Source organism: Artemia franciscana, chromosome 4, assembly GCF_032884065.1.
Source record: "Artemia franciscana chromosome 4, ASM3288406v1, whole genome shotgun sequence".
NCBI lineage: Eukaryota > Metazoa > Arthropoda > Branchiopoda > Anostraca > Artemiidae > Artemia > Artemia franciscana.
The window spans coordinates 26,415,120-26,703,477 of record NC_088866.1 but is presented as its reverse complement, the minus strand read 5'-3'; the positions used below and the strand labels follow the sequence as shown (position 1 = coordinate 26,703,477).

The window sequence follows — 288,358 nt, the reverse complement described above, 5'->3', positions numbered from 1 at the left end:
ATGCGGAACAAAATGGCTATCTCAAAATTTTGATCCGTTGTCTTTGGGAAAAAATGAGCGTGGGAGGGGGCCTAGATGCCCTCCAATTTTTTTGGCCACTTATAAAGGGCACTAGAACTTTTCATTTCCGTTCGAATGAGCCCTCTTGCGATATTCTAGGACCACTTGGTCGATACAATGACCCCTGGAAAAAAAAAAAAAAAAAAACAAATAAACACGCACCCGCGATCTGTCTTCTGGCAAAAAAATACGAAATTCCACATTTTTGTAGATAGCATTCTCTGATACGCTGAATGTGACGGTGTGATTTTTGTTAAGATTCTATGACTTTTAGGGGGTGATTCCCCCTATTTTCTAAAATAAGGCAAATTCTCTCAGGCTCATAACTTTTGATGACAAAGACTAAATTTGATGAAACTTATATATTTAAAATCAGCATGAAAATTCGGTTCTTTTGATGTATATTTTAGCATCAAATTCCTGTTTCTTAGAGTTTCGTTTACTATTAAGCCTCCTTCCTACAGTTCGTTACCACGAACTGTTTGAAAGAAACTCAAAACTTTTTACAAGAACATAAATCGAAAATGACAGCACAAAAAATGACAGTAAAACACTGTGCCAATTAAAAAGGAACCTTATTACCACTAGAGTGGATAAAGACAACACTATTCTAATTATGAACAGTTGTGATTACGAACGTTAAATGAAAGCTATTATTTCTGATTCCTTCATCCTACGGACAAATTTGTTAAGTCAACAAGAAAGGAACTGGAGACAAAGAATTCATACATAACCCCACAATTTTACAATAAGTTTTACCCAAGAGGGTGTTCCACGCCCAAAATATAGAATTTGTCCAAAATTCATTAAACTGAACCCCTCCTCCGTCCCATTGTATCATCTTTTCCGTCTCGTGTTTCAAAATTAGGAAAGTGGTTATCTGTGGCATTTTGTACTCTTTTAGGAACACAAAAATCGTATCTAATAAATTCCACGTGTCACACTAATAAGTTAAGAAATTTTACATGTGAATGGAATTCAATTCTCTCCAGTTTTGATGTTGTTTCAATGTATTCCAAATGTAGCGTGAAAAGATACAAAGACATATTAAAGGGTAAATTACAAAAAAACATTCAGATTTGTTTCAGGATGTAACCTTGGCAAGTTATGATGTTGAGGTTGTTATTGAGTTGGTTACTCTGGTGAAGGAATATTCTTTTTACTTTGGTTTCAGAGGAAATTTTTACCAGCAGGTGTTTGGTTTGCTTATGAGAGCGGCACTTTGCCCTCTGTTGGCAAAACCCTACATGGATTTTATTAAAACGTCCGCTATAAGCAGTCTTATGGTTGCCCCTTGTTTCTGGAGTAGATTCATGGATGACGTAGTTTATATTTGGAAACATGGTTTTGAATCTTTTTATATGTTCCGCAAACATTTAAATAGTTATGATAAAAATATAAAATTTACAGTTGAGCTTGAAGAAGATAAGTTACCATTTCTTTGATTTTATTAATCAAAAGAGATTTCCATTTGCTTTTATCAATTTACAGAAAGCCTGCACACAGCGATAAACATTTAAATTTTCATTCGTGGCACTCTATTTCGGTGAAGAGACGGGTTGTAATTTTTTTAGTGGATAGGGCCTTCAGAATTTATTCTTGGGAATTTCAGGATTCGGAATTGTTATATTTAAGGGGCATTCTATATGGATATCCAATTAATTTTATAAATCAAATAGTAAAAAATAGACGTATTAAACATAATTTTAAAACAACTGCAGTTTCACAGTCTTCAAAATTGAATTTGTCTAAAAGTTTTATCTCTTTACTTTACCATATGTGCCACGTGTGGGGGGAAACTTAAACAGATTTTACAGAAATATAATATTGGTAACATATTTCCAGACAATAAAACCTTTAAGCGGTTTCATTAATTTTGCAAAGGAGTTGCCTCGGGGCAATTTGATTAGTGGGGTTTAAAGTATTCCATGTTCTTATGCGAAGTTTTACATTGGCAGAACTAACCAACCATTTGCTGAAAGATTTATTGATAATCACAAATCAATAGAAAAGGCTCTACAATTGAGGTACCTTCTGAAACCTTTGTTTTGGCTTTGGCAGAACACATTTTCTTCAACCCTGATCACCAATACAATTTTATGATGCCAGGGCCATTTCTAATGAGACAGATTTTATTCAGTCGGATAGGGAGGCTATTGAAATAAAAAATGTATTTTTGCTAATGTTGCAGTAAATAGAGAAGCAGGAACTTTAAACATTGATCCAATTTATAACATTCTTCTGAAAAATGACCCAGTTGTTAACAGGGTATTCAGATTTTTAACAAAAATCCCCTAGGAATGAGATTAAATACAAGACCAAGGAAAGTTGCGTCAATGATAAAAAAACAGGATTATTTCGCAATAGAATAATTTACTTAATTTCCATTGTATATATTTTTATCCAGTTGCTTTGCTGTTTTCATCTAAGTAACTCTTTTAGTGACAATGACCTATGTGGATCTGTCGTGGCAACTGTGGTTTAATATTGGTGGTGGTTTCTATGGGATTTAGTTTATTTTAGCTTTTTAATCTTGGTTTCTTTTGCGCTGAAGAAGCCTCGTTTTCATACAGGCAAAATATCCACGTCGTTTTGGTTTTTTGTCTTTTCTCTATTGGCCTTAGTCTCATTTTGTTTGTTTTTTCATGTATTTTTTCTCTTTGTTCTTTGTCATGGCTGGCCAGTCCGGCTTAAGATCTTTCATTCAACAATACTGAATTGAAGGCGGTAATGTCAGTGGACTGAACAATCCCGCAAGCCATGGGTAATAGTCAGGGACGCAGAAGCTCCCTAGCGCCTAAGAATGGAATAATAGTAGAATTTCTCTGAAAACGAAGAGAATAATCCTACATCAGTACAACTGCGCCAATTCATAAAATTATAAGTGAGAGAGAGTGGCAAAATTGATTTTTGGAAGTCCAGGGAGAGGAGGGGGAGTTTGTTGTCTTACAGCTTTTCAGTGAGAATATGCAACAAAATCCTTTACGAAAATCCCAAAGAAGGTATTTCCGAAAATATAGGAAGGGGGAATCTAGGGGGAAATGAATTCCAAAACTTTTAGAAATACCTTGCATAATGCCCTAGAGAAATGTTTTGAGCACCATAACCTTGCTAAATCTTCATTAATAAGGGTTCAAAGAATTTGGAAAAATAGGTCCTAAATTAAAAAAAAATCCTAATATGGCTTTGAATCCTATCCAAATCACTGAAATTGTGTTTTCATAATTTATAGTCAAAGAAAATCAAACTCAAGCCAAAATAAAGGGACAAAATAATTTTATTCTAAGTTAAGGTAGACCTAGACGTGAAGTCTAAGCTCTTTTTCAAGCCTTAGAAATAAAAAAGGGGTAGTAATGCAAGATAGAAAATATTTTCCCTGGGTTCAAGGCTTATGTTCTTCAAAATTGTGTTCTCTTAAAATAACCGTTTTCCAAAACAGCAAAAATTACCTTTTGTTATAGCCTATCCTTCTATTCTCCGCATGTTTATCTTTTTCATCATAAGGAGACTATGTTCCTAATAATTTGGTGTCTTCGATACGAATAATATTTTATATCTTAATTAATCACGACGCCCATAACGTCTCATGAAGCATCATTAGCTAAGATACTGTAATTGGTAGTACGTCTAATAACTAATTACCCATCGTCTCTAGATTTAAAAACTTCCCCTGAAAAAAAGACTATCCGCTTTATTTTCGAGAATGTCTTTTTTGTATCTTCCTGTTAAAGATCGGAAATAACTTAACGTCTAAACTATCCATAACATTCTTAACCTTGGCATTCTTAAGATACCATTAGATAAGCCTGTGTTGTTTACGATAGGCTAATTGGAAATACATCAGACAAATAATTAGCCTCCCCCCCTCTGAATTTTAAATCCCCATTTTTGCTATTCATCTAAAACATTTTGAAAAAAGTAACCCCTCCCCCCTAATATTTTTATTTTTTATCTTCACTTCTAAAAATCGACAAAATCTTCAGCGCCTATTACGTCAAGAAGTCTAGAACACTCTTAAACTTGGCGTTCCTTAAGACTGACCATTTTGTATTGCTCCTATAACTACTTATAGACGCTATGACAGTGGCTTCATAAGAAAACCTACATTATCAAAAATACATTTTTACATCTTCACGAAGAAAAAAAATCATTCTCATCTTTAATTTGGCGTTCTTCACGCAACATTAGTTAAGGCTGTGTCCACTAAACTAGACTAATTTGCAACACATCTAATAACTGATTGCACCTTCCATCTAACTTTCCATCTACATTTAAAAAAATATCTTTTTGCGTCTTCATTTAAAAAAAAAGATAGATTTCAACGTCAATAACGTCTAAAGCGACAGTAACGTTCTTAAAGTTAGCGTCCTTCAAGCAACATCAGATAAGCCTGTGTCAGTTAAAATAGACTAATAATATGTCTTATTTCTAATTCAAAAAAGTTGCTACCTGGTTCTCCGAAGGTAATAATTTCCGAAGTTCTTCCATAAAAATCGTCTTCTTCATTATCTTCACCAGACATTATCCCATCACTCTGCTCCTCTGCATCTGCAGTAAATTTATGCTCCTCTGTTCGCAAGAGCGTCTCCAATACCATATCAATGGGAACTGTTGCAGTCACATTGGGCTTGGTCTGAAGACCTAGTTTAGTCAAAATTTGCAGCTTTATATTTTCTAATCTAGCCGCGTCAGTGGTTTGTTTATTTGAATGCGAATGTAACTTGTGACACGTAGGACAATTACTGTCATCATTTTTTAAATAAAAATCATCACTTAGTGTTCTAGAATTTTTGAATATATATACACCTATTGAGCCTTTGGCATCACTAGGCCTACCGGGTCCTGGTCCAGGGCCTTTGGCTATACCAGGACCACCATGAACAGCCAATAATGAAGGCCACGAGAGAAGTACAGTTGCAGCAAGTAGGAACTGTGCCTGTAAATGGTATATATGCTGCATTTTGTATCACAATTCTTATCACAGATCAACTGTGTTTAAGCTCCAAACAGCGACTGAACTGGTTGTCTATTATTCCACATGCTTTAAGAAGCGTCTCCGGCGAGACACTAGGGCGTCACAAACGCTTCCTTATCCACAGTCCCGCATGTCGCTTCCTTCTCCTGCTATCCCCAAGTAAAAACTAATTAATCACTGAATCTCGTATTTTCTGAAATTCTAATTTACTTCTTCTAGACGATTATGGTATATTTAGTGGTTGGCAACGGAGAATGCCGAAACGGGTTCCATACATCTCAGCCGCTACAATAACCAAATAAGAGAAATTGCAATAAAATATACAAAACAATTTACATGAAAACTCCCAGTTGTACCGTGACTATTACTTAAAGAAACAGCATTCTTAGGTTCGCATTAGTATTCTGCCGGCATAACTAGAACATAGCCTTCTTATTCACATATTGTTTGACACTGACAGTTTCCTCGAATGTACGTTGATAGAATGGTGGGAGGCTAAAGGCTCAAAAAGAAGAGTATTTTATAAATTAAGGATAAAAGAGACAAGAAACACAATTTTTCAAGCTTCCGCAGTGGAGGCACTTATTGAACAGGAACCCCAGTTCACGAAAATGTAAGGGTGGGGGTAAGGGTTTTGAATTTTTTCAATGAGGATACAAAAAAGGCGTTTTTAAAATTCTAAGGAAAGCGGCGCCCTTTTTCTATTAAAATATTCAAAATGGTATCTTCCGAAATTAGGAGGATCTAGGGGCTGTAATAGGGGATGTAGCCTCGTTGGCAGAGTTTTGTTACATGGGGATGGCAAATTTGCCAAAAATTTAAAAAAAAACACGAATACATAACATCATGATGAAAACTAAAAGAGCCTTAAAATTTGGCGATGAAGCACAAACTCCCCTCTACGGAGAGTTCTAGATAACTCAAGCAGAAATTTGAGAGAAATTCTACGATGCCCCAAGAGCAGAAACTCTACGAAAGCGGTTTAGTAGCAGACGCCATAATATTTTTGCCCAATTTAATGTTTTTTCCGAGACTGTCTCTTGAGGAAAAATTAAAAAGTGTGAGTCTGCTGGGCTGAATTGAAAAGAAAAAAAGTAAAATCAAATGGAGATTTATATCTGTCAGTACATGATGCGTTTTAAAAGCATTATAATCTATTTAACATAAGCTAATTTTAAAGATTTATAGCCGAACTGGCCTGCCATAACAAAAAACAACAAAGAGAGAAATCTCAACAATGAAAAAACAAACGGCACTACGACCAGCAGAAAGAAAAGAACAAAAAACAATTCGATGTGGTTGCTTTGGTGTTCTCATTGAAGCAGCTCTATTAGCTTCTGTGACGCTCAATCCCACTTGCAACCATTGTAGATATTAGTATTGATCTTTCTTGATGTTGGATTTTATTTGTTTTTAGGTAATTTTAGTTTTATCTTTGATTTATCAGCGTTGAAGACGCCTCGTTCAATACAGGCAATACATCCGCGTCGTGTTAGTTTTTTCTTTTCTTTCTATTGGCCGTAGTCCCGTTTTTTTCTTCATTGTTGATATTTCTCTCTATGTCGTTCTTATAGGCCACTTTGGAACTATTTCAAATGCTTTAATTTTATTTCACCCAACTCCTTAGCTATTTAAATAAAAAAAAAAACAAGTTTTTTTTAGTGAAAGTAAGGAGCAACATTAAAACTTAAAACGAACAGAAATTACTGCGTATATAAAAGGGGCTTTTCCTCCTCAACGCATCGTTCTTCATGCTAAAGATTGACTCTTTCTCTTAACTCTACTTTTTAAAACAGTAAGAAACTTAGCGTAAAGAGCGGGGTATTGAGGAGGAAAAGCCCCTTTCATATAAGGAGTAATTTCTGTTCGTTTTAAGTTTTAATGTTGCTCCTTACTTTCATTTTTAAAAAACATTTTAATTTCTGGACGTTTTTGAATTAATGCATGTTTTGATCTTGGCTCTCCGCACATAAATAATTAAAACAAAATTTGCATATTAACTAATTGCAATTAATCGGAAGATTTTGAGAAAAAAGGAGTGAGGGACGAGGCCTAGTTGCTCTCCAATTTTTTGATTACTTCAAAAGGCAACTAGAACTTTTAATTTTTTACGAACGTTTTCATTGGTAAAAAATATAGTAACTTACGAATTAACTTACGTAACGAACTTCTATATTCGTATGTTTTTATTGCGGATATGAGGGAATGACCTCTGAATCACAAAGGCCGTAGAATAAATAGTTGAAATTACTAAAAAAAACTTTAGCGTACAGAGTGAGGTATTACGAGGAGGTAAACTCCTCAAATTTGTAATAATTTTTGTTCGTTTTAAGTTTTAATGCTGCTCCTCACTTTCAGTAGAAAAAAACTTTTCATATTTATTTTTTCATTGTTTTTTCAAACAATGCTAGAAAATCCTGTGCCCGCTTCACTGAAATTTTCTCCCCCCATGAGAAGTTCCTCCATGGAAATATCCTCCCACGTACCCCCCCCCTCACTCAACTCTCCCCCCAAACCAAAAAAATCCCCCTGAAAACGTCTGTACACTTCCCAGTAACCATTACTATATGAAAACACAGGTCAAAGTTTGTAACTTGCAGCCCCTTCCACGGGGACTGTGGGGGAGTAAGTCGTCCCCAAAGACAGAGTTATTAGGTTTGTCGACTATGGTGAATAAAATGGTTGTCTCAGAATTTTGATCTGGTGACTTTTGGGAAAAATGAGCGTGGGAGGAGGCCTAGGTGCCCTCCAATTTTTTAGTCACTTAAAAAGGGTACTAGAACTTTTAATTTCCGTTAAAATGAGCCCTCTCGCGACATTCTAGGACCACTCAGTCGACATGATCACCCCTGGGAAAAAACAAACAAATAAATAAACACGCAAACGTGATTAGTCTTCTGGCAAAAAATGCGAAATTCCACATTTTTGTAGAAACTTCTACAACAAGGTTCTCTGATACGCTGAATGTGATGGTGTGATTTTCGTTAAGATTGTATGACTTTTAGGGTGTATTTCCCCCTATTTTCTAAAATGAGACCAATTTTCTCAGGCTCGTAACTTTTGATGGGTAAGACTAATCTGATGAAACTTATATATTTAAAATCAGCATTAAAATTCGGTTCTTTTGATGTAACTATTGGTATCAAAATTCCATTTTTTAGAGTTTCGGTTACTATTGAGCCGGGTCGCTTCTTACTACAGTTCGTTACCACGAACTGTTTGAAACTATTCTCTCGATGTAAATATAATAAATAGACATTATTCAACTAAGGCTAACTTCTAAACGAGATGGGGAGCTTAAGGCATAGACATCGAAATTCTAATTTTGCAGAAACTTCTGGACAAATCTTATTCAAGTAGTCAAAAAAGCTGTTCAAGTTGACAATAAATAAGCTTTCAAGTTGTCAAAAAATTATTATTGGACTACCCCTATGAAAATACTGCATAAAAGCCTGTTTCTGCGTGTAATTATCATAGTTTACAATATACTAACGATAGTATCCTAAACTTTGACTTGACCGCACGAGGAACGCTTCTGAGATCCCTTAAAATATATTTAAAAAGCCTGTGCCTGCTAGCGAGAACGTTCCTAGTGAAGAACGTTCTGAGAGTAATAACACCAAGGACAGCGTAAATGAAATGTGATTGTTTGAATTGGCTACATAGAAATTTATACAGTCATAACTTAAATATGTCTGAAAAAATAGGAAAAATTGGGTAATTCAATTTTTTATGAAAGAGACCTCCACATGCAGTTGCGCATTTTTAAATAGTAGTCGACGCCTAATTAAAAAAAAGTAGAAAAGTAGGTTAAAAATCAGCAAAAACTGAGCTAAAAGCACATGGCACCAAGTAGCTTAAGAATTTATAGCTTTCCTTTGAATGTTTAGTTGATTTACGGAACCAACAGATTGTAAATAAATGAATTTTTACAGTTTAATCAACAAGCTAAATTTATCTAATTAAATTTGCTTTGTTATTTCAATATTCAACGCGGGAACACTGTCAAGAAGTGGTAGGCCTACTGCCCTAAAAACTTCATAAGTTTAAAAAGACGAAAAGAAAAATCTCTGAAAATCCTGTTTTCAGGCATCAATACACCTAAAATGGTTCCTGGGGCAAAATATTTTATTTAGATTTCCTTAGTATTTAGTAGATAAAATGCAGCTGATTATTTGTCATTATTATTAGCAAAGTGACCAACAATTTATAACTATCAGTAAATTCTAAACCGACTGTTCTGTAAGGAATATTGCAAGAAATTTTTCAACCACCCCATCCGCGTAAGTACGTATGTTCAACCTTTTTACTTGAATTTAACAAGTTAAGTTTGTATATATTCCATTTAAATAGCCTACTATAGTAATCATATTCTATTTTAAACTTAAAGGTAATTTTTGAATGTCACATTTGTAGCCGTATGGCAAAGTATAAAAGCCTTCTTATTCGACAGTCAGACTCACAAATTGAGAATCTGATTGTCAAACTTTTTTTGCAAAAAAAAAAAAAAAAAAAAAAAAAACGTGCAGGTATTTTCTTTTGGTTTCTCAATCTTCTCTTCAATATTTGATGTTGTGTCATTGACATCAAAAGAATATTATTGATTTTTGTGTGGAGGCGAGCAGGTCAAGTGAAATTATAAAACGGGTAAGATTTCAAATAAATGTGGGGAATTTCCGAATAAAAAAGGAAAGAAAATTTTTCACCTTTTTCAACCATACAAACATTGAACCTAAATGTTCTTTCCACTATACAATTGGAGACAAAAAGTTTTGAGATTTCGAATCCGCCTTTTTTCACAATCCCAATTTCCAAAGCGAGAGTCTGGATTATTAATCGAATACACATTAACATAGTGGCATCTGCTGATAAAAAGAGAGGTTTCGGAATAGTCCTTCTTCTCCGTTGACTTTAATGTAACACTTGTATTAGAGAGGCAACGGTGAGCACAAAATTTTAAACACCCGTATCTTTAAACTTGGTTTGTATTTATTTCTTTGCATTTTCCAACAATTACTGTTTCTTTATAGCCTTCGGAAAACTGCTTTCTTTATAATAGTTTCTTTATAGCCTTCGGAACTGCTTTTCTGTTTCATATTCATTTATTTATTAAAGGCCCTTCTCAACAACAAAGCTCCTTCCGTTGGTTCTTAGAATTTAGGTCACGTATGTCCAGGCAATGATGAAGCTTTTGGTCCACTCCAAATACTGTTTTGTGACCCTATTTTTCCTTATTTCAAAATATATGTTTTAATATGTTTTAATTAGATGATCCCCTCTATTTGTTACCTCAAAAATTATGAGTGAGAGTTTTATATGGTCCAACTCCTAGAAATATACGTAAAATAAAACCATATGACATAGTCATGGACGTACGCAGCGAGAGTTGGCTCAGGTCCAGCACCCCTTGTAATCTTGAATATTCTTAAATTTTAAGCACTTTTCATTCATTTGAATAAAATTTGTTTGTTATTATCCCCCCTCCCTTCAAAAAATCTGCATGCGTGCTTATGCAATGAATTCGCATGCAATTTCATTTTTATTGACAGAAGTGACTATAGAGTAGTTCGGGCATATAATGTCTCAGGTTCTGGGTCCCCACTAGGCTGTACTTGTTCCGCGCCCCACAAAATATGTTTGAATGTTGCAAACGACTCCTGGAACTATTCACCTATCCAACTATTCAACTCCTGGAACTATACGTCAGATATACCAGACGGTAGAGTAGCCGTGTTCAATTTTGTTTTTACAGACATACGTTACTATAGAGTCCTTAAGGTGTTGCAATGCCACAAGTTAAATTTTGGGTTTAATTTACGCTGCATAAGCGTAGCAGTACTCTTTTCTGCAATCTTCACACCCGATATGCACTTTCTAATACAACTAATAACCCATTGTGGCACTAAGCTATCTGCGGCTAACAGAGGTATGAAAATGTTTCCTAAGCCCACCCTATTAAAAATATAAGCCTTCGCTTCATCATATGAGGTTCTCAATACATTCATTCTTTTTTGACCTCTTCAGTATATTCGTCCCAATTATGATATGGAGTCCAAATTAAGCTCGTGTGCTAACACAGCTGCACATGTGCTAACACAGCCGCCGTGTTGCGGCTTTGCTAACACAGCCGCAACTATGCTAACATCCTAACACAGCCGCAACTATGCTAACACCCTAACACAGCCGCAACTATGCTAACACCCTAACACAGCCGCAACTATACCAACACCCTAACACAGCCGCAACTATGCTAACACCCTAACACAGCCGCAACTATACTAACACCCTAACACAGCCGCAACTATGCTAACACCCTAACACAACCGCAACTATGCTAACACCCTAACACAGCCGCAACTATGCTAACACCCTAACACAGCCGCAACTATGCTAACACCCTAACACAGCCGCAACTATGCTAACACCCTAACACAGCCGCAACTATGCTAACACCCTAACACAGCCGCAACTATACTAACACCCTAACACAGCCGCAACTATACTAACACCCTAACACAGCCGCAACTGTGCTAACACCGTCGTGTGCTAACACAGCTGCACAGGTATCTCTTCTATTCTGCCCATTTCAGAGTTTGACTCGATTAACTGAAGTTCTTGCTACCTTCAAAAATCTTATACCTCCCCCCCTCCCCATCGTCATTTTGGTTTGAAGTCCAAACTATGCCAAAGGTATGCAACGATATTTGTTCTATAGCCTTCACACCTCATAGATTTTTTACGGTCTTTCAAAAAATCATAAATCAGAATTTTACACATGCCATATGGTAGGCAGAAATAATATATTCGATTGTTAGTTATGAAAGCACCAGGGGAATAACACCTACTAAGGATTGAATAAATTTGCCATGCTTTGATAGTAAGATTGAGAATCCCCAAATAAAAGCTATATAGCCGTTGATGGTGAATGTGACATATATGGTCAAAGTGAAACTAAAATTAGCTACCCACAAATTTGTTGCTCGCATAAAATGTCTTGTGTTATGACAGAGCCTCTGTAAAAATACGGGGGGAGAGAGGGGATGCAATGGTTAAAAAAAATTTCGTCACTGGAAGAGTCTGATTTTTTGTTGCAATTTTTACGTGATTAAATCCTCTAAGAGGAGGGAGAAAAATACCTAGTCAGCCACCATCCTCCCGTTAGTAGGTACCCGTGTTCAGCAGTTTTAAATGCATAAGCTTAGGATGATTAGCCTGAGGGTTTAAAGCTTTACTAGAAAGAAAATTTTGATGAGTTAAAATAGGCTAGAGGTCAATTAATGTTGACTTCTTTGTTCGGCTCGAAACACACTAGGCGTGTTTTACCAATCGTTTCTTTACCGAGCGTTCCTTAGAGATTAATAGGATAGTATTGCGACTTCCACATTGGACAGTAAAAAGGCTCGGTAAAACGAATGGTGACGGCAGCCATCCATTGTTACTAAAATTAAACAAAAAAACAAGTTTTTTTTTAACTGCAATTAAGGAGCGACATTGAAACGAACAGAAATTATTCCGTATATGAAAGGGGTTGTCACCTCCTCGACGCCTCGCTATCTACGCCAAAGTTTGACTCTTTCTCACAGCTCTACTTTTTAAAACAATAAAAAACTTTAGCGTAAAGAGCGAGGCGTTGCGGAGGGAACAACCCCTTTCACATACGGAATAATTTCTGTTAGTTTTAAGTTTTAATGTCGCTCCTTACTTGCAGTCAAAAAAGCTTGTTTTTTTTATTTATTTCTGTTAGTTTTAAGTTTTAATGTCGCTCCTTACTTGCAGTCAAAAAAGCTTGTTTTTTTTATTTAATTTCTGAACGTTTTTGAATTAATACATGTTTTTTATTTTTGCTCACCGCACATGAATAATTAAAACAAAATTGGTATGTTATTTTTTTTTTTGCTAAATGGCTTTCTCATAGTTTTGATCGGATGACTTTGATAAAAAAAAAAAGGGTTGGGAGGAGGCCTATTTGCCCTTCAATTTTCGGTTACAAAAATGCAACTAGACTTTTTTATTTCTTGTAGGAACGTTTTTGTTAGTAATAAACATATGCACATTACGAATTAACTTACGTAACGAACTTCTATATTTGTGTATTTTAATTATGTATATGAGGTGGTTTACCCCCACGTCAATAACCCGCTCTTTACACTAAAGCTTGAATTTTATCCCAAATCTTCAAGAATGACCCCTGAATCACAAAGGTCGTAGAATAAATAGTAGAAATTACCAAAAATACTTTAGCGTAAAGAGCAAGGTAATGTGGAGGAGAAAACCTTCTTATACACGTAATATTTTATGTTCGTTTTAAGGTTTAATGTTACTGCTTACTTCCATGTGAAATTTTTTTTTTTATTTATTTTCTCATTGTTTCTTTTTAAATAATGCTAGAAAATCCTGCGCCCCCTTCATGGAAATTCTCTTCCCTTATGATAAATTCCTCCATGGAAAGATCCTCCCACATAACCCCCTTTCCCGACCCACTCCCACCCCAACGCGAAAAATTCCCCCTGAAAACGTCTGTACACTTCATGTTAACCATTACAATATGTAAACAATGGTCAAAGTTTGTAACTTGCAGCCCCTCCCCCGGGGACTGTGGGGGATTAAGTCGTCCCCAAAGACATAGATAATAGGTTTTCGACTAAGCTGAACTGAATGGCTATCTCAAAATTTTGATCCGGTTAGTTTGGGGGGAAAATGTGTGTGGAAGGGGGCCTAGGTGCCCTCCAATTTTTCGGTCACTTAAAAAGGGCCCTAGAACTTTAAATTTTCGTCAGAATGAGCCCTCTCACGACACTCTAGGACTCCTGGGTCGATACGATTAACCCTGTAAAAAAAAAATAAAATAAAATAAACACGCATCCGTGATCTGTCTTCTGGCAAAAAATATAAAATTCCACATTTTTGTAGCGAGGAGCTTGAAACTTCTAAAATAGGGTTCTCTGATACTCTGAATCAGATGGTGTGACTTTCGTTAAGATTCTATGACTTTTAGGGGGTGTTTCCCCCTATTTTCCAAAATAAGGCAAATTTTCTCAGGCTCGTAATTTTTGATGGGTAAGACTAAATATGATGAAACTTATATATTTAAAATCAACATTAAAACTCAATTTTTTGGATGTAACTATTGGCATCAAAATTCCGTTTTTTAGAGTTTCGGTAAATATTGAGCCGGGTCGCTCCTTACTACAATTCGTTACCACGAACTGTTTGATAGACGAACGGCAAAATAAACAATCGTTCATTTTAGCGTCTACGCCGAGATGGTGACCTATGGAACTAGATGAATGCTTACACACTCGGCGTTTTTTTTTTTTTTTTTTTTTTTTTTTTTTTTTTTTTTTTTTTTTTTTTTTTACCGCTAGTGGAATGGTGATGAGAGAGTCTATTTGCAGAGAGCATGCCATAAAAAAATACAGTGGACTTCATAGATAAATGTCTGCCATTACCTAGTAAAACGTCCCAATTGCTTGAAAACCTATTCACAATAGGATTTAGCCAAACCTACGATTTAACTAACACCGAGATTCGATTAAATCCAGACAAACCCGCAATGACTTTTTTAATTGACTAGATATAATTTGCGGAGAAAGAAAATGTTCATCAAATTATTATTATTCCCTTCGTTTGCAGTTGAAAGTCAAAAGTTTGGTTAGAAGTCCGAGTGTGAAACCCAAATCCTTAGTCCCACCGCAATTAGGTTACTATTTAGAGCAGCGGTTCTCAAACTGTGGCACGTGTACCCCTTACAACAAAAAATAAAACATCCCTTTTAACTTTAGGACCGGCAAATTTATTTATATTTTACCATTAGTTTACCTAGTTTCGGTAATTGAAAAGGGGTAAATAAAATGTTTCGTGGGTAAAAAGGGGTACATTGTCTAAATAAGTTTGAGAGCCACTGATCTAGAGGTTTGAACTGTACCCTACATTTTTGTGACCGAGTACCTCGACGACAAGACTGTGGATGTTTAAACTGATGAGGATAAGTTTAGCCTGTGTGGTACCAGAGTGGGATTGATCTCCGCTTAGATAAAGGGGACCCGAGGTTAGGTCTCACCGGCAACAGAGCTTAGAATTGCATAAAGTTTATGCATTAGTGTCTCCAAATAACCAAAGAAGAAGATAAAGAACTAAAAGAGAACAGATATAAATTTATAGAGATTGTTTTCTTTCTTTTTTTTGTAAAGATGAGGATTGACAATGGAGGTCTGATATTGGAAAACCTTGCTTGAATTAAAAAAAAAATATTGAATCAATCAAATTAGCTTGAAAATAACTTTGATTGTATTGGTCTCTGCTGGCTGAAAATGGCTCTTTCAAGACATTATCTCAGATTGCCTTAAAACTGCAGGGCATTTAGACAAAACTTAGGGATTCTCATATTAGGGCAAAAGCTTAAGAAACAGCTGTTGCATTTTAAAATGGTGAAAAAATCGAACCTCCGTATGGGGTTTAGCTTGAAGACCTCAATTGCTATTTAAAATTGCTGAAAATAAAGCTTATGGTAGCACTTGCTCCCCTCCACCCCGTCTTCCTCCCAAGAAAATTCCTGGTAAGGCTCATGATGCCCAAAATAGCCGTTTTCCACCTCTGAGCCGGTAGGTATGTGAATGAAATACTTTATGGTGCATAGAAAAAGATTGTTCCAATGGGAGTGGTACTATTACCCCGGCCAGTGCTAGTAATTAAGGCTAAGGAAACTCTTCGAGGAGCCTTGCCCCCTCCCCTCCGATAGCCCTTTATATACTTATCTAGAGGCTCATGGAGATACAGACAACTTGAGCAATAAAATTCTCTCTTTTAGGCGTCTGCTCCCCCGCCTGTACAATGTCCCGTCACCCCTCCTTTATAATAGCTGATGTCCAATTATACATCACTAACATAACTTCATGAATAATCAAATGAGTCAACCTAGTTAAATCTAACACGAAGATAAATGTTCATATTAACCATTTATCTTTCATGAATTAAAAGGCTTTTCAGGAACGAATGCGCTACGATAAGACATTTGTGTCACAAAATGGCAAAAAATATCATTTTCCCATGGGACAAGCTTTTTGATAACTTAAAAAGTGCACTAGTGCATTTCTCATTTCAAATGGGCCTCTCCTGATCTTCTAGGAGTATAGCTCCAATTGAATAACACCTGAAAAAAGAAACAGCCACTAACGAACAAACAAACAAATCAAACGAACAAACAAACAAATAAACAAATCCGTAATCTTTCTTCTGGAAAAAAAAAATGAAGAATTCCACATTGTTGTAGATAGGAACTTGAAACCTCCGCAGTAGGGATCCTCGTTGATTATAGTAGCTCGATTTTCATTTAGATCACTTGCCTAGAGGATGTTTATTTCTTCTTTTTTTTTTTTGAAAATAAAACAAATCAAGTTCGTCATAGTAATGAATGGTAAGTAAATAGCGATCCTTGTCAATAACAAAAGTATAAGAGCATAACTATTATTACCATTAAATCAGAGAATCAGCTTTTAATGGTAATCCTAAATATGTACTTTAATGGCACTTTTTAGTTTCCAGATAAGCTAGGACGATGAAATTAGGCAGGTATATCAGGAACCAAACCAGATTAAATTAGAAATAGTAGTATCCTCGATATGACCATCTGGGGTGGGGAGAAGGGGACGGTTAATTTGGAAAAATTAGAAAAATGAGGTATCTTTAACTTACGAACGGGTTATCGGATCTTAATGAATTTTGATATTTAGAAGGATATCATGTCTCAGATCTCTTATTTTAAATCCCGACCGGATCCAGTGTCATTGGAGGGAGTTTGGGGGGGGGACCAGTAATCTTGGAAAACGCTTAGAGTGAAGAGACCGGGATGAAACTTTGTGGAAAAATAAGCACAAATCCTAGATACGTGATTGACATAGCCGGATTGGATCCGTTCTCTTTGGGGGAGTTAGGGGGGATTTAATTCGGAAATTCGGAAAAATTGTAAAAAAACGTCCAGGCACTTCCGGATAAGCTAGGACGATGTAATTTAGCAGGCGTATCAGGGACCAGGCCAGATTAAATTAGAAGTAGTCTTTTTTCCGATTCGACCACTTGGGGGGAGTGGGTGGACGGTTAATTCGGAAAAATTAGAAAAAATGAGGTATTTCTAACTTACGAACGAAATGCAGTAGATACGTGATTGACGTAACCGAAATATATCCACTCTCTCTGGGGGAGTTAGCGATGAAAACTGGTAGGCATGTCAGGGACCTGCACAAATTGACTTGATAAAGTCGTTTTTCCCGATTCGACCATCTGGGGGGGGGCTGAAGGGAAAGGAAAAATTAGAAAAAATGAGGGATTTGTAACTTACGAGTGGGTGATAGTATATTAATCAATTTTAATATTTAGAAGGACCTCGTGTCTCAGAGCTCTTATTTTAAATCCCGACTGGCATTAAGCCTTTGATTTTCCTTTTAAATCAGTCTATTGATTCTTAGAATATTGCTAGAGCTCATCCCATATGAGCTCTTTGCTCTTGGTTCTTCCGACCTCGTCACAAGTGCCATATGAGCTCTTAGCTCTTGTTTTATTAGTAATTTTTGGAGTTATTAGGACACAAGTAAGTTCGTATATTTAGAGAAAACACAAGGAAAACAACTTAATAAGGGGCAATTTCGGTAAAAATATGCCGTCTTATACACTTTTACTTTAATTGGCATACTTTTTTTATTGCCAATAGAAATATATTTCTCTAAGCTTCATTAAATTAAAAAAAACAAGTTTTTTCAACTGAAAGTCAGGAGCAATATTAAAACCAAAAAAAGAACAGAAATGATTACATATACGAAGGGAGTTGCCCCCAACACCTAACTTTTCACGCTAAAGTTTTTCGGCACTGTATAAAATAGTTGCTTATTGTTCAATTAAACGACCCTTGTGTTTCAGGAGTCGTTTTTGAAGAACTGGGACACAATTTAAACCTTAGTGTAAAGAGTGAAGTATTGAGGAGGGGGCAAACCCTTTGATATATGCAATAATTTCTCTTTGTTTTAAGTTTAATGTTGCTCCTTACTTTCAGTTAAAAAAACTCCTCAGCAGTAGGGATCTTCGTATGGTGGTTTGATTTCCATTTAGATCACTTGCCTTTTTAAGGATGTTTATCCCTTTTTTTGAAAAAAAGTCAAATTTTTTCAAGTTCATAGTTTTGGATGTGAAGCATGGGCGCCGGTAAGGGAGAGGGGGGCTATGGCCCCTGGAAATTTGGGACTATAAAGTAATTTTAAGAAAACCCAAGGAAAGAGAGCAGACTAGGGAAAAATCATGGGAAAATATGGGGAACCCATTGTTGGCTGCCCGCCAATAGGTTTTGACCCTTAATAAGGAAAATATAAGTACTAATTTGTGACTGAGTGACCCCTTTCCAGTTTTTCAGAAACATTTTTTCTATAAGATTTAGTTGTAGTAGCAAACAAATCAAATTCGTTATAGAAATGAATGGTAAGTAAATAGCGATCCTTGTCAGTAACTAAAGTATGAGAGCATTACTACTGTTAACATTAAATCAAAGAATCAGCTTTTCATGGTAATCCTAAATATGTATTTTGTTATTAGTAATTAGTGCAGTTATTAGAACATAAGTAAGTTCGTATAATTAAAGATAACACAAGGAGAACACATAGACCTAGTGTTCTCTTCCCCATATATTGCTCCTACTACAAAGGTGACATCTTTAAAGAATACAATACTGTATAGTGACCATCTTCCAGTGATGATTGAGTTAAATGGTTATAATAATATATAAGCCACCAATAACATAGCACGTAAGTTCAAATTGAAGAAGACTGATTGGAAAGCTTTCTCAACTGCATTAGAAAATGTCCATATTGAGGAGCAGTTAAAGGATGTGTCTTCATCAGAAGAAAAGATTAAGATTATTCAAATAGTGTTAATGGATGTTGTGGATAAAGTTGTTCCCGGAATTAATACACACAAATTGAATCACAAAATTACTAAGTGGTGGAATGAAACATGCACTAAAGCGAAACAAGACCTTAAAGATGCGAAGTCCAATTATGAACGCCTTCCTACCTTTTATGGATATGTAGAGTATCAACGAAAGGCTGCTGAATTTAAGAAAACAGCAATTGCTGCTAAACAAGAAAACTGGATTAATTTCCTCAATAAGTTAGATTTTAGAGGTCCTGCATCAAGAGTCTGCTCAACAATTAAGAGTCTGATTAGTGGAAGTCGTGAAGATTAAACAAATCCTCCAATAACATACAAGAATTCCACTCTGGTTACCGATCAAGAAATAGCTGAAGCAGCTGTATCCCTACTTGACAGTGTCATTGAAGTACCTGATCCATTAAGTGACTGTGAAATAGAAGTGAAAGCTAAAGTTAAGAGATTTTCCAAAAGTCAAAAACCTATAGCTTATAATCAACCTTTTCTTACACAAGATATTGAGAAAGTTATCAATCATCTAACACTCACTGCTCCTGGAGAAGATATTATTTTCCCTCAATTTGTGAAAGCTCTGCCAAAAGATTGGGTTGCTGCTTTATTAAATATCATAAATGAGTTTTGGAATGAAGGACAGTTTCCAAAAATCTGGAAGGATGGAGTAGTTGTTTTGATACCGAAAGTGGGCAAAGATAAAAGTAAACTCGAGAATTATAGAACAATAACTTTATTACCTGTGCTAGGAAACGTTTATGAACTAATGGTGAAACAGAATGAACCAAGTGACTGAATTGAATAATGGACTTAAGAATATACAGTGTGGATTTAGACGTAATAGAAACGCAGAGGATGTGATGCTGATGTTCATGAATGATGCTGTTTATGCTTTAGAAAACAAAAAAGTTTTACTGATGGCATTTTTGGATGTAGTATCAGCTTTTGACAGTATGGTCCACCGTCATATATTAGAAGCAATAATGGCTGCTTCAGTTAAAGGTCATCTCCTAGAATTTTCGGACTCTTTTTTAGCAGGAAGAGAAGTTAAAATCAAAGTTGGAAGTTGCTATTCCCAAAGCAAAGTATTAAGAAGAAGAGTTGTGCCACAAGGCTCAGTGCTAGGACCTGATTACTACAATCTAAGCGAATATGATCTCCCGGTAGACGAAGGAGAAAATAGAGCAGGTATATATGCAGATGACAATGGTATACGGGTCATTGCAGATAATGTGAATGAAGCAACAACACAGTTACAATTAATCCTTGATCAAGTCCAAAGGTGGTCCCAAGAAAACTCTGTCCAATTTTCTCCTGAAAAATCTAAAATCATGATGATTACAAGGAAGAGAAATACAACATTTCCCAGACTGTACCTTAGTAATAAGTTATTAGAGATTGTGTTTGAATTTAAATGGTTTGGTTGCATCTTCGATAAGAACCTATCTTTCAGACCACACATACAACAACTCAAGATCTCATGTTTGAAGAGACTCAATATCATGCGAATGATATCAGCAACAAGATGGGGTCCCAAACCAGTCTTTCTTTTGGAATTCTATATCAAATACATAAGATCAAAACTAGGGTATGCTTCAATGGTGTATGAGACTGCCAGCCCGTCTGCGTTAAGGTTATTGGACACAGTACAATATAGTGCCATAAGAGTTTCATTTGGAGCACGTAACACCTAAGCCATTCTTGGAATCAGAAAGTGGATTGGAAAGTTTGGAAGTAAGAAGAAATGTGCGTTCATTGAAATACTTGAAAAGGCTTTGGACATCAGATCACAACCACCCATTTAAATCTACGATATTTAAAAGAAAAAGACTATGGATTTCCTCAAAGAAACAACATGGAATTATTAAGCTTTACATTTGGCAGAAAATTCAGGATTACAGGTAAATTTTAACCTAGCACTGGAAGTACCCAATCTAAATATCACGCCAATATGGGCCATTCAAAAAGTTTCATGCTTTTGTGATTTTGACAAATGGGATGGATTGGATTATAATCATTCACAATGGAGAAAAGAGACCTACCCAGAAGCAATGGACGTCTTTACTGATGCTTCAAAAAGTGACAAGGTCTGCGTTTTGGATACCAATGTGGAATGTCCAAGATCTTTACCGTCTCCATGAAAAAATGTCGATTTTCGACGCTGAAGTGTTTGCTATAAGACAAGCAGTATCATTTCTATATCAAAAATTACAACGCGGGGATCAAGTTAGAATATGTACAGACTCTAAAAGTGCTGTGTTATGTTTAAAAGAATTCAGTGATGGAGCAAATCAAACAAGAGGAGTGATTTCATGCTTTGCAGCCATGCAACAACTGCTTTCTAAAGGAATAAAGCTATCGCTCCATTGGATACCTGGTCACAGGAAAACCGAGGGTAATAAACAAGCTGATTTAGCAGCAAAATGACAGCCAGTGCAGACATCAAATAATACAAACAACGACACCAACTATAGTATTCCAGATAGAAGACATAATACAGCAGATAAAACAGTTTAGCTTTGAAGAAAACAGAAAATAGAAATTTTGATTACATAGAAGACCAGTAGGAAATTTGAAAACAAGTTATATGAAAGTTTATCAAGAGAAGAAGGAAGAATTGCATTTTGACTTAGGTCACAACATGCAGCTACAAGATCATATCTTTCTCGTTTCTATGGAGAAGATCCGAATTGCATCTATTGTGGTCAGATAGAGACCTTAGCACACCTCATCATCCAATGTGTCCGCACAGAATGTTACAGGACAGACATTAGAAGGTTTATGAGAGAACATCGAATAAAACTATGTGAAGAATTACTCGGAGGAGCATTAACTGAAGAACAATCGGTTGAAAGTATAAATTTAGTTTGTGAATTTTTGAGATTGATTGGTAGAAAAAGGACGTTGTAAATTTTTCGCAGCGAATTGTGAGATTCCAATTGTGGGAAGTGCATGGACCCTAAGGTGTTAAAACACAGAGGGGGTCTTTCGGCGATTCACTTCACTTCACATCACATTACAAAGTTGTGAGTGATTGGTGAAAAATTGGTGTTATTGGCGTAATTGTTAAAAAAAAAGATTTTTAAACTGGAATTAAGGAACATTAAAAACTAAAACGAACTGAAATTATTACATATATGAGTGGGTTTCCCCTCCGCAATTTCTTGCTTTTTACTCTAAAGTTTCACTTTTTGTTCCAGTTATTTAAGAATGACTCTTGAAACTCAAGGACCGTTTAATTACAATAAAAAGCTTTTCCCAACTTCTAAAATGAACTTCAGCATAAGGAGTAAGGTGTTGAGGAGGAGGCAACCCCTCTCATATACTTAATCATTTTTGTTCGTTTAAGTTTTAATGTTGTCTTAATTCTAGTTGATTTTTTTTATATTTAATTAATGGTCACTTTTTAAATAATGCCGGAAACCGAGCCCCCCTCAATGGAAATTCCCTTCCCCCACGAAATATTCCTCTATGGAAAGATCCTCCCACATACCTCTCCCGCATGAACCTCACCCCCCGAAAAGAATATCTGTATACTTCCCAATAGTCATAATTAATACTGTATATAAACAATGGACAAAGTGCTTAGCTTGTAGCCATTCCCTTTGGGCTACGAGGGTCCAAATCATCCTCAAATATAGCTAATTGATCTTTCGGCTATTCTGAACAAAATAGCTATCTCGAAATTCTGATCAAGTGACTTTAACAAAAAGAAGGTGCTTGGGAGGGGGGAACTGAGTTTCAGTTACTATTTAGCCGCATCACTCCTTACTTACATTTTGTTACTCCGATCTGTTTGATTTGGATATACACAAACCTGTTCCACTGGCAATCAGAATTGACTGCTGAAACTGAAAGTAATATTAACTGAAATTCAACAGTTTTTGTTAATAAGATTATGGTTTTAAATTGACGTTGTTTCAATTATAATTCTTCAGTTCCAGCAACTATCTTAAGGCCTTTCTTTATTGTTTCAATTAGGATATTTGCTGAAAAGCACCTAAGGCATGAGTCACTTTGTCATGGACGTCATTACTTTTAGACCAGACGTCAATACGGCTAACAGCGGTTCTCATTGATCTCGTCAACTAACATTGTGGGAGTACTTATAATTTATCAGAAGTAATCCCTATTGAATGTAGGCGATTTTCTATGATAAGACGCGTATATATCTCAAATCAATCACACCAGCTGCGGTAGTTAGTTAGGAATTGACACAAACCTTAATGAAAGAAACTGGCGAGGCCACCCTGACTAAAAAAACATATGTTGTTATTTTTCTACGATATTCTTTATGTAAAGCTTTCAGAAAAGTTTCTTCTCATCAACCTTCTATTTATTAGTCACAAGGCCGTATCCAGGAGTGGGTTACACGTTGTCCCCCCCACCTACCCACAAAATTTCTGTCCAACTTATAAAATGTGACAAAACATATACACAAATTTTGATACGTTTTAATTTTTTTTATTTTAAATCCCCCCCCCTCGAACAAACACCCTGGATGCACCCTTGATTAGACAAAATCTGTTTCTATAATTTATGTCTATGCACTGACTTGACTCTTAGCTCTATACCATTAGCATGATTTACTCAGAGATTTATTCTCTAAATAGATAAAAGATAATGAAGAAAAGAACTACAATGCCTGAGGAGGTTCACAGCTATTAAATACCCAAGAAAAAGTGACGAAAAATGGTGGCTAAAGGGGTGCCAATCGGGAGAAAGAATCCCTAGATTATATTGCCGCCTAAACTTTCAAAAGTAGCTTTTGTATTTTCACTGAAAATTGAAAAGAAATCCTTGCCCCCCCCCCTATTTTTCGGAAATTTATAACTGGATGCTCTATCTTTATGTACGATTTATGGCTGAATTGGGATCGTTACATATTTTGAAAGTAATGTTTCTAGGCTTGCTAAGCTTTAAAGTACCAAGGGCAGTGAGAGTTAAATTTGATTGTTTGAATTGGTTTAGTTCAAACTTATATAAACTATATACACCATGTCTTAAAATATTAGAAAAAATCAGGGATTCAATTTTTAATGAAAAATCTCGCTGTGCACTCATGAAGTATTAGTTGTAGTGGGGTGTTAAATTTAAAAAAGCAAGAAAAAGGAGTGAAAAATCAGCAAGAAAACCTAAAAATATACTTTGATGGTGTAGGTGTCCATATGAACAAAAAGTTTTGCTAATTTTTGAAATATTGCACACGAAAAGCTCTGTCAAATTTAAGCAACCAGTTTTACGGGTGAACGTGGCAGTATTGACAAAAATGTGATACTTCCGTAAAAAGTTCGTAGTTTTGAAACAAAAATAAAAGAAAATCTTAGGAATTCCGGTTTCCAGGCACGAACAGACCTACTGTGGTTCAAGGGAGGGGGTTGGGGTATAAAATCTTTTTATTTTGATGTCCTTGGTATTTGAACCCCAAACTCTACATTATATTAGGGCAGTTCCAAGGCCTTGCCATACGGTCACACTTTTCTTTTCAAAAGAAGACGTTGGATTCAAAAATTTGGATTGCCGAAACAGGTTTTAACACGACTGAAATATATAACTGAAATGACAGTTTGAAGAATTTACAATTTCCATATCGGATGGTATATGATATCATTTTGGTAAAAAGTGTCAGTGACGTTGTGCTTTTGAGTCAATATTGACGCTTTACAAACACTGGAGAATTACTTCTCAGAACCCAGAATCTCAATTGTTTCGTGCATTCATAGCTAGATTAAAGCAAATATCCCTTTTTCACATCAAAATAAAAGAAATTCCCCAGCCCTCATCCAAGACCCATTTTAGGTCCATTCATAACTAGGAGCCATTATTTTTTTTTAATATATTTTTACTTTGGCTGTGGTAGAATTATGAAAAATTAGGGCAATCCCACATTTTCGTCAGTGTTGCCATATTAAGCTTTGAAAATAAGTAAGCAAAATATCTGACCACACGCTTTAACAGAAATCATCATAAGGAAGTAACAAGGGACTGCTGCGCGAGCTTGTTTGGAAAAACGTTCATTGAAGGACTTTCCCGAAATGTCAGTTGTTAATGGGGATACCCACCCGGCAGACGCACACGGTGGAAAGAGCTGAAACCCCAAGTATTAATTTTTTACGATTTTACCAATTTTTTCCCTTACCTGCTATGAGTTTCATAAAAAGTCCTATGTCTTGCTGTTTTTGTCAGAAATGCTTAAGACTCATATCCCCCACCCCCATATCCAGTATCGTTTATCTGGGATTTGTCTTACAGTTTATTATACATTCCGATGCAATTCGTCTATTGCTTGCTTTCTTAAATTTTACACGCACACACCCCCCTACCTCCAGCACTGTGAATACAACTTTTGGCTCTAATTAGTCAGAAAATTAATCAAGATACTTCACCGTACTGAAAGACAATTACAAGTCAAAGAGAAGATTCGCCAAAGGAAACTTTACACTTGAATTAATAAAAACACAAGAGCTGCTGATGATACAAAAGCTTTTTAAGAGCTTTCACTAAAGTTCGACTCTTTCTCTTAACTCTGCTTTTTAAAACATTACAAATTTTAGCGTAAAGAGCGGGGCGCTGATGAGGAAGCAGCCCCTTTCATATACAAAGTAATTTCTGTTCGTTTTTAGTTTTAATGCCGCTCCTTACTTTCCGTTAAAAAAAACTTTTTTTTTATTAATTTCTGAATGTTTTTGAATCAATGCATGTTTTGATTTTGGCTCTCCACAAATTAATAATTGAAACAAAACTTGCATATTTATATTCTTGGCTAAATGGCTTTCTCATAGTTTTAATTGAATGATTTTGAGAAAAAAGCAGCGGGGGAGGACGCCTAGTTGCCCTTCGATTTTTTGGTTACTTAAAAAGGCAACTAGAACTTTTTTTTTATGAATGTTTTTATAAGTAAAAAATATACGTGACTTACAAATTAGCTTACGTAACAAACTTCTGTATTCTCATGTTTTTATTACCCATATGAGGGGGTTCACCCCCTCGTCAGTACCTCGCTCTTTACACTAAAGCTTAAATTTTATCCCAATTTCTTAAGAATAACCGCTGAATCACAAAAGCCTTAGAATAAATAGTTAAAATCACTAAAAATACTTTAGCGTAAAGAGCAAGGTATTAGGAGGAGGTGAGCCCATCATGTGCGTAATAATTTCCGTTCGTTTTAATTTTTAATGCTGCTCCTTACTTTCAGTTGAAAAACTTTTTCATATTTATTCTTTCATTGTTTTTTTTAATAAACTAGAAAATCCTGCGCTCCCTTCATGGAAATTTTCTTCCCCCATGACAAATTCCTCCAATGAAAATTCCCTCAACGCATCCCCTTCTACTCAACCCCTCCCCCAAACCAAAATATCGCCCTGAAAACGTCTGAATACTTCCAAATAAACATTACTATATGTAAGCACTGGTCAAAGTTTGTAACTTGTAGCCCCTCCCCCGGGGACTGGGGAGTAAGTCGTCCCCAAAGACATAGTTATAAGGTTTTTTGACTACGCTAAATCAAACGGCTATCTAAGAATTTTGACCCGGTGACTTTGGGAAAATAATTAGCGTGGGAGGGGGCCTAAGTTCCCTCCAATTTTTTGGTCACTTAAAAAGAGCACTAGAACTTTTCATTTCCGTTAGAATGAGCCCTCTCGCAAGATTCTAGGACCACTGGATCGATATGGTCACCCCTGGAAAAAAAAAAAACAAAAACAAACAAACAAATAAATAAACACGCATCCGTGATCTGCCTTCTGGGAAAAAATACAAAATTCCACATTTTTGTAGATAGGAGCTTGAAACTTCTATAATAGGGTTTTCTGATACGCTGAATCTGATGATGTAATTTTTGTTAGGATTCTAAGACTTTTAGGGGTTGTTTCCCCCTATTTTCTAAAATAAGGCAAATTTTCTCAGGCGCGTAACTTTTGATGGCTAAGACTAAACTTGATGAAACTTATATATTTAAAATCAGCATTAAAATGCAATTCTTTTGATGTAGATGTTGGAATCAAAATTTCATTTTTTAGAGTTTCGGTTACTATTGAGCCGAGTCGCTCCTTACTACAGTTCGTCACCACGAACTGTTTGATGAAAAATTTCATTCATAGCAGTGAAAGGATTTAGTTCTTCACCCAATATACCATCTCGCAATGAAAAATCAGTCCAACACTCAGTAAGTGCAGAAATAGCTGCAGTTTTAATAATAGCGTAAGGAAACGGAAACGGGTCAAACACCTGCTTGGTGTTTTAACAGTACGTAAACTATATGAGCAGCCCATAGCATAGATTTGCTCAGACTGAAAATTTAACAGGACGGTTAACAAATCCAATCATGCTGAAGAGAGATGAAGACTTTACCTCACACCAAAGCATTTAAATTCGGTGGAGGGTAGATGGACCTTACCGTGCACCAAACACGTATCACTGAATGTAAAATCGATCCCAAAAGAGGTCAAGGCACTTTAGTCATTGCAGCGAACGAAGTGACTTTTCGCCCAACCTCCTATTCCGTAACGGAAAAGTCAGTCCAACTCCAAAACCAATGAAAAGACAGCTTTTAGAATATAATAATGAAACGTTTTCCATCCTATCCTGCAGAGAAAACCTGAAGGTAGATGGCCTACCTTGCATTATGAAAATGTAGCGTCAAAACTTGCATCGTTTGGTCAAAAACTCACACATGATGGCCTTCTATCTCTTTCTACATACAGCACAGTTGCTTCTTGCAATGGCAAGTAAACTAGAAAAAAATGAAGTAAAGATAATATGAAAATTAATTATCCTCATAAAAAATGTCATTTCACTCTTATCCCCCAACCCCAAGTATAGCAATAGGGCTCTCAACTCAAAATATACTCTAAAAATGCTGGACATTCAAAATAAAACAGACCTTTAATTTCCTAAATAAGAAATAAGTTTATCTATATATATATATAAATAAGTAGTCTGTCTGTCTGTCTGTCGAGTGACGTCATGTTTGTGTGTCGACTGATGTCATGTTTGTCGACTGACGTCATTATAAGGATTGAGCTGTATGTCGTCATGAAGTTGTTTGTCGACTGACGTCATGTTTGTCAACTGATGAAATTACAGACCGGGACACCGGGACAAAAATGACGACCGGGACACTGGGACACAAGGAATATAAATGACGGCCGGGACAGTCAAAGAGAAATTACAGACTGGGACACCGGGACACAAATAACGACCGGGACACAGGGAATACAAATGACGACCGGGACACAGGGACACAACTACAACGGGGACGCTGGGGCACAGGGGGGATATATAAATCACGACCGGGACACAGGGCAATGTTCGAAGAGAAATTACAGACCGGGACACCGGGACACAGGGAATATAAATGACGACTGGGACACTCAAAGAGAAATTACAGACTGGGACACCGGGACACAAATGACGACCGGGACACAGGGAATATAAATGACGACCGGGACACAGGTACACAACTGCAGCGAGGACGCCGGGGGGCACAGGGGGATATATAAATTACGACGGGGACATAGGGAACGTTCGATTAGCAATCACCATCTACAAAGCTGAAGGGCAATCATTAGAATAATGAGGTATAGATCTGAATACGGGTTTTTCCCACATGATTGTTTTTCCCATGGACAATTATATGTTGCATGTTCACGAGTCGGTAAACATGACAATCTGTTTATATGCACAGACAATAGGACAGCGAAGAATGTTGTATATTCGCAAGTTTTACGTAGTTAAAAACATATATATATATATATATCTATCTATAATCACAGGTGGGCCACAGGGACACAACAACAATGGCGCGTAACAAATATGGCGCGTAACGACTCACGCGCGCAGGGGGGCTGGGGGGCGCGAAGCACCACCCCAACAGCTAGTTAAATGATAAAAAAAAAGTTTTTTTTAACTGAAAGTAAGGAGTGACAATAAAACTTAAAACGAACAGAAATTACTTCGTATATGAAAGGGGCTGCTTCCTCATCAACGCCCCGCTCTTTACGCCAAAGTTTGAATCTTTCTCTCAACTCTACTTTTTAAAACAGTAAAAAACTTTAGCGTAAAGAGCGGGGCATTGATGAGGAAGCAGCCCCTTTCATATACGAAGTAATTTATGTTCGTTTTAAGTTTTAATGTTGCTCCTTACTTTCAGTTAAAAAAACTTGCTTTTTTGTTTAATTTCTGAACGTTTTTGAATCAATGCATGTTTTGATTTTGGCTCTCCGCAGATGAATAATTAAAACAAAATTTGCATATTTATATTTTTGGCTAAACGGCTTTCTTATAGTTTTGATCGAATGATTTTGAGAAAAAAAGAGCGGAGGAGGAGGCCTAGTTGCCCTCCTATTTCTCGGTTACTTAAAAAGGCAACTAGAACTTTTAGTTTTTTACGAATGTTATTATTAGTAAAAGATATACATAACTTACAAATTAGCTTGCGTAGCAAACTTTTGTATTCTCATGTTTTTATTACGTATATGAGGGGGTTCACCCCCTCGTCAGTACCTCGCTCTTTACACTAAAGCTTAAACTTTGTCCCAATTCCTTAAGAATGACCCCTGAATCACAAAAGCCGTAGAATAAATAATTGAAATTACTAAAAATACTTTAGCGTAAAGAGCGAGGTATTAGGAGAAGGTGAACCCCTCACAGGCGTAATAATCTCTGTTCGTTTTAAGTTTTAATGCTGCTCCTTACTTCCAGTTGAAAAAACTTTTTCAAATTTAAATTTTTCATTCTTTTTTTAAATAATGCTAGAAAATCCTGCGCTCCCTTCTTAAAAATTTTCTCCCCCAATGACAAAATCCTCGATGGAAAGTTCCCCCAACATATCACCCTCTTCTCAACCCCTCCCCCAACAAAAAAAATCCCCCTGAAAACGTCTATACTCTTCCCCATAACCATTACTATATGTAATCACTGGTCAAAGTTTGTAACTTGTAGCCCCTCCCACGGGGACTGTGGGGGAGTAAGTCGTCCCCGAAGACATAGTTATAAGGTTTTTCGACTACGCTGAATAAAATGGATATCTCAGAATTTTGATCTGGTGACTTTGGGAAAATAGTTAGCGTGGGAGGGGGCCTAGGTGCCCTCCAATTTTTTTGGTCACTTAAAAAGGGCACTAGAACTTTTCATTTCCGTTATAATGGACCCTCTCACAACATTCTAGGATCACTGGATCGATGCGATCACCCCTGGAAAAAAACGAAAAAAAAAACAAATAAACAAACAAACAAATAAACACGCATCCGTGATCTGCCTTCTGGCTAAAAATACAAAATTCCACATTTTTGTAGATAGGAGCTTGAAACTTCTACAATAGGGTTCACTCATATGCTGAATCTGATGGTGTGATTTTTGTTAAGATTTTATTACTTTTAGGGGGTGTTTCTCCCTATTTTCTAAAATAAGGCAAATTTTCTCAGGCTTGTAACTTTTGATAGGTAAGACTAAACTTGATGAAACATATATATTTAAAATCAGCATTAAAATGCTATTCTTTTGATGTAGCTATTGGTAACAAAATTCTATTTTTAGATTTTTGGTTACTGTTGAGCCGGGTGGATCCTTACTACAGTTCGTTACCACGAACTGTTTGATTACAAACTTTTTTTGTGTGGTCAAACTATCTAAAATTGAATGGGCGGTCTTACCATGACTTATATAGCTTGGATAAGCAATCTAAATAAACGGCAAAAAACTAAAAACCGACACATAATTTCCCTTAAGTCTTAAAAAATAACTTCAGACCTCTATTGTTTTGAGCTAAAGATAGAGATATTTAGCTTTAGGGGAACCTGTATCATTAGGAAAGGTGAATTTTGTTTTTTCGATCTAAGGGAGCAGAACTTTCTTTTAAAATTCAGGAAAGGATTGTCACTGAAAATGTTCAAATATACCTGCTACAAAAATTCTGAAAGCCACCTCAAAAGAGATTTCACTTGATCAGTTTGACGGATCTTCGAATTCTCTCTGGTTCAACCCGCTTTGATTGAAAACTTTGCCAACACAATTCCATTAATTTCAATCATGTTTGAAAATCAAATCACAAATTCTCAATAGGTTGCAATGATAAGTAATCCCCCGAGAGAATTCGCTAATGGGCCTTTGCCTTTGATGAAATCAGTCGACGTTGGGGTTCGCAAAATGGTGTTTAATGTTTTGAATTCTCTTTAATTTTTTGAAATGTACATGGTAGTTTCGGCTTAAACCTCTAGTAGTACGGTCGATTGATACCCTGCTTGACCATACAGTGCCCCAGATTCGACCACAGCTAACCTAAGAATGGACTTCAGGCTTGCTACCTCTCCCTGTAGAACAAGACCCAGCAACTGAAACGATGATTGGACGCCATCAGTGGCTCGGGCTAAATAGTGCCATCGTTGGCTCTGGAGGATCTTTATTTTTTCTAAGCTTCAACAAATTCAAATAATCGGGTTTCAATTCACTGTCATTGGTACGTTAATAAGAAGAATGATCAATTAATTTTAATTAATATACCATATATACCAGTCATAGAACAAATTATTGACCAGAAAACGATTGTGAAATATCCTTTACGAGGAAGGTCTTGAAAGAACAAATAGGAAGAATTTACGATAGAATTATTATCAACAACAAGTAATAAACGACATGCTACGTGTTGTAACATATTTTAAGGGTTAATTGACTGAAAAATGTTACAACACTTAATTAAAGATTGAAGAAACGTCTACTTGTTCTTCTGGGCTTCGTTATCTCAACAAGCTTATTTTGACTGACCCTACCCACAACATGAGTTTCAGTTTGATTCTTTTGATGTATTTTGTATGTATTTATTGTTTCTTAATTGCTGTTCATTATTGTTTCCGGTTTATTGTTTCAGTTATTGTTATTGTTCGGTTTATTGTTATTGTTCAGCATATTGTTATTGTTTCAGGCTTGGTTTCTTGGGCGTATACAATATTACATTGTAATTCTTAATTATATTATTATATCTGATAATAAAGTATTACATTATTATAATGTGAACTCTTAATAATTAAATAAATGATATTGGCTTATCCTGTTTTTTTATATTCATTTATTGCTTCTTACTAGCTGTTCATTATTGTTTCCTTGTTTTCAATTCAATTCAATTTATTTTCAAAACGGGCAGCGGACAAGCTGAATATTCATTTAGTCGTCAAAACATAAATATATGTATACAATCTATAGTCAACTCTTATGAAATAATTTAAAATAATTCTAATCATCCACTTAAAATCAGTACACAATAACTGACTAGTCAAAATATAATAAAAAATAACTAGCGAACTAAAGCAGCGGACAAGCCACATATTCGTTATAGTCGAATATTTTCTCTCTTTTATACCCCGACAAACTAGACTTCTGGTGCGTATTCATTATGCCATTATTATATTGTTCAATTATATGATGATAAACATTTAGCAGTAAACAATGCAGTTTCGATGTACCGGTTAGTGACTTCTGTGGAACATCTAGATCCTTACGTTTTTATTTGATCTTATTTATAGCACATTATCTGTAATAATTTCCTATGTAAACTGCTAAGTTCAAGTTAGTCTAAATCGTCTCTCTTGTTTTTTGGGGGGGAGGGGTGGAGAGGAGTGCAGGCAATAGACTTTTGAGGCCTGAGCCTCACACATGGACATGGACATGGATGAGTATGGACACATTCACACCCAGTGTGAATTTGTCCACCCAAAAAAATTAAACCATTTCAGCGAATTCTTTACTTTGTGAATAAATAGCTCTAAGCACTTGAATTGATTTAAGAAAGACTGGTCCCTCTATGTGCTGGAAAGAATGAAACAGTTCCTCTAAAGAAACTGTAAGAAATTTATTTTATTTTGTTCCTTCCGAGAGGAATTTTGACAAGACCGAAGAAAGGTGAGTCCAACTCTTTGGCAAAACATTGATGTTCTTTTTGACATCATTGACGAATATTTTCTGACTATTAAACTATTGGTAGTGTTGAATTTGTGAAAAGCAAGAATTACCAATAGCTTTTCATAGCCCTGGCAGTACAGTATCTAACAAACCATGACTTTTTTCTTTATTGTCAAATAAATAAAAAAAAACAAGTTCTTAACTGAAATTAAGAAGCGACATTAAAACTTAAAACGAACAGAAATTATGCCGTATATGAAAGGGGCTGTCACCTCGCTCTACACGCTAAAGTTTCTTATTGTTATAAAAAATAGAGTTGTGAGAAAGAGTCAAACTTTACTTTAAGAGCGAGGCGTTGAGGAGGGGATGGCCCCTTTCACATTCGAATAATTTCTGTTCGTTTTAAGTTTTAATGTCACTGCTTAATTTCAGTTAGGAAATACTTTTTTCAAATTTAATGTCTGGACGTTTTTGAATTAATGCAAGTTTTGGTTTTGACTCACCGTACATGAATTATTAAATCCAAATTTTCATATTAATTTTATTCTTTTTGGCTAAATTGCTTTCTCATAATTTTGACCAGACGATTTGGAGAAAAAAGGGGGCGGAAGAGAGGGCCTAGTTGCCCACCAATTTTTTGGCTGCTTTTAAAAAGCAGAAGAACTTTTAATTTATATTTGCAAACGTTTTTATCAGTAATAAATATACGCATCTTACGAATTAACTTAATTAATGAACTTTTATATTCGTATGTTTTTATTAAGTATCCGCTCGTCTATACCTCGCTCTTTATGCTAAAGTTCGAATTTTATTCCAATTCTTTAAGTAAGAACCCTGAATCACAAAGGGTTTAATTAGAATAAATAGCTCTTACGAAGGTGCTAAAATAGCTTAAGCGTAAAGAGCGAGGTATTGAAGAGGGGGCAAACCCCCTCATATAAATAATAATTTCTATTCATTCTTAAGTTTTAATGTTGCTCCTTACTTTCAATTAAAAACTTGTTTTTTATTCAATTTTTTTTTTCGTTTTCTAAATAATGCTGGGAAATCCGGTACCCCTTCATGGAAAATTCCCTTCTCCCATGAAAAATTCTTCCATGGAGAGATCCTACCACGTAACTTACCTCCCCACCTCCCTCCCCGACACGAAAAAATCCCCTCTGAAAATGTCTGTACACTTGCCAATAACCAATACTATATTTAAACAATTGTAAAACTTCATAGCTTGCAACCCTTCCCACGGGGCCTGTGGGGGATTAGGTCATCCTAAAAAAAATAGCTATCAAATTTTTCGACTATGCTGAACAAAATGGCAATCTCAAAATTTCAATCCAGTTACTTTGGGAAACCATTGAGCGTGAGAGGAATCCTAGTAATACTTTTAATTTCCGTTCGAATGAGCCCTCTCGTGATATTCTGGGACCACTGAGTCGATATGATCATCCTTGGGGAAAAAAAACAAAAACAAATAAATTCACATCCGTGATCATTCTTCTGGCAAAAAATACAAAATTCCACATTTTTGCAGATAGGAGCTTGAAACTCCACAGTATTAATCTGATACGCTGAATCTGATGGTGTGATTTTCATTAAGATTCTATGACTTTTAGGGAGGTTTCGTCCTCTTTTCGAAAATAAGGTAAATCATTTCAGTCTCGTAACTTTTGATGGGTAAGACCAAAATTGATGAAACTTATATATTTAAAATTAGCATAAAAATTCAATTCTTTTGATGCATCTATTGGTATCAAAGTTCCGTTTTTTAGTGTGTCGGTTACTATTGAGCGGGGTCGCTCCTTACTTACAGTTCGTTACTACAAACTGTTTGCTTTAGGTTTGTGTCTAGTCCTTTGTCTTTACATCTTCAGCATTTTAACTGCATATCTTAAAACACAATCTTCCACCACGTTTTTGTTATTTTACGTTGCCCAAAGAAAAATTATATCATAGGAGAAATCGGCTTCAACATGTCGGTTTCTATATTTTGACATAAAAAAAAAAAAAGAATTATGCAGTTCACACACGGCTGCCTAATATATCAATGTTACTGTCTTCCTCCCTCCATAGATCACCAGGGGTGGATCTAGAGCAAAACCTTGGAGGGAAGCAAGGTGATAAGGACTTTAATAAGACAAATCTGGGGGGATGTGACAAGGGCACGAATAATTGACCAAATTGACAAAAGATTGACAAACAGAAAAAACAAGAAATGAGGGCCCCAGAAAAAACTGGGGGACCTGGGGTTCCTCTGGCTCCCCTGGATCCACCACTGTAGACCACCGCTCCTCAGGGCTGGCATTTCCTATATCTTGGAAACACAGGCACCCAGGGTTCCCAGGGTCCCAAAAATTAGATTGAACTTCTTTTAGTCTCTTGTAGGCTGTTCACTACAACTGAAAAAGCAGTAAAAACTATGATGCCAATTTTTTCAATCCACATTTTTTGTTTAATTATGCGTGCAATTCTTCTTCAACATTAAACCTTACATCCTATTGTTGATCGTTAAGCCTTATCTAATAATTATTTCTTACTTAATATGATTTGTATAAAAATGAATCTGAAATACAGAAATGAATTGATAATCGAATGATATGGAGGGGAGGGGCGAATATGCTATGTGATTAATGTTGGAAGATCAACAAGTAAATAGAAAGTGAAAGCTCTTTAGATGGAATGTCAACGAGAAGATGAAAAGATTTGACCAGTAGAAAAAAATCAGTACATGATATTAAATCATGAAGGAATTGTTTGTTTCTTTATAAGAATTGAAAAAAAATAAAATAACGAGCTTTTTCAACTGAAAGTAAGGAGCAGTAGCCTATTAAAACTTGAAACGGACAGAAATTATTCTGTATATGAGGGGGCTTTCCTTGCTCAGCCCTAGGGGGCTTTCCTCTTTGACCTCACTATAGAAACTTTCCTCCCAAGGAAAATTATTTCCATATGAACTTACCCCGTAGAAAATCCCCCCCCCAAAAAAAACAAAATTTCGCATGTTTCCCAATAACAAAGACTGTTCCTAACAAAAGCCAAATTGCATAACTCACTGATATTGTTTCATGGACTGTGGGGGGATTTTCAGGGGATCACACCCAGAGTCACAGTTATTGGACTTTCCAATAATGCTGAATCAATTGGCTATCTCAGAATTTTGATCGGAAGTTCCTGGTGAAAAACGACGTGCAACGGGGACTAGTTGCCCTTCAATCTTTTTGGTCAGTTAAATTGGCACTAGGACTTTTAATTTTAGTTCTAATGAGCCCTCTAGCTATCTTTGAGGACCATTAGTTCTAAGTGATCACCCCTGGGGAAAAAAATAAATAAACACGCACTCGTGATCATTCCTCTGGCACTCTTTCTCCTAGAAACATCAAATTACACCAAAGATCGCAGCTGTAAAACAAAATATAATTAGATAAAAAAAAATACGGGCTCGTGCAATTAGTTAGTGATTTTTTCATCGCTGTTGCGATTTTTTTTTTGACTTTAGAATCCTAATATTTTGCCAAAGAAAATGTTTGCAACATAAATAAATTGATGTCATTTTTAACACATTATCCCAGAAAACAGCGAATTTACTAAAAATAGCAACTTCAAAAAATAAAAATAAATCGGCGACCCGTGTAGTCGCCTATTTCAACTATAATAAAGTATCTGCTAAACCCTTATAGTCATCAGGAATTATGCCAAAGTTAATAATGCATGGGGAAGTACAGACTCGAAAGTACTGGGCGTTACACCACACAGGTATAAGTATTCGACCCTCCCTCGTCGCGAAAAATTTGTCTAGTCAAAAGTCTGATTTTTAATAATCACTCGTAGAGTCGGCTAAGACAGTATTATTTAAAACAACCAAAGCAAATTGGGTGGGTGTTTTAGATATGGTGTAGAAAAAACCGTGACTTTGCGGTTTTTACTAGATGCGTTAATAAAATAACATTTTATGTTATTCTGTTCACGTATTTTAATGAGAATATAGCTGATACAATTACACAGGTTTGGGACTTTTCTGTTTAGCCGTCCTCAGTGAAACAGAAGAAAAAATAAACAAAGAAAGTAATTAAAAATTGAACTCGTAATTAAAAAGTTCCTCGACGCGAAACATAGAAGTTAACTAAAAACCCAAATTGAAAGAGCCTTAAAAAATGTAAAGGTATGAAATCAGGCCCTATATCCTTACCGAGGGTACTGATCTCCGTTTCGGGACCCTTCAGCCAGGAAGAGTAGTGGAGGGGGACAGCTTTCCTGTCCCTTCGCACACCCTTCCTGTTTACCTCCCCCAGATTCATCTAGTTTCCCTTTAAGAGCTGGGTCGACTTTGGCTGAGCTTACTGAGTCACGTCATTGACTCCCGTTTCAAACTAAAGAACAAGTAGCACCAGGGCTCAAAACCCTGTCCTCATGGACAATGGATTTTAAGACGAGCATGCTAGCCACTTGGCTAGGACAAATCGTTTCTCAAAAAAATTCTTTTGGTTTTGAATTTGTTTAATTTCTGTGTTGAGAAGCTTTGATCGTGATTTAAATTTATTATTGAACTCTTTTTTTTACATTTTTTCTTGTATTTCGCTGAAAACGGCTATTGGTCATATATCCAAAATAATCGTTTACTTTTTACTTGAATTGTTGTTAATACAAATGCGTCTAAGCCCCCCCCCCCTGGAAAATTTTTCCCGCAGAAAATGTCCTCCAGAAAATCCCCTCAGGAAAATTACCCCCAAAAGATTCTCCCGCAGAAAATTCTCCACCGTGGAAAATTCCCCCATACTCCCCTGGATATTTCCCAGAGACAATTCAAATGGAAGGGATCGCGTAAACTTGGGATGGATTTAATTCGATTGCAAATTAAAAGTTCTGGTGCCCTTTTTAAAAGTCAAAAGTAAATGGAGGGCAACAAGCCGCCGCTCTGTTTTTCTCCTAACATCTTCGATCGAAATTCTGACATAGCAATTTTGTACAAAATAGTTCAAAGGTCAAGCAACCATGCCTCTGGGTTTGAAATCCTCCATCCCTACCAGCTCGCAGGGTAAAATGTGAGTAGTGGGAGCACCCTAGAAACCAATTCCAACAGGGCTGGCCTAGTAGTCAATTCCAATGGGTCCCTAGTATCCAATCCAACTGGGGCCCCAACCTGACTACCAGGGGAGCCCTAACAGTCAATTCCAACGATGGCCCTAGTATCCAATTCCATCAGGGCCCCTAGCATCCAGTTTCACTGGAAGGGCCCTAGCATCCAATTCCAACAGGGGGGACTAGCATCCAATTCTAGCAAAGGCTCTAGCAACCAATTTAACCAGGTCCCTAGCAACCAATTCCATTGGGGCCCCTAGAATCCAATTTCACTGGGAGGACCCTAGCATCCAATTCCAACGGAGAAAGGTCTAGCATCCAATTCCAACGGAGGGTCTAGCAACTAATTCAACCAGGTCCCTAGCAACTAATTCCAACGTTGCCTCTAGTATCCATTTTCACTGGGAGCCATAGCAAGCAATTCTAACGGGGGACCCCTAGCAACCAATTCCAACGGCAGCCCTACCAACTAATTGCAACTGGGGCCTAGCATCCAATTCTATCAGGGGTCCGAATAATCAATTTCACCGACAAGACATTTTTCTTTGAGACATTTCTCATGATTGCTTTGGTTGTTATGTAATAGAGAATGTTTACTTATGTTAAGGATGACGCATTCTCACGCGACTTGTTTCTTCTGGACCTGTGGGGATCTTGCACTGGTAACTGAGGAGAGCAAACAAGTGGGTTATTACGGAATGACGGTGGTCACGTGGGTTGTTACGTAATACTTTAAGATATTTCATTCTCTTTAAATGCGTATTTTTCTCAAGGGCAATTTTGTATTGCAAAGTTTTTGTCCGCATTAGGATTCGAAAACGATTTACCCTCAATGCAATGAAGCGCTAGACAGTTGGAGTATGAAAGCCTTCATAATATGATTATTCTGAAATACTTTCCACGTGATACCCGATCCACGCACGGGGGAATTCCCTGCCCGTTTTCTAGAACGATTACATGGATTGCATGCTTCCAGCCCTTTCCACATGAGAGCGCAGAAGCATCCATATGTTATTGATGTTTGATCTAATCATGCACCTGCCTTTTATATTCCATTAATTCAAATCTTAATACTAGCAAAAATCATATTTTGAAAAATGAAACAAGTAAACGATGAAAAAGAAAAAAAATCGCATTCGGTTATTTCTGAGAGCTTTTCATGAAAATGCCACGTTTCTATGAGCCAAATCTGTGCATATTCACGGCACCGTGACAATATGTGGCTGGCCAACCCTAGCATGCAATTCCAAAGTGGGAGGGTTGTTATTACAGGTAATTTTAAACCATATTAAGAGATGTTTCTGAGAGGCCTTAACGAAAATCCCCCGTTTATATTGCTTTATTAGATGTACCTGCCTGTTAAGTTCAATTAATTTTTCTCTGTTAGATGCACATGCCATTTTTCAAAATCACATTTTGAAAAAAGAAACATGCAAACAATGAAAAAAGGCAAACTTCACCATTCGGCTATTTCTGAGAAGTTTTAATGGAAATGCCAGGTGACTTTGAACCAAGACCATGCATATTCACACCACCCTGACAATAAGTGGCTGACCCACCCTAGCAAGCAATTTCAGAGAGGGAGGACTGCTATTAGAATTAAATTTGATTTTAATAACGTAAAATAATATGGCTTAGATTGGTAAATCTAAGCCATATTAAAGGATATTTCTGAGAGGTCTAAATGAAAATGCCTCATTTCTACTGCTCTATTACATACACCTGCCGGTTACATTCAATTTATTTAAATCATGATGCTTGCATAACAACATTATGAAAATGAAACACGCAAACAATGAAATAAGAGATATTTTAGCATTCGATTGTTTCTGAGAGGCTCTAATGAAAATGCCATGTTTATTTGAACCAAGACTGTGAATTCATGCCACCGTGACCATTTTTGGCTGGCCCATCCTAGCCAGCAATTCCACAGGGGAGTGTTGTTATTAGAGGTGAATTTAAGCCATATTTAGAGACATTTCTGAGAGGTCTTGATGAAAATACCTGGGTTCTATTGCTCTATTAGATGCACATGCCTGTTACATTCTCTTAATTTTAGACTTGATACTAGCAATTTCACGTTTTGAAAAATTAAACACGCAAACAATGAAAAAAGAGACACACTTTTGCATTCAGCTATTTCTGACAGGTTTTGATGAAAATGCCACGTTTCTTTGAGCTGAGAATTGCGTATTCACGCCACTATTACAATATGTGTCTGGCCCACCCTAGTAAGCTATTCCAAAGGGGGAAGGTTGTTACTAGACGTAAATTTAAGCCATATTAAGATGTTTCCGAGAGCTCTTACTGAAAATACCATATTCCTATTTGTCTATCAGACACATTTTGAAAGATGAAACACTTAAACGATGAAGAAAGAGATATATTTTGGCATTTGGTTATATCTGAGAGCTTTTAATGAAAATGCCACTTTCTTTGAGCCAAGACTATGAATATTCACGACACCGTGACAAAATGCTGCTGACCAGCCCTAGCAAGCAAGCCAAGAGGGTGGGTATTGTTATTAGAGGTAAATTTAAGCCATATTAAGAGATATTTCTGAGAGACCTTAATGAAAATCCTCCTTTTATATTGCTCTATTAGGTGCACCTGCATGTTACACTCAATTAATTTAAATCTTGATACTCGCAAAATTTAAATTTTGAAAAATGACACCCACAAACGATGAAAAAAGAGACGAATTTTTGTATTAAGTTATTTCTGAGAGCTTTTAATGAAAATGCAACGTTTCTTTGAGACAAGACTCACATATTCACACGACCGTGACAATATGTGGCAGGCACATCCGGGTAAGAAATTCCATAGGAGGATTGTTGTTATTAGAGGTAAATTTTAGGCCATAGTAAGAGATATTTCTGAGAGGTCTTAAGGAATATAATCGTCAAAGCTATAAGCTTCATAGTTGAATTTTACCTTTTACCAAAGTTTTTGCCAAGTAAATGGATGAAAAAGCACCTATTAAAGTATATGAATGTGGAAAAAATAAAGATCGTTTTCAAAATAAAAATTTAATAGCTACTTAATGGCCGTTTCGACTATTGATTTGTGTTAACTCTGGATGTGGTAAAACCAATTTACTCTTGAACTTGATTTGTGATAACCTATGCTTTTAAAAAATTCATCTTTATGCTAAATATCTTAAAGAAAATACATATAAAGATTTAGTGATTAACATGACTGTCTTGGAAGAAAAAACTGACATGGATCTTTTTTGCGAATAATGATAAAAGTGATATCATTGATGTAAATGACCTAGATCTTAAGGATCAAAATTTAGTCATATTTGACGATTTTATAACGAAAAAAGATCGGAAAAATATTGAGGATTTCTTTGTGAGAAGTAGAAAAAGAAATACATCAATAATTTATATTTCCCAGAGCTATTTTGATATACCTTAAATTATACGATTTTTTCAAGTGCATTTTTCAAGTGTTGTAATCCGAAAGAAACTGATAGAATCTGACAAAACCATGCATTACTCGAAAAAAGAAAAATTTATCAACTGCTTTAATGAGGCAACAAAGAATCATGGACTTTTACTAATTCATTTGAAAACAAATGATGGATCCCTCAAGTAAAGAAAGAACTTTGATATTCACTTAATAAAATTTGCGTATACTAAACGAACAAGTTTGGAAGCATAGGAAGTAAATATCGGAAGTATAACAGTAACGAAAACAGATTACTGGATGATGATGGTAATCTTGATTTACAATTGATTTAAATTGAATTTACAATTGAAACTAATCTAGGTGATCCAAAATCAGGGAAAGATACTATGAATTTACAAAATGTGAAAATTATTTTAAACTATTTCAAGGGTGAATGTTTTAACCATCAAATTCTTACAAAATAGTATTTAAGGGACGATATTAATAGACTAACTTAAATTTATCAATCACCTGACAATAAATTGACTAGAGTTGATAATAAAGGACGACTAGTAGAGTATAGCTTAGAAGTAACAAAAGAAGATATTAATGTAAAAAATAGAAGATTTAGAAATGTTGCAAACCCAAAAAATGGGGCAGATGCAGTTAATTTTTCAACTTTATTGGTATATTCGAAGGGCTTTATGCAGTTATCTGAACGTTATATGTTATAATGACTATACTTGCAAAATATCCCGATGAAGCATTTAAAAAAAGAATGAATGGAAGATTGAAGTAGAGATCAAGCCCATGAAGTTTTTTTTGAAAAGAGTATTACAAAAATATTTACCTTGGAATTTTATCTATAAAAATAATTTTCTAATATATGGAAGAGTATACAGTTTATTTATAATGAATTTCAAAAACAAAAAATTTAAACCTGTTTCGATTCAAAACAAAAATGTGAAGTGCGAGTAACGCATACAAAAGGGTTGAACGAGTACCTGTTAAAGTATTACTTTATAAAAGACAGGTGACTAAGATTGAAAAATATAGAAATGAAAATAAAGGATGCGATATCGATCTATCCTTCAAACAACTACTTCAAAATCGTCCAAGATTATCGTTCTTATCTCTTCTTGATAAATTTGAAATCAATAAAAAAGGTGACTTTATTGAAATAAATAATCCATTTATCCATCTTCAAAAAGTAAGAATAAACAAATGGTTTAAAAAAAGGAAAATAGCCGAATTCGAATAGAAAATATTATTGTTGGTAAAGAACCTATTAAATTATTACTTAAAAGAAAACCAATTGAACAAACTGATTAAGGAAAACAAGAATAAAGATGCCCATATAATTATATCATATCATCAATTAAATCAAATGGTGGCTTACTTCCATTTTCAATACCATTAGCAGCTGCAATAGGTAAAGCTTCTCTTAAAAGAGGTGGAGCTGTATGAAATACATGTACTTGAAAGAAAGTTTCTTCAAACGCTAAAGACGAAGGTTTAACATTACCGGGGACTTCACCAAAATGCCGAGGTTTAAAATTACCAGGTAGACACAAAACTTTCGGATCTAGATCGGAAGTAGTTGTTGAAACTCACAAATAACGTGGTAGGCCCAAAAAATACAAGTAGAAGAAATGAAAGTACCTAAACAGCTTGGAAGACCCAGAAAAGTTGCTGAAGCTGATATTTCACAATTCAAAGAATGCTCATTTCCAGAAATCAGGGAACGTCACAAAGAATCAAAAATCACATGATGTCGTTGTCAAAATACTGATATATGGAATGAATTAGGTCATATTGCTTATTTTGGAGGTTTTTTATTAAAATAACTTACTAAGTAAAATAAATAAAAAATAATATGGTATAATCAATTATGACTGTATGGGATCACCCGGGGCACACTGGACTTGTTATTTCAACTTTGATCCCAGGTTGTTGATCCCAAGAACTCATTTGTAGAATTTTATGATTGTTTTGGAATTCAACCTGGAAATGAAATAGTCGACTATCTAAAGACATCAAAGAAGCAAATTGCCTATCATTCTAATCAAGTCCAAAATTTTTACGATGTTAATTGTGGTCATTTGTGTGTTGATTATATAAAAAGAAGATTTAAGGGAATAGATCCAAAGAATTTTGTTAAAAGTTCAATTCAAAGACGATTCAATTCAAGACAAAGTGGAAAAGATTTTAAAAAATCGAGAAACATCTCATCAATCGTCAGTTTCAACTCAGGTCAGAAGCGAAAGACGTCACTCTTAGTCAAAGAAGAAAATGAAACCAAGAAAAAAATAGTTAGATCGAAAAAAGGATTTCTTTTCCTAGGCTGAAATGACGATTGAAATCACGACAAAGTGGAAAAGATTTAAAAAGGTCGAGAAACATCTCATCACTCATCAATTTCTACTCAGGTCAGAAACAAAAGATGCCACTCTTATCAAAGAAGAAAAAGAAACCAAGGAAAAAAATAGTTAGACAGAAAAAGGATTTCTTTTCCTACACTGCAATCATATATCTACCCCACAAGGAATCTCATCCCATAGTCACCATTCCTCTAAATCTTTTCAATGTAGAAAGTCTAGATATTAGTGTGAAACCCGGATACTATGATCAGTTCTACCCACAACAACCACTCTCCGAAAAAATACATTTTCAAATTTATTTCAATGAAGGCTACTTCCTAGATTTATCATCCACTTTCACTGATTTAAAAGTTGTGATGAGAAAAAAGTCTGACAATCGGACTCCCACCCCTACCGATGGATTATACTATGAAAAATGTATTCTAAACAATTTTTTTGACATATATGTGTCTACATAAATGGAATATTGGTGAGAACTAACAACAATCTATCAAATCATGCAAGCTACATACAATTCATGTTTATGACTCAAAAGCCATAAAAGAAATTGAGAGGTTTAGAGATGAGCTATGATTATAGATCGAATGTTGATACTGATGGTGAACTCACTTGGGCCGTGATCAAGGAGCATTATTTAGTTACTTTGTACTTTGTACTTTCTTGTAATGTTTGTACTTTCTTCTCTTGTATGTAAAGGAAATGGAATTCCTCGCAGCAATTTATCGTTTGATAAACCCTATAGCACCCTATATGACTTGACAATACAATCCCTTGATCGAGATTCACCATTATTTGAAAATGGTATAAGCGATACAATCTTCGCAAAAAGTCACGATATCATTGTTTTTGGACTTGTCTGGTACTCAAGATATGAGTAATGCTAGAACGGGAACTGTACGTTTAGAGTGTACCTTTGCCAAACCATTGACGGAGAGTGTAGCATTAATCTCACTAAATCAGTTTTAAACCTATTTTGAAATTACCCCCGATGGTAGCGTTCTATTAGACTTGGAATTATGACCACAAATAATTGACGTATTTAACCTGGATACATACATGTCGAAATACAAATCCTGTTGCATATCCTCAGATTTCCTTGAATATATTCATAGTGCAAACAATACCATTTTGATTTTTATTAGTAGCGCATCGACTGTACAGACAGGGCACTGGCTATGCATCTTTCAAACAGCAAAGAATATAGAAAGTTTTGATCCTCCCGGTCAACCATATGCATTCTACACACCTCACATCAAAAACTTCTTTTAAAGATGTGGGAAATCAATTAATTAGAATTGGAAACGATTACAAGATTTATCAACCAAAACCTCTGGTTTTCATGCATTACTATATTTTATTTTTTGATGTCGTGAATATACTTGTATTTCCCAACATGTTATTAGACGTTCCTCGATTGACGACTACATAGTAGAAAATATACTGTCCTTCCTGTATAATATTGATTTCAGTGCCCTGAAAATGAAATATTTTAATAATTTTTGAAAATTTGTTTATTAATAAAACATATATGTACAATAAAAAAAAGTCTTTTGTCATTTAGGTGGTGGTCGTCGACAACGATTAGTGGTGGCAGATCGTAGGGATTCAACTTGTACTGCTCTTGGTGTGCAAATTCAGGGTCAAATTTTCCACAATACAATGTAGCTTTACTTTTATTATATCTCTTTGTGAAGTGCATGATACTAGTATGATTCATATTGTAAAATTCACATGTTTCTATTTGCTTATTTGAAGTAATGTCACACAAGATATTCTCATATGAAGAATCAATTCCTGCAACAGCCAAATCAAAATTAGTAGGTTTATAATCATAACTACCAGTGTCCTCACAATGAGGATGTAGAAACCATTCTGTCTTGATGTTTTTACAATTGAAACGCGCTCCAAATTCTTCTCCACAAAACAATTTAAATCCTTAGAAATAAACTGAAATCATGTTAAGAGTTTTTTTCTATCATTCCAGGGTAAGTATTTTCCCATTAATCACACTTATCATAGTGACAATTGGAGCATAGGTATCATCTAGGGTGAGAGTCACAAGCCTCTTCAAGACAGGAATTAGAATCCTTAATTTATACAGCGTATCCTCTTTGCGATTTACACGGATTGCATAATCTAAATTCTTCGTTATAGTCATCAACTGTAGTGCAGTTCTCACATGACAACCAGCTGCCCAATGCATATAACCATAGGGCAAAATGATGAGCACTGGGCGGCAAGTTTATCTGTCTTTACTATAGGAGTGGGGTCTCCAATCAAGATAGAAGAAGGTACAACTCTTTGGATCACAATCATATGCATCAGAAGATCAATATGAGTAACCAGTAGCAGAGTATTGCTTGCACTAGAGAATCAACCATGACAACGAAATTGTATGGAGGGCAGCAATTAAGACATACGTCTTAACTTATTTCTTGTGTTTACAGTGAAAGGAGGCATTTGCGGAGAGGATTCAGCAGAAAGGTGCGAATTCCACTCGAAATCAGGAATATCATGGGCGGATAGGCGAGCAATGAGAGGATATCTTGATAGTAATAAAATAATAAGCGTAGAGGCTTAATTTCCCTAAGGAGTGGGAGGGGTAAGGGGCTGAATCCTGGTCAAAAGAAAAAACCATTCAGGAGCAGAACCGTAAGTTTTTTAGAAGTCTCATCTCTTCTCGAGCTCTTTCAGAGAGGGATTCATACACCTGGGCTCCCATATTCTATGCCGATGTTAGGGTACCAAACAGGATATGTGTATACAATTGGATTAATTTCATTTAGAGTTTTAAAATGATCTTCCGTTACCTTTAATTTGCAAATGTAACTGTGAGCTAAATTTCCTCATATGCATAATAATTTCTGTTCGTTTTAATTTTTAGTGCTGATCATTACGTCCAGTTGAAAAAACTTTTTCATTGTTTTTTTTTAAGAATAATAGAAAATCCTGCGCCCCAATCAAACAGACAGTTCGTGGTAACGAACTGTAGTAAGGAGCGACCCGGCTCAATAGTAAACGAAACACTAAAAAATGAAATTTTGATGCTAATAGGTACATTAAAAGAACTGGACTTTTATGCTGATTTTAAATATGTAGATTTAGTCTGAATTTATCAAATTTAGTCTTACTCATCAAAAGTTACGGGCCTGAGAATATTTGCCTTATTTTGGAAAATAAGGGAAACACCCCCTCAAAGTCATATAATATTAACGAAAATCACACTATCGCATTCAGCATATCAGAGAACCCTACTGTAAAAGTTTCAAGCTCCTATCTATAAAAATGTGGAACTTGCGTATTTTTTTTCTAGGACACCGATCACGGGTGCGTGTTTATTTGTTTGTGTTTTTTTTTCCCTGGGGGTGATCGTATCGATCAATTAGTCCTAAAATATCGCGAGAGGGCTCTTTATAAAGAAAATTAAAAGGTCTGGTGCCCTTTTTAAGTGACCGAAAAATTGAAGGGCACCTAGGCCCCCTCCAACGCTTAATTTTTCCCAAAGTCAACGGGTCAAAATTTTGTGATAGCCATTTTGTTCAGCACAGTCAAAAAACATAATAACTATGTCTTTGGGGCTGAATTACTCCCCCACAGTCCCCGGGGGAGGGGCTGCAAGTTACAAACTTTGACCAGTGTTTACATACAGTAATGTTTATTGGTAAGTGTACAGACGTTTTGAGGAGGATTTTTTGTTGGGATTGGGGGGGGTCAGGGGAGGGGGCTACGTGGGAGGATCTTCCCTTGGAGGAATTTGCATGGGGGAGAGAAATTCCATGAAGGGGGCGCAGAAATTTTTAGCATTATTTAAAAGAAAAAAAAATGAAAAATAAATATGTAATTTTTTTTCAACTTAAAGTAAGAAGCAATATTAAAACTTAAAACGAACATAGATTATTGCGGATATGGGGGGTTTATCTCCTCCTAATTACCTCGTTCTTTACGCTAAAGTATTTTTAGTTATTTTAACTATTTTTTCCACGGCCTTTGTGATTCAAGGGTCATTCTTAAAGAATTGGGACAAAATTAAACTTTAGTGTAAAGAGCGAGATATTAACGAGGTATTAACCGCTCATATAAATAATAAAAATATACGAATTAGAAGTTCGTTACGTAAGTTAATTCGTAAGTTACGTAAATTTTTAAGTAATAAAAACGTTCGTTAAAATTAAAAAAATCTAGATATCTTTTTAAGTAACCAAAAAATTGGAGAGCAGCTAGGCCTCCTCCGCCACCCCTTTTTCTCAAAATCGTCCGAGCAAAACTAAGAGAAAGCCATTTAGCAAAAAAAAAAAACGCAATTGCTCAAACTTTGAGCAATTAGGATAAATTTTGAGAAAGATGAGTGTCTGTGCTAAATATTTTAAAAAGCTCATTAAAATTTTATTTGATTTTCAACAACAGAAAATAATTTGTCGATATAATTATGCAAAAAGGTTTGCCAAATAAGATAAAAGGAAATTATATGGCATTGGGAAAGAGATTATAAAAACTTTATAATCTTGTAAAAATGTGTCTTTGTTTTCAATGAGCGAGGCTCGGTCTCCTGGTAATAAACACGAGCGTCAATAATGTACGTAGATAAAAAAAAAGTTGTTCAAGTTTTTTCTTCTAAATCAGCTATAATTGAAATACAAATTTAGCTTTTACACAAAGAAGTTGCATAATTCGCCAGTCCACACATAAAATTTAACTAATCTAATAAACGCCATCTACGACAATGATAATTTCACAAAAAAGAAAAGGCTAGGCTGATTAATTCATTCCAGTCGCATTTTTCCTCTTATCAGTTAATACCTAATTTCAGCGTCAGTTCATATGATCATTAATAAATACTTAACATGTAATCTGGCTTTAGTTATTAATGAACTTTCTTTTCATTAACTGTAACGAAGGGTAATATTATATCCTAGAGAATTTAGCAGTTGCAAATGATGATAAAGAAAGAAGGAGAAAGGTGAACCACAAAAACTAATCTGTAAAGATTTGCTGATCTCGTCAGGGTTCAAAAACGATTATTAAAAAGGAAAGACCCTTCTTTAATTTATAAACTAATTAATTTAGTAATTTTTGGTTATTCTGTTAGTAATCTAGTGCTTATTAATTTAGAGTACATTCCGCATTACTCTCGTAATTAAGGATCATTAATTCTTTTGATCAAAATTTGTTCCATATCACCAAATTTGAGAATAATTAGGCCCTTCCCATTAGTACTTTTTGTTTCGAGATTGTAATTTTTTTATTTCTTGTCGGGAGCTGAATTAAAAATGGTCGGTACATAATAAGTCATAACCGAATAGAAAGTTAGAAGAATTATGTGCAATTAACTACTACTACTGCTAACAACTTACCAACGCACCAAGCCGCCTGAGACCAACACAGCTACTCACGCTCCTCCTCCATCCCAATCTATTGAAGGCCTCCCTCTTTATATCCTCCCAGGAAGTCACTCGGCGCGCGGCAGGCTTATTCATATATATTTTCATTGTCGCTTGTCTGCAAACCGCAGACAATTTGCTGTCTTTTCACATTGCCGTCCTTTCAAAGATACTTGATTATTAAAACACGTCTGGTTTCTAACAAGGATATGTACTAGGCTTCAAACTTTTGGTTTTATTTTTTAAGGTGTTTGAATTGTTGTAATCCCTTGTTAAAATATACAAATATTTTTGCAATTACCAGCTGCCGGGCACCGGCACTTGGCACTTAGTAAGTTTATATATATAGATTCTCATTGTAAGTTGCTCATGCACCGTAAATATTTTTGCAAATTTACATAATAACTTTAGCTAATTCTGAACTTGACTAAAAAATTATTTAAGCTTTTTTCATGTCTTAATAAGACATTGCTTATATTTGTTTTTTTTTTAGGATTTTAGCGAGGAACAATCAATAAAGGCAACAGCTCGTTAACAAAAACTGACTTGTTTTCAAATTTTTCCTTTCATTTTAAGCACGACAGTACTTTCTCGTTATTAATATTTATTAATCCTATTAGCTTTGATGTTATTCCGCTATGGCCATAGTCAAATAATCTAGACACTCACATATTATAATTTGTCTTTCTGAGCTTATATTAAAAATGCTAAAACATCTAATTCCAATTCAAATTTTCGTTCCCTCATTCATTCCCCAAAATGAACTCGACCTGAAAATGAAAGAACCGATTCTCTGGTCCAAGGACATAAAAAACAAAAAACAGTTTTTCGGAAATTATCCTTTTTATTCATAGAAAGTCATCACAGCTACAAAATTCCATATTAAATAATCCAGGCTACAAGAAATAGTTCTCTCCCTTAGAAACGCGGATCATCCACCGTTGCGAATTCTTTCGAATTTATCGCTTCAGTATCATTTACACTCCTTGAAGCAGAGAAAAATTTCAAAAAGAAAACAAAAGCAACACGCACGAAAACTCAAAGAAAAACAAAACATTTTAGCGTAAAGATTAAGGTTTGGATAATCAAATGATTTCTTTTTTTTGCAATACAAAGTTTTAATATAATTTCTTTAAAAAACATATCAAATTCCTCAGTAAAATAAATCTATCCAGGGTACGTATTTGGTCTTCCTTTTTACTGTTATCTGAAAAAAAGGGGGGCGGGATTTTGCAAATGTAAATTTTGCGTATCTGTGTGACACTGCTCTGAGCACCAAAACAACCTCAAAGTCGACAGAATACCATTACTATAATTAAAAGCAAAAATCTGCAATTCTATTTTTTTTTTAAATCATCACTTCAATTTTTAGAAAACTTTCATATTAAATATTTGATACCAAACTGAGAATGCTGATCATTTTGAGGATTATTGAAGAGGAAATTTTCTTTTTTAATGGACAATTATACTTAAATCAAGTTTAAAACTGAATAACTAATTGAAAAAATTCCGTAATATGTACGTAAATGCAATTTCGCCGAAATATATGATGCTTAATTTATTCACAAATTTTCTTAGTATTTTATTTAATTTTGTATAAATCTGATAGTGAAGAAATATCGTAGTTCGTCAACATGCAAACTGAAAAAAATGAAAAAAAAAAACAAAAACAAAAGTGAACAATTATTTCTTTCCATCAAAAGAACAGGCGTCGGTACATTCGGCGGCCGAACTTTCATCACTTTTCTGAGCAGGTACACTATTTGTGTTATCTATTCCCAAAACCTAAAAAGAAAGCTATATGAAATATTCCGAAGCCAATCTGACCAAGTCCACTATTTTGATTTTTTAAGTTTTGATCTCAAACGACTTGGAAGTCACGATGCCACTCTCTTAAACTGTAGACCGATACAAAAGACGAGAAACAATATTTAAACCATCAAACCCCAAAAAAATTGAATTCCTTGTGCAAGTGTTCTGTATGTTATTTTCTGCGATCCAATGGTCCACGGTCGTATCCAGGATTTTTTTCGAGGGTAGGGGGTTAAAAACAATGAAATAACGTATCAAAAAAGCGTTTTATGTCTTTTATTAGATTTTTACGAGCTGGACAAACATTTTGGGAGGAGGGTCACAACATTAGACACATTCAAAATGGGATACACTTTCCTTTGCTACGCAATTTTCGATCAGTCTTTAAGAAAATGTAAGCAATATCATTATTCTAGTTTAGCGAATATATGAATCTGAATGTGTACAAACAATACAGAGGACAATTTAATGAGGAATTTTTAAAGAGGGTGAATTATAAAAAAAGCCAACTAATATTTTGGTTATATATCTAATAGCCATCTTCAGCAATAAAAGATAAACGTAAAGAATACGGCACTGGGAATTTACTGTCCCTATTAGCGGTGTTGGTCCGCGTTTCACGGCCCTTCAGCCAGGAAGTGCGATAAGGATTTGGGGACCAGCCATCCTTTGCTTTCAAAAACCCTTCCTGTTTACTCTCTCCAGACTTCTGCAGGTACCCATTTAGAGGTGGGTCGATTCTATCTGAACTTAGAGTCACACCACTGACCCCCATTCCAAACCAAATAACATGCGAGACCAGGACTTGAACCCCTGTCTTCACGGACAAAGTTTTAGAAATCTAGCATGAAAACCATTCGGCTATGACGATTTCAGCAAAACAAAGAAGTAAAATAAAGATAAAGTTGAACTAACGATAAAAATGATGAAAATGAAACCAAAACGAACAATAAAACAGTTCTAACTTAGATTAAAATTAAAAGACCATTGAATCACGATACGAAAGATAAAAAATCACAAAAGACTTATCATTTCTTCAGAAAGGAAATCACTTCGAAAAAAGTTAATTTGTGCTAAAAACTTTTTTTTAAAGTTAATTATTTTGCTTAAATTTCTTTGAATCTAATTTGTTTTGTTAATTAAATCTAAATTTGTCCAGATGTAACCTTTGTGATTTATGTGTTTGTCAAGGACTAGATTTTAAAATATTAAAATATATTACTAACGACAAAAAAAGCAAAAGACAAAGAGTACCATTTCTTCTGAAAGGAAAAAATGTCATTAGAAAATTTGTCCATGCGTGGTTTTGTCAGACTACTAGATCAGAAAGGGATCATTTCATAATGATGTCTGTTTGTCAAAAAAGAGCTCACTAAAATTTTCAAAAACTTGAAGGATAGATCTTTGATGAGTAAATGGACTTATGGGAACACTCCTAGACCCGTCATTGTTAATCTTTCTTGATTCCCAGCTGAACCGCATAAAGTCATGATGGTAGGACTGTTTTATTGTCTGTTTTAGGTTCATTTTTATCATTTTTATCACAAAAAATTGATTTTATCACAAAATTATTGTACATAAAGCAATAGTTCATAATATAATCGTGTAATCTCAGTAGGTTGATAAGAAAATGTACAGGAGTGCATTTTATTTCAATACTTCAATTTTCATATTTCAATTTTTTCCTCGTTGAAAATTCTCCTCCCCCCAGAAAAATTCCGTATATTCCCCAACAACTAAGATTAAATATGAACAATGGGCAAATTGCGTAACTTTAAGCCCTATCCAAAGGGACTATGTCATTTCATCGCCTAAGTTTTTGGACCAAAGAATGGTCTTGCACCTTTCAACTATGCTGATACAATAGCTTTCTCGGAATATTGATTAGATCTCTTTGGGGGGAAAAGGTAATAGGGAGGGGGGCTAGTTACACTCTAATCTTTCTGGTTATTCAAAAGAAAAAAATAAACACGCATCTGTGATCTCTATTTTAGGGGAAAAAAATTCACATTTTCGAAGAAAGGAGCTTGAAACCTCTACATAGCACAGTCTGATGGTGTGATTTTCATTAAGATCGCTTGACTTTTTGGGGTTGTTTCCCATTTTTTAAAACCAGTTTGATAATCAGTTTGACAAATTTGAAGCTAATACTGAAACTTAGAAGACCAGAATCAAAACCTGGCAATTAAATATGTCGCAAATGGTGGTATCATCATATTTTAATGAAACTTAGTCATATAAACGTATTCAATCTGTATGATTGAAGGACCAAATGTTAGGCCAGTTTTCATAGCATTCTTCGGATTTTTAAACCCCTAGATTTAGAATTATTCCAATTTCTATAAATACACATGTTATGAGCAGAGCCCACGAACAGTCTATGACAGAGCAGCAGTGCTTTTTATATTTGGAAGGAGTCGAATGGAGAGCCCAATAGACTATTTCTTTTTTCCAAATCTGACTACTGTGCTATAAGTAATCTCAACGGTGTTCTATTATAAGTCTATATTGTTTAGTTTAGAGGAGGCCTGAGGCAATTAAAAAAATACAAAAAAATATACTTGCTTCCCTTTCGCACTGAACTCAGTTCTTTCATTATCCTCAAATTTTCGGAATATTTTTCGATTTTTTCCAGGAAGCCAAATAGAGTTCTACGGAATCTCCCCGATAATTACCAAGGAGATAACTTTAAAAATACACTAGACATAGCAGTTGCCTTTAATATGAGACCTTAAATAGTTCTCTATGATGTTCCAGTCCTCTGCTAGCAGTGAGGAGAAAACAAACATAGAAAAAAATCCAAAATTCTTTTTCTTGAAAACACAAAAATTATGTGATGATTTTTTTCAAGGTAAAATCTATCAGGAAATGCATAAATATCCATTGCAATTTTTCACTGAGTGACCTGTGTAATTAGCACCAATGAAAACGAACAATTTGAATTTTGTGTTAACGTTCGTTTATTTGCAATAGTTAACTCTCGGATAGATCTTAGAGAAACCAACTTCCTATTAAAAAAGCTTCGGAAAACACTGAAAATATCGAAGATAACGAAAACACTGATTGTGCCTTCAAATCCTAACAAAAATTACTTGGACTTACCTCAAGTATCTTTTCATTGGCCACATGGTCAGCAGGATTATCCTGTTTGTAATAATATAATAACTTCCCTCCTTTTTCAACAATCAAAACGCCTCCATTTTGAAATCCATCCCCTTTCATATCACCGCTGATACCTAGTGCACGAGTCTGGAAAAAAGTATCGATTTATTTTTTGGAATCGGCGAATACTTTTGGGCAGGGAGAAGGTAGCAAGACCGTATCCCTGGGGGGAGGAGAATTATTGGGCTTGAGCCCCTTAAAATGTTTTCCCTGTCGTACTGTGTGCAGTTGTTAACTGATCTTATGTTTAAAAAAACTGTGCCATGACAAATATAAATATAAATATATATATATATATATATATATATATATATATATATATATATATATATATATATATATATATATATATATATATATATATACTAGCTGTTGGGGTGGCGCTTCGCGCCACCCCAACACCTAGTTGGTGGGGGCGCTTCGCGCCCCCCCCCCCAAGCCCCCCCGCGCGCGTAAGTCGTTACGCGCCATATTAGTTACGCGCCATTGTAGTTGTGTCCCTATGTCCCACCTGTGAATATATATATATATATATATATATATATATATATATATATATATATATATATATATATATATATATATATATATATATATCTATATATATAAAAATAAGTTGTCTGTGTGTGGATCTGTGGATGGATCAGGTGACGTCATGTTTGTTCGCATATGACGTCTGAATTATTTCACACTAATACAAAAGAAGAAAAAAACTAAAAAAGGTAAAAACTACAAAAAAAACTAAAAAGAAAAAAAAACTAAAAAAGCTAAAAAACTAAAAAAAACTACAAAAAGGTAAAAATCTAATAACTAAAAAAACTGAAAAAAATAAAAAAAGGCAAAAACTACAAAAAAAAATAAAAACTAATAAAAAAACTAAAAAAGCTAAAAAACTAAAAAAACTAAAAAAAACTAAAAAAAGGTAAAAAACTAAAAAAAACTAAAAACTAAAAAAGAAAAAAACTAAAAAAAAGGAAAAAACTGAAAAATAAAAGAGAAAAAGAAAACTAAAAAAATATGAATAAATATATATAAAAATAAGTTGTTTGTGGGTTATGTCTGTCTGTCTGTCTGTCGAGTGACGTCGTGTTTGTCCGCATATGACGTCTGAATTATTTCACACTAATACAAAAGAAGAAAAAAAACTAAAAAAGGTAAAAACTACAAAAAAAACTAAAAAGAAAAAAAACTAAAAAAGCTAAAAAACTAAAAAAAACTAAAAAAAGGTAAAAAACTAAAAACTAAAAAAAACTGAAAAAACTAAAAAAAGGCAAAAACTAAAAAAAAACTAAAAACTAATAAAAAAACTAAAAAAGCTAAAAAACTAAAAAAACTAAAAAAACTAAAAAAAGGTAAAAAACAAAAAAAAACTAAAAACTAAAAAAGAAAAAACTAAAAAAAAAGGAAAAAACTGAAAAATAAGAGAAAAAGAAAACTAAAAAAATATTAATAAATATAAATATAAATATAATATAAATTAGCAATCAACAAAGCACCGAGAAACAAATGACGACCGGGACACAGGGAGTATAAATGACGACCAGGACATAAGTAAAAAAAAAAACTAAAAAAACTAAAAAAATGGTAAAAACTACAAAAAAACTAAAAACTAATAAAAAAACTAAAAAATCTAAAAATCTAAATAAACTAAAAAAGAAAAAAAAGAAAAAGGAAAAAAATAAAGGAGAAAAACAAAACTAAAAAACGAATGTATATACAGACCGGGACACCGGGATACAAATGACGACCGGGACACAGGGAATATAAATGACGACCGGGACACAGGGACACAACTACAATGTGGACGCCGGGGGGCACAGGGGGATATAAATGACGACCGGGACACCGGGACACAAGGAATATAAATGACGCCCGGGACACTCAAAGAGAAATCACAGACTGGAACACCGGGACACAAATGACGACCGGGACACAGGGAATATAAATGACGACCGGGACACAGGGACATAACTACAAAGGGGACGCCGGGGTGCACAGGGGGATATATAAATGACGATAGCGACTCAGGGAATGGTCGATTAGCAATCACCATCAACAAAGCTCAAGGGCAATCATTAGAATCATGAGGTATAGATCTGAATACGGATTGTTTTCCCATGGACCATTATATGTTGCATGTTCAAGAGTCGGTAAACCTGACAATCTATTTATATGCACAGACAATGGGACAGCAAAGAATATTGTATATTCGCAAGTTTTACGTAGTTAAAAACATATATATATATATATATATATATATATATATATATATATATATATATATATCTATATATATAAAAATAAGTTGTCTGTCTGTGGATGTGTGGATGGATGTGTCAGGTGACGTCACCTGAAAAAACTGGATCAGGTGACGTCAAAACTGAAAAAACTAAAAAAGGCAAAAACTACAAAAAAAAACTAAAAACTAATAAAAAAAATAAAAAAGCTAAAAAACTAAAAAAAACTAAAAAAAGGCAAAAACTACAAAAAAAACTAAAAACTAATAAAAAAGCTAAAAAACTAAAAAAACTAAAAAAAGGCAAAAACTACAAAAAAAACTAAAAACTAATAAAAAAAATAAAAAAGCTAAAAAACTAAAAAAACTAAAAAAACTAAAAAAAAGATAAAAAACGAAAAAAACTAAAAACTAAAAAAAACTAAAAAAAAGGGAAAAAACTGAAAAATAAGCTAAAATAAAGGTAAAAACCAATAAAAAACTAAAAAAAAACTGAAAAAACTAAAAAAAGGCAAAAACTACAAAAAAAAACTAAAAACTAATAAAAAAAAGTAAAAAAGCTAAAAAACTAAAAAAACTAAAAAAACTAAAAAAAGGTAAAAAACTAAAAAAAAATAAAAAATAAAAAAAAAATAAAAAAAAGGAAAAAACTGAAAAATAAGCTAAAATAAAGGTAAAAACCAATAAAAAACTAAAAAGAAAAAAAGGAAAAAACTAAAAAAAATTTTCATCTAAAAAACTAAAAAAAACTAAAAAAGGTAAAAACTAAAAGAACTAAAAAAGAAAAATATAAATGACGAAACTCAAAGAGAAAGCGACCAGGACAAAAGGAATGTTCGATTAGCAATCAACAAAGCACCGGGAAGCACCGGGACACAGGGAGTATGAATGACGACCAGGACATAAGTAAAAAAAAAATTAACAAAACTAAAAAGAAGTTAAAAACTACAAAAAAACTAAAAAGAAAAAAAAACTAAAAACTAATAAAAAAACTAAAAAATCTAAAAATCTAAATAAGCTAAAAAAGAAAAAAAAAGGAAAAAAATAAAGGAGAAAAACAAAACTAAAAAACGAATGTATATACAGACCGGGACACCGGGATACAAATGACGACCGGGACACAGGGAATATAAATGACGACCGGGACACAGGGACACAACTACAACGGGGACACCGGGGGAAACAGGGGGATGTAAATGACGACCGGGACACCGGGACAGGGAATGGTCGATTAGCAATCACCATCAACAAAGCTCAAGGGCAATCATTAGAATCATGAGGTATAGATCTGAATACAGATTGTTTTCCCATGGACCATTATATGTTGCATGTTCAAGAGTCGGTAAACCTGACAATCTATTTATATGCAAAGACAATGGGACAGCAAAGAATGTTGTATATTCGCAAGTTTTACGTAGTTAAAACCATATATATATATATATATATATATATATATATATATATATATATATATATATATATCTATCTATATTCACAGGTGGGACATAGGGACACAACTACAATGGCGCGTAACTATTATGGCGCGTAACGACTTACGCGCGCGGGGGGGCTTGGGGGGGGCGCGAAGCGCCCCCACCAACTAGGTGTTGGGGTGGCGCGAAGCGCCACCCCAACAGCTAGTATATATATATATATATATCTATCTATATTCACAGGTGGGACATAGGGACACAACTACAATGGCGCGTAACTAATATGGCGCGTAACGACTTACGCGCGCGGGGGGGCTTGGGGGGGGGGGGCGCGAAGCGCCCCCACCAACTAGGTGTTGGGGTGGCGCGAAGCGCCACCCCAACAGCTAGTATATATATAAAAATAAGTTGTCTGTGTGTGGATCTGTGGATGGATCAGGTGACGTCACCTGAAAAAACTGGATCAGGTGACAAAACTGAAAACTGAAAAAACTAAAAAAAGGCAAAAACCACAAAAAAAAAAACTAAAAACTAATAAAAAAAATAAAAAAGCTAAAAAACTAAAAAAACTAAAAAAGGCAAAAACTACAAAAAAAAAACTAAAAACTAATAAAAAAGCTAAAAAACTAAAAAAACTAAAAAAAGGCAAAAACTACAAAAAAAACTAAAAACTAATAAAAAAAATAAAAAAGCTAAAAAACTAAAAAAACTAAAAAAACTAAAAAAAAGGTAAAAAACTAAAAAAACTAAAAAAAGGTAAAAAACTAAAAAAACTAAAAACTAAAAAAAACTAAAAAAAAGGAAAAAACTGAAAAATAAGCTAAAATAAAGGTAAAAACCAATAAAAAACTAAAAAAAAAACTGAAAAAACTAAAAAAGGCAAAAACTACAAAAAAAACTAAAAACTAATAAAAAAAGTAAAAAAGCTAAAAAACTAAAAAAACTAAAAAAAACTAAAAAAAGGTAAAAAACTAAAAAAATAAAAAATAAAAAAAAACTAAAAAAAAGGAAAAAACTGAAAAATAAGCTAAAATAAAGGTAAAAACCAATAAAAAACTAAAAAGAAAAAAAGGAAAAAACTAAAAAAAATTTTCATCAAAAAACTTAAAAAAACTAAAAAAGGTAAAAACTAAAAGAACTAAAAAAGAAAAAAATAAATGACGACACTAAAAGAGAAAGCGACCAGGACAAAAGGAATGTTCGATTAGCAATCAACAAAGCACCGGGACACGGAGTATAAATGACGACCAGGACATAAGTAAAAAAAAAAACTAACAAAACTAAAAAGAAGGTAAAAACTACAAAAAAACTAAAAAGAAAAAAACTAAAAAAAGGCAAAAACTACAAAAAAAACTAAAAACTAATAAAAAAGCTAAAAAACTAAAAAAACTAAAAAAAGGCAAAAACTACAAAAAAAACTAAAAACTAATAAAAAAAATAAAAAAGCTAAAAAACTAAAAAAACTAAAAAAACTAAAAAAAGGTAAAAAACTAAAAAACTAAAAACTAAAAAAAAAACTAAAAAAAAGGAAAAAACTGAAAAATAAGCTAAAATAAAGGTAAAAACCAATAAAAAAATAAAAAAAAAACTGAAAAAACTAAAAAAAAGGCAAAAACTACAAAAAAAACTAAAAACTAATAAAAAAAGTAAAAAAGCTAAAAAACTAAAAAAACTAAAAAAACTAAAAAAAGGTAAAAAACTAAAAAAATAAAAAATAAAAAAAAACTAAAAAAAGGAAAAAACTGAAAAATAAGCTAAAATAAAGGTAAAAACCAATAAAAAACTAAAAAGAAAAAAAGGAAAAAACTAAAAAAAATTTTCATCTAAAAAACTAAAAAAAACTAAAAAAGGTAAAAACTAAAAGAACTAAAAAAGAAAAAAATAAATGACGACACTCAAAGAGAAAGCGACCAGGACAAAAGGAATGTTCGATTAGCAATCAACAAAGCACCGGGACACAGGGAGTATAAATGGCGACCAGGACATAAGTAAAAAAAAGAACTAACAAAACTAAAAAGAAGGTAAAAACTACAAAAAAACTAAAAAGAAAAAAAAACTAAAAACTAATAAAAAAACTAAAAAATCTAAAAATCTAAATAAACTAAAAAAGAAAAAAAAAGGAAAAAAATAAAGGAGAAAAACAAAACTAAAAAACGAATGTATATACAGACCGAGACACCGGGATACAAATGACGACCGGGACACAGGGAATATAAATGACGACCGGGACACAGGGACACAACTACAACGGGGACACCGGGGGAAACAGGGGGATATAAATGACGACCGGGACACCGGGACAGGGAATGGTCGATTAGCAATCACCATCAACAAAGCTCAAGGGCAATCATTAGAATCATGAGGTATAGATCTGAATACAGATTGTTTTCCCATGGACCATTATATGTTGCATGTTCAAGAGTCGGTAAACCTGACAATCTATTTATATGCAAAGACAATGGGACAGCAAAGAATGTTGTATATTCGCAAGTTTTACGTAGTTAAAACCATATATATATATATATATATATATATATATATATATATATATATATATATATATATATATATATATATATATATATATATATATATATATATATATATATATATATATATATATATATCACAGGTGGGACATAGGGACACAACTACAATGGCGCGTAACTATTATGGCGCGTAACGACTTACGCGCGCGGGGGGGCTTGGGGGGGACAACACCAACTAGGTGTTGGGGTGGCGCGAAGCGCCACCCCAACAGCTAGTATATATATATATATATGTTTTTAACTACGTAAAACTTGCGAATATACAACATTCTTTGCTGTCCCATTGTCTGTGCATATAAATAGATTGTCAGGTTTACCGACTCTTGAACATGCAACATATAATGGTCAATGGGAAAACAATCCGTATTCAGATCTATACCTCATGATTCTAATGATTGCTCTTGAGCTTTGTTGATGGTGATTGCTAATCGACCATTCCCTGAGTCGCCATCGTCATTTATATATCCCCCTGTGCACCCCGGCGTCCCCTTTGTAGTTATGTCCCTGTGTCCCGGTCGTCATTTATATTCCCTGTGTCCCGGTCTTCATTTGTGTCCCGGTGTCCCAGTCTCTGATTTCTCTTTGAGTGTCCCGGGCGTCATTCTTTTTTATTTTTTTTTTATTTTTATTCTTAATTTTTTTTATTAGTTTTTAGTTTTTTTTGTAGTTTTTGCCTTTTTTAGTTTTTTCAGTTTTTTTATTAGTTTTTAGATTTTTACCTTTTTTAGCCTAACCAGGATTTGAACCTGGGACCTTCATTCTCCGTTCTGACACCCTCTCTCACCGAGTGACTACTCCAGCATGTTCATTTTGGTGTTTTAAATGGTATATTATTAACCAAATTAATGTGTTTTACAATATACTAAGCATCGTCATAACAAAAATGACGACAACTAATTTCATGACGTCAGTCAACACAGAAATTAAGTTCTGAAATTAAGTCATGAAATTAGTTGCCGTCATTTTTGCTTTGACGGTGACGTCATTCAAGTTATATAAGACATATGTTCACGTAGAAATCTATTAATGTTTAAGTTTACAATGACTGATGAAGATGCTCAAAGAGTCTATGCCAAAAAACTTGCTGCTGATAGAGAAAGTCAGAAAAGAAAGCGTGCCGAGGAACTATCAGCAGCAAGTTTTTTGGCATAGACTCTTTGAGCATCTTCATCAGTCATTGTAAACTTAAACATTAATAGAATTCTACGCGAACATATGTCTTATATAACTTGAATGACGTCACCTTCAAAGCAAAAATGATGGCAACTAATTTCATGACGTCAGCCGAAACATGACGTCACCTGATCCACAGATCCACAGATCCACACACAGACAACTTATTTTTATATAGATAGATATATATATATATATATATATATATATATATATATATATATATATATATATATATATATATATATGTCAACTTGTCCAGAAAATGGCACCAGATTTCGTCATATAACTTTGTTTGTCCAGTTCTTTGGGACAGAGCCGCCAGCTAAGTCTAATCGTGGTGGAGAGAGCAGCAGAGGTGGGTCAATTGACAACGGTTTTGTCGACACATTCTTTAAATCCCTCCTCCAAACTTAAAACTCTAGCTGCGTCCCTATATCCAGTGTGCCTAGCATGGATTCATTAGTGAGAAACCATATTATATGAATGTAAAGTTTTCACATTGATATGTGAATAATTAAAATTCAAAGTTCCGCTATTGAAACTTAGGTTTTGAAGAGTAAATTTCAATAAATTTTCTTATGCTTCTTTCAATCAGATTTTTACGTATTTGTGTTTATGTAACTACACCGGCTTCTTTGATTAATTTTTTTTCTTATTTGTCACTTCCGCAAATATCCACCATTTTGTTTGTGCTCAGAAATCTTGTAAATGGCTAATTTTTAGGATCCCAGTGAATTATTGATGCTTTTCTTTCGTGTATAATAGACCAGAGACAGACATGTGAGCATAAATATGGAAAGAGAATGGGGGGTTTAAACTTTAGGTAAGTTTTTTTTTCCGGAGGGGAACTTATAGGCAAATTGTGTCGGTATCGTATCGGTACGATATCGATTATATCAGTATCGACTCCAAAAATGTATTGGGGTCCTATTATTGACAGTTTGGAAAAAAGCAGCTTCAAAAGTAGCCGAACAGGCTTGCGAGCTACTTTTGAAGCTGTAACAACTGGGCTACCAATTCAGTCTCCACCAATGCCTTTTAAATTGAAAATTTAAGTGGCTTAAAAAGTGGCTTTCACACAGTCTAGACAATTTTCAAGGCCAGTTACCTCACTTTAAGCAAAATAGTTCACGTTTAAACAAGTACTTTCCTACAAAGACAACTAAAAATTCATAAAACCATTACAACATAGCCTAAAATCATCTCAACCATCATAAGCGAACTATTCAAAAATAAAAAGTGAAATAAAGATGGGGATTTATATTGTGGTCAAGCCTGAATGACTGTCTAGGAAATGCTTATGAATTTATCTTGTAAATTTATTAAATGATCACCCAGAAATTCATTTCTGTTTGCTGCTACATTGAGTTACGCAACATAAGCTTACATAACATAAAATTCTAAGTAGAGCTCGAATCTACTTAGCACTTCTACGTTAAGGACTAAAATCACTCTGTAAAAACAACGTTACGCAACTGTTACATAACGAAACGTAAAGTCCTAAGTTCCGCAAGTGTGAAAGATTTTACACTGTATTCTGAAAGTACCATTAGATTGTTTGACTTTGAGCATTAATATGCACAATTTAAATGTTGCTTTGATGTTCTCATTGAAGTAACTCTAATAGCTTCTTTTCCCTACGTGGATCAGTAGCGACAATTGTATTTATTATTATTGGTGGTGGTTTTATTCGTTTTTAGTTTAGTGTTTTTTCTTTTTATCTTGTGCTGAGGACGCCTAATTTGGATAAAGGCAAAATATCCGCATTATTTTAGTTTTTCCTCTCTATTGGCCGCACAGTCTCGTTTGAGGGTTTTTTTTGTGGAGTTTTATCTCTCTTTGTTGTTTATTGGCACAATTTAAAAGACACGTGCTCCGCTTAAAACCTTTTGATATCGTATTTTTAGAGATGTTCATTCATACTTGTTGTTTCAGCTTTATTCCAAATTTAATTGAATTCAAGTTTTGGCACTTACTTAAATGATAAACTTGTCTTAATCGTTTAAGTAAACACAAGAAAAAAAAAAGAGAAATCTAATCTATTACGTTTGCTTATCAACAGAAGTATATAGCACATGAGTGTGGAAAATAGAAATCCGTTATTTTGGTTCATGGCTAACGTAGCCAATAATTAGAGTGAATAACAGCTTCTACCTGGGGAGGGCGGTCCTTAGATTCAATCTAATGGGAGACAAAGTCCCTGTATTTCCTTCCGTGTGTAGCTTTTATTAAACTATTTTTTTATTAAACACAACTCTCATATGAAAAAGAACACAATTTGGTGCAATGGTAAACTATACTATTGGGTGGCAAATAACTTAAATAGTGCAGGAACAGGTTGCCAATCTCATTTTGACGAACTAACAACTGGCAAAATCTACGTTTCTAATAAAGTTTATTAAAAAAAAAGAACTTTGTTTTTCTGCTTAAAGTAAAGAGCAATACTGAAACGTGCTTCGCGGTTTATTCAACATATTTTTCAAAAACTGTTTGATAGAAACTGGCTCGAGATATTTCCCTACATGTGTAGAATTCTGAAAAACTAGCGCTACCTAAAACACAAAACTGACGCAACAAAAATGAATAGAAACAGGAAAATTTTTTAGTGGATTGCAGAAATTAAAAGAATAATCCATTAGGCTCACAATCTTTTTATACCACCCATGAAACCAATAACTTCTACTGCACGATTTTAACTCGCTAAAAACCTCAAGAAAGCTTAGTTTTCAGTAGAGCATTAGGTTTCAGAACTCTACGAATATAGGGAAACATCCCGAGCCAGTCCGTTTGAAGCAACTGCTTTTGTTAACTTTACGTTTCAACATCGTCTTTTACATTCATTAAATAAAAAAATACTAATTTTTTTAGCTGAAAGTAAGGAGCGACATTAAAACTTAAAACGAACAGAAATTACTCCGTATATGAAATGGGTTGTCCCCTCCGCAATCCCTCGCTCTTTACGCTAAAGCTTTTAATTGTTTTAAAAAGTAGAATTGTGGCAAAGAGTCAAACTTTAGCGTAAAGAGCGAGGGATTGCGGAGGGGACAACCCATTTCATATACGGAGTAATTTCTGTTCGTTTTAAGTTTTAATGTCGCTCCTTACTTTCAGCTAAAAAAAATTAGTTTTTTTTAATTTAATTTCTGAACGTTTTTGAATTAATGCATGTTTGGTTTTGACTCTCTGCACATAAATTATTAAAATGAAACTTGTATATTAATCCTTTTTTTGGCTAAATGCCTTTCTCTTAGTTTTGATCAGACGATTTTGAGAAATAAGGGGTGGAGAAGGAGGCCTAGTTGCCCTCCAATTTTTCGGTTACTTAAAAAGGCAACTAGAACTTTTAATTTTTAACTTAAGAATTAAAATATAACGTAACTTATATACGTAACTTAAGAATTAACTTACGTAACAAACTTTAATAATCTTATATTTTTATTATGTATACGAGGGGGTTTGTACCCTCGTTAATACCTCGCTCTTTACACTAAATCGTAAGTTTTGTCCCAATTCTTTAAGAATGACCCCTGAATCAGAAAGGCCGTAGAATAAATAGTTGAAATTACTAAAAATACTTTAGCATAAAGAGCGAGGTATATATCTCCTCCTAAATACCTCGCTCTTTATGCTAAAGTATTTTTAGGGCCCCTCATATGCGTAATAATCTCTGTTCGTTTTAAGTTTCAATGCTACTCCTTCCTTTCATTTGAAAAAACGTTTTCATGTTTATTTTTCATTGTTTTCTTATAGTAATGCTAGAAAATCCTGCGCCCTTTTCATTGAATTTTTCTTCCCCCATGACAGATTCCTCCAAGGAAAGATCCTCCAAAATAGCACCCTCCCCTCAGCCCCACCCCCAAAGAAAATAAAATCCCCCTGAAAACGTCTGTACACTTCCCAATAACCATTACTATATGTAAACACTGGTCAAAGTTTGTAACTTGCAGCCCCTCCCTCAGGGATTGTGGGGGAGTAAGTCATCCCCAAAGACATAGTTATTATGGTTTTCGACTATGCTGAACAAAATGGCTATCTCAAAATTTTGATCCGTTGACTTTGGGAAAAAATGAGCGTGGGAGGGGGCCAAGATGCCCTCCAATTTTTTTGGTCACTTAAAAAGGGCACTAGAACTTTTCATTTCCGTTAGAATGAGCCCTCTTGCGACATTCTAGGACCACTTGGTCGATACGATGACCCCTGGGGAAAAAAACAAAAAAACAAATAAACATGCACCCGTGATTTGTCTTCTGGCAAAAAATACAAAATTCCACATTTTTGTAGATTGGAGCTTGAAACTTCTACAGTAGGGTTCTCTGATACGCTGAATGCAATGGTGTGATTTTTGTTAAGATTCTACGACTTTTAGGGGATGTTTCCCCCTATTTTCTTAAATAAGGCAAATTTTCTCAGGCTCGTAACTTTTGATGGGTAAGACTAAACTTGATGAAACTTATATATTTAAAATCATAATCAAAATGCGATTCGTTTGATGTAGCTATTGATATCAAAATTCAATTTTTTAGAGTTTTGGTTACTATTGAGCCGGGTCGCTCCTTATTACAGTTCGTTACCACGAGCTGTTTGATTAAAAAAACTGTACCTCTAAATTAATTTTTGTATGTTTTGTAGGTTCTTAAATATTGACGTAAACCTTCTTAAAGTTTTTTTTTTACAACTTAGACAAAGAGTCAAATGAAGTTGACACGAGTTTTTGGGAAAAGAGGGGATTAAATTTGGGTTTAACTTAGCAACTCTCACAAACTTTGACTTAAAAATCTGAGACTTGTCACAAAAAAGCGTCCACGGCGTATTTATCGTTGGCATCCTTGAGAAGCTACAATTAAAAAAAAAAATCAATTATCTATAAATTATTAAAAGCTTTTATGACGCATAGTTAATATAATCTACAAAAGCTTGCGTTTTCATTATGTTTTTTTTTGTTTTTTTTTTTTACTTCAACACTTAAAAAAAAACTAATCATTGTAGGCGCTAGAAAGATAATACATATTTCTGAAAAATTTTCCTATTCAAGATTCGGACTTCTGTTAGCATAATTGTTCATGAATTTTGAATGTTTTTCTTAAACCTAGATCTCAAAGTCTTATCACCCCTCGATGCAGCTTTTCAGTGCTGTTTTCAACGATAAACCTACAAAAAGCACGCTGAAATGATTAATAGATTTGAATTGAGCCTTTAAGTATTTGTCTACAATGTTGCTTGCGTGCAATTCTATTGCCGGCAATTGAGGGCGGTGGTGGCGTCCGTGGCCCCTAATTTTTGTCCCTGCCTAAACTCTAAAAAATTCCTTTTCCAGAGTCTTTCCATTGGAAAAGGCCTTTTTGGCCTTTTCATTGAAAAAAAGGAGACATCCCAAATTGCAGCTTTTGAGGGCCATATGACACTTTATGATGGCATTAACAAGCCGACTTTAAAAGTTATTAGATACAAAAATTAGCTATTAAATGTCCAATAAACAGCTCTCTGTCTGTTGCAATAGCATTCGAGTTCTGTTAGTCAGTAGACGATTTATATGAATGACATTAAGGGGCTGGCAGGGTGAGATATAGAAGAGGAGGAATTGTAAACCTCGAGATTAAAGTTTTCAACCATGGAGAATGCGATAGCACGGTACCCTTTTCATTCTTCCCAGCCTACGCATTTTTGATGCCGCAGGGCACTTCAAAACGGCGTTGTCAAGTTGAATTTATAAAAAGCGACTAGATACAAAAATTCTCTTTTAAATGAGCTGTTGAACAACTCTCTTTGATGATCCAGCGCCCGATAACGACGAGAAAAAAAAAGAAGACACACAGCGCTACCCGTGCAAAAAAGAGATTTTCCTTGTTGTTCAGGATGGGGAGCTTTAAGTTTCCTGTAAAGGGTTTTTGAAAATGACAATTCCAATGGTGTACTTTTTATTTTGATCCAATGCCACATTCGAGAGGATTAAGGTCTTTTGATTTCGAGGGGATTGAGAAAGACGTAATCAAACAAACTAAAAAAACAAGCCAGAATAAATGAGACACTATTCAGCAATTAAAAATCATCTTATAATGACGTCATATACAAAGCCTTGTATACTTATAATGATGTCATAGGCAAACCCTCTTTTTACAAACAAACAAACATACAAAAAAACAAACATAAATACAACTTATTTTTATATATATAGATTTCACATACTAAAGAAATCTTGTATTCATGCCATCTTTTTCCTTGGGAGCTGGCGTTTACCCCCATGGAAAATTCCCTCTATTTTTTCATTGGATAATTCCAGATTTTATTAGAAGGGAAATTAAAATTTCTACTCTTCTGTTTAAGCCAGGGGCAAATGTATTGGATTACCTATAGTAAATACCAATAAGAGTTCAATGTATTAATATTTATTAAATTTTTTTCTCAGAGGCACCTCAGGTGGAGGGGGTGGTCGAATAAGCTTTGGAGGAGGGCTCAGTCAATTGGAAATCACAAGTTCCAGTGCCCTTTTCTAAGAATCAGACTGCTTTTTAACGAATTGATACTGAATGAATTGTTACTGACTATTTAGTGTCAAAACAAAATTTCTATTCTAGTTTAACGGGCCATGTGTTTCGGCAAAGAATCTCCAGATAAATACAGAATTAGCTCTAAGGGAGAGACGATGGGAGGGTGGAGGTAGAAATGGATATAATCCTCAAGTCCGTATCCGGGACTTTTGTCGGGAAGGGGGGGGGGGCTTTGGAACAGGCACGCTCACTTAATCAGAATCTAAGCCTGAAGAAGATAAGCTAGATTTGCAAGTAAATCTATTGAAGACAATCTTAATGACTTTGAAAGTAACTGAATTTACCGTCACTTTAGAAATGTCATTCCAAATTTTCCGTCACAAGGAATGTGGCTGAATAATGCTATTAAAATATATAACGCTGTTGGGGTAACATTTCTTAGGGATAAATATAGAAAAAAAAATACTAATATGATTTTACTGCCAAATAATGGTACTTATTTTTATTTTTTTATTCATTATTTTTTTGTACAATAAGAATGTCCGAAATCAGGCACTGTCCAATTGCTGATGTATTACCACGGGCACAAGATTACCAAAGGAATACACTAGACACTTAATTAAATTCATGAAACTCTAGATGAAGGGGCATTACCTTTTTTAAGCCCAGGAAAATCAGAATCATTAACATATTTCATTAAAAGCTCAAAGTGATACTTAAAAAAAAAATGCTCAACTGGTCTTGTAGCTACAAGGCAACTCTAAAACACCAATTTTACCCTATAAATATTTCCTAGGGAGTACCTTATTTTACCAATTTTACTTACCGAATTTTTATATTATGGTAATTTTGCAACACTAATAAAACATAGATAAAGTAGAGGAAGTTATTCCAAAGCCTGTCTGCCCCTCAAAACTACTCCAAGTTGCAGTCATAAAATGAGAGCACTTTATTAAATACAACTCAATTTTTAGCCAAATTATCCGTAGGAGGGCCGGAGTAAATTTATTTCTCACTTGGTAATTTTGAATAAATTACTTTTTTTAAGGTAGCAAATACGAACAAACAACAAATCATTATTGTGGTTTTGGTGAACACAGCCAATATAAAATGTGTGTTCATTACTTTAAAAGTTCATCTAGCCGAATTTTCCAATTTTTCTCCTTTTTTGCCTCTATGTTATTTTCGTCATTCATATAAGGTGTTCTTCGCATAATATGTAAAATGGAGCTACAAGTTTAACTAAAATGTAATTTTTTTTATTTTAAATACATTTGGTAATAGAATTCTAAAAAATGTACTTCGGCCAATCATTTGACCCCGCCTGATATCATCTAAAGCATCATCTTTTCTCTGTAATATTTTTGAGGTGAAGATAATAGCCTGAAGTGCATTTTTTTTCTATAACAAAATAAGAAAAAAAATAATAGATAATTATATTCTGCATAGTATGAAGTTATAAAAATGACAAAAATTATATTGAAGTCAGAAAGACAAAAATTTAGACATTTGAAAATATAAGTCATTTTTTAAAATAATTAACACTCATCCCCTAAAATAGTCGCTATAGAGCTGTGTTCAGCTCGAACCAAAATAGTGATTCACCTAAAACCAAAATAATGAGAAAAAAGAATCAAAAGAATTAGATTTTTATGCTGATTCCGGATATAGAAAAGTTATTAAGTTTAATGTTACCCATCAAAAGCTACGGGCCCAAGAAAACTTCCTGATCTTTAAAAAATGGCGGAAACGCCTCCAAAAAGTCCAGAGACCTTAATGAAAATCACACCACCAGAGTCAGCCTATCAGAGACCCTCCTGTTAACGTTTGAAGCTCCTATCTACTAAAATGTGAATTTTTTTCCAGAAGAAATATCACTGATGCAAGTTTTTTTTCAGAGGTGATCATACCAAACCAATGGTCCTATCGAGAGAGGACTCATTCAAATGGATATCAGAAGTTCTAGTGCCGTTTTTAAGGGACAAAAAAAATTGGAGAGCAACTAGGTCCCCTCCAACGCTCCTTCCCTCCCCCCAGACATCTGGTCAAAATTTTGGGATAACCATCTAATTCAGCATAGTTCAGAAGTTCAATAAGTATCTATCTCTTTGAAGGTAATATAACCTCCAACTGTTCCTGAGGAAAGGGCCGTAAGTTACGCAATTCGCCCATTGTTCCCATATAGAATTTGTTACTGGGAAATAAGCGTAATTTTCGGGGGGTGGAGGAGACTTCCTGTGGGGGAAGGGGCCCACGGGGAGACACTGTTGGGGGGGGGGGATTCCTGGCATGAAGTGAAAAACGGTCAGAAATTAAGTAAAAATAGTTTTTTTTTTCAACTTATAGTAAGGAGTACCATTTAACACAAACAGACACTATTCCATATAAAAGAGTGGCTATCCCTTCCTCAACCCTTGCTCTTTACGCTAAATTTTAATTTTTGTAACAATCCTTTAAGATATACTGCTCAAAGTCAAAGGTCGTTGAATTTGAATAAGAAATATCTTTAAGCAACTTTAAGACTTTAGCGTAAAGAGCGATGGTTGAGGAAGGGGCACCCCCCTGCTGCTTAGAATAATTTCTGTTTGTTTTAAGTTTCAATGCTACTCTTTTCTTTCAGTTATAATACTAGTTTTTTTTTAATTTAATAATAATAACAACCACTATTACAGCGTCACCAGGACCAACACACTGGCAAGCACTCCTTTACTATTCCATATTTAAAGGTTCTGCTTCGAAATCTCTCAGATTTCCCTATGAACAATCCTTGGTAAATCAAAGGAGCTTTTAAGGGTCGATAAGGGCAAACCTTCAGTGAGGGATATATCCAACGGTTTTTCATGGGGAGGGTACCAAAATGCTTTCATTATTTCAGGATTGGATCCTTTGAACTGTTTTTAAAGGGGAACCAATCCCACTGTATTCAGCTGTAAAAATCATAAGAGCGAAACTACAAATACATCCCATTGTTTAAGATAATCAAGAACAATACACTGGCAAGCACTCTTCCTGTTATCTAAGCATTTTAAAGGCTTATCATTTTATCTTTCCTTACAAAATACCTCAGTATATCATTTTCCCACCCCCTTTATTAATTTCAGGCTAATCTGGGCATCTTATTTTTCGCTTTTCTCTTATTGGGTTAAACAGCAAAACCATTCTTGTAATTAAATCTTTTTGGATCTTGAAGATAATCCTATCTCACCAATCAGCTTTGCTTCTAAAACTACAGCCCAAAATTTCTGTCCAGTTCTATAATGATTGTCATCTCTAATTATTAATGGTAAGGAAAGGACTGCAGACAGGGTGTTGGGGGGATATTGCGATGAAGGAGGAACTTGCGAAGCTGTTGACCTCAGGCGACTTGGTAATGCAATGAGTTGATAGTAGAAGCGGCAATAGTAAACAGAAGGCGAGGGACAGAGGAATTCCGGCCTAGATTGACTAAAGGACTTTCCACTTTCCAAAGAAATTAAAAACTGTTATCCAAAATTCTAGGTTTTTCAATTCCCTGAAAAGAAAATCAAACCTCCGCTTCTAAGGGTTTGACCTTTCCAAACCTATTTTTACAAATTCACCAAATTAGCCAGGTCCAGAAATAACAACTTACCTTAGACATAGCATCACGAGCAACTTTCGCAAACAATGCTGTAATCATGCTCAAATAACCAAATTTTTGAAATCCAAGATCAGCATAAGTTTTCTTGTCGCTAACAACATATAGCTCTGAAAAATATTTTGTTATATATATTAGACTACATAGCTATACGCGGGGAGACTTTCTCTGTAAAGGGGTACACAGCAAAAGATTTTTTTTTTAGTTTTTGGAGCCTTACCATACCCTAGTTGTTTTAACTTGTTTTAGTTCTCTATAAGGACTTTGTCACCCAGTGTCAATCAGATGGCCTACAAGTGCATGAACAAAAATCGAAAGTTCTACAATTCAACCCATTCAAGCGGAACAATACAATCCTAGATGTACCGCTTCCAAGTGCTTCCTCTGCAACAATCCTAGGTGTAACATTTACAGGTAATTGCTCGTTTAAGCTGCATGTTGACAATACTACAGGCAAATGTAACTAATCCATCACGAGTTTAACAAGTATGCACAGGTTGGGATTCGCTGATCACCAAATCCTACCGGCATATACGCCCTACATCAGGCCTATCCTCGAATGTTGCTGCCCTTTTGGGGTCCAAAAACTCAAAACACTGCTTATATGCAGAAAAGGTTAAAGAAATAGTCAGCAGAACTAGAAGATGTCCAAAAACATGCTATTAAATAATACTTGGATCCCGCTTCAGCAACTACGAAAGGACTCTTGAACTTGCCCACATTATTCGCTCGAAGCATGACTGAAAGATAAATTTAGGAAAACGCTACTAGCAAACGAGAAACATTTTTTCACCAAAAATAGATTACAAACCTCTTTTTTTCATTTATTTGGTACTTTACACGTAAATGAAAAATAACACGTATATGATATGAAGAATGTGGCTGAATACGGCTATTTTAATATATATCGCTGCTAGGGTAACATTTTTTAGGTAAATATAGAAACAAATACTAATATGGTTTTACTCCCAAATAATGATGAATTTATTTTTATTTTTTTAAATTCATTTTTTTTACAATAAGAATGTCCAAAATCTATTTTTTTCACAATTTTTTTTTCACCATCGACACAGGTCAGCAGAATCACTAGGCATCACAATGAACTACGACCTGTTAAGTGCCGTGCGAACAAAGTTCTAAACTCCTTCATGTCATATTTTATAAGCGCATTTAACAACTGACCTTATTTTCTTTTTTTCTATTTCTTGGGTGATTGTAAAAGCAGCATGATTTAACGTGCATTTCTTAGTGCTACGATAACTATTACAGCTACGATATACGCATACCTCAGTTCGCCTGTATACCATAACAGTTTAAAAAAAGGAAAGAATTAACCAATATACAGAATAGCGACTGCGTGCAACAAAAAGCTCCTCTCAGCAACAAAGAAACACCTGAAATAACTATGGTATGACTCATTTCATTTTCAACGGTGAGGACGCCTTGTTGTATACGGCCAAGATATTCGTTTGGTTGTGCTTCCTCTTCTTGTTCTTCCTACTGGCCGTACACCCGTTGTTTTGGAGGTTTACTCCTTTGAATTTTGCAGCAGTATGTCAGTTCGACTTTAAATCTTACAATCGTTGTGGTAGATGCAATTAGGGGTTTCATAAGAACCTTGCAGTTGGTATCACTGGAGTCTTACATCTTTTTCGGCAAAGAAAACTTAAACCTTAATCTGGGTATGTAAGTGAGTTTACGGACCAACAACGACAGATTATGAATGTTGTGCTTTATGGCCATCCATCTGGGCCAAAAGAAAAGCGGGTGGTCCCCGTATGGGGCAGGAAGAGATCATAAGGAAGAATTTAAGGAAAATAGAACTTCACGAGAGGAGGCAAACACTGAAGTTATAAATAAATAGACGTGGAGAAGGAGCGTATAGAGCTGTATTAGCCTCAGGCGATTTGGTGCTACGCCGTGTTGTTAGAAGTAGTAGCAGTAGCTGTTGAGAATAAGTTTTACATCTACAATAAGAATTTGTGAACGCAATTTATACTTTCTTAGTATATCTTGGAAAATATCGTTGGACAAATACACTAATAGACAAAAGATACATAAAAAAAAAAAAAAAAAAAAAAAAAAAAAAAAAAAAAAAAAAAAAAAAAAAAAAAAAAAAAAAAAAAATCTTGCATTTTTTAGCACAAAGTTCAACGTTTGATAAGATTAGCTTTAAGTTTCTTTTATACGTGAAGTTCTGTAGGAGCCTTTTATTACGATAATTCTTATCAGTAATGTTTGCTCAGCTATGCTTACTATCAAAGGTTTTATCTTAGTCTGCCCATATAAAGAATTATAATTGTGACCAAAAAGGTCCAAAAAGAAAGAGCAAAATCATGCAACTTAAGGTAATTGCGCCTCGTATTACTGCCTCTTCTAGTTTAGTTTAGCCCTGCCTCTTCGCTTAAACACACCTACAGTTCCTATGAAACAAACCGATACTACCGACCAATTATACAGCAATAATAATGGGTAAATAGTGCAGCATAATTGCAGATCAAGTACCAGGGGGGGGGGGTGAAAGGATCTTTTCATGGACGGGGAAGGGGTTGAAGCCCACTTCCTCAAAGAGGTCAGAATGAATACAAACGCCCACAAGGCAATAATAGGACACTTACTCTTACTTCTGACCAAATTTAAGTTATCCAATAGCCCCTTAGACTATGTATTCTGGTGACAAGCGCTTTTAGGTAAAAAACCAAAAGAACTCCTCATTCCGAGTACCCAAAAGAGGTCATATTTTGTCTAAACAGCCTAAATACAAAACTATGACACTGTTTTCTTTTTCTTCCTATCAAGTCTGATTGAGGTATGACAATCTCTTGTTGTTGGTGTACAAACGACAAGGTTTCGGAGGACCTACCTCTATTCGTATGAGTCACTATCATAGATAGTCTGGCTTCATTCTACTACTGGGCCCAAGCCTTATCCGAAAATGGAACTTGAGAAAAATGAATCATTTACATGAAATAATCAATTGGTTTTCAGGATTTCCAGAATGACTTTTCCGAACGAGCTATAAATTTAGCCATCTGAGGGATCAAAGGAATATTTTTTTTATTCAAGATAAGTCTGAGGCTAAATGGACACAACCAAGTTTGCTTTCAAAGTTAGGACAGCTCCATTTTGCTTCTTGCTTTAGTATGCTAAATAAGAACAATTTTTACTCTTTTTTTGGAGGGGGGAAGAATTCAAAATTTCAGAAGAGCATTTCATTTACCTTTAATGACCTCAATACAAGAGTTGTGTTCGATTTTTTTTCTTATAGTTACCATTACTTGCAGCTATCTACCATTTACCTTATTATTATCGGCATACCTGTTTCTTACCTATACCGAGCTGATAACAATCAGAAATCGCAGTAGTGTTGACCTGTAACAGAACGACACATGATTCGTCTACAGAGTAGAGGACAACCTACCTCCAGTTTGAAGCTCTATCTGTAACCGGCCCCCCTTGGTATCAGACTAAAATTTAAAGCAGCCATATTATTCAGAATAATCAAAAGGTCGAGCCCGTTCCCTCCCACCCCCTGTGTTGGTGACTGATTTTTATAAAGTTTCCAAACACTCTTTTCCAAATTACAATTACTTGCACTGACGACAAAAAATTAAATATAAAAATATATATAAATATATATATATATATATATATATATATATATATATATATATATATATATATATATATATGTGTTTGTAATATACATTATGTTATATAAAGACATAATCTATATATATAAAAATAAGTTGTCTGTCTGTCTGTGGATGGATCAGGTGACGTCACCTGAAAAAACTGGATCAGGTGACGTCAAAACTGAAAAAACTAAAAAAGGCAAAAACTACAAAAAAAAACTAAAAACTAATAAAAAAAATAAAAAAGCTAAAAAACTAAAAAAACTAAAAAAAGGCAAAAACTACAAAAAAAACTAAAAACTAATAAAAAAGCTAAAAAACTAAAAAAACTAAAAAAAGGCAAAAACTACAAAAAAAACTAAAAACTAATAAAAAAAATAAAAAAGCTAAAAAACTAAAAAAACTAAAAAAACTAAAAAAAGGTAAAAAACTAAAAAAACTAAAAACTAAAAAAAAACTAAAAAAAAAGGAAAAAACTGAAAAATAAGCTAAAATAAAGGTAAAAACCAATAAAAAACTAAAAAAAAAACTGAAAAAACTAAAAAAAGGCAAAAACTACAAAAAAAAACTAAAAACTAATAAAAAAAGTAAAAAAGCTAAAAAACTAAAAAAACTAAAAAAACTAAAAAAAGGTAAAAAACTAAAAAAAATAAAAAATAAAAAAAAACTAAAAAAAAGGAAAAAACTGAAAAATAAGCTAAAATAAAGGTAAAAACCAATAAAAAACTAAAAAGAAAAAAAGGAAAAAACTAAAAAAAATTTTCATCTAAAAAACTAAAAAAAACTAAAAAAGGTAAAAACTAAAAGAACTAAAAAAGAAAAAAATAAATGACGAAACTCAAAGAGAAAGGGACCAGGACAAAAGGAATGTTCGATTAGCAATCAACAAAGCACCGGGACACAGGGAGTATAAATGACGACCAGGACATAAGTAAAAAAAAAAAACTATCTATATATATAAAAATAAGTTGTCTGTGGATCTGTGGATCGTGGATCAGGTGACGTCACCTGAAAAAACTGGATCAGGTGACGTCAAAACTGAAAAAACTAAAAAAAGGCAAAAACTACAAAAAAAACTAAAAACTAATAAAAAAAATAAAAAAGCTAAAAAACTAAAAAAACTAAAAAAAGGCAAAAACTACAAAAAAAACTAAAAACTAATAAAAAAGCTAAAAAACTAAAAAAACTAAAAAAAAGGCAAAAACTACAAAAAAAAACTGAAAACTAATAAAAAAAAATAAAAAAGCTAAAAAACTAAAAAAACTAAAAAAACTAAAAAAAGGTAAAAAACTAAAAAAACTAAAAACTAAAAAAAACTAAAAAAAAGGAAAAAACTGAAAAATAAGCTAAAATAAAGGTAAAAACCAATAAAAAACTAAAAAAAAAACTGAAAAAACTAAAAAAAGGCAAAAACTACAAAAAAACTAAAAACTAATAAAAAAAGTAAAAAAGCTAAAAAACTAAATGACGACACTCAAAGAGAAAGCGACCAGGACAAAAGGAATGTTCGATTAGCAATCAACAAAGCACCGGGACACAGGGAGTATAAATGACGACCAGGACATAAGTAAAAAAAAAAATTAACAAAACTAAAAAGAAGGTAAAAACTACAAAAAAACTAAAAAGAAAAAAAAACTAAAAACTAATAAAAAAACTAAAAAATCTAAAAATCTAAATAAACTAAAAAAGAAAAAAAAAGGAAAAAAATAAAGGAGAAAAACAAAACTAAAAAACGAATGTATATACAGACCGGTACACCGGGATACAAATGACGACCGGGACACAGGGAATATAAATGACGACCGGGACACAGGGACACAACTACAACGGGGACACCGGGGGAAACAGGGGGATATAAATGACGACCGGGACAAAAAAACTAAAAAGAAAAAAAAACTAAAAACTAATAAAAAAACTAAAAAATCTAAAAATCTAAATAAGCTAAAAAAGAAAAAAAAGGAAAAAAATAAAGGAGAAAAACAAAACTAAAAAACGAATGTATATACAGACCGGGACACCGGGATACAAATGACGACCGGGACACAGGGAATATAAATGACGACCGGGACACAGGGACACAACTACAACGGGGACACCGGGGGAAACAGGGGGATGTAAATGACGACCGGGACACCGGGACAGGGAATGGTCGATTAGCAATCACCATCAACAAAGCTCAAGGGCAATCATTAGAATCATGAGGTATAGATCTGAATACAGATTATTTTCCCATGGACCATTATATGTTGCATGTTCAAGAGTCGGTAAACCTGACAATCTATTTATATGCAAAGACAATGGGACAGCAAAGAATGTTGTATATTCGCAAGTTTTACGTAGTTAAAACCATATATATATATATATATATATATATATATATATATATATATATATATATATATATATATATATATATATATATATATATATCTATATTCACAGGTGGGACATAGGGACACAACTACAATGGCGCGTAACTATTATGGCGCGTAACGACTTACGCGCGCGGGGGGGCTTGGGGGGGGGCGCAAAGCGCCCCCACCAACTAGGTGTTGGGGTGGCGCGAAGCGCCACCCCAACAGCTAGTATAATATAAATACAAAATAAAATGTAATATAAAACAATATAATTTTTTTCACTCATTGACTCAGTTCATTAGGATCCACTGCTACAGCCTTAATTTAGAACCCCAATAGTCGATAAAATTGAAGATATTCCTAAATAGATGATCCCTCAGTTTAACCTGTAGTCTTAAAGGCCAAAGTTATTAACTGACCAAAATGAAAGACATCAATATGAGACAAGTCAGGTGGGTAAACTTTCCCAATTTTACCCTAAATTAATCTTACTTATCTCATGAATACGTTAAGAAACTACAGGGGTTGTACAAGACGTACAAAAAAAATTAAAATTTATAATTATGAATAACTTCTTTGCTTCCATAAAAAAGAAAGAAAAAAAAATACAGCACTGAATTTGACAGTCCTCATAGGTCCTAAGTCCAACGCACAAGTCTTGCTTGAACTAGCTTATTATGCTTGATCTAATTTTGAACTAACTTAGAAAAGTTAGTTCTGCTTAAGGAAAGCTTTCCCGAGCAAGGCGTGATTTAGTCCCGATTTTCTAGCCTGGTGGTACAATGCGTTTGTTTCACCGAATTTTCTCTACGTTTCTCCGTTTTTAGATTGTTTTACACATACAAAGAATAAAATGCGGCATAAAATTTATTTTACGTATATCAATTATTTACTTGGGTTTCCACCATGGGCCAAAGACCACTATTTGGTAAGTAGATGAAATAAAAAAAAAACTAATTTTTTTAGCTGAAAGTAAGGAGCGACATTAAAACTTAAAACGAACAGAAATTACTCCATATATGAAATGAGTTGTCTCCTCCGCAATCCCTCGCTCTTTACGCTAAAACTTTTAATTTTTTTAAAAAGTAGAATAGTGGCAAAGAGTCAAACTTCAGAGTAAAGAGCGAGGGATTGCGGAGGGGACAACTCATTTCATATACGGAGTAATATCTGTTCGTTTTAATGTCGCTCCTTACTTTCAGCTAAAAAAATTAGTTTTTTTTATTTAATTTCTGAATTTGAATGAATGCATGTTTGGTTTTGGCTCTCCGCACATAAATTATTAAAATGAAATTTGTATATTAATTCTTTTTTTGGCTAAATGGCTTTCTCATAGTTTTGATCAGACCATTTTGAGAAATAGGGGGTGGAGAAGGAAGCCTAGTTGCCCTTGAATTTTTCGGTTACTTAAAAAGGCAACTAGGACTTTTAATTTTTAACGAACGTTTTTATTAATAAAAAATATACGTAACTTAAGAATTAACTTACGTAACAAACTTTCAAAACCTTATATTTTTATTATGTATACGAGGGGGTTTGTACCCTCGTTAATACCTCGCTCTTTACACTAAATCGTAAGTTTTGTCCCAATTCTTTAAGAATGACCCCTGAATCAGAAAGGCCGTAGAATAAATAGTTGAAATTACTAAAAATACTTTAGCATAAAGAGCAAGGTATTTATCTCCTCCTAAATACCTCGCTCTTTATGCTAAAGTATTTTTAGAACCCCTCATATGCGTAATAATCTGTGTTCGTTTTAAGTTTCAATGCTACTTCTTCCTTTCATTTGAAAAAACGTTTTCATGTTTATTTTTCATTGTTTTCTTATAGTAATGCTAGAGAATCCTGCGCCCTTGTCATTGAATTTTTCTTCCCCCATGACAGATTCCACCAAGGAAAGATCCTCCAACATAGCCCCCTCTCCTCAGCCCCACCCCCAAACAAAATAAATTCCCCCTGAAAACGTCTGTACACTTCCCAATAACCATTACTATATGTAAACACTGGTCAAAGTTTTTAACTTGCAGCCCCATCCCCCAGGGATTGTGGGGGAGTAAGTCATCCTTAAAGACATAGTTATTGTGGTTTTCGACTATGCTGAACAAAATGGCTATCTCAAAATTTTGATCCGTTGACTTTGGGAAAAAAATGAGCGTGGGAGGGGGCCTAGATGCCCTCCAATTTTTTTGGTCACTTAAAAAGGGCACTAGAACTTTTCATTTCCGTTAGAATGAGCCCTCTTGCGACATTCTAGGACCACTTGGTCGATACGATGACCCCTGGGGACAAGAAAAAAACAAAAAAAAAAAAAAACAAATAAACACGCACCCGTGATTTGTCTTCTGACAAAATTCCACATTTTTGTAGATAGGAGCTTGAAACTTCTACAGTAGGGTTCTCTGATACGCTGAATCTGATGTTGTCATTTTCGTTAAGATCCTATGACTTTTAGGGGGTGTTTTCCCCTATTTTCCTAAATAAGGCAAATTTTCTCAGGCTCGTAACTTTTGATGGGTAAGACTAAACTTGATCAAACTTATATATTTAAAATCAGCATTAAAATGCGATTCTTTTGATGTGGCTATTGATATCAAAATTCAATTTTTAAGAGTTTTGGTTACTATTGAGCCGGGTCGCTCCTTACTACAGTTCGTTACCACGAACTGTTTGATTTGGACTGATAAGCTACTTCCAGAAGTTAGTTTTATCTTTCATAACATGTATAAATTCTTCTTTTGAGCACTAGAGGCGGCTTAATAGAGGTTTATGGCAAAACATCTGCTTCACTTTCTACTTTTATTCACTGGCTGAAAATTATACTCATTTAGTTTGATATTTTCCAATATTTTATTTCGTTCTTAATTTTTCAAACAGTTCGTGGTAACGAACTATAGTAAGGAGCGACCCGGCTCAATAGTAAACGAAACTCTAAAAAACGGAATTTTGATGCTAAAAGATACATCAAAAGAATCGAATTTTCATGCTGATTTTAAATATATAAGTTTCATCAAATTTAGTCTTTGTCATCAAAAGTTACGAGCCTGAGACAATTCGCCTTACTTTGGAAAATAGGGGGAAACCCCCATAAAAGTCATAGAATCTTAACGAAAATCACACCATTGCATTCAGCGTATCAAAGAACCCTGTAGAAAAAACTTCAAGCTCCAATCTACAAAAATGTGGAATTTCGTATTTTTTGCGAGAAGACAGATCACGGGTGAGTGTTTGTTTTTTTATTTTGCTTTTTTCTCCAGGGGTCATCGTGTTGACCAAGTGGTCCTAGAATATCACAAGAGGGCTCATTCTAACGGAAATGAAAAGTTCTAGTCCCCTTTTTAAGTGACCAAAAAAATTGGAAGGCACCTAGGCCCCCTCCCATGCTCATTTTTTCCCAAAGTCAACGGATCAAAATTTTGAGATAGCCGTTTTGTTCTGCATAGTCGAAAACATTAATAACTATGTCTTTGGAGATAACCTAATTCCCTACAGTCCCTGGGGGAGGGGCTGCAAGTTACAAACTTTGACAAATGTTTACATACAGTAATGGTTATTGGGAAGTGTACAGGTTGTTCGGTTTTTGGTTTGGGGGTGGGGTCGAGGGGAGGGGGCTATGTGGGAGGATCTTTCGTTGGAGGAATGTCATGGGGGGAAGAGAAATTCAATGAAAAGGGCGCAGGATTTTCTAACATTACTATAAAAAAACAATGAAAAAATAATCATGAATAAGTTTTTTCAATTGAAAGTAAGGAGTAGCATTAAAACTTAAAACGAACAGAGATTATTACGTATATGAAGGGTTCTAAAAATACTTTAGCATAAAGAGCGAGGTATATAGGAGGAGATAAATACTTCGCTCTTTATGCCAAAGTATTTTTAGTAATTTCAACTATTTATTCTACGGCGTTTCTGAATCAGGGGTCATTCTTAAAGAATTGGGACAAAACTTAAGATTTAGTGTAAAGAGCGAGGTATTAACGAGGGGACAAACCCCCTCATATACATAATAAAATATAAAAATATGAAATTTGTTACGTAAGTTAATTCTTAAGTTACATATATTTTTTACTAATAAAAACGTCCGTTAAAAATTAAAAGCTCTAGTTGCCTTTTTAAGTAACCGAAAAATTGGAGGGCAACTAGGCCTCCTTCACCACCCCTTATTTTCCCAAAATCGTCTGATCAAAACTAAGAGAAAGCCATTTAGCCAAAAAAAGAATTAATATGCAATTTCATTTTAATAATTTATGTGCGGAGAACCAAAATCAAACATGCATTAATTCAAGAACGTTCAGAAATTAAATAAAAAAAACTAGTTTTTTTAACTGAAAGTAAGGAACGACATTAAAACTTAAAACGAACAGAGATTACTCCGTATATGAAATGGGTTGTCCCCTCCGCAATCCCTCGCTCTTTACGCTAAAGTTTGACTCTTTGCCACAGTTCTACTTTTTAAAACAATTAAAAACTGTATCGCAAAGTGCGAGGGATTGCGAAGGGGATAACCCATTTCATATACGGAGTAATTTCTGTTCGTTTTAAGTTTTAATGTCGCTCCTTACTTTCAGTTAGAAAAACTAGTTGTTTTTTTTTTTATTTAATGCGTGTAAGACTGAATATTTTATTAAACAGTAACAATTAACAAAAAAACAGAAGGGCTTAAATGACTAATATGACATACCACAAGCAGATAAAACAAAACGAAAAAAAATTAGAAAAATGAGTTTAGCATTTCCAATAAGACTGTGAAAAATAGCAAAAACAAACCTTTTTTTTTCAATAATAAAAAACAAACACCTGGAAGTCTTTATCAACAAAAAAAACTAACTAAATTGAACAAAACATAAAGAAAAGGGAAAAAAGTGATTTAACATATTAATCATTATTAATCTGTAGTTTTTCATTGTTTGTGCTATCTTTTTACTTTTTCTTCATATTTTTTTTTAAGTTTAGTAAAGGCTTCTGGACATGAAGTCAAAATATTCAGACTTCTACTATTATTAGTATTAAAAGGATTTTTTTTTACTGTCTTAATTGAATATAATATCTGTTTTTCTATATTTTCATTTCAATTTATTTGTAAGCGGAAAGTCAGTGTGGTCTAAGAAATTGTGAACATACCATCACCACTGAAAAATTTCCCATTGGCAAATTCTTCAATACCAAGATCTTCAAGACCAACAGCTGCAAGCCGTACATTTGCTGCCTGCAGTTGGGGCGCAACTGAGGAAATCTCTCGCGCCGCCAACCGGCAGAAAGGTCATCCAAATCTCCTCAAAAAAATGACCACTGTAGTCTTTTCTTCCCATAATGATCCAAGTTTGACTTGCTGAAAAAAATTGAGCAAATTAAAACTATAAATACAATTTTTAACCTGAAGATGTCCAGGTCCTTATTCTCTTGCCAATGCTTTCATACCAGTTAAGACAACAAGTGGAATAAATTTAAGGTAATGTACCAGTTACCAGCATATATGTACTTGTACTTAAGTAAAAACTCTAGGGTGTACTTATTACTTGATACTTAAGTAAGATTACGAAATACTTATTACTTAAGATACTTTTAATGTACTTGGTTTTTCAAATACTTTACCTTTGACACGAAAATTTTGTGTGTGTGTTTTTGGCAATGTACAAGAAAACATCACCTTTAGATTTAGAGCAAACTCAGATACAGCTTTTTTGTGTCCGTGCTTTGGCAATGTACAAGAAACATCATCCTTTAGATTTAGAGTAAACTCAGATATAGCTCCATGCCCTATTTTTGGAAATGAAATAAGGTATTTGTTTTTGACGAAAAAAATTATAGTATGATTAACACTTGGTCTAATTTTTGTTTAAAAGTTATATAACAAAGAAAATTGAAATTGATTCACAGTTCACTGGTCAACAGTGAGCAAAAATCCCTTGTTTTGTGCTAAATGTTGCATACTGTAGTCCATTTGGGCTTATATTTCTGACATTAGTGTTTAAGTTTAGTCATCTCGTCAACTGAACCAGATTTCTACCATTTCATCATCTTCAGGACCATATTATTGGTAAAACTACTGAAGCTATGAATCTTTGCCCATCTAAATGTTGTTTGCAATAAACAAGTCCAGGCAATTCTAGCTGGATCCAATACAATGATATTTTGTCAAATTCGTTCCAGCAAATTCAGGTATTCAGACGAATCTGACTTCAGATTTGTCACTCCATTCGTAAGTTATAGGCCCTACTAAATTAAAGGAAAACTCAACTTTCTTTAGACTTGAAACCTTCTCCCCCTCGCCCTATTTGAGATAGGGTTTGTGATACCAGAACTTGATATGAGCCCATATCTTAGGCATCTTTGGTCTAGTTTTCATTCGGATCCGTTACTCCATTTGCAAGTTATACCAAATTAAACTGAAAACTTAAATTTTTCAGGAATTAAAACCCAGTCCCCTTTGTTAAATTTGAACTAGGGTCTTTATCTCAAACTTGATATGTGTCATGGTCTTAGACCTTTTTGGTTCAATTTTCATTCAGATCCATCACTCCAGTCGCAAGTTACTCTGAATTAAACGAAAAACTGTTTTTAGCAGGTAAAGCCCTCTCCCCCCTGTTTTATTTGAGCTAGGGTCTTCATCTTTCAACTTGATGTATCTCATGATCCTTGGCACCAAATCTGGCCATCAAAATTGTCATCCAAATCCAACCAGCGTTTCTCCCCCTATACGTGATTACATAGACGGAAGGACAGACAGACAGACGGACGGATGGATTTTGCAACGTCTTAGGTAGCCATGTTGGCTAATAGGATCCAAAAAAAGGAAAACAATGGCAAATCATCATCCAGGTATCATCACCTATTTGGATAGTGGAAAATATCCATCAAGATAGGTTTTGGAGATCTGTCTGTCTGTCTGCCCGTCTGTGCAACCGAGTATAGTGGGAGAACCGCCCGTCAGATTTCTATTGAAATTGAACTATTTGGATTTAAAATTGAGCTTAATTAGGGTGATGGGGCTTTAAGTGTTAAAAAAAATTCAAGTTTTTTATTTATTTCACTATGACTTGCATATGGAGATGAATTTCGATGAAAAATGAATAAAGATGCCTAATGCATTGAGTTCTGGGATGGAGACCAAAGCTTAATCAAAAGTTGAGTTTTTCATTTAATTCAGTGTAGCTTGCGAGAGATTGATGGATGTCAGTGAAGCTTTTGGTTTAATTTAGTATAACTTGCGAATGGAGCAACATTTCCAAATGAAAGCTAAACCAAAGATGACTAGGATCAGGGCTCATATCGGATCGACAAGAAATATAATAATAATCCTATATAGAAATCATATAGGATCAGGGCTCGGATCGGGAAACTCTGATATCACAAGCCCTATCTAAAATAGGGCGAGGGGGAGGGTTTCAAGTTTTAAGAAAGTCGAGTTTTCCTTCAGTTTAGTAGGGCCTATAACTACTTCCACCCATGGCTTGCCCAAAGCCTGGAAATACCCTTTTCCAAAATAAGTCAGACTGAAGCCAACCTTCAACCAAATATTCCATTCCAAGAGAAAAATTACTTTGTATGGCACTTGGTATTTACCAAGTGACATACAGTAATCGCAAATTCTGCAGGTCTGTCGGTCTGTCAGTCCCAGTCTTGCTAGTTTAGGCGCTTCCAGATAAGCTCGGACGATGAAATTTGGCAGGCGTATCAGGGACCAGACCAGATTAAATTTGAAATAGTTGTTTCCCCGATTCGACCATCTGGGGGGGGGGAGTGGGAGGAAGGTTAATTTGGAAAAATTAGATCGAATCTTGATTAAATTTGATATTTAGGATGATATCATGTCTCAGAGCTCTTACTTTAAATTCCGACCGGATCAGTTGACATTGGATGGGGAAACCTAAAATCTTAGAGGAAAATGCTTAGAGTGGAGGGATCGGGATGAAACTTAGTGGGAAAAATAAGCACAAGTCCTGAATACGTAATTGACATAAACAGAACGAATTTACTCCCTTTTGGGGAGTTGGGGGGAGGGTAAATTCTAAAAAATTAGAAAAAATGAGGTATTTTTAACTTACGAGGGAATGATCGGATCTTGAATTTCATCGGATGAAATTTCATATTAGATGGGCCTCGTAACTCAGATCTCATGTTTAAATCCCGACCGGATCCAGTGTCATTGGGGGGATTTGGAGGGGGAACTGGAAATCTTGTAAAACGCTTAGAGTGGAGTGATCAGGATGAAACTTGGTGGGAAGAATAAGCAGAAGTCCTAGATATTTTGATTAACATAACCGAAATGAATTCGCTCTCTTTGGGGGAGTTGGAGGGGGTGTTAATTCGGAAAAAACACAAAAATTTAGGTGTTTATAACTTAAGAGTGGATGACCGTTCGTGAGGTATTTTGAATTTGATATTAAGAAGGAACTCATGTCTCAGATCTCTTGTTTTTAACCCCGACCAGTTCTGGTGACATTGGGTGAGAGTTGGAGGGGGAAACCGGAAATCATAGAAAACGTTTAGAGTGGAGAGATTGGGATGAAACTCGGTGGGTAGAATAAACAAATATTGTAGATACGTGATTGACGAAACCGGACTGGATCCACTCTCTTTGGGGTAGTTAGGGGGGTCCACTGCTTTGGGGAGGTCGGTACTTCTGGACGTGCTAGGACAATGAAAATTGGTAGGCGTGTCAGGGACTTGCACAAATTGACTTGATAAAGTATATTTCCCCGATTCAACCATCTGGGGGGCTGAAGGGAGAGAAAAAAATTAGAAAAATGAGGTATTTTTAACTTGTGAGTGGATGATCGGATCTTAATGAATTTTGATATTTAAAATGACTTTGAGTCTCAGTGCTCTTATTTTAAATACCGACCAACAATAAGCCTCTGATTTTTCTTTTAAATTAATGTATTGATTCTTACAATTTTGCTAGAGCTCATGTCATATGAGCTCTTGGCTCTTACGACCTCGTCACAAGTGCCATATGAGCTCTTAGCTCTTGTTCTATTCCTTCTTTCACAGAAGATTTTCAACTTAGTCTCATGGTTTTTGAAACTTCATGGTGTGAAAACTACTGCTAGAAATAGATACGTTGCAACTTCTGCCGTATTGTCTTCTAGTATATTTAAATGTGTGCTTGCATCGTGCCTGCGTCCCCTTAAGAGTTCTTTTTCTTACGGTAATATTGGTTTGTCTTCTGTTGCATATGCAGACGACCTTCTTATTGTTGCCCGGACTCGCCGTGGATTGCTTTCCAATTTTACTATATTAATCAATGAGCTATCTAATTGGACTGTCAGTTAATGCGTCTAAATTCGAGTTTATTTGTTTCAACAGCCCTTATGCTGTCGCTCCATTCGTTGCTGGGACTGCAATTCTGACATGTTCTTCTTTAGTTAGTTGGCTTTGTCTGTGTTTCGGTCCAACACTTTCCACTCCCTTTTCATCCCCAGTGAATCAAGCCGTGAAAAACCTACTCGTCACTTACGGAAAAATATCCCCAAACAAAAGCCGTTACAAAGGCAAAGGTTTGTGCATGATTTATAACGCTCATTGCGCCCCTGTAGTTTTGTTTTTATCAGGCATGGCTCATCTTTTTCGTAAGAAAAATCCCAATATTCTGCGTGCGGCTTATTTCAGATATTGCAAAATCCTAATCCAGCTTCCTAGATGGCACCAAAACAGAAAAATAATTGCTCGATTTGATTTAATAGATATGTCTTCTTGGATTCGGTCTTCCATTGATGATTTATGTAAAAAGACTATCTACTTTATTCACTTTTACGACCCTCTGCAGCCTTTTTCCCATATTGATACTGGTTAGTCCATGTTGTCTTTTGTTAGTTTGAATTTTTTTTTGTTTATCGTTTTTGTTTTTGTTTATTTATAATACTCCGTACTCTGTGTTTTTTTTATAACTTTTACGGATAATAAAGTTCATTTATCGATTCATTCATTCATTCTGCAGTTTGACCAGCCGTATGGAATGCGTGTGAATCAGCGGGCTTGCTGCAGGCCCGTGATTTTATAATATATGTTTGTAGGGAGTTTTACCGACCATCTGAATTGACTACACACCATACGGCTTGCTTGAGTGAAAACCAGCCAAAGGATATAGATGCCATACATTTTCATAGCGTGTCTGAAATTTAACTTGAAAACTTGAGGCAGTTTCCTTGTAAAGGTGCCGAGGGCGAGACATGCCATCAATTGATTTTTTATTTTTGATTATTCAGCTTTAATTTCTCTTATTAAAAAAGTCTGCAACTGACTCACTTGGCTCCTTACTTTTAAATTTGAGTTTTTTTGTTGCGAAGGTTTTTACTTATTGAATCAGAGAATGAACTACTTTATTACCTTTTATCTGTTTTAAAGCCAATCCAAAGTTTGTTTTTCTATTTTCAATATTTTTTCCACCATTCCGACAAGTTTCAGAATAACCCTGTATTTTTTCAACCGTGCCAGATTTGACTGAACACTAATCGCCAGGAGTTCAACTCTATGTGCACTGTATTAATCCTGTCATGTGATCTATCTGATCCAATCAGAAGTTTTTTGACTGCACTTAATTGTTTTGATAGTCTTTTTCTTTCAAGCAGTTGTGTTGAAAATTGGTTCAGATTATTTTTTGGACTTCGTTGGGTGTGTACCAGCCAAACAATGGAAAACAATACTTTCAATATTCTTTCCATCATTCCCACGTGTTTCAGAATAACCCTGTATTTTTTCAAACGTGCCAGATTTGATTGAACACTAATCGCCAGAAGTTCAACTCTGTGTACACTGTGTTAATCTTGTCATGTGATATGTCTGATCCAATCAAGAGTTTTTTGACTGCACTTAAATATTTTGATAGTCTTTTCCTTTCAAGCCGTTGTGTTGAAAATTGATTAAGGTTATTTTCTTGGACTTCATTGGGTGTGTCCTAGCCGAACAAGGGAAACGGTTAAAAACGATAAAACGGAAATTCTGGATCTTGATTAAGATTTCCAAGAGACGAATGACAGGGGACATTTTATAGGCAAGGGAAGGGGCTAAGAAGCCTTCAGAATGGCTTTAAAAAAAGGTAGCATGGGCTTTATATCAGAAATATCATATATATATATATATATATATATATATATATATATATATATATATATATATATATATATATATATATATATATATATATATATATATATATATATATATATATATATGTATATATATATATACTAGCTGTTGGGGTGGCGCTTCACGCCACCCCAACACCTAGTTGGTGGGGCGCTTCGCGCCCCCCCAAGCCCCCCGCGCGCGTAAGTCGTTACGCGCCATTGTAGTTGTGTCCCTGTGTCCCACCTGTGAATATAGATAGATTTATATATGTGTTTCAAACTACGTAAAAATTGCGAATAAACAACATTCTTGGCTTTCCCATTGTCTGTGCATATACAAAGCCGTATGTACTAATAATGACGTCATATGCAAACGCTCTTTTTACAAACAAACAAACATGCACCCACACAACTCGTTTTTATATATATAGATAGATAGATAGATACAATACAAATTAACTGCGTAAAACTTGCGAATATACAACATTCTTCGCTGTCCAATTGTCGCCGCATATAAATACATTGTCAGGTTTACCGACCCTCGAACATGCAACGTAAAATTGTCCATGGGAAAAACAGTCAGTATTAAGATCTATACCACATTTTTCTAATGATTGACCTTGAGCTTTGTTAATGGTGATTGCAAATACTAATCGAATTGGAAATTGCAATCTTTTAAATTGAAAAAGCAGAAACGTTGGAATCATGGGAATGCGAGGAATAAGAACAGCCTCACCCTCATAAGGCCCTGTCAAGATTGTGGCCTCTATTAGGTTTTCCATTGTTTTTTTTTACGGCAAGTCGCGTGCCATTGCAAAGCTTTGGTGGGTTGATATTTCTTAAAAGTATTATTGGTACGCCTATTTTTAGTTGTAGCACGTGTGGTGGAAACCCTGAAGGATCTATGGAATTTAAAAATTCAGATGGATAATTAACCGCTTCATTTGGTTCCAAAACTGTGTCAACTGACTTGTAAAGGACTGCCTGGTCTCGAATCTTGGTCAAAACAATATTGTTGATTTCGTGGACGTCTATATTTTTGGGTGCGAGAATCGCTCTTTCACTTAGCCATTTATTATTTTTATAATTTTTTAGAATATTCGGAAATACTTTTTCAATCAATTCATTTTTGGACGTCACTAAATTACAGAAATCAGCAGGTAGTTGTATACGTCCTGAAATTGAGTCTACTGTTTGACCAGAGTCATCGTTTTGCAATCGGACACGCATATTTGTAGTTAATTTTAATATTTTTACGTGTGCCCATAAATTGGAATTTTTTAGGCAAGCATTCATTTCGTCTGCAGGAGTTAAACTACGTAAAAATTGCGAATATACAACATTCTTGGCTTTCCCATTCTCTCTGCATATACAAAGCCGTATGTACTAATAATGACATCATATGCAAACGCTCTTTTTACAAACAAACAAACATGCATAAACACAACTCGTTTTTATATAGATAGATAGATAGATAGATAGATACAATACAAATTAACTGCGTAAAACTTGCGAATATACAACATTCTTCGCTGTCCAATTGTCGCTACATATAAATAGATTGTCAGGTTTACCGACCCTCGAACATGCAACGTACAATTGTCCACGGGAAAAACAATCAGTATTAAGATCTATACCACATGTTTCTAATGATTGACCTTGAGCTTTGTTAATGGTGATTGCAAATGCTAATCGAATTGGGAATTGCAATCTTTTAAATTGAAAAGGCAGATCCGTTGGAATCATGGGAATGCGAGGAATAAGAACAGCCTCACCCTCAAAAGGCCCTGTCAAGATTGTGGCCTCTATTAGGTTTTCCATTGTTTTTTTTATGGCAAGTCGAGTGCCATTGCAAAGCTTTGGTGGGTTGATATTTCTTAAAAGTATTATTGGTACGCCTATTTTTAGTTGTAGCACGTGTGGTGGAAACCCTGAAAGATCTATCGAATTTAAAAATTCAGATGGATAATTAACTGCTTCATTTGGTTCCAAAACTGTGTCGACTGACTTGTAAAGGACTGCCTGGTCTCGAATCTTGGTCAAAACAATATTGTTGATTTCGTGGACGTCTATATTTTTGGGTGCGAGAATCGCTCTTTCACTTAGCCATTTATTATTTTTATAATTTTTTAGAATATTCGGAAATACTTTTTCAATCAATTCATTTTTGGACGTCACTAAATTACAGAAATCAGCAGGTAGTTGTATACGTCCTGAAATTGAGTCTACTGGGAGCTTTCCGTTTCCAATTGTCAGCAATTGATCTGAAAATGTTTGACCAGAGTCATCGTTTTGCAATCGGACACGCATATTTGTAGTTAATTTTAATATTTTTACGTGTGCCCATAAATTAGAATTTTTCAGGCAAGCATTCATTCGTCTTCAATGGCTCTGGTGGTGCAGCCAATAGAGGAAGTTTAACTTTTCCTGAGGCGCAACACATTCCCATTGTTTCACCATTGAATTTCAAGGCCTTGCAATAGGGACAAATTTTAGACATTGTCCCGATTTGAACACATCTACTCAAGCTATAATCATCGACTGGGTTGTACCTGAATGCCAGGCGATAACTTTCAGGTTGCTCTGATTCCTCGGCACGCTTTCTTTTCTTACTTTCTCTATCAGCAGCAAGCCTGATTTCTTGCTGTTCTTGTGATTCCTCGGCACGCTTTCTTTTCTTACTTTCTCTATCAGCAGCAAGCCTGATTTCTTGCTGTTCTTGTAATTCCTCGGCACGCCTTCTTTTTTCACTTTCTCTTTTAGCAGCAAGTCTGCTTCCGCGTTGCTCTGGTAGTTCCTCGGCACGCTTTCTGTTCTTTTTTTCTCTATCAGCCTCAAGCCTGTTTCCTTGCTGTTCTTTTGATTCCTCGGCACGCTTTCTGTTCTTTCTTTCTCTATCAGCCTCAAGCCTGTTTCCTTGCTGTTCTTTTGATTCCTCGGCACGCTTTCTGTTCTTTCTTTCTCTATCAGCCTCAAGCCTGTTTCCTTGCTGTTCTTTTAATTCCTCGGCACGCTTTCTTTTCTGACTTCCTCTATCAGCAGCAAGTTTTTTGGCATAGACTCTTTGAGCATCTTCATCGGCTTTTGCCATGGTAAGTTCATCAGTCATTGTAAACTTAAACATTAATAGATTTCTACGTGAACATATGTCTTAAATATCTTGAATGACGTCACCGTCAAAGCAAATGACGACAACTAATTTCATGACGTCAGTCAACACAGAAACATGACGTCACCTGATCCACAGACAGACAACTTATTTATATATATATATATATATATATATATATATATATATATATATATATATATATATATATATATATATATATATATAGAATAAATACTTGAAGTAGTACTTGAAGTTTTACTTAAGTACAATTTTGGCAAGTACTTGATATTTGATACTTAAGTAAGAATTCGGAAGGTACTTATTACTTGATATTTAAGTAAAAAAACAATGAGTAGTTAATACTTGATACTTAAGTAAAAATTTGGAGTACTTGTTGCAGCACTGGTGTGTACATATATATACATATATAGTACCAGGAGCATGGAAGCTTCACCACTGAGCCCTGGCACTTGACATGCAACAGGCTTCTACATATAGATTCTTATTGTTGCTTGTTTTCTAACTGCAAACAATATGAGCCTTTTTTGATGTCACAACGTCACTACAAGTTTGATACAGCCTCCCTTGGAAAAATACGAATTTTCTTAAAGTTGTGACCTATCTAGATCGTTTTTGTGCTAAGAAATGACAATTTTCCAGATTTAGGAGGACAAAAAAAAACTATGTAGCTGGTTTTGAGATTGAGCCTGTGCAAGGCTACATGACAGACTTCTATATACCAGTTAAGGAAAAAAACCTAAGGAGCCAATTTTGAAGTTGGGCTCCAGCACTTGGCATGTTACTACTCTTTCCACAGGGAAATAGAGGGTTCCCAAAGGAGCACGTGGGACATTGAATGGTCCTAATGACTTGTAATAAACAGTAGAATTGTCACTACAATTCTCTTATCTGATGCATTTACACAGTTTTGCGGAAAAATCAAATTATTGAATACCTTCAATAATGGAGGATGAAAGTGTGCCTCTTTTTACATGTTGTCTGTCAGCTATGGTATTACTTGTTCTTTATTGTTGACTGAACATTTCTTTATATCAACTTTCCAAACCTATTTAATCATTCAAATCCTTTTGAAAAGCAGCTATCTAAGGCCTAGGATTTCTTTTTTTCTTTTTTAGGTTTTTGAATCGTTGTAATCCCTTGTTAGGTATAGGTTGTTTATTTGTCCTCTAGGCATTATGAAACTACTTAAAACGCCTCTTGTAAATAGACTAGATAAACTTGGTATCAAACAGTTCGTGGTAACAAACTGTAGTAAGGAGCGACCCGGCTCAATAGTAACAAAAACTCTAAAAAATTGAATTTTGATACCAATACCTACATCAAAAGAATCGCATTTTAATGCTGATTTTAAATATATAAGTTTCATCAAGTTTAGTCTTACTCATCAAAAGTTATGAGCCTGAGAAAATTTGCGTTATTTTAGAAAATAGGGGGAAAACCCCCCTAGAAGTCATAGAATCTTAACGAAAATCACACCATCAGATTCAACGTATCAGAGAACCCTACTGTAGAAACTTCAAGCTCCTATCTACAAAAATGTGGAATTTTGTATTTTTTGCCAGAAGGCAGATCACGGATGCGTGTTTATTTGTTTATTTGTTTTTTTTTTCCCAGGGGTGATCGTATCGACCCAGTTGTCATAGAATGTTGCAAGAGGGCTCATTCTAATGGAAACGAAAAGTTCTAGTGCCCTTTTTAAGTGACCATAAAAAATTAGAAGGCACCTAGGCCCCCTCCCACGCTAATTATTTTACCAAAGTCAACGGATCAAGATTCTGAGATAGCCATTTTATTCAACGTAGTCGAAAAACCTTAAAACTATGTCTTTGGGGACGATTTACTCCCCCACAGTCCCTGTGGGAGGGGCAACAAGTTACAAACTTTGACCAGTGCTTACATATAGTAATGGTTATTGGGGGGATGTCCCTATGTCCCGGTCGTCATTTGTGTCCCAATGTCCCAGTGTGTAATTTCGTCAATCAACAAACATGACGTCAGTCGACACACAAACATGACGTCACTCAACACACACACACACACACACACACACGCACACGCACACGCACACGTACACGTACACGCACACACGCACACGTACACGCACACACGCACACACGCACACACACGCACACACACGCACAGACACGCACACACACGCACACACACGCACACACACGCACACACACGCACACACACGCATATATATATATATATATATATATATATATATATATATATATATATATATATATATATATATATATATATAAATGTCTTCTATGCATTTCTATCTCTTTGTTCTGTTTTTCTTGTTATACAGAGTGGTCAGAAGTGCCAAGGCAAAAAACTATGCAGAAAATATTAAATATCATTTTTTTTTTTTATAGATGGTAAACAGCTTCTTTTTTGTATGGCAGGGTGGTTTTGTAACATTCTATTTTTTTAACAATATTTTTATACCATTTCAGTTTCAGCTTAATCTACTGAGAAAACATAGTATTATCTTGTCAAAAACAAGCAATAACTTATAGTTTAATTGAAAATTTGTCACTTTTAGGAAATCAAAAGGTGCTTAAATTTGAATCTGCAGCAGAAGCAATTATTATATTTGTAAAAAACATTAATAAGGCATCAAGTGGTAGCCTGTGTTCACTTTATTGGTAAGTCAGTTATTTACACTGTCATAATTTTACCATTCATATTGACCTATGAATAAGGTGAATACACTGCTCAATGCTTTTATAAACTCTTTCCAAATACAATAATTGCTTTACTTAAAAATTTGATTTTAAGCCCTTAACAGACCCTCACAGTTGATTCCCTTTTCTTTTATTTTGATAGGATGCCTACTGCTTCAGCTTCATAGGCTACTGCTGTAAACACAACAATTGTTTAAAGGAATTTACCCCTAAATTGAATTGACTGAAACCAAATCAAAAACCAGAAAATATTTTGGGAATATATACAGGCTACACAATAACTTCTTCACTTACAGAATAGTGAGTTTGTTGAATTCTCTCACTGAAGAAGCAGTTACTACCCCCAGTACAGCTGCCTTTAAAAGAGCTGTTGATGGAGAATGGTCATCAAAGCTGTGGTAAACTGAGTGGGATGCCATTGAGACATCCAACCATCATCATCACTAACCAGCAATTCTACAGGATTTAATCCTTCTTATTTTGCTGGACAATGTGATTTAAGGTAATTAAGGTATATAATTTAGGCTATATATATTTCTACATGGGGGGGGGGAATAAATTATAGTGGAGTTAGTATAACAGTTCAAAATAGGGATGAAACCTTTCAATTGACAATGAGCAGATATGAAAATTTTAATTGGATATTTTGAACATATATACAGTGCTCATCACCAGCAGTAACACTAAAAGACATCAATAAAAACAAACAAAATTTATACCCAATAAACTAATTACATATAGGTTATCGCTCATATTTTTTTCAATGTAAGAGTGGAAGCAAATCTCCTTGACTTTTTTGGTTCTGGTTCATTAGATTTATCTGACATATAAGGTGGACAGAGGTGATAGCTCTTAGGTAAGATGATATTTACTTTATTTGACCTCATTAAATTATCATAAATTGAATTCAATCCAAATTCACCTGTATCTATGTTTATGGAATTATTCTTGAATAATTTTTTTTTTAATTTGAATTGTTTCCCTGAAAATTTGCTTTAAACCTTGGTCCTTAGAAATCAAAGAAACATTTCCATACAAAATAAAATGATCTGGATGAAATGTTCTGACAGAGCTAACTTGAAATCTTCAAGCTTGAAATTTTGCTTTAAGGGACAATGTGCTTTTTTGCTTTAAGGACAATGAAATAGAATTATGATGTTGTAGTAACCTTATTTTTAAATTTTGGTTATTATGTCCCACACAAAAGCTTCCAGAAGTACATGGGATTTTATAAAACCTACTTTGTTGCTCTACAGAAGTTCAATCCTTTCAAGAATTTAAAAAACTAGCCAAAGTATTACTACTTCTTAAAGCTACCTTGTTACCATTATTTTGTAAAATTCTTTTAAGTTTTTCACTCAGCCCTGGAATCTAAGGTAAGAACCAAAAACATCTTTCTTTTCTGTTGTTTCCAGAGTATTGTTAGAAAATTTGGTAAAATTCTAGTTAATTCACTTCTTGCTATCTCAGAAAGGGTTTAGGTTAGGAAAATGAAACTTTCAGGGATGAATCTACAGATTAAAGTATGTCCTGCAAAGGTATTTTGAAGCAACTAACTACTCCTTCTCCCTCTAGAGGGCCCTGACCATTAAAAATATGTGTGTTATAAAAGCAAAACCTTGCAAAATAGATCTTCTGCTTAATTGAAGTACAAAAAAATTGTTTTCAGCATTATTAAGGGACGAAGAGACTCAGCAGAGAATTACCATCCCATAAGCATCACCTCTGCAGTTGTTAAGGTGCTTGAGATATTTGTTAATAAAGCTCAAATTGAACATCTTGAGGTCAATAATATCCTTTCCACATCACAACATGGTTTCAGATCTGGTAGATCTGTGGACACTAACCTTATCCAAACATATGAATTAGTGACTACACTGCTTGATGAGGGTTTTCCTGTTGACATGATTCTTCTTGATCTGTCCAAAGCATTTGACAAAGTTTGTCATGAATTCCTCATAATCAAATTGAGGGCTGCAGGTGTCAATGAAGGTGTTGTACAGTGGATTATGGGCTTCCTTTCTGAAAGATCACAGAGTGTCAGAGTTTTTGATTTGCAAGGAACTCCTCATTTCTCTTCTCCCACAACTGTATTAAGTGGCATGCCCCAGGGCACTATTCTTGGACCAACACTTTTCAACTTCTATATTAACAAATTACCCACCCTTCTTTCAAATCTTATTACCCTTTACACTGATGACTCAAAACTAGTTGGAAAAACGGCTACTCCATCTGACCAGCAATCAATTCAAACAGATCTTGATAGTCTAGAAAGATGGGCTAACATGTGGCTTCTGACTTTCAATGTTGACAAATGCCATGTAATTCATTTTGGCAAAAATAACAAGCATCATAAGTATTTCCTTCAAGACAACTTCCTTTCTGCTGTTTCTGATGAAAGAGATCTTGGGGTTATTGTAGATCACCAATTAAAGTTTAGCAGCCATGCTAAGTCTGTTTCATCTTCTGCAAATAAAACCCTCTGTATCATAAAAAGAACCATCTCCAGCCAACACCCTAGAGTTCTTATGAAGTTATATAAGGCGCTTGTACATCCATGCCTGAAGGTTGGAATGTCATTGGCAGCTCCTTTTATCAAAAAAGATATGAAGTTGCTTGAGGATGTCCAGCATCATGCCACTAAGATGGTTACCAACATGAATAAATTTCCATACAAAGAAAGACTACATCATTTAAAGCTGCCAACAGTGACATACCAACGGAAAAAGGGTCTCTAAAAATACCCTTCCTGGTCTCTTTGCACAGCCCTTGCATTCTGGTACTAGAGGACATTCTTTGAAGCTCTCTATGCAGTGTTCCATGAGTAGACATAGAAGCTACTTCTTCAGCCAAAGAATCATCAATATGTGGAACCAGCTCACTGAAGAAACAGTTTCTGCTACTTCAATTGACATGTTCAAGTCCCACCTTGATAGGGAATGGCTCTGCCAGGAGTTCCTTTACAATTGGGAAGCTGCAGAATCCTCCACAAGAGTCTAATCTAACAGCCACAATCTACACCAAATGAATTTTTTTTTTCTCATGGAGCATCACAAGGATGGATAATCCTTATATCGCTCCAAGCTGCAATTTAAGGTATTTAAGGGTATTATAACTTTGCTAAATTCCTTTTTATAAGGGTTTTAAAGATATGCAAATACATTTCCTAAATTTTTTTAATAAAAAACCATTGATATGGCTCAAAACTCTACTCAAATAACAGGAATTACATTTTCAGAACTAAATGCAGAGAAACAGCAACTAGTAACAGAAAATTCAGGTAAAATATTGTTTTGTAAAAATTTCAATAGGTATATAGACTTGTCATGTAGGCAAATTTCAGGGCCCTCTAGAGGGACAAGGAGTGGAGGTAGGTACTTTAAAATACCTTCTTAGGACATACTTTAGCCTGAAGACCCATCCCTGAAAGTTTCATTTTCCTAACCTAAACCCTTTCTAAGATATCAAGAAGTCAATTAACTAGAATTTTACTGAGAATTCAAGAAATTTTTCCTTCTTTTTGAAAAAGCCTGGTCAATTAACCAGCCTGGATAATGGTTCCTTATTAAAATTTCTTTTAACAATAATTCCTCCTCAATGAACTTTGGAGAACAAATTCTAAAAATGTAGTTGGTTAAGGATATGATTAAATTAATTTTTATTTGGTGAGCATGAGTGGAGAAGGAAAACAAAAACCTATTATTGTTAGTAGGTTTTCTATAAATATTAAAATCTACACTATTTTCATTTTTTAAAAGAAGAAAATCCAGAAATGAAAGTAAATGGTTTACCCATGGGTGCCTCTTTAAGTCCTTTATTAGCAAATTATTTTGTAGAAAATATTGAAACAATAGCATTAGATTCATATTTTTTTTTAACACAAATTTTAAGAAAAATATAGGTGATTTAAGATAAGAGGTGATTTAAAATTTACAATAGAATTAAAAGAGAATAAGAAACTTCCATTTCTGGATGTACTTTTTTATATCTCTACTTCCATATATCTTTCCCAAAATTTGTGTTTTAAAAAATATGAATCTAATCCTATTGTTTTAATATTTTCTACAAAACAATTTTGTTAATAAAGGACAAAGGGGCCCCAATGAGTAGACAATTTACTTTTGTTTCTGGCTGGCCTTCTTTTAAAAAATAAAAATAGTCTGGCTTTTAAAATTAACAGAAAACCTACTAACATACTTATGTCATGGACAGGCATTGTGGTCTTTGAAGTTATCTATATAGTGGAGCTGAGGTTGAAAAGTAGGCTATAATTAAAACTACTCTCCTATATTAAAGTAACAATAGTCATTTATAACCCTTTTATTTAGATAGCAATTAGGTTAAAACGTACCATCTCAGAAGGTCTTTAAAGGGCTTAGAATTGAATTTCCAAGTAGCCTAAAGCAATTGTTATAGGCTACTAGAGAAAGGATAAAAAAAGGCACCAAGAGGTACATTCAACCTTATTTATAGGTCAATAACATAAATTGTTTCATATCTACCAAAAAGAATTCAGTAGCCTTGTATGTTCACCTTGTCACTATGTCAATTAAGGAATCTTGTAGCCTAGGCCTATAAGCTAGCCAGGCCCATAACATTTATCAGAATGCTTACCTCTCCAGTGGGATGTTTTTTTATTAGATTCTTCGCAACTTTCCCAATGTCGATCATGGCTGAAACTGCTGATTTAGCCATTCCTGAGCCAATCCTAATAAATAGATTAGATAAGGCTAATTATGTTTTATTTTTCTTCTTCTTCACTAACATTATCGGCATGTTGGAAATTAATCCATCACTGACCTATCGTGCGTTTTCATTTCGCTTATCGAAAGCAAATTGGAAAAAAAAACCAACAAAGAGGAAAGCAAATCCAGCTTTGAAACAGCAAGGAAACTACTATTTTACACGGTAATGTACAAATAGTGTACCAAAAACAGGTTTCTGATGTTATCTATAGTATAACACCAAAGGTCTTCAAAATATCATTATTTTTATTTTTCGTTATCCCAGTGCCACCTCAAATAAAATAGGTAGTTGTAAATGCTTTAAACTGATATCATTCAATTCAGAATTCGAAACTTTAGTGTCCTTTTAAGAGTCAAAAAGTATGGAGAAAGCAGCCTGCCTACCACGGCGATTTTTAGCCATCCTTCCTCGAAAGACATCAGATCTGATATTAATTTTTAAACATTCTGACGGTCAAGAACGAACAAAATCACTTCAAACAAAAATGTGGCTATTATTCCCTTACCCTAACAGTAAATATCTAAAGCCTACTGGGTCATTGACACTTCACTGAAAGCTACCTGTGTCTTGGAAATGAAATGAAACTGAATATTTGACATGCAATCATGATAACTATTGCAAGCTCATCAGTTGAAGATTCTATTCAACTGTAATTTTTATTCTATGTTTAATTTTGTAATCATACGTAGTGCAATATCTCTGCATAATTAAAAAAAATGTTGGCAACAGTATTATCAATTTATTTAATTTTTTAGTTTCCTTCACACCGGGAAATTTTGTATAAAATGCCCTGGTACAATGTTGGTGGCACAATGTGTCATTGTTTTACTTTTAGTGGGTCTGTTTTAAACCATGTCACATCGTGTAAAATGAGTTATCATAGAAACTTCAAAAAGGCTCATTCGATTGGAAATTGAGAGAGGTAGTGCCTTTTTTAATAGTCGACAGTGATCAGAGGGCGAATACACATCCCAATCGCCTTAATTTCCCAAAACACTTCTGGTAAAAATATTAAGATAGCCCTTTTGTTCAACGTAGTTGAAAGATCCCAAAATGATGTCTTTGAGGAATGTTGACCACCCCTCCCCCCAAAGCTCTCAGGGCAAGGGTTATAAGTTATATCCAAAGTGGATGTGGAGTTTTTATAGAAAGTGTTGATGTACAAACTTCAAAAACGGCTCATTCGATTGGAAGTTCGATTATATATATATATATATATATATATATATATATATATATATATATATATATATATATATATATATATATATATATATATATATGGATTCTCACCTTCTTTGTGTAAGAACGGTAAAACAGGTTTGTTACAACCACCCTGGAGAAAATACTAATTTTTCCTTAAATTCAGGCCAGTCAGGATTGCAAGTCACAGTAATAAAGAAATCAGGGGGTCTAAGCCGACAAACAATAGCCAAGACGTCTTAAAAATGTTCAGCAAGTTAGCGTGTTGGTCCGACGAATGATGACAGTATTTTTACTTTTTCTCCAAAGAATGCATCCTGTTCATTTGTGGTCATTTGTGTCTCTCAGTATTTCTTCCAGGAGATTCATTAGATTACAAGAGATCTCATAATTTAAAGCAATCATTGGGGTCTGAAAAGCCTCAGCAGTTTCATTGGGGTCTAGAAAGTACATTTGACCATTTTAAGGTGGCTAAATTTCACTTTCAGTAGTTTATGACGGATGTGCAGCTAAATTTATTTCGTCATAAATTTGTCCAGCAAATTTAAATCTAAATATATTCTGACTACTTATGGTTCGATCCTCGCTCGCGTTGAATGAAGATAGAGCAAAACACATGTTCGAGTTTTAAATACGTTTCTGAAACTCTTCAGAGAGCAAGTGACGTCCTAAAAAAATGTCAAACCAATTCATTGGAAATTGAGGTGGTGACATTGCAATTCAACCACACAAGCAGCTATCTCCAGATGAATTTTCTTTGTTTGCTAATTTTTTCTACGGAAAATGGAGGCTCCACAGTAAATACAAGCAGCGTTGAAGGGTCCCAAAGATATATGTATAACATTTACTGAGTTTAAGCATCTTTGTTATGTATTTACTTGGTTTTGTGCCACACGTTATTGGTAACGAAAATTACAACGCCACTGTTCTTTTAACTGCGTGTGTCTTCGATCTTAATTTTTATTTTCGATATGCTCTATTTCTTGTTTTCGTTTATCTTATAACTGTGTCTTTCTTTGCTCTTCATTTTAATTTTTGATAGGCTCTAATTGTCGTCTTCTTTTATTTCCTAACCTCACATGTCTTTGCTGTTCATTTTCATTTCTGACATTTTTTTGGATTTTGATTACTTCAGACACTTTAGAAATGGCCTTTGCTTCAGCTGCCCGTATTGGTTTTGTCGCAACTGATGGTTCAGGTTGTCAATTTTCATATCTTATCTCCTTTGATGGTTTAGGTATTGTTCGTCAAAATTGTCATTTATAACTGTAATTGCAAATTTTTGTTTTTTGGGCCTTCCTACAGACATTACATGCATTGTAATTTATACTACATGATATCATTAGCAAAAATCAAATTAATGCTCTTAATGAATCTAGTCCATTCTTTCGCCCAAAGGGACAGCAGCCTGTAGTATTCAAACAAGACAAAACAATTCGTATCCACATGGCAGGCTTGAAAAAGTGCAGGAAACTATAATTGACCGGCAAGATGGTTGAGTGTTATTATTTTAAGACCAAAACCTTACAAGGAGCTTGAACAATTACTCATGTATCACAACATGTGTCTGCACATGACAAAGTTTTAGAATAAGTATGTTTGCCGACGAAAGAAAATTTTGCATGCTACCTTCTTTTTTTAAACGGCTCCCTGTATTTCGGGAAAAGGCAGTTATTTAAAAACCGTAAAAATGAGGTTCTTGTATGGAATAAATTTTAGAAATGTTCTACTAAAAAGTCATGTTTTGAATATTGAAAAAGGTTAGTTGAATAATTTTAAACTTGATAAATTTTCAGAAAGTGGCTCTCCAGAAGGAGATATGCTAGAACCTAAAGAGAGACATTTTTAACATAATAATTTTGTGATCTTTTTATGGTTAAAGATGCATTTCTGACAATTCATCACCATCACCCTCTACCTATATATCTTCGGCTGTATACAAAAATAGATTTAAAATCATAGTGTTTGACTCTTTATACTATAGCCTACTCTTTTCCATTAGACTCTTATTCATCAGAATAGCATAGCCCTAGTTGTTAGGCTTTCCCCACAATGCACCACTTCCCTGATGGACATGCATACATTGTTTCTATTTCTATTGAATGATCTGTTGTACATTGGTTATTCTGTATAGACTCAAGATATCCAGTTCAGCCTAAGCATTTATGCTGGATTTTAGGCAAAAAAAAAAAAATACTGTTTTGATTGAGTTTAAATGTGAATAACAAGAGAAGAAAATATGATTTAATGTAATTATAAAATAATATTTATCTATATATTTTTTTTCAGTTTGATTGCTTAGCCTATTTATTCTATGGCTAGGCTTTATATATGATCATCAAGAGGGCTAGGGATGAATTGTCACAAATATAAGTTTAACCTTAAAAAAGAACATAAAATTTATAATCTAAAAGAGCCTCTGTTTGTTTTAATGTGTGTCTTTTTAGAGAACCATTATTCTCCAGTTTTGCCTTAAAAATCTAATTGTCATAGCTTATTTCATTTCAAATCTGCTTGAAGAGCATAGTAAACAATTGGGCTCCTGATAAACCCCTAAGAAATCAGATGATCTAGGCATATGCTAGTTGAGTTAGTTTAATGAAACTTGAAAAATGCACAGGATTTGATGTTTGAGCTGATTATTGAAAGGGTATGTACATTTTATACAAAACCACACTCCAGAAGTAAAGTTAGGTTTATCATAATAAAATTTATCTAAATATGATGGAAAGAAAATACAACAGAGATTTACAGTAACCAGGCTGCCATACCTAACTAAATTTATATATTGAATTATACCTGCATAGTAGTTTATCTCACTCTGGCTGAGCTGATTGTCTGAGATTGCACACACAAACCAGTATTGAACAGATTGAACTTCTTGAGTGCAGAATGGGATAACATGTAAGTACCATCAAAAATTGCATTCACTTTCTTGGTAAGACATCCAGAAGATAAAAAGATAACCAGGCATTAGATAGTACAATACTAATCATTAAATAACTACATTTTAGTTATAACTTAATTTTGAAATGCTCATGTAACTTCCCTACACTACAACTAGAATCAACCAGAATTGATAAAGTTTAGATAACTCTATTTTTGACTAAAGGTATCAGTCATGTCAATTCATGAAAATTTTCAATGAAGTGGGGGGGGGGGAATTAATGCCAGGTCTTTTTTTCTCACTCAATTGGACTATCTGTCTTGGGTTTTTATACAATTAGCCATGACTTGATGCTCACAATTATTCCATTTTAATTCAAATGGGGGTGGGTGGGGGGTAGGTGGTGTAGTTTATTTTTCAAATTTAGGGGGGATTTTCTATTTTTTTCACTTTCTCAATGAAAATATTTATCAAAATCTAGGGTGGCACATGCCAACCTGCCCCTCTCCCTCTAGTTAAAATAGATAATACAATCATCACAGACTACACATCAAAATGGCATAATCATCAGGCATCAATAAAATTTGAAACAATCATATGGAAAACTGTCCTTTTGAACTGTTAGGCTTCTCTAAGATTTTGCTTTTAGAGTAGTACTGCATTTTTGTTAGTTTTACTATATTGTAACACAAAAATAAATAAAAAAACTAATTATTTTAATTTGATGATACTTTACTCTTTGGTGCTATTTAGCTTTTGCTTACTTTTTGATAATTTTTCTTTCACTTTTCTTTTTTCTTTATTTCTTGCCTGCTGCTACCAAAAACTGTGTATGAAGATGTTTCACATTAAAAATTGAGCCTGCAATTTTTCCTAATTTGAAAATATATATGGTTATGTAAATTATCACTTTCCAGCACCAACAATCCATTTTGGTTGTCCAATATTCCAACATTCCATTTTCAGTGTCACTGTACTTGGTACTTCTAGGGTTATCAAAGATTGTGAAAACCATAGCATTGACTCTTGCAGAACCCTTAACATACCTTGAACAAATATTGTATACATGTAGAAAAAATATATGGAAAATGCATCTCAATAAACATTGGTCTCACACAGACTTTCATCAAATCTGCAGTACTGGCTGTATATTGGGTCTGTTGTTGTTTTCAGTTTATGTAAACAATAATAATAATGATTGATTTTTAATCTGCTACAAGATGCAAGCAGAGTACAAGGAAGAAAAAAAGAAAAATCAATATACACAAGTATAATACACAACCATTAATGACAAGACAATTGCATTAGCAGGTGGAAACAATCCAGAGAAAAACAGTGTTATCAGCTAAAACAGGATTTAATCTTTCAAATGACACTGACACATCCACAGCAACATATTTACTAGAAATGTCCTGATTACAGTAAAATCAAGGCAAATAAAGTAGATATTTCAGGTAACAAAAGTACATCACTTGAATTGATTTGTGTTGCTTCTTCTGGAGCACAAGATACATATCAGTCATGAATAAAATAGAGTGATCACAGAAGGTACTGTAAAGAAAGGCAAGTGCTTAACATGAGTAATGACCACAATTAGCAACAATTTTTCTGTATGTTATTTGAAGACTTTGTTTATTGTTGACAAGAGCTTTTACACAGAGCCCTGACAGTGTACTACAAATATGGATTCCAAGTTACTTAGTAACATTAGTGTTTTAAATTGGAGATGTCAAAAGATGCAATGCAAAAACAGTAGATGGTCACTTTACATTAAATGCTGGGTTGTCATATTTATCAATATTCAGAGCTAGTCCAAAATTAGAAAACAGACAAGAAACAAGATCAACTGAGTAGATAAGATCTTATCTTGTTCTGCCAATCAACAAGAGATTGTCTGCATTAGGTATATATAAAATATTGGTGCACTCTAGAAAGCAGGAAGATTCAATATTAGTTAACTCATGATTAATGCATATTTTGAATAAATATAGGGATAAAACTCCACCTTGATGAATGCCTGACCTAACAGGGATATTTCCAAAAACAGTCTCTGACATGTACTGACTCTTGGAAATTGTCACCTTTGCCTTCAGCTGCTTTAGCAATTTCTAATAGTAGGGATAAGTAGTATAGGCAGGGAAAGGGTATAACATGGGACATGGTACATATCTGCTATCTATTATTCTTGAAAGGATCAAATAAAGCCACCTAGTATAGTTCATTCAATGGCAGACATGACAGTTCTATTATTTTGGTTAGTTGCTATTTTAATTTTTGAGAAAATTGGACTTCAAAGTCTAGGCTATACTCCTAAAAAATATTTGGGCAATAGTTTTTCGTGCTTTATTTTCTTATGGTTTACAGAAATTGTGTGAAAGATAGCAAACAAAAGCTAAAACATCAGGCCATGTCATGTGGCCATCTTGTGGAAAAATATACAATAGTAAAAAAATTTTGACACAATTTGCAAGCAGAGGTTGCATATGTATATACTGGGACAAGTAGTATGTAGTGGGACATGTCCTACATGAGTTCTTAAAGTTCAATCCATACATTTTGTCTTTTCTTATCTGTTTTTACTTGTATCCTAATGATAAAATTAGCTTATACATCTTTTTTTTTGGATTTGACACCAGAATAGAAGAAAATGCTATAATTTCCAAGAACTAAGTGGGAGGAATATTCTAAATTAGTTGTTGAAAAGAAAGTTGACCAGCATTTTATGACTAAAGCAGCTCTTGTAAACCTGGAGACTGGCTTATCAATTAGGGCAGTGTCAGACAAACACAGAGTGTTCAGCCCTTCACAGATACTACCAAAAGTATTTAAAACTCAGTGATGAAGATAAAGCAAATTACAGTGGTGCCCAAAAATTCAGATATTCTGCTAGTTTTACACTTGAACAAGAAGCATCACCCTCTCAATACCTGGTACAAGCTAGCAGAATGTATTATGGTTTGACAAGTTAAGACACTAGAACCCTTGCTTACAACTATGCCATTTCAAACAACAAGACTTTCACAAACTGGTGGGCAGACTATAGAAGCCAGCATAGGCTGGTTAGCTAGATTTTGGGCTCAAAACCAAGAGCTTTAGCTTAGCAACCCAGAGGCAACAATTTTGGGGCATGTCACAAGCTTTAACAAGCACAATGTCCAGGAGTTTTTCTCCAAATTGCAGTTAGTTTCAAAGAAAACTCCATTCACAGCAAGCAACATATTCAACTGTCAGGAAACCTCAGTCACCACTGTTCATGTTCCTCCAAAGGTTTTTGCCAAGAAGCATAGAAAACTAGTGGGCATAGCAACCTCAGCTGAGCAGGGCATGCTTGTGACTATGGTTGGAACCATCTCTGCTGGCAGGCAGTACCTTCCCCGCTACCTGATATTCCCACACAAGAAATTGTAATCTCACATGCTGATTGGTGCTCCTGCTAACTCTGCTGGAGTAGCCTCGCCTTCCAGATGGGTAAATCAAGAACTGTTTCTGGAATATCTAAAAAATCTCAAGACTTACTTGCATTCTTCCCTTGAAAGCCTGAAGCTTTTGATAATGGACAACCATGAGGCCCCCATCTGTTCTGCAGTTGTTCATTTGCAAAAGAGCATGATATTGTTTTACTAACAATACCACCGCACTGCAGCCACAGGTTGCAGCGATTGGACATTTGCATGTATTTTCCCTTCAAATGTCAATACAGAAAGGCTATTGACAACTGGATGCTGTCAAACCCAGGGAAGACCATGATGATATCCAAAATTGCATGTCTTGTTAGCCAGAGTCTCTGTGTATTTTTTACACCAAACAGCATAATGAGGGGCTTCAAAAAGACAGAGATATGACCTTACTAGCCAGACATCTTTACAGAAAAGTACTTTCTTACCTCTGCTGTAACTGACTGACCTAAATCTGATGCTTTGGATTCAGTTGAACCCGGATACAACCTGCCTGCAACTCCTAGTACAAGTGGGCCTGGACAATCTTCTACATCAATTTCAGTTGCTCTGACGCCAGAACAAGTTTGGCCATTCTTAATTACGTCAGTGATGACTTGATGAAACTAGGTGAATTGGAAGATGAAAGTGAGAGAGAGGAAGATATCTTAGACAGTGTTTCTACAGCAGATTTTGATAAATTTGTTCACAAAGGAGAGTATTTTCCTGGGTCTATCCAAGAAAAAAACGAGAACAGTGTCAGAGTGAGTGTCATATGCATGACCAGTCTAAGAAAGTAGAAGTGCCCAGACCAAGAAGAATTAATGTTTTATCCAAGGGAAGACATTTTGAAAAAGTTGTTGCCTTCTATCCTAGCACCCAGTACAGCTTCCAGAGCAGCATCATACTTTGTGTTTACTGACTCATAGTCTAGTCTTGTACCTAAGATATTTTCACTTTTGAAGTCGAATTTTTAATGTAATTTTTATACAATGAATTGTCAAAGTTTTCTACCAATACATGAATCTTTTTACTATGTTAGAGAGTATACCACCTTGTGTCCTAAGATACATCACCCATGGTACTTAGTGAGGCAAATGGTATAAGCAGGGACACCCCCTTTATTCTTCTAGCCGTACAAAAAAATTCTAGAAAAATCACAGTATATGCAGCAGTTCCAGGGCTTTCATTTGAACCACAAATCATTTTTCTACTCTAAAGTTAACCATACATTTTGGAATTTTTCCAAAATCTGTCCCTGCATATACAACTTTCCCCTAGATGTCAGAGAGAAAATAGAATAGGCTGTATTGGGTGTATGGTATCAAAGATAATAACATGTGTGAAAAATGGTTTAGACTTTGATTGTAGAACAAATAATCTACTTTATAAAATGGTTTGGCATATTATTATGAGAGCACCAAATTGAACAGCCAAAAATCTTAATAATTCATCAGTGCTGACTTTCCCATCCCCAAAAAAGCTGTCTAGTTGAAAATTTAAATGCAAATTGTTTAAGTATCATCAAACATTTGTAAAGCCAAGAACATCACTTACCTCTCATAGGGAGGGAGAGGTTGGGGTGGCCCTCTATTCAGACACGATTTCTAAAGTTTCAGTAAAAAAAAATTATAATTTTGGGTGTTTTGTTTTTTATCCTGACTTTCCTGTTTGGCAAAAATTACCTAGTTGAAACTTTAAGTGCAAATTGTTTCAGTATTATCAAAATTTATGAAGGCAAGAACATCACCTACCCGCTTGTAGAAATGAAAAAGTCGAGATGGCCCTCTATTCAGGAATGATCTAAAAAATTTGGGCAAAAATACATAATTTTTTATATTTCAGTTTTTACTCTGACTTTCTTATTCTGCCAAAATTTCTTCGTTAAAGCTTTAAGTGCAAATTGTTTTGGTCTTATCAAAATTTTGAAGGTAAGAACATTACGTACTTGCTCGTAGGGAGGGAGAGGTTGGGGTGGCCATCTAGCCAGAAATCATTTGAAAATTCAGGCAAAAAATATATATTTTTGTTTGTTTAATTTTTCACCCTGACTTTCCCATTCTGCAAAAATTACTTAGTTGAAACTTTAAGTGCAAATTATTTTGGTCTTATCAAAATTTGTGAAGGTAGGAACATCACTTACCTGCTTGTAGGGATGGAGAAGTTTGGGCGGCCCTCTATTCAGCAATGATTTTGAAAATTCAGCAAAGAAATATATAATTTCTGGTGTCCCATTCTGAAGTCATTACATAGTTGAAACTTTAAGTGCAAATTCTTTTTTGATCTTGTCATTATTTGTAAAAATAAGAACATTTCTTACCTGCACAGAGGGAAGGGGAAGTTGGGGTGGCCCTCTATTCAGAAATGATTTCGAAAACTCAGGCAAAAATTATATAATTGGGTGTTTCAACTTATACCCTGGCTTTCCCATCCTGCAAAAAGTTACTTATTTGAAACTTTAAGTGCAAATTGTTTTTGTCTTATCAAAATTTGTGAAGATAAGAACATAACTTATCTGATTGTAGGGAGGGAGAAGTTAAGGTCTCCCTCTATTCAGAAATGATTTCAAATTAAGGCAAAATAATATATGGTTTTGGGTGTCTAATTGTTTACCCTGACTTCCCATCCTGCAAAAATTGCTTCGTTGGAACTTTAGGTGCAAATTGTTTCAGTTCTCTCAAAATTTGTGAAGATAAGAAAATTATTTACCTGATCGTAGGGAGGGACAGTTGGGGTTGCCCTCTACTCTGATATAACTTTGAAAATTCAGGCAAAAAAAATATAATTTTGGGTGTTTCATTTTTTACCCTGACTTTCCCATCCTGCGAAATTTGCTTTGTTGAAACTTTAAGTGCAGATTGTTTTGGTCTTATCAAAATTTGTAAAGATAAGAACATTGCTGACCTGCACAAAGGGAAGGAGAAGTTGAGGTGACTCTATCCAGAAATGATTTAGAAAAATCTGGCTAAAAATGTATATTTTTTGTGACTCTATTTCGTACTTGTCTCCCCTACAAGTTTAAAAATCTTTTATAGATGTCAGAAATTGCTCCTTTTGATTTCTATTGGGAGCAATAATAGAATATGGGGAAAACATTATTGCGTTTGCATATAGGTTTTCCCCTAAAGGGGAAGGATAGGTGGGTATAAATCCAATCCAATGAGGTATAAGAGAATTTTTCTTAAAAGTCATCTGACTATGAAAAGGCAAATATTTAAGGTCACAACTTATTGATTTATTCTAAGTATGGTGGAGGGGGTTTTAGATTGACCTTTCTGGTTTGTGTGTAAGGATGTTTCAGAAGATTTTTCCAAAGTAAATAATCCTAGACAGAGTAATCTTTGCTGCAAAAAAGGCTCAAGTGTAATGGTGACCGGTTTAGGTAGGTTAAGTTCCCCTATTCCTTTGTCCATGTATTATTGGTATGGTCGAATCTAAAAAATATCTACATTTTTTGGAAACTGTGTTTTATCTATAATAAGTTGTTTCAAGTTTCTGATGAGTCCGTCAATATTAACCATCCTGTTTTGACATTTTTTTTTCATTGCAAAGAATTCTTCAAATTTCTTTACTTTTTTCAGTCATCAAATACTGCTCAGCAATAGAAGTATTACGATATTACAGTATCCCACCTACACTAGATTTACCAAAGGGTCGCGGAGGAAAGCCAGAGAAAAAGAGTCCGGTCACTTGGAAAACACTGGCTGCCACTGCTGCCATAGGAGGTGGTCTACTTGGCTTTATGCTCTATGTGAAAAGAGAAAAAGAATTGGGTGAGTAGAAACTAAAAAAAGTCATGTGTTTTCTTTTTTTTTTGTTTTTACTCTGGATGTTTTGAAGCATATAGAAAGTCTGTCCATTGATTTTGAATTAAAATCAAGTAGTTGTGGGCATCAAGCCATGGCTAATTGTAGGAAAAAACTAGACAGATAGTCCAAGTGAGTGAGAGGCAAATCTGGCATTATGTTAATTTCAAGAATTATGTTAATTTCAGTTCTGTTGTTTTGGTATGGTAGTAATTTGTTTTGTTAAGCCTGTCACTCTTCTTTATGATAAAGGCCTATAAAATTACAGTTGAAACCAATGGTTTGTTTCTCCTTTCAAATTCTTTTGCGTATATTTAACCATTTGCTCTGTTTTAAACCTCAATCGTCTTCATGATATCTTTCTACATTGATTGTCTTGTTATTGAATAACATAGCTTCAGTTCTGTTAACTTATGAAGTTAAGGAGTTTGAATGTGATTTTCATAACGAAACTTAAATCTTCATCATCCCTGCATCAGAATCTGGACTGCTCTGCTATCTAATATGAGGAATTTTATCTCATTGGGGTTTTGATACCAGTGGGAGATTCCAGTGGGAGGGGAGACATTTGTACTCCCTTGATTTGTGTGCTGTTTAATTTTGTGCCTTTTTATTTTTATGAATCTGCTGACTGCCAAAAACTGTCTCTGCCTCCTAGCGTGGTTGTAGTCACCCTTACGTGTTTGGGGGAGGGTTTCCTGTAAGTTCATTTTTAGTGACTTCTATTTTTTTTTCGTTTTTTTTTCACTGTGTTCTTTTCACTGGCTTTAAAGGTTCCATTTCTATTAAATTTAATTGCTTTGTGGCTTAAGAGTTAGTGGCTTAATGATATATACTTTATATGGCTTTTAGGTAATTATTATAAATAAGCATCACGATAGGATTTAGTGTATAATTCTATGTATTTCAATATAATTTATACGATATATATTTATTATTTAATTATAGTTATTATGGTAGAATCAAAATATAAGAGAAATATAATATGTTATAATAAAGAACATTATAAATGAATAGTTTTCTCGATTATTCAGACAATGGAGTTTTTCCAGGGTCAAATAGTCTACCTTGTGTTATAAGAGAAATAAAATATGTTATAATAAAGAATATTACAAATAAATAGTTTTCTCTCTTATTCAGACAATGGAGTTTTTCCAGGGACAAATAGTCTACCTTGCGTTTCTATATATTACTTTGCTAATATAATTATTGATCCTGCATGTTAATACTTAATTTTTGTTCTTTTTTGCCATTTTTACAGATTGTCTTATCGTTTTGAAGCCAGTATATTTACATGACATGTATTTTCCTTCTGGTTAATGTGACAGTATTATAAAAATATGAGTTTTGATTCAATAATGCATCATGTGGATAAAATACGTATAAATATATCAACGTAGATACAATCTGTAGGATAATATAAAAGACAAAACATAAAAAAGAAAACTAAGATGCACCTTTTTGAGGTTTGTCCTTTTGTATTGTGCTTTGAACTTTTATTTGTACTTCTATTCTTCTTTTTGGATGAGGGTGGCAGAGCAGTGGTCTCAACCGAAATATATATGTAAAAAAATCGCGGTTTTCAGGTATGAGTAGATGTAAAACACGTTCTGCAGTCAAATTGTCAGAAATATGTAATAGAAATATGTGCATTTTCCTCTTTTTTTTAACTGGTTGTGATTTACCTCGTTTTGCTTAGTGTTTTTTTTTTTTGATCCGTCATGCTTAGATAGAATGGTCTTGGAAATTATTTATTTCTGTCTAAAACGTCAATGGACTCTGATTCCATTGATCTGTTTACTATTTTTGGAAAACTTTGCATCGTGCCAAATCAAATGGTAGTCTATGTTCATCAGATTAATTAACCAAACATTCTAGGAATTTACCAACAAATTTTACTATATCCCATTCAAAAGGTTTCTATGATATTGAGTTTTCATAGATGCTTCTAGTCTAGTCTTACTTGCGTCAAGTGCTTCGTGGGATTATGATTTTATCGCTAGGATAGTGATGGTTAAAATAAGATATATTTTTGTGCTTAAAGTACCAAAGAGTGAAAATGAAATGTGATTGCTTTAATTGCTTAAGTGGAAATTTACTCAATCATACATACCTTCAGAGATGAGGAAAAATCGTCAATTCAATTTTCAATGAAGAAGAGCTCTATTTGCAGTTATGCGGTTTTTGTTAAAAGCTGGTGCCAAATTTGAAACAAAACGAGCGTGGGTGAAAAATCAGAAGAAGAAGAAGAAAATAAAACAAGATAAAAATATTGCACCAAACACCTTAAGAAGGTTTAGCTTCAATTTTAAGGTATAGTTGTCTTTGGGAACCAACACAACTCTTAATATTTGGGTTTTTAGGAACGATAAGCGTTGACAAAAATTGGTCAAAACAAAAATATCAGAAAATCGTGGTTGTCGGATATTAAAAGACTACAGACAGGTCCAGGAGGACAAAAAATGTTTTTATAGTGATTCCTTGTCTGTTCAAATATTCCTGGCTATGTCGCCTTTAACTAAATAGGAATGTATTGAATATCTTTGGATGCCTGTATAAATTAAAATCCTTATCCTTATTCTTTTTTGTTATTTAATACCGTGTATTCCTAAATCCAATATCGCCTCGGCACTACAAGCAATGGGTTTCTCAGTGTAACTTTGCTTAATTCATTTTACCAAAAACAAATTAGCCAGAGCCAAGCATGGTCGTAAGATTTTGTAGTTGTTTCGCTCGAAACTGATACCAAAATTTACTGTGTTTTATTTTATATCACTCATTATTAAATATTCCTTTTAATGCATGGATATTTCAAATGAGTGGTACTCTATCGAAGCTTAAATTGATGATGGTTCGCCACAGAACCTTTCACACTTGTGGAACTTAAGACTTTATGCTAGTAGTTTTTTTTAAAGGTTAGTACCACCAACAAAAGATGAGGTGAGATTGTACGGGATATAATGTAAAAGACTAGTGGCAAATATGGTATTTAAGTGCTCCTGGCGCCACAGGCTTAGGAATAAACCAGAAAAAAATCAATGCATTTTCAAACTTATATAATCTTTTCAATAACATAACCAAAGGTTCTTATTCCTCTTTTATATTTTTTGATATAATGTAGAAAATCCTGATGTCGAAATGTTACATTTTAGTTTTTTAAAATTTAAAAATTTTGGATAACTGTCTTATTTTCGTTGAACTCTTTTATAAAAGAGAGGCAGGAAGGCTATAATTTCTCCTGTCTACCCTTGTGTTGCACAGCAAGACTGTAGATTTCATAGTCTTCGTTCAGGGGTCTACAGCTCGAGATAGTTAAAAGATAAATTCGAAATCTTTTCCGACATGAAGGATATGATGAATAAAATCCATTTATTTATTTATTAAATTATCTTGGACGCGGTATATAATCCAACATGACTTCGAAACTAGTCCCACCATGGCAGAAGTGCTGCTGTGCAACCATGAATGCGGGGAATAGTTGCAAACGATGTACCTTTGACACACTGGTCACAGTTCATTCAACACTTCCATGAGTCTTGGCAACAAGGTCGTATTTGTTAGTAAACTTTGCTGTTAAAGCTGCTTGAGTGATAAAAGAGAATTTATGAGATCTCTGTTAGGCTACTTTTAGGGTCTATGTACTGTTGCCAATACTAGCGAAAATATCCAGATATGCTTATGCAAATATTTTCGCAACCGAAAAAAAATATAATAGGCATGCTCAGGCTAAACTTAACTTTACTTTCAATGACCATTCTTGCCTTTCTTCTTCATTCTTTTTCATATTCTTAGGAATGGTAATTTAACAAGAATCCAAATAAATTATTTTAAATTTTATAAATTTCTTGTTCATCTTAAAAATAAAATGAATATGTTTAGAAATGAGTAACTTCTAATTAGAGAGTGAAACTTCTCTAAAAAGGAAAACCTTTTTTTGAACTAACGAAAATTCAAATATTTGACCTTTACATATGGAAGCCTTTATCACTGGGAAAATAAAGAAGGTGAAAGAAGTTAGCTTAAAAGAAAAACAGACGAGAATAGGAACAAAGCAAGAAAAAAAGAAATACACATACAAAAACAAAAGGAAAAACTAAAGAAAACTTACATTCAAATTCTTCTTTTCACAATGACAATGGTCCTTCATCATCGACCTTGGAAAAGATACCATGTTTCTTGTTAGTGATTAAGACATTACGATATAACTTCAAAGTAAGAGATACGGCATAGGAAACTCTCAGATATGGCTTGTGAGTGTATATCCCCTCGCAATCATTTAATGCAATTTTTTGTTGGTTATTGGTGCTTCTCTTGTGTTTTTTTTGTTATTGTTGCTTTGTCATCATATTCTTTTTTTTATTCGTCCATATATTTACACTATTTCCAAAATTCTCGATTTCATATGTTACTTTCTTCAATTTTTCCAGCTTTGCAAAGAGAAAGAAAACGACAACTTGGAAAAGCAGCCATAGGTGGTGACTTTGACTTGATTGATCATACAGGAAAGCCACGCACAAATTCTGACTTTTTGGGTCAGTGGCTAATGATATATTTTGGATTTACACACTGCCCTGATATATGTCCAGATGAAATTGAGAAAATGATCAAAGTCACAGATATCTTGGGTAAGCGTCTTCATCAGTATTCAATTTCTTATTTTACGATTGCTCTATGCTCTACCTAAGTTAAGCCTTTAGTGTACCTAAGTTAACCATATGGCTTTAGTGTATTTTTTTTTTATATACTAAAGGCCCGAAAGGTAGTTGTTGAAACTTTGGAGGGAGGCCATTGATTCGATGTTCTAGTACACTTTGTAAGAGTCGAAGGTGAATAGAGGGCAACCAGCCATCCTCATGTGGTCGTATAATATGGAACCAAAATTCTGAGATAGCCGTTCTGTTTAAAATTGTCAAAATTCCAATAAATATTACTCCGGGGATGAGATGTTCCCCACGTGTTCCCGGGGAACATCTGGAGCACGGGCTTTGCATTATGCAAAATGCAATTGTTTGCTGGTAGGGTTTATAGGTTATATAAATAGCATTCTGGGTCTTAAGTCGCTCAAATGTTTAAGGGATCGTTCTCAGGGTTAATAGGATCACATATCTTGTTGTGGAAAAGGGAGGAGACGAAGGAACCTGGGAAAGGGCTAAAAAACTTCCTTGCTTCTATTCAGTTCGAAACACACAACCGTTATTTTAGGGGAAGAGGAACCTAATTTACAAAAAAAAAATTTGGCATCGCTCGCCTTAAAAAATGAACCAAAAGTCGGGCTAAACGAACCCCAGTTCAGAAGTCAAAGTTCAAAAAAGACGACGCATATCAAAGGATCAGAAAAGGGCCAAAGGCTTTTTTTGTCGACTGCTTTGTATTGATGGGGCTATCATAAAAAATCGGGAGGGGGCTCATTCGATGGATAGTTGAAATGTCCAGTGTCCCTTTTGTGGGACTGTAGTGATTGGAGGGCAACTAACTTCCCTGTTCACCCTTTTCTACCACTAGGGCTCCCCATAATCTGCAATGATACCAAATCCAAATTTTAGAATAGCCGTTTTGTTCAGAATCCTCAAAAAGGTTGAAAAGTATGCCTCTATTGTCGACTTCATCCCCACAGCTCCAGGGGCAATCGTCCTAATTTATATAGACTATCCTTTGCTCATAGATGAGTTGAAGGAAAGGCTTTTGTCTTGGCTCTTCAAACAGGTAGAAGCTTTTAGGGAGTGTTCACCAGGTAACGATTGTCAGAGTTCCGCGAGGGTTTGTGCCGGAAAAGACGCGCGTACATGTGTAAATCAAATTACTCTATGTCCACCCGATCTGTCAAATTGTTTGCTATATCTTGGGAATGGCTTGTAGAACAATTTTATTAGAAATAAACATTTCTTAATCAATAGCACAACATAAGCGAATCTTGCGAGGCTGTGCTAAATTCAAGGAAAATAAAGAGAGAATATGGAAATGAGAAGATATGGAGAATGAGACCATATTCCGAAATCAACAACAATAAAAAAACATAAACAATACATTACCTTGCGTGAATCCAAGACAACAAAAAATAACAAACAAAAAATACATAAATATTACAAATGAATAACCTATAGAAAATTTATTTTAGCTAACCTGTTTCAAAAGTATACCTACCGAGCAACTCCACACGTAAATCAGACTTAAACTGGCCAAACCTACCTATTTCCTTGATATCTATACTCAGTTTATTCCAAAGTTTTGAAGCTCTGTAAATAAGTGAAAAAGAAGACCTACTTGAAACTAATCGAGGAACCTCAGTATTTCCTCGTATCCGAGTAATGTGGTGGTGAACATCAGACCTCTCACAAAATATTCTTGTAAAACAATCAGGAAGGCTCTCACTGTAATACTTATATATAAAAATCAACGTATAAAAATCGCATAATCCAGCTGCAGGCATTATTTTTTGTAAATCTCTATACAGAGACCTCAAAGACTCCTGGTTCGCAACACCACAAAAAACTCGGATAGCATTATTGTGATCGATTTAAAACTTTGAGGCAGCCTACTGCTCAAAAAGGATAGTGGGAGGTGGGGAGGTAATTGGGCAAGTGCACTTGAAACCGTGTATTAAGGAAAGGGCGAGGCACTATGCTTTTTTTTTTTTTTATCTGATCCACCATAATGTTTTTGCATTGTAAGTTGCTATGGGAGCTTTACGTAATAAACCTTCAAATTTTTATCGTGAACCATGTTTATTACTGGATGTTTTATTTCATTCATTCAAAAAATTAAAATTTTCCACTTGTTAATTTTCCAAACCTTAAATTTTTTAATTTTGGTGGAAAATTTATTAGGGACTTAATACTGGGAATAGATATTCTCCTTAACTGTTATTCTAGTAAAGAAAATTATGAATAACATGGGTGACCTTTTTATCGGAGAGCTTTAATATCCAGGAGGCTGTACATTGTGTCAAGTCGGACATTAATAATGTATACATAAGAAGAAAAAACGCGTAAACAGGCACTTTTGCTGGCCCCCGGGGGCTCCATGGAACTCCAGAGGCCTGGAGCAATTCAAAAATAAAAGAAAAAGAGGTGACACTACCCTACAACTACCTTGAAAATACATACCCTTTTACAGCCAACTGAAAAATTTAAATAGAACGAATTTAAGAAATTCAGTCTTTACACATATAAAAAAGAAGAAAAATTCATTATAAATATAGAGCCAAGCAATATGAAATAATAATAATAAAATAAATGAAGTTATCTATCTCTAAAAATCCAACGAACAGAGGTTTAAGGTGCCGCAAGGAGCGACAGCCCCGTTTCTTATTTTAATAAATACCCTTGTGAATTTACAAGGTTATTCAAGACTCAACATAATCAAAGTTTCAATCAAAGCCTTATGATCTAAAACCTCAAAAACTAACAAAACTGAACTTTTGGAACTAATTTTTCAGACGAGACTCCCGGTGAAAAGAAATTACAACCTTTATTCATCACTGTCGATCCAGACAGGGACAGTGTTGACGCTGTAGCCAAATATGTCAAAGAGTTTAGCCCGAAGTTGATTGGACTGACTGGTCCAACTGACAAGGTTAAAGAGGCATGTCGGGCCTATCGCGTCTACTATTCAGCAGGACCGAGGGATGATGAAGACGATTATATTGTAAGTATCCACAAGTTAAATGGGTTGGTCGCCCTAAAAAAGTTTTCCAGGGGAAGGTGGCAAATACTATCAAAGCAGTAATAATGGAGGCTAGGGGAATGTTGGTTGGAACTAGAAAAATATTTAAAGTAAAGTCGGTGACGCAAAATATTACTATTTCCCTAAAAACTTTGAAATGCAAAAAGTAAAGCAAGTATGACAGATCAGGATAGTGCGAGTAAGTGACGTATAATACTAATGTAAATAACAATGATAAAACTTTAGATCTATTGTTTTTTTTATTGAGATAGTTAAATTATATGTTAATTAGTAAAATTAATTTGAATTTTTTTTTTGTACAAAATAAGTTTATCAGAGAAAAGTAAAGAGCTACAGTAAACCAAAAAAGAGCAGGAACAAAGTCAAATAATTTTCCAAGCACAAAACTACCACAAATCACCATAAAAAAATAAAGTACCCCAAAACAAGTAGAAATTAAAACAAGATAACTCAAAATGAGTCAAACTCAATATTTAAAAATAGTCAAACTCAAAACGAGCAGAAATTAACATGAATAGGGCAGACGCCCCCTCCCCGAGCCTTCTGGAGACCAAAACATAATTTGCACCTGAAAACAAGATACATTTTAGATGTTTTCACTTTTTAAGTCTAGTCAATCAAAATTTGTTGAAACTTTATAGAATAGATATCAGTATATTAAGCTGTCAATCCATATTTTTTTTTGCAATGTAAATTTTGAGCCAATGTAAGTTTGAACATTCAGTCGACATTTTTGATCCGCTGTAGTTTTCTGTAATATATTTTTAATAACATGTTTCATAAAAATTAGGCAATGAATCAATAATACAGATTGTAAATTTGTATAATTGTATGAGGCTTAGGCCATGCTGACCTTCGTCCTTTGGAAATCACTGAATACAGACGTACTGTACTTCGTCAATTTATCATAAGAATCTCTTCTTGTTATGTTTTTTTCCGATACTCCTTTTTGTGTTTTCGTAAATGCTTGATCATTTGTAAAAACTATAGGATTGGGTTGTATTCAACAAGAGATAAGACGAGGCTAAGAAGGCTATATCCTTTTTTATGAAATTATTTCCGCTTTTGTAAGGATGTATTTTTTAAATATCTTTAAGGCTCCAATTCAAGAAAATTAAATTGATACCCGATTATTCTTTTGTAAGTATTCTTAGGACCAAGTTGTGTTCATACCTCTATTGTTGCAAAAAGTAGCTCCAATTTTAAAAAGAAAACATATTTTATATATATATATATATATATATATATATATATATATATATATATATATATATATATATATATATAGCAAAATATTGTACTGGCATGTTAACAAGTTGAGAGGCAGTAATCAATCTGGACTTCCCCCAGATAAAGATAGAGACGGGGCTACAATTAGTGATAAGGAAAGAGTTTAAGAGAGATGGGCGGACATTTTGAGAGTTTGCTAAACCGAGATACAGTTGCAGGTAAAGATATAGAGGAAAATGAAAAAGTTTGTGACACCTTGGATGTGAAACAAGATTTGTTTTGTGAGGAAGCATTAGTGACAGTACTAAAGCGACTAAAAAATAATAAGGCTCTGGGTACTGATAATTTGGTAAATGAATTTCTTAAATATGGTGGCTACTATACTAATAAGGTGGCTAGAAATAAGTTACTGAAGATCATGAATATGATTTTTTGAAAAAAAGGAAGTACCTAACGATTTTAGGAAAACCTTAATTAAACCACTGTATAAGAAAGGTGATAAGAGTGAGTGTCTTAACTATCGAGGCATTAGTCTGGTTTCTGTAGGTAGCAAATTACTTAGTAATATGGTACTTTTTAGGCTGAGAGATGCTGTAGACAAAGTTTCAAGAGAAGAACAGTGCGGTTTTGGATAAGGTAGAGGATGCGTCGACCGAACTTTTACTCTTAGATTAATAATTGAGAAGTGCCTTAGTTGTCAAAAACCTTTGGTCCTCAGTTTTTTAGATTATGAGCAAGCGTTCGATTCTATTGATAAATGAGCTTTAGCAAAGGTCTTGTCCTTATATGGTATACCAGACAAATACATTAAAGTGACTAGTACTCTATACGAGAATAATACTGGTGCGGTTAAGGTAGGAAATGAGGTTAGTAGCTGGTTTTGTATTAAGTCAGGAGTTAAGCGATTCTGTGTTCTATCCCCGTTTATTTGGATCATTTTGATGGACTTTGTCTGTAGGAGCACAGGGAAGGCAATGGGAGAACACGGATTCAAATGAGGGGGGGGGAACTCTCCTTGACTTAGACTTGGCTGATGATTTAAGCATTCTTGATGAAAGTGTGAGCAAAATGAATGAACTTTTAGATGCCTTGCGGGTTCAGGGTACTAGAATAGGTTTGAAAACTAATGTTAGGAAGACTTAGTCACTAAGCCTAGGAATAAGTTAAGATGAAAAGGTGACGTTTTAACTAAAAGACTGACCAGGTGGACAGCTTCACTTACCTTGGTAGTATTATTTGTAAAGACGGTGGAGGCAGTGAAGATGTTGAAAGTAGAATAGCCAAGGCTCAGAGTATTTTTTCACAATTAAAAAAAGTTTGGATGAGTAGGAAGATAAGTCTGCAAACCAAGAGTAGAATATTGGAAGGTACAGTGATGTGGGATGTTAAATATGGCTCTGAAGCATGGGCGCTCTGAAAAGTGGATTAAAATTTACTCGATGTTTTCCAGAGAAATTGTCTACAGATTGTTCTGGCAACCCGGCTGACTGAACGTATTTCAAACAGTAGGTTGTACAAAAAGTGTGGTTCAATCTCAACCTTTCTTTCATTACAGCCCTAGAAAGCGTTCTAGGACTGTAATGAAAGAAAGTTTGAGATGGTTAGGGTACGTTTTGCGGATGAAAAATGACAGATTGCCGAAGATTGTCCTTTTCGGCCAACCGTCTAGAGTTAAACTGAAATCAGGTCGTCCTCGTCTGGGGTGGGAAGATTTCATAAAGAAAGATTTAAAGGAAATGGGAACTTCTTGGGAGGGTGTAAAGAGGGAGGCTTTGAATAGATTGGGATGGAGGAAGAGCATGCCAAGTTGTGCTGGCCTCAGGCGGCTTCGTGCTGCAGTGAGTATTTAGTTGTAGTAGTAATAGTATATATAAAGAAACTGTATATATGATGTAGAAGGAGAGGGAGGGGGTTTCAGTAGTCATGGAGTATTGTTGCTCCTTCGATAATACGGAAGTACAACTACAAGTTATCGAATGGCGGTTCTGGGCTGAGATGTGAGGCAGGAAGTCTGCCGAGTTAACGGGAGGAGGATAAAGCATGGAGGACATTTAGTTCACATAGGAGACATCGTTTATTGATCATCTTGTATTATTCCCCTCATGCTTGTGGCCTCTTTGACACCTAACCCATATTGAAATCGCTGAGAGTCGCTTGAAGCTTATTAGACAAGTGCCTTCTCTTAACGAAACTTTCTCCAAGAGATGTTAGACTACTAGAATTTACAGTCTAGGTGCTAAAGTAGTGGAAACTTACACAAGCATATATATGTATTATAAAGAATTGGGGAAATCGGGGATTCAGGTCGTAATGAAAAAGACCTCCATATGCAGTTATGCAGTTTTGGTATTAGTGGGAGCCAAATTAAAAAAAAGAGAAAAGAAACGCGGACGGGAAATTAGCAAAATTAAGCTAAAAGTCTTTGACACCAAAATACTTAAAATAGCATAGATTTTCTTTGAAAGTACGATTGTCTTTGGGAATGAATAGATTGTTAGTGTCTGAATTTTTACGTTTGAAAAATCCATTAAAAACCTAACTAACTAGTTTTGCTTACTTGTTTTTACGGTTCAGTGTGAAAATACGGACGAAAAGTGACACTGCCCTAGAAATTTGCTACTTTTGAAACCATTGAAAGAAAAATTATAAAAACTACTTTTTTGTCATTAATGGACCTAAGATGGGCCCAAGGGGTAAAACATGTTTTTATTTCCGTGTCTTCCGTACCGCACATTTCTTATGCATTGAATGTAAACCGCACATGTAAAAAAGCAGACAATGAGCAGGTAACAACTAATTTGTTCTTTTAATTTTAGGTTGACCATACCATTATTATGTACTTAGTCAATCCTGATGGTGAATTTGTTGACTACTATGGACAGAACAAAACTGCAGAAGATATAGTCAACAGTGTCAAAGTCAATAGACTAAAATATGAACAGCTGAAAAAGAAAGGCTGGTTCTAATGCAAGTTTTATATTTAGGTTTTCAATTGTTTTATTTTTATAAAGTTTGTCCCCTGTCTTCATTAAAACCACAATAGCCATTTACAAAACTATCTAAAATATTTAAAAAGGTAAACATATAAAGAAAAATAAAAAAAAGACAATGGCAGCAACAACAAAAAAAAACGTGCCAACGAATTGATAAGAAGGTAAAATAATTTGACATTAAAACCTCATAAACCATTTACAAAAGTATCTAAAATATTTGAAAAAAGAAAATATATAAAGAAAAGTAAAAAAGAATAAAAAAAAAAAATATGATGCAGAACTCATGAAGGTCCCTGGATTTGATGGTGGCATTTATCCCAAAATCAATGTATTTTCTAATAGGAAGATATCACTTTTCTCAAGATATATTTAAAAGTTTATTATTTGTGAGTTTTAATTTGTCTATCGTAATGTCAGTAGGGCCGAAGTCAATTTCTGGAGCCAAAATAAACGAAAAAAGAAAAAGCCAACAACAAAAAGAGCGTGTCAACAAATTGAAAAGAAGGTAAAATAGTTTGACATTAAAACCAAAAAAGCCATTTACAAAATTACCTAAAATATTTAAAAAAGAAAACATAGAGAAAAGTAAAAAAAAAAAAAAAAAAAAAAAAAAATATGATGCAGAGCTCATGAAGGTCCCTGGATTTGATGGTGGCATTTATCCCTAACCAATGTATTTTCTTATAGAATAACATCACTTTTCTCATGGTATATTTAATAATTCATTAGTTTCGGTATTTGTGATTTATAATTTGTCTATCACAAGGTCAGAAGGGCCGAAGTCAATTTCTGGAGCCAAAATAAACGAAAAAAGAAAAAGCGAGCAACAACAAAAAACGTGCCAACAAATTGAAAAGAAAGTAAAATAGTTTGACGTTAATACCACAAAAGCCATTTACAAAACTATCTAAAATATTTAAAAAAGAAAATGTATTTTTAATAATTTGTTAATGTCGTTATTTATGATTTGTAATTTGTCTATCACAAGTTCAGAATGGCCGAAGTTAATTTCTAGAGCCAAAATAAACGAAAAAAGAAAAAGCCAGCTACAAAAGACGTGTCGACAAATTGAAAAGAAGGTAAAATAATTTAAAATCAAAAGCATAAAATGGTTCAAACAATTAAAAAATATTGCTAAAGAATACGTTGAGATATAACAACTCCAAATGAATAATGAAAAGGAACTGGTGTAATTATAGATGAATAAATAAATCTTAAAAATGAACAGGACTGTTCGGGCCTGTTGAAAAGGCATTTGATTCAGCTGACAGAAAAGCTTTATTGAAGATCCTCTGCTGGTATGGCATGCCAGACAAGTACATTAATAAATCACCAAAGGTTCCTAAAAACAGTACTAGAACTTTCAAATCAAATGGGTCACCTATGAAGTTTCGTGAACAATTTTGAATTTTTTGAATCACTCAGAATAAATGCAGTCACTACATTTGTATGAAAATGAACACAAATTTCTCTTGAAAGAGTCAAACTTTAGCGTAAAGAGCGGGGCGTTGAGGAGGAAAAGCCCCTTTCATATGCTGAGTAATTTCTGTTCGTTTTAAGTTTTAATGCCCCTTCTCACTTCCAGTTAAAAAAACTTGTTTTTTTATTTAATTGAAGCCAAGAGACTGTAAGTTTCCTGCACGTTGCTTTTGGCGATGGCTATATACAGAGTAATTTCTGTCCGTTTTAAGTTTTAATGTCCCTCCTTACTTCCAGTTGAAAAAACTTGTTTTTTTTTTATTTAATTGAAGCCAAGGGACTGTAAGTTTCCTACATGTTGTTTTGGCGATGGCCATTTCAATTATGTACTTTTCGTTTCAATCCAGGGCAATTTTTAGGGGTTTCAGGCTATTTTTCGAAATTCCCATAAGTTTGTTTTTGAAATACATTTTTACTATTTAGACTAATCAAAATAATTGTTACCATTCCTGAATCAGCTACAAATGGCTTTTTTTTAAATACGTGTTTGATTTTTGGCTACAATAGGCCGTGGTTTTTTCTTACTAGGTTGGTTCTAGGCGTGTTCTCCCTGGAAAATTACCCCACTGCTAGCGGAAAATTCCAACAATTAAAGAAGATAAAATTCAACTGGCTACGAAGTCAATATATATATATATATATATATATATATATATATATATATATATATATATATCTATATATATAAAAATAAGTTGTCTGTCTGTGGATGGATGGATGGATGTGTCAGGTGACGTCACCTGAAAAAACTGGATTAGGTGACGTCAAAACTGAAAAAACTAAAAAAAGGCAAAAACTACAAAAAAAACTAAAAACTAATAAAAAAAATAAAAAAGCTAAAAAACTAAAAAAACTATAAAGGTAAAAACCAATAAAAAACTAAAAAAAAAACTGAAAAAACTAAAAAAAGGCAAAAACTACAAAAAAAAACTAAAAACTAATAAAAAAAGTAAAAAAGCTAAAAAACTAAAAAAACTAAAAAAACTAAAAAAAGGTAAAAAACTAAAAAAAATAAAAAATAAAAAAAAACTAAAAAAAAGGAAAAAACTGAAAAATAAGCTAAAATAAAGGTAAAAACCAATAAAAAACTAAAAAAAAAAAGGAAAAAACTAATAAATGACGACACTCAAAGAGAAAGCGACCAGGACAAAAGGAATGTTCGATTAGCAATCAACAAAGCACCGGGACACAGGGAGTATAAATGACGACCAGGACATAAGTAAAAAAAAAAAAACTATCTATATATATAAAAATAAGTTGTCTGTGGATCTGTGGATCGTGGATCAGGTGACGTCACCTGAAAAAACTGGATCAGGTGACGTCAAAACTGAAAAAACTAAAAAAAGGCAAAAACTACAAAAAAAACTAAAAACTAATAAAAAAAATAAAAAAGCTAAAAAACTAAAAAAACTAAAAAAAGGCAAAAACTACAAAAAAAACTAAAAACTAATAAAAAAGCTAAAAAACTAAAAAAACTAAAAAAAAGGCAAAAACTACAAAAAAACTAAAAACTAATAAAAAAAATAAAAAAGCTAAAAAACTAAAAAAACTAAAAAAAGGTAAAAAACTAAAAAAACTAAAAACTAAAAAAAAACTAAAAAAGGTAAAAACTAAAAGAACTAAAAAAGAAAAAAATAAATGACGACACTCAAAGAGAAAGCGACCAGGACAAAAGGAATGTTCGATTAGCAATCAACAAAGCACCGGGACACAGGGAGTATAAATGACGACCAGGACACAAGTAAAAAAAAAAATTAACAAAACTAAAAAGAAGGTAAAAACTACAAAAAAACTAAAAAGAAAAAAAAACTAAAAACTAATAAAAAAACTAAAAAATCTAAAAATCTAAATAAACTAAAAAAGAAAAAAAAAGGAAAAAAATAAAGGAGAAAAACAAAACTAAAAAACGAATGTATATACAGACCGGTACACCGGGATACAAATGACGACCGGGACACAGGGAATATAAATAACGACCGGGACACAGGGACACAACTACAACGGGGACACCGGGGGAAACAGGGGGATATAAATGACGACCGGGACAAAAAAACTAAAAAGAAATAAAAACTAAAAACTAATAAAAAAAACTAAAAAATCTAAAAATCTAAATAAGCTAAAAAAGAAAAAAAAGGAAAAAAATAAAGGAGAAAAACAAAACTAAAAAACGAATGTATATACAGACCGGGACACCGGGATACAAATGATGACCGGGACCCGGGACACAGGGAATATAAATGACGACCGGGACACAGGGACACAACTACAACGGGGACACCGGGGGAAACAGGGGGATAACCTGACAATCTATTTATATGCAAAGACAATGGGACAGCAAAGAATGTTGTATATTCGCAAGTTTTACGTAGTTAAAACCATATATATATGTATATATCTATATTCACAGGTGGGACATAGGGACACAACTACAATGGCGCGTAACTATTATGGCGCGTAACGACTTACGCGCGCGGGGGGGCTTGGGGGGGGCGCGAAGCGCCCCCACCAACTAGGTGTTGGGGTGGCGCGAAGCGCCACCCCAACAGCTAGTATATATATATATATATATATATATATATATATATATATATATACATATATATATATATATATATATATATATATATATATATATATATATATATATATATATATAGTAACGGGAGTCCGGCGGCTTTGCCGACGGGCCCCGGCACTTGGTACGTGGCAGGTTTCTATATATGGATTTTCATTGTCGCTTGTCTTCTAACCGCAGACGTGAGACTCTGCTTTATATCATGACAGCAACACAGGTTCGTCACGACCATCCTGGGAAAAATATGAATTCTTCTTTAAAGTATTGACCTATTTAGGTCGTTCTTGTGACCTGAAATGTCAATGATGTAAAATATATTATAACTATTAATCGTTCAATTAATTAAAAAAAAAGAAATATCACTTTAACAATAAGACGTTTGTTCGTAGTTGTCAAGACTTCCTTCCACACTTCGTTATACGTTCTTCGTTCATTTTCAGGTGGTTGCAGAACTTTTAAACTACGTTTCCTTTTCACACAAGAAAATGCAACATATAACATTCCGTGATTAAAAACTGGAGTACTAAGGTTGACGCCAACAAATTCAAAAGTTTGCCTTTGCGACTTATGTATAGTCATGGCAAATGCGGTTCGAAGTGGAAATTGATGTCGTCGAAAACATCGAAGTTCACCTTTACTAGAGTCCGCCGTAACTCGGCATTTTTCTAGTTTGAATTAAAAATTAAAATTATTGCTCAGGCACCGTAAATATTTTGATCGTTTACATAATAACTTTAGCGATTCTTAACTAAACTTGAAAATTTTTTCAACTTTTTTTCATGTCTTAAATAGACGCTTATGCTAATAAGAAAAGAAATTCGGTAATGATGTTTTCTAACACCGATTTCTACTAAGCTTCAAACTTTTGGGTTTATTTTTTAATCTTTTAGAATTGTTGTAATCCCTTGTCAAATATCGAATCATCATTTGTAATAATTGCATATCTGTAAGTTTAATCACATAGCGAGTGAATTTTATATATATACTGTCTTTATAAGTGAACTACACTTATAAAGTGTATTTTTCTCGAAAACAGTTCCATATTTTTCTCGCATAAAAAAACTAGGTCAGAAGTCTGAGAAAATTCGGAGACACACGCGGTTAGAAAACATGCAACACCGAGCATGTGAGCAAGTCAAAAATGAAAATGAAAAGCTAATACACACGCGGTTAGATGACATGCAATACCAAACATGCTAACGAGTCAATGAAAATCAACCTTTAAAGTGAGAATCAAAACGTGTCAAAGTGATAATGATAGCGATCATGATTGGGTTTGCGATTTTGATATTCATAAGCTCATCAATGCCTACCATACCTTTGTTTAAAAAAAGCGAAGGTTCGGCGATATGTACTTCATAATGACGAAAGACAAGCTGAGGTAAAACGAACTAAACAAATTAAAAACGATAGCGATGATTATTAGGTTTTGGATTTTGACATGGATAAGGTCATCAATGCCTACCATATTTTAGGAAATCAAAAACCAAGACTAGATAAATCATTGGAAGAAACAGAAGTTTTTGTCTTACCACCTGAATAATTAAAAGAAACAAAGGTTCCTTCATGACATCAAGAAAAAGGCTCAAATTGTCTGCGTTTAGAAGTCAAGCAACCGTGAGAATCCATATATAGAAGCCTTCCGCGTGACGAGTGCCGGGACTCGGCGGCGAAGCCACCGGGCTCCTGGTACTATATATATATGGACTGGAATGAAGGAACGTATTATTTTAGCGTTTGTGAAGGATAAAAAAGGAGGAGTTGAATTTCACGCCAGAATTTCCGAATTTGATTTAAATTGCTGATCCCCCCCCCCTTTTGACTTGAAACTAAAGAATAACACACTAATTGTGCTAATGTGTATTTAGATATTTCAGAGGGTATATGCAACGGGCTGAAAATAATACTAAACTGACTAAGAGCAGAGTATATTTTCAAAAATATCAGTAAAAAAAAAAAAAAGAAAAAAGAAAGACGTATTTGCAACACACATTTGGTTTCCGAATGATAAAAATAGGAATAGAAGGACTACTGTTCCATGTCAAGAACAGTACTTTGAATCGGACTTCCAATCGGAGGCCAGTCTGTTGATATCTCCATTTCATCTTCTATGATTTTGAATCTATTTTTCGGTGGAGATTTTCCGATGAAACTTGACCGAAACTTCTTCACTATATACTTGTTTGTAGTTATATACTAGAAGAAAAAAGAGGAAATATTGATATAAGACGAAAATAAATTTAAATAGATAAACTAATAGAGGATATCAAAAACTAAAATAAGTAATTCGAATTTTCAGTTTCGATTAGCCCTGAACGACTATTTTTCCAGCTTCTTCCAATTTGTAATCTGATATTGCGCCTAGAAGCGGACTCAAAGCCACACGCAGGTTTTTCATTACCCAGGGGCAATGATTGCTTTCCCCTTCTCTTAACCCCATAATTGTGATCATCTTCCAAGCAGTATATTGTATATATGTTATCTAAATGATACTCCGGCATATGTTACAACCGCGGACAAGTGTACAATCTTGGCTCCCCCTAGTTACGCCACTTGGGCGGACTAATGGTCAAGCTTGGTCTTTTGAGTGACATACGTTTTCTATGGACTGATGAATTTCGTTGGCCCAAAGTCGTTCAGATAAGATTTTATTTTTATATTTCCAAACTGTCTCCATTTTATTATCAGCTGCATTACCAAACAGGAGCGCTAAATGGGGGAAGGGCAATTCCCGTCTCTCAGATCTTGAAAATACCTTTTTTTGATATTTAAAAAAAAAAAAAATCTAATCAACCAAAGTTTTCTAAAAAAAATTCTTTGTTTTGTATTTTAATAAAAAAACAGCTTCGCGAATGGGCACCCCTATTATAGACACAAGCAAAAAATAAAACTGTTCTTCCTTCTTTTGTAGAACTTGAACCTTATCTTTGCTCCCTTCCTCATTAGCTCGAGTTCATAGATCCCAAGTGGTAACTCAAAAAATGGTATGCCACGTAATGTAAGTTTTAGAAGAGAGCACAAGAGCTGAACAATGGATTTCTGTTTTTTTACGCTTATTGGTAAGCTATTGTTTGTCAATCAATCAATTAATCAATCAATCAATTGTCAAATGAAGAAATTGTCAGCCATCAAAGATACGACAAAAACAATTTTCATACTAAAAAGTTCAATTTCTAACATTAACTACAAGCAAGAAAATAGTAAATAAAGTATTTATAAGAATAAAGACACTGAATATTTTGAAACTAAAAAAAAAAACAAAAAAAAACTGATTAACCAAATCCTTAGAACAAGGAAAGATTCAAGGAGGAGGGACCGGATACAAACCTGACTTAAAAAAAAATCACAAAAGATCGTTTGGATTGCCATTAGCCAAACAGAAAACTTCAGCTACCAAAGATGTCAATTATCCCCCCTCAGACCCACCTGGAGCACAGACCGTGACGATTTGACTAAAGAAATTATCTTAAACAATTTCTTGATCTAGTAGATGTTTTGCCTGATTTCCACCTATTTACCGTATTATTTAACCAATTGATCAAATATATTAAAAGTATTTTAGGGACAGGACCATTAGAAAGTTTTTATTTTCAAACATCTAAATTTTTTCCTTGTAAACATTTTATTTGTCCTATGTAGAAATTTTATTTCTTCTTGTATAAATTTTACTTTTATTTATAAATTATGTCGTTTTTACCGTATTATCCAATTTTAGGTTTTAAAACACGCATTACTACTTTCCTATCATAGACATTTTATTTTCCCTAGATAGATATTTTTTTATAGACATTTTAAAATTTCTTCAAAGACATTGACCCTTACCTTTTTGGCGCATAAGCATTCAAAATTATTAAGCTAAAAAGGGAGGGTAAAGAAAACAGAATTTTGTCCCAGGAAGGCCTACTATCTTAAAATGAAGTAACTTGCTAACTTAATAGGATTTTCCCAAGCTAATGTTGCCCTACTTTATGCAGATTTATTTGACTTCAAATAATTTTTGAAACTAAAAAATGCTGAAGAATTTTCACTTACAGAAAAGTTTTAGCTTTAATCCAATTGTGTTATAGATTAATCTAATTGAAAATCAATTTCTTTAAAATTTTCTACATTTTCAGAAAGTCGTCACACACCACACTATCAGTGGTGCTCGTAGTTTCCAATCCTTTTCTTCCTATGTTAAATAGCCGAAGATCCAGCTCTTATAAGTCTCAATATTCTTTGCACCACACTAACATGAGGCAACCCCTCCGATATTCTGAAAGGAGATCTGTTCCCCATTCTCCGTATTTTGCATTGGCTGATAATTAGTGGTTCTTTTATGATATACCCCCTGCAGATTAAGAAGTGAAATTAGGTTAATCCTAATAAAATATACCTAAGTATGATAAAAATATAATACTTTGGAAAAAAACTCGGGCTATATGTTTGCATATTAGGGAGGGTGGAGGTAAAGAACAGCGTGTCTGCATGCAAAATGTGTTGGCTACAATTATTTTGATATTAAGAAGTAAGAGTTATTTTTTGACTTCACACTGTCCAAATACTTTACCCTCATCCCCCAATTACATAGACCCAATTATATATCTCCCATCTATTTTGTCAATTCTCTTTGTCTTTTCTTACGCTAAATTGAAAAAAACTAGCAAAAGAAACCGGTTTACAGTGCGTCAATGCATGAACATAATGAGATGGAATGGGTATATAATACAAATACCAAATTAGTTTCTTGGGTTCGATTAGAAAACCGTATTTGTACGGGGCGGAGCTTTGAAAACAAAATATTTTAGCTGAACCTTAGCTTTAACATAAAATAAGCTTCTTTAAATCAAAAAGGCAAGTTTAGGATCCCTAATTAAGTTAAAATTTGATCGACTTACATTAACATGCAAGAAAATCTTGATCAAAGGTTTTGATCAGTATAATTGATCCAAGCTATCTCCGGTCACATTTTTATGTTATTAATTCGAAAATTCTTCCGAAAGACAAGTTTTTGAAAGAAAAGTAAAGAGCTCGATTAAGCCAAGAATGAGCAAAAATAAAGTCAAATAATCTTCCAAGCGTAAAACAACCACAAATCGCTATAAAAAAAATAAATGAAACTCAAATTACTAGTAATTGCAATAAATAGGCGAGTCAAACTCGAAACGAGCAAAAATTAACATGAGTAGAGATGATAATCCCTACAGCTTCTCAAGGACAGAACACGATTTGTTCTTTATTGACAAAAAAAAAAACAAACAAAAAACAACAAGTTACCGTGGATTGTCAGTTAAATTGACATATACTGACATTCTGGTCTTGAGAAGGCGTAGGGGTTATCAGCCCTACTCATGTTAATTTTTTTCTCTTTTTGAGTTTGACGAGGCTATTTATAATAATCTCTTTTCATTCTGGATTTAATTTATTTATTGATAATGGTTTGTGGCAGTTTTACGATTGGAAGACTATTTGACTTTTTTTTTGTCATTTTGTCTATGAGCCCCCTCGGAAGTGTGTACATTCACCCTTTCTATATATACCTTATTTGCCTCCAGGGTATAATTTAAAGCCCTTACCTTAAGGGCTCTGGGGGGGATGTCATTCTGAAAGACATAATTTTCTGAACTTTATTTACGTTGCAATTACGTAACAATTACATTGAACAGAATGGTTATCTAAAAATTTGGATTGGATGGGTTTGGGGCAATGGTCGAGGTGGGAGGGCGTTAGTAGCCCTTCAATCACTTTCAACTATTGAAAACGACACTAGCCCCTTCAATATCCAATCAAATGAGCTTTTTTCGAAGTTTCTACAACAACAAATGTCCATCTCAAAATTTCTATCCAATAAGCCCCTGCCGAAGCTCATATGATCCCCCTTTCTATATATATATCTGATATGCTCTCAGGGCATACCTTATAACCCTCGCTCTGAGGGCTGTGGCGGGCGTGTCATCCTCAAAGATATAATTTCCAGACCTTTCAATTACGTTCAAGAAAAATGACTATCTCAAAATTTTGATTGGATATGTTTGAGGAATTAGTGGGCGTGCGAGGGGGATTAGTTGCCCTCCAATCACTTCTGACTATTAAAAAGAGCACTAGCCCTTCCAATTTTCAATCGAAGGAGCTCTTTTCGAAGTTTCTACGACAACAAATGGTCATCACAGAATTTCAATCAGATGCGTTTTGAGGAAATACTAGGTTTGTGGGAAGGGGGGGGGGGAATGTATCCACCCTCTGATCACTCTGAATCTTAAACAAGGGGCACTAGAACTTCTGATTGCCGATCCAACAATCCCCCGCTGAAGTTTATACAATCACCCTTTCTATATAAATCTGATAAACCCCCGCTCTGAGGATTGTGGGGGGGGGGTTGTCATCCTCAAAGATATATTTTCCAGACCTTTCAATTACGTTGAAAAAAATGGCTATATCAAAATTTTGATTGGATGTGTTTGGGGAATTGGTTGGTGTGCGAGGGGGGTTAGTTGCCCTCCAATCACTTTTGACTATTCAAAAGGGCACAAGCCCTTCCAATTTTCAATCGAATGTGCTCTTTTCGAAGTTTCTATGACAACAAATAGTCATCTTAGAATTTGTATCAGATGGATTTCGGGGAAATACGAGGTTTATAGGAAGGGGGGATGGATATTCATCCTCTAATCACTCTGAATCTCAAAAAGGGCACTAACTCTTTTGATTACCAATCCAATGACCCCCCTCCAAAGTTCATGCGATCACCCTTTCTATATAAACCTTAAACGCCGCCAGGGCTTAAATTACAATCCTTGCCCTGAGGGCTGAGAGAGAGGGGGGGGGGGGTCATCATCAAAGACATAATTTCTGGAGGATCTTTGAACTATGTTGAATAAAATGGCTTTTTCAAAATTTTGACTGAATAAGTTAGGGGAAATAGTGGGTGTGGGAGAGGGGTTAACTGCCCTCCAATCCCTTTCAACTATTAAAAAGGGTACTAGCCTTTTAATTTCCAATCGAATGAGCCTTTTTCAAAGTTTCTACGACAACTCCTTCAATACGAAGAGCCATGGTCTAAAAAAAATAATAATAATAATAATAAAAAATACATTGTGCCCATATCGCTCTTTCCTCAGGCAACGCTATTGCGCTGCCTCTGATTGTGTGATAATTGCTAGATATAAAACATTTTTTTCTGTTGCTGAGTCTTCTTCTGAATTACATACGTCTTAGAGGCACTTACAAAGAGGCTAAGGGTCTTTGCAACTATTGCTTTCAGGAATACCGACAAAATGTTTTTTTTTTTATTTGTTATTTTCAAGGTAGTGCACCAATTTTTATATTTTTCGTTTATCGAAGTTGACCCCCACCCCCACCGACAAAAAAAGCTTGCGTACATGTCTTTGGTTCTACATTTCTTCGAAAAATATTTCAGCCTTTGACAATGACGAACTATCACGATTCATTATTTATTCAAGGCCTGAAAGAAAACTGGTTAAGTTTTCTGAATAATTTGAATGTTTGAATTTATTAAAACAGTTTTTCTAACTTACCTCTATAAAGAAAGCAATCGCGAGATGAGCTAGGACTAGAGAAAAAATCAAAAGGCGGAATATTTCAAACGGTCCGTAATTATCAGATCCATCAGTATCACTGTTTGGGGAATCAGAGACATCTATAACTGATCCATTCAATCGAACTAGTTCAAAAAAGTCTGCAATTGGCCCAATTGGGTACAATGTCAACACTGTCGAGAAAGACGCCAACGATAGTAGTGAAATCATAAACAACCCTAAAACGAAAAAAAAATAAAAATCAACTTGCGTCGAGCTTAATCAATGGTCCGGTGGTTGTACAAAATCGGCAGAGGGCTCATTCGAACAAACATTATGAGTTATAGCTCCCTATAATCAGTGAAAAGTGATTGATGGAAACTAAGCCTTTAATAACTAGGACACACGTTTGAAGCCTTGCATTTTCTGAGGCCTCATTTTCTGCCAGACGGTGGCGTATTCGATCATAAGCATAAGTAAAGTCCGAAAAAATACTACTACTACTGCTAACAAATCACTGCAGAACCAAGCCACCTGAGGCGTACACAGTTGCGCATACTCCTTTTCCATCCCAATAAATTCAAAGCCTCCCCCTTTACAACCTCCCAAGAAGTTGCAGTTTCCATTGAATCCTTTCTTATGATCCCTTCCAGCCTGACCTGCTTATTGTTTGGCACTAAATGGTTCCTAGCCATCTCAAACTTCTCTCATTGCAGTCCCTGAAAGGAGGATAGTGCCACATTTTTCGCATAGTTTACTGTTTGAAATATAGTCGGTCAAACGGTATCCAAAAAGATCAAATTCATTCTGGCTGGTTATTATATCATAAGTCAGACATCAAAAGGACCTATCTCGATAATTGTAAATCTTCAGAAGAGCAGAACAAAACCTCACAATTTTTTTCATTTCCCCTCCGATAACCGTAAAACAAATACGGATTGATGCGTACTGATTTCACATTTTGATTCTACATTACATTATTTCACAAAAACGGATTGATATGCATTGATTTTATACTTTGATCTGTTTTTGTTTCATGGTTCTCGAAGGAGAAATAAAAAAGTTGTGAGTTTTTTTCTGCTCTTCCGGAAATTTACAATTATAGAGGTACGTCCTTTTGATACCCGACTGACTATATAGAACGTATCTTAAACACAGTATTATTAACAGCTATGAAGCGTTGCACACTATAAACCAACTGCGTGTGCGTTTGTTTATGTGGAGGGGGGGGGGTAGTAAATATCTTTGTTGGCTGAGAGAATGCTTTAAAAGTGTGCATTAGGTGAAAATTGTCAAACTTTTCCTAAGGTTCTTCACATCAATTCGGAGGGAGATTTCACCCCTATAAACCCTTTGTTTTTGAAAGACAAATTTGGAATAAGGGGAAAAATAGAAGCTAGGGAAGTGATAAAATCATTATTATCTAGTAATTACTTAATTAATTATACTTCATTAACTTAATTGATTATTTAGTTAAAACCCCTCTCCCACACCCACTATTTCCCCAAACGCATTCAGTCAAAGTTTTGAGAAAGCCATTTTGTTCAACATAGTTGAAAGATCCTCCGGACATTATGTCTCTGAGGATGACCCTGCTTCTCCCAGCCCTCAGGGCAAGGATTGTAAGTTATGCCCTGAGGGCATTTAAAGTTTATATAAACTTCGAAAAAAGCTCAATCAAGTGAAAATTAGAAGGGCTAGTGCCCTTTTTAATAGTCAAAAGCGATTGGAGGGCAGCTAATCCCCCTCGCACGCCCGCAATTTCCCCAAACAAATCCAATCAAAAACTTGGTATAGCCATTTTGTTCAACATAATTGAAAGGTATGGAAATTATATCTTTGAGGATGACAACTCAAACACTTCCCTCAGAGCGAGGGTTATAAGTTATGCCCTGGGGGCATATCAAATATATATAGAAAGTGTGATCGTATAAACTTCGACAGGGGCTCATTGGTTTGGTAATCAGAAGTTCTAGTGCCCTTTTTTAAGATTCAGAGTGATCAGAGGGTGGATACCCCCCACAACACATTGTATTTTCCCAAAATGCATCATATAGAAATTTTGAAGTGGTCATTTGTTGTTGTAGAAACTTCGAAACAAGCTCCTTCAATTGGAAATTAAAGGTGCTAGTGCTCTTTTTAATACTCGAAAGGTATTGGAGGGCAACTTACCCTCCTCCCACACCCACCATTTCCTCAAACACATCCAATCAAAATTTTGAGATAGCCATTTTATTCACCGTAGTTGAAAGGTCCTTAACTAATGTCTTAGAGGATGACAACCCCCTACAGCCCTCAGGGAAAGGGCCGTAAGTTATGCCCTGTGGCATATAAGGTACATATAGAAAGATTGGTCGTATAATCTTTGGAGGGGACTCATTGGATTGATAATCAGAAATTCTAGTTGCTCTAGGTCTTTTCCCCCTTGTGAATATTCCGACATGTGTTACAAGTCATTCGGCCCCTCTCATAGATAAAATTTTTGTTGGTTTTAAGTATCTGGACCGTAGTTATGCTGATTCGGTTTTACACCCTCCAGACCATTACCCAGTAGTCGCAACTGTACCTTGCGGCCGAATAAAAAGAAACGAATTAAAAAAGTGAAGGCTCGATCGTTAAAAAAAGAGAATTTACAGAGGTTTGATGAAGAGTTAAGCAGCATAGATTTTAGTGAAATTACAGATATGAAGGATGACGCTTCTAGTGCATTTGATTGCATAATGGGGATCGTACAGTCAATATATGATAAGACTTGCCGAGCTAAATGTTTGAAACCACATAAGAATCAGCCCAGGAAACCCTGGATAATTACGGAAATTCTTGAAGCGTCAGATCCAAGAAATCAATTGTGGATTATTTAAATAGTGAGTGTGCCAAAAAAACTGGAAAAATTCAAAATGATACGCAATAAAGTGAACTCGATGAGAAGAAAAGCTAAAAAAGAATACTTTGTGAATCAATTGAGTTTAAATAAGGATAATACTAAAGGAACTTGGAAGGTTATTAATGATCAATTGGGAATGAAGAAAGAAGCTCTACCCAATTCGCTACTGATTTAAGGAGAAACCGTTAATGATGAAATGATTATTACTAATAGATTTACTTTCAAGTTTTTTTCAAGTATTGGCCAAAATATACAGGCGAAAGGGCTGATGAATTCTAATGATAATTTCCTGGACTATGAATTTCTGGATGATAGAGGAACTGGAAGTGACATTGAATTTCAGTCGTGTACTGAAGACGAAATTCTGAATGTTGTGGAAACAATCAGATCTAATTCAGCAGGACAGATGACATTAACCTTAAGACTTTTAAATCAGTGATGTGTTATTTACTACCAAGCTTCGTACATATAATCTTTCCCTCCAAACCGGCGAATTCCCTGATGCACTTAAAAGGGCAAAAGTCATCCCCTTTCACAAAGGTAGATATTGAATACTATGGAGCTTCCGATCACTATCACACTTCGACCCAATCACTATGGGCCACCCTTTCACAAAGGCAGAAAATTTTACTCAAGCGTCTACAATCACTTGGAGTTTGTGTTAACTATCTGAAGTGGTTTGATAGTTTTTTAGTGGTAGATCTCTTCAAGTTGTATTAAATGATGTTTTCTTCGCTTCTTTTCAAGTGAAGTGTGGTGCACCCCAGGAGTCTGTCTTGGAACCACTTCTGTACCCTATGTATGTTAATTCAATGCGTTTCTACGTACCTGAGTGTTTTATTACAATTTTGGATGATACTACTTTAACTATGTCAAGTCGATCCATTAATGATTTGTTGTTGAAAGTAAATAGGATTTTTAAGTCTTTTTTTTTGTATTTACAAGCTTGAGCCTTTTGTCAGTGAATGTTAAAAAACTAATTTTAAGATAGTTAGAGGCGTTGGTAAGCAGCAAAGTGTTGATGGAGAGATGTTTTTAATGGTAGGACTTTGTCACAGGTGCATAAAGTGCATTATTTGGGTTTTCAGCTTGATTGTAATTTGTCTTGGAGGCCCCATACTGATCTTGTTGCAGCTAAAGTTGCTAGAGGTCTGGGAATTTTGAGCCGATTAAAGCATGTTTTACCATTATCAGTTCTTCTGTTACTGTACCATACTATTTTTGCGCCTTATATTTCTTATGGTTGTGTTCTTTGGTCTAGTAATTTTCATGCAAATTATATAAGAGTGTAGATTCTTCAAAATAAAACAGTACGTCTTCTTGTAATTATGTAGAAAATGTGAACGATACCGCGTCGTGTTTTAAGAAATTACGAGTGCTTAATATTGGTGAGATTCGCGATTATCAAGCTGCTGTTTTTGCCTATCGATGTCGGAATGATCTATATAAAACAGTTTTTACTGACTTTCTTCGGGTAAATCGTTCGACCCACAGGTATGCGATTAGGGAGCCGGATAATTTTGTTGTTGAATACCGACACAACCCCACGTGCAGGTTTCAGAATTAGGTATTTAGCTCCGCCTATTTGGAATGATATCCCAGCAGATATTCGGGAGGCTGAGCTCATTGAGTTATTAAAGTAAAGTTTAAGAAACATTTACTGGGTAAGGGTAGTTAATTTCGGTATTATTTGTTAGTTGAGTGTTTTTGTAACTTTTTTTATAAATAATTTTTGTTGTTGGTTGAGGGTTAGAGGATTGCAGCCGTCCAGTATCAGGCTTTTCAAGCCTTCCCCAGGTGATTGTGTGTATATATATATATATATATATATATAGTTTATTTTGTAATTATTAGGATATACGATAAATTTGTCTACAAAAATTAGTATCAACAATTGCTCGTTTTTGTTTTTCAGAGGCCAGCTTTTCTAGTAATGATTCCTCAAGTCTATCTAGCTCTTTTTTGCCACAGATGTCAACTAGATTCAGTTTCCTTCCTTTCTCTTGGACGCTTCGTCCAGCAGCTTGTTCTTTTGCTTTGCTCTCCGCTTAGCATTGGTATTTTGACCAAGACGACCTAGAAAAAGTCAACAATTCTTTGGGAATAGGAAACATTTGAGGTTTGCCTCCATATGTGTTCAATTCACCAATCAAACACAGCTTCGCATTCAAGAGTATTTCAGACATAGAGGTCCTGTCTGACAGAAGAAGTCTACCTAAGATCGAAAAACCCCTCTCTACATCAGCACTGTCGTGCGATAATGTCAACTTAATTTTTAAAAGCTTCGACACAAGCGCATGCTTATGCCAACCAAAAGTATCCACCACAGCAAAGATTTGATGTAAGTAATGGTCAACGCGTTTGGGTTCTTATGAGCTCACTCACTTATGGAGTCTCACTACACTCACCTCTAACATAATCAACACTTACTCCTACTGGAATCTCTCGAGCAAGCCCAATCATATCTGATGGACTTCGAGTTCTTTTCATTTCGTGGGATCGAGTTCTTTTCAGCTAAGCATGAACAGCGTGCACAAGGGGTTTGTTCTTCTGAAACGCTGCTGTGAGCGTCATAAAAACTTAGACGATGAATACATAAATTCGAGTTCTGCTAGCGTATCTTTCCTTTTTAGGTAGTAATAATCTTAAGGTATTTTGCTGACAATACGACATTCTTCAGCTGTTTTTTTTTCGATGGCACATAATGTAAAAAAAAAAAACTCCAAGAGTACCGGCACCTGATCAATCGCTCGGCGAACAGTAGGACCCAATGTCAGCCACCATGTTGGAACATGTTGAAAGAAACTACTGTATGCGATGCCTTTCTTTTTCTGGTATTCTCGAAAATCCTCGCATTGTACAGGCCAGCCAAGGAAAAAATGCCTCAAGATGACAACAAAATTGGATGCCTCCAGAGAAACAGGTCAGTTTTCTTTAGTATATCATTGCTTTTTAGGTACTATGTGGGTTTATTTTTCATTTGTACCTGTCATTTTCATTTGATTCGGGAAAATTGGCTCCAACCTTGCCCCCCCCCCCCTGGATTTTTACAAAATTACTATGCTGCTTTGGCCGAGCAGATCCACATAATAGTAACTGTAAAAGATTGAGATGGATCACAATCTGTTCCTTGTGCTCGTCTGACGAAGCATGCTGATTCGAACCTCAAAGGACGAAGCATGCAAACCTCAAAGGTTTCCTATTGCCAAAGAATTTTTGTTTTTTTTTTCTAGGTCGTCTTGGTCAAAATACCAAGGCTATGCGTAGAGCAAGGCAAAAGATCAAGCTGCTGAAAGAAGCGTCCAAGACCAAGAGAAAGAAAGGGAACTAAATCTAGTAGACATTTGTAGCAAAAAAGAGCTAGTTAGACTTAATGAATCATTACAAGAAAAGCTGGCCTCTGAAAAACAAAAACAAGCAGTTGTTGATACCAATTTTTTTTAAGACAAATTTATTTTATTTACTAATAATTACAAAATAAACTATATATACACACAACCACCCGGGAAAGGCTTGAAAAGCCTGATGATGGACGGCTGCAATCCTCTAATTCTCAACCAATAACAAAACCATATACAAAAAAAGGTACAAAAACACTCAACTAACAAATAATACCAAAATCAACTACCCTTACCCAGTTAATGTTTCTTGAACTTTACTTTAAATAAATCAATGAGCTCAGACTCCGGAATGCCATCTGGGATGTCATTCCAAATAGTCAGAGCTAAATACCAAATTCAGAAACGTGCACGTGGGGTTGAGTCGGTACTCAACAACAAAATTATCCGTCTCCCTAATCGCATACCTGTGGAGCGAACGATTTACCCGAAGAAAGTCAGTAAAAACTGTCGGATATTGATCATTCCAACATCGATGAGCAAAAACAGCAGATTGATAATCGCTAATCTCACCAATATTAAGCACCCGTAATTCCTTAAACACGAGGCGGTATCGTTCACATTTTCTACATAATTATCAAGAAGACGTACTGTTTTATTTTGATGAATCTACACTCTTATATAATTTGCATAAAAATTACTAGACCAAAGAACACAACCATAAGAAATATAAGGCGCAATAATAGTATGGTACAGTAACAGAAGAACTGATAATGGTAAAACATACTTTAATCGGCTCAAAATTCCCAGACCTCTAGCAACTTTAGTTGCAACAAGATTACTATGGGGCCTCCAAGACAAATTACAATCAAGCTGAAAACCCAAATAATGCACTTTATGCACCTGTGACGAAGCCCTACCAGTAAAAAACATCTCTCCATCAAAACTTTGCTGCTTACCAACTCTTCTAAATATCCGTCTTAGATAGAAAGGAGAATTGACAAACTAAGGAAGACAAGTGATTGTCCTTTGGATATCCCGTTTCCTCTTATTAGAGCCTTCGGTGACTTTATTCTAAGCCCTTGTCTTTCCTGTTTAACGAAATTACTAAGTCTGGTCAAATTCCAACAATTTGGAAACAGAATTTCATTACCCCTTTGAAAAAGAAAAACTGAAAACCTGGCTTTGAAAGAGTTCGACCTATTACTCTTACTCCTATTTCTCAAAATTGTATGAAGGATTCCTTGCAGATTTGCTAAAGGATAAAATCCTACCTCTTACTGAGCTGAAGCAATTCGGAAACCTAAAATCAACTTCTACTTCCCACTACCTGGTTTCTCTTATTGACCACATCGGAAAAATCCTCGAAAACCTAATTCCTAGCTAAAAATAATTGCCATTGAGCTTTAGAAAGCATTTGACCTTGTTAGCCACAATATTTTAGTTGAGAAATTAGTTACTGGTAAAATTGGTTGCCTCCTTTTTAACAAATAGACCGCAGGTGGTTGAGTACCAGAACCATTACTCAAACTATCTCCCTGTCTACAATGGCGTACCTCAAGGTACTCTCCTAGGCCCTTTCCTTTTTTAAGTTATGATCAACAGCCTCGCGAAGCAAATTCCTGACCGATTCCTGACCTAAGTTGCTTCAGAAATTTAATAAGCGACCCTATGAGTATCCTCAACGAAACTGGAGGTGAGGCTTTGGACTTAGACATGGCAGTAAACCCATCTAAGTCCATGATAATGCCGATTTGTTTCCTCAAATCCTTGTCCTGTTTTCTTAATCCTATCCCCCCTGAAATTTATGTGTCCTCGTTTAAATTATTTGGTTTCACAATTACTTCAAATTTAAATCTATCCACGTTAAAGACATCATCCATAAAGCTGATGTGTCTATCGCCCTCCTTAAGTTTTCCCCCAATTCGCTGCGTTACTTCCAGATATGAAAAAACATTTGTCCCATTCATCGCAGAAAAAATGGATAAATATCCAACCAGTTTTTCCCTATTTTTTTTATTGCAGTGTCTTTTTCTGACTTGTATTTTGTTCAAGTTTAGTTTGATTGGTTGTTTTCTTTTTAACTTTTTAATTAGCTTATTACAGTTTATTTATTGACTTATAATTGATTATTCATTATGACTTTTATTTTCCGTTGTTGTTTTTTGCATTGTTAGTGCAACCATGTATAACGTCGACTCCGAAATCCGAATTCGACCCTTTCAGGGCTTGTGATAGAGATATTTTTGAAACAAATATCTTATCTTATCATAAAATTAGTTTTTTGAGAAAAAAGGGATGGGATAGGAGGCCTATTAGTCCTCCAATTTTTCAGTTACTTAAAAAGGCAACTAGAACATTTAATTTTTTTACGAAGGCTTTATTAGTAATAGATGTACGTAACTTGCGAATTAACTTACGGAACGAGCTTCTCGTATATTTGTATTATGTATATGAGAGGATTCACCCCCGCGTCAATACCTCGCTCTTTACGTTAAAGCTTAAATTTTATCCCAATTCTTTAAGAATGATCTTTGAATCTCAAAGGTCGTAGAATAAATAGTATGATGTTTATTATGTAAGACTATGTGAGCTTACATAATATCTTACGGACATGTCATTTTTAAGGCTCTGAGAGGTTAACACCTATAGTATTTACCGATGGCTAAACAACAGAATCAGAATCATGCTCCCGCCGCAAATTAGTCAGTGAATCCAACCAAAGTCACAGCAGCACTTCACGTTGCCTTAGGAAAATAAGTGTAGTTTTATTTACCGTTTAATTTATTAACTGTACCGCTTGATTCCTCTTTTGTTATTATTTTTCTTAGCTGGTTTTAATAAACTCAACGTCTTGCATTTTTTTTCTATTTGTACGTATGTATGCACGTATGCATGTACACAAATTTGTCAGTCGTTTTAAGAGAATTCCCGAATGTTCAATTATTTATAAAGTTTAGCAGTATATGTGATTTTGATGAATTCTCCCATCTTGTGTATCCCCCCCAATTTTTGCCAAAATTGCATTTTCTTATACCAAATAATGAATGACATAATATACGGCAGACTTTGTATCTTAAGAAAGAATCACATGAGAGAAAGAGATTTTGCTTAAAAGACCGTAAAAAAAAAAACCAAAGACTAGTTCTAGCCAATGAATTTTCATAGGACATCCAAAAGTTTGTAAATCCAATGACCCCTTTGATCAATACAGCTTTAAAGGCAATACAATACTTTTAGCTCTTGATATTTTGGAGGTCAGCAAAAAAACATCCCGTTATTTCTAGATAATTTGTGCTGCCCAGCCTAGAAGTATGGCGTATGGGTGTTCGAAAGATTATTGAAAGGATGAAATTCACGCAAGAGAGCCGAAACCTATCCTATTTTTGCAAAAAAAGAAACTATGGGATAGTTAAGAGAAGACAACTTATATTAGCTCTCCTTTGGCCATGTTCAGCGTAAAAAATACAAGGATGTAGAGTTTTTATCTGGCCGAGGGACTTTTTGCAGGCTAAGTACAAGTCGCGTTGAGCAGATTGCGATCTTTAGTAATGTAACTTTAAAAACATGATAAACCCTAATTATTTGTGGGTTGTTATCACCATTATGATTTTCCCATTTTTCCCTGCTTTTTTCCTCTGAAGATTCTGGAAACCAATCCCAAAACTGTTAAATCCAGATTCCATCATTTCAAAGTGGAAATCGTACGATTTTTTCATCCGCAAAAAAGACTAAGATCAATGAACTTTATGCATACAAAGGGGTTGCTGACAGGGGTGAGGGGGTGGAACACCGCATATGCAGAATTGTACACAGCACACTGCAGCTGCATACTACGTACGCCGAAAAAGGATTTTAGGAAACCTAAATGACTTGTAAATTTTCCTACTATCCGTCTGAACAGCTCTCTCAATGCCTTCCCATTCTTCAACCACATACTGAGCATAGTGGTTTCTGGGATGTCGATGCAATGGGTCTTTCAGGCTTGAGCCCCGACTCAGTTTATGGGTTCATTCTCACATTACAATTTATAAATTAAAACGGCTTTCCACAGGATAAAACACAGGGCGATCTTATATACTTGAAGAATATTAAGCAACATAATAAAGTTATTCAACTTCAGTAGAATTTCTACTCAATATCCTTGGAACCGAAGGGCAAGCAAAGACTTTTGATTAATAACATAAATTTCTAGTTAATTAGCATAACATGGTTTTGTATGCAATTCTGCAATAGGGAGAAGCTCAAGCCCGACTTGTGTATTGAAACATTATTAAGCAAAATATCATATTTATCTGGTCACTCTAAAATTTCGACTATATTTCCCTAGAAGTACGTGAATAAGAACTAAAATAATTACATATGCGTTTTCCTATCTTTATGAAAGAATTTTATAAATACCTTTCTATAGGAAAACCGGAAGCCCGGCTTGTACATTTAGAAAATATTTAGTATATTAAGAAACTTAATCATTTAAAAGTTTCTGAAAGGGCTCCTTATAACTCGGTGGTTAGGAGCTATCCTTACTAAAATAAATTACTTACTATTTGCATAAAACAGCTTTCTAAAGCTTTTTTTATAGAAAAATAGCACAGGTCGAGCTTAGATATTTGGAAAGTACTTGAGTAACTTACCAGAGCCTTTTAAAATGTCTGATACATGTCCGTATAACTAAGTACATAGAAACTGCTAGCATTGAAGTGAATTACTTACTATTTGTATAAAACGGCTTTCTAAACGGTTTTCCATAGGAAAAAGCGCAGGCCAGACTTATGTATTGAAAAATACTTAAGCAAAATATCACAGTTGTTTCCCAACAGGTAACCACTGGATCTGGTCCTTCCGCATCAACAGGTACATACCTTAAAAAACAGAAACGTTATTAAGAAAGTATAGTGGTGATTCATTTAAATAACAGAGATCTGTAGAGCAAGGACGATGAACTCCTAAGCAATGGTGAGACATCTGCACCCCGTGGCAAGCAGAAAGTCTTTCAGTAAGCCTTTCTATTGGGGGTAAAGAGGCTTTACTAAAGTCAAGCTGAATAAAAGGAATAAGAGAGGGAGAGAGAAAGAGAGAGAGAGAGAGAGAGAGAGAGAGAGAGAGAGAGAGAAGAGAGAGAGAGTGAGAGAGAGAGAGAGGAGAGAGAGAGAGAGAGAGAGAGAGAGAGAGAGAGAGAGAGAGAGAGAGAGAGAGAGAGAGAGAGAGAGAGAGAGAGAGAGAGAGAGAGAGAGAGAGAGTTATGTTCGTGAAAAAACAGAGACTGAATTCTTAAATCAACATGGAAACTGGAATATTTAGGTAGTGATCAAAAGCAAATCAACAAGATCATTTTGTTTTGTTTCGGTTAGTACGTCACCAAATTGAGTAAACGCATTCCGCCCACGACGTAAAGGCCTCATATAATAATCAAAAGATGGAGAAATATTTTTAATGATACTGTCAAGCATTTCTTGAGAGAATGTATTTTTTTGCACTGATAAGTGTCGATTTTGATCATTTAAATTCAAACATTTTTTCTAAGTCACAAGATTCCACATGACTTTTTATTTCTCAAATCTAGCCATTTTGTGTTCTTGACAATCCCGCTGCTGATTGTAGACTAAATTAACAAAGCTCAAGAATGAAGATTCTTTCAACTTTGAGCACATTCTCGTCGGGTTCATTAGGGAGAGGAATAAACGACCGTCTAAAATGTTTTACAAAAAAAAATCATTTAAAAAATTTTATTATCAGAAATGTAATAAAAGAACAACATATATACATTTTCAATCTTTTTTCACTACGTGAGTCAATCCGTTACCTTCCATATTCTTCATGATTGCTTTCAATCAATGTTGTAGTCTGGATATATATGCATTATAATCACTTTTGCCACGAAACATAATTGTTCTTCCAATTTAAATTTATCCAAAGTTAAAACATCTACAAAACATCTCATCCCACGCAGATGGTAATCGACAACCCTTTCCGATTCCAATTGGTACGTTCGGGGCTCTTGTCTTTATATCATCATTGTAAACTCCTTTAAGTTGCTCTAGTGTAAAAACACTCACTTTTAACATCTTTCGAAATTGAATCAATGTAAACTAATTAAATGTCTATGTGGAATTATAATACTAAGTAACTATCCATGAAACTTTCATATCAAAGATCACGTGATGTTCACCAGATAGGGGTGCTGCGCGGAACCATTGTGCTTTTTCATCGATAACATGAATGATTGCGCAATGCTTTCCAGATAGGGCCCCGCTATGTACCATTGCATTGTTTCAGCGACGCAATTACTTGGCAACCAAATGTATTTTCAATGGTAATGCCAGATGGCCCATATATGCGAGGAGCTAGTAGCTCCAATTGGCTCTAGTTAACCCCTATGCGTGTTGTCGGAGTATAGGTAGATACAAGGAGCTAGCAACTGCATTAGTACACCGGGAGAGAATTGCGCTTGTATTTGTGCAGGGGGAGACAAGGGATTAGCAACTCCAATAGTACACCGGAGTAAGGCCAGGTCAGGACGTAGAGAGGGAATACTACTGATAATTGAGTGTTATTTTTGCTCTTTAACTTAAATAGTCTAAGAGTTTTTTTTTTAACAAAATTCTTCTTAATTGCCTCCATGTGGTTTTTAAGACATTCGCTATAACAGTAATGTAAACCTGCTATAACAGTAGTAAAAAAATGACATTTTTTTTTCTTTTCATGAATTTAAAAAAAGGAATTATTTTACACAATTTATATCTATTCAGAGGGAAGTGCTATTACTTACCATGGTTGCAAAGACAGAATATAAAGGCCCAATTTCTGCCCCAGGAAAGCTACTCCTATTTGAGAAGCAATGGATAAAACGTTTCCAAGACCTGTTATAGATCCCTGGGGTCGTTCTCGAACAATTTTGGTTTCTGGTTCTGTATATCCCATCACGATAGCAAAGATGGTGGTAACAAACAAGTCCATATAGAGAAACATGAAATCACTGAAGGTTGCTCGTCTCTAAAAGTAAATGGCTTGTCAATAAAAATACAGTGAGAACAATATATTTGCATATTATTTTTCGTTTCTTTTTAACGACCAATGAAATGGGGAAACATAGATTTTTATTGACAAGTAGGTAATTTGAACTTAATTTCTTTTAACCAGCAAGCAATCTGTTAGAATTTTGGAATACTCAGGAGCTGAACCAATCAGCACAACATCCTTGACGAAGAATGTTTTAGCATTAAATCACTAGATTGATTATTGAACCCTCTTGTATTTTAAGAGTTTCCCCCTCAAAGAAGGGCCAGTGCGCCACAAGGATAAAAGTTTCAGTCAGTCAATTTTGCAAGCCCAGCCACACGAAATGACCACAGGGGTAGACCAATACTTGTCAAATGGACTGACCCACTGCAGTAGTTGCCACCTAAAAATTTACATTTTCCGTGTTGTCCCCCCCCCAAGGAGAATATGAATAATAGATATTAAAGTATACAACAACATATTTGCTTTGATAAAAGACATGTAAAAAAAAATAATAATATTTTCCCACACCGAATGATTTCAACTAAAACCTGGAATATATTTGATATAGAATAAAAAAGAAACTAAAAGCTAACAAACAGGACAGCTAACTGGTACTGTTGACTAAAAGAAATAAAAAGCTTAAAAAAGTGAAAAATGCCAAATGATGATAAATCACTTGCTGACGATCAGGCATTTTTTCGAGCTACCTCTAAAATTTTGCAGCCCAAATTTTATTTATTTACACATTATGAATACGACACACCGCCATAATACCAACTTTCTTTTTCGAGGGGGGGTTGAACATTCAAGAAATGCATACAAGCGTTATCATAATGAATAAGACAGGGCCTGACACTCCACGGGAAGGTGGGATAAACTTTGAAGGCGGAGGGGTCAATTTTTTCATGTCTTAAAATTACATTACATATACTTATAACAACAGAAACTTGCTTGAGATATTTTTAAAATACGAAATAAAAATGGTATGCATATGTTAGTCGTGATTTTTTTCTTTTAGAAAAACAATATTAGTAGTGACTGCATGGCCAACAGAAGGTGCACAAAGCAATATCCTCGACTTTTAGTACCCAACACAATTACCGGCAATGATGGTTGCCCACTATATAGAAGAAGATCTACTGAAGATGGCGGTAAAACAGCAATAATAAAGAAGCATAATGGTACCACCATCGAAGTAGATAACTAGTGGGTTGTTCCATATTCACCTTTATTATCAAAAACATTGAATGCTCACATAAACGTTGAATATTGTAACTCCGTAAAGGCAATCAAATACATATGTAAATACGTCAACAAAGGTCAACATGGCAGTTTTTGGCTTGCAGTCCGAAATCAGTGATATCGATGAAATCGTACAATATCAGGCTGGAAGATACATAAGCAGTAATAAAGCTGTTTGGCGAATTCATGTTCGAGGGTCGGTAAACCTGACAATCTATTTATGTGCATGGAAAATGGGACAGCGAAGAATGTTGTACATTCGCAAGTTTTACGTAGTTAATTTATATTGTATATGTATATCTATCTATCTATCTATATAAAAATAAATTGTATGTATGCATGTTTGTTTGTTTGTAAAAAGAGCGTTTGCATATGACGTCATTATAAGTATATAAGGCTTTGTATATGCACAGACAATGGGACAGCGAAGAATGTTATATATTCGCAAGTTTTACGTAGTTAAAAACATATATATATATCTATCTATATTCACAAGTGGGACACAGGGACACAACTACAATGGCACGTAACTAATATGGCGCGTAACGACTTACGCACGCGGGGAGCTTAGGGTGTTGGTGTGCCACACCAACACCATCTAGGTGTTGGTGTGGCGCGAAGCGCCAACAGCTAGTTTTTTATAATACGAAGTTATGTTTGCGGTTTCTTTTTCCTTGCCATTTTCTTTAGCTGTTCGGAGTAACTTGTTATCTTCTGAAATTTTACATGCGTAATCTATATATATAAAAATAAGTTGTCTGTGTGTCGAGTGACGTCATGTTTGTATGTCGACTGACGTCATGTTTGTCGACTGACTAAATTACAGCCCGGGACATCGGGACAAAAATGACGACCGGGACACGGGGACATAGGGAACATAAATGACGACCGGGACACTCAAAGAGAAAGCGACCGGGACACAAAGAATGTTCGATTAGCAATCACCACCAGCAAAGCACCGGGACACAAATGACGACCGGGACACAGGGAATATAAATGACGACCAGGACACTCAAAGAGAAATTACAGACCGGGACATCGGAACACAAATGACGACCGGGACACCGGGACACAGGAAATATAAATGACGACCGCGATGCTCAAAGAGAAATTACAGACTGGGACACCGGGACACAAATGACGACCGGGGCACAGGGAAACAACAACAACAGGGACGCCGGGGGGCACAGGGAGATATATAAATGACGACGGGGACACAGGGAATGTTCGATTAGCAATCACCATCAACAAAGCTCAAGGGCAATCATTAGAATAATGAGGTATAGATCTGAATACAGATTGTTTTTCCCATGGACAATTATATGTTGCATGTTCAAGAGTCGGTAAACCTGATAATCTATTTATATGCACAGACAATGGGACAGCCAAGAATGTTGTATATTCGAAAGTTTTACGTAGTTAAAAATATATATATATATATATATTACACAGGGACACAGGGACACAACTACAATGGCGCGTAACTAATATGGTCCGTAACGACTTACGCTTGCGGGGGGGGGGGGGGGGGCTTGGGGGGGGGCGCGAAGCTCCCCCACCAACTAGGTGTTCGCGCCACCCCAACAGCTAGTCTATATATATAAAAATAAGTTGTCAGTGTGTTTGTCGACTGACGTCATGTTTGTCGACTGATGTCATTATAAGGATTGAGCTGTATGCGTCATGAAGTTGTTTGTCGACTGACGTCATGTTTGTCAACTGATGAAATAATATACCGGGACACCGGGACACAAATGACAACCGGAACACAGGGAATATAAATGACGACCGGGAACCTCAAAGAGAAATTACAGACTGGGACACCCGGACACAAATCACGACCGGGACACAGGGAATATAAATGACGACCGGGACACAGGGACACAACTACAACGGGGACACCGGGGGCACAGGCGGGATATATAAATGACGACCGGGACACAGGGATTGTTCGAATAGAAATTACAGACCGGGACACAAATGACGACCAGGACACCGGGACACAGGGAATATAAATGACGACCGGGACACTCAAAGAGAAATTACAAACTGGTACACCGGGACACAAATGACGACCGGGACACAGGGAATATAAATGACAACCGGGACACATCATTAGAATAATGAGGTATAGATCTGAATACGGATTGTTTTTCCCATGGACAATTATATGTTACATGTTCAAGAATCAGTAAACCTGACAATCTATTTATATGCAACATATATACATATATATATATATATATATATATATATATATATATATATATATATATATATATATATATATATATATATATATATATATATATCTATTCACAGGTGGGACACAGGGACACAACTACAATGGCGCGTAACTAATATGGCGCATAACGACTTACGCGCGCGGGGGGGCTTGGGGGGCGCGAAGCGCCCCACCAACTTATTGTTGGGGTGGCACTTGGCGCCACCCCTAACAGCTAGTGGATAATAAAAAAATACGACCACCCCTGGAGAAAAAATGATATAATTTTCGCACTTTGTACATAAATGTGAAGCCACTCAAATGATTTTCTTTTCTAGCATGAGTTCAATCCCTTTTTCCCGTTTAGCCTTCATTGACACCAAAATAACTTCACTTCATTCTAGGGTGGTTAAAAAATTTAGGTGTGAATTAATTTCCCTTGTTTTGAGAATTTTTGCAGACGCTAACCTAACATGGTTCTTCACTCTAAGGTGAGAAATCAGCAATTTAAATTTTTTCCTTCCTGTTCATCCCTCACATATTCAATCACGCTCAATTAACACGTTGCTTCATTCCATTTAATTTTGCTTTCTCATTTGTCGACAAATTTCGCTGAGCAATATTTTCTCTCCAATTCAATGGGATTTTCACTATTTCTCGTTCCAAGCCTTTTTCTTTGGCTGTTCTGAGCCATTTCTCGTCTTGTGTTATTTTGCATAGGTCATAGATCCTAAAACGATACCAGCACTACAAAGAGGGGGGGATGAGGGGGGAAATGATGTAATTTACGCTCTTGAAATGTATCTAAATGTGACCTCACTGAAATGAATTTTTTTCCAAAAATTCTTAACTAATTTTCTCAAAGTCATGATCTAACAAGATCATTTTTTTTCAGGCCAGAAAATCAAGGTGTCAATAAAAAAAAAAAAAAAAAAAAAAAAAAAAAAAAAAAAAAAAAAAAAAAAGGCCATTTTCAAGAACAAATTTGTACATCATAGATAAATACATAAATGCATATACAATTCCTCCTTTAAAGAGACGAAAAAAAAAACTAAAAAAGGATTTTGAATTGAACCCACAACTCACCGGATAAAGGAGCATTACAGAGATGAACTGAACCATACTATACAGAGCCATATATTTAAAACTTCCAAAGGAGGTAACAAGTGCACAGCGACCCTCTTTAATTACAATGGGTATGCAGGAAATATTCTGAACTTTTGAGGTGAATGGAGCAGCCACAGATGACTCTGCGTCGCTTAAGGAAATTCCAACATGAGCCATCTTCAAGGCCTAAAATAATTAATATTCCAAAATGGTTAATATACTGATTCTGCGAGTATACGAAATTAATAGAAGAGCATATTCAATGAGTAAGAAACAGCCTACGTAATATGGGTCGAGTCGAGCATAAAAACCCAATCAAAATACTATACTACCTTTTTTTTAAACCTTCTTTACATTGGGCCAAAGATAAAACAGCCATTTGTATTTAAAAAAAATTAATTTCTTTTTCAAGATGAGCCTATATCCCTCGTAATAAAATCGCCCTAACAAAATCAAATCAATTATAACAATAAGAAAAACATTTTGTTTAGCAGTTTTATTTTCAGATACATTTTGTCTACTTACAACAAAGTTCCTTCGGGTGGCACAAGTGCGAGATTCTTGACTCCTCACCAGAAGGACATCTACATCATAGCACCACATTTCCTTCTTCAACACCTCAGAAATAAGCGACTGAAAAAGGCTGATGGATTTCAGCGTTATTGACTTTTTATCGTCAGCCGACGTTTAATATACATCTCAAACACAAATTTTTGAACGCTATTAACCTTTTCTTTGTGTTTAAATCTAGTTTCTGGCCCTCATCAGCAGGGGGTGTAGTTTACTATGGAGCAAGAGGCCAATTAACCCCCCTTCCTCCCCAGCTCAAATTTAGCGTCTTCAAAAATCTCGTATTGGCTTACAAGATTCAAGCATCCATAGAAACAGATCAGATTTCTTTAGAATCCCTTTGCCTTTATGGTCTGATATGGCTCATTTTTCATTTTTCACCGATACACTTTTTTCAATGGTTCTAGCCTCTATCCCACATAATTAAATAGCCTTAACTAGTTTATGCCCAATAATAAACATAGAAAAACAATTTCTTTAGTGTTTTTGTTTCCGAATGTACTAAACAGAAAAAACGAACTTTTTTTATACCTAATTCAAAATTGAAAGTCTAAAATTCGAAGTATGAGGCGGTCGCGACAGAAAAAAAATCACCTCAAAAAGTTATGATATAAAAAGTAGAATATTTATGAGGTATACGCATGACTACCCAAGCTTTCATTTTCGGTCCTCAAGATCTCAAACTAGCAGACACTTTTTTTGTACTTTTTTTCGCATTAGGAGAAAAAAATACAGATTTTCTTCAAACATTTCAAATGTCTTTATTTTAATCTTTTAATTTTTTGGCAAATTTTTAGGATACAAAACTTTTTTTCATGTTGCCGCAAAACAATATTGTCGTATGTTCGGGACAATGAAAGTGAATAAAATGCGCGAGAAAAAGTGAAAAGATTTGACAGTTTTATGACAAAGATTTTTCAGGCGACCCTAAAAAATTTATAGTTTATACTAGCAGATTTTGCTTGAAAAACTTAACCACGTCTACGTCTCTTTTGGACAGTCAACAACAGCGGCATTTATGGTACACGATGAATGCCGTATCTATTAAGGGGTATTTTAGTTTCTGAAGAAACTTAGTTTCTTTTGTAAGCTCACTTTTTAAGATTTTATCCTTTAAGACGACAAAGTGAAATAAAAGCGTTTCAAATTCATTTTCAAAACGAATCCGCCAGTCAGCTTTAACTTATATCCAAGTTTTAATAAAATTAAAAGCTTTGAATTTTTATAGTTACTCTTTGTGCCAATACATTGTTTCAGAAAAATAGTTTCTAGTGACTAATTGAGCTAATCAATGTTAACTAATTAAAACAAGAGTGGCTAACACCTCCCAATAAATCACGCATTAAACCTCCCAGGTGATTTTCATCTCTAAATGCACTGAAAATGAGAAAATGATATTATTTTCCTGCCTTTTCAAAAATTGAAAATGTTTCACGACTAAAAATGCAAGCGTTGGGTGGTCATGGTATGTGATACCCTGCTCTTCAATAGGATCACAGAGATCATCGCACCCCCATGATTACATTAAGCTGTCTGTTTACCGTTCATGGCAATTAACTACACAAACAGTAATTTACCATTATACCGTGCAATTTTGACCTGTTATGTCTTGTTATCGTTAAGCTATTCTTTTACCAAGCAAGGATTTACGTTATGTTATCTAGTTAAAAAAAAAAAAAAAAAAAAAAAAAAAAAAAAAAAAATCTTCCAGATAACAAGGAAACAATATTTATTCTTGACTTTTCAGTATGTTAATATATATAAAAGCGTTTCAGTGCCTATAGTTTACTGTTTTAAACTAGAACTCCTCATTCAAATTTCTTTTAGTGCAAAAATTATATTGGCTGCTGTAGGTAGCAAATTAATTAGTAATATGATACATTTTAGACTGAGAGATGCTGCAGACAAAGTTTTAAGGGAAGAACAGTGTGGTTTTAGAAAAGGTAGAGGATTTGTCGACCAAGTTTTCACTCTTAGGTTAATAATTGAGAAGTCCCTTGGTTGTCAAACACCTTTGGTCCCCAGTTTTATCGAATACGAGCAAGCTTTCGCTTCTGTTGATAGAAGAGCATTAGCAAAGGTCTTATTCTTATATAGTATACCAGAAAAATTCATTAAAGTGATTTGTGCTATATACAAGAATAATACTGCTGCGGTTAAGGTAGGAAATGAGGTTAGCAACTGGCTTTGTATTAAATCAGGAGTTAAGCAGGGTTGTGTTCTATCCCCCTTTATATTGGATCGTTTTGATGGACTTCGTCTTAAGGAGCACAGGAAAGGCATTTGGAGACCACGGAATCAAATGGGGAGGAAAAACACTCCTGTACTTAGATTATGCTAATGATTTAAGCATTGATGAAAGTGTGAGCAAAATGAATGAATTTTTAGAGGTTTTCCGAGTTCAGGGTGCTAGAATAAGTTTGAAAATTAATGTGAAGAAGACTTGAGTCACCAAGGCAAGGAATAAGTGAAGATGAAAAGGTGACGTTGGGTAACGAAAAGATTGATCAGGTGAGCAGCTTCACTTACTTTGGTAGTATTTTTAGTAAAGACGGTGGGAGCAGTGAAAACGTTAAAAGTAGAATAGCTAAGGCTCAGGGTGTTTTTTCACAGTTAAAAAATGTTTGGAAGAATAGAAAGATAAGTCTACAAACCAAGATTAGAATATTGAAAGCTACAGTGATGACAGTGGTCAAATATGGCTCTGAAATATGGGCGTTCCGAAAAGCAGATGAAAATTTACTGGATGTTTTTCAGAGAAATTGCCTACGGATTGTTCTGGGTACCCGGCTGACTGACCGTATTTCAAACAGTAGATTGTGCGAAAAATGTGGTTTAATCCCGCTTCCTAGGGCTATAATGAAAGAAAGGTTGAGATGGCTAGGCCACGTTCTGCGGATGAAGGATGACAAATTACCGAAGATTGTCCTTTTTGGCCAACCGTCTGGGGCTACACGGAAAGCCGGTCGTCCTTGTCTGGGTTGGGAAGATGTCATAAATAAAGATCTAAAGGAAATGGGAACTTCCTGGGAGGGTGTAAAGAGGGAGGCCTTGAATAGATCAGGTTGGAGGAGGAGCGTTCGTAGCTGCGTTGGCCTCAGGCGGCTTGGTGCTGCAGTGAGTAATTAGTAGTAATAGCTAGAAAAAATATAGCCATTAAATGCCTAAATAAAAAGTGCGATAATTGAAATTAATAATTTAACAGAATAACATTAATTGTCTATCGTGAATTCATGCATTTTCATCTGAATGCAACATGCGTGCAACATTTAAGTTTAACTTGACCAAGAGACGTAGGTAAATTATTTATTAAAAATTGTATGTCCAACCAATAAAATAATACAAAAATGGATACAAATAAAATAGTTTTGGCTTTCATATATACAAAATAAGCGTCAGGATGAAAACATTTAGACTTTAGGCAAAAACTTTAAATTTTAGCCAATAAAAAAAGAAAAAAAGAAAATCCAAGAATCTGAAGATTAAACAAAAGAGAAGAAACTGCGTACATTCCCTGGAAAGGGCAGATACACCACTTTAAAGTTTGATAAAACTTGAAGCTTAATAAAACTTTTTTGAAAGTTTGGAGAAGGGCTTTAGAGAACGAACAGTATACTAAAAGTTTATCTTAATTTAACAAATACTTATCTAGTTTTTGGCTAGTGAAGTTTGCGTCTGTCGAATTTTCAATATTAATGAATGCTGGTTCAAGATTTGAATACTCTTTAGTTTTGATAAGAATATAAAACAAAACTCACATAAAACCAAGTTATCTTTTAAATGAAAACCAAAATACAACATTATAGTGGGGTTACTATTTATACATTCAACCCCCCCCCCTTCAAAGGAAGGACATGTAATCACGATGAGTCAAGTCAGGGATCCCTCTTCAGTCCAGTTAAACATTTTAAATCCTTGATTCACATTTTTCAAAATCTCAGGCCACCCCAATGCTTAATTGAGGAGATAAATTAAACGGTTGGTCTAAGACTAAATTTAGATGGACTAACCATTGCAGTATTTGGGTGAAGAACCATGAAACGGAGATCAGCACCACCTGTATGGGTTGTAAAACCCAAAACCAATTTTGCCTTATTGGCTGAATGCAATTGGGATAGTGGGAGTGTAAATCACAGCAAAATGCAGTTTTCTTTTGTGGTAATTTTGACCTCGGTTTGAAATACTTATACGAAATTGTTGTAACAGTGACAGTTTTGGCTAACGAAGGGCAGATTGAGAAAGATGATAAAAAAGAAGATAACTAAGTACAATAAATTGAATACTAAAAATCATAGATTTACTTCTTTCACCTGTGTTTGATAGAAACTTCCCCAGAATAAATAAAAATATTCAGAAACAAGAACTTACACCGCAATCATTAGCACCATCACCGCACATGGCAACAATGTAGCCAAGTTCTTGTAGCTCAGTAATGAGTTGAGTTTTTTGATCTGGCATCATCCGTGCAAAAACAAGCCCTCTTGTCACCAATCTCGATACAAGCTCCGGAAAGTAACGCTTCACCATTTCCCAAGTTCTATAAAGACAAGAGAGTTAAGTATATAACAAAACAAAGGGAAGGGGGCATGATGGTGATGAGCCAAAGTGGGTGCTCATCATTTCTGCACCGCAGGGGGAGGGGGGGCAACTAAAAGCAAAACACAGGTAATGGTACCAGATTTCACATTGCAAAGTGGCGTGCTAATCTCAGTTTCATGGCCTTTCAGTCAGGACAAGCAATGATAGGCTGAATGCTGCAATGATCCTGTTCACCTTCCTCATATTTCTCCAAGTGCACATTTGGAGCCAAAGATAACCCTCAGCTTATTTCACAGTCATCTCTCTTAGGCAATCAGTATATAAATACTACTGTTAAACATCACCGCAGCCACCCAAGGCTTCCACACGACAAAGCAGTGTCAGTTTATTGAATATTTTAGCCTTAAGAATTGCCACTTGTAGAGAGAGAAGTCATCGCGATAGGTGGGTTTCAGCGCATCATTAGCGCCGCTGCTACAAGATGAAAAATTTACCTTGGATAGATGACAAAGAAACAGTGACTGCATTAATGGATGAAAATTGTATTAAATAGTAAAGATAAAAGTAAAATGATCAATGTAAATGACTCAACCGTAGTTTATTTAACCGTCACCTGCTTAGTCAAGCAGTTTACCTAGGGTGAAAGATGACGCAGTAATGTATGATGACAGCATATATAAATTACCTTACCTTAATCAGTAGTTGGAGCTGATTAAATTTACATTTATACTCTATTTTCAGATATCATTCCTAGATTATCGCCTCGACAGTCCGACTGAAATTGCCCTAGCTTACTTTAATCTCCTTGTGCAGGTGATTTTTTGAACACTTTTTCTAACTTACCACTGTCAGCCTTCTTTGAAATCCTGTTAGAGTCGTTCAATGATTGACAAGTGGGGAGAAAGTAATGAAGTGGTTTACCCTATATTTTCAATCGACAAGATTCACTATCTACATTTTACTCTGTACCTATATGGATGAACGTTATATACATCAGATAAAAAGTTAACAAAAAAAAGGTAAAGGATACAGCACTACACACTCAAAGTCCAAACCGGTAGTGCTGATTTCCGTTCAAGGCCCTTTACAAGTCAAGGCCAGTGTTCTCAAAGTCTTATACAGACGTTGGTATAATTGCTTACAGGTTAAAGTAGTTTCTAAGAACACACTGGCTATACAAAGGTCTCTTGGTCCTGTAGCAAAAGATCCGTTAAGTCTGGGAAGAGCATCAGACAGGCGGTATCGTTAGCCATAAACAGACAATTCAACAGTACTTGTTATTGTTATTATTATTGTAAGTAATTCTTAAGGATATGGAACAAACAGACTATGATGGAGGCACAAGGACTGACATATTCTCCGCCTAAACTTTCTCATAATTTTTAATTGGTTCTTACAAAAATTGCTGGTGACTCCCTTGAATCTATATAAAACAGCTAATATAGCCCTAAATTAAATACTAAAGCCCCAGACTAAACTAAAAACGAAAAACCCTAGCGCAATCTAACGTTGAATAGTTCTTTCATTGATATTTTGAGATAGAATAGTATTGTAGCACACAGCACTGACAGCTTTAGACTGAACCTTCACCGGCTTAACTGTCCTCTCTCTTAGCCCAGTAGTTTGCATCAGAAGAAACATAAATAAATGACGACGAAAGATAGCAGCAATATAAAGTGACGGTGAAAATTAGAAGGGCAACATACACCTTTTTTGTCACTTTTCAGGAGAGTCAAAAAGCGGGAAAAGTTTTTCTTCCATGGCGTATATCTCTTTTTATTTTCAAAGTTTGTCCATGTCCAAAAGCGACGCATGTCTTTTTTTATCGTCGTAACGACGACACATATATAGCTCATTTTCGACCAAAATGACCAATGTCGCTCTCTCAATTATCATGACCGTCAGCTGTGAGGTAGGTTAAAAGTGGCATATTTCTCTTTTTCATTTTCGCAACTATACAAGATAATACAATTCTGACCGCTCCAATCGATTCCTCGAGCTAAGTTTACACACGACACACACCTAGCTTATTTTCGACCAAAATGGCATGTGTCGCCTTTTTAATTATTACAACCGAATTGTTGTCACTGTTTCTACTTATGCAAGTTTTGATGTAGACGTAGAGCATTTAGTTCTAACTGTAGGTCAAAAGAAGTTTTCAATGCTAATAAGTTAAAAATTTTCACTATTATCTAGCTCTACTTTACTTCAAATATCCGTCCAATGAAAAGTTTATTTCGGTTACATGATGTCTTCCTTCTATTTGCCTAGAAGCGTTAATTATTTTCAGAAATTAACCATCAAATGCGTCTTCTACTTACTTTTTATGATCATACGTTCCAGGTTATGAAACTGGAAATAAAAAAGCGAAACATAGGAGACACATGGCTCTTCACTAACCGACGGAGACTATAAACTTTTCTCAAAAATATAAAATAAATGTAAAAAAATATATATACCTTCCATCCAAAACAAAACTATAATCCGTTGTGCGTAGACGATATTTATCTTCCATTTTGAGAGGTAACTTAAAATAGTCTTTCCATTTCTTCAAATTCCCAGGAGGTGGAGATGGTTGGCGCAAGCGTGGGATAAAACGAATTGCCTCCTCGTGCGGGGGCGGGCTCTGACTCCGGGGGCGTGACCATTCAGAGTCATCACTACTGCTTGATGAGTAGCTTAAAGATATGTCAGATAATGGATATTCCTGTAATATGGCAATATATAGGTGCAGAATCCAAATCATTTATTTCAAAAAGACATTCGAAGTCTTTGATAAAAATTACGCACTAAATGGCACCGTCTCTTAAAGTTCCAGTCCTAAAATATGTTATTTGAAAAGCTAGAAAAACCGCACAAATGAGTTGTTAAACAGGCTAGTTCTGCAAAGTACCACTAATGATAAAATTACATTTTCTTCTTTCTGGCGTTAACTGCTGAGTTAGGTGCAGGGAGTATAAGATGTCAATTTTTGAAAAGGACAAATTGCCCATAACACATTGCAACATTACCATCTGTTGGTCTTTTTAGGAGTCCGAAGGTGATGAATACAAAAAAAAAGATTTTCAAGGATATGCCCAGCGGGTGGCTTTGTTATGAGAGATTCTAAGCTTATATATCAGAACCACAAGGTAGGTTATTATTAGTCCGAGTTTGGAGATCATTTGCACTATTTTTGTTGTAGCTTTGGGGTAGATAAGGCAAGAAAAACTAAATTTTACAATTATAGTTCTAGGAACTAAAAATAAATCTTAAAGTTACAGTTCTAAGAAAAATCCCAAGAAAAGAGGAAACCGTAAAAAATTGGTTTGCTTCGAGGTATTAAACCAGAACTAGGGTAATGGCTACTCTTCAACAAATAAAAACAGGGACAGTGGCTACTAATCAACAAATCAATTGAGAGAAACAAATCAAAGAACGGTGTTTTGAACTTGAATCCTTTTAAGCTTAGAGCCAAACCAGCTACGTTCAAATGTCGAATCTAAGAAAAGTTTGATACTGTCTGAAAATTTAGTAGCAGAAAGTGGCTGTTAATGAGCTAGTTTCCGAGATTACGTTTAGATTCCAAGTAAATTTACTTAACTTTCTCAATTGAGACCTATTTTCATTGGGGTTTTTGGCTTTATAAGTGAGAAAGTATTAGAGGTAGGAGCTTGAGAACACTTTCTGGGTCATAATTCCCCTTTGAATTCAATCAGAAGATTTTCATGTGCCTAGCCTGAAAAGGTTTTATGTCATATGGAAAAAAAGAAGAAAATCCTTCAGCTGGATAGAAGTTACTTTCTATGAGCCTTAAGAACGACCTTGGCAATCTCTTTATATAGCAGCTGAAAGCTAATTTTTATTCATTTATTGGTACGTGCACATTAACTGAATAGCTCTAAAATTACATATAAATCAAGAAAAAGGCACACGAAATGACTGTAAGTGACCATGTTATAGCCTAGATCTTCCTCTAAACTTCCTGTCACAACGGCAGGATGGAAGACATGGCTATTACATTTGCAGTTGAAGTTATTTTGAGAGTCTGTGCGCTAAGTAAGCGTATCCAATTCCCAAATCGATCATAGGAAAACAATTCACAAGGTTTAGGATTCTCACCTGGCCACTGAAACCGACAACAATTTCAAAGAAGAAGACCTTGAAAACAAGAACTGGTCTATGACCAAATGGAAGAAGAATGAAATTAATTACAGGAATATTACTATTTCAAAAAAACGTCATCAGTCTGGAAAAGCAAGAATTGAAAAAAACTGCTTCAAAAAAAAGTAAATTTAAAACCAAAGAATATTAAAAAGAGAACAATCAAACTAAATATATACGATCATAACTTCATGACACTAGCAACGGAAGAAAATAAAATTACGAAAGAGGCACTGCTCTGAAGATTCAAGCCAAAAGAAACTGACGAAACAAAAATGAATGAGGATAAAAAGAATTAAAAAAGACCTTAATAATTCTGTTGAAAAATAATCCTCTTATGGGCATCCAATGCAGCCATTCTCAGTGGTTTCATACCTAATTTATATATTTGGTGATGCCGCAAGAGTGAGTTACAATCTTTAACAATGGGCTTTATTTAAATAAAGAAATAATCATAAATTTAATCGATATTCAAATTTCCTGTATATCTGTTAATCTGCAAAAATACCGTTTCTTCCTTCTTTTTTTTAGCTTCCCTAGTCAACTGTGTAAAACTGTTATCGTTAGGGATAGCTGTCGTTTCCTCAGACTGTACAAAATGGTAACAAAAATATGCTCTGCCGGTGCAGAAACAATAGTTTCCAGAGGCTTTGCAAATTTAACAGCTCTATATACAGAATTATGATGGTCGATAAACTGTTCCACATATTTTCGGTGAGTGTTGCCAATATAGAACCTACCTCAGGTGCAGGGAATGCTATATACTCCGCTCTTTAAACTGCAGCAAGCTTTAGTTTTTCTCAGATTTTTGAAAACTACCTAAGTGTCTGACCGACTTGAAATAACTTTCAATATTCTGTTTAAGTAAAGTTCGTTTTAATTCGTACCAAAGCCTGGTACACAAGATAAAGGGAAGATTTTAGAATCAAGAGCCAGATGTTCTACATAATTTTCAGGCTTGCTTTATTTCTTCTTTACTCTTACATATATGAATTTAAGTAACCATTGCAAAATAATAAGTCCCTCGAGTAGAGCAATTTTGAATCAAGACACTGGAGAACAAATTCTAAGAACAACTAGACCTACGTTGCCCGGGCAATGTGAAGTGTTGCAGCAACCTTTGTCCGGCTTTGCCGACTAAAGTGTTGCGAGAGTAACACTTGTTTAAACACAAGAAACACTTGTTTCTTCGCTATCAACCAGTAATCACATGATCAAAGGCTATTCCTCAGCGTTGAAAAAAAACAACAAAATAGTATCGAAAGAAGGGACTAAATTGACTTTTCAGCCAGTTGAACTTAATCCTTCTCAATCGTAGACATCGTGACGGATGAAAACTCGGAACAATATATTATATAATCTAGTTGGTATTATAAAGCTATCCCTAACTTTTCAGGATCAAAATACCATAGATGACATTTTATTAATTATTACGAAACTATCTCATTGTTTTACGTTCTCGTTTCTGCTTGTTTCTTCACTATCCGTTAAATGATGAAGTTGTCAGCCTATCAAAGTTTTTAAAACGGTATGTTCAAACAAGAACGCTATCAGTTACAACATGACCAAAGGCTAATTCTCAGCGTTGAAAAAAGTACTAAATTGACTTTGCAGCCAGTTGAACTTTATCCTTTTCAATCGTAGACATCGTGACGGATGAAAACTTAAAACAATATCTTATATAATATAGTTGGTATTATAAAGCTATTCGTAACTTTTCAGGATTAAAATACCATAGGTGACACTAATTGTTACGAAACTCCCTAATTCTTTAACTTTATCGTTTGTACCCGTTGCGTAAACACTTGCTTCTGTCAGATTTAAAGAGATCGAATACAATGTGCACCAATTTGCACAAATTTCTAACCCAAAGTGAACAGATTCTTACTTACAAGTCCCTCTCCGGTGATAGACATGAAGTTCACCGGAAACAAATTAATGGGTACACCAACTAGCAAAAGTTGCAAACCCCTTTATTGCAGAAGATGGTTGTAGCCAAACAGCCGATTATTACTTACAAGTCACCTACATGTATTACCACTGGAACCAAATTGGTTTAACCATCAAATACACGGGAAACAAATAATAGGTACACCAACTAGCAAAAGTGGCAAACCCCTCATTGCCGAAGATGATTATGAGCTAACAGCCGTTTCTCACCTAAAGTGAACCGATTCTTACTTATAAGTCCCTCTCCCGTGATAGGCATCAAGTTCACCCGAAACAAATAAATGGGTACACCAACTGGCATAGTTGCAAACCCCTCGTCGCTGAAGTTGACTGTAGCCTAACAGCAGACTATTACTTACAAGTCTCCTACAAGTCTTAATACTGGAACAAAATTGGCTTTACCATCAAATACACTAGAAACAAATAATAGATACACCAACTAGCAAAAGTTGCTAGCGCCTCATTGTCGAAGGTGATTATTACCTAACAGCTGACTGTTGCTCAAAAGTCCTCTATATGTCTCACAATCTGTATCGGCCTAGATTTCGTTTCAGTGTGTACCTTACTACTGAAGTTGTCAACCCCTTGAAACTTTCAAACTGGTATACCTCATGAAGGAACTTTTGAATCAAAAAACGATGTCATATACTCTGATCAGCTATGTTAGTTCAAAAGTTAATTTTTTTTTGTCGTAGGCCAACTTTCTAACGTCACCACTTAGAAAGGAGCAAAGGATAAGCTCTAATTTCTTTAGCAATGACAGAACTTTTATAGTTTATTAGGCACTTCTCTAATGCAATCCCAAGTCCGAAAAACTGAATGATAAACGCAGCTGAAATCACGAACAGAAATGGGTAGAAACAATAGATGGCAGCACTTTCGGACCTTGCAAGCAACTTATGGTGGCGTTGCAAGCAAGGATGCTCCCCCTTCCATCCCTAGGCAGTAGAGCAAACCCGCCAGCACACCTCATAGCGGTGAGAGGGTGTAAACGTCACCTAGCTTCACGCCAAGCGAAGTGACGGCCAACGTGCTCCGGGTGACCCGCAGGACTGGGGCCCCTGCGGTTAATCATACCCAAGAAACATCCAGAATTATGTTGAATATGTCTAATATGAGAGCGAATTTGGCTACGGCATTCCCGGCATTAAGCGATGCGTCGAGGCTGGCGACCTCGTCGAAAAGTGAGCTAGCTACCATACTATCAAGGAGACATGGCCTGAATATCGGCTGCTGGAACCTCTGTTCCATCAAATGTTCACTAACGCAAGCCTTCGTAGCTGAAGAATTTTATTTATATAACCTGGACATACTCTGTGTTTCAGAGACAAGATTAAATGGACAAATGACACTTGACCTAATAGCCCCTTTGGGTAAAAAGGCCATACTATTCAATTCTGGCCCAATGGATGGATCCGGCCTCGCAGGAGTGGGAATAATCATGACACCCAAGATCGCATCGGGACTCCTTGACTATGAAGCAGTGTCTGACAGAATTGTGATGGCCCGTTTAAAAGGTCAGAGTAATAACCTGACAATACTATCTGTATATGCCCCTATTCGTGACGCCCCTGACCACTTGAAAGATAAATTCTATGCTGACCTCCAACTGACTATGAATAAAATTCCTCGTAAGGACATCCTCGTGATCGGTGGTGACTTCAATGCCAGGATTGGCACGAGACTGAACGATTCTGAATGGGCCATTGGCAACCACGGTTTGGGCGACCGGTGCATTAACGGAGTTAGACTTCTCATGTTTGCTATGCTGAATAATCTCAGTGTGGCTAATACATGGTTTAAACACAAACCTTGCCACACTTACACTTGGAGATCCCGAGATGGTAGAACCCGCGCCCAAATTGACTATTTACTCGTTTCTCGTCGCTGGAAGTCAATGATTAAAGACTCGAGAGTATACAGAGGGGCGGACACTGGATCAAAAAGTGGATCCGACCATTTATTACTAAAATCAAAAGTTAGATTCAGACTCAGCTCCAAAAAAGTATCTGCACCTAGACGCATCCTAGACACAACGAAACTCAAACTCCCTGAAATCAAAGAGACCTTTATGCTCGAACTTACAAACCGTTTCACGGCGTTGCAAGATAATGACCGAGAATTTAAGACCAATCAAGCAATTTCTGAGACCGAGACAAGTGCCATGACCGAGCAAGATAATTTTAACCCATCACTAAATATAGAAAAGCGCTGGATCAAGTTCCGAAATCAAGTGAAAGAGGCAGCTACAGAAATTCTCGGAGTAAGGGACAAAAAATCCAAAAGATGGATTTCTCAGAAGACAATAGAACTCTCTGTAAGGAAGAAACAAATTACTGATAAATACTCTGCCTCTTTTAAAGCACTCCGCCAAGAATGTCACAAATCTGCTAAGGCAGACAAACAAGCATATTGGTCTAATGTAGCCTGTGAAATGGAAAAAGCTGCTGCACGCAATGATTCACGGAAACTCTACCAGCTCCTAGGAGAATCAACCGGGAAAAAGAAGCAAAGATCTACCCCCACGCTACTTAGTAAGGACAACAAGCTTCTCACGAGCAAAGAAGATCGCATCGAACGATGGCGTGCTCACTTCCAGGAGCTTCTTCGCCCATCAGAAAATGACCACAGCCAACCCATTCCATCCCACAGCAGTTCTGAGTCACCATTCGTGTATAAGGATTGCAATATCGCCCCTCCAAGCAGAGAAGAAATTATTCATGCCGTAAAACTATTAAAAAATAATAAAAGCCCTGGCATTGACGAATTACCAGCTGAACTTCTCAAGGCCCTTCCAGAAGCGGCTATCGACGAGCTCTACAACTTACTCACGGATGTCTGGGTCAACGAATACATTCCTGAAGAGTGGAGGACCTCTATAATAATTCCTGTATTTAAGAAAGGGGATCGAGCCGATTGTAAAAATTATAGAGGAATTTCCCTGATACCCATTTCTGCAAAAGTTTTCACAATAATAGTATTAAATAGGTTCAGAAATATTAGAAATGATCGGACGAGGCCAAATCAAGCAGGATTCAGACCTGGTATGGGATGTTGCGATCATATTTTTAGCCTGAGACAGATCCTGGAACACCGCCTTATACACCAGCAGGAAACAATACAAGTCTTTATCGACTTTGTAACGGCTTTTGACTCGGTAAAGAGAATTGCCATCTGGGATGCAATGAGGGATGATGGAGTGCCCGAAAAGATAGTCCGTTTAATTAAGGCGTATTACGTGGGAACGAGGGCATTTATAAGAGCTGACGGAGAAATCTCAAAAGAAATATCAATTGACAAAGGAGTGCGACAGGGTTGTGCCTTATCGCCTATTTTATTTAACTTTGTCATTGACCAGATCATGAAGACTCTTGACAAATACAAAGGTGTGACAATCAGTCCAGCACTATCAATAACAGACCTTGATTACGCTGATGATGTGGATATCTTGGCTGAGTCGATCATAGAAGCACAGCTCATGATAGACGACATTGCTGCTAGATCCCTTGCTAATGGACTAAAGATCAGCCAATCGAAAACAAAATCGATGCGCACCTCTGGGCTAGATGAAACTCCAATCACATTGAATGGCATCGCAATCGAGGACGTCCAGAATTTCAAATATCTAGGCTCCCTAATAAATCCCAAGGGCGAAGCTCTAAGCGAAATACAAAGCCGCATCTCCGCAGCCTGGGCAGCATTCATCCAGCTTCGGAAGTGCCTCTGGCTACGAAATGAAATTTCCCTTCGAACAAAGCTCCGGATATATAACGCCTTGGTCCTCTCTGTGCTTCTTTATGGTTGCGAAACGTGGCCCCTCAGAGCTGGGGAAGCTAATAACCTGAATGTCTTCCACCACAAGTGTCTTCGCTGTATTCTTGGCCTGCGTCTCTCTGACCGCGTCCGTAACGATGTCATCAGAAGAAGATGTGGTGATATACCACTTGTCTCTGATGTTGTCAAAGCGAGACGCCTACGATGGTTCGGGCATACACTGCGCCGACCGGATGACTCGTTCAGCAAACAGTGCTTGAAATGCCAACCCCTTGCGCACTGGAAGAGGAAGCCTGGAGGACAAAAAAAGACATGGTTATCAACAGTTAGAGCCGACCTCGAGCCAATGGGAGGTTTCAAGAAGCACGGGCACCGATGGAATAGACAATGGATCCAGTTGATCGAGCCAATCGCACTTGAAAGAGAGCAATGGAGAGAGGCATGTCGACAAATTCTGGATGCCACGATGGGCCTGGACAAGGCTCGAACGTGACCCAAGTACAAGTACTTTCGGACCTGTGGGAAAATGCCACATTTTTGCTTCTGTAAATTTTTCTATTTATTACTCAAAGAAGATATATTGGCTGTGGGGCCGGGTAACTGCCGCATATATTTAACACTTGTACTTTTTAGTCCATCTTCAATTTGAAAGTGGTGCCTGCCTGCTTGCCAGCTAGAACAGAGCTTTCCACTCAAAAGCAGAAGCATGGTTTGATGAAACAAAAGCTTGGCTGCAGAACTTCAGATACTCCTCTCTGACATAGGCTATATTGATCCACTTCACTTCGCACACCATAGGCTCTGGGTCGTGGACATGCAAAAACCATCCTTTTTGGCCCCAGGCAAGAGTTCTGCAGAGCTTTCCAAACTGTAATGTCATATTCATCAATTCAGCCTGAGGTCCCCACTTTCCGTAAAAACCGCACAGGTTATACCCTAACTAGTTTCCAGGAATAATCTGAGATTGGTGGCATAGAAAAAAAACGGGACAAAACAAAAGTGTTGTTCTCACAACACAATTAACCAAGAGAGAACTTGGATGGACATCCATAGGGCACCACAGAATATCCATTGATCAAACCGAAAATGTATCAACAAAATTCGACTATCTTCTATTCCACCATATTTACCTGTTAAATGATCAATCAATCACGACAACAAAGGTCTTGCGAATCATGAGGTAACATTGGCAATTTTGGTGGTATTCTAATACTACCACGCACATTCATCAGTCCAGAGGGTATTTTTGAAAGAAACCGGGCTGTTCTTCATACAAAGACGTCTATTTGTGACGAAGAATAATTGAAACTTAATGTCGCTTCCAGGCTTTCATCAAAGCCCTGACATAGACACAGGTCATATTGTACGAGGAGGTATCTTTCTTTCACACCTTTCCCGATTTCACTAAAGTTTTCGGTAAAATCTTACCGATATTGAAGGCTAATTATATCTAAAAAGGAGTACAAAGATTACATTTTTACCAACACTTTTATCGTCATTTGAAGATTTTTCCATCATTCAAGGCAATATCGGTAATTTAAGTGACATCACTAAAGACGAATCCAATCTTCATAATATGTCACTGTGCTAAGAAGAAGTATGCTTGAAAGTTGGTTTGACTTACAAGCTAACCATCCAAGCTATTTTTTAAGACAGCTCATATTGTATGAAGAGCTCACCACCCTAGTTTTCACCGTATTTCTTTCAGTCTCCCAAGAAAATATACTTTTCTAAAAAGGTAGCTTTATGTAGAACAGAATAACGCTATCATTATTAATTTTCAATGTCGCTTAAACGGAAAGATTTTATCAATTGAAACATAATTTTGTCCCTGATCCTTAACAAAAAGGAACAGAATATTTACTGACACGGCCATATCGACATTTTTTTTTTACTGCTGACGTCTGGACGAAAGATTTTCACCTGGCTGCCGCTGCAAAATATGACTAGACGAGATATATCTAGACAGTTAGATTAACAAGATGATTGATAATGAAAAATTAAGCTTAATTTAATCTAAAGATTTTAAAAGAGAGAAATGTTCCTCCTTAAAAGTGCTCAAAAACAGAAATTTCTAAAAAGCAGGTTTTTTTTGCAGAGAACCCACAACCATTTTTTGGTGCAAAATTATGCTTATTAGGCTACTCATTTACATATCTCCATTCACCTCTTACCATGCGTCACGTAGGAATATTTTGTATCATTTGCATTTTCAATAAAAAGTTTTTTTCTTCCCTTTTGTTCTAATATCTAAGACTGCTTCTAAAAAAGGTTTTATTGATAGGCATTGTATTATATTTGGTTCGTTGTAAGTGACCCAAACTATATTAAAAGGATATTTTATGTTAAATCTACTTATGTAAGTGGATGAAAAAAAGTTTTTCTTTTCTTTTTAACGCCGAGGAAGCCCGATATACTACGGATCTACAACAAAAAAAACGTAACCCAGGTATTAATTTTCCACCGATAGTAAAAAAGAAGACTTCATTTTCACCGTTCACCATAGTTTTCACCGTATTTCTTTCAGTCTCCCAAGAAAATATACTTTTCTAAAAAGGTAGCTTTATGTAGAACAGAATAACGCTATCATTATTAATTTTCAATGTCGCTTAAACGGAAAGATTTTATCAATTGAAACATAATTTTGTCCCTGATCCTTAACAAAAAGGAACAGAATATTTACTGACACGGCCATATCGACATTTTTTTTTTACTGCTGACGTCTGGACGAAAGATTTTCACCTGGCTGCCGCTGCAAAATATGACTATACGAGATATATCTAGACAGTTAGATTAACAAGATGATTGATAATGAAAAATTAAGCTTAATTTAATCTAAAGATTTTAAAAGAGAGAAATGTTCCTCCTTAAAAGTGCTCAAAAACAGAAATTTCAAAAAAGCAGATTTTTTTTGCAGAGAACCCACAACCATTTTTTGGTGCAAGATTATGCTTATTAGGCTACTCATTTACATATCTCCATTAACCTCTTACCATGCGTCACGTAGGAATATTTTGTATCATTTGCATTTTCAATAAAAAGTTTTTTTCTTCCCTTTTGTTCTAATATCTAAGACTGCTTCTAAAAAAGGTTTTATTGATAGGCATTGTATTATATTTGGTTCGTTGTAAGTGACCCAAACTATATTAAAAGGATATTTTATGTTAAATCTACTTATGTAAGTGGATGAAAAAAAGTTTTTCTTTTCTTTTTAACGCCGAGGAAGCCCGATATACTACGGATCTACAACAAAAAAAACGTAACCCAGGTATTAATTTTCCACCGATAGTAAAAAAGAAGACTTTTAGTTTGAAGACTCGATTAGAGATTATCACATTCTTATGGCTGAAGAAAGGAGAGGCCAACGCTCCATACATAGTGTTCAAATTTACACACAGCTACATAGAATTCAAATTTACACACTAATTTACTTTTTGAATTTTATTTATTTCCCTGTTATTTACTTCAATTTGATTTTTACTAAGATGATAAAGCAAGGCGATGAGAAATTTTCATATTTAAATTATTAGCTTTTATTGCTGTTCCCTTGAGCTGTGTTCAAGAGCGCAACAAGTATTTGATGGCGAGCCAGCAAGCCACAGCCTAACGATGGTTTTACCAAAATAAGGCCTGTGTGTACATCTTTATTAGATTAGTGATACTTCTTGACTACTAAGGTCTTTGTTTTGGCCCTGCAGTGTGGCGCTGAACTTGAGTTCAAACTCTGAATCCCGTATCATGCTAGGGTCTTACCTTCAAATGATGTTAATCTAAAAATAATTCTGTTTCAGTTTAAACAATTCAGGCATCTTCGAATAAGGTATACGTTTACCTCATATTTTTCTTTAACTGCCCCTCTCCATCTCCGTCAGAGAGGTCGTTAGATTCATCGACTGCGAAAAAGAAGGAAACTAACCTCACGTAGGTCAACAGCATCTTTTTCAAGCTCCTCCAACCGCGGCAAACTTGATGGAGATTCCGCATAGTTGAATGTCAACTTAGCGGGTGAACCATCTTCAGGAGGCTGGACTGATACCTGAATGACTTGGTAAGCAGGAGGAATCATACCACAATCCCTTGCTACGCTTAAAGAGGTCAACAGATTGTCACCTGAAAAAGCACAGAGACAATTAGGATGACTCAGTACCTAAGGGTATAAGCAATAGAATTGTCTCTGTTTTAATGTAATTTTGAGAGGTTTCATAGATTGTATTACTAGGGCAGTTCTTAAAAAGAACCTCTTTTGTACGCAGGTATGAAGCCCACGGACAACAGCCCCGCAAGAAGTTGCACTCCAAAAGATAAAAAGTTGCAAGTGAAGAATATCAATGAACACTTGTGGGTATATTAGTGTTTATTTTTCAAAGAAAGTATTTAACTCAAAGGTACACAAAAAATATGACAAGGAAGCGAAAATAAAACTTAAAAAATGACAGATATTTGTAAAAAGTGTACACAAATCATTAACTACAGTTATGAAGAAATAATTTCATGTATACTAAATGAATTGTGCCTTTAATAAAATGATTACTTGTTACAAATCTTAAAATAAATATTTGAAAGTGAGAAAGTAAATTCTAGGGCGAACTTATTACTTATTATAAGAAGGCGCTAAATGAATTTATTTTTATTTTTTTCTAAGAGGAGGGGGGGGGGTCAAGCAATCCTATAAGAGTTAAGAAACGATGTCTTTAATCAGTTTAATAAATTTATGCATCATGTTTTACACGCACTAAACCGGCATTTGGCTCATGAAACATAACTTGTTACTTTAAAGGGACCATTCCAAAGCTGTTTGACCTATAAGCCTTCTACTTTACTACCTAATAAAAAAAAGAGTCTTAATAAAGAGATGAGCAGTAACTGGTTCCTAAATGAGCGGTAATGAGCGACAATGGTACACAACAACTATCAGCCAAGGCTTTAACTAGCGGCGACAACAACGCCAAAATAAACAAATTTGAAAAGTATAAAAAATCTCAGCTATTTTTTCGTTTTACACAAAAAATGTACCTGGTACATATCGATAGCAGTAATTAAAACAATACTATCAAGTGATGTCTTTTGGTAGAAAAAAAAACGTCCTACACTGTTAAAAAAGTAAGTATTTCTTCCAAGACCACACTGCCTTTCTATGACGAAACACATTAAAGTTCCAATAGGGTTTTTGTTCTTTTATTTGACAGTAAAAACAGATACAAAAGATACCGGATACTCCGATCACATACACCAGTGATAAATAATTTCTTAGACCATACTGCTTTTCCATTTACAAAACGTAACAAAAACAAAAGCAAGAACGTAACGTTAATTAATAAATAAAATTCCAAGAATTTCGACTCCACACCCGGAAAACGAGGAAAAGAAAAAGAAAAAATTAGTTAACCATCTAAAGAAAAAGATAAATAACAACACAAAGAAGAGAAAAAGTAAACAAAAAAACTAATGGACAAAACAAATAAAACTCGCGTCTTAACAAAACTTCCTAAGTACGGCAAAACTGTATTCACATAAAAGACACTCAAATCTCTAGATCGGACTACAGTTTTGCCGTATTTTGGAAGTTTTGTTGAGATGTGAGTTTTATTTATTTGTTTTACCTGTTTTTTTTTACTTTTTCTCTTGTTTGTGTGGTTCTCTGTCTTTAAACGATTAACTAACTTTTCTCTTTCTAAAATTTTTTCTGTTGATAAAGGCTCCTGGAAGCGGAATCAAAATTTTCTTATTTATTATTAAGTGTTTTGTTGTTACTTTTGTTTTTAGTACATTTGTCATTGGTTTATTTAAATTAAACCTGTTTGTCTTTCTTAAACTCTCTTGTATACATCAGTGATCATCTCCAGCAGCGAAACTAAGGTGATACAACTAAAACAAACTATTTATGCAGAAGAAAATATATATCTCTGGGTCACAGATAATTTCTGGTCCATTGGCTTAGAGGGTTCATTCAAAGCGTTGAGTTCTCAATATAACCAAAATGTAAGATGAACTTTTAATGAAGGCGCCGCAATCTTCTTCTTTATCTCATTACAAACTTTATCTTACAAACTTCAAACTTCTTTTTCTCATTAAGTGTCCTTTTGTTCTTTCATAAGTCTCTCTAAGCTTGGTTCTCTTTTTAATTTTTCCCCTGATAATCTCTGCGCCTCAAATGAAAAATCTAATTGAGACAGGCAAAAAACTCAGCCACATGGCGACTCATCCACAAGGTCAGACACACTGCTGAACAGGTTGCCTGGTCGGTTTCCATTTTATCAACGATTCAATGATTTTTTAAAACTAAATAGTTATGGCATTGGCTAGAATTGTCATGATTGTTTAGTGTGTCAAGGGCCACAGTTCTGCGCAAAAGTACACCATTTTTTTTGTATTTTTCTTCTGTCATGTGATTTAAAGAGTTTAATTTTAAACCGTGGCAAGAATATAGCAAGTTGTTTTACAGTTCGTTGTGACTATATAATTTTCCTAGCCTAGGTTTCAGGTTTTGAAAGATCTTGATACAATTTTTGCTTTAGAAGAATACTCCCGTTAAATAGGTATTAAGGCTATCTCTCAAGAAAAGATTTCCAGGATACGGCTTAACGACTAAATTGGTTGCAACTGTAGGATACCTCGCCTCAGCCTACTACCAAGTGTGACTTTCTGAATGGCGACTGAGCAGAACCGTAAAGAAAAGATTCCAACCGAGAGGTTTCCTTCTACTGCGGGACGGTTTTTTCTACGTAATAAGGACATAACTTCATAAATCTTACTTTGTATAGGTTGCTTTAACATAAGTAGGGGGGATGTAAGCCTCTGTATTACTGTGACCCCCTTCTTTAATCCCATAGCATCTATTGTCAAAAGGTTGTATCAGCAATATCCCAGAAACAGCGAAGGGTATTTAATGGAAACTTCCAGAGTATGTTGAAGGGGATGTTGAATTAACCAAAGGTACTATGTGCATACTGATAGCACTACTGCCTCTTGAGACTGAACTGATTATTTATTGTAATTTCTATTCTTTTTGGGTTTCTCTTATTTATTGATAGTGTCTTATGGTCGTTATATGCTTGAAATACTATTGAACTTTCTTTTCAAAAAAATCTTTTTGTGGAAAAAGTTTTTAAAAAGTAACATCTTGAAAAATTGGAAAAAAAAAGAATTCAATTTTCAGCAGAAAAGGCATCCGTACGCACTTATGCAATTTTTGTAGTAGCTGAAAAACAAAAAACTATAGGAAAAATCGACAAAAAAGCTAAAAACATGTGACACACAGCATGAGAAGGTATAGCTTTCCTCTGAAAGTGTATTTGTCTTTGATTCCAAAACTTCCAGAAGTCGTACAAAGAATTCTACTGGTAGAGCGATGCCACTGGCAACTACAATTTAATTTCAAAGAATAACTAGCTGTTGGGGTGGCGCTTCGCACCACCCCAACACCTAGTTGGTGGGGGCGCTTCACGCCCCCAAGCCCCCCCCCCCACGCGTAAGTCGTTACGCGCCATATTAGTTACGCGCCATTGTAGTTATGTCCCTGTGTCCCACCTGTGAATGTAGAAAGATATATATATATATATATATATATATATATATATATATATATATATATATATATATATATATATGTTTTTAACTACGTAAAACTTGCGAATATACAACATTCTTCGATGTCCCATTGTCTGTGCATATAAATAGATTGTCAGGTTTACCGACTCTTGAACATGCAACATAAAATTGTCCATGGGAAAAACAATCCGTATTCAGATCTATACCTGATTATTCTAATGATTGCCCTTGAGCTTTGTTGATGGTGATTGCTAATCAAACATTCCCTGTGTCCCCGTCGTCATTTATACATCCCCCTGTGCCCCCGGCATCCCCCTTGTAGATGTGTCCCTGTGTCCGGGTCGTCATTTATATTCCCAGTATCACGGTCGTCATTTGTGGCCCAGTGTCTCATACTGTAATTTCTCTTTGAGCGTCCCGGTCGTCATTTATATTCCCTGTGTCCTGGTTTTTAGTTTTCTTTTTCTCCTTTATTTTTCAGTTTTTTTTCCTTTTTTTTCTTTTTTTTTTTCAGTTTTTTTTCCTTTTTTTTCTTTTTTTTTTTCAGTTTTTTTTTTTTAGTTTTTTTATTAGTTTTTAGTTTTTTTTTGTAGTTTTTACCTTTTTTTAGTTTTTTTTCTTTTTTAGTTTTTAGTTTTTTACCTTTTTTTATTTTTTTAGTTTTTTAGCTTTTTTAGTTTTTTAGCATTTTCTTTTTAGTTTTTTTTTTGTAGTTTTTACCTTTTTTAGTTTTTTTTTCTTCTTTTGTATTAATGCTAAAGCCAAGATTCGAACCTGGAACCTCTCGGACCTGGAACCTGGGACATAACGCTCTACCAACTCAGCTACTTCGGCTTGAATACATTCGTTTTTGAATTGGTATATGATGAAATAATTCAGACGTCATATAATGACGTCACTCGACAGGCAGACAGACAGACAACTTATTTTTATATATATATATATATATAAAGATATTTTTATTGATTGGTGGCTCTTTGAATATTTATATGTTCCATAGCATTTTTCACGTTTATTTTTAGTTTGATTTAGTTTTAGTAAGGTTAAACTGAAGCAATTAAGCTATGAAGAAAAAAGCCATACCAGTTACCATCAGAGTTCTAATATTTGCATTTCTTAGCTGTCTCACAACAGGAATTGTTTCTTTTTTCAATGTATTATGCATAATGAGGAGACCAATAAAATTCATGTCTGATTCCACCTGAAAAAGTGAGAGAATGGGTTGTAAAATAACCGACAAAAAAAAAAAAAAAAAAAAAAAATCAGACTGGCTCGATAACCATCGTAACGTTACGTGGTAGCCATAGTAATAGCTAAGATGCAAATTTTTGATGGAACCTGATGTCTCCCGTAAGAAATTCGTCAGTTGGCAGAATATCTGGCAGAACACAGTAAATGTAAAAAAGTTTGTCGATAGATTTTTCCAAAAAAACTTTACAAAAAGGACAAAAAATAAAAAAAAAAGCTTAAAATGGTCAATACAGGTACAACTCGCCAAATGACGTGATTACAAGCCAACTACCGAAAAATCACATCTGAAGGACGGATAAATAGCACAGATGTCGAGACTGACCTCACAAGCGATGATATGAAAACTTCAATGGTAAGGTTCTCCCGTAACTCCTCCGTAAAGTCTAAATCAGAGACGAATACCAACGCCGTATTCGGTACAAATAATAAAAAGAGCCAAACAATCACGATATTTAGTTAAATTTTTCGGTAATGCAAGGGAATAAAAAGTATTTTTCATATCAGGAGGTAAAGAAGTGAACAAGATATGTATAACATGAATTAGATAGGAATGGGCTGAGAAACAGTTCTATGCGGATGGCATCTAGGCGAGGAGCGTGTTTTGAGAAAGGTGTAATTCCATACGTGGTTTTTGAACTTCCCCCTGGAAGTTTCTATTTGTTATTTTCCTGCAATCCTACGGTTTTAGCGATCCAAGGTAAGAGAAGATTCTACTATCATTAAATTGCTGAGTTTAGTTTTATCCAACTATCAAAATTACGTTTTAAAATCTGGTTTGCAACTTTTAAATCGAAAAACACGTTAAAACTGTGTTGAAAATACGCAAATATACGAACATTTTCCTACATTCTAAGTGGTTAGATAATTCTTTCGGAAAAATAACTAAGCAATATCATAATTCTAGTAATAATGAGCAGACATGAAAGTAACAAATTCAATGATATAAACATCTTTTACTGGCATCTAAAGTTAAAGCCAACAGTTACAGGCTTATCACAAAACATTTCCCTTTTTTCCAGAATTTAACCGTTTGATTTTTGTTATTTTTTTACATATGTTATTCAGTTATGTAATTGAGCCTATTTTGAATCATTACTTTGTTTCATTTGTTGAAGTTTTTTTGCAGTTTGATTTATGTATTTTATTTACCCCTCAATTTTTAAGGGAAATGAATAAATAAAATCACCTCTTTCATAAGGAATATAAATGCAATAATAAATAATTGGATAATAAACAATAAATGAAATAACAAATAAAATATATAAAAGCAAAATAATCAATGCAATAATATAAATGCAAATTTCGAACAAAACATAACTTCTTAAGCAGCTTCATAGTTTATGGTTTAAGTTAATTGTACACCATAAATTGTTATATCAGAAGAAAAGAATAAACCTGAAAAGGTTATTACGTCCTTCCATCATAGCCTTTAAGAGTATGGACAATACTTTCAATCAGAAGATATTTCATTGATGATTAAAATACTAATCACCTCACCTTAATTCTTTGTCCGTCTTAATCAAAGGAATAGAAGCGCCCCTTCCCAATAAAAAAAATGGTATTCTCAAGAAACATGAGCGTGCCTCCCTATGAGTATTGATAACTTATAAGAATGGGAGCTGGAACTAGTCTTGACAAAAAATTATCAACGCAATCTAGCGTTTGGCAGCATTAGACTTTTTTTTCAGTGTAAAATTAAGAATGATTAATTTAATTTGTGTAATTGATATAATTAGGGTAGTAATAAGTGACTGATTTCAGTTTCAGACAGAGAAACGATTGCAAAGTTTGAAAATATGCTAATTGTTGCCGAAAAATAGATGGCCAAAAATTTTTGTCGACACTAGTGCCATTTCCCATGCTCTTCGGTTCCTTTCACCACAGTTCTCTAGAAGAGATTGGACAGTTTTTTTTTTATTCAGAAAATAAATTTAAGGTATGAATTTAAGCTAGATTAAATTTAATTTAATAATTTAGATTAAAATTCAGTAATCCTGATGAATTTAGAAGATGAGCACAATGTGAAGTTTTCTTTTGTTTATAGAGTCGTTTGCCTTTTAATTCACGTTGAGTATAAAGGATCATTTCAGGTATTATTCTTCAAAACAAAAGAGACGAAGAATTTACGAGTTACAGGGATATCTAGAAGTTCCAGATATAATAAATTTTATTCCCCCAACAAAAATATTTTAAGTTAAATCAAATTCATTAAAATTAGATTGAATTCAAGATATGAAAATAAACTAAATTCAATTATATTTAAAAAGTTAAATTAAATTTAGAAAATTTAAATTTTTCTCTATAGCAGAATTTTTTTTTTACTTTTCATAATTTCTTATGGACATAAACATTTATCGAGGGTCAATTAACCCAGATGACTTAGATTAAGGACTTGGGATGAAAGACCCAGGGGTGGAAATATTTTCTTATTTGTATAGATATTTGTATTTTGAGTAGCGTTGTGCATAATAGAAAAATAATAATAAAAAAAAACAATATTAAAGAAAAACTGTAAGGAACATTCACGAGTTATATGCCCAACAATTATTTATGTCGAAGCTACTAGTGGGGAATTAGGATGCATTGACTCATTACTTCATATCTTGTTATCCTACTAAGACTAAATACTAACGACTATTCAATTTCAATTTACCCATCTAGGAAAAACAAGGGCCATTAAATTTGTAATTTAGTATTACCCAGATTATGCCAGCTTATTTTAAGCTCTGTGTCTAAAGCATCCTCGAACGTCAAATTAACGCCGCAACTTTGCATTACTGGTGTGCCAATAATACATCACTGAGTTGTGCAAAGTTCAACTTTAAAGCGTGAATTTTATGAGTGGTCAATCAGAGTTAAGAACTAATCCACAATTTTTCAATCAGAAAATATGGAAAGTTTGAAATGTAGTTTTCCTATCTGTGTTATGTATCTGGTAAAAGATGCAAATACATTGTACTGGTCGGGAAAGAATTTCATTAGTAGCTGGGAATATAAGCTCTCAAGCTAGTTCCATAACATTTCAGTTTTCTGTTTCTACAGCATAAATGTATCGTTAATATCAAAGAAAAACCCAAATCACTCGTAAATTTTGGATTTTTATATCAACATGTGTGACTGTGGTGTGGCTGGGGGGAGGAAGAGTATAGCATCCTACAAAAAATACCTGTTCTCTTTGAATCCGTTGAACAGTTTTCCAAGTGACCTTAGAATGAAGTTGCTTATGAGAAAGTGCCAGCACTCTGTAGCCTCGAGCAGTATAAGCTCGGAGTAGGTCATGAAACTTCTCTGGAACTGTTTCTTCCCGGCAGATCAAGTGAATCTTCTCTGGAGATCCTTTACAAAAGAGGTCCATGTACCTTTTTCCTAATGTTCGGACGATTACGGAGGTTCTCTGCAAACTAGAGCTGAATGGAAATTGACGAATTATTCCAACTTCATAATCAATCTGAAATTATAAGCAATGTCATAACAATTGTGAAAATTGGGCTAATTTTACTAGAGGAAAAGTAAAGAAATAAGCTTTCTATAATTTCGACCCACGCAAGTTACCAAAAGCAATTCAAGAGATATTGAGTTACAAAACATTCTTAAAACAAAGAAAAATAGAGCCAGAGAGAGGGAGAGAAAAAAAGAGAGAGAGGGAGGGAAAGAAAGAAAGAGAGAGAGAGAGAGAGAGAGAGAGAGAGAGAGAGAGAGAGAGAGAAAAAGCTCGCGTTTTTTTCTTACATGTTTTAAAACCTTTGTCTTATAAAAAAATTGCTTTATGAGATCCAAACTCGGTGCATTTGACATAAACTATTTGCTTTACAAAATTATTACTATGTAAGACAGATTTCATGCTCCCAAACTTTTTAGGCAGCGTTTTGATGTTTGAAAACCATATCTTGTCTACATTTTTTATTTTTTTATTTTTTTGGGGGGGGGGGGGTACTTAATAGCAGAAAAATAAACAAAGCTTGAATTGAGTAATAAATCTTGAATCCGTCTTATTGTATCGTTTTGTAATATTACAAAATGGTAACGATACCAATTTGGAAAATATTAGCAAATAATACTTGGTAGCACAGACTTAGTCCAAAACTAAATAACTGATCACAACTGGGATTGAATTCATGCCCCTTGGACAAAGAATTCTCACACCAGCACGCCAACTTAGCCAGGACGGCATTGAACAGACTGGGATGGAGGAAGAGAGTGCATAGCTGTTTTGGCCTCAGGCGGATTAGTGCTGCAGTCAGTTGTTAGTATTAGTAGCTTTTTTTTAAAGACTGAAATAAAAAGCAGAGAGCGGTCAAAAAACACAAATTCACCCGAAGGCCGTTGTCATGGAATGCCCAGTCCATGCTTTCATTTTTGTTTAAATTAGATTCAATAATCTCACTAAGTATAGGTTTACTAAATTAAGTTAAAAATTTAATTCAAATAACATTTTAGATCTAAGTTAGATTTAATAAAATAATTTTATGATCAAACTGAAACTTAAATTTAGTTGACCGAGTTTCGCTTGGCAAAAAGAAAATCTCTGTCGCAGAGCAGCTGCTATTTCTTTTTATTTCACTCGCTGTGGAAAGTAAAACCAATAGGGTATTAACGTCTGGATATTTGTGAATTCATTCATATGAAAAAGGTTTTCCAGAATTAATTAAAGCCACAAACGATCTTCCTTGAAAACATGATCTATCTAGATTCTGTTCGTCTTAATCCCCCAAAACGATTCCTGTTTCCGGATATTGATATATCCAAAGTTAAGCTCAGTTAAACAACGTTAACTCGTGCCGCTCGCTGCTCAAAGTTTGAAAAAATCCAAATTTGTGGAGAAAAAGCTTACATATGGAACCATAACTCCAGAATGGTAAGTAGTAAGAACCGGCTTAATATCTCAAAGAAAACCAATATTGTTCATGAAAATTTATATTCTATACATTAGTTTTATTATTTTAAGTCAAGCAGAGTTGCAACAGCCTTTAGCTCCAACAACGTGACCTGGTACCACTACGAGCCTGTTTGGAAGCACTCTAAAAATGTTACGGGATTTTGCATAAACTCTCTCGGAATTGACATGTTTTTTTTCATTAAAGAGTATTTACAAACTCGGTTTTCAAACATAATGAGCCTTTTGTTCAACATGGGAATTATTTTGTTGTTATTTTTGTTGAGTTAAAATCAAGTTTGTGGACTATGATGAAAAATTTAGAACCATGACTAATTGGAAGTAAAAATAAAGCAAAGACAGATAGTCGAGTCAGAGGCGATGCTAGCATAAACTTTTTTCCAAATTGCAAAATACTGATATAATTTCATTTATTGAAGGATAGTCTATCATCCATCCTAGGCCTTTTTGGTCGATAGGCAAAGAGCAAAGGTAATTTAAGTAGTCTATCAGTTCTATGAGCCATTTGAAGGGAATTGGAGACATAAAATAAAATCTTTTCTAGAATTTATGACTGACCATGTCGACTGGACTTGCAGACAATTGGGAAACCGAGATTGCTCACGAGATTGTTCATATAGGCTTTGCCCACCAAGAAAGCCCTACTATGTCCACTAAACCTGTATGCCAAACGATGGACAGAATTCGATTTGAATCACAGGCAAACAAGCGACCTAAGCTTTTTAGGACTCGCCTGCCTAGAGATCTCAGACGGGCTACCGAATCTTAGGATTGACACAGGACCGACAAGTACCCTAGACTTGCAGGCGGACGGGTAGACCAATATATATATATATATATATATATATATATATATATATATATATATATATATATATATATATATATATATATATATATATAAATAAGTTGTCTGTGTGTGTGTGTCGAGTGATGTCATGTTTGTGTGTCGACTGACGTCATGTTTGTCGACTGACGTCATTATAAGGATTGAGCTGTATGCGTCATGAAGTTGTTTGTCGACTGACGTCATGTTTGTCAACTGATGAAATTACGTACCGGGACACAAATGACGACCCGGACACAGGGAATATAAATGACGACCGGGAACCTCAAAGAGTAATTACAGACTGGGACACCCGGACACAAATCACAACCGGGACACAGGGAATATAAATGACGACCGGGACACAGGGACACAACTACAACGGGGACGCCGGGGGCACAGGCGGGATATATAAATGACGACCGGGACACAGGGATTGTTCGAATAGAAATTACAGACCGGGACACCGGGACACAAATGACGACCGGGACACCAGGACACAGGGAATATAAATGACGACCGGGACACTCAAAGAGAAATTACAAACTGGGACACCGGGACATAAATGGCGATCGGGACACAGGGAATATAAATGACGACCGGGACACAGGGACACATCATTAGAATAATGAGGAATAGATCTGAATACGGATTGTTTTTCCCATGGACAATTATATGTTGCATGTTCAAGAGTCAGTAAACCTGACAATCTATTTATATGCACAGACAATGGGACAGCGAAGAATGTTGTATATTCGCATGTTTTACATAGTTAAAAACACCCACATATATATATATATATATATATATATATATATATATATATATATATATATATATATATATATATATATGTTAAAAACATATATATATATATATATATATATATATATATATATATATATATATATATATATATATATATATATATATATATCTGTCTATCTCTATTCACAGGTGGGACACAGGGACACAACTACAATGGCGCGTAACTAATATGGCACGTAACGACTTACGCGCGCGGGGGGGCTTGGGGGGGGCAACACCAACTAGGTGTTGGGGTGACGCGAAGCACCACCCCAACAGCTAGTATATATATATATATATATATATAATATACATATTATATAACATATTATATATATTATATAATATATATAATAGCGGTGGTGAGGCTATAGCACCTTGTCGAATACCTTTATGTACGAGGATGGAACTGTCAATTAAGTCAGAGTTTTTACCAGAAAGTGACTTGGCCTTTACATTTAATCTCCAATACATGTTTCAAAGGGTAGCTATTAGAGAACTGTTGATACCACGAAGCAGAGCAGCTGGTAAAAGTTGCCGGTGGATTCCAGATTATAAAGCTCTGCTGATATCATGGGTGGTAAGAAACAGTGGATCCTCAGACGAGGCGGTCTCGGGTATAACATTTGCAAGGATAGAGTGGATGTGCTCACGGCTAAGACCGTTTTTAAAACCGAACTCATTTTCTGGCGTGGAGCAAGTCTGACTGAACACATTGATCACAAGGGATTCCATTAGCTTGCACAATACAGGAGAAACAATAATTGGGCGGTACGACAGGCAATCGGTGCTATCTTTACCCTTTTTGCAAACAGGTGTATGATCCCGGTACAAAAAGGATCCGGAACTTGCTCAAAACTGAAAATCATTTGATAGAGTAGTTCTAAATGATTTATAAGGGACGAAGACGCGTGAACGAGATGCATACCACATAACTGATCAGTGCCACTAGAATGTTTCTTCTTCAGTTTCAGTATCGCGTCGCGAAATTTATGGGTTTTCACGACAAGCCCAACATCACAACTGTGGGACTCGAAGGCCTGATCAAGCTCTAGGTTGAACTTTCTTTCGAGATTATCATTCGGAGCAGCGAAGTCCCTGTTGAAGTGTTTTACCAGCTCATCGTCAGTAAGAGCGGCTTGATTAAGCGGCACAATACCGGCCTTCCACTTTACAAACTTCCAAAAGGCTATTGGATCATTGTGAAGAGACTGGCTATGCATATCAATTACGTTTGCTCTATATTTGGCAAGTTTCTTGGCGAACTGACGCTTTGCAAATACGCAAACTTGGTTGGTTACTCCGTGCTTAGGCCAACTGCAATCCGTCCATAGTCGGAGCCAGAACTCGGACCTTTAACAAACTAGCACTAGATTAGGGTTCAGGACCATGAAACTACTTCCAAACCAATGCGAATGCGACGAGAAGGCACTGCCGCAAGTTCAACACAACGAAGATCGTGCGTTATTTCACTACAGTAGACATTTAAGAGGATTTGTTTCTCTTCTTTGGGTTGACTGAATGGCCGCTGGAGTAACTGGAAGGGTATCTCGATTTTCGAAAGCGTATTGTCTAGCACTGTATCGTATAAGATTTTATTGGTCTTATTCCACTCCTTCTTTACTGAGGGTTTTCAACTCTTACCACGGTTTTGAGACTTGGAACTATCGGTTACAAAACTGTTCAGGATTGGGAAATGATCAGAAGCACCAAAAGAAAAATTGACATGGCATGGTTCAGGGGGAGTAAACACAGGAGAACAAAGCATAAAGTCCAAGTATGATGTTGAACCAGAATTATGGATATAAGTGAAGGGAGAGTCATTGTCAATATGTCAAGTCGTATGTATGTGTGTATATTTATTTCCCATTAAAAGAAACAGATGGAGTATAAGATAAAAAAGCAAAAAACACACTACAAAAGAATACACAAACACAAAAAAAATGAAGAACAAATGGATATCTAACTACAAAAAACAAAACCTATTGCCTCAAAATAATTGCCCAAGGATGAGTAACAATATTAGAGTTATATCTGGCGATCTGGGCTATGATCGTTTCATTAGGGTCGACAATTCCATATCGACTTGTCACAATGAGGTTACTTGTAAATGGTGGAAGCCGTAAGAGGTACTTCGTATATTTATAATTTATAGTCCGCAATTCTTTCTTATCTTCCTTTTGGATTATCCTCCAAAAGGGACTTAAATACAGATAATGGGGTAGTGCCATTGCATTGTACAGATGGGCCAAAATCCGCCGATCGAACTGACGCTTATAAACTACAACACTGCTATACGCTAAAAAGGTCCGTTTCTCCAGATGACTCTGAAAAAGATGACGCGTTTCAAGCATAGACCGACCAATAGGGATCCCCAAATAAACTATGTGTTCGGCAAGCCGAACAGTAGCACCACCCAGCCTTACATCAACAGCAGACCCTTGCTTAGCATTAATCATCATCACATCTCATTTCTCCTCATTAAACTGAAGGCCTATTTTTCTAAATTCTACTTGAAACTGGATAAAATTCTCCTCTAAACCGCGAAGGAGGCGGCTCAGATTAAGTACATCGTCTGCACAGCTTATTAACGATAGATCAATTCCTCTCAGAATGTATGTCAGATCTGACTTAGACTGCGATTTGACGATGCTGTTGTTAAATGCGGTACGTGATGTCAATGCACCCTGCCTTACACCTTTTTTAACAGGTAGCACCGGGTTATTTGGCTCGCTTTTGCAGAGCAGCTGGCACAAGATCGAGCAACATGGTCCAAGAATGTCTCTAAGATCATCGATGCCGGGCGAGGTGGAAACGCCTGATTCCCGCCACAAGTACAAGTACCGGGTTATTTGTCAGGTTTGGTGTTTTTGGTAGCTTAAGCTCAGCTTTTAAATTTTGATAAAAATCATATAAAAGGTTTAACATACATGGGTCAACATCTGCTAGGCCCATATCTAAAATAATCTGCTCATGAATTAGTGAATCGAAGGCCCTTCTAACATCATGTGCAGGGAGAGCTATGCTCTCACCGCTTTTCTCAGCATCTATCAAGGCCGAAACAAGAGCAGAAAGAGCGTGGCCACAACCTAGACTAGGCTGAAAACCGAACGGATGGTCTGGAACTGTGCATTTTGGCCGCAGTTCATCAACAATAAGTGCCTCAAATGACTTGCAAACAACTGTAGCCACAGTTATAGGTCGAAATGACGAGGACTGGCAAAGTGGCTTTCCCTTTTTAGGCACAGGTGTTAGTATTCCTATTGAAAAAGAATCAGGCACAATACCCAGGCTAAGAATCATTTGAAAAAGAAGGGCAAGGTGCTCAAGGAACATCTCGCTGCAAAACAGCAGTTGCTGAATTGATATACTATCACAACCACACGATTTCTTATTTTTAGTTTTCTAATAGCAGTACGGATAGAACACCTCGTAATTATAACACCCAGACTGTTTTCTTCTCGCTTACGTGAGAAGAAATCATCCAGTTTCACACCGAAACTTTTTTGTAGCCGGATATCAGGAGCCGAAAATTCATATCTATAATGCTGAAACCAATTATCTCGAGATATTGAGGTCATTGTTACATGAGATCTTTCTTTAAACAATGAAGACCATAGTTTGTTCGGGTGGGTAAGGACAGCCTGAGATGAAGAACGAACAATTGCACTACGGTGTAATGAAAGTTCTTTCGCGAATTTACGTTTACAGGGTTCGGACAGGTCGGTTCGTTTCAAATTATAGGCTCTGTCCTATTTTTATAGGATTTCCCGGGCCCAAATGTAGGCCAAATATAAGATTCGGAAGTCCTCGGGATCAGATCTATGGTAGATGGCGCGGGATGCCTGGTCGCATAAATTACCAAGTTTCATCCTGATCCCTCCAATCTTAGCGTTTTCCATGATTTTAGGTCCCCCCCAAATTCCCCCCAATGTCACCAGATCCGGTCGGGATTTAAAATAAGAGCTTTTAGACACGATATTTTTCTAAATATCAAATTTCATTGAGATCCGATCACCCGTTCGTAAGTTAAAAATACCTCATTTTTCTAATTTTTCAGAATCAACCCCCCCAAACTACCCCAAAGAGAGCGGATCCCTTCTGGTTATGTCAATCATGTATCTAGGACTTGTGCTTATTTTTCCCACCAAGCTTCAGCCAATCCCTCCAATCTAAGCGTTTTCCATGATTTTAGGTCACCCCAAACCCCCTCCAATGCCCCAGATCCGGTCGGGATTTAAAATAAGAGCTTTGAGACACGATATCCTTCTAAATATCAAATTTCATTGAGATCCGATCACCCGTTCATAAGTTAAAAATAACTCATTTTTTATAACTTTTCAGAATCACCCCCCTCCCAACTACCCCAAAGAGAGCGGATCCGTTCTGGTTATGTCAATGATGTATCTAGGACTTGAGCTTATTTTTCCCACCAAGTTTCAGCCCAATCCCTCCACTCTAAGTGTTTTCCAAGATTTTAGGTTTCCTCCTCAAAACTCCCCCAATGTCAACAGATCCGGTCGGGATTTAAAATAACAGCTCTGAGACACGATATCCTTCCAAACATCAAATTTCATTAAGATCTGATCAACCGTTCGGAAGTTAAAAATACTTCTTTTTTTCTATTTTTTTCTGAATTAACGGGCCCCCCACTCCCCACCCCCCAGATGGTCAAATCGGGAAAACGACTATTTCTAATTTAATCTGGTCCAGTTCCTGATACTCCTGCCAAATTTCATCGTCCTAGCTTACCTGGAAGTGCCTAAAGTAGCAAAACCAGGACCAACAGACAGGCAGAATTTGCAATTGCTATGTCACTTGGTTAATACCAAGTGCCATAAAAACACTATGCTACAATGAGATTAACCGACCAGACGGACCAAAGGATGATGAGGTGATAAACGATAAAAAGCTGATTCCGACAACCTTCCATGCAGGAGGGCCAACTTTGCACTTCTATCAGGGACATCAAACTTACGAATTATCTTACCATTGCTATACCAAGGGGGGAGATAAAGTAAAAATTTACAATATCTGAAATAAAAAGTCCAAATCTGATTAACATCATTTTTCTTTAGAAGGGGATAAAGACCAGATAGATAAAGGACAGATTGATCACAGAATGTAGCATATAGCCTACCCAGTGCACGTCTATTATACTTCCCTTGATTAGCAAATATCTTAGAATAGCCCATTTGAATAACTGGGCCTTATTCACATCAGCCAGCCAGCGTTCAGAGAGGAAACACATAAGTTGCAAGAACTCCAGTCTCATTAAGCAGAGACTGCTAGCCTATATACTGATCTTCGCTCATTTCGGACAGGCCCAACATGACAAAAACAAAACATAGGCTACCAAGTCAACACAACAGCATAGTCCAGGCAGAAGGAGCTTACTAAGCCCAACACAAAGCATTAGTTAAGCATTAATTATCAATCTACACCAAGAGACAGAAAATTGCAAATCATGAGCAATGTTCTTAGTGCTCTTCAGCCGAAAATATAGGAATAATAGGATTTTAGCCAAAATATAGGCATTTTATAGGAGTGCAGTAAAATATAGGAATTTATTGGAATTTATAGGCAAGTCCGAACACTGCGTTTACTATGAATTCGAAGCTTATTCACCCAACCGTCTCGTGGACAGCCAGCCTCACGCCAAACCGAAAGCCAAAATCTTGCCGAATTACACGCATTGTGCAGATTAACATTTGCAGACCAGCCTTCCAGGAGGAGGCGAAACACTAATATTTAAATCAATATTGAAAAACAACGGAAAATGGTCTGATGTAAAATTTGAATCAGAAACAAGAACCTCACTCGATGTAACTGATCGAGTGTGCATAACATGACCTAGGTTTGACACATTTCCCGAATTATGAATATATGAAAAATTCTTATTCTTAGACGCGAGTATGAATTCATCAGCTAGCATACTGAATAACATATTAGCACGATTAGAACTTGAACTGTTGTTGCCGCTCAGGTTTTCAAGATCACAGTTAAAGTCACCTGTTATCAGACACGAAAGTCCAAACGCTTTTATTTTATCAATACACTTCGATAGCCTTGAAATACTTACGGCAAACAGTCTATCTGATCGATCATTACGATAGTCCGTAGGGAGATACACGTTCACGATAACCATATCTTGGATTTTGACGGCAAGAAAGTCTAATGCCGAGTCAAACATATAAGTGGATAGAGAGGATCTAACGTAAGTCGCAAGGCTGCCAGATGGCCGACCATAAGTGCGAGAGCGTTTGGCTTCGACCGTAAAAGCCTAATGGTTAGGTGACAGGTTCAATAAGGTAAGCCTGAGAGAGGTTGCAAAATGTTCCTGCAAACACACAATATCATATCTTGAAAGAAGGTCCTCGATAAAAACAGTCCGGTTAAGGAGATTTCTATTTAAATTCCACGTTGCAACTATATGCTCAGCACAGGCAGGTTCTATATTCATTTTGGTAGGGAATTCGTATTGATTATCGCTTAATTAGCCAAACATCTTATGTTATAGCATGTATGGCCTTTCTTTTTCCATAAGATGCAGAACATATCTTTAGTGCACATATTGTCCTTCGTGGACGTGTGATCAGAAGCACCACAACCACCACATATAGGTGTCAATATGCAATTAATCGCTAAGTGACCAACTCTATGGCATGAATAACAGCTTTTTGGGAAAAATTTGAATTCTTCAGCAGGCAGCTTCTCATAAACGATTCGGACTGAGACTAAAAGAAAGTCTTCAAGATCCTTCCTGGTCCTGAAATACAGCTTGAACACTTTGGAGCGCTCAAAGTTACCAATTTCTATTGCTTTTAATGCACTTGCAACAAGGGACCATATCAGTATGTGTCATACTAGGTTGAACCTGTTTCAAAACAGCAATAAACATTTTCTCTTTGAGCATGACAGAGACCTCAGGCTTACTAACTTTCATTTTCTCAACGATCTTTTCAGCAGAACATTTGGACTTGACGAAGAGTTTCCAGTCCTGTCTCACCTTTTTTAGCTCACTTATTTCGGATGAGTTGGGACACATGCTATCCAAAAACTGCTTGCAAGCAACGGTATTATCGAGAGACTTTGGCATTTTAAGAACAACGGCATAGGATGGCTGGGGATTAACTGTTACAGGATTGGCAGGACCTGGGAAACTACTCGCCGAAGGGCAGCAGAGGCTCTGTGCTTTAGCCGTAGACACAAAGTTCTTAAATTCTAGACATAAATCATTTACCTTGAGGGTTAACGTAGCGCTTGCCTCACCAGAAATTGTAGGGACTTCGTCTGGTTCGTATATAACGAACTTAGACAGGACCACTGAATTCTTATTACAGTCGTCAAGAACTTTAAAAATTTCTGAAAATGTATCTGCAATTTTCAGCCTTTCGGTTGGCCGAGTAGCATAATTCGCCACAGACCAAATCATTTTCTTCGCTTCGCTCACCAAATCGTCGGCGACAAAATTGCAACCAGTTCTGATAATATCGGCATTTGCATTTCCTTTCGATTTCGCCCGCACGGCAAAATTTAGTATAACATTATGTACTAGTCTATTCGGCTGCATCCCATGAAATGAACCCAGTTCACACGCAGTTCCTGACTGAACAGTCCAGACAAAGAAAAATCTTTTTCACTAAATAAAACTTGGCAAAAAGCCACACAGCTAAAGCAGCTCATATAGTTTCAATAATATAGTTCAAATGCCAGTAAACCGTTCAAACAAGTTAATTTGGCAACGTAGAAGCACTGAATCAACGAACATCGAAAACTAGGTCAAGTTTAAATTTTAAACTAGATTTCAATTCATAATCCTCTTAGTCAATTACTGATTAGTCAAATTACTGAATCAATACTGATGTATACATGTATATATTTTCGACGGAACGCCTTAAATTAGATATTGTCATAAATTAGGTATTCTCATTAAATGGACTTATCCCCATTTGAAAATTTATTTATTTTATGTATATATAACATATAAAATAATTTTTCGTTTAATAATAGAGATTCATTAAATACAGAATACTTCTTGTTTAAGATATTTTTTCCAAAACAAAAATCTTCGAATAAAACAAAGTCAAACAAGATGACAGCAAAATAAGAAAAAATAAAATGATTGAATGACATTCATTTAAGAAAGTTCTCTTAATAAAACCAAAAGAAAAAAGAAGAGAGAAACGTACAAAAACTTCAACGTCTGAAGGCACTAGCTTCTCAGGGCTTGACTCAGTGGCTCTCTTCGCACCATATTCAGGGTAGCTTGACGAATGAAAAACAACATTTGGAAGATCAGCCAAGTCTGACTAGGGAAAAAATCTATTATAATTTAGGAATTTATATGATACATATACGGGTAAGACACAAGAGCCTTAGAATCGTAAACAATAATCAATAAACAAACAAAAAATTATGATCAAGTAATCTACGTGAATGTTTCAGATTCCGATGCCTTAACGTACGCGGGGGAAGCCTCACTGTCGGAATCTCCGAAATAAAAATTCACAGCAGCTTATTTAAATTACAAAATAACATTTTGGTGTAGGAAAAGAAAACAGTAGTGGCTATAGGCTTTTGCAATTTTGTAGGTATAACAACTTAGTTATATCCAATACGGTATTTGGTCACAAAATGGCCCATAAGTTGAGATGATGTTCACGTGATGGTAAGACAGCAAACCTTATTGATTATGTTATTGTAAACAAAAGACTAGCAGGATCAATACAAGATCCTAGGGTGTATAGGAGTGCTGTTATTGAAGTTAAAAGTAAAGATCACCATCTAGTAGTGTCTAAGGTTAATTTAAAGCTGAAATTTCGGAAGGGTAACTACCTCCCAGAAAATTATGATGTCGGTAGACTCCAGGATGAAAATTTGAGAAAAAACTTCCAGGAACAGTTGAATACTAAACTTGAGTTTAAAATTTGACAATGTGGAAGATGGATGGAATAATTTCAGAAAAACAATTTGTGAAGTTGCTGATGGGCTTTGAATAGACGGCATAATAGTAAAATATTATAGTCGCATGTTAATAAATTGAACGGGAGTAGCCAATCCGGACTAGTCCCAGTTAGAGATAGAAATGGGGCCACAATTAGTGATAAGGAAAAAGTTAAAGAAAGATGGGTGGAACATTTTGAGAATGTGCTAAATCGAGAAACAGTAGCAGGAAAAGATAAAGATGAAAATGAAAAAGTTTGTGATACCTTGGATGTGAAGGAAGATTTGTTTAGTGAGGAAGAATTAGCGACAGTACTAAAAGGATTAAAAAATAATAAGGCTCCAGGTGCTGATAGTATGATTAATGAGTTTCTTAAATATGGTGGCTCTGAGCCAGGTTAGGAGTAAGCTACTGAAGATTATGAACGTGATTTTTGAAAAAGGGGAAGTACCCAATGATTTTATGAAAATCTTAATTAAACCACTGTATAAGAAAGGTGACAAGAGTGGGTGTCGTAATTATCGAGCCACTAGTCTGGTCTCTGTAGGTAGCAAATTACTGAGTAATATGATACTTTTTAGACTGAGAAATGCTACAGATAAAATCTCAAGGGAAGAACAGTGCGGTTTTGGAAAATATATAGGATGTGTCGACCAAGTTTTCACTCTTAGGTTAATAATTGAGAAGTCCCTTTGTTGTCAAACACCTTTGGTCCTCAGTTTTATCGATTATGAGCAAGCTTTCGATTCTGTTGATAGAAGAGCGTTAGTAAAGGTCTTACCCTTATATGGTATACCACAAAAATTCATTAAAGTGATTTGTGCTATATACGAGAATAATACTGCTTTGGTGAAGGTAGGAAATGAGGTTAGCAGCTGGCTTTGTATTAAATCAGGAGTTAAGCAGGATTGTGTTCTATCCCCCTTTATATGGATCATTTTGATGGACTTCGTCTTACGGAGCACAGGAAAGGCAATTGGAGACCAAGGAATAAAATGGAGAGGAAAAACACTCCTGGACTTCGATAATGCTGCTGATTTAAGCATATTACATGAAAGTGTGAGCAAAATGATGAATTTTTAGAGGTTTTCCGAGTTCAGGGTGCTAGAATAGGTTTGAAAATTAATGTGAAGAAGACTAAGTCACTAAGGCTAGGAATAAGTGAGGATGAAAAGGTGACGTTGGGTAACGAAAAGATTGATCAGGTTGGCAGCTTCACTTACCTTGGTAGTATTATTAGTAAAGATGGTGGGAGCAGTGAAGATGTTAAAAGTAGAATAGCTAAGGCTCAGGGTGTTTTTTCACAGTTGAAAAAAAGTTTGGAAGAATAGAAAGATAAGTCTGCAAACCAAAATTAGAATATTGGAAGCTACAATGATAACAGTGGTCAAATATGGCTCTGAAGCATGGGCGCTCCCAAAAGCAGATGAAAATTTACTAGATGTTTTCCAGAGAAATTGCCTACGGATTGTTCTGGGTACCCGGCTGACTGACCGTATTTCAAACAGTAGGTTGTACGAAAAATGGGTTCAGTCCCGCTTTCTAGGGCTATAATGAAAGAAAGGTTGAGATGGCTAGGCCACGTTCTACGGATGAAGGATGACATATTACCGAAGATTGTCCTTTTTGGCTAACCGTCTGGGGCTACACGGAAAGCAGGTCGTCCTTGTCTGGGCTGGGAGGATGTCATAAATAAAGATTTAAAGGAAATGTGAACTTCCTGGGAGGGTGTAAAGTGGGAGGCTTTAAATAGATTGGGTTGGAGGAGTCTGCGTAGCTGTGTTGGCCTCAGGCGGCTTGGTGCTGCAGTGAGTTATTAGTATTAGTAGTAGTATTTTCTTTTACCCCCCCCCCTCCCTAAAAAAATCTGAGTAAGAGCCAGTACTGGTCACGCCAAATACACACTTGTTGAGAAAATAAAATTTAAATTATTGGTCATTCAGTAGAATCTAGTTATTTAGAGTATATCAAGATAAAAGTGCATTTGTAAGAGGCTTTAACGGACGAACCAAAGGTCTAAGGCAATTTGAAAATGAAAAATTCAGAGAGCTTACTGAAAAGGAATTTTATACTTCCGTAAGTGTGCTCGATGACAGAATCATCCTTACTAAGCCGTTAATTGAATGTCACGAAAATGTGAACGATTTGAACGGCAAGAATTGTCAAGTATTCTTTTTAGGGGTTTCTAATTTCAATCAGCACAAAAAGTATTAAGAAGGCCTTTGGGGAGAGGGGATAATTTTTGCCTAACACCTACGCAAGACTGTATCCAACAAATTTTTAAAGTTTCTTTGCGATCAAATTAACACCGTAGCAATGCATAGAGGACAGACAGACACAAATACAGATACGATCTAATATGTGTATATATGTGTATACGAATATATATATTTATATATATATATATATATATAGATAAATATATATATATATATATATATATATATATATATATATATATATATATATATATATATATATATATATATATATATACTGCCAAATCAATGTTTGTATACATAGAAATAATGTTTACATTGTTTAGATGTATACAAACATAATAAAAGCATTTATTTGGCAGTATCTGAGCAATTATTAAAAAATCAAATGGAAGAAAATTATCATTTAACAGATGTTTCAACAACAGGAATAGATTGCGAGATCTAAATGACCTTGGTTAAACTCTGTAACAAGTAGTCACTGCATTTTCAGTTCCATAATGGTTTTTATCAGCAAATAAAGCACCTGCCGATGGACGCACCTCCTTCCGGGTTACTGACAAATATTTATGTGGAACATCTAGAAAATTGGGTGTTAAATACATATTTCTTGAACTTGATATCTATTGGGGACGATATATAGATGACAGAATATTACTTTGGAATTATGGGGAAAATAAACATAGTTTTTTTTTTAGATTACCTATATACATATGACAGAAATTTAGAATTTACCTTTGAAATTGAAATTGCAAATAAAATATCACTCCTAGATGTGTTAATTATTCGTAGCATAGATAAACTCAATTTAACTATTTACAGAAAACCAACACAAAACAATAAATATCTTCATCTGAAATCAAATATCCCCCCCCCCCCCAACAATTTAAAAGAGCTATGGTAATCTCTCTCATTGATCGTGCCCTAAATATTTGTTCTGATTCCCACATCACAGCAGAAATAAACTTTATCAAGCACATACTTTTTGGAAACAGTTATCCCATTTTACTTATTAATAATTCAATAAACTGTAGACTGAAAAGACACTCCCGTAAAATCAATGGTATTTTACCATTTGAGCATCCCGATAAACCCTCAAATATAATATACCTCCCATATATCCAAAAAATTACTACGAATCTTAAAAAAGTTTGCACACCAAGTAATCTGTATGTAGTATTTACTTTTTCATTAGAATTTTCTAAAATCTGGTAAAGATAAAACTCCAATTATTCACCAAAGGGACGTCTATCAAACACCATGCGACTGTGGAAAATACAATGTAGGTCAAACTCACCAGACTTTAGAGAAACGCCAACAACAACATAAAGATGATTTCACCAAAGCTTTAAATTCTAATCTTGCTAATGTTTCTTTTGATTCTGCTTTAAGCAGCCATGTATCCAAAAATCCCAGCCATAAAATATTATTTGAAGAATCTGCTCTTATTAGCAATGACCTAGACACAAAGCAGGCTATTCAAGAAACAAGTGAAATTAGACTTAATTTTAATAATAATATTGCCTTAAATAGGAACTTGAGGAAATATTCACTAAATGGTCCATTAACTAAAAATAAGACTAGGGTAATTGACAGTTAAATTGGGCGACTAAAAGATAATCCCAATGAAATTTGAAAATTTTTGAATCAAAAGAAAGCAGCTAGTGATCCCTCTTTGCCTCTACTCCCAAGTGAAAAGCAGTGGACGGATTATTTTACTAGTGAATTTTCACCACCCGATCCTCTACTAGAGGACAGTTTCTAGGCTCAAATAGATGAAGCTCTTTGTGGAAATTCTCGTGACCTAGGTTTTACTGTAACTGCTTCAATTATCCGTGATTGTATAAACAAAGTGAAAAAGAAACAATCTCGCGGAATTGATGAGCTTGAACTTACTTTACGGTACTGAATTTTTAGTTCGCCATCTAGAGCTGCTGCATCAAATGATTTTTAATTGTGGAGTAGTTCCAGATATATTTTGTGCAAGTGTTATTACCCCTGTTCCTAAGAAGGGGAAAAATAAAAGTAGTTGTAGTTCTTACTGGCCAATTACTGTTTCGCCGATATTTTGTAAGTTGTTTGAGCTGTTGATGATTGATGATATATATTTCAATTCAATTCAATTCAATTTATTCAAATAAAACTAAAATATAACACCAATAATAATAAAGATCCTGGAAGCGAACTTGTTGAGGACCATAACCACAAAAAATTGAAAATGAAGAAGAGAGAAAAAAAAAAGAGAAAACATGGGTAACTAAAGTAAATTGAATAAGAATTTAGAGAGTTATAATATCAAAATTTTAGTACATTGTTATACAGCGTGCGAAAACTTGTGGATAGCTCGACACTGGAGGGTATTATATTCCATTGAAGTATAGATTTATAAATGGGGGATCGCTGGGCGGAACTAGAGACACACTTGGGGACAATGAAGGAACGTTGGATGAACGGAGACAGAGGCCTTCAGAATTATTAATATTAAAATAAGATAATAATTGAGGAGGAAGATTTTTATGGTAAGCGGAGTATGCAAGGTATAGATTTAATTTTTTGATGATTTGTTCAAAAGGGATAATACCGAAATTGGAGTACAAGTCCTGGGTGGGATATAGTCGGGGCAGCCGAAAAACTGCTTTGATGGCACGGTTTTTGGGCAGATTTTAATTTATTGGTAACTGAAGGAAAAGTGTTGCCCCAAACAGATCCACAGTATGAGATATATGGGTAAATAAAAGAGTAATAAAGGGTGACAAGGATATCGGGAGGAAGAAAATAATTCGCACGATTAATCATACTTACCTGTCGCAAAATTATGGCTCTGATATAGGACACGTGTGTTGCAAATGATAGGGAGGAGTCTATGTGGACACCAAGAAACTTGGCAATTTCGACCTGTAGGAGGAGATTGGTAGAATATTTTAGGCCAAGTGCTTGCTGAGCTTCATTTTTTTTGTAAGGGGTTCCAAATAATACAACCTGACTTTTCTTGATGTTAATCGTCATGCAGTTAACTAGACACCACTCCTGTACTCTATTCAGAAGGGTTTTATTAGAGGCAACGACGGATGGTAAATTAGGACCGGTGATGAAAAAGTTGCTATCGTCAGCGAAAAGTACTGGGTGCACTGATGGACCCAGGTCCGTAACCAAATCATTAATATAAAGGAGAAAAAGTATTGGACCAAGAACACAGCCTTGTGGGACGCCCCTTCGGACAGGTAGGGGATGTGAAGTCAACCCGCCCAGACTCACACTCTGTACTCTACCAGAGAGATAAGAGCCAAACCATGAGAAAGGAACTCCACGAATCCCTAAGTTGTTGAGTTTACTTAATAGAACACTGTGATCAACCATATCAAAGGCCTTAGAAAAGTCCAGAAATAAGCCCAATACAGTATTTTTAAGGTCAAGTTGGGAACGTATAAACTGTGTGGCGTCTATTAGTGCATGAGCAGTTGAAAATTTGGAGCGAAAGCCATATTGATGAGGAGAAATCAACGAATCTGATGAATGATTCCTAAATACAAAGGGAGAAAGACGTCGGAATATAATTCTCTCGAGCACTTTAGATATAACTGGGAGAAGTGAGATTGGACGATAATTACTTATCTCAGACGGATCGCCTTTTTTATGAATCGGGATAACAATTGCTGATTTAAATATTTCTGGGAAGACTCCATTGGTCATAGACAGGTTTGCTATGTGCACAATGGGTTCACAAACATAGGAAGATACGGTCCTAAGAAGCTTATTACTTATGCCAAAGAAGTCAGGTGTACTACTATTAGAGAGACATTTGATAACTTGAAGCACCTCTTTACGATCAGTTGGAGAGAAAAACATAGATCCAGGATTCTTGCTAGGTTGTACTGACTGGGAGAAGGAACAGGAGTTAGCATTTGGAATATTAGTGAAATAATTATTAAAAGCATCTGGTACTGAACTTGGGTCAATTAATCTGCCACTGATGTCCTTAAGGTTAAGAGGTACAGATCTTGAATTTTTTTTTTTTGAAAGAATTTCATTTATTGTTGACCAAATTTTTTGCAAGTTCCCTTTGCAATGAGAGATTTTCGAATAATAATAATTTTTTTTTGCTTCCCGGACAAGTTTGGTATATAAATTTTTGTATTTTTTATAATTAGTCAGGTCAATAACGTTACTGGTTTTGCAAGCTAACTTATATAGGTCATTTTTTCGGTATGAAGAGATTATCAGGCTATTAGACATCCAGGGGCGTATATGGGTAGTTTTTCGGTTTGATTTACGAAGTGGAAAGGTTGAACTGATAAGATCACTCAGTCCCTGTGTAAAACCATTTGTGGCTGAATTAACATCCTGACAATCCAAAAGCTTGGACCAGTCAAAGGATTTCAAACGATCCGTGAACCTGTTCATATTCACAGTATTATATATTCTATTATATGTAGGGGTTTTAGTTCTAGAGGGCTGAGTAGTTGGTAGGGAGGGTAGCGAGAGATAGATTGGAAAGTGATCTGACAGGTCAGAAAATATTATTTTGGAGGACAGGTGGTTTCCCAGGGAAGTGGATACAAAAATGTTGTCAATTACAGTAGCTGTAGACCTCACAGGATCAACTCTAGTAGGAAAAAGGATTGTGGGAAGAAGACCACTTGAGGTGAATGTTTCAAAAAAGGTATCACAATCATTATTATTGCTAACATTTAGTAAATTACAATTGAAGTCCCCAAAAACTATTGCCTTCTTTTGTGGTAAATTAATAAAACTAGAAAAATCATCAAACAGGTTACAAAAGAAAGGGGTTGGAAATGAGGGGGGCTTATAAAATAATGAAAAAAATAAAAGAATTCTCTTCAACACTTATGTCTACGATTATTGAATAAATGCATCTATTATTTATAGGTTGCGAGAATAAGGATTCACAGTCTAATAGCCTGGTGAATTTCAGACTTGACCGGATGTAAAGAGAAATGCCGCCAGAGGACTTGGTTAATTTTCTTTCAATATGAATAGCTTGAAAACCAGGGAGGGAAAATTCATTCTTATCATCAATTTCTGAAAGCCATGTTTCCGTTATTCCAATTACGTCGAAAGGGCAGTAACCATTAATTAAAACTAAGTCTTTAAAATTAGCCCACTTATCCCGTATACTTCTGATGTTAAAGAAAATTACATTAAGTTTGGTCTCTTCCATTAGCTTAGGGTTCACATTTTTCACAAAATCAAAAGTGTCGAGATATTCACAGTTAATTTGGTTTAAAGGGCTATCGGGGCTAGCTAAGGGGCTGATGGGCAAATTATTTTGGTCATCGTAATAGTTAAAAACAACATTATTACACAGTGATAAATTCGTGAGAAACGTAAAATCTTGTACGGTGCACATTTAAACATCCATTGTGGTCTGAGTTTCATCATCTCCTTGATTAGAATATTGGAAATCTTCTTCAGCCGACGAAATATCATTGGTGGTAATTTTGGACTGGGATGGAAAGTTTGCCGTTTTTTTCTTAGATTTCTTGCCTTTGACTAGGGCAGTGGCATCGACTACCGTCTTGGGGGTTGTGGCAATTTCAGAGCCTGCATTGATTTGATTTGCAGTTGAGTCTACAGGCTTAACTAGCTTTGATGTGGAATCTATGTCCTTTTTCATGGAGGATAATTGAGCCATAGCTGTTTCTAATATGTCATCACCTAGGAGTTTAGTGACAGCTTTCTCCTTGAGAGTATTTTTGGTTTCCTCAGCTTCATTACTAACCTCAATTAAGTGACTGACTGTGAGATAAGTTGCAAGCCTTTGCCATTCTTGGCTATTTTTAGATGAATCTTTTGGAGGGCAGGATGTTGAAGTAAACTTAGGTAAGGGATGGGGGAAGGACTAGAACCTTGAGTATGAACATTATTTGCCTCTTTTGGAAATGATACTGTCTTTGCATCTGCTACAGCAACTGTTGCTTGGCTTCTACTGGGCCGATGGGGTGTGGGTTGCCAAGGGATTCTTGCAGCTACAACTGAGTAGGGTAGGTTCATTTTATCAGATGTTCTAAGGATTACAACTCGCTTTTGGTGAGCTGGGCAAGATTGTTTTTGGAGGGCTGTGTATCCCTTACGGTTACAGTTTCTGCAGAAAGGGTCTGACTCAGGGCATTCATTAATTGCGTGGCCTGTTTTCCCACACTTAAGGCAAGACGGATGGGACTGTTTGCAGTGTTTTTTGCTGTGGCCGTGGGCCAGACAAGTGGAGCATTGTAGGGGCTTAGGCTTATAAATCTTGTAAAAAAGAGACATACCGTACAAGAATATTTCTCCGCTTAGCTCAACTTTGCAGGAAATGAGGATTGAACGGCTAGGGTGAAGAAAACCTTCTTTGTTTAAATTAGCTTTATAGCAGTTGAAGGATTGATGAGAAGACCTGAAGAATCTATTAGTTCAGTTTGTATTTCCTCCACTTTTACACTGGTATCAACACCATACAGCACATACTTGTGTAACTTTTCCACATCTTTTTTTGTGGCTAAAATTTTTGAGCCATCAAGAAATATTTCTTTGGATTTTGACAGGACATGGCCTGCCGCCTGAGAAGACGTAAAGTAAATATCAATAGACTCGTCCTGCTTGAAAACAAGTTCAAAATTCACCTTGGTGATCAGAAAGACAGCTTTCCTAATTTGCATTATTCGATCTTTTGAAAAGGGTTGGCCATTGGTTTTCTTGATTGAGACAGTATAATACTTGGGGTGATAGTTAGCACTTGTTTCTGGGACACTTGAAGAGAGGGGTTGCACTATCGTTGGTGAACGAGTTTCATCCTTTTTCCTCTTTTGGCCAGGCGTCTCCCCTCTTTCATTAGAGTTAGTTTCGGCTAAGGCCTGAATTCCTGACAAGTGGCTAACAGTTTTGGATCGCGTAGTTGGGGGGGGGGGTTCTAGGAAGAGTTTTATAGGTAGGTTGGAATGGGGACCGGCTAAGGGTTTCAGTGGGAGTATCCTTCTCGGGTGGTAGCCTTAGGGGCTTTTTTCCCGTCATTTATTCCGACGAGATACTGCAGATTCACAAACTGTTAATCAGTCTTAATCACAGTTTTTAATCAGCGATAACACCAATATATTCAATTATACACTAATAATAACTCACTTTGTATGAAGTGAGCAATCCCTCACAATTAAGTCCGCAAGTTAATTGCGCAATCTAACACAATACAGTACAAAAAGTAATCCGATTAGGTTCATAAGCTAGTTCCTTTTAGTTCAGATACTAAACTCATACTGATATATATATATATATATATACTAGCTGTTGGGGTGGCGCTTCGCGCCACCCCAACACCTAGTTGGTTGGGCGCTTCGCGCCACCCCAAGTCCCTCCGCGCGCGTAAGTCGTTACGCGCCATATTAGTTATGCGCCATTGTAGTTGTGTCCCTGTGTCCCACCTGTGAATATAGATAGATTTATATATGTGTTTCAAACTACGCAAAAATTGCGAATAAACAACATTCTTGGCTTTCCCATTGTCTGTGCATATGCAAAGCCGTATGTACTAATAATGACGTCATATACAAACGCTCTTTTTACAAACAAACAAACATGCATCCACATAACTCGTTTTTATATAGATAGATACAATACAAATTAACTGCGTAAAACTTGCGAATAAACAACATTCTTCGCTGTCCAATTGTCGCTGCATATAAATACATTGTCAGGTTTACCGACCCTCGAACATGCAACGTACAATTGTCCATGGGAAAAACAATCAGGATTAAGATCTATACCACATTTTTCTAATGATTGACCTTGAGCTTTGTTAATGGTGATTGCAAATACTAATCGAATTGGGAATTGCAATCTTTTAAATTGAAAAAGCAGATCCGTTGGAATCATGGGAATGCGAGGAATAAGAACAGCCTCACCCTCATAAGGCCCTGTCAAGATTGTGGCCTCTATTAGGTTTTCCATTGTTTTTTTTACGGCAAGTCGCGTGCCATTGCAAAGCTTTGGTGGGTTGATATTTCTTAAAAGTATTATTGGTACGCCTATTTTTAGTTGTAGCACGTGTGGTGGAAACCCTGAAGGATCTATGGAATTTAAAAATTCTGATGGATAATTAACCGCTTCATTTGGTTCCAAAACTGTGTCGACTGACTTGTAAAGGACTGCCTGGTCTCGAATCTTGTTCAAAACAATATTGTTGATTTCGTGGACGTCTATATTTTTGGGTGCGAGAATCGCTCTTTCACTTAGCCATTTATTATTTTTATAATTTTTTAGAATATTCGGAAATACTTTTTCAATCAATTCATTTTTGGACGTCACTAAATTACAGAAATCAGCAGGTAGTTGTATACGTCCTGAAATTGAGTCTACTGTTTGACCAGAGTCATCGTTTTGCAATCGGACACGCATATTTGTAGTTAATTTTAATATTTTTACGTGTGCCTATAAATTAGAATTTTTTAGGCAAGCATTCATTTCGTCTGCAGGAGTTAAACTACGTAAAAATTGCGAATATACAACATTCTTGGCTTTCCCATTGTCTCTGCATATACAAAGCCGTATGTACTAATAATGACATCATATGCAAACGCTCTTTTTACAAACAAACAAACATGCATACATACAACTCGTTTTTATATAGATAGATAGATAGATAGATAGATAAAATACAAATTAACTGCGTAAAACTTGCGAATATACAACATTCTTCGCTGTCCAATTGTCGCTGCATATAAATAGATTGTCAGGTTTACCGACCCTCGAACATGCAACGTACAATTGTCAATGGGAAAAACAATCAGTATTAAGATCTATACCACATTTTTCTAATGATTGACCTTGAGCTTTGTTAATGGTGATTGCAAATGCTAATCGAATTGGGAATTGCAATCTTTTAAATTGAAAAGGCAGATCCGTTGGAATCTTGGGAATGCGAGGAATAAGAACAGCCTCACCCTCAAAAGGCCCTGTCAAGATTGTGGCCTCTATTAGGTTTTCCATTGTTTTTTTTACGGCAGGTCGAGTGCCATAGCAAAGCTTTGGTGGGTTTATATTTCTTAAAAGTATTATTGGTAGGCCTATTTTTAGTTGTAGCACGTGTGGTGGAAACCCTGGGTATAATATCTCGAGGTAAAAACTGATCACCGACCATAACGATGGCCACTTCGTCGATAGTTGGAGCATTGTATCTACGCACATGTTGGCCAGGAGGCGTTTTGTCAGCGGAAATAACAATTTTATGCGTATAAGTAGGCATCAAATGGATGGCTGTTTTGAACAGACGCACTAAATTATTATTTTCGTGGAAAAGATGTTGTAATTGGGAAACGATTGTCCTTTCAATGTTGGGAGAAATTTCGCAACGTGCATTCAATTCAGAATTTCTATCACTGATGAAGTACAATTGTAAAAATTTATGATTCTCGCCTGAGAATGGTAGAAGAGACCCTGCTCTATGATAAATTTGCCCTTTTACTTTGAAAGTAGACATAAATTGATCTGGATTTTCAATTTGGGCTCCAAACGACGTCATTTGGAAACATGAGTTGTATTTTCTGATTCATTTATATTCCTTATGTCCCGGTGTCCCGGTCGTCATTTATATCCCCCTGTTTTATATCCCGCTTATTTTTCAGTTTTTTCCTTTTTTTAGTTTTTTTTTTTACTTTTTTAGTTCTTTTAGTTTTTACGTTTTTTAGTTTTTTTTAGTTTTTTAGATGATTTTTTTTTTTTAGTTTTTTACCTTTTTTTCTTTTTAGTTTTTATTGGTTTTTACGTTTTTTTAGCTTTTTATCTTTTTTATTTTTTTTTATTTTTATTTTTAATTTTATTAGTATTCTTTTTCTCTTCTATTTTTCATTTTTCCTTTTTTTTAGTTTTTTTTAGTTTTTAGTTTTTTAAGTTTTTTCCTTTTTTAGTTTCTTTAGTTTTTTTAGTTTTTCGGCTTTTTTATTTTTTTATTAGTTTTTAGTTTTTTTTGTAGTTTTTGCCTTTTTTTAGTTTTTTCAGTTTTTTTTTTTTAGTTTTTAGTTTTTTACCTTTTTTAGCCTAACCAGGATTTGAACCTGGGACCTTCATTCTCCGTTCTGACACCCTCTCTCACCGAGTGACTACTCCAGCATGTTCATTTTGGTGTTTTAAATGGTATATTATTAACCAAATTAATGTGTTTTACAATATACTAAGCATCGTCATAACAAAAATGACGGCAACTAATTTCATGACGTCAGCCGAAACATGACGTCACCTGATCCACAGACCCACAGACAGACAGACAACTTATTTTTATATATATAGATATATATATATATATATATATATATATATATATATATCTGCATTGCATGTCTGTGTTATTTGCGTTTAATTATTTTCCTTTTATGCTCAGTCTTAACCTGTAGTGTTTTGAGGGTAACCAAATAAACAAATAATGTTGATCAAAATTAAATTTATAACTAATAAGAAATAGTAAATAAGCATAAGAGGCACTAATATCCATCAACTACATAAATTTATATGTATAAGCCTATATTACCACACTTCCTCATATCAATGAGAGGAATAAAATAATTAGTCTTAAAAAATACCAATAGCGATAGGAAAAAAACATACCTCAGTTTCAGATTCCGAATCCATTACCTTTGATCTTTCTGGCAAAAATTTTGGTGGCCGTACGATTGGTGGAGTAAACATATCAAATCGACCTTCTTCCAGCCCAGGCTCTTCAAATTCCTAAAAAAAATGTTCCAATAAAAATTCTAATTACAATTCAACTCATGTTAAAGATCCATAGTCTATTACCCATACTCTTGGATCATGATAACATCGGACGTATCTCATTTATTTTGGCTAACTTAATATTATGAATGAAGTAATAATAATATGCATTATTGAAAATTAATTACACTTATAGGGTACCTAACATAAATACTTATTTTTGACATACAAAAAATTAAATTTAATGTGAAAGTTGGTGTGCTTTTCGATATCATGGAAAGGTTAAGAGTTAGGTGAATGACAAGTTTCAAGAATGGATCTGAAGTTCAAATTATGCCCAGAAAGGTGTTTCAAGTATAAGTAAAGCCAAAGTCTTGAAGTTCTGTGGGGGAAAATTTCAAAGCCCTTTTAAAAACAAATCTTTTGCTTTCAAAATGAAGTAAAAACAATAATTTCGTTTTGCTGCACTCCAAAAAATATAATTTTTATTTTTCGTGATAAAAAATGAAAGTATAGGTGTAAGGGCATAGAAAGTCTTACAAAACTAGTTAAAAATGTGCACTTTATAGCTTTCATTTATATAGTTTTAAACAAGAGCAAAGAGCTCATATGGCACTTGTGACGAGGCTGGAAGAGCCAATAGATAATATGGTATGAACTCTAGCAAAATTCTAAGAATCAATAGATTCATTTAAAAGGAAAATCAGAGGCTTAATGCCGGTCGGGATATATAAGAACTCTGAGTTACGACGTCCTTCTAAATATCAAAATTCATTAAGATCCAACCACCCACTCGTAAGTTATAAATAACTCATTTTCCTAATTCTTCCTCTCCCTTTAGCCCTTCAGATCGTCGAATCGGGGAAAACAACCTTATCAAGTCAATTTGTTCAGCTCCCTGACACGCCTACCAAATTTCATCGTCCTGGCATGTCAAGAAGCACCAAACTCGCCAAAGCACTGAACCCCACCCCCTAACTCCCCCAAAGAGAGCGAATCCAGTACGGTTACGTCAATCACATATCTAAAACATTTGTTTTTTCTACCCACCAAGTTTCACCCCAATTCTTCCACTCTAAGCACTTTCCAAGATTTCCGATTTCCCCTCCAACTCCCCCCAATGCCAACAGATCTGGTCGGAATTTGAAATGAGACCTCTGACACATTCTGAATATCAAATTTCATTAAGATCCAGTCACCCATTCTTAAGTTAAAAATACCTTAATTTTTCTAATTTTTCCAAATTAACACCCCCAGCTCCTCCAAAGAGAACGGATCCGTTCCAATTATTTCAATCACGTATCTAGAACTTGTGCTTATTCTTCCCATCAAGTTTCATCCCGACCTCTCCACTCTAGGCGTTTTCCAAGATTTCTGTTTCCCCTTCAACGCCCTATGTCCCCAGATCCGATTTAAGCCGAAAATATAGCAGCTGAGACATAAGATTCTTCTTTATATCAAGTTTCATTAAGGTCCAATCACCTATTCCTACGATAAAGATACCCCAATTTTCACGTTTCCAAGAATTCTGGCTTCCCCCCTCCAACCCCCCCCCATGTCACAAGATCTGGTCGGATTTTAAAATAAGAGCTCTAAAGCACAAGATCCTTCTAAATATCAAAGTTCATTAAGATCTGATCACCTGTTCGTAAGTTACAAATACCTCATTTTTTCTAATTTTTCCAAATTCCCCCCCCCCCCCACCAAACTCCACCAAAGAGAGCGGATCTGTTCCGGTTATGTCAGTCGCGTATCATGGAATTGTTTTTATTCTTCCCATCCAGTTTCATCCTGATGTCTCCGCTTTAAGTATTTTCCAAGACCCCCCCCCCAATGACGCTGGACCCAGTCAGGATTTAAAATAAGAGATCTGAGTTACAAGGTCCTTCTAAATATGAAGTTTCTTTAAGGTCCAACCACTCCTTCGTAAGTTAAAAATACGTGTTTTTTCTAATTTTTCAGAATTAGCCCCCCCCCCTCCCAACTCCCCCAAATAGAGCGAATTCGTTCCGATTATGTCAATCACGTATCTAGGACTTTTGCTCATTTTTCCCACCAAGTTTCATCCCGATCCGTCCACTCTAAGCGTTTTCCAAGATTTAAGGTTCCCCCCGCCAACTCCCAATGTCACCGGATACGGTCGTGATTTAAAATAAGAGCTCTGAGACACGATATCCTTCTAAATATCAAATTTCATTGAGATCCGATATACCGTTCGTCAGTTAAAAATACTTCATTTTATTTAATTTTTCAGAATTAACCCTCCATCCCCAAACTACCCCAAAGAGCTGATTCGTTCCGGTTATGTCAATCACGTATCTGGGACTTGTGTTTATTTTTCCAACCAATTTTCATCCCGATTGCTCACTCTAAGCGTTTTTCAAGATTTTAGGTCCCCCCCACAACTCCTCCCCCCAATGCCACTAGATCCGGTTGAAATTTAAAATAAGAGCTCTGAGACATGATATTCTTCCAAACATCATATTTCATTAAGTTCCAATCACCCGTTCGTAAGTTAAAAATACCTCACTTTTTCTAATTTTTCCGATTTAATCGTCTCCCCCCCCCCCAGATTGTCGAATCGGGGAAAAAACAATTTCTAATTTAATCTGGTCTAGTTCCTGATATGCCTGCCGAATTTCAGCGTCCTAGCTTACCTGGAAGTGCCTAAAGTAGCAAAATCAGGACAGACAGACCGACAGAATTTGCGATCGCTATATGTCACTTGGTAGATATCAAGTGCCATAAAAAGAATTTACTTTCTAGTGGATTTGAATATAAGCTTTGTTGGACTTAGACATAGGTCTTTCCCCACCTAGAAGCAAATAAGACAGCAACGGTAAACCTCCAATTCAGCCAATCTTGTACCAAAAATCACAGCTAATTCAGTGTAATTCGTTGAACTGTTGGCTTTGTCTAATGGGTTCAACCAAGTGTGTTGGGAATTCTTTCCCTCCTTCAAGACCAGGGTTGAGTTCCAACAACATACGTCATGTGGGAAGCGTCCTTCATTCGTGCAGATGTCATGCCCCCAGCACCTCCATCTCCTCATTTTGATCTCGCTGGTCACAGGCGGCTCTTCAATATCTGCATTAATCCAGACACTCATCACTTATTCGGTCCAATGGATCGCAAGGACTTTAAGCAATTGCTTTCGAGACAGAGTAATCGTTTCTCCGAGTCCTTTGCAAGGCTCTATGACCTAAATTTCTACATAAGTACAGAGAGTACATTAACCGTAAATGGGCAATTTTTGCTCGGGGGTTGGGGAGGTATTTTTGCGTTTTTTTTTCAATTTTTCATAAAACGCCAAAATACCATCTGCAATGTAAATAAAAAGAAATATTTTCAAATTCTAGCGGGTGGGGCAAAAAAAAATCTTATAAGAGAGTGCTCCATCCCTCTCCCTAATTAAAACTATTGGTCACAAGTCTCTAATTTTTGCTCCATATCCATTTTTTATTCAATACACTCATAAATATTGCTCCGCAGACAAGCGTTGTTTTTTCTTGACTTATAGAAGGGCTGAAATATAGCTAAGACACAAGTAATTAATTCCCTGCATAGAGGAGGAAAAGGTATATTCCCTACATATTCTGACATTTTAGAAGGGTTTATTAGACATCTTCCCTCCTCATCAGCCCAGTCCATATACCTAAGGAATTAATGCAAAATAGTACTTAGGGATAAAACATCTCAATGTGCTTTTTTGATATTGGATATACTGTACCAATTGGGTAATAATACCAATATTGTCAATAATAAGCAAAACTGGCATCATATATTAAACCCACCAGCCTATCATAGCAGCAGCTATAGCTACAACTTAGTAAAGAGCAAAAACGGCTCAAATTAACCGAAAACTGAAAAGCTAGTCTTGAAAAAAATGTCTACTGAAAAAGCATTGTCATTTAACGCTCATTCAGGAGTGATAATTATCATTTCAGATCATTTCAGTAAAAAACGGTTCATAGTAGCTAAAAACTAAAAAATTTGTCTTGAAAAAAAATGTCAACTGAAAAAGGATTGTCATTTAACGCTCATTCAGGAGTGGTAATTATGATTTCAGATCATTTCAGCAAGAAAAAGGCTCATATTAGCCGAAAGCTTAAAAGCTAGTATTGAAAAAAACGTCTACTGAAAAAGGATTGTCATTTCATGCTCATTCAGGTGCGGTTATAATCATTTCAGATCATTTCAACAAAAAACGGCTCATAGTAGCCAAAAGCTTAAAAGCTAGTCTAGAAAAAAATATCAACTGATATATGATTTTCAATTAACGCTCATTCAGGAATGGTTATTATCATTTCAGATCGTTTCAACAAAAAACGGCTCATAGTAGCCGAAAGCTGAAAAGCTAGTCTAGAAAAAAAGTTAACTGAAAAAGGGTTGTCATTTAACGCATCATGTCAGATCATTTCAGCAAAAAAAAGCTCATAGTAGCCTAAGCTTAAACACTAGTCTTGGAAAAAATTTCAACTGAAAAAGGATTGTCATTAAACACTCATTCAGGTGTAGTAATTATCATTTCAGATCATTTCAGCAAAAACGGCTCATAGTAGCCGAAAGCTTAAAAGCTAGCATTGAAAAAAATGTCTACTGGAAAAGGATCGTCATTTCATGCTGATTCAGGAGCGGTTATTATCATTTCAGATCATTTCAACAAAACAAAAGGCTCAGAGTAGACAAAAGCTTAAAAGTTAGTCTAGGAAAAAAGTCTACTGAAAAAGGATTGTCATTTAACGCTCATTCAGGAGTGGTAATTATTAATTCAGATCATTTCAGCAAAGACGGCTTATAGTAGCCATAAGCTAAAAAACTAGTCTTGAAAAAAAACGTCAACTGAAAAAGGATTGTCATTTAACGCTCATTCAGGAGTGGTTATTATCATTTCAGATTGTTTCAGCAAAAAAACGGCTCATAGTAGCAGAAAGCTTAAAAGCTAGTCTAGAAAAATAGTCTACTGAAAAAGTATTGTACTTGAAAAAGGAGTGGTAATTATCATTTCAGATCATTTCAGCAAACAACAGCTCATAGTAACCAAAAGCTTAAAAACTAGTCTTGAAAAAAAATGTCAACTGAAAAAGGATTGTCATTTAACGCTCATTCAGGAGTGATAATTATCATTTCAGATTATTTAAGCAGAAAACGGCTCATAACAGCCAAAAGCTTAAAAGCTAATCTTGAAAAAAATGTCTACTGAAAAGGGATTGTCATTTAACGCTCATTCAGAAGTGGTAATTATTATTACAGCAAAAAAACTGCTCATAGTAGCCGAAAGCTTAAAAGCTAGTCAACGCTTGTCAAAGCTAGTCAGCAAAAAAACTTCTACTGAAAAAGGATTGTTATTTCATGCTCGTTTAAGAGTGATAATTATCATTTCACATCATTTCAGCAAAAAACGACTCAAAGTAGCCGAAAGCTTAAAAGCTAGTCTTAAAAAAACGTCTATTGAAAAAGGATGTCATTTCATGCTCATTTAAGAGTGATAATTATCATTTCACATCATCTCAGCAAAAAACGGCTCAGAGTAGCCGATTGCTTAAAAGTTAGTCTTGGAAAAGTGTCTGCTGAAAAAGGACTGCCTTTTAACGCTCATTCAGGAGTGGCAATTATCATTTCAGATCACTTCAGCAAAAAAAAAAAAATGGCTCATAGTTGCCGAAAGTTTAAGAACTAGTCTTGAGAAAAATGTCAACTGAAAAAGGATTGTTATTTAACGCTCATTCAGGAGTGCGAATTATCATTTTAGCAGGGTTCGGACAGGTCGGTTCGTTTCAAATTATAGGCTCTGTCCTATTTATTTAGATTTCCCGAGTCCAAATATAGGATTCGGAAGTCTTCGGGATCAGATAGGTGGTAGATGGCGTGGGATGCCTGGTCACGTAAGTTCGTCACTTCCCGAGTTTCTGCATTTTTTTTTTATATTTTAAATCAGATACACATACTGTGCCAGCGATTGACTGATACAGGTAAAATACATGGAATCACTCTTGCTGCTTCTAGGGCATAAATTTCGATATGAGGTCAGTTTGTCTCTTTGCAAGAGACTGCTCCATTCTCACAGATTCCACCATCTGCTCTCTTTCACTTGTTTTGGACTCCACAGCACCTTCGAGCAAAGAAACAGTTAGGGCATTGTCTATGGAACTCTTGGACCCGGCAACCTTCTTCATTCTATCGGTCACTACTTGAAGTAGAGCATCTGTTCTCTTTTCTCTTTGCTCTGATGCTCCAAGTTTTTCTTTTCGCTTTCCAGGTCTTCTATTTCTTTTTTTTTGTCCTGGACCTCCTGCAACTTCCACTTGTTGTCCTCTTCAAAAGCTCCTTTCTCCTTCTCGTAAAGCTCTTCTTTTTTCTTTTCATGCAGACATTGTTGATACCGAGAACGTGCAAGATTCAACAGTTCTTTTGTAATAACAAACCGTTCTGGTTTTCCTCCATAAAGTCTCAACGTGTCATATACCATTAGTCTCGCATCCAGAACGCGTTCAGACATTAATGCCTGGTCTTCACCGAGAATCCTACCAGAACGCGAGAACCTACGCTCAACATCTGCGCTGCCAGTCGATAACGTCAGCATTGCTTTGATAAGCTTGGCAAGTTTCGGGTACTTGCTGTCCCCGCGCTCATTCACCAGTCCAAAGTAATGGTTCCAAAAATGACTGATCCGAGTAATATCCTCACGGGGTCCATTTTCCGTTCGCAAAAGCAGCCACTCAGCCTGGGCGACGTCTGAGCTTGCTCCAATCGCAATCTCGCGTGCCACAGCCACTATGTCTGCAATGCTTCTTGAATCCTTCATGTTGATCGGACTCAAAAAGCGTAAAGCCTCTAGAAAACCATCCTTTTAGAGAGGACATTTGTTCAAAATATGGCGAATGCCCGCAATAAAATGTGTCGATACTAAAAAAAGCAAGACTAATCCCTCTGCATAAAGGTGGCCCTCAGGACGATCCATCCAACTTCCGACCCATACCAATACTATCTGTTTTTTCAAAAGTTTTTGAAAAACCCTTACAAAGACTACTTTACCAGTTTCTCGAAAAAAAAGATTTTTTAATAGTCATCAGTTCGGCTTCAGACCTGGTCATTCAACGGAAGACGCTCTGGCATCCTTAAGCTTATTCATCAACAGAGCAATTGACTCAGGTCTTCTGCCAGCTGCTATATTGATTGACATCAAAAAAGCATTTGACAGTATGGATCATACAATCTTACTGGGAAAGCTGCAACATATAGGAGTGAGAGGGATAGTCCTACAATGGTTTGAATCTTACCTTCAAAATAGGTGCATCTACATTGGTGACGTTCCAAAGAACGACAATGCTGTGAAATTTGGTGTGCCCCAAGGATCTATCCTCGGTCCTCTTTTGTTTTTAGTCCATGTAAATGACCTAACTCGTATCCTTAACCCGAATCATGACGATCCAAAATGCTGCAACCTATGCTTTGATCAAACATCTGAGGACATTACTAATGAGCAAGATGAACTTATAGCATTCGCTGACGACACTGTAATGACCTGCTGCGGACTCGATATGCCTTTACTCCAGCGGAAGATTGAAAACATCATAGAAGAGACCTATCTGTGGATGGATGCCAACAAACGTGTCATCAATGTCGAAAAATCTTGCATCCTATTATTTTCTAGGGTAGGAACCCTCCACCCAGAAATAACAGGAATTGTGACGTCTCGTGGAAAGGTTCAACGACAAGCAAATGGATGTGCAAAATATTTAGGAATAATAGTAGATGAAAACCTTTCTTTCCTTCCTCACATCCATGCTGTAGAATTAAAGCTTTCAAGGAATCTGGGTATCATGAAGAAACTGAAGCACACATTCCCACGTAAAACCCTTACCCTAATGCCTAATTATTCTCTACAATGCACTCATTAAACCCCACTTATAGTATTGCGCAATGGTAAGGCAGTCGACGTTCAAATCCCATCTGAAAAAAACTGGATTCGATCCACAAGAATGCCTTGAAGATCATCAAACACACAGAAGATTATCTCTCGCTGAAATCGCTGTTTAAGCTTTCCTGCTTGGTTTTTGCTTTCAGATTCCTCTCCGACTTTCTTCACCACCTTTTAGGAATCTATTCCGTTTGGTATCTGAACAGCATCTTCCAATTACAAGACTTTCTGCACAGATCCATATTATATTCGACATACGCCAACAGAGAGGTCGGATTTTTCGCCTGACATCGTCTGTGCTAAGGCTTACAATACCCTACCGCTTGAACTGAGAGGTAGCAGCTCCCTTGGTTCTTTCAAAAAGAGAATAAAAATTATCTTTTGAATTAGTTTAATTTGAATAAAGATTCTAAATAGTGATTTTAACCTTTATTGAGTTTTTTTTTGTGTGGGGATTGGAGTGGTTTCCTCCTGGATGAAGAGGTGGGGACTTATAAGGATAGTTTTGTTGGTAGGGGCCATGGTTATATCGAGGAGTGAAGGGGGAGACATAGTGTGTATTTATTTTTGAGGTGATAAGGGACTCAGTATACATTTTTTTACATAGAGATGAGAGATTATGTATATTATGACTGTTATAATTTTTTTTTAATAAACCCGAATGAACTGAACTGAAACAACGTGAAGGCAAGCCGTAAAAAAATGAATACACAAGAATAAAAAAGTCGGAACTTTCTTCTCCGAACACCTGAAGACCTTTCAAGAAAGCGTTATGGATTATATGGATATTTCAAGTACCAATATTCAACATTCCATTTCCCGTCACTTTCTTTTTTTTGTATTGAAATTGTTCCAAACGCTTTTATTGACGTTTGGTCCATCACTTCCAAGCATGATTAGCTTTTCAAGTGGCAGCTGATTCTGCTCAATGGCTGACATAATCTTCCTACACAGATCATCACTTGTCGCGTGACCCATAAAACCTGTGCATAAAAGTCTGCTCTGGATTTCGTTTCCATATAAGGACCAATATCGAACACGTATCTCTAACTCTTTCATACCACCGTTGTTGGTGTCTCGTCATATTCTAGCACAAGATATGACTGAATGTCCTTCACAAGCATTTGCTTACAGTAAGGATGCAGCGCATCGGTGATCGGATATATGAGTTTCTTCGCACATAGGGAAATCGTCGGAGATCTTACCGGGGGACATCGCCTGGAAGGTTGCGACAATATGGTCTGAAGATTTAGCAGACATAGAACTCTGTACCGTCTGAAGCGCCCATATTAACTCAGCTTTATAAGCGGTATCCCGCTCACACAACAAGTTTGTACCAACTAACGGTTTATCCTTGGTTGTTTCATCAACTCGAGATTGTCCATTCAGGTGAAGCTATAGTGGATGTAGTTAAGCAGTAACTGCGGCTTTGTGTTCTGCAGATCGCACATGTTGGTTTACCCCTGAGCAACCCCAGCTGGCAACCAAAATTTTTCAAGCAGAGTTTGCAAAAGAATGAGTACTGGTCGTTCCCAGTCTTACACCATTCGCCAATCCATTCTTGGTTACCAAGCATCACCTACAAAATAGCATCCCAAGACTAAAAGACCATAAAAAGAAAAAATATGGATATGTCCAAAACTGGGCCGTATTCGCATCAGCCTTTAAAATAGCGTTCAGGCAGGAAACGCATAAGTCGCAACAACTCCAGTCTCATTAAGCAGATACTGCTAGCCTGTATACTGATCTTTGCTCATTTCGGACAGGCCCAACATGACAAAAAAACAAAACATAGGCTACTAAGTCAACACAACAGCATAGCCCAGGCAGAAGCAGCTTACTAAACCCAGTTCAAAACATTAGTTAAGTTCAAACAGCTCAACAGCTGTAATTAATTATCGATATACACCAGAAAACTGCACAGTCTACAACAGAGTTAAAAGCACAAAGAAAAGCACATCTTGGCTTACTTAAAGAGAAGTGAAAAATTGCAAATCATGAGCAATATTCTTAGTGCTCTTCAGCCAAAAATATAGGAATAATAGGATTTTAGCCAAAATATAGGCATTTTATTAGAATATAGGAATTTATTGGAAATTATAGGCGAGTCCGAACGCTGTTTTAGATCATTTCTGCAAAAAAAAAGACTCATAGTAGCCGAAAGCTTAAAAGCTAGTATTGAAAAAACAGCATCTACACATTTCATGCTCATTCAGGAGCGGTTATTATCATTTCAGATCATTTAAAAAAAAAGTCAAAAGCTTAAAAGCTAGTCTAGAAAAAAAGGCCACTGAAAAGGGATTGTCATTTAAGGCTCATTCAGAAGTGGTAATTTTTATTACAGCAAAAAAAAAAACGGCTCATAGTAGCCGAAAGCTTAAAAGCTAGTCAACGCTAGTCAAAGCTAGTCAGCAGAAAAACGGCTCGTAGTAGCCGAAAGCTTAAAAGCTAATCTTGAAAAAAAAATGTCTACTGAAAAGGGATTGTCATTTAACGCTCATTCAGAAGTGGTAATTATTATTACAGTAAAAAAACGGCTCATAGTAGCCGAAAGCTTAAAAGCTAGTCAACACTAGTCAAAGCTAGTCAGCAAAAAAAAACGGCTCATAGCAGCCGAAAGCTTAAAAGCTAATCTTGAAAAAAAAAATGTCTACTGAAAAGAGATTGTCATTTAACGTTCATTCAGAAGTGATAATTATTATTACAGTAAAAAAAAAAACGACTCATAGTAGCCGAAAGCTTAAAAGCTAGTCTTAAAAAAACGTCTTTTGAAAAAGGATTGTCATTTCATGCTCATTTAAGAGTGATAATTATCATTTCACATCATCTCAGCAAAAAACGGCTCAGAGTAGACGAATGCTTAAAAGTTAGTCTTGAAAAAAATGTCTGCTGAAAAAGGACTGCCTTTTAACGCTCATTCAGGAGTGGTAATTATCATTTCAGAACACTTCAGCAAAAAACGGCTCAAAGTTGCCGAAAGCTTATGAACTAGTCTTGAAAAAAATGTCAACTGAAAAAGGATTGTCATTTAACGCTCATTCAGGAGTGCTAATTATCATTTTAGATCATTTCTGCAAAAAATGGCTCATAGTAGCCAAAAGCTTAAAAGCTAATATTGAAAAAAACATCTACTGAAAAAGGATTGTCATTTCATGATCATTCAGGAGCGGTTATTATCATTTCAGATCATTTCAAAAAAAGCCAAAAGCTTAAAAGCTAGTCTAGAAAAAAAGGCCACTGAAAAGGGATTGTCATTTAACGCTCATTCAGAAGTGATAATTATTATTTCAGCAAAAAAACGGCTCATAGTAGCCAAAAGCTTAAAAGCTAGTCTTAAAACAAATGTCTACTGAAAAAGGATTGTCATTTCATGCTCATTTAAGAGTGGTAATTATTTCATCATTCTACCAAAACACCACTCATAGTAGCCGAAAGTTTAAAAGCTAGTCTAGAAAAAAATGTCTACTGAAAAAGGATTATCATTTCAGATATCATAATCGTAAAAATTTACGATTATGACGACGATTATCTCGATAATGACGACAGATGGAAACGAAAAGTCCAACATTAGAATAATCATGGTCAAAAACTCTAAACGCAACTTTTCCAGCCTAAATGAAACCATAAAGTGTCATATGGCGTAAAAATGGCACTTTGTGTTGCCTTTTCTTCAGAGGAAAGGACCCCTCTTAATAATAATAATGATAATACCCGTAAAATGTACTTGATCGAAAACCCCCGATCAGGTGTTTGAAATTCACCCTCTTAAATACTCCCCTCTCAGCCTCAGCTTAGTAAATAAAGACAAAAAAAAACAGCCAAGTAACAAAAAAACTACCAAGAAAAAGAAATCACCATTTTCTTTCAAAAATACCTACTGTTAGGTATGTTTATCTTTTCAGCAAAGGTTACGGGTTTCAGCAAAAATAACCTGCAATATTGTTGAGAATTTATCAAGAGCTCATTTGAAATCCAATGTTAACATCTACGTCACTTGCATAAATTCGTCCTGACAACTTCATCATAAAATGCCATATGGGACCCAAAATGGAATTTTTTGTCTCGTTTCTTGAACAAATTTTGGAATCTCGAAAAACAAAGGAAGGGCAGAGAATTTACGGGACAACTGAGCGTTAAAAGGGAGCCTAAAATTTCATGACGATAGATACCACGTAGCCTTCATATTGATCCAAACACCTTTCAAATTTTGTCTTGAATATTTAAAATTGGCCTCGACCTGGAGCTGAAGAATATAGAGATGAAGCAAAATAAGGTGACCCCAAATTCACAACAGCATTAGAAATGCCATCAATATTGACATTTTTTAATGCTCATACAAATGTCTCTATGGTAGAGCATACTAGAAAGGGAATTATAATTCTTCCTTAGACTAGCTTCAAAATGACTCAATAAATTAATATTATTAGTATATGTAAGAAAGAGACACCACATCCCCAGGAGATAAGGGTTGTAGATAATTAGTCTTTACAGTACAAGCTAATTACGAAATAAATTTTAAAAACTATTTCGCGTCAAAGCTAAACCTGATGAGACCTTCTCGGATTTTGGTTTGAATTCCTGGGACAAATTTTTTTCATTCTTTGTGTTTTGACATAAGAGAAAAAAAATGGAAGAAATAGGCAAAAAAAAGATTCAGGGATTTGGAATTTTTCTATTGTAGAGCATGCTAGAAAGGGAATTAAAATTCTTATTTAGAATAGCTTTAAAGTGACTCAATAAACTATTATCGTCAGCATGTGCAATAAAAGACACATCCCGTCCCCAGAGATAAGGGTTGTAGATAAGTTAATTACTAAAGAAATTTTAGAAAACTATGGCACGCCAAAGCTAAACCAAATGAAACCTCCTTGGATTTTTAGTTTAAATTCCTGAGACACATTTTTGTCTCAGATTTGTATCTTTTGATATAAACAAGAGCTAAGAGCTCATATGGCACTTGTGACGAGGCGAGAAGAGCTAAGAGCCAAGAGATCATATGGTATGAGCTCTAACAAAATTCTATGAATCAATAGATTGATTTAAAAAGGAAAATAAGAGGCTTAATGCCGGTCAAGATTTAAAATAAGAGCTCTGAGTCACAAAGTCCTTCTAAATATCCAAATTCATTCAGATCCGATCACCCACTCGTAAGTTATAAATACCTAATTTTTTCTAATTTTTCCTCTCCCTTTTGCCCCCCAGATGGTCGAATCTGGGAAAACGACTTTATCAAGTCAAATTGTGCAGCTTCCTGACACGCCTACCAATTTTCATCGCCCTAGTACGTCCAGAAGCACCGAACTCGCCAAATCACTGAACCCCTCCCCCCAACGACGAACTCGCCAAATCACTGAACCCCTCCCCCCAACTCCCCCAAAGAGAGCGAATCCAGTACGATTCTGTCAATCACGTATCAAGGACATTTGTTTATTCTATCCACCAAGCTTCATCCCGATTCCTACACTCCAAGTGTTTTTCCAAGATTTCCCCCTCCAAATCCCCACAATGTCAAAAGATCTGGTAGGGATTTGAAATAAGAGCTCTGAGACATGAATTCCTTCTAAAAATCAAATTTCATTACGATCCGATCATCTATTCGTAAGATATAAATACTTCAATTTTCATGTTTTCCAAGAATTCCGGTTCCCCCCTCCAACTCCCCCGAATGTCACAGGATCTGGTCGGAATTTGAAATTAGAACTTTAAAGCACAAGATCCTTCTAAATATCAAATTTCATTAAGATCTGGTCACCCTTTCGTAAGTTACAAATACCTCAATTTTCAAAATTACCCCCCCCCCCAATTCCACCAAAGAGAGCAGATCCGGTCCAGTTATGTCAGTCACGTATCTTAGACAGGTTTCTATTCTTCCCATCCAGTTCCATCCTGATCTCACCGCTTTAAGTATTTTCTAAGATTTCCGGTCCCCCCAACTGCCCCCCCCCCAATTACGCTTGATCCGGTTGAGATTTAAAATAAGACATAGGAGTTACGAGGTCCTTCTAAATATGAAGTTTCATGAAGATCCGATCACTCCTTCGTAAGTTAAAAATACGTCATTTTTCTTATGTTTCAGAATTCCCCCCCCCCACGCAATTGAGCGGATCCGTTCCAATTTTGTAAATCACGTATGCAAGACTTCTGCTTATTTTTCCAACCAAGTTTCATCCAAATCCCTCCAATCTAAGCGTTTCCCATCATTTTAGGTCTCCTTACCCCAAACTTCCCCCAATGTCACCAGATCCGGTCAGGATTTAAAATAAGAGCTTTGAGACACGATATCCTTCTAAAAATCAAGTTTCATGGAGATCCAATCACCCGTTCGTAAGTTAAAAATACCTCATTTTTTTCTAATTTTTCAGAAGTAACCCCCCCCCAACTACCCCAAAGAGAGCGGATCCGTTCTGGTTATGTCAATCATGTATCTAGGACTCGTGTTTTTTTCCCCACCAAGTTTCATCCCGATCCCTCCACTCTAAGTGTTTTCCAATTTTTAGATTTCTCCCTCCCAACTCCCCCCCCCAATGTCACCAGATCCGGTGGGGTTTAAAATAAGAGCTCTGAGCCACGATATCCTTCTAAATATCAAATTTCATTGAGATCCGATCACCCGTTCGTAAGTTAAAAATACCTCATTTTTTTTTATTTTTTCAGAAATACCCCCCCCCCCCAACTACCCAAAAGAGAGCGGATCCGTTCCGTTTATGTCAATCATCTATCTAGGACTTGTGTTTATTTTCCCCACCATGTTTCATTCCGATCCCTCCACTCTAAGTGTTTTCCAAGTTTTAGGTTTCCCCCTCCCAACTCCCCGCCCCCATCACCAGATCCGGTCGGGATTTAAAATAAGAGCTCTAAGGCACGATATCCTTCTAAACATCAAATTTCATTGAGATCCGATCACCCGTTCGTAAGTTGAAAATACCTCATTTTTCTAATTTTTAAGAATTACTCCCCCCCCCCCAACTACCCTAAAGAGAGCAAATCAGTTTCGATTATGTCAATCATGTATCTGGGACTTGCGCTTATTTTTCCCATCAAGTTTCATCCCGATCCCTCTACTCTAAGTGTTTTCCAAGATTTTAGGTTTCCCCCTCCAACTCCCCCCAATGTCATCAGACCCAGTCAGGATTTAAAATAAGAGCTCTGAGACACAATATCATTCCAAACATCAAATCTCATTAAGATCCAATCACCCGCTCATAAGTTAAAAATACTTCATTTTTTCTATTTTTTTCCGAATTAACCGGCCCCTACTTCCCCCCCCCCCCCAGATGGTCAAATCGGGAAAAAGACTATTTCTAATTTAATCTGGTCCGGTCCCTGATACGCTTGCCAAATTTCATCGTCCTAGCTTACCTGAAAGTGCCTAAAGTAGCAAAACCGGGACTTTAGGTTTTCCCCCTCCAACTCTCCCCAATGTCATCAGATCCGGTCGGAATTTAAAATATGAGCTTTGAGACACAATATCATTTCAAACATCAAATTTCATTAAGATCCAATCACCCGCTGATAAGTTAAAAATACTTCATTTTTTCTATTTTTTGCGAATTAACCGGGCCCCCACTCCCCCCCAGATGGTCAAATCGGGAAAACGACTATTTCTAATGTAATCTGGTCCGGTCCCTGATACGCTTGCGAAATTTCATCGTCCTAGCTTACCTGGAAGTGCCTAAAGTAGCAAAACTGGGACCGACAGACCGACAGACCGACAGAATTGGCGACTGCTATATGTCACTTGGTTAATACCAAGTGCCATAAAAACTGGATAATGTAGGCAAAAAAAGATTTAGGGATTTGGAATTTTTCTATTGCAATGAAAAAGTTTAAATTTTTTTTTGCGACGGTAGCAATGATTATATTTAGAAAGAGTGTTGAATGGCGGGTCGAATGGTCCATTTATTTTTCAGCTAACAAATTAATGCATTATTTGAAATATTTACCGGTGTTTGACCATGTTGAAATGCAGTAGAGCAAGATCGATGAAGCACTGAGGGATGGCTCTGGTTTCTGAAAAATTTCCTACACGAAAAATTACTGTTTCTAAAAAGATATTCATAATTCATTATGTGCAAAGTCTCGAAGATACCGATGATAATACACACCTTGGGGCTTAAATCTATGCAACAAAGTTACGTGCATTTCGCGGAAAAAGCTAAAGAAACAAAATATGGAAAGATTACAAATGCAAAAAAGATATAGGAAGTAATACCTTGTTTTAACAAAACTCATGTTGGCTTTTATAGTTTCCTCATTTAAGGTGACTTTTTTTTTTAACGTTTATAATGTATATTAAAGAAAACTAAAAACAAGCAAAGCTCGATTTAAAACAATAAGGTTTTCCAGATGAAATTAAAGACCAAAGTCGAAACTTCTAACGATCTTCAATTATTCCTCGGGTTTACAACATATATCTAAAAACTAGCCTCATGATATTTACCAATATTTTTGAAATTCTGGAAAGCTAGCACTGTGCTGAAAACTTAGATGGCGTAATTGTTTTTTAGGATCTGAATTGTTCTACTAAAAGCACGACTGGTAAACCGATATCTAGCTGGGAAAAGACTACTGAGAGCCTTAAAAATTAGTCTTTTGTTTTCTGCAGCTCAGTAAAGTTATATCCTCTTCTAAGAGGTTTTGAGGCGAACTTTTTGCTTTTAATAAAGCGCTAGTGTTACATATCTACAAATATTGGGAAATATCACAAGTTTAGTTTGTTTAAATTGCATAAAAGTTGCTCAGATGTTACGTCTACGCTGGTATTGACATCTCACTCTCAAATTGTGCAGATGAAATCTTTAATATCAGCACATATGATATTGTATTTTGATTTTTAGTTATTGTATTTGAAGCTCGGAATACGAAAAGATTGGTTTAGCCTTCAACCAAGGCTGTACGCAGAGGGGAGGGGTTCAGGAAGATTGACCCCCCCCCCAAAAAAAATAAATAAATTGCCCGGCTAGTAAAAACGTAAAAAAATGAATATAAACCAATTTTTTATGCATTTTTGAAGTTTTTTTTGTGTACTCCACCTTCCCCGAAAAAATCCTCTTGTAACTCCCTCGCCCGAAAAAGAATCCTTGATACGGCCCTGCCTTGAACCAATTGGAAAGTGATTTGATAGCATGCAGCTGAAAAGCTAAAGACTAAGGTTTGATTACTGCTTTTTTTTTTGGTGATACAGAGGTTACTTCTTCCTAACAGCTAACGTATCTTGGACCGATGCCGTCAGGTATTAAGTCTGCGCGTAAATGATTGATCTGGCATTTCTATGAGAAAGTTCTTAAAGGGTAGAGTATGCTGGTTCGTTATAAACGTCTGTAAAATCATCTTGTCCTTGCAAGGCTTTATTGCACTTCTGTAGTTCCACATATTTTGGCGGTTTCTTCTTTCTGGATTGTTCTGATCGAGAAGGATGAACGTACAACCCTTTGAACTTTCTTCAAGTATGGAAAATACCTTTCGAATTTCACACCGTGGATGAAGAACCCACTAGTCTCACAAAAATATAAAATAATGGGATCCTTTGGAGTGGTAAGCGATATAATTAGCCGATCCAAGTGCTCATTAAATCCGTGCCACACTATGTATCACGTCATAGTACTCCATTAGTGGCGTACTAAGTTTGTTGTTCAGTGTTGTTGGAGGCATCTCTTTTCTTTTGTTTCTAGCATTGTATGAGTTTTTTTTATTTCCTTTTCTTTTCATACTCCACCTTTGCAAACCTATTTACTTGGTAATGTGCAATAAAAGACTTCATTCATAACCTTTAAGTTATAATTATAGTTCGTTTAAAGTTTCAACTTTCCTCTTTACTTCCATCACAATCTTTTTTTTATTAATTATTTTTTTATTTCAACAGGACACTGTGGATAACAGAGTTTAAATGAAAAACTGGCTATAAAAGTGAGTTTCAATTAGAATATTCACGACATTATGCCAAGGGAACACCAACAGAGATAATGAGAGAAAAAAGCGACACCTTTCAATTGATTAATAAGCCACAAAAAAAGTTTCCTGCTTTAGCTGTTTACAGATCGTTTTAAATAAATCGACTTTTTTCTCATAATGAAGAGTTTTCCACCAAAACTACCGCCCAAAAAAGATTCTTAGGACCCATATCAAGATCCAATTTTTAGACTTGCAAACCTCACAAGGAGTCTTGGTTTTAGCCTAGCATATACTTGAATAAGTTACTTGGTTAAGGTGAATGAACTAAAATCAACAACTAGGAAGGCGAAAAACCTCTTTTCTGTCAATCATAATTTCAGGTAACTTGGCTGCCTTTTTTAAAAGCTTCGACAAGTTTGAAAACAAACAAATTTGAATGAAGGAGGGCAAACCCAACCTTGAAAGTATATTGGCTAGGATAATTCAAAAGCACAATATTAGCTATTTAATTGATGAGTTCACACGGCATTGGCAGTGGTAAACACATTTTTCATCCTCAAAGATGGAGTCCCATAGTCTGTCAATGTAGTTAAAAAAAAAAAAAAAAAAAAAAAAAAAAAAAAAAAAAAAAAAAAAAAAAAAAAAAAAAAATCTTACATGATCCAAAACACAATAGCTTACTTTTCAAGCCATACAGAAATAAATAAAGGTAAAAAAATAGGTGAAGAATACGGCATTCCACTTCACAGTCCTTACCGTGGTGCTGATCTCTGGTTCATGGCCCTTCAGCCAGGAAGTGCAAGTGGGGTTGGGGGCCAGCCATCCTTTGCTTTCGCACACCCGTCCTGTTTAACTTCCCCAGATTTATCCAGGTAACCATTTACAGCTGGGTAGACTCGGGCTGAGCTTACTGAGTCACGATCGTGACCCAAAATAACTGACCCCTAATCCAAATGCATGGAGAGGCAATCGACTAAACATTTTTTTTTCATTTTAGACGCATCACTACGTATATGTTTAAATCTTCAGAGTTTTTGAGGACTATGATTTCAATGTGGTTAAATAATAATCTTGGATCAAAATTCATATAGCTATTACGACACAGGGCATGTACCTATGCACCAGCTGGGGAAAGGATAGGAACATTTTTGTTTTGAGGTATAAAATAGAACAAACCTCTACGTCATTCATTTAGAGGCTCGAGAAGGGCAATATAACTTTCAATATTCTTAAAGTACCAAGAAAATCAACATAAAACCCTTTTTTCTTTTTCTTTTGTACAGCGGCAAATTCATATGAATGCAAGTTAAAACCGCATGTAATCAAACTACACCCAAGGCAAGGGGAGGGTGAGTTAAAAAAATAAAGCTCTAGAAGAATAAACAAAACAGGAAATATCTTACCCATCCAGTTGACTGGAACATTTTCAAATCCAAAGGATCCCCCATCAACTGCCCATCAATTCTTGTCAAACTATGACACGATGCCAGTGCCACCAAGAGTGGATCCTCAAGTTTCAGCCTCTTCGGATGTTTGAGTATGCGCGTAAAGCTACCATTTCTAGCTGGAATGACTCCTCTCATCTCTATACTGCCTTCTGTTAAAGTCCCTGTCTTCGAATAAAAATAATAAAGTATTTATAAATCATAAAGCGTATATAATAGAAACTTATTCGGTCTGTTATATGGCAGAGTATGTGTAGTGAAAATTATAAAGCAGTGGCAGGAAGTGCTGAGTTTACTTATTTCAGGGGTTGGTCAAATCTATCCTTAGGTCCAGAACTTATATCAAAAGTGCCGCATTTACAATCAAGCGCCGGCACAATCGTTGAAAGGTGCCAAAAAAAGAAAAAAACAATCCAAAAAAAGTAAAAGGTTTACGACTAAAAAATACAGAACTTGTAAGTTCACTTAAAAAAATTCTGTTTACTTGGGTGCCTCTTGTCTCAACCTTTCTAAATGTAGAAATTATAAAGGAACAGGCTATTGAATAAATAATTTCTGACGTTATGATGTGTCAGATTTCATTTTTTTTTTATTTTTTTTTTTATTACTCAGCCACTAATTTTATAGATATTATTTCAAAAATTGTGCCGCCCTACTCTCATACAAGATCAAAAACGCGCATTTGACCCACCAGAGGATCACAAATACAACATTACAAGTAAGAACAAACAACCTATATATCTTTCTATGCAAATAATGACAAAGACCACATTGCCTTCCCATTATACAAATACAGAATAGAGAACAATGAGGACTTTTTCCCCAAATAGACTACTTAGGTTTAATTAAAGGAAATGGGAGAAACCCATTTCCCTTATGAAAAACTTTTGGAAAACGGATCAGGGTCTGCTCGGGTTTGGATCCGGGGGTGAAAAATCTGGGGATAGTGGTAGTATTTGGTGAATGATCCACAGGAGTATACGAGTATTTGTGGTGTTTCTAAGTTATGTAATGTAAATAATAGTAAAAAATATAACACAAAGGGCCACTGCTCGCCTTATTCCATTAACAGGTCATGGGGTACCATTTTGAAGGATTTTGATCGACAATTTATCGGATTTTATAAAAGAAAAATAAAGTTTTCACCACTGCCAATCTCTTATAAGCCATTCGATTACATAGCTAATTTTATGCCAATTATCAACGCTTTCAGCACATAATTATTAAATTATTTCGAAATTACACCTTTTTTAATTTGCAGAGTAAGCAGGGGGGGGGGAGCAAAATCATATTTAGACTCCACCCCATGTTTTTGCGGCTGTTCAACTAAAAAAAGAGACTACTTTAGTTAGGTGCCAAAATCCTGTTTTACTTTTATTGATTCCTGCCTGTGACGTGTTTTTGTAAGCCAGTCTTAAGCCAATGTCAGAAAAGCAAGTTAAGGACCCAAATATTTAAAATCTCATTGATTCTACTGTGATATTTTAAGCCAGGAGTGAGCAGTTTTTTATTCAAAAAAATTTGTTTACAAATAATGTCTGTGTTTTTTTTTTCTTATTAAAACTTTGCTTTAGATTTCTTTATTATAATAGCAATATTTTTCGTTACCTACAACTTCAGAACACTATTTGGCAACTATGCGCACCACATTTTCTTTTAATAACAGCTATTTTATCGTTTTTTTCTCGGTGAATGAATATTTCTACATTACGAATAGTCACCGAAATTTCCAATGTAAAAAAAAAGACACATCGTCCTATAGCTCAGAACTAATCGGCTTTCATTATTAACTAGCGATTCTATGGAAAGTAAATTTGTGGGAAATTAAAACGTTTTACTTAATGATGTACTGTTCAAGTTATGATAAACTGAGAATTGAATGATTAAACTGAACAAAATTACGAAAAATCCAATAGCTTTTATACATTGCTCATTGGTGTCATAAGAGTTGCCTTAATAAACTTAACTTCAGTGTATCAGTTGTAATTCAATTGTATTCGGTTGATTCTCAGGAGGTGCCTGAAAAATTTTTAAAGGTCCCCTGACACATATATAAAACAAAAAGAAACTTTACCACAAAAGAAGGTAAAAACTTACAAAATAAGAAATATACTGTCTTACGCCAAACTGATAATTCAATATGATAAGGGCTTTAAAGTTTACCCTAACATTGGACACACAATTTTAAATACGGCTTTACAAGTAATACTCTTGACGGGACCTATGGGATATGATTCCCAGGCTTATTTAAAATGAAAAAAATATCTATGTAATCACTATTAAATGTTTTATTTAAAAATAAGCTAAGGTATAAACTCTTTGTAAATGGAGATTATATACCATTTTAATGTATCTAAAATAGTAACTTCGAAACAATGTATTTTTTGCTCACAAAAAATTATGTCCGCAACTAGTTCCAATAAAATATTTGTATTGTGGCGGAGACTTCTCATGCTTGAATATTATGAGTTGCCTATTTCGTAGTTATTTTATAGATTGCAATAGCATATAGTTTTATTTTCGTTTATTAGCCTTAACGCCGACTTTGACCTAAGAAATTGCAGAATACATAAAAAAAAACGACAAAACAGAAAAAATCTTGTCATGGCTTCAAAAAATTTTAAAACATTTCAAAATAAAACAGAAATAATGTAATTCTTAACAATCAACGGTGTGTCAATGACCACTTCAAAAAAAATTTGTATAGCATGGGCTTTTCATACTTGCATGTTATCTGAGTTACATAATTCCTAATTATTTTGCAAATTACAACAGCGTACCATTTTTTTATTTTTACTTGTTATGTTTGATGTAAATTTTAAAAAAATTTGACTTAGCATACTAACTCATTGTAAAAGTACATTGAAACTGTTTGTAAAAGTAAATAGTCCAAAAATAAACAGTTTTTTTTACTTTAGTGTGAATTTTGTTTTTGTCAATTTTCGGGCTTATTAGTTTCTTAGTTCTGCGGCTTTTTAATTTTTTTCTTTCCGTTTAAAAAAAAAAAAAACTTCGAGTTTTACTCAACCAAAGTGAACAATATTTCTCTCTCAATAATGTACAAAACACGGCACAAATACTAGGTACAACAACTCACGAAAGTTGCAAAACCCTCATTGCAACTAGCAAAGTTGCAAACCTCTCATCGCTGAAGATGATTGGAGCCTAATAGCCGATTATTAGTTTACAAGTCCCCTACATGTCTTACCGCTGGAACCAAATTGGCTTTACCGTCAAATACACCGGAAACAAACAATAGGTACACCAACTAGCAAAGGTTGCAAACCCCTCCTTGCGGAAGATGATTATAAACTAACAGCCGACTGTTGCTCAAAACTCCCCTATATGTCTCACAGTTGGTATCGGCCTATTTTTGGTTTCAGAGTGTACATTACTACTGAAGTTGTCAACCCTTTTAAACTTTCAAACTGGTATATCTCATGAAGGAACTTTTCTACCGAAAAATGGATGGCATATATTCTGATCAGCTCATCAAGAGCTATTGACTGCCGCCGAAAAAAAATCTATGTGTCTTAGTTCAAAAGTTGACTTTTTGCCGTAGGCCTAGTTTCTAACGTCATGACTTAGAAAGGAGCAAAGGATAAACTCTAATTTCTTTAGCAATGGGAGAACTTTTAAAGTTTAAGAGGCATATTTGATATCATTCCTGTATCGGACTATTTTGGTTTCAGTGTGTACCTTACTATTGAAGTTGTCAACCCCTTTAAACTCTCAAACTGGTACATCTCATGAAGAAATTTTTCTACCATAAAATGGATGCTATTCTGATCAGCTCATCAAGAGCTATTGACTGCCGCCGAAAAAAAAATCTATCTGTCTTAGGTCAAAAGTTGACTTTTTTGCCGTAGGCCAAGTTTCTAACGCCATCACTTACAAAGGGGCAAAGGATAAACTCTAATTTCTTTAGCAATGAGAGAACCTTTAAAGTTTGAGATGCACATCAGGTACCATTTCTCTACCGCAATCCCAAGTGCGAAAAACCGAATGATAAACGGTTCGCCCACTTTGTTCCCACTTTTTTATTTCTGTAAATTTTTTTCCATTTATCACTCAAAGAAGATATATTGGCAGTAGGGCCGGGTAGCTGCCGTATATGTTTAACACTTATAGATTTTAGTTCATCTTCGATTTGAAACTGGTGCCTGCCTGCTAGAACGGACCTTTCCACTCGAAAGCAGAAACATGGTTTGACGAAACAAATTCAGATAGTTCTCTCTCACATAGGCTATAAAGCTCCAAGTCACTTCACTCACTATAGGCTCTGGCTCAAGGACAAGCAAAAACCATCCTTTTTGGCCCCAGGCAAGAGCTCTACGAAGCTTTCCAAAATGCAAAGTCAAATTCATCAATCCAGCCTAAGGCCCACACTTTCCGTAAAAACCACAGAAGTTACACCCTTACCATTTTCTAGGAATAAGCTGAAATAGGGGTTCTAGAAAAAAAAAACACGACAAAACCAAAGTGTTGCTCACGCAACACAATTAAGTAAATTTGACAGAGCTTTATGTCATTTAAGTTTCAAATCTTATTTCCGAAAAACAGCTACCCCTTTAAAGGATAGTTAAAATTTCTTAAGGTCATTTTTATTCTTTCTGATTTTACCCACTTTGTGGATTTTAAATTTGACTCTCAGACAACAAAACTGCACAACTTCAGAAGGCTATTTTTTTTTCATTAAAATTATATTTTTGATTTTTCCTAATTTATCAAGATACACATGGATGTGCTAGTTCCCAGTTGAATTATCTAAAAATTCAGATTTTGTTTCCACTGTTTTTGGTATTTAAATTAATTTGTAGAATTTATCTTACGAGCACTTCACAAAAATAAATGCCTTACCTTATCAAAACAGACAATATTTACTTTTCCAGCCATATTTATACGTCCAGGAGCAATAGAGTGAACATTTTGCCTTTCAAGACGTCGCATAGCGTACAGAGTCCCGGCACTTACGGCCGCAGGCATAGCAGGAGGTATGACTATAGTTAATATGTCTAGTGCCCTTATAACAACTTCTTCCGTTTCAGCCTAGAAACAAAAGGCCAAATTAGAAATAAAGTACCAAAGACATCAAATTAAACATCCCTCCTCCTCCCCCCAGCCTATTTTAGGTTTATCCATACCAGAAAACTAGGATTTTTAAGATTTGTCTTTGTTTTTTTTTTCAAAACTATGAAGTTTTTAGAAGTTTATCACCTTTTCTTTTTTGTTGCCAAATTGAAAAGTGAATATAAATGAATCCAGGAGTGTGGGAGGGGGGCAGATGGTTCGCAAAAAATAAAAATAAACTAATTGAAAATTGATTCAAATGCTTTTCTGTTACGTTTTTGAGAGCTAGATAATTTTTTTGTGGGGGGGGGGTCCAACCCGGTAACTCCCCCGCCCTAGATATGGCCTAGCCTCCAGTCCAAGTTCTTTTCAAGCTTATATGAAAAAATTGCATTGCTTTGAACTCCAAGTTAAATCACATAGACTGATTGCATCACACGGAAAATTGAACAATTAATTGGTCTTTCCTGACCTTTTGGATATCAATAATCCAAAGCCCGATTGGACTGGCACAAGAAGTTTGCTGAGTTTTAACATTCTCAGCACTCTTGGAATTCTCTTTTCGTGTCCCAAAAACTGGTCCAAAGTTATGACTATTGTTGTTCAAAGTTTGGTTGACCCTCATACTTTTAACGATAATAATAAGAAATATGTTATGTCATGCAAGGCCAGATCCAGGGGTGGAGGGGGTTATAATCACCCCCCCCCCCCGCGAAGTTTTCTTCTGCTCATAAAAAGGTAACAAAAATGCATAGAGACAAATTTTGATGGGTTTTGCGAGAAATTTTGACTGTAATCCTCCCCACCTTTAATAAAAGCCTTGATACGTCCTCGATGTCATGTTTGGTCGTTAATTGCTCTCCAAGCTAGATCTGTTTCCCCTTTTAGAATGTGTATGTCCTCTTTTGAACATAGTTTATGTATCTGCTGAGTTAAAAACGATTACAACAAGTTGTTTTATGTAGAAAACTATTGCATATTTTTGCCACACACTCAATAGAGTGGCCACACACTGAATGGCTAGTTTTTTTATATATTTTATCCCTAACTGTCCTGTTTTTAGCTAATAAATTACTTTTTCTTCTTTTAATGAATGCAGACGGGTCGAGGAAATCATTTCTTTTGCGGTCGAGGAAGTAGATAGTATATCACCAAATTCTTATAAACCTTATATAAAACTGAAGGACATAAACAGGATTTTGAAAGTATAGTTTATAATTTAAATATATTCTTGTTGTTATTGCTTTGTTGCTACCACAATTCAGCAAATAACTTTGGTTTTCTCATGAGAATGTACATATTAGCTATTTTCCTTCTTGGACAAAGACATTATTTAGGAAAACTGAGGAAGAAAACTGTATTATAATGAAGAATAAAAGGTCCAAGAAAAAGAGATTTATCCTTTCTCTCTCTTATCTCTAACTCTTTATTTCTCTTTTTTACTTTATCTCTATATTTCTATATCACCTTTCTATTTGTCTGCTATTTTTCTATTGTCTTTCTATCATCCCTCTATTTCTCAAGCATTTCTCATTCCTCTAGCCTGGGCTGTACCAAGGATTTTTTTCGCAGGGAAAGGGTTACAAAAGGAATTTTTTCTCTTCTTTTTAACAAAAACAAAAAGACTTTAAAGAGGAATCAAAAATTTGTTAATATTCATGGTGTTACGTTTTTACGAGTCATATTTTTTTTTTTTGGGGGGGGGGGGGTTAATCCTCGCCCCCTGGATACAGCCTTGCCTCTAACGTCCGTTTATTTCGAACTCAATCCAAAACTTACGGCTGGAAAGTTTGATTTTTATTAAGGTTGACTAAATAGGATATTTGCAGCTTTTTACTGATAATAGTTAATATAATTTGAAATTACATAAATGGGTAAATAAGCTAGGTTTGTCGTGTTTTTTGGATAATCACATTTGTATTCAAACAAAATCCTAAACCCATGTTACTCACCCACATGACAATTAACAGATCGACACAAAAATAGCCCCAGAAACGGGCTAAAAAAATTTAATGAACGAGTTACTGAGCTAGTGTTGGCTTGTTTTGGAACAAAGTTGCATCTGTCTGTTAAACAAAATCCTGAACCGTGTTGAACCGTGTTGCACAATAGCAGTAAAGATATTTTACACAAAACATGGCCTCAGAGACGGGGCAACAAAAATTAAAAAAACGAGCAACGAGTTAGTGCTGGCCTGTCTTTCAACCAATCAAATTTGTCTTCTAAACAAAATCCTGAAACGTAGGGCTCAACCTAACAGCAATAAACAAGTCGAAACAGAAAATTGCCCCAGACACGGGGCGACAAAAACTAGTGAATGAGTAAGTGAGCTAATACAGGGGTGATTTTTTTTAGATAATCATATTTTTCTTTTTAACAAAATCTTGAAACGTATTGCTCACCCCAATAGCAGTAAACAGGTAGACACAATAAACTGCACCAGAAAGGGCAACCAATCCCATGATAAGAAGAAAACGAAGGGAATCTCGATAAAACTTGAAGTCAACAGACTTTGGATGAAGTATTGCACGGATCAATTCGCCTTTGATGGTGTTAAAGCCAGTTCTCACTACGATTGCATGCGCCTGAATAAAAGAAAAGATTAATATAAAGGGGGTAGTATTTTCACATTAAGGCATCATATAAAACTTTCCTCTTTACGTATTCTCGCCGTTATCATTTATCCAAAAAGATAATGACAAGACCATTTCTGGCGAAAAGCCAGAAATGGTCAATCCGAGCATGTTTTTTTTCTTATTTTCCGCAATTTAAGTCTTTCAGTCCATTTCACCAAAAGAAGTGGTATGGATTCGAAAAAATCTGATGATCAGGAGGGGGGGGGGGGTCACGGAAATTGTATTATTTTTAAGCGAACAATTATGAGATTTACCACAAAAAGATATATCCGTTCTTAGTTTAGAATGTAAAAAGTTATTTAACAAAGAAAAAACCTGAGATCAAATATTGTCATATTCCTTCTCTCTAGACATGGTCATGGGAAAGTGGGGTAAAGTAAGGGTTCTGATACCATAAACTCTACTCCTTGGTGATTTACATGTGTATGAGGAACACAAGCTTCACTAATGGCAAATTCTGAAAGCTGTTCTGGTATAAATCTCGTCTTCTGCAAGTACAGCAGAAACAAACCGGGAAGCCCTAAAAGCCTCTTTAAAAACAAAATACCACAGGATGATTTGAATCTTTTGGAATAAGTCTTTCTTCCCCTCTGAATAGTGATTTTCATTCTAGTTGAGTGATACCCATCGAAACATAAAACTATTACTTTCTAGTAGATGGCTCAGCTTGCTGGACTTGAAATTCTTCGTCCGTGAAGACAGGGGTTCCAGTCCTGCTGGGGTAGTTTGGTTTGGAACAGGAGCCAGTAACGTAACTGTCAGCTCAGTCAGAGTCGACCCAGCTATTAAAAATTACCTGGAGAAATCTGGAGAAAGTAAACAGGAACGGTGTGCGAAAGCAAAAAATGGCTGGCCCCCAGCTCTTCATTGCCCTTCCTGGCTGAGGGGCCATGAAACGGATATTAGTGCCATGGATAGCGGCTGTAAAGTCCAGTACTGTATTCTTTTTATTATTTTCTTTTTCAATGGCTGAGAATCGACACATCTTTCTTCCTGTAATAGTACCTGTAGCCACGTCTTATTATACGAGCACAATAACATCCAGTATGTTCAATAATAACGCATAGATAAACCATAAGAATATATACTTGCTTAGGGATAAAACTTTATGATCAGAAGCATGTCGTGTTTTGTCCAAAATATATTTATGAAAAAAATTAGGTCGGCTTTTACCGGGTTTTATCTTGGCATCCAGTTATGTCTTCTTTTTTTTGGAAGTCGGGAGGGGCATCTATGAGCATTATGCACGTGTAGCATACAGCTGGCTATTTAGAACATTTTATGATTTTGAAGGAGAATAATTATTAGTTTTGGTTAAGTCCATTTTCATTCAGGTTGAAAAAGAAATTTCACCTTCATAGTTTTAGCCGTTATTGAACTCAAAAGCATGTTGAAATTCAGAGAACATTTAATTGTTATAGAGAGAAAGTTTATTCAAAAGAAAAAATATTACCAAAAAATCACCAGCAATGATATTCCTTGTACGGCCACCTTGAAACTAGAGCTAAAATACTTAAAAATAGATTTGCAATTAAATGAAAAAAAAAATTAGAACAAGAAACTCCACTTGAGACCCTGTTAATATCCCTTTTTTGTTTTAGTGGCTTGACAGATTTCTGACCTTTTGATGTTGTAGGTCCAAATTAAGGCGACCTAAGTGAGCTCCTCGGACCTCATCTCGGCTACAGTAATTCAAAAGCCAATGTCTCATATTTTATCCCAACTTAAGACTTGCAGCTTAGAGTCTTAAACTGGCCGCGTTCTATCGATGGGTTTATCTATTTTCGATTATCACTTTTGGTTCTCAAAATACTTCAATAATTCCGTTTTTTTCGAAAGTTTTTTAAATCTCTACTTGCCTTTGGGATCAAATTGCTATTGCTGCATCTTTAAAATAAAAATAAAACCCTTAACATAAGACAACACGAACAGAATATCAATTTAAAGGCATATATACGGTTTGGAACACAAGAGTGAATTAAAAAATAAAAAAATATGGTTACGTCTTTACATCGTTACATCCATAGAATCGTGTCTGTAGGATTTCTGTTCCACTATAAATTGTATGGCGTTGATGGGTGTCATTGCAATATTCATCATTGATATAGGGTAAAGGGGTTTTGGTCTTTGGCGATTCTTCACCTGCAATTGTATCTGTTTTAACCACTGGAATATAACTGTAGTTTTTTTGTACTACTTTAACCATAGAGACATCAAACAGTTCGTGGTGAAAAACTGCAAGTAAGGAACGACTCGGCCTAATAGTAACTGAAACTCTGAAAGATTGAACTTAAAAGATACGTCAAAAGGATATTTTATGCTGATTCCAAATATATAAAATTCAATAAATTTAACGTTTCCAATCAAAAGCTACGAGTCTGAGAAAATATGCCTGATTATCGAAAAAGGGGGGGGAGCAAGCTCAAAGTGCAAGTGATCTTAATGAAAACTACAATATCAGATCCAGCGTATCAACGAACACTACTGTAGAGATTTCAAGCTCCAATCTACAAAATGAGGATCTTTTTTTTATCAGAAGAAATCACGGATCCGCAGACTTTATTTTTTTGCTTCAAATTTCATTTTCCAAGCGCGATCGTATCGAACAAATGGTTCTAGCAGATTTAGAGAGAGCGTATTCAAACGGAAACCAAAAAGTCGTCTTAAGCGATTAAAAAGTCTTCCTAAATGACTAAAAAGATTGGGGGGTAACTAGCCCCCCCCCCACTTTCCCCAAAGACATCCGATCAAAATTTTAAGATAGTCATTTGCCTCACATATTTGAAGGGTCAGATAACTATGCTTTTGGTAATAAGTTGGCCATTCATAGTCCGTGGGAAAAAGGCTTTAAGTTACACCATTTGCCAATTGTTCACATATAGTATTTATTATTGGGTAATATACGGAAATTTTTTGGGGTAATTTTCTGCGAGGAGGAGGGGGATTTTCTACAGGAGAATTTACCGGGAAGAGGAAAGTTTCCGGGGGGATTTTCCGCGATAAATATTACGGGGGGAGAAATGTTACTTGTACGATTTGAAAAATGGTCGGAAATTAAATTAAAAAAAAGTTTTTTCAACTAAAAGTAAGGAACAACGTTAAAACTTATAACGAACAGAAATAATTCTATACATGAGAGAGGCTGCCCCTACATCAGCCTCTCTCTCTTTACGTTAAAAATTTACTTTTTGTCTTGATTCTCTAGGAAAGACTAGTTAAACACAAGGGTAGTCGATTTTGAACGAGAAGCATTTTTAAAGAACTTAAGACTTTAGCATAAAATGCTTGAGGATGAGGCAGACCCCCTTATATATTGAGTAATTTCTATTCGTTTTAAGTTTTAATGTTGCTTATTACTTTCAATTGAAAAAAATTGTTTTTTAATTTAATTAAGATTTTTTTTTTCGAATTAATGCAGAGTAAAATACAATGTCTTTGAAAAACAGCAAAAATACTAATTGCTATTCTTCATAAAAGCATTCTATACAACTGATTATAATAATTCCTTTAGTTTATTTTTCAACTTAAGTATCACGAAACTAATATTTTAATAACAGCATTTTAACAAGTATTACAAGCATTACAAATTTTAACAACAGCAAATAATCTATTCATCTATGGAGAGAACTACTGCGTATTTTACACGATAAGAGGATAGTTCAATCATATTATGCCAGGTTTGAACCCCCCCCCCTCCCAAAAAAAAAGATTTTTGATTCATATAAATTGGTAAAAAAAAAGAAACACCTTGCGAAGTAATGAATTGGTAAAGAGGAAGTTATTAATCCTAATCTAATTTACCAAATATTTTTAAATTTGATCTTGAACGTACAAGGGGGGAGGGGGAGGGGGTGGCATATGGAAATTTTCAGCGGAGAATTTTTCAAATATTTTTATATTAAAAAATACGATTGTAACTAATATACGGGGGGAGAAAATTCCCAACTGGGAGAAATTTCTGGGGGAGGATGTTCCATAAGTTCTCTTTATTTTGAGATGACAGCAATACACGAGAGGTAGGATAGTAAATTATACTATCTATATAATAGCGCTAGCGTATGAATTTTCTATGGTTAAGATACTTTTTTATAAGCAAGATATTGACAGGTACTGAAATTCACGCTTGTCACTAGAGAAAAAAAAAGTAAAAAGAAGGAAAAATATATTTTTTAATGCGCCTCAATATTCATCTCATTTCTTATTCAATTCAGAGTAGGAAAATCCGTTTTTTCCGACAGGAGAAATTGTGTTTAAAGCGAAGTTTCTGTATTTGCACAGGTAGGAACGGGTATTCTATTGAAACGCTTTTATTTAACTTCTTTTCATTACAGAATTTTTTTTTACTGTGCTCCAATATCAATTTTAATCCAATATTTTTCTGTTGGGTCTATTTTACAAGTTCACTTATTATAAGATTAACTAAATTATTACTAGATTTATATAATCAATAATTAACCATTTGATGGGATGGGAGCACGATGTTTCATTTTAAGAATAAATTGCATTTTCTGGTTGCCTGTCCGACATAAACGCCTAAATTTATGGGAATTTTTATTTCAGTCTATAGCAATATAACCGAATAGTTATAGCTTTACCAATTTATAATTACACTAATAAATATTTCCTACCGGTGAGCATGCACTCGTTCACAATACAGTTTCCTTGTAGAACAACAGCATCACATGGGATAGTCCATCCTCCTTTGGGCAAAACTAAAATATCTCCTGGCACAAGTTCAGAGGTTGGAATCTCTGTATGACCTAGAAAAATGGCAATAAGCCAGAAATGAAATCAAAATCGTTATAGACTATGTAAAATCAAACAAAAGGGAGGCAAGGAGATGATGTGCTATTCCCAGGAGGAAAACTAAACGTGGGATATAAAACCCTATAATATTCCCAATAATAAGTTTCTGACCAAATACATATTTGGTATTTTTCACAAGCAAAGGGGACCGGCAAAGGGGGATATTCAAGAGGAGAATTTTAATACCAGATCAAGTGCTTCCATCATGGAGATTCCAATATTACACCTTTTATGGTTTCAAGCCTTTACACTCCAGAAATGACACTAAAATCATGTTTTGGTGCTATCGGGTATTTATGATGAAAAACAGGTCTCAATGATCTTCTAGTGCCGTATTAGAACTGAAAAAAGGGGGGAGGGTAAGTTGCACGGGTTTCCAGTTAAAAAGGGGTTGAGTTGCACCCTTTGTCACTGTCAACATGCTTTTAAGTCTAAGCCACACAGGGGTTCTGTTGCATGGGGTTCAGTTACATGAGGGTTCAGTTGCAATGGAATCGTCAAGAAGACCCTAAATAAGTGATACCCGAAGACTTGAACTGCCGATTTTAGCGAGCCAGTCTACTAGGTAGGGGTGACAATAAGCCAAAGAACCGATTTTATTGTCAGGCAAAAGGTCCACGTAATGGGCCATTTTTACCAGTTATAGATTTGGAAAAACTAAATTTGGCATAAAAACAGCGAATGGAGAACAAAGTATTCCATGAAAAGCAAAGACCAAATGTAAAACTTAGAACGTGTAGAAATAAGATTACATAAGATATCAAATCTAGAACGAGCTGACATTACCAAGAAATAAGAAATGAATCCTTAAGCATAGAGAAATCACAATAAACTAGCCAGAATTTAAAAGAAAAGAGACTTAAATGAATAGAGATAATAAAAGACAATATAAGAGAAAGAATTAAATCTGAATGAAACTAACCTTCTTCCTTGTTTAGAACTGTGACTGAACCCTCAACATCAGATACGGCCATTTCTTGCAATCTCACATTTTGCTAGAAAAAAAAATGAAACAAGAGCTAAGAGCTCATATGGTATAAGCTCTAGCAAAATTCTAAGAGTTAATAGATTGATTTAAAAGGAAAATCAGAAGCTTAATGCCGGTCGGGATTTAAAATAGCTCTGAGTCACGAGGTCCTTCTAAATATCAAAATTCATTTAGATCCGATCACCCACTCGTAAGTTAAAATACCTCAGTTTTTTTTATTTTTCCTCTCCCTTCAGCACCCCGATGGTTGAATCGGGGAAAACGACTTTATCAAGTCAATTTGTGTAGCTCCCTGACACGCCTACCAATTTTCATCGCCCTAGCACGCCCAGAAGCACCAAACTTGCCAAAGAGAGCGGATCCATTCCGGTTATGTCAATCACGTGTCTATGACATTTGCTTATTCTACCTATCAAGTTTCATCCTGATCTCTCCACTATAAGCGTTTTCCAAGACTTCCTGTTTCCCCTTCCAACTCCCCCCAAGGTCAACAGATCAGGTCAGGATTTGAAATAGGAGTTCTGAGACACGAGTTCCTTCTAAATATCAAATTTCATTAAGATCCGGTCACCCGTTCTTAAGTTAAAAATACCTCAATTTTTCTAATTTTTCCGAAATAACAACCGCCAGCTCCCTCAAAGAGAAAGGATCCGTCCCAATTATGTCAATTACGTATCTACAACTTGGGTTTATTTTTCCCATCAAGTTTCATCCCGATCTCTCCACTCTAAGCGTTTTCAAACATTTCCGGTTTCCATGATTTCTGTTTCCCCCCTCTAACCCTCTATGACCCCGGATCCGATTCGAATTGAAAATGGAGCATCTAAGACATAAGATTCTTCTATATATCAAGTTTCATTAAGATCCGATCACCCATTCGTAAGATACATCGATTTTCACGCTTTCCAAGAATTCCAGTTTCCCCCTCCAACTCACCCCAGTGTCACCGGATCTGGTTTAATTTAAAGTAAGAGTTCTAAAGCACAAGATCCTTCGAAATATCAAATTTCATTAAGATCTGATCACTCCTTCGTAAGTTAAAAATACCTCATTTTTTCTAATTTTTCAGAATTAATCCTCCCCCAACTCTCCCAAAGAGAGCAGATCCATTCCAGGTATGCCAATCATATATCAAGGACTTGCGCTTATTTTTCCCACCAAGTTTCATCCCGATCCCCCCACTCTAAGCGTTTTCCAAGATTTTAGGTTCCCCTCAACTCCCCCCCCAATGTCACCGGATCCGGTCGAGATTTAAAACAAGAGCTCTGAGACACGTTATCCTTCCAAACATCAAATTTCATTAAGATCCGATCACTCCTTCGTAAGTTAAAAATATCTGATTTTTTCTGATTTTTCAGAATTAACCCCCCCCCCCTCCAAAGTCCCCCAAAGAGAGTAGATTCGTTCCAGTTATGTCAATCACGTATCTGGAGACTTCTGCTTGTTTTCCCACCAAGTTTCATCCCGATCCCTCCACTGTAAACGCTGTCCAAGATTTTAAGTCCTCCCAACTCCCCCCAATGTCACCAGATCCGGTCGGGATTTATAATAAGAGCTCCGAGACACAATATCCTTCCAAATATCAAATTTCATTAAGATCCGATCACCCGTTCGTAAGTTAAAATACTTCATTTTTTCTTTTTTTTCCCCGAATTAACCGGCCCCCCACTCCCCCTAGATGGTCAAATCGGGGAAACAACCTTTTCTAATTTAGTCAGGTCCGGTCCCTGATACACCTGCCAAATTTCATCGTCCTAGCTTATCTGGAAGTGCCTAAACTAGCGAACCAGGACAGACAGACCGACCGACAGAATTTGCGATCGCTATATTTCACTTGGTTAATACCAAGTGCCATAAAAAAGACATTTTCAAAATTCAAACCACTATCGTAAAAGTATTCTATTTAAATCATTAATTGCTTACTAATAATGCACATTTTTGAAATTTCCTTTTCCTTAAAATTGGCTCGCAAAATCCCTACCCTCCTTTGTATTTCTTACAAACCTTTTCAGATAAAGAAGAATGTGTATACAAAAATATTATGTTTTTTTGGGGGAGAAATATGTCTAGATTGGCCAATTTTTTCTTGATCATGATATTTATAATAACAGACCTTACTCTAGATACGAGAGATGAAGCCCAAGTTAGCTTGTATGGGTAAAAAGAAAGTTACAAAAGAAAAAACTGTCATTTATCCATGCACTTCCAAAATCCTAAATCCAATAGTAATAGACAGTTCAAGCAAAGCCTACAGACAATGGACATAGTTAAAGCGCCTCTCAGAGTTCTTAGTCCATAAAAACAACATCCTTAATATTGTTTTATGAAACATAATCAAAAGTTTACAGCTAATTGATATCATTGGTTGGTTGAGGACTCACAAGCCAACCGTTAAACAATCAACATCATGAGAACCCCGATATGGAGGTCCTTCGTCCGGAACCTTTAAACGCAGACCAACTAAATCCCCAAAGCTCCTCTCCAGGCATGTGCAGTCGGAAGTCTGAAGCGATGAAGAGCTCAAAACACGTAAAGGCTATAAAACACACACACAAACACACACACACATCTCAAAACACATAGACTTTAAACACACACACACACACAAACCTTAAAAAAATGTGAAGGGTATCAAACACGTAACATGACTATGACCAGCCTTGCCTTAATACTTCACTTCAACCAGTATGGATAAACGTCTATGCAGATCCAGGCCACAATATAGATAGATAGCAATTGGTTGGTGGCCTGGATACCTCTGATGGCAGAGGCAGATCCAAACGAGCCTTCTCTGCCATTTTTCTTCAATTTTAGTCGGTAGAGCTAACAGATTGGCCACTTGGATCCGACATGTCTTTGTGAAAATGATTGAAGAAAAATCTGATCAAAATGCTCCTAAAAAGCCACTCACCATTAGGTAAATACCTTTTGTGGTTCAAAGAATATTCTTAATCAAATCTAGACCTAACGACCAGTTACCTAAGCTGTGCACTAATACGAAGCCAATTTCCCAGTCAGGTCCATCAACTTATGAGTATCTAAAAATCTACCTTTGGCAGAAACAGGGTTCAACTGGAACCATGTATTCAGATTTTCAAATGAAAAAGTTCCTGTTGAGAAAAGAACTTTAACGTACAGCCCTAGCCCTTTCAAATTAGGGGCACAAACGGAAGTCTTAAAAATGTCAGTTTAACAAAAATAACGTGCACCTTGCAACATTTCTATGGGTGCAATGTTTCATCTGAGAAAGTTCTTAGTGAGTTATAACATTTGTATCTCGATTAATATATAAGTTTGGCTGGGTTTGAAATGAACACAATTTTTAGTTTCTACGGTTAAAGGAAACCCTTTCCCAGTCAGAGAGGAGTGCAAAGGAAACAAACGAATTAGAATTAATGGCTTCAATTGTTCCCACCAGAGGGGTATTCTGAGCAATTTTTTTTTTCAACCTGTAACTTTGAGGAGGTATCGAATCTTGTAGTGCTCCATTTCAAAATGTGAAGAATCCAGTTTATTACGTCATATCTAATGACCTCTTTTTGGCGTTTTTGCTAGCCACTTCAATTGGTTAATATAGCAATTTATACGAAGAAAAAGCATGTTTTTTATGTATACAAATAAAAACTAAAACAGTGCTTGCAAAATAAACTGGATAATAACTATATACATAGATAAATAATTGGCAAACTTTAACCTGGGAGGAAGGAAGGGGGTACCATTTATCTTTGTGAACTACTGTTTCAGCCTAATTAAAATTATTAAATCAAAATTATCGGCAATTGATAATCGATGATTTCTAATTAAAGAGAATTACAAAAATCAGTGACAAAAGTCCTGGAAACCGACTGAGATTTATACATGCATAAATTTGAAATAGAAGCGTTGAAAATAAAATAAGACGTGTACAAAAAGGATAGAAAGGTTTAGTTCATGAAAATGCACGGAGAGAAGGGGCCCATGTCCCAGTTCATATCAATTTTTAGATATTTGTTAAAGTTTGCATGTGCTCGTACTTCAGCTATTTTGGGAATTCAAGGTTATGTACCTCACTCCATTTCCAACCAAAAACAAGTTCCTATGAACATACTAGATCTGAATACCCCAGCTGTAGGATAAAGAAACTTCCTTATCATTCGTATTTCACTTTCTTCTTTCGAACGTTCGCCGTTTACGATCATTTGTCCCTGTAGTTTTTCCTTAAACGGGCCCAAATCAATCAGGTACGTAAAAAAGAGAAAGTATGGGCCAGTGTTCACCAAATCTCACAACTTTGCAAGCTTTTTTCCTTAAGTTTGTTACATTTTCCATGCGCTCCTATTTTGCCTGTTTTGTCGCTTTTGAGGTTATACACCACTACCCCCAGCCCCAGACACGAAAATTTTCTACGCGCATAAACACGTACGGGCGATATTTTTCTTCAGGGGAAGTGGGTAACAATAAAAAAAAATATGAGTTCAATATTAAATGCCCAGGAATTCGAAAAAAGCTAGGATATTTAATGGCTTAGGACACAGTACACCCAACCCCCCCCCCCAACCCCGCAAATGCACTTGACTTCAAAACAATTATTGGAGAAATAACATCACTCTCTTACCATTCTCCTTTCGTAGACAGAAGTCACAAGTGAAATTATTAAAACCACCAAAATACACACAGCATAGTATGTGTATTCATCAACAAGCCACACTGCAACGCTAAATACTTCAAAAAGGTAAAAAGGGTTGATCAGTTCACTTATCGAAAAGCTAACATAGGAACGAACGCTGACATCTATCAAATTTCGACCATGTACTTTTAACCTGAAAAGCAAAAAAAAAACACTTAAAAAAACAAAAGACTTATTTTTGTGTTAACCGATTTCTTTATTAATTTCTGAGATAAACAAATTTTAAATTGATTATTTAAAGAATACAATTTAATGTGTGATTGAAACCCGCTTCCTATGGCTTATACCAAGAGTGAAGTTGAGATGGTTAGGCCACATACTGCGGATGAAGAATGATAGATTGCCAAAGATAGTCCTTTTCGGTCAACCATCTTAAAATAAACGAAAAGCTGGTCGCCCTCGCTTAGCGTGGGAGGATGTCGTAAAGAACAATTTAAGGATAATGGCAACTTCCTGGGAGGATGTAAAGAGGGGGGCTTTGAATAAATTGGAACGATGGAGGTGTGTGCGTAGCTGTGTTGGCCTCAGGCGACTTTGAGCTGCAGTGAGCTATTAGTAGTAGTAGTAATATATTAAGAATGATTAGAAAATCACTCAGTTACCCCAAAGAAAGTTAATTGTCAGTATATATATATATATATATATATATATATATATATATATATATATATATATATATATATATATATATATATATATATATAGGGCTAAGCTATAGGGCTATATATATAATGTAGGGCTAAGCATTTCCTATTCAAGAAAGATTATATTCAAGTAGTATACAAGGTTTGAAAGTAATTTCTCAAAGACTCACTGGCACAGATGAATCCGCTTCACAGGAAAACTTTAAAGTTGTCTATATTTGCCCTGCCCTAGACACTGTAAGTGAACAATCGCTGGAAAGGACACGTCTCCATTTTTAAATTTTATCTGATAAACAGATGTATATTTCATCTGAAAATAAAAAAATGGCGCTACAAGCCAGGGATGGACAGGACATTCCTTAAGATTTCAATCCTAAAATACAATGCAAACCACAACGAGAAATAATTTCTCGTTGAGTTTCATTTTAAACAATCGCTGGAAAGGACATGTCTCGATTTTTAAATTTTATCTGATAAACAGATGTATATTTCATCTGAAAATAAAAAAATGGCGCTACAAGCCAGGGATGGACAGGACATTCCTTAAGATTTCAATCTTAAAATACAATGCAAACCACAACGAGAAATAATGTCTCGTTGAGTTTCATTTTTCCTTAGCAAGCACAAGCACATAAATTCGTTCTGAGGAGAGGGGCAATATTTTCAAGTGGCTCCTGTTCAAAAATACCTAAGAAATAGGTACCATAAATTTGGGGAAAATGTAGGAAATGTAGGAACAATTTAGTGTTTGATTTACATAATGGTATACATATTTTTAGAGAGAAGAACACAGACTAGACTATACAATTCCGAACTCAAAAATATATTCAAAATAGCACATGAGATTTTGAAATATATAATCATCTGACTGGCATTGATACATATAATGCTGTTTCTTAGTCTGTTCGTACCTTAAACCCTATAAACTGATATACCTCCAGAAATGAAAAACTTGTGTCCCTACATTACAAAAAAATTAACAGAACATTCAGCTAGTTTCTCTCTCTGCAGAGTTTGTGCAGGTGTTACCGATGCCTTGTACATGTTCAGGTTGGGTCCTTGGTTTTCAGAACATAAGGTGAAAGGATTGCTTTGTTGGAAAATGCGTTTAATAGCAGTCTGTGGTTGTCGTTTGAAAGCATAAGCCCGATCATAGGCAATACGTTGTCGATTCGAAAATAATAATTTTTGTCGGATAGTCAATCAACCAATGACCCAATACTCCTCCTTTGCTGGTTTGGGAATGACTACTCCCCAAAACCCCAACGGGCATGCATCTTAAAAGGCTTTATAGAATAAAATTTGATATACAACAAAAGACATTTTTATAATAAACTGCTTAAATTCAGAGGGGAGATTAAAAGATAAATAGAGGTGAGCCAGAGAATGAATCATAGCTGCATCTAGTCAGCTTTTTAGTGGGAGGAATCATTAATCAGGAGATTGTTCCAGGAAGAATGCCTGTTGGTTGTATTTCTAGGTGAGGATACTCGAATTTTTTTCCGGGATGAAAAGGATGATTTGGACTAACCATAAGAGAACAGGTGGGATGGGAAGGGGGGCCAATGGTTCAGATGTGGATATACTAGTAAGTGTACATGCACAAAAGTTTGAACCTTACAAGACCCTTGACCAAAAAATGGAATTCTTGAATAAAATCTGTCATCTTTTTTTGTGGACCAGTCTCTTAGAGACATCTCCCCCCCCCCCTGTCTGTTCGTATGAACACTTATGCTTATAAGAAGAACAAATGAAAACTACAGTTTCATCTTTATCATGCACCAGAATGAAATACACAATCCTCAGAAACGGACTTACCTTGCAATCCTATCAGTTTTGCCAATACCAGAGCTATATAGTTTATAAAAGTCAACACATTTTGTCTCCACATCAATTCCAGAAAGTCTTTCAAAAATGCCTTCAGATGGCTTCCACATGTACTTAACTTTATGATGAAGGAAATAGCGCACAAATCCATATTTATCATCTTTTGGCAACAAGGGTGCATTTAGTTCATTTGTGGGAACAATGTCCTTAGTTGATTTTTCAAGGAATGGGATTATGTATTCCTCTGGGTAGTTAAGATCTTCCTCTTCAACTACAACCTTTCTTACAGAGCATCTTCCCTGTGAATCCTTAAAGAGAAAAAAATTTACTCTCAAGAAAATTAGCAATAACAAATATTTCAAGAAATAGTTTCCAATTAACGACACAATATTTCCAGTAAAATTATTTTATAAAAGGATATTATAATTTAATATTGCAATTATCAGAAACAAAGTAACAAGGGAAGGGACACAGCTTCTAACCATTTATTCATTCTGTAGCCATAAAAATTGCATTCAACTTGAAGCACAAAACTCAATTACACTATTCTGTATAATTTATAAATTATCCCACACTTCTCATTTTACTACATTGTAAAATGCCACCCCTTCTTAAATAACTTCAAATTGGGAGGAGGGTAAAGCCCACCCCACATAAAATCATTACAAACGAATAGACTATGAGAATATTCCAAAAAGTTAGATCTAAAGTAAACATTGCTTGGTACCCATCTACCCTCTAACAGCCTGGCGAAACCCACAAAAAAGAACCTTTCATAATCATCCTTGCAAAGGCTGTGCCTAAATGCATCCTTAACAATGAATTGCAAAATTTACTTTACTACCTTCCACACTCCTCTTATTAATTGAGCCTCCCCTTCCATGAGTTAAAAGGGTTATCTCCCAGAAATATTTAGGAAGTATGGCATGAATAATTTTTTTACAGTTGAGACCCCTCTTGGATCTTAGCAAAAAAAAAGTGTAACTCTCAGTCCTTCATTTTGCATACAAGTCCAGTGGACATAGTCTGTCATGAGTCAACCCAAAAATCTTGATCATCCTTTAGTTCTGTGACTATCTACCTTAGTTCTGCCCTAGGATGGATGGATGGGTTATTGACTATCTATCAACAAGTGAAAATGACATCATTTTTACACAATTCTGAAAAAGGCTTATGCAAGATGCCTCTCACTTGGACTATCTGTTTTGGCTTTATCCCCAATTAACCACGACTTGATGCCAACTTGATTTTAAACTAAGATCAAGTTTGAAATCAAAACATTGTGTTGGGTACCCAACTGACTCAACATATTTCAAGCATTACGCTATACAAAAAGTGTGGTTCAATCCTGCTATCAAGGGCTATAATACAAGAAAGGTTGAGAGGACTAGGGCACACTCTGCTAATGAAGGGTGACAGATTACCCCTTGTGACCAACCATTTCAGACTAAATAGAAAACCGGTTATCTGTGTTTGGGGTGGGAAGATATTGCAAAAGAAGATATAAGAGAAGTGGTAACTTCCTAGGAGGGTAAAAAGAGAGAGGCTTTGAATAGATTGGGATGGAGTCAACATATTTGACTCCTGCTATCAAGGGCTATAATGCAAGAAAGGTTGAGATGGCTAGGGCACAGTCTGCAAGTGAAGGGTGACAGATTGCCCTTTGTGACCAACCATTTAAGGCTAAATAGAAAGCTGGTTATCTTTGGCTGGGGTGGGAAGATATTGCAAAAGAAGATTTAAGAGAAATGGTAACTTCCTAGGAGGGTAAAAAAAGAGAGGCTTTGAATAGATTGGGATGGCGAGGGAGCATGTGTAGCTGTGTTTGCCTCAGTGACTTGGTACTGTAGTGAGGTGTTAGTGGTAACAGCAGCAGCAGTACAGTAACAATAGTTTCCAAGAAAAATTACAAAGTTCAAACTGTCTAATTAAAATTGCCTGCTTTCAAATACATTTATTTGCAATTCTTACATTGTGTACCTCAAGTGTACACAATTATAAAAAAGGGAATAACAAAGGTTTTTTGAAAGATTTAAGCTGTAAATACTTTTGAGGGCAGAAATATTGCTGTTTTCAAATCCCAAAGAGTTCCAAAAGGTTTCAGACACTTTCTCAGAGTTCTTTAATTGTTTTAAGTAGAATTGAAATCAATGATAAATATCATAACTAAGAAATGAACACTATTTATTCTGTATATGAGGGGGCTGCTCCTTCCCTTACCCATACTATTTATTCTTAAGTTTTTAAGTTTTTTGAAACACATCTCTTTAAACTGCCCTTGTGTTTGAGCAGTCTTTCTTAAATGGTTGCAACAAAACCTTAGATCAGAGCTTAGGGTGAATCTAAGGATTTTCCACCCTTGATATGCTCCATTATGACTTCTGTAGACAAGGTTCTTGTCGAGCCAAGGTCAGCAAGGCAACACTCTAACGTTACTGGAAGCCCCCATCCCAGGTCCAACGGGAACCAGAGAATGAGACAACAAGCGAGACCATCAAATGGTCCCAGCCAACAACAGCCACAAAATTGACGAGGAATAGGCCCTAGCCATACAAATGAATCCGAACAAAAAAATAAAATGCCTCTATTTCAACGCTGACTCTCTCTTAAACAAAATGGAGGAAGCAAAGCAGGTTATCAAACTGGAAAATCCAGATATTGTGGCAATAGTAGAAGTTAAACCAAAAAACTACAGATACCTACCTACTGTCGCAGAGCTCAGTATCGAAGATTATTATCTGTATGAACAAAATCTGGAAGAGAATACAGGTAGAGGGATAGCCTGCTATTGTCGAAAAGGCATCAACGTGCATCCAATATCGATGTCAACCGACACGATTGAGCCCAAAGAAAGTCTGTGGATCTGCATTAAGTCTAAAACGACCAGCGACACTGTTCTTGGGATCTGTTATCGTAGCCCCAACAACACTAACACATTCGACGAAGCTCTATTCTCGCAAAAAGCAGCATTCGCTAAGGATACCAATCAAAAGCTTGCTATTATAGGAGATTTCAATCTCCCTAAGATAGACTGGAATACGCGATACACCACGGAATCTACTGCAAGCTTGACGAGTAAATTCCTGGACGTTATTAACGAACACTTTCTAGAGCAGCTAATATCTGAGCCAACAAGGATGCGGGGATCTGATACACCAAGTATCCTCGATTTGCTACTGGTAAGCGATGGAGACCTGGTATCAGATATTAAGCAGTTGTCACCAATCGGTAAATCGGATCACTCGGTAATTGTGATTAGCTTGGAAACGGAGGTTTTGAGGACACGTGTGGCACCGAAACATAACTACTACAAGTGAGATTACGTTGCTATGAGAAGAGTTGCTAGAAGTAGATTGAAGAATTCAGTGGGTTGGAGTCGCCGGACACCATTTACACAAGGTCTCTCAACAGCCAGTTCTCTTCTGTTTTTACTCAGGAACCTGAGAACAAAGACCAATTTAGCCGCAATGAATCAATTCAGGGTCTAAGCGATTCGATAAGACCGATAGAGATCAACCATAGCGATGTTCTAAAGAAACTCAGAAAACTTAACCAAAGCAAGTCCACAGGCCCAGACAATCTACATCCAAAACTGCTCAAAGAACTTGCAACAGTAATAACAGAGCCACTAGTCTACATTTACAGAAAGTCTCTTGAACTCGGTGAGCTTCCCGCTATTTGGAAAAAAGCTTTTGTTGTCCCAACATCCAAAGGTGGGAAACGAGAAGACCCATCAAACTACAGACCAATAAGCCTCACTTGTATCACGTGTAAAGTACTTGAGTCTCTTATTGCAGACCACACCCTAGAACACTTAAAACGAGAACAAATACTTACCGAAAAGCAGTTTGGTTTTCTTAAGGAACAATCTGCAGAAATCCAACTGCTTTGTGTCACAGATGATTGGAAGAAAAACATCGACAAGTGGTTCCAGATTGATCTCATATACTTGGATCTCAAGAAAGCCTTTGACAGTTCCTCATAAGCGTCTTGTCCAGAAGCTCAGGAAATACGGTCTCTCCTCATCCAGTCTTTTTCAATGGATTACGGACTCTTTAACTGGCAGGAAGCAAGTTGTGTGCGTAGAAGGTTGTCTCAGCAATTCCGAAGAAAAAGTTCTTAGCGGAGTACCCCAGGGGTCAATCCTCAACCCTCTTCTGTTTAATCTCTATATCAACGACCTAGTTGAGGGCATCGAATCGGACATCCTTCTCAACGCGGACGACACAAAGCTCTATCGTGTCATCTCGTCATGTGAAGACATTCACCACCTGCAGGCAGATCTCCAACAAATCGATGACTGGATGAAGAAGTGGATCATGGAAATCAATACCCAGAAAGGTCATATCCTCACTCTGGGTCCACAAAACTTTTCATCCTCATAGTCTCTTGGTTCTGCAGCACTCACTCTTAGTAAAGAAGAAAGAGACCTAGGCATCTTAGTGGATTCTGAACTGAACTTCAGTAGCCACTATGAAGCTGTCGTCAAGAAGGCTTCCAAAGTTGCTGGTATGATCAGAAGAAACTTCTTGTGCGAGGACGACAAAATGCTTGCTATGCTCTATAAGACCCTAGTCCGCCTGATTCTTGAGTATGGACATTGTTCTACAAGACCATACTACAACAAGGACATAGATGCTCTCGAAAATGTTCAGAGGAGGATAACTAAATTATCTCCCAGGTTACTCTCCCTCCCCTACAAAGAGCAGCATAGAAAGCTTGAAATCCCAACCCTCACCTATAGATTCCATTGTGGTGATCTTATTGAAATGTACAAGCTCTGCAATGGAGCCTATAATAACGTACCAGCCCAGAGAATCGTGCAGTTCAATAAAAATCATCTCCGAGGACATCAGTACAAAGTGAGTACAGAACGCTTTTACAAGGACATGGGCTGATGGACTTTCGGCAACCGAGTGGTTCAGCATTAGAACAACTTACCAGAAAGAGTAATCTGCTCCACAAACCTACTGACATTCAAGAAGGAAGTTGATGAATATTATTCAAGTGACATTTTCTCCTTGTGCAAATTTAGAAGAAATGCAAATTAAGATTTTTTTTTTTTGTAGAGGCTTAATGGCCTGCCATCAAATTTGCAAATATATTTTATTTTTTCTGTAGGTTGTTTGCTATATTTGGGCTCAGGACTCAACAGCTTCCCAGTTGTACAGGAATTCTTGCTGTAGCCATTCTTTGTAAAGATTGTGCTTAAATGCACCTGTCGAATCAGCAGTCACTGTATCTTGCTACTCACTGGCTGAAGAAATGGCTTCTTTCTTGGATTAAGGAGCGTTTCTTGAAGATTTTCTTGGAATGCCCTCTAGTCATAGAACTTTCTGGGGCGAGGGGGCAAGGAGAACAGGGAGAACACTTTTGGAAATAATTTTGAGGGCCAATGCTGTTTAAAACAGTTGTAGATGAAGAGAAATGAGGAACGCATTGAGAGTTGTGAACTCTCACAGCTTTCATTCTTTCTGGAAGGAAATTCTGTATCCACTGGAAAATAGCATCACCAACAGATGCTACTTTTAGTTTGGTGATGAGGAAGTCACAACCAGCCCAGTTGAATGTTTTTGAAAGGTCTAGGACCACCATGTCAACAGGTAAATACTTATCCAACAATGATGTAACATAATCATATGTGTGTATTAGATTAGAATCAACAGATCTTGAAGATCTGAAGCCAAGATAAGTGGAAGTCAGAATATTGTTAATTTTCAAGTGTTGAATTAGAGCTCTGTTGACAAATCTCTTGAGCACCTTCACAAATGCAGAAGTGAAGCTGCTAGGATGGTAATTTTCTGCATGACCTTAGGGACTTTTTTGTGGGTTGATGTGCTATAGAATCTTGACATATCCAATGGTAGTTCTCTGTTTTTTAGGGACAGCTGGAAGAGTCTACACAAGAGAGAAGTGAGAACAATTCAGCACTCATTGAGAAGCATTGGGTGTATCCCATATGATCCTTTGGACTTATTAACATCAAATTTATTCAGGCTATTTAAGACCATATCTTTAATATTGACAATTTTGGCAATTGATGACATATTAAGTTTGATGGTACTGCAGGGATAGTTCAACAAGATTGGATGGTGAAGGCAGAGGCAAACTGGACATTCAATATATTAGCCTTATCTCCTGGTGATGATGTAGGTTATGCCATCATGGTTGAGCTCTGGAATAGTGTGATGGTTAGGATATTTAGCAGAAGCTTGTCACTTGAAATCTGGGGGGTTTGTCTTGATATCTGTGGCAAGCGTCTCCTCATGTTGAGACTTTAGTTTCCTAACTACATTGGAGGCAAAGTTCTGAGCTTTGCATACCTTTTCCAATTTTCCTGTGTTTTCTTCTTGTTGTATCTTTTCTAAGATAAAGTTCTGAGCTTTGCATACCCTTTCCAATTTTCCTGTGTTTTCTTCTTGTCGTATCTTTTCTAAGCTCTGGCTTTCCTGTTGATTATTCTTTTTGCATCCTTTGTGAGGAATGGAGGTGTTTTTGGTAGATGCCATGGCAGTGCTTTTTCTCAGTTGATAGGAGAGTTTCTTTAACAGTTATACATGACATGTTGACATGAGAAATGATTAGTTTGGATCAACTTGTTGAGGCTAGTTCTTTCTCTATTACTTTATGGTCAATAAAAGTTTGAGGACAAAGATTAGGTTGCAGATGTCTATTCAAGGATAACACAGAGAACATGACTTAATGGTTGCTGTTGAGAACTGTAGGAAGAAATTCATTTCTGATGCATGAATCTGGATTGCTCAAAATTATAAGATCCAACAAGGAAGCATTCTGGTCTCCATGATGCCTTGGTGGCTTGTCAACTTTTTTATGAAGGAAGCTATCAGATAAGTAAGACACAAATGGTGAATATCCATTACTAGACACTGCATGACCAAGACCATCAACCCACTCAACTAATGGTAAGTTGAAATTGCCAATAATTATCAAACAGGATACAAACATTAAATAGTCACAATTTAGTAAAAAAGAAAAGGTTGAGAAAGGGACAATATCCCTCATATACATAAATATTTCTGTTTGATTGAAATTTAAATGTTGCTCATTTCTTTCAATTGAAAAACTTGTTTATTTTATTTAGTTCCTGATGATTTTTCAGTTTGCCCCAGGAAATTCTCTTCACTTATCACTGAAAATTCTCCCTGTGGAATATATCCTCGAAAATTTTCTGTGTATTTCCCAAAAACAAAGACTATAGCCTGTATGAGCAATGGGAAAATTGAATAACTTTCAGGCCTTTCCCCAGATTTATAGCAATTGGACATTTCTACTTTACTGAATCAAATAGCTGTGTCTAAATTTTGATTAAATGTCTTTGAGAAAAAGAGAGCATTAGAGGGGGGCTAGTTCCCAACCAATATTTTTATCACTTTAAAATGGTGCAACAACTTTTGATTTCTAACCAAATGAACCTTTTCCTAATTTTTCAGGATCACTGGTTTAATATGATAATCCCTAGGGAAAACAAAGCCCCCAAAAAATAGCCAAAACATTTTTCCTTGGCAAAAAAAATAAAATTCAATATCATAGTATCAAGAAGCTAGAAAGTTCTATGGTAGGTTTCTCTGATATACTGAATCTGGTGGCTTGTTTTTATTAAGATTACTTGATGTTTTGGGGGTATTTTTCCCCTTTTTTTAAAGTTAGGCAAATTTTCTTAGGCTTATAACTTTTGATAGGTAACATTATACTCAGTTAGTTATTTGGGATTAATATGAAAAAAAAACTCTTTGGTACATCTGTTGTTAGTAAAATTCTGTTGTTTTTAGAGTTTTGATTGCTATTAAACCAAGTTGATCCTTATTTACAGCTTGTTGCCACAAACTGTTTGAATATTGACTTGGATTTCATTTGATTTCATTGCATTATAGATTATTCTAACCTAGATTTCAATTGTACTGCCTAAACATCATGACAAAAAGAAATCTTTACAATAAAAACTCTTATAAAATTTGACTTCTGTTCTGATTTGAAGCAGAGTTGAACAAGAGTCCTTTTTCCAGTTTAATAAACAATGAACAAGAATAGAACAAAAGCAAAAAACTTACTTTTGTTGAACAATTCAACTTTACAAGAATAAATTCATACAACCACAAACAACTTTTTATCTAGCTCTTACCTTGTGTAAATGGACTGTTTTATTTTGGATTTTGGTAAAATTCCAGTTAATTGACTTCTTACTATCTTGGAAAGGGTGTAGGTTAGGAAAATAAAACTTTCAGGGATAGGTCTACAGGCTAAAGTATGTCCTGGGAAGTTATTTTAAAGTACCCACCTCTACTCCTTATCCCTCTAGAGGGCCCTGAAAAATGCCTACATGACAGGTCTATACCTATTGAAATGTTGACAAAACAACATTTTACTTTAATTTTCAATTACTAGTTGCTTTTTCTCTGCCTATAGTTCTGAAAATGATATCCCTCTTATTTGTGTAGAATTTTTAGCCATATCAAAGGATTTCTTACAAAATTTAGGAAAAGTATTTGCATATCTTTTAAACCTCATAAAATGGAATTGAGCAAAGTTATGAAGCTGAAAACGATTTTTTTGCACTTCAATTTACCAGAAGATCTATTTTGTAAGGTTTCACTTTTATAACACACATATTTTAAAGGTAATCAAAGGTCAGGGCCCTCTAGAGGGAGAAGGAGTAGAGGTAGTTGCTTCAAAATTCCTTCCCAGGACATACTTTAACCTGTGGATTCATCCCTGAAAGATTCATTTTCCTAACCTAAACCCTTTCTGAGATAGCAAAAAGTCAATTAACTAGAATTTTACCTTATTTTTTGCTAGAATTCAGATTGGCCTATATCCCAGTCATCTGTGCAATCATTTAAGCCCTAGAAAAAAAGAATAGATAGCCATAGTCACTTGGAAACCCTTTCCTAGTATTCATTCCTGTAAATTTCATTTGGCTAAGTAAACTAGGCCTACTTTCTAAGACAGGCTAGTAAGTAGGACTTCAACTTGGCTAGAACTTTTCCCAGAACTAGTAGTTTGGAGCTGTGCACTTACTGTCAAAAGAATCCATGCAGCTTTGTAGAGCGGGCATCTTTTATAAAGTGCCCTCAGTCTAAACTTCTTTGACCAAATAACAATAAACCAAGGAAGTAGGAAAGCTGGTACAGAAAACAGAAAGAATATTGCAGATTTCCACCAGGAAACTAAGAAGCCACGGATTTGAAGCTCATCGCTAGTTCTTATATTCAGTATATGGTGCCTATTTCGTTCTTGAAATGTAAAAGCTTCATCTGTAATCATATGCATTCTTTACAAGACCTTATTACAAAGTTTTAAAATATTTACGAACTCTATGGGTGCGTTTGGTTACTTGTCCGATTACTAATCTGATTAATCCAAGCGTTTACACATATGACGTCAGAGGCTAGTCGGATTATCCCCTCAAACGCTCAGGATTACTTGTCCGTGGGCTGGCACTTTATAACCCCCAAATAAAAAGATTATTTGAGGATTGTGACGTCAGTGCTAAATATTTTTTTAAATGGATAAACATGTGAAATCGTTAAAAGACAAGGAAACTGTAAATAGTAGAAATAATCTTAGCTTTTCAGTGACCTTTAAGTAATATTATGCATATTCCTTAGTATCTAAAGGGTTTTTGGTGTTCTAGGCCTGTCTTGCATAGGCTAAGCTTCATAAGGAGTCAGAAGAAAAGTTTTTTTGTTATTAAAAAGGTTGATTCTTAGGGAGGCAGCTATCACATTGGTGAGTTAGTCAAATGTTATTATATCAAACAGGCCTAGTTTCTAAACCATCCTATAATTTTTAGTTGAAAAAAAATTAGAATGATTAGGCCAATACCTATAGCCTTTTATATAGCCTAGTCTATATTTGTTGAGATTGCTATTTAAACTGGATTTTTAAGATAAAGTAGGGGTAAAATTTTACTTTAGCTACTTTTGGCTAACTTTGAAAGAGGTTAGGCTAGGAAAATGAAACTTTCAGGGATGTGTCTACAGGCTAAAGTATGTCCCAGAAAGGTATTTTGAAGTACCTACTTCTACTTCTTTTCCCTCTAAAGGGTCCTGAAATTTTTGGGTGCCTTATTTTTTGGTTATCAGTTTCTTTTTCTCTGGCCTTAGACAACTCCTGTTGATTGAGCAGAACTTTAAGCCATAACACTGTTTTTTTCTAATTCTAGTAATAATCTTTTATGCCACCTCATTATAGGTTAAATATATGGCTTATATTATTTATTCCCCATGAATTTTTGTTTTATTTGATTTCATTGATGTCAGTTGCTTTCTGTTAAAAATACATTTATTTTTTTACATCAAGCTTCTTCTTTTGTGAAAAAATTTGAACTGTTTTTCTTTTTATATATTGTATAAAATGTAAAGGAATACCTGGCCCTTCATTTCACAGATTCAACTGAAAGTATTTGAGGCATCTTACATCAAAATTCATTTGACACATTTTAATGGGTTTTTTTTAGATGACATAGGACACCATTAAAGTTTTGCATTTGCTTTGCTAAAAATTGTCTTAAAAAGTGCCAAGTTTAGAGAGTTATGTTAATATTTTTCTTGCTGATGAGTATAATTGTTTTTAAAATTCCTTCTGTTTAAAGCATTTTAGAGAGATTCTGAGCCAACCATGGGTATATTGTTGTTACAAATGATTTTTCTCAAATGGGCTTGTGGAAAACAAGTAGAACATATAATTTCTCTTTTTTTATCATTTCAAGACCAGAATATTGCAAAACTAATTATTAATATTGCTGATTGTACCTTAAGTAAATACAATCCCTGATGGAGTTTTGTTGATACCTGTTTAAAAATTTATTTGTCTTAATTAAATACATATTGTTTGTGGGACAGCAATGAGCAACTATGACTTGAGTTGTTGTTTTTTTTTAATATTTTCTTTTTTCCAAATAATTTTTGTTCTCTGGTGACATTTGTGTTCCTTCCTAAGTGGCTGGCACTCTAGGTTGAGAATCCTTTATCCAAAGGGCACAGGTTTAATTTCTGGCATTAGCAGTTTATTTGGTTAGGGACAAAGGTCAGTGATGTAACTCTGTAAGTTCAGCCAGAATTGGCCCAAACTTAACAGGTTACCTAGAGAAATCTGGGGTCAGTAAGCAGGAAGGACATGCAAAAGCATAGGATGACTGGCCCCTAGCTTCCTATTGCACTTCCTGTCTAAAGGATTACCTGGTCCTTTACTAGGCTTCTGACTTAGCCATAGGAGCTTTCTTTTAAACCCATTAAATATAAGTACAAAGGAAGAAATGCCAGTAAGGTGGTCCTTCCTTTTCAATGAATTTTTGATGTACAGACAACAGTGTAGGTCATAAGAATTGGCTGGTGAATGTTTTGCAAGGTTTAAAAATTTAGGGCAATTGCTCAGGTTGGCAACTGAGCACAAAAGTAAAATTTTGTGAATGGTTTTTCTTTGTGAATGTTATATTTAAGTCATGTCCAGAATTTTAAAGTTAATCTTCATTGTTTTGTTTTAATTTCCATGGCCCTAGGACTTTAGTGTATTAAAACCTACCTATGTCCATCCATTTTCTTTCAAACAGAGAGGAGTTCTATGTTTCCAAGCTTCAATAAATTTATATGCAATTTTGAGACCAGGGTTACAAAGTAGGTCAAAACTTGCAAGTGGAACTATGATATGACTAATTAATTTGTAAGAAATGTATATCAATTTAAAGATTTAAAAAATTATGTAGAAAACAAACGAGACAAATAAATAAAAGTATCCCTTTACAACCATGTAATTAAGTGTAACAAATGTAGATCATCCCTAAGATTGAAATGAACAAAGCTTCAATTATGAATCTGTTTTCTTTAAACAGACTGAAGGGACAAACCTCCAAGCTATGACAAATTCAATCTCACTTTTGATCTCTTTCCTTTTCAATAGAAACTTCTTTTGGATTTTTTTCAACCAAGTAAAAACAGTAGGGACATGATCAGGTATAAGTGACCTTCCACTAAGCCTACATACCCAGGGGAAAATTGTGCAGCTATACTAATAATTCGTAAATTTTTTGTTGTTCATATGTTTGATTTACAAATAAAGTGAACATACTCCTTGATGCCTTTTTATATTTTTTACAAACATAATAAGTGCTTCAAGTACAAGTTTTTGAGCTCTTGAAAATGACCAAAGTATACTCAAATAGTTTTTGGGTATAAGAAAGCTTAAAACATTGGTCTCAAACTTACTGTTTCATTATTAATCCATTTTTTACATGTTGTATAATCTATGAGCACTGATTTTCCACAATTAAGTTGGATTAATAAATTTTACAATATTATGCTGTATTTCTTCTTCTTTGATGCCAAATTTTCAATTAAGGTACGTGTTTTTGGTCATTTTTGACAAAATAATGTATGTTTTTCACTGCCAAAATTTGTTAGGTTAAGTAAGGTCAAAAAGTGCTTAAACTTGAACTAGCAAAGTAAGCAATTATTATATTTGTAAAGAACATACAAAAAGGCATCAAGTGGTTTATTCACTTTATTTGTAAATCAAAATATGAACAACAAGAAATTCACCTCTAACATGCCTAATTTGCAAACATATAGCCCAAATTATATATTTCCAATGTTTTCTGCCAACTTTTACTTGTTTTTCCAGTTCTTGTTTTGCCACAGTTGCCTCAATTAACAGGTACTAGGGTTGAGGGATAGATTGGCATAATCAATAGAAAATATGTAATTTCAGCAATAGATTTCCATATTAGGAGGGTTGGGGCTAAAGTAGAGCAGGGCTGCATGTAGAAAGCTATAATTATTATGTAAATTACAAAGAATCATCCTTTTTTAACAGGTTTTCTTCTATAGGTCTACAGGTCCTTCTCTTGGCTTATACCACATCAAGCATTATATAACCAAAGAAGAATAAGTAGCAAAAAGCTATATATACATAAGCACATGTTATTTAACAATGACTTCTCTAGTGCTTAACTATGACCCCTTAGTAACATTAACAAGAAACAAGGGTAAAACTGGTGCAAACAGTATTACTGGCTTTCATATAAAGTGAATATACCACTTGGTGCCTTCTTTTATGCTCTTTACAAATATAATAATTGCTTCTAATGCAAATTCAGATTTAAGCACTTTTTCACCTCTTGACCTCTTAAAAATGACCTATAAATGGAGTCATTGCAAATCTGTAATAGTTTAGAAACAAATTTGGGCTATATATTTGCACATCAGGGGGGTGGGGGTAAAGCATAGCATATATTATATACGTAAACTAACCATTGCTGTTTTTTTTTTAATGTGTTTGTGCACATCAAATTTTAAAGAAAAGAGAAATCACCAGTGCAACAGCACACACATAAAAAAATTTAAGCAATGGTTAGTTTACATATTTAATATATGCTACACTTTACCCCCACCCCCTGATGTGCAAATATATAGCCCAAATTTGTTTCTAAACTATTACAGATTTGTAATAACCCCATATATAGGTCATTTTTAAGAGGTCAAAAAGTGCTTAAATCTGAACTTGCGGTAGAAGCAATTATTATATTTGTAAACAGCATTAAAAAAGGCATCAAGTGGTATATTCACTTTATATGAAAGCCAGTAATACTGTTTGTAGGCTACCAGTTTTACCCAATGATAAAACTAGTGCAAACATAAATAGGTAACAGAAAAAGTGAAATTTAGTGTAAATGACAATCAGGAACTGGATCAAGGGGGCCAAAAACAGGGCTATATAATTGGAGTTCAAAGAACGTGGTGATTTTTTAGTGAAAAAAAAAAACACTTCCCTGGCTAATTTAGGACTTTGAATTAATTAGCCTACCAAAATTTTCCTACCCTATGCAATTGAAATAGTTTTCCCTTTTCAGAGCATTAAGACAATTTATCACAATAAAAAATATCCAAAGCATCTTGAAAGGAATGACTTAAAAAGGCAAATGACAACCACAATCTGAAATCTTACAATTAAACTTCTGGCCACACAAATTGTATTAGGCTACCCAGCTCTGAAATAATTGCTGAAGGTGTATTTGCCTGTAAAATTAGAAACAGGCCCAAAGTCCCAGCCTCTTCCTTGCCAGAACTTCACATAGGGTGTGTTCCAGGGACTTACTGTAGTAACCGAATGGTTACTATTTCCGTTCCTAGCGGGAAAATGGTTACTGCACAACCCACTGGGAACGAGAATAGTTACTGCCGGCAGTAACCGCAGTAAGTGATTTTCTTACCGTGCTTAAAAGAATGGTTAGCGCAGTAAGTACATAATTCACCTTCTTCAACAAAAATCTAATTCAAAAAAAAATAAATATGGACAAGAATGAAGTAATGGAATATGAAGTTATTTGCTTGGAAGAAGGTGGGACAGTGATTTTGCAAAAGAAAGAGGGATCTGAGCCAGGTTAGTAAATCACCATATTTTGGGATCAACATTAAAACACCCTGAGTAGTAGGCTATCTATTAGCAAGTAGGTTAAATCAATGAAAAACTTATTATTTAATTTAAAGATTTCCATGTTTTCTGGCATATCCAGGCATAATTATTACCTTAAATTGCCATTTGGAATCATTCTAAGGATTGACTTCTTCCAGGTAACATTGAGGCTCTATTAAATTGCCACATGGTAGCATTTTAAGCATTAACTCCTTTTAGGCTCTGTAAACAGGCCTAGGTGAAGTATTACAGATAAGTTGAGGATTTATGGGCTGCCAAATCATTATTCTGAGACTGTCTTTAATCCTATTGAAGAAGTAGGCTAGGGTAGACTATTCAGAGTCTATTCCAAAGGATAGTAATTTTATCCAGTAAAATTCTAGTTGATTGACTTCTTGCTATCACTGAAATGGGTTAGGTTAGGAAAATGAAACTTTCAGGGATGGGTCTACAGGCTAAAGTATGTCCTGGGAAGGTATTTCAAAGTACATATCTCTACTCATTCTTGCTCTAGAGGGCATTGACCTTTGATGACCTCCAAAAATATTTATAGCTGAAGTTACATGTTTCCCATTGATTCCCTCAACCTTTAACTCCCTGTTAATTGAAGCAACTGTAAACAAAGCAAGAATGGGGGAAAAGGTAACAGGTGACAGAATACATTGGAACTACATCATTTTGGCGATATATTTGCACATTAGGCAGGTTGGAGGTAAATTATAGTATAGAGATGCATGCTTTTCCCTTGTGTATGTAGGCTAAGTAGAAGGTCACTTGTACCTGATTCTGTCTGTGTTGTTTTTAGTTGGGTGGGAAACATCCAAAGAAAGTTTCCTTTGAAAAGGAAAGGTGAGAATGCCCAAAAGTGAGATTGAATTTGTCAAAGCTTGGAGGTTTGCCCCTTCAGTCTGTTTAAAGGAAAATGGATTCATAATTGAAGCTTTGTTCATTTCAATCTTAAGGGTGACCTATATTTGTGACAATTCATTAAATGGTTGTAAAGGGATTACTTTTGTTTATTCATTTGTCTTCTTTGTTTTCTAACAATTTTTTTAATCTTTAAATTGATATCCATTTCTTACAAATTTTTATTGATACCAGAGGCTCATTTGCAAGTTTTGACCTACTTTGTAATCCCTGGTCTCACAATTACATTTAAATTTACTGAAGCTAGGAAACAGAGCTACTATCTATTTAAAGAAAATCAATGGATATAAGTAGGTTTTATTGTATTTAAGCCCTAGGGTCATGGCAATTAAAGACAAATTAAAGAAGATTAACTTTAAAATACTGGACATTAAATAAGCATGATAGTCCCAAAGAAAAACAAATAACAAAATTATACTTCTGTGTTCAGTTGCCAACTTGAGCAACAGTCATAAACTTTTTAAATCTTGCAGAACATTCACCCCAATTACATTCACAAGCTATCTCTCATGACCCACACTCTTGTCCATACATCCACATTTCAGGGAAATAGAAGGACCATCATGCTGGTATTCTTCATTTTTACTTATATTTAATGGGTTTGAAAGAAAGTTTCTATGGCTAAGTCAGTAGGCCAGAAAAGGACCTGGTGGTCCTTTAGCCAAGTAGTGCAATAGGAAGCTAGGGACCAGTCAGCCTATGCTCTTGCATGCCCATCCTTCTTACTTTCCCTAGATTTCCATATGTACTCATTTAAAGTTAGGCCAATTCTAGCTGAGGTTAGTCATATCACCAACCTCTATCCAAAACAAAATAAACTGACAATGCCAGGAATTAAACCTGTACCCCTTGGACAAAGCATTCCAGTCCAGAGTGCCTACCACTTAGCAAGGAACACAAATTTGACCAGAGAATAATAATTATTTTTAAAAAAGTAGAATATTGAAAAAAAACTTGCTATAGTTGTCCCACTACTATCCTGTAAATGCTATAGGCCCATTTTATTTAGACAAATCAATTTAAGACAGGTATCAACAAAACTCCATCAGGGATTGTATATGCTTAAGATACAATCAAGCTATTTGAATGCTTAGTTATGTGATATTCTAATCTTCAAATAATAAAAAAAGAGAAAAAGTATATGATCTATTTATTTTTCACCAGCTCATTTGAGCAAAATCATTTGTGACAGCCAAATGCCCATGGTTGGCTTAGAACCTCTCTAAATGCTAAGAAACAGAGGGAATAAAAAAAATTATACTAATCAGCATTAAACTGTCCCTCAAATTTAAACACATGCATATAATTCGAAAATGACGCTACTGCTAGTCAGCTTACTGTGCCGTTCCCACTGGCTCTACCGTAGTTAGAAATGGGCAGTTACCGCGCAGTTACTGAAAAACCGTCAGCTGGAACACACCCATAGCATTAAAACAATAATTACACGTGACCAATGTTGTTGACCGTGTCCGAAAGCTTATTTCACAAAGAATGCTGCATCCAGATGCAGGGTTAATTCTGAATACTCAATCCGAAAGCTGTTTTCGTCATTTGTTCTTTGAAGCTCAAATCTCTACTCAACAGCAACTCAGTAGTAGGAGAAGAAACAGAAATAAACCATCAGATTGAAAACAGCTTCTATGTAGCTCCTAATCACTTTGCTACTACTGGAAATTAAAGTACTGGACATGCTTTTGTTCTGTCTAATGGATGAGCAATTTTTCTCTTAAGGCCTTTTTTCGCGTCAACCAGCTGGTTTAACCAATGACAGCTTTGGTTTAACCAGCTTGTATGTTTAACGCAAAAACGGAAAAAAATTACATATGGTTGAGCTCAAACAAAACTGGTTCGCGAAAACACTCTTTTTACTTGTCGGTTTGGGCAAAAAATTTCAAACATAAAACATCCGTATAGTGTTAAGAGTGTCATTCTATTATAATTAAATGATTTAGCACTGGCTTAATTTCCTCCGGATTTGACATATTTCACATTAGTTTGAGGTCAGAGAGAATTGAAAAATGATCTAGCATACTCTCTGATATATTTGAAGAGATAGGAAGGGTCTGAATTAGTGGAATCCTTGGTTAAATTGTTCAGGTTATATATTGGAAAATGTTGTATTCATACTGTAAAAGCAAAATTATCTATAAAAAAGTCCTAAATGATAAGACTTTAGCTTTGTTGAGCTACCCTAAACAGAGGATAAAATTCTAGTTTGACTTCTTTTTGTTTTGATTTGGAATTCTACTAGCCTACCAGGCTATAGATTAAATTTCCAGTCAAATTCCAGTTTAGTTACTTTTTGCTATCTTTGAATGGGGTTATGTTAGGTGAATGAAACTTTCAGTGATTACTCCATAGCTAAAAACATACTCTGAGAAGCTATTGCTAAGCTTATGTGATAACCCTCTTCTGTTTTTAAATCTGGGAATTTTGCATACTGGACTGGTCTGTAACTATTAAAATTTTGGTAAAACAACATCTTACCTTAATTTTCAGCAAGCAGTTTCTGTTTCTCTGGTTTTAGCTCTGAAAATGCAATTCTTGTTATTTGAGTAGAATTTTAAGCCATATCAGTGTTTTGTATTTAAATATAGGGAAATGTATATCCTGAAAGTTTCCAAATCTTGGAAGCTTCATAAATTGAAATTGAGCAAAGTTATGACACTAAAAACGCTTTTATCTTGTCATTTAAGTAGAAGATTTATTTTGCAAGGGTTTCACTTTTATAACACAAGCATTTTTAAGGGTGTGGACCAAATATTGATATTTCCAACTATCATCATCACTAACCAGCAATTCTACAGGATTTAATCCTTATTTAATTAGACAATGTGATTTAAGGTAATTTAAGGCAAACATTTTTAAGAGAGAGAAAGAGTATAGTTAGATGCTCCAAAATACTTTCCCATGATATAGTTTAGTCTCTAGACCCATCCCTAAAAGTTTCATTTTCCTAACCTAAACCTTTTTCAAGATAATACAAATTTATCTAAACTAGAATTTTACCAAACAGAAGTTTAACCTAATAATTTGTAATAACATATTGTTCAGGCTAGCCTAACAAAAGAAAATAGCAAACTGCTTAATCTTAATAAAAAAAAAATCCAAAGGGCATTATATTTCTTCAATACAAAATATATATTAATTTTTGTTTTCAGTAGAATACTAGTTAAGTATAAACCAGCAAATGTTTAAGAATTTTTTGAGGGGGGACAGCTGCCTAAATTTAACAAAATATTTCTGATAAGCACAAAAATATAACAAATTAAGCTAAACTAGGAAAATAGTTTTTTTCTCACTGAACAGTTACCATAACATATAATGTGTTGTAAGATTTTTGCAGTACTTGTGCATTATAGCCACCACATTCAAGTTCTATTGAGAAGTTTAGTTTGGCTAATGTTAATGACATAAAATAAAATATGATGAATATATAAAACTTTATCAACAAAATTATGAAAACTACAACAAAGAATCCTGGAATTTGTAAATCAGCATCATATCTAAATATACTGTATCTTACATTGTGATAGATTGTTTTAACGCCCCACTGTACAGGGGTAAATATTTAAATTATGTATCATAGGCAATTATCTGAAGAGTAATCTATTAAAAGTCTCCTGAGCTAACTAGGGAAGTTTTTTCTTTCTTTTTTACTTGCTTTAGCCTGTATCCAGTTCCTGATTGCCATATAAATTCCATATTCATAGTTAAATAACATAAGCCTTTGTATATAGACTATACCTTGTTGCTAATTTTTCTGGGCATAGAATGTTTGATTTGGTAAAGCCCTAGAGAAGGACCTGAAGAGAAAGAAACATAATAAAAAAAAAATCATGCTTCATAATTTGTAGAATAATAGCTGGTAACACATTTTATATTCAACTTTGCTCTACTTTACCCCTCAATCCTCCCAATATAAAAATGTATTGCTGAAATTTCCTATTTTTCATTTGTTTTGTCAATCTGTCTCTCTAACTTCATCCCATGTAGCTGTAAATTAAACAAATGTGACAAACAATAACTAGAAAAACAGGTGACAGGAGGTTAAATGCATTGAAAATATGAAATTTGAGCCATATTTCTGCACATTGGGAGGGGGATTGAGATAAAGCATAGCCTAACTTAATGATTTGCTCTTGCTATGTAGGGTAATTGGAAGGTCACTTGTATATCATGCTGTCCTTTTCAGTTTTAGTTGGATAGAAAAAATCCAAAGAAAGTCCCCTTTGAAAAGATAGGAGCCACAAAGTGAGATTGTATTTGTCAAAGCTTGGAGGTTTGTCCCTTCTGTCTGTTTAAACAAAACAGAATCTTAATTGAAGCTTTGTTCATTTCTATCTTAAGGGTGCACAACAATTATGATATAAGGTACTTTTCTTTATTCAATTGTCTTCTTTGTTGTCTAAAAGACTTTTTTTTAATCTAGATGTTTCATAAATTGCTCATTTTTACCAGAAGTTCATTTGACCTACTTTGAAATCCCTGGTCTTAAAATTACATTAGACTTTGTTAAAGCTAGGAGACATAGACCTTGTGTTTGTTTAAAGAAAGTGAATAAACATTAGTAATTTGTATTGCACTAAAGCCCTAGGGCCATCACAATTCCAAACAAAAAAGAAACTTCACTTTAGAATATTCAACATTGTCTAACATAACAGAAACAAAAAAAAAAAATTACAAAATTTTACTTCTGCACTCTACTGTCAACATGAGAAATTGTCCAAAATTTTAAAATCTTGCAAAACATTCATCCCTCATCACATTCACCAGCCATCTCTCATCAAACCTACACTTCATTTCTTATCTCACTCAATCCTACAAATGCATCAAATGACCCACTCTCTCATTAGTGCTTCCATAGATATGGTCAAAGTAAGAGCCATCTTGCTTACATTTTATTATATCTAGAAGTTTTCTGTAGCTAAGTCAGTACTTAAATATTTCATACACCTTTGTAAACAACCTTAAGATGGTAAAATAGGTTGGATTATCCAAATTTTTAGTTACCACAATATATTTCAATCATTATTGTAATATAAAGGGCAGCCAATAGTAAAGGACCTGAATAAATATTTTAAGGTAATTAAAAGGGTTTATTACTCAAAAACTTGATAAAACTAAAAGGGACTTCTTAATGATTGATTACTTTAAAATATCTACATTATACACAACAATAAACCTTTGCTATAAAGGGAAAGTCAGTAAGGCCCAAAAACTATTCAATACTAATTGTGCTTTGAGACAGTTTGCTGAATGTCTAAATGATTTTAGATAGTAATGAAGATAAAATGTGGGCAACTCAACACCAATATGCAAGTAAGTAAGTATGGCAGCACTGACACATCAAGGTCTAAACTGGCAGTGCTAATTTCCACTTTGTGACCCTTTGGCCAAGAATTGCAATTAAGGGCTGGGGGCCAGAAATCTTGTGCTTTTGTACACCCTCCCTGCTTACCTTTTGCATATTTCTCCATTTGCCTATTTAGAGCTGGTTTAGATATGTCTAACATCACTGACCCCCATTTAAAACAAATAAACAGGCAATACTAGGAATCAAACCTGTACCCCATGGACAAAGGATTTCTTACTAAGAGTGCTTTCCACTTAGCCAAGAACATTATTACGACCAGAGTAGAACAACTATTAAAAAAAAAAATATTGAAAAAAAAACCAAGATGGATTTACAACCATTTTCACTAATCTTCAATGCACATTGTATTTTACTTAGACAAGTTATTGTAAGGCAGGTGTCAACAAAGCTCCAGTAGGGATTGCTTTACTTAAGATGCAAACTAGCATGGTGAATACTTAGCTGGTAAAAACCAAATACACTAGCAATGCCAGGAATTAAACCTGTACCCCTTGGACAAAGGATTCCCAAACCAGAGTGCCAACAACTTAGCAAGGAACACAAATGTGACCAGAGAACTATTATTTGAAAAAAGAAATATTGAAAAAAACTCAATTCATGGTTGTTGCCATTTTCTCTACTGTCCCATAAACAATATATTTTATTTAGACAAATTAATTTTAAGACAGGTATCAACAAAACTCCATCAGGGATTGTATTTACTTAAGATACAACAAGCAATGTGATTGCATAGCTTTGTGATATTCTAGTCTTAAATAATGATAAAAAAGCAAATTTACATTTGCTATTTGTTTTCCAAACCATTTTAAGCAAAACCATTTGCAACAGCAATCCGCCCATGGTTAGATTAGTGTCTATCCAAAATGCTTTACAACAGAAGGGACACATTTCTTGCAAAGCAAATACTCAGCTTTAATGCTATTCTGTGTCATCTCTAAAAAATTAAACTGTATCAGGTGTATTTTGATATAAGATACTTCTAAGACTTTTAGCAAGGGGGCAGGCATTTCTTCACAATTTATACAATGTGTAAAAGAGCACCAGGGGGTGAGATTGAAAAAAACTTTCAGGGATGGGTCTAAAGGCTAAAGTATGTTCTGGGAAGGTCTGCTTACATGGAGTACATAGAAACTGTTTCACAGCTTTCCTCAATCCACTTTATAAGGTTTTAAAGATATGCAGACATTTCCTAAATTTTGAAAAAAAAATATTGATATGGCTTAAAATGCTACTCAAATAAAAGGAATTGCATTTTAAGAGCTAAAGCCAGAGTAAAAGAAACTGATAATTAAAAATTAAGGTAAATCTTGTTTTGTCAAAATTTCAATAGTATAGGTATAGACCTTTTGAGTAAGCAATTATCTAAGACTTAGAAATCAGAAAAGGGTTGACATAGAAGCCTGGCAGTACCTTCCCAGAGTGTTTTTGACCCCGGATTAATTACTGAGTTTCATTCTTGTAACCTATTCCCTTTCCAAGATAATGAAAATTAGCTGAACTAGAATTTTACGTATTTTTTGCTTTGGATTCAATACTGGAAGTTCTATTTTCCTGACTTAACCCATTTCTAAGATAGCAAACAGTAGCCAAACTAGAGTTTGACCTGAAAATTTATCCATGGCCCTATAGGGTAAGGCTGAAATGTAAAGAGTTCTGACAAAGATGCAACACATCTTGAAGCATCTAGTAAGAATAGTAATTGGATTAACAATGCTTTATAACCACTAGGGTCTTGCTTCATCAAGGTTTTATCTCTGAAGCCAAATTACCAAGCTAAGGTCAAGCCTAGGGCATCAAAAGGATGAAACAAAAATTTCCAAGTATCTACATAAGTTTTCAAAAGCATATTCAAACTCTTGACTTCCTGTCTTAAGGCCTATGTGAATCAAATTGCAGGATATAACCCAACATTTATCCAAATAGCCCTAATACGAAAAAAGCAAAATTAAACCTTACTTTTGCGTGGCTAGAATTATATTTGTCAGCTTATAATTCTTATTTTATATAGACTTATTTATAGCCTACGAATTCTTCTTTTCGAAATCTACGCCTGAAAAGGTCAACCAACAATTATGAATGGTAGAACCCTACGGTTAAAAACAATGACAGTTCTGGTTAAATTAGAGTTCAACCAGTCAATTGTTTCACGCAAAATCACTTTTCATGACAACCTGGTTTGTCACTGTTTCACGCAAAAACAGCGGTTGAGCTCAACCACACCGAGTGGTTGAGCTCAAACAGTCTCTTTGGTTGACGCGAAAAAAGGCGTTTACAGTTAATGCATGCACAATTGTCAAGATTTTGTATAGCTTAGGTCAGACACAGGGTATATCTAGCATTTACCATAGTCTTTGGTAGGCCTATGCCTAACAATAAGTAAGGCCCAAGACTTTCTTATGATGTCAATCAAGATCGATGGTCATTACTAGATTCAAGGATAAAATTTTCTCTGGCCCTTGAAATCTAGTGTTCATGTAAATTGGGTGATCATTAGATTTGTAACATAGTGCATATCCACTTATGCGCTAAATATACCTCTAGAGAAAATAAAATGTAAATGTCTCCATAACCATCTAGACCATATCTAGTAGGCTAATAGAACTGAGTTTGTCCATTGCCAAGCTGCTGCTAAGAATCAGAAAAACAAAGAATTCAGAATAGAAAGCTGTTGTTTTTATAGGCATTGATTATTTAGACCAATAAGATCTGTCATGTATTTCACCACCTTTTAGCTGAATTCTTATGTTTTGCATTTGCTTTGCTAAAAAGTTGTCTTAAAAAGTGCCAAGTTTAGAGAGTTATGTTAATATTTTTCTTGCTGATCAGAACAATTGTCTTTACATTTCTTTCTGTTAAAAGCATTTCAGAAGTGCACCATGGGCATATTGCAGTCTCAAATGAGCTTATAGAAAACAAATAGGAAATATAATTTTTCTTATTTTGCATTATTTCAAGACTAGAATATCACAAAACTAAGATTTCATTTTGCTTATTGTATCTTAAGTAAATACAATTCCTGATGGAGTTTTGTTGATACCTGTCTTAAATTTACTTTGTCTAAATAAAATGCATATTGTTTATGGGCAGCAACTATGGCTTGAGTTTTTTTCAATATTTTCTTTTTTCAAACAATTGTTGTTCTGTGGTCACATTTGTGTTCCTTCCTAAGTGGCTGGTTATCTAGCTTGAGAATCCTTGTCCAAAGGGCACAGGTTTAATTCCTGGCATTACCAGTTTATTTGGTTTTGGACAGGGATCAGTGATGTGACTCTGTCAGCTTGGCTAGAATTGGCCCAACTTTAAAAGGTTACCTAAAGAAATGTGGAGCAGTAAGCAGGAAGGGCATGCAAAAGCATAGGATGGCTGGCCCCTAGCTTCCTATCGTACTTCCTGGCTAAAGGAACACCTGGTCCTTTACTGGTTTTACTGACTTGGCCATATAATCTTTCTTTTAAACTTATTAAACATAAGTACAAATCAATTTAAAGATTAAAAAACAATCATTTAGAATTCAAACAAGCCAAATAAATGAATCAAAGTATCCCTTTATAACAATTTTATGAATTGTCACAAATGTAGGTCACTCTTAAGATTGAAATGAACAAAGCTTCCATTATGAATCTGTTTTTTTTTAAACAGACTGAAGGGGCAAACCTTCAAGCTTTGACAAATTCAATCTTACTTTTGGGCTCTTTTCAATGGGAACTTTCTTTGGATTTTTTTTTTACCAACTAAAAACAATGGGAAAGCATCAGGTATAAGTGACTTAAGAGACTTGACAACATTTAGAAAAAGCTACATGCAACCTGATCTAAATAAGGATGCTATTGTAGAGTATCAAAGAGAAGTCTACAGGTATATCCCAAATACAGTAAAGGCATATTACAAAGAACAAGAAAAGGTTCATAGAATACCATTGAAGTGGTAAAGAAACAAGAAAATTGCAAAAATTGAGATTATAAGATTAACAAGAAACTATGAAAATTGCAAGTACAATACTAGCCTCCTTCCAACAGGACAAATAAGGGGATTCACACCCCAAAGCTCTGACTATTTTCAATCACACCTTTAGGAGCCAAAAAAAAATTAAATACATTTTTTCACATATGTAAAATATGACAGTTGACTCAGGAGTTCAGGGTCAGGGATTCAACACCCTGTGGTGCCACAAATGGAAGGACCTTTGCTGTCATAAGCATTGTTAATCCAAGCACACACCCACACTCAAATATAACATTCTGTAAAATCATAAACATCTTAAACAGCAAAAATAAAAGACTTTTTTTATTTGTGATAAATATTATTTGTGCACTAATAAACACTACAAGGCAAATATCAGGTTCATCAGCATGCTAAATTTGATGTGTCAATGACAAGATTTGTTAAATCTTTTCTGGGATCAAATGTGTTAGCTATAGATAACACAGACATTGCAATATCTATTTGTCCATCCATCTGTTTGATTGAGATTCTGAGACTATGACCCTAAGTCAAAAAGGCTAAGGATTTTAAAGTTTTTTTCATTGACCTTAGGTCAAATAGGGAAAGAGAAGGGGGTTTTATAAACAAAAGTAGAATTTTTGTTGATTTGCTGAAGTTAGTGAAAGGAGTATCAAATTTAAATGAAAGATGGAATAAATGTACATAGCAAAATATCACCAAATTGAATCCTACTAGAATTTATCAGATTTGTTTAGTATAATTTCAAGCAAAGGTAAGGTGCTGTCTGATATTTGACCAAGTTTAAAAAAACTCCTTTAGACCAAAAAGCTTAAAAATAAATTTGTGTCTGATACACAATATAGTTAAAGATATGTAGTTAAAGGAAAAGCTATCATATTTTTGATCCCTGGGAAATTAGTTTAAAGCCCTATCCTGATTAGAAGAGGTAGCTCACATCAGGCTACTCAAACATAATTCTAAAGGAGCTAGACCATGGTTAAAATGCTAATACTGCACTGATACTTAATCAATTATACTGCTGTTTCAGCTTATTTGCATTGTGATGTCAACAATGGGTTTGCAGCTTTAATGTGATGACTGCTTGAAGACAGGATTATCACCCTATTTAGGGAAGATCAATTTTATTTGAAAGAAAATCACTTGGTAAAATTCTAGTTGATTGACTTCTTGCTATCTCAGAAAGGGGTTATGTTAGGAAAATGTAACTTTCAGGGATGCATCCACAGGCTAAAGTATGTCCTGGGAAGGTATTTTGAAGTACCTATCTCTACTCCTTGTCCCTCTAGATGGCCCTGACCTTTGATGACCTTCAAAATATGTTATAAAAGTGAAATCTTGGAAAATAGATCTTCTGTTTGAATGAAGTACAACAAAATTGTTATCAGCTTCACAACTTTGCTCAATCCAAATTTATAAGGTTTTAAAGATGTGCCAACACATTTCCTAAATTTTGAAAAAAAACTTTGATATGGCTCAGAATTCTACTTATAACAGGAATTGCATTTTCAGAGCTAAAGGCAGAGAAAAAGCGACTTGAAACTAAAAATTAAGATAAAATGTTGTTCTGTCAAAATTTCAATTTTGACAAACCTGTTAAAATTGTCAAACCTGTCATGTAGGCAAATTTCAGGGCTTTCTAGAGGGAAAAAAAGTGGAGGTAGGTACCCTAGAATTCCTTCCCAGGATATACTTTAGCCTATAGACCCACCCCTAAAAGCTTCATTTTCCTAACCTTACCCCTTTCTAAGATAACAAGAAGTCACTCAACTAGAATATTAACAATCACTTTATTAAACAACTATCAAAAAACTGTTGATCAGCTATCACTCTGCTTATAGATAATCCTTTAGCAGGGCATGAGAATTTTTATGTTTTCTCTTTGTTTAAAAGAGCTTAATTTTTTTTGCTTCAAGAATAACAGAACAAGAAGTCAATGATCATTGTATTTAGCAGTTATCATAAAATTAAAGCTCTATGATCACTGAGCAAGGTGAAAATCTACATCCTTAATGATAATCATCTAAAAGCTGCTGATCACAAATAATTTTTTTTTTAACTGAGATATTCTTAGCCACTTACATTGGAAGTTTTTTTTTTATCACATTTCTTGAATTTGAAATCTCTCTGGAAACAGATCTTTCTTCATTATGCTCTGAGTTGCGTTTGATTCACTTTTCAAGTTGACTGAAACCAGCATTCCGACGTTTTATTTGTGATTCTGAGTTAACTTCTAGCGTTCGATTTGTAAACGTTGACTGAAAGATAATGAAAAGTTGACTTTTAACAACTTTTACATTTTGTACGTTCGTCTCAAGTTAACTCGGAAAGAAGGCAGAAGTTTCAATTATAGCTAATCATGGAGTATGTCTTCAGATGGATCCAAAATGAAGGCACCACTTTTGTGTACCAGTGTGGTGAGTTATTGAGCTTGATTTTATGTTGTTGGGTTAGTTGCACTAAAATAGACTTAAAAACTATGTTATTAGCCTAGTTAAAACTGGCTTTTTTCTTGTGTAGGTGGGTGGGTTTTTTCTTTTACTGGTTGGGTGGGAAAGGTAGATAATAAAATGATTAAGAAAAATCTTATAAAGTTATTGGAATATTAGTTAAAGTTACTACTAAGCTACTTGAGCAATAATTTCAGAGCTGGTTATCCGAATACAATTTGTGTGGCCAGAAGTTTAATTGTTAGATTGCAGATTGTGATTTTCATATGTCTTCTTTTAGTCATTCCATTCAAGATGCTTTGGATATTTTTTTTTATTGTGATAGATTGTCTTAATGCTCTGAAAAGGGAAAATATTTCAATTGCATAGGATGGGAAAATTTCAGTAGGCTATTCAATTTAAAGTCCTAAATTAGCAAGGGAAGTGTTTACTTCACTAAAAAATAACTTGTATACAGTGATTTTTTTTTTAAAATTCACTGTATAATTGGAGTTCTTTGAACTCCAATTATACAGCCCTGTTTTTGGCCCCCTTTAGCCTGTATCTAGTTTCTGATTGCCTATTTAGCCTAAATTTCATTTTTTCTGTTACTCATTTCTTGTCAATATTACTAAGGGTTCATAGTTAAGCTGTTGAGGAGTCATTGTTAAACAACATGTGCTTATGTGGTAAAAGCCAAGAGAAGGACCTGTAGGCCTATAGAAGAAAACCTGTTAAAAAAAAAGGTGACTCTTTATTATTTACATAATAATTATAGCTAACATGTTCTATATGCAACCCTGCTCTACTTTAGCCCCAACCCTCCTAATATGGAAATCTAAAGCTGAAATTACATATTTCCTATTGATTCTGCAAATCTATCCCTCAACCCTAGTACCTGAGAATTGAAGCAACTGTGGCAAAAGAAAAACAACTAGGCTAAAAGATGGCAGAATACATTGAAAATATATAATTTGGGCTATATATTTGCAAATTAGGCAGGTTGGGAGTTAATTTATTTTGTTTACATTTTGACTTACAAATAAAGTGAATTTACCACTTGATGCCTTTTTGTATGTTCTTTACAAGTATAATAATTGTTTATATTGCTAGTTCAAACTTAAGCCCTTCTTGACCTAAGCTAACAAATTTTCAAGAGCTCAAAAAGCACTTAAATTTGAACTTGCAATTGAAGCACTTGTAAATTAACACAAAACAAGGCATCAAGGGGTATGTTCACTTTATAAGTCAAATATATGAACAACAAAAAAATTACCAATTATTAGCATAGAGTTGCATAATTTTCTCCTGGGTATGTAGGCTAAATGGGAGGTTACTTACACCTGATCCTGTCCCTACTGTTTTTACTTGGTTAGAAGAAAAATCCAAAGAAAGTTCCTATTGAAAAGGAAAGAACCCAAAAGTGAGATTGAATTTGTCATAGCTTGGAGGTTTGCCCCTTCAGTCTGTTTAAAGAAAACAGATTCATAACTGAAGCTTTGTTAATTTCAATCTTAAGGGTGACCTACATTTGTGACACTTCGTTAAATGGTTGTAAAGGGATGCTTTTATTTATTTGTCTTGTTTGTTTTTTTGAATCTTTAAATTTATATACATTTCTTACAAATTAATTAGTCACACCACAGTTCCATTTGCAAGTTTTGACCTACTTTGTAACCCCTCGTCTCAAAATTGCATATAAATTTATTGAAGCTAGGAAACATAGAACTCCTGTCTGTTATTCCTAAGGCAATGACTCCTGTCTGTTAACACTAAATTCCTAAGGCAATGGCAATTAAAACAAAACAGTGAAGATTAACTTTAAAATACTTGATAATAAATAAATATAACAGTCACAACGAAAACCATTTGCAAAATTTTACTTTTGTGCTCAGTTGCCAACCTGAGAAATTGTCTCAAATTTTTTAACCTTGCAAAACATTCACAAGCCATTTCTTATGACCTACACTCTTGTCTATACATCAACAATTCATTGAAAAGGAAGGCCTACCTTACTGGCATTCTTTCCTTTGTACTTATATTTAATGAGATTAAAAGAAAGAATCTATGGCCAAGTCAAAAGCCCACTAAAGAACCAGGTGGTCCTTTAGCCAGGAAGCTAGGGACCAGTCATCCTATACTTTTGCAAGCCCTTCCTGCTTACTGCTCCACATTTCTTTAGGTAACCTTTTAAAGTTGGGCCAATTCTAGCCAAGCTGACAGAGTCACAGGAATTTTAAAAACAATTATACTGATCAGCAAGAAGAATATTAAAATAACTCTCTAAACTTGGTGCTTTTTAAGACAATTTTTTAGCTGTGCAAATGCAAAACTTTAATAGTGTCCTAATGTATTCTAAAAAAATAATATTAATATTTGTGATTTCAGATATCTTATTATTTTGTAAAAAATGACCAAAAACGCATGCTTTAATTGAAATTTCAGCAACAAGAAAGAAAAAAACGCCATAACATTCAGTGCTTGTGGATAATATATCATTAAAAAAAATGGATTTAATATTAAACAGTAAGTTTGAGTCCAATGTTATAAAGTTTGAGACCAATGTTTTAAGCCTATTTATACTCCATATTTAGGTCATTTTTAAGAGGTCAAAAAGTGCTTAAAATATGAATTTCCGGTAGAAGCAATTATTATATTTGTAAAGAGCATAAAAAAACGCATCAAGTGGTATATTCACTTTATACAAAAGCCAGTAATACTGTTTGCTATAAATTTACCCATACTCTAGCCTCTAGACACATCCCTGAAAGTTTCATTTTCCTAACCTATCCACTTTCAAAGATAGCCAAAAGTAGTTAAAGTAAAATTTTACCCCTACTTTATGTTAAAAATCCAGTTTAGACAGCAATCTCAATGAATATATATATTATATAATATAGGCATTGACCAAACCATTCTAATTTTTTCCAATTAAAAATTATAGGTTGGTTTAGAAACTAGGCCTGTTTGATTTGGTAATATTTGAATAACTAACCAATGTGATAGCTGTCCTCCTAAAATACTCCTAAGAACCAACGTTTTTAACAACATAAAAATTTTCTTCTGATTCCTTATTAAGCTTAGCCTATGCAAGATGGGCCTAAAACACCAAAAACCCTTTATATCCTAAGGAATATGCATAAGATTACTTACAGGTCACTGAAAAGGTAAGATTATTTCCACTATTAACAGTTTCCTTGTCTTTTCTTTAGACTGAACGATTTCACATGTCTAAATTTTTTGCCACTGAAGCCTTCGATTCGCAATTCTGTGTTGACTTTCTAGATGGGGAATGTCTTCAGATAGATCTCAGATGAAGGCACCACTTTTGTGTACCAGTGTGGTGAGTTATTGAGCTTGATTTTATGTTGTTAGGTAGGTTGCACTAAAATAGACCTAAAAACTATGTTATTAGCCTAGTTAAAACTGGCTTTTTTCATCTGTAGGTGGGTGGGTTTTTTCTTTTAACTGGGGGATAGGTAGATAATAAAATGGTTAAGAAAAATCTTATAAAGTTATTGCAATATTAGTTAAAGTTACTACTAAGCTACTTGAGCAATTATTTCAGAGCTGATTATCCTAATACAATTTGTGTGGCCAGAAGTTTAATTGTTAGATTGCAGATTGGGATTTTCATATGTCTTCTTTTAGTCATTCCATTCAAGATGCTTTGGATATTTTTTTATTGTGATAGATTGTCTTAATGCTCTGAAAAGGGAAAATATTTCAATTGCATAGGATAGGAAAATTTCAGTAGGCTAATCAATTTAAAGTCCTAAATTAGCAAAGGAAGTGTTTACTTCACTAAAAATAACTTGTATACAGTGATTTTTTAAAATTCACTGTATAATTGGAGTTCTTTGAACTCCGATTATACAGTCCTGTTTTTGGCCCCCTTTAGCCTGTATCCAGTTCCTGATTGCCCATTTAGCCTAAATTTCATTTTTTCTGTTACTCATTTCTTGTCAATATTACTAAGGGTTCATAGTTAAGCTCTTGAGAAGTCATTGTTAAACAACATGTGCTTATGTAGCCTATATATAGCTTGTTGCTACTTATTCTTCTCTGGGTATACAATGCTTATGTGGTAGAAACCAAGAGAAGGACCTGTAGGCCTATAGAAGAAAACCTGTTAAAAAAAAGGTGACTCTTTATTATTTACATAATAATTATAGCTAACATGTTCTATATGCAACCCTGCTCTACTTTAGCCCCAACCCTCCTAATATGGAAATCTAAAGCTGAAATTACATTTCTTATTGATTCTGCAAATCTATCCCTCAACCCTAGTACCTGAGAATTGAAGCAACTGTGGCAAAAGAAAAACAAGTAGGCTAAAAGGTGGCAGAATACATTGAAAATATATAATTTGGGCTATATATTTGCAAATTAGGCAGGTTGGGAGTAATTTTTTTTTGTTTACATTTTGACTTACAAATAAAGTGAATATACCACTTGATGCCTTTTTGTATGTTCTTTACAAGTATAATAATTGTTTATATTGCTAATTCAAACTTAAGCCCTTCTTGACCTAAGCTAACAAATTTTCAAGAGCTCAAAAAGCACTTAAATTTGAACTTTCAATTGAAGCACTTGTTATGTTTGTAAAGAACACAAAACAAGGCATCAAGGGGTATGTTCACTTTATAAGTGAAATATATGAACAACAAAAAAATTACCAATTATTAGCATAGAGTTGCATAATTTTCTCCTGGGTATGTAGGCTAAATGGGAGGTAACTTACACCTGATCCTGTCCCTACTGTTTTTACTTGGTTGGAAGAAAAATCCAAAGAAAGTTCCTATTGAAAAGGAAAGAGCCCAAAAGTGAGATTGAATTTGTCATAGCTTGGAGGTTTGCCCCTTCGGTCTGTTTAAAGAAAACAGATTCATAACTGAAGCTTTGTTAATTTCAATCTTAAGGGTGACCTACATTTGCGACACTTCATTAAATGGTTGTAAAGGGATACTTTTATTTATTTGTCTTGTTTGTTTTCTACATGATTGTTTTTTTGACTCTTTAAATTGATATATATTTCTTACAAATTAATTAGTCACACCACAGTTCCATTTGCAAGTTTTGACCTACTTTATAACCCCTGGTCTTAAAATTGCATATAAATTTATTGAAGCTAGGAAAAATAGAACTCCTGTCTGTTATTCCTAAGGCAATGACTCCTTTCTGTTAACACTAAATTCCTAAGGCAATGACAATTAAAACAAAACAGTGAAGATTAACTTTAAAATACTTGATAATACATAAATATAACAATCACAAAGAAAATCCATTTGCAAAATTTTACTTTTGTGCTCAGTTGCCAACCTGAGCAATTGTATCAAATTTTTAAACCTTGCATAACATTCACAAGCCATTTCTTATGACCAACACTCTTGTCTATACATGAACAATTCATTGAAAAGGAAGGCCCACCTTACTGGCATTCTTTCCTTTGTACTTATATTTAATGGAATTAAAAGAAAGCATCTATGGCTAAGTCAAAAGCCCAGTAAAGAACCGGGTGGTCCTTTAGCCAGGAAGCTAGGGACCAGTCATCCTATGCTTTTGCAAGCCCTTCCTGCTTACTGACCCTAGATTTCTCTAGGTAAACTTTCAAGGTTCGGCCAGTTCTGGCTCAACCTACATAGTCACATCACTGACCTTTGTCCCAAACCAAATAAACTGGTAATGCCAGGAATTAAACCTATGCCCTTTGGACAAAGTTTTCTCAACCTAGAGGGCCAGCCACTTAAGCAGGAACACAAATGTAACCAGAAAAAAAATTATTTGAAAAAAGAAAATATTGGAAAAAAACAACTCAAGTCATAGTTCCTACCATTTTTCACTGCTGTCCCATGATCAATATCTATTTTATTTAGACAAATTAATTTTGAGACATGTATCAACGAAACTCCCATCAGGGATTGTATTTACTTAAAATACAAATAGCAATATGAATGCTCAGTTTTGTGATATTCTAGTCTTGAAATAATAAAAAAAGAAAAATTATATGTTCTATTTGTTTTCCACCAGCTCACTTGAGCAAAATCATTTGTGACAAAAACATACCCATGGTTGGCTTAGAATCCCTTTAAAATGCTTTAAACAGAAGGAATTTTAAAAACAATTATACTGATCAGCAAGAAGAATATTAAAATAACTCTCTAAACTTGGCACTTTTTAAGACAATTTTTTAGCTGTGCAAATGCAAAACTTTAATAGTGTCCTAATGTATTCTAAAAAAAAAATATTAAAATGTGTCAGTTGTATTTTGATAGAAACTGCCTCAAAAACATTTAGTTAAAATAGGTGAAATGAAGGGCCAGGCATTCCTTTACATTTTATGCAACATTCAAAAAGAAAAACAATTCAATTTTTTTTTCACAAAAGAAGATTGATTAAAAAAAAATGTATTTTTAACAGAAAGCAACTGACATGAATGAAATGAAATAAAACGGAAATTCATGGAGAATAAATAATATCAGCCATATATTTAACCTACAATCGGGTGGCATAAAATATTATTTCTAATTTTAGAAAAATACAGTGTTATTGCTTAAAGTTCTGTTAAATCAACAGGAATTGTCTTTTCAGAACTAAGACCAGAGAGAAAGAAACTGATAACCAAAAATTGATGTAGCCAAAAATTTCAGGACCCTCTAGAGGAAAAAGAAGTGGAGGTACGTACTTTAAATACTTTCCTGGGACATACTTTGGTTAATTTATAGCAAACAGTATTACTGGCTTTTGTATAAAGTGAATATACCACTTGATGCGTTTTTTTATGCTCTTTACAAACATAATAATTGCTTCTATTGGAAATTCAGATTTAAGCACTTTTTGACCTCTTAAAAATGACCTAAATATGGGGTATAAAAAAGGCTTAAAATATTGGTCTCAGACTTTAAAACACTGGACTCAAACTTACCATTTCATTATGAATCCATTTTTTTAATGTTACATTATCCACAAGCAGTGATTTTCCACAATTAAATTGGATAAATAAATTTTATCAATTTTATGGTGCTTTCTTCTTCCTTGACAGCAAATTTTAAATAAAAGCATGCGTTTTTGGTCAAAAAATGAAAGCTGGCAATTACAAATGCCAGTTATACTGTTTGCTGTAAATTTAACTATATTAAATGCAGTAATGGTTAGTTTACATATTTAATATATGCTATGCTTTACCCCCACCCCCCTGATGTGCAAATACATAGCCCAAATTTGTTTCTAAACTATTACAGATTTGTGATTTCAAATATATTATTATTTTGTAGAAAAATGACCAAAAACGCATGCTTTAATTGAAATTTCGGCAACAAGGATAACATTCATAACATTCAGTGCTTGTGGATAATATATCATTAAAAAAATGGATTTTTAATGAAACAGCAAGCTTGAGTCTAATGTTATATAGTTTGAGACCAATATTTTAAGCCTTTTTATACTCCAAATTTAGGTCCTTTTTAAGAGGTCAAAAAGTGCTTGAAATATGAATTTCCAGTAGAAGCAATTATTATATTTGTAAAGAGCATAAAAAAACGCATCAAGTGGTATATTCACTTTATACAAAAGCCAGTAATACTGTTTGCTATTGTAACATATAGACCAGCCCCCTCCCCTCTATAAAATTCAGGACCAAATCCCTCATTCACATCCCCTTAGAAATCCTCAAATATAGGACCAAATCTCTCATCCATACTCTTCTAGGAACTCTTAAATTCAGGACTAAATTTCTCAGTCACACCCCTTTAGTAAATTTCAATTTGAAAAAGGTTTGAATAAAATCATTTAGAATTTAACAGTTGCTAAATTTAACAAGTCTGCATAATCCTACGCAGTTGGACTACGTGCATTTAGATAAGTTAAATGTTACTTAACAAGTCAAGTAACCAGTTATTCTGACCTCTGGGTTTTTCAACAGTCTGCATAGTCCAACGCGGTTGGACTACGTGCATTTAGATAAATTAAATGTTACTCAACAAGTTAAGTAACCAGTTATTCTGACCTATGGGTTTTTCTCAAAACCAAAAGGGAAATCCTTGCCATAAAAACAGCTTTTGGATGCGAGACTAGTCACATGATTAAATATTACCAATAGTAGTGGAGGTCAACTTCCGCAGGTCACCAAGCCTGTCCGGCAAGTGCGCGCGTTGGATATATGAGCCCAACACAAGGGCAAATAGTTAGTCTTAAGGAAGGATTCGAATTGTCAAGATCAATTGCTCATGTTCACCTTTTTAGGCAATAAGTCATTGAAGCTATTTTGTCAATAGTTGTATATTGTAAGTAAATAAACCTTATTGTATTTAATCATCTTCTGTCTATGTATTAGGGCATCAGGTACAGTTCCTCTAGCTTTCAGGTACGGTCCCAAGGGAATCTATATTTGTTTCAAGAGACCTCGAACAACACCGAGATGGTTCTGTCTCCCAGGTTACCGGGGATTCTATACGAAGCCTTTTTATTTTATTAATAATTTAGCTCCCATATCCACATTAAGCTATTAAGACTTAGAAGTGTCCCAAGCAACTCAACGCAAACCCCCCTTAAGATAAAATCGCAACCCAAGCTTATTAAACGATTAAACCACCCCGTAACATATGGCGCGGCCTGTAGGATTCGAACCTACGCTCCCATAGGGAATCTGATAGTAGGATCTGAACCTACGCTCCCGGGGGCAACTTCGGTGGAAATTGCAAAATCATTACCAGAATATGAAGGAGATACGGACGTTGATCAATTCAACATCCATTTAGGACAATTTCTGGAAATGACAAAAATTGACCTAAAAGTATTAAAAAATATGTTACTTTTAAGACTGAAAGGACAGGCGCTAACATTCCTAAAACAAATCGAAAACTCGATAGGTACAGAAGCAACCTCAACAATTAACTCAATAGAATTATTGCAACAGGCCTTCCAGAAAAGATTCATTGACACAAGTTCATTGAATAAACTGAAACATGGCCTAGTTACTTTCAAACAGACCCAAAACGTTCGTGAGTACTTGCATAAGGTTAGAATCGCAACAGAAGCGCGATACGGTCCAGGAGAAGGGGAATTATATGAAAAAATCATACTAAATGCATTTAAACAAGGACTAAACCCAAAGTTATACCGCCTTTTGATAGCTAAAAATATTGATAACCTAGAACTAGCAGTTCAGGAAATAGAAAGAGCCGTAGAAATTGATTCGATTGTCCTGCAGCATCAAAAACTGTCAATAAATGCTGTAGAAAACAAAACCCCTGTAAGATCAAGGGATTCCTCTCCGCGATTTTTCTCCCGAGAATCATCGCCCAAACCTGTTCGAAATCAAATTCGAACCACCACATCACCAAGACAAGTACGTTTTGCCCCCAATAATCAATTAAGGGCACAAACTAACAATGAACCATTAAGGTGCTACACATGTAGCCAATTAGGACATATCGCAAGAAATTGTTTTGCAAACTATAATAATCGACCAAACATTAGGGGAACGGGTAACCGTTTGTCCAGGGGGACAAACTATAGTGGGTACGCCCCAAGAGGTAATCGAGGAAACACCTTTGTAACAAGAAATAATTATCCCACCCAAAATCAAAATTTCCAACGCAATACATATCAATATCGAGGAGGGTATCGTGGAAGAACAAATCAACCCAGTAATAGTTGGAACAGAAATACAAGAGAAAATTACATCAGCCGACGGCAGCCATATAATAGCTCCATCTCAAGTAATAACCAAGGAACCCAAAACAGAACAAATGAAAATTCTACATCTAACATCTGGGAATCCCAGGGAAACGATATAAGCCCCCAAAATTCGTAGGACCAAAATTTGGTGGCAAGATAATTTATAGGTCCCCCCCAGTGATAATACCATTTTTAAGTGCAAATAATAATAAGATGTTACCAGTATTTGAAAATTTTAACGCAGGGAATATTTATTTCTCAGCCCTTATAGATTCAGGAGCAACCGTAAATGTGATAAATACATCCGTATTTAATAAATTACCAAACTATGTTAAACGACGAATGAGCAATATCTGTCCCAATTTGTCAAGTGTAACCGGACACGACCTAGATGTGAAAGGCACTGTGTATCTAGCCTTGCGCAAGGATAACAGAAATTTCTATACTCGATTTATAGTTTGTAAGAATTTTCCATACGAAGCGATAATAGGCGCAAATTTTTTAAAATCAAATAAAATATTATTAGATGTAGCAAATTCAAAGTTTATCTACCCAACGGACACCATATCAATGATAAATAACATACAAGCAAACAATGCAAGGGAAAATATAGGTAACATGAAAGAGTATAGAAACAAACAAATTCAAGAAATTTGTTATTTATGGAAAAAACTTGGAAAAATAAAAACTCCAGGAAAAAAACCAGCGGAGAATCTTCTAAATTCAATAAAAGAAGAAAATAACGAAAAATATTATTGATTTGTAGTGCGTAAAACAAAAATTCCCCCTAAATCAATGCAGAGGGTCCAAATATCACAAATGTTAAAACCAGTTAATAATAAAAATGAAATTTGGGTAGCATCGCCTTCGGAAGATCTCCCAAAATATTTAGTTTGTGAAGAACAAATTATAAATTACGAAAAGGGAGAAGGTTACATTTGGGTAACGAACACCCACGAAAACGACCTAATTACCCTAAGTAAAGGTACATGTTTAGTAGAGATACAAGTAGTATCGGAATCCGACATTAATAATTGGAAAAATTTGGAAAAAAACTACGTGAATAATATTAATGTTTACGTTGACAGAGAATATCCACTGACGCGATCTCAATTCCTTGAGAAATTCGAACTAAGTCACATAACCGATGTGTCATTAAAACAAAAATTATGCGACTTATTATGGGAATATAAAGATGTCTTTTCGACATCTGAAGATGACATAGGACTTATCCCATTTTATGAACACGCAATACAAACCACGGGGCCGCCAGTTGCAAAACAACCATACAGAATTCCTTATAAACATAAGGAATGGCTAATAAACAAAATACACGAACTCGAAAAAAATCAAATCATAAGGCCAAGCATAAGCCCATACTCTGCCCCCGTTATTTTAGTTCCGAAAAAGAATAATGATCTTAGATTAGTAGTAGATTATAGAGCTTTAAATAAACAGGTAGTAAGTGACAAATTTCCCCTACCTAGGATAGACGAAATTCTTGATTCAATATCAAATAAAAATAAAATATTTACTTCCCTAGATTTGACACAAGGTTATCATCAAGTAAAAATAAAAGTGGCCGATATTTTTAAAACAGCTTTTTCAACTTCAGAATGTGGTTCTTATGAATACTTAAGAGTACCATTTGGACTAAAAACTAGTTCGAGTGCATTGTGTAGACCCCTCCTTCATTTACTAAGAGGCCTAAATAACATAATTCATTTTGTTGATGACGTCATAGCTATGGACAAAGACGCGGAGGACCATTTAGTGACCCTAGCAAAAGTGTTTGGGAAATTTAGAGAAGGCAATTTAAAATGTAGACCAGAAAAAGTAAATCTTTTGCAAACAAAACTAAAATTTTTAGGAGTAGTTGTAACGCAAGGACAAATTTCCCCAGACCCTGAAAAAATAAAATCCGTTAAAAATATAAAGCCCCCCCAAACAATTAAACAATTACGAGGAATCTTAGGATTAATGAGCTATTTCCGAAAATTTATAAGAAATTACGCACAAGTTGCAAAACCTTTAACGGACCTCGCGAGAGGCAACCCACAAAAAATTGTGTGGTCTAATACAGCTCAGAATGCATTAAATCATTTTAAAAAGGCTCTAACCTCAGAACCTATTTTATCGCTACCTGACTTCCAAACAGGACAATTCGTTGTTACAACGGATGCCTCAAACAAGGGAATTGGGGCGATCCTCTCCCAAATAATAAATGGGGAAGAAAGAGTGATAGCGTACGCTTCTCGCACCCTGACTTCTGGAGAAAGTAATTATTCTGCTACACAGCTTGAATTATTGTCTATTATCCACCATTTGGACAAGTTCAGACATTATTTGGTAGGCAGAAAATTTAAACTGCGTTCGGACCACAAAAGCCTGCAATATTTGCAAACTTTCAAAAAGCCAACGGGAATACTCGCGAGATGGATTTTGAAAATCCAAGACTTAGATTATGAATTTGAACATCTTAAGGGAAAACAAAATGCCCCATGTGACTATCTAAGTAGATTTCCAGATAATACCCCAGTAGAAAACGAAAACGAAGAAGTCAACACAATAAAAGCAAAGTATGTTCCAAGAAAGAAGGGTTTAAAAATGAAATCGGTTGAGAATAATTCGGTTGAGAAGGAACAGACAAACAGCCCACTTTCCTTGAAGTCTATAAAAATGTATCAAAAAAAAGATAATACTTGTGCCGCTCTAATAGAATATTTCTTATATGATAAAGAGTTACCTGATGAAATGAAATCTTTTAAAAAAGAAATTGATAACTATTATTATGATTTCGACGAAAAAATACTATGTAGGATAATGACAGATAGCGAGAAAAGAAATCAAACTTCCATAATACCAGTTTTACCCCAAATTCTGGAAAAACCCGCTTTTGAATTTTTTCATTCTGAAGTAGGTGGTCACTTGGGATTAGATAAGACATTCCATAGATTAAAGCAATACTTTTTCGTTACTTCAGCCTTAACAAAGTTAAAGAATTATGTTAATAATTGTGAAACCTGTAATTTAAGAAAAAATCCTCAAGTCTACCCGAATCCAACGATAGGAAGAACGCCTACGGCCCGGTTTCCATTTGATATAGTTTCTTTTGATTTATATGGTACTAGCGGAGGACTACCCACGTCTAATGAAGGACACACCTGTGTACTGTCAGTAATAGATCATTTTTCCGGTTTCACATTTGCTAAACCATTAAAAAATCAAAGCGCTTATGCGACTTCGAAAGCTCTTGCCAAAATATTTCTTAATTTCGGTATTCCTAATACAGTATTGAGTGACAATGGCCCTAATTTTGTATCGAAAGTAACCAAGGATTTAATGTCTTTCCTTCAAATAAATAAATTGGTATCGACCCCCTATCATCCACAGGCCAATGGGAAAATCGAGAACAGACACAAACTATTTTCTAATATTTTAAGTATTTATACGAAAGAAAATCGCAGGGATTGGCATGAAACCTTACCTTATTTAACAAATGTAATAAATACAGCTTACTCCCAGGTCATTCGCGATAACCCATTTTATATATTATTCGGACGAGACTTTAGAATCCCTTATAATGAAATTATAGAGTCACGACAATTTTATAATGATTCTCAAGATTATAAACAAGAATTTATCAATAGAATGAGGAAAACTTATAAACTTGTAAAACAAGAAATAGAAAGATCAAAAAGAAAGCAAGAAGCAAAAAATATTCCTAATGTCAAAGGTAAACTCGATTTCCAAGTAGGAGATTGCGTTTACTTAAAAAACGAAAACAAATCGGACGGCAAGAAACTTTCGGACCGGTACCTAGGACCGTTAAGAATAATTAAAAGGTATGATAATAATGTTACATTTAAACTATTAAAACCAAAAACAGGAAAAGTCTATAAAACCCACGTTAGTCGTATAAAGAGGGCAAATTCACAGAAACATGGACCCCTCAACCTTCAACATCAAATACCTCGGAGGACGAAAATCAACCACCTCGCTCTAGATTAAGTGAGCTTAAACCTTTTAATTTCAAACAAGGATATTTTGAAAATAGTAGTGACGAGGAAAAATTTAATGAATTTCTAACCATGACAAATATGGTTACCCCCCCAAAAAGTACCCCCGTTACGCGGAGACGGAAGAAAAGCGATTCTTCCTCCAGTGAAGAATCAGAAAAATTGGACTATACAATTTCTCCACAAACGCAATTTTTCCCGGATCGAATTTCGACACCTTTTCCACCAAAACGTTTCCCCGACGATTTGGTACACCCTGTCACACCAATAGACAGACCCTTTTCGTTACAAGATGAATTAAATAAGGCTATACAGACCCCTGGTGACATAGAGTCAGAAAAGGTCTACCAACCGCAACGGCAAACATTGCGGGAGGCCATGGATCTTATTAATTACCCAATTAAAACTAGACAAAGTACACTCGATACTAATCCAGCTACAGATGAACATCAATATCACGATATAACCGTCTCAAAGGCGAAACCAAAGGACTGGGTATCTTGGAAGGAAACCTTAATACAAACACTTCCTCACCCCCCGGAAGACATGGATTTCAAGCAGTGGAGGCACCCCAAGAAGACGTTTGAATCCTCCCAAAGCTCTCAAGAATCGTTCAATTCTCCCGAACCCAGAGATCAACAGGACGAGTCAATCAATAAACCCTCCACTTCACGAGGTGAAGAAATTTACGAAGGTCAGGCTGGATCCACACCTAAATCTCAAACTTCTACTTCAAGAGAACCAGATACTAAATCTACAACTAGTTCCTCAGATACTGAGAGTAAATCAGGCACAAATGAGCCCAAAGATGTGGAAGGAACAAGACCACAGAGTGCAACTGCCCAGGCTAAAAAGGCACAAATTAAAGGTCAAAAATTTCTTAAAAAACAATATAAAAAGTTTGACCTAATATCGCTAGTGAAGCCAAAGAAAAAAACCGAGTCTACCGAAGAGAAGGTAACAACAAGGTCAGGCCGAGTTGTCAAAAAACCAGATAAATTAGATTATTAATAAAAGAAAAATAAAAATCTATCAGTCCTGGATAAAATAAAGGAAAAAAAAAAAATTATAATCCAAATTCACCGTGAGCTAATAGTTGGTAGTTAGTGCGGATACTACTTACGAACTTCAATGAGTTCGTAAGCCGTATCTGTTCGATTTCCCAATTACAATTTCTTCATTACTTCAACCCATATTGTACCAACTAACTCTATCCAGAATGTACAATACTCGTACATTTTTTTTTAATAAATTCGAATAAAAACATAATAAAGAATATAAAGAAAACCAGAAATTTATTAATTGACTGTTAATAGGCAAACATCATCATAGGGTATAAGAAAAATAATTATTTGTTGATAAAATTGAGTTATGATTCATAGAGTTGATTTGATTTTTTTTGTGGTGTAACTCGATGTATTTATTGATAGCGTCGGGTTATGACTCAAAGAAAGTTGACTTAATTTTTTTGCTCCGCGCCAAGAGACCACTCCGTAATCTTAAAAAAAAAGTCCTTAAAAAAAAAAAAAAATATATATATATAAAAATAAAATAGTCATTTTTTTTTGCCAATTGTTAATTGGTTACGCTAAGAAAGCCTCCCGTAATAAAACATCCTTAAAAGAAAGTACCTTTCAGGAAATCTGAAAGACTCCAAATGAAAAATTGGCCTATCTTATCAAAGAGTGCTCATTGTTCTAAGTAAGTTCCAAATCACATTTTTTTACTAAGAGTAATCATAAGAGTGTAACTGCTTCATTAACATTTTCGCTTAACCACAAAATAATTCCTTAATCTTAAAGATTATCAATAAGTAAGCAAAACTCCCAAAGAACTCCTTGAAAACCACTTACTCATTGTTGCAGCCAGCAATACAGTGACAAGTTAAATTAAATTGTAGTACAAATTTCCCATATGACAATAATCGGTAGTTGAGTCAGATATAATTACGAATTTTTTTTGAGTTCCACCAAATTTGTAGTTTTATCTGTCCATCTCCCAAATACTATTTCTTCATTGCTTCAACCAATATTATACTAATCTATTCTATCCACTATATACCATACTCGCCCGTTTTTTTTTTATTTTTGACCAAGGTCGCATAAAAATCCAAGTGGTATTTCTCCGCTTGTTATCCCACATTTTAAATTTCCACAAGTTGTTAAACCATTCTAAATTTAATTAACTACCCCATTTACCACCAAAATATGTCCAAAGCAATTATAGATACAGAATTTATTTCAATTATCCATGCTAAGGAAAACATTATATACGCGGCCGCGATCTTAGTTCAAAACGAGAATGGTAAAGAGGTATATGCTGAAACATGGTACCTCAACTACGATTTAACAAAATTTGAACCTCACACATATAGATTTGGCTTAAAATTAGCAAATACCCCTAAATATCAACCCGCGAGAGGAGAAGTAAAAATAAAATATTCGAATAAAAATAAAAAAGGAAAAAACTTGACAAGCCTTCAACTATTAATAAGAAAACTATAACAAAAATTTAAAATAAGCTATTTGTTTTGCAAGGGTCCGAATCAAACCGATCTACTTTTAATTGATAAATGTAGGCCACCTAAAATTTGTTATAAGATCGAAGAAAATGAAAATAGTATTAAGTACGACGGGATTCACCACCCCTTAGATGAAATCAGACATTATGCCAAATTTATGTATGATCCAACGTCCCAAGATTACGCAGTAAGGGGAAACAACATATTCTTAAAGAGAAAAAAATCTGTAGAAGCAAAAAAAGACGCATATAAAAGTAAGTTAAAATCAAGAAAATTCAAACAATAAACAAAATCTACAATTTTTTAGACGAAACACCAGAAGGACTCAAGGCGGAAAAAGGTAATTACTCATTAGATAATTAGCCTGCTTATACGTGTGACTAGTACTAACCGGGAAAATGCCGCGACAAAGAACCTTAAGTAATACCGACACCCTAGAACCCGACCAAGAACTGATGTATGCGAGACCAGAATTTTGGATTTCAAATAAAACCCTAAGCTTACCAAACCTCTCGGTAATAGACTATGAATTACGGGAAATAATCTTCGAGTCCGCAATAACTAATGCAGTAAGAAACTTGGAATATAATACCTTATATTCATTATTGCAAGTTCCCGTTATTTTTAACGAGGATCCCCTAATACACGGAATAATCATCCTATTATACGGATCATTTTCACTAGAAATATTGAGCAAAGATTACGATTATAGGCACAAAAATGCTGCATACACCTTCGCAGCCCTACTCCAAGCAATGCCCCCCGTTGCGTATCCTTTAATAGCATCTTTAATACGCGAAAAATTTTGGCACATAGAACAAGAATCAGGTTTCAAAATAATATGGCCCTTAAAGTTTCTGGACTTACTACTAAATGTGAATTACAAAATTGTGGAAGATGAAAATATATTGTTGGGAATATATGAACACTATTTGAGATACAGTACCAATTTTGACCCAATAATTGTAAAAAATTCAATCCATTATATTTATGATGAACAGTATATGGAGTTAATAAATGTAACGACAAAATTCTACATGAATGATGAAAATTTTGGATCAAAAATTTTGCCAGATAAAGACATCATTGTGTATGAGAAATTCCTAGACACAGCTAGCCCGCTATGCTTTCGTAAGGAATTGATTTATAAAATAATTCACACGACCTCAGATGAACTCAGTCTAAAAGACCTATGC

The 288,358-nt window shown here is 35.2% G+C and overlaps 4 protein-coding genes across 4 annotated transcripts in view; 1 reads left to right on the top strand and 3 right to left on the bottom strand.

Annotated features, from left to right (window-relative positions):
• The window catches only part of LOC136026227 (inhibin beta chain-like), a 68,246-nt gene extending 62,933 nt beyond the window's left edge, over positions 1 to 5,313 (bottom strand). The window contains exon 1 of the mRNA XM_065702563.1: positions 4,510 to 5,313. Within this exon, the coding sequence (XP_065558635.1) occupies positions 4,510 to 5,020 (511 nt within the window). The 5' untranslated portion in view covers positions 5,021 to 5,313. The remainder of the gene's footprint in view (positions 1 to 4,509) is intronic.
• A 44,578-nt stretch (positions 5,314 to 49,891) lies between these two features.
• Positions 49,892 to 99,214, bottom strand: LOC136026225 (prostamide/prostaglandin F synthase-like). The gene is made up of 5 exons (XM_065702562.1): positions 99,041 to 99,214; positions 82,647 to 82,854; positions 71,531 to 71,646; positions 53,982 to 54,128; positions 49,892 to 50,852 (listed from the first exon to the last, which is right to left on the bottom strand). The coding sequence occupies exons 3-5, from the start codon at positions 71,576 to 71,578 to the stop codon at positions 50,751 to 50,753; spliced, it is 297 nt and encodes a 98-aa protein (XP_065558634.1). The 5' UTR covers positions 71,579 to 71,646; positions 82,647 to 82,854; positions 99,041 to 99,214; the 3' UTR covers positions 49,892 to 50,750.
• Positions 99,215 to 102,007: 2,793 nt separating this feature from the next.
• Positions 102,008 to 122,470, top strand: LOC136026224 (protein SCO1 homolog, mitochondrial-like). The gene is made up of 5 exons (XM_065702561.1): positions 102,008 to 102,135; positions 110,278 to 110,469; positions 114,930 to 115,127; positions 117,938 to 118,146; positions 122,232 to 122,470. Exons 1-5 carry the CDS (start codon positions 102,066 to 102,068, stop codon positions 122,379 to 122,381), a joined length of 819 nt encoding a protein of 272 aa, XP_065558633.1. The 5' UTR covers positions 102,008 to 102,065; the 3' UTR covers positions 122,382 to 122,470.
• A 5,904-nt stretch (positions 122,471 to 128,374) lies between these two features.
• Positions 128,375 to 253,164, bottom strand: LOC136026223 (polyamine-transporting ATPase 13A2-like). The gene is made up of 21 exons (XM_065702560.1): positions 252,861 to 253,164; positions 243,816 to 244,132; positions 241,282 to 241,486; positions 236,622 to 236,694; positions 235,522 to 235,653; positions 232,905 to 233,035; positions 230,660 to 230,842; positions 228,048 to 228,236; positions 223,146 to 223,355; positions 203,826 to 203,945; positions 190,265 to 190,384; positions 178,712 to 178,993; positions 175,378 to 175,495; positions 170,663 to 170,856; positions 159,339 to 159,586; positions 156,709 to 156,877; positions 151,750 to 151,956; positions 146,965 to 147,188; positions 144,909 to 145,057; positions 133,974 to 134,212; positions 128,375 to 128,658 (listed from the first exon to the last, which is right to left on the bottom strand). Exons 1-21 carry the CDS (start codon positions 253,110 to 253,112, stop codon positions 128,491 to 128,493), a joined length of 3,930 nt encoding a protein of 1,309 aa, XP_065558632.1. The 5' UTR covers positions 253,113 to 253,164; the 3' UTR covers positions 128,375 to 128,490.
• Between the last annotated feature and the right edge of the window lie 35,194 nt (positions 253,165 to 288,358).

Bases quoted from the DNA above. Each gene is read 5' to 3' on its own strand.
- LOC136026225 (XM_065702562.1), bottom strand. From the start codon at position 71,578: ATGATTACAGCATTGTTTGCGAAAGTTGCTCGTGATGCTATGTCTAAG. The intron at 54,129-71,530 runs GTAAGTTGTTAT...ACTTTTTTCCAG, and splicing joins CTCGTGATGCTATGTCTAAG to ACTCGTGCACTAGGTATCAG. The intron at 50,853-53,981 runs GTAAGTCCAAGT...CTTTCTTTTTAG, and splicing joins CCAATGAAAAGATACTTGAG to GTTTTGGGAATAGATAACAC.
- LOC136026224 (XM_065702561.1), top strand. From the start codon at position 102,066: ATGAGGTTCTTGTATGGAATAAATTTTAGAAATGTTCTACTAAAAAGT. The intron at 110,470-114,929 runs GTGAGTAGAAAC...CAATTTTTCCAG, and splicing joins GAAAAGAGAAAAAGAATTGG to CTTTGCAAAGAGAAAGAAAA. The intron at 115,128-117,937 runs GTAAGCGTCTTC...CTAATTTTTCAG, and splicing joins CAAAGTCACAGATATCTTGG to ACGAGACTCCCGGTGAAAAG.
- LOC136026223 (XM_065702560.1), bottom strand. From the start codon at position 253,112: ATGCATATGATTACAGATGAAGCTTTTACATTTCAAGAACGAAATAGG. The intron at 230,843-232,904 runs GTAAAGACGTAA...TCTTTTATTCAG, and splicing joins GATTCTATGGATGTAACGAT to GCGCATGCAATCGTAGTGAG. The intron at 147,189-151,749 runs GTGAGTTGTGGG...ATTTACTTTTAG, and splicing joins CTGTAATGCTCCTTTATCCG to AGACGAGCAACCTTCAGTGA.